We start from the raw sequence: 288,358 nt of genomic DNA on the forward strand, positions 1-288,358 counted from the left end.
CCCTTCATATCTGTAACTCAAATGAAATTTTTATCACTGTGAGTTTATGGAATGATAAGTTTATAAATTGAAAAGAGATTGTATATAATCTTCTTTATAAGAACAAAATTAATAGATAAGAACAGTTGAAAATGACAGAATCCAGGAAGAAAATAAACTTGACTAGGGATTATGTGTATGTGGGAAATATGGCTGAGACATGAATTACATGAATTACATGTTCCCTGATTGCCTATTCTTAGATTTGTAACTCCAGTAGGATAAGATCTGTATCAGGCTTCTTATAGCTTCAGTAATTAGGAGAGTGCCTTATTGTTAATCAGCATTAAGTATCTAACAATTTCACAGTCATCTCCTTGATTTCTAGAGACACAATGTAGCTCTACCACAGAATATATGGCTTTACATTTATCTGTTCAGTTTTTGTGCATCCTTACCGAATTTGGGTGTAACTCTTCAAGTCAAAAACTGTGTCTATTCATTTTTCCATATCCAAATCTAAAGCAATACCTGCTCATAAATTTTATTTAAATTAATAAATACAGATTATATGGCTGATACAGTCAGATGGTAGTCCTTCCTCAATGTGCCACGTGCATCTCTCTACAAAGCACAACAGTACTGTTGTGAAAGCATAACTGTAGCTATGCTCTTTGGCAAGGGACTTCCACTTGAACATATATGTATAAATCCACATATACAAATTTACAAATATAGATGTGTGTGTGTGTGTGTGCGCACATATGGGCATAAGTGACTAAATACACCTCTGCTATTTGTATTGAATAACACATTTATTTGACTGTATGTCTTTAAGATTCATCAGTTTGGCATATTGCATGACTATTTTCTCAAAGTATTACTCAGGCTGTAAGAGATCTGGTTAAAGAAAAAAAGCACAGGAATTCATTATTTATTCTTCCAGTGGGCCACACCCCTCCCTTTCCTGATCCTAGGAGCAACCCAATGATGTCACAGTTATTGTCTTATGTCATACTAGTTGAAACAGTGGTTACCACCACCAGGAAGAGAATTATTTTAAAGAGTCCTTTTAACTGAAATCTCCTTTGAAATAAGATGTGCTACGTGAACTCAAACTAATTAGAAAGGTGACAAGATGATGGCATTAATATCCAGTGGATATGGACTCTTTGGGCCCTATTGGCCATTTGATGGTATCCCAAAGGCAATCACAAGGTAAGAAAGATTTTCTATGTACTGTTGAAGCAAATCAGGATTGAAATTTAAAAACAACATACTTGGAGTATTTTAAAAATGTAATTATTACCCCTCTGTTTTCTGTTGCTGTGTGGATAAAATATAGAGCAATTAATATTCCTAAAACTAATAAATCTCAGCATGTGACTTTCCTATATTAAAACTCTTCCAGGGCTCCTCAGGCCTGCAGGAAATATCTAAATACCAGGTTCTCCATGATCTTGCCCCTGCTGTCTTTTCCCAACTTATGTTTCATGCCATTTCACCCAAACCTAATTCTGTCTCAAACTACATATAGTTACCTAAATGTACCATGACATTTCATGCTTTTGTGTCTTTGTATGTACTATTGCCTTTCCCTATAATATCACTAATATGCTCTCTGTTAAGCAAAAATTGTTTTTTTGTATTTTTTGTTTTTTTGTTGTTTTTTTTTTTTTGAGTCAGAGTCTCACTCTGTCTGTCACCCAGACTGGAGTGCAGTGGCGCTATCTTGGCTTACTGCAACCTCTGCCTCCTGGGTTCAAGCGATTCTCCTGCCTCAGTCTCCTGAGTAGCTGGGATTACAGGGACGTGTTACCACACCTTGCTAATTTTTGTATTGTCAAATGTCTTTCAGTTGGTGGATAAATAAAATGTGGTACATTCATACCATGGAATAGTACCTAACAATGATAATAATAATAAAAGGACTGAAAACAACATGGATTGTCTTCAAATGCATTGTGCTAAGTGAAAGAAACTAGATTCAAAAGGCAACAACACCTATGAATACATTTAGATGACATTCTGGAAAAGGCAAAATTATAGGAACAGAAAACAGATCAGTATTTACCAGAGCCTAGGGCTGTGGGGATAGGACAACTCCAAAGGAAGAAAAGGGAATTTTGGAGGATGACAGAACTGCTCTATATTTTGATTGTGCAGGTAATTCCGTGACTTATGAGTTTGTCAAAACTTACAGAACTGTAGGCCAAGAAGACTGCATTTTATTGTATATGAATTATAATGCAATGTAAATAAAGCAACATGCTGTATTTAATCTTGACAATTTTTCACTCAATATCATGTTTCTAACATTCATCCATGTCACATGTAAAGTTCTAGTTCATCAACTTTCTCTGCTGCATATTATTGTATCGAGTGAATATTTCAAATGTATTCATTCTCCTGCAGAAATATTTTGTTATTGTTTTTCCATTTTTCTTTTTCTACTAAGCTCAATACTTCTCTAATGATTTTGGAACAATTTTATGAAGTATAGAACTAAGAGTAGAACTGCTGAGATTTAGGATATGTGCCTATTCACCTTTACAAAATAATCTGACATTTTATTTTCAAGTGGTTGTCCTGGTATATACTCACACTTGAAGTGTTCACTAAATAGTTTCCAGGGCTTCACATTTTCACTGGCACCTGGTATTGTCAGGCTTATAGTTTACACCCTAATCAATATAAAATAATACATTTTTATGGTTTTAATTGGCATCTTTCCCATTACTATTGAGGTTGAGCATCGTTTCATGTTTTGTTTTTCCATATTCTTATTTCCTATTTTTTTTTTTTTTTTTGCCCGTTTCCCATTGGCTTGTTTCTCTTTTCTTTTTTACTTACAAGGGATCATAAAGGACTTTTAATATTAATCCTTTGTTAGTTTTTATGTGATGTAAACAGGTTATATAAGTTTTGACTTACTTTTTCACTTTGTGGTGTTGTGGTTGAAATTAGAAATTAATAATTTTAAAGTAGTAAATGCATTGTTTTTAGTGTTCTTATACAAAGATCAGTTGTATTAAAAATGTGTGCCTAACTGAAGGTTATAAAGATAATTTATATTTGTTTCTAAATGTTTTAAAGTTCTGTTTTTCATATTTGTTTATTCAATATAGAATTAATTTTTATATATGGCACGAGATAGGCATCCAATTTATTTTACCGATAACCAATTTTTTTACCTATAACGATTTATCGAAAATCAATTTTCCACAATGATCCAAATATTCGCCTCTGTTATATTTCAAGTTTACATACATGCATGGGTCTAGATCTCTTTTTTTGTCCCGTTAGGATTCGATTCCTCTACTGATAACATACCTTACAATTATTATTCTGTTGTGATGCATTTTGATATCCTATTGTTTACCACTTTTCAGAATTATAGTTTTATTTAGTACTGGATGTTAGATCTAACACTTTGGTCAGATTTAATTTTTGGCAACAATCCTTCATTGGTGATCTCACCTCGTTCCTATTATATACGCTATCAGGTAGCATCACTATTAATGAAGCTGTTTGCTTGTCTGTTTAAAATGCTGACAGCCAGATCTCCTCATTGTAAAGTAACATTTCTTTCCCTTTAGAATTATCAAGTAATATGTGGGGTAAAACTTTGCCTCACTTTAAATTATTTTAAAGTAAATTAATAGGGCTTATTTGAATCCATTGTTTATTGGGGCTTGCAAAATAGTAGCTATCATTATGTTTCTCCATTCCTACCAGATATTTTCTCTTAAGAAGAGGCTTTTCTTGTCAAAAGGAGGTGAATTCTAGTTTATTTCCAAAAGAATTAGATTAAATGCTTAATTCTTTCTTTTAATTACCAGTTTTCAGAGTAACGATCTGATGTAGTAGTTGCCTCCAATGCAAGTGGAGTTCTTTTTTCCCTGTTTTTCCATGTTGTTATCATTATCGATTTCATTTATTTATTTATTTAATGTGTTAAATCAATCCCAGTAATTCCATTTGATACTCAAATTGTCTCAAATTCACTAGTGTCCTTTTTACATCTTCTTATTAGTCTTTCACTATGTCCTTACTGTCAAGCATGAAATGTTCCAGGCTCATCTTGTACTTTTCCTGCCATAGACTGACAGCTTCTCTATTTCAGTCCCAGTTTCAGTTATCTAGGTGTTGCTCTGGTTTCCAGCCCTCTCTTTCTTTCTGGACTCTGGGCATTTTTTCCAGGTTATTGTTGCTGTGTTTTTTTTTTTTTTTTTCAAGCTTAGGTTTGCATTTTTTCAACACCAAATATTCATTCAGTGACAACTATGAGTTGAATACTGAAGTGAACAAAATAAATTCTCTAAGCCTAAGGAGCTAACTTATATTGCAGAAATCCTTGTTATATTACCTATGCATTTTAATGTATATTTTGGTCTTCCCATTTTAGGTATTGTGAAGGTTTTAAGTAATCTGGCCTGCTAATTACCATTAAAGGTGTCATGAATAATAATTTGTAAAGTTTTACATCAGTTTGCAGAACGAATATTTAGAAAAACAAAAAATAGGAAGCCCAATGAGGAAGGAGTTGCAGTACTCTAGGTATAAAGTGGTTAGACTATTGATAGAAGTAAGAATGAAGAAGAAAAACTGTACTACATGAATATCTTGAAGGGAGAAAAGATAGAATTTTATAACAGTTCAGTAAGAGGGCATGAAACAGATGGAGTCAAAATTAGCTTCAAATTTTCTTCCCTGGCAGAATGAAAGAATGACTATAACACCTACAGAAATAGTGTAGCTGGTGTGAATGGGTGGGAAGATAAACATATATTTTTGGGGGTATGGACTGTATTTCTATATTTAATATACCGTGCAGTGTCTTAACATGGTGATTTACATATAAAGGATAATCAATAATTGCATCAATTTACTGCATTTGAAAAAAGCAGCAGAGTAACTACCTACATGTCTCAAGGCAGTTCGGAAAACAGGACTATATGACAGTGAATAAGTGACAAGATTATAAATGAGAAGGGGTAGTGGAGGTGATTTCTTTGTATCTCTAGAGTCTGGTTTGGTGTTTGGCATCCGGCCAGCCGTCAATTCACGTTTATCAAATAAATTAACCTTAATCATTTGCATAGACATAATAGCTGAACCCATGGGAATAGATCTTAATGCAGAGAACATTCAGTTAAAAAACAACCCTTCTTTCCTATACCCAGCACTGCCAACAACTGCCTGCCTCAAAAGAGCAACTCTAAACGTAGCTAGAGTTAGGGATAATTGGTGGAGCTGAGATTTCAGGAACTGGTTTTGTTTTTTGTTTTTGGTTGGGGGAGGTGTATTCTGGATTTAAGACATCAAAGTGACAGACCTGCCACTTTCAACGCTGATATTAATTATATCCATTTTGTACTAGAGCCAGATTATTTCCACAAATTACAGCTTGTCCATGCAATCAGTGCCATCCAGGTCCCTAAATAGAAACCTCCCATTACAGGTTATTAGCCAAGGACTGGACTTCTCTACAGTATTCACTAAAAGGTTATCGGATTTCCCTCCCTCCTTTCAAGAGGACCTGACAGCCCTTTCTATTCCCATCCTCAAGGGGGCGGTGACTACGGAACCACTCCTTAACCACGGACGCTCAAATCTGCATTAGAACTTCCCTGCTCCTCTCCCCGGTGCGTCAAACTGAGGCCAGTGCCTCAGAGTGAGCCTGCGCAGACAAGCGGTGCAGAGCAAGCGCATGCGCCCTGGCTGCCCAGCAAAGGCGACTCTGGGCGGGTCTGCGCCGCTCCAGCGTTTTGGGGCCCAGGAGCTGTGGGAGGAGCTGGAGGCTTCACCCTGGTAACCACAGCGCCGCTGCTGCCCTGCCTTGCAGGCCTCAGGAATGTCATCGCCTCTGGGTGTGAGGGTACTTTGGCCACCGTCCCCGGAAATAGCTGCGCCCGCCTCTCAGATACCTCATCCTCCCCACGCCGCTGCCGCTGCCGCCATGCAAGGGGAGGACGCCAGATACCTTAAAAGGTGACGACTCCCCGAGGCTCTGCCCTAACCTCCTTGCCAGGGCCCTGCAGATGTTCTTGGGTTGGCTGTGAGATGTCACTGGGCAACGCTAGTTTAGAAAAGGGAATGGGAGGCAGGGAGAGAAGTCACTGAAAGGAAAGGGAAAAGATGCGAGGGCGGGGGGAAGCAGAGAGCCCTGGGGGTCGCGAGGTCCTCTGACCTGACTTGAAGGAGCCCTGATACCATTGAAAGATGATTTCTTCACTGCATCACCTTATTCCAGGGGGAGAGGGAGGTAGGGCGAGGTAAAGCGCATCTGTCTTTGTTTCTCCCCACCCCTCTTCCCAGACTCTCCATTTTCCCGTAATAGATAAATGCCGTGGGAGCCTGGGAATGAAGTCTGCTGCATCCGCTCTCAGGCCTCAGTTTGGGGTTCACTGCCATGGGGTTCTGATATGATGAAGGTTAAAGAAGTGGTGGCTTCTGCTTTTTGGGAGGCTGGATTGAGATGTTGATTTCCAGTCTCTTTCTGCTTTCCTCATTCATGTCATTCATTTGACTCCCATATGATACAGCATAATTTTTGCAGGACATTTCATGATTATCAAGAGATTTGTTCAGAAGCTTGATGACAATAAAATAGGTCACAATTTATTTTAAATATTTATAGTATCAATTACACACCAAAAAAATTGTAGTCTGTTGGGATCATTTGACTGCTGGCAAATACTCAGATCATTCCTGATAGGGAAAAAAAAAAAAAAAAGATACTTCTCACTGGACCAGAAGTAAGTTGTGATCCAATAGAAAAAAATTTAATTCAGTACTAATCAGTAAATACCCTGGAATAGTCACATGTATTTTTTTTTTTTTTTTTTTTGAGACGGAGTTTCGCTTTTGGGCAGTTTCCTCATCTGAAAATGGGACAAGTATTACCTTCCGAGAGTATAAAAATACTTTTTAAAAAATAAAGCATGAATGTTAGGTGGTGGTATTCTTCAAGTCGTAATACCCTTGTACTGAATATTTTTATTCTGGCTTGGTTCAGCTCTGATCATCACAGAAAAGCCTTCCAAGTTTTAGCAGATTCATAAAAGGGATTCAAACAATTGTATTAATAAATAAATCAACTGTATCGTCCTTGCAAGACAGACATGTATTGCCTGTCTTTTTCATTTTATATAAATATATCTGAAACTGGTAAATAGCCAAACTTTATCAGTAAAAAATTTTAAATGAATATACAAGCCTTCATAAGTGTTTATTTCCTCACTAAATTTTCTTTAACGTTGGTTTTTAACATAATTTGGTTAAAAATGTTGTGACAGAAGAAAATCGATTGTCTTTTAACTTTAAATTTGAAATTGTTCTGGAACAAAGAGCCATTGTTATAGCATTAGCTGATTTTCATGTAATGTATTTGTGTCAGAGGTAGTTTTTCTTTTTTTTTTTTTTCGAAAAAGAAAAAAAGAATAAGAAAAAGAATAAAGAAGAGGAAGAAAGAGGAAGAGGAAGAGGGAGAGAGAATGGAGGTATTGCTTTATTGCCCGAGCTAGAATACAGTCTAAATATGGGTATGCCTATAATTGTCCTTAATAATGGAGACATAAAAGAAAATGAGGGAAGAGAATAACAAACAAGGAGCCAACCAACATTTTGTTTAAACTTCTAAGTTGATATGATGTGGTACTGATAAGAGTGTATATTTTGTGTATTTAAAGTGGAGAGTTCTGTAAATGTTCATTATGTTTACTTGTTCCAGATCTGAGTTCAAGTCCTGGATATCGTTGTTAATTTTATGTCTCATTGATCTGTCTAATATTAATATTGACGTCTCCCACTATTATTGTGTGGGAGTCTAAGTCTCTTTATTAGTCTTGTATGTCTGGGTATTCCTGTATTGGATGCATATATATTTAGGATCTTTAGCTCTTCTTGTTGTTGCATTGATCCTTTTATCATTATATAATGTCCTTCTTTGCTTCTTTTGATCTTTGTTGCTTTAACGACTATTTTATCAGAGGCAAAAATTGTAACTTCCGCTTTTTATTTCTTTATTTTAGCTCTCCGTTTGGTTGGTAATCTTTCTCCATCCCTTGTTTTGAGTCGTTGTGTATCCTTGAATGTGAGATGGGTCTGGATGCAGCATACCGATGGGTTTTAGTTTTTTATCCAAATTGCCTGTCTGTCTTTGGATTGGAGGATTTAGCCAATTTAAATTTAGAATTAATAATGATATATGTGAGTTTAATACTGCCATTTAATATTAGCTGGCTATTTTGCCCATTCGTTGATGTAAATTCTTCATTGTATTGATGCTCTTTACTTTTTGGTATTTTTTAGAAAGGCTTATACTGTTTGTTCCTTTCTATGTGTAGTGGTTCTTTCAGAAGCTCTTGTAAAGCAGGCCTGGTGGTGATGAAATCTCTGAGTGCTTGCTTGTTCACAAAAAACTTTATTTTTCCTTCACTTATGAAGCTTAGTTTGGCTGGATGTGAAATTCTTGGTTGAAAGTTCTTTTCTTTAAGGATGTTGAATATTGGTCCCCATTCTCTTCTGGCTTGTAGGGTTTCTGCTGAGAGATCTGCTGTAAATCTAATAGACTTCCCTTTGTGGGTAACCTGACCTTTCTCTCTGGCTGCCCTTAGTATTTTCTCCTTCATTTCAACCCTGGTGAATCTGACGATTATGTGCCTTGGAGTTGCTCTTCTTGGGTAATATCTTTGTGGTGTTCTCTGTACTGTATTACCTGGAGTTGAATATTATCCTGCCTTACTAGGTTGGGAAAATTTTCCTGAATAATATCCTGAAGCGAATTTTCCAGCTTGGATTCATTCTCTTTGTCACATTCAGGTACACCTATCAAGCGTAGATTAGGTCTTTTCACATAGTCCCATATTTCTTGGAGACTTTGCTCGTTCCTTTTTATCCTTTTTTCTCTAATGTTGACTTCTTGTTTTATTTCATTGAGTTGGTCTTCGACCTTTGATATCCTTTCTTCTGCTTGATCAATTCAGCTGTTAAAACTTGTGCATACTTCACGTAGTTCTCGTATTGTGTTTTTCAGCTCCATCAGTTCACTTATTTTCCTCTCTAAATTGTGTATTCTTGTTAACATTTCGTCAAACCTTTTTTCAAAGTTCTTAGTTTCTTTGGATTGGGTTAGAACAAGTTCTTTTAATTCACAGAAGTTTCTTATCCACCTTTTGAAGCCTGCTTCAGTAATTGGAACACACTCGTTCTCCATCAAGCCTTGTTCTGTTACTGATGAGGAACTGTGATCCCCTGCTGAGGGAGAGGCATTCTGATCTTGAGTATTATCAGCCTTTTTTGGCTGTTTTCTTCCCTTCGTTGTAGATTTATCCATCTGTGGTCTTTATAATTACCGTCTTTGTAATTGGGTTTCTGAGTGGACGTCCAACTTATTGATTCTCAGCGCCAAAATCTGAGCAACCCACTGCGCCTTCTCAATCAGTGGCGTTAAGATTGATGGTGCTTTTCTGACTCTGCACCAAGAACCAACGCTCCAAGGCACCGGCAAAACCGCCTCGCCGGTCACAAGAGTCACTCTGGCAACCCGTGGAGCTCCGCCACTGGGAATCTCCTGGTGCATGAGCAACAAGAATTCATGTGAAGGTGTGGCGTCCTCTCGTTCTTTGCGCTTTCACTGGGAGCTACAATCCCGAGCTGCTAGTGATCAGCCATCTTGGATCTCTCTCCCGGTCCTCCATTTTTCTTAAGATTATTGTACCAGTATAGACACTCAGGCATACTGCGACTTATAATTCTTAACCTACTTTTAAACACATACCAGCTAGTTCCAAAAATAAAACAGAGCCAGTCAATGTAATGTTTGAAGTAAAATAAGATTAGAATCTGGAAAGGTTGAAAAGTACATTTCTCAATTTCATCTGATATTGACTATAATTAATAAAAGTTTGAATTGTCTGTTTTCAGACCAGAAATATACAGCAGATGTGTATTCATACAGGCCTGATGGAAAACATTTATGATGTCTGATAGACCCATTTTAATTATTATTTTGACCGTGATTACATACATTCTTTAACAATATTTTTACTTTTATATATTGTTTTTAACAAGACAGCAGATAGCAGTATATCTTCAGTCCCTTTCTACCCCAATAATTCCATATTTTGGTCTTACAAAAATAATTTTTTTTTGGATTCCTATGTGTTTTGGTGTTTGATTCTTACATGCCCTTCCCTTTGTCCGGAACTTGCCCTGTTCTTTGCCCAGCTAACTCCTTATCTTTCCTGTTTTGATATAAATACCACTTTTTCCAGAAAGCTTTCCTGAACTTCCCTTTCCCACTTCACAATCCAGGTCAGGTGTATTTGTTAGGTTCTCATGATAGTTAATACCTTGTTTTTTCCTTATCTTACTACTTTATATTTCCTTCTGGTTTATAAACTTCGTAAAGGTAAGGTACTATGAATCTATCTTACTTTTGGATCAAAGAGCTGCTGTTATACCATTAGCTGATTTTCATGTAATAAATTTGTGTCAGAGGTAGTCTTAAGATTATTGTACCAGTATGGACACTCAGGCGTACTCTAACTTAAAATTCTCAACCTATTGTTTACTTAAACACATACTATCTAGAGTTCCAAAAATAGTCATAGTCCAGGTCAGGTATTATATTCCCAGCACTCAGCAAGGTGCCTGAAAGATAGATTATTAAGCCAAGTCAGAATAAGACTAGAAAGAAATATGGGCCTAATCATATGAGACTTATGAGCTATAGTAAAGATTTGAGACTTAAAGTGTGTTGGAGAACTACTGAAGGATTTTAAGAGTGAACAACATTTCTTCATTCATTCAGTAGTTGGAATTCTACTGTGTAAAAGTCATTGAGCCAAGTGATAAAACCTATTTGGTAAATGAAACATAAGTATATTCCCTGCCTTCATGGCATTTACACTCTAGCAAGTAATACAGACATACTGTATTACAATACTGATATTTATTGTATTTTAAGTGCTATATGAAATAAGTATGTGGCTTTTGTGTCAAACATTTCTCCTATCGTATAATTAAGGTCCATCTGTGTTGTAGCATGTATCAGTACTTAATTCTTTCATATAGCTGCATAATACTTGCTTTGGTTTGGATATAGTTTGTTTCCACCAAAGCTCGTGTTAAAACTTGGTCCCCAGTGTGGCAGTTTTGGGGGAGCTGGAGCTTGGGAGATGTTTTAATTGTGGGGGTAGATCCCTCATGAATGGCATGGTGCTGCTCTTGACAGAGTGAGTGAATTCTTGCTCTAGTGAGACTGGGTTAGTTCTCTTGGGAATGGATTAGCTCCCTCTAGAGTTGGTAATTGTAAAGCCAGGAAGACCCTCAGTTATTCTCTCTTTTCACTTCCGTTTTGATCTTGTCCACCGTGTTATAATGTTATAATGAAGCACAGAAGCCCTCACTGGAAGCCAGGGTTCTGCCCTTGAACTTCCCAGCCTGCAGAACTGTGAGCTAAATAAACACCTTTTCCTTATAAATTACCTAGTCTCAGGTATTCTGTTATAGCAACATAAAATTGACTAATTCAGTATTCCATTATACGGATATACAAAATTTTGTTTATTGCTTATTTGCTGATGGACATTTCGGTTGTTTCTACCTGTTGGCTATTGGGAATAAAGCTGCTATAACTATTACTGTACAAGTTTTTGTATGAACACCTGCCTTTTATCTTTTGGTATATACCAAGGCCTGGAATTGCCAGACCATATGGTAATTCTGTTTAATTCAATGAGGAACTACTAAAATGTTTTCCATAGTGACTGAACCATTTTACATTCCCACCAGCAATGTAGCAGAATTCCAGCTTTTCCATATCCTTATTAACACCTCTTATTTTGTTTTACAATTATTACTATACTAGTGGGCATAAAATGGTATCTTATTTTGGTATTGATTTTCCTTTACCTAATTACTAATGACACAGAGCTTTTCATGTGCTTCTCTGCCATTTGTCTTTCTTCTTTTGGAAAAGGAGTTCTTTATAATAGAACCTTGTCAGATACATGATTTGCAGATACTCTGTACTGTTCTGTGGGTTTTCTTTGCACTTTCCTGATATGTAAAACTTTCATATGCAAACATTTTTATTTTTGGTGAAGTCTCATTTATTCTTTTGTTGCCCATGCTTTTGGCATCATTATTTAAGAAACCATTGCCAGATCCAGGGTCATAAAGATTTGTCTTATAGTTTTAGCTCTTAAATTTATGTCTTTGATCCATGTTGCATTATTGTGTGGTAAGAGTCCAACTTCATTATTTTATATGTGAGCATCTGGTTGTTGTGACATCATTTGTCAAATTGATTGTTCTTTTCCTCCATGAATGATTTGGGCATTTTTTTTTTTTTTTGAAAATCAAATGACTAAAAATGTTGGGGTTTATTCCTGCACTCTCAATTATATTTCATTGATCTATCAGTCCTTGTGCTAGTACCTCACTGTTTTGATTGCTGAAACTTTGTAGTGAGTTTTGAAATCCAGAAGTGTGAGTACTCCAACTTGTTCTTTTTCAAGATTGTTTTAGCTATTTAGGGTTCCTTGCATTTCCATTTGAATTTTGGGGTTGGCTTTTTCATTTCTGCCAAAAAAACAAACCAAAAAACCCAAAAAGAGCTGTTAGACTTTGGGAATGTAATGAATCTGTAGATCACTTTGGGGAATATTGCCATTTTAACAGTATTAAGTTCTTCAGTCCATGAACATGGGATTTCTTTTCATTTAGTTCATATTAATTTCTTTCAGCAACTTTTTGTTGTTTTCAGTATACAGTTCTTCCTTGGTTACATTTATTCCTGAGTATTTTGTTCTTTTTTATGCTATTGGAAATGAAATTTTCTGTTTTCTTTTCATGTTTTTCAATTCTAATATATAGAAAAATAATGAATTTTTAATGTGTTCTGATCTATATTCCAACTTTGCTGAATTTATTAGCTGTAACCAGTTTTTGTGCCACTTTTAGAATTTTCTATATATAATATTACATCTTTTGTAGATAGAAATAATTTTACTTCTTTCTTTTCAATCTGGATGCCTTTTTTTTCCCCCCATGCCTCGTTGCCCTGGCTAGAATTTCCAGTACTATGTTGAACAGAAGTTGGGAAAGTGCATAAACTTTCTTGTCTGGTTCCTGATCTTAGGGGGAAAGCTTTCATTCTTTCACCATTGAGTATTATATTGACTATAGATTTTTCATGTATGCCCTTTATTATGTTAAGGAACTTTTTTTTCTGTTCCTAATTTATCAAGTACTTTTATCATGAAAAGATGCTGGGTTTTGTTAGATGCTCTTTCTGTACCAATTGAGATAATTGTGTACTTTTTTTTTCTTTATTCCATTAATGTGGTATATTATGTTGAAATGCCCATGTGGCCATATTGTGTGGTCCTTTTAATATACTGCTGGATTCTCTTTGCTAGTATTTTGAGGACTTTAACATCTATATTCATAAAGGATATTCTGTAGGTTTTCCTGTAGTGTCTTTGTCTTGCTTTCTTCTCAGGGTAATGATGGCCTCATAGAATGAATTAGAAAGTGTTTCCTCTATGTTACATCTTTCGGAGGAATTTGAGTGGTATGCATGTTAATTTGTCTTTAAATGCTTGGTAGAATTCACCAATGAAGCAATCTGCCACTGGACTGTTCTTTGTTGAAAGGTTTTTGATTACAGATTCAATCACCTTACTTGTAGTTTTGTTCAGATTTTCTATGTCTTTTGAGTCAATTTCGATAATTTGTGTATTTCTAGGAATTACTCTTTTTCATGTAGGTTATCCAATTTGTTGGTGTTCATATTATCCTCTTGTAATTTTTTAATAATCAAAAGAGCAGCAGTAATGTCCCTCTTTCATTTCTGATTCTAGTAATTTGAGGCTCTTGTTTTTTTCTTAGTCTAACTAAATTTGAGGCTCTTGTTTTTTTCTTAGTCTAACTAAAAGTTTTCCAAAAATTTTTGTTGATCTTTTCATATAACTAACCTTTGGTTTCATTTTCTCTATTCTTTTTCTAGTCTCTATTTCTTATATTGCTGTTGTCTGTTATTTCCTTCTGCTAGCTTGGGATTTTGTTTGCTCTTCTTTTTCTAGCCCCTTAAGGTGTAAAAGTAAGTTATTCAAAATATTTTATTTTATTTTTTAAAGAAAAGAATATTTTATTTTGTAAAGAAATCTGGTGCTTGTGTAGAGTGTCTCGTTGTGGATCTTTGAGTTTCTTTGAAGTTCATTGAGCTTCTTGGATATGTAAGTTTGTCTTTTGTCTACTTTGGGAAGTTTTGACCATTTTTTTCCCAGCATTCTCTATGCTCCTTTCTCCCTTTCCTTTCATACTCATTATGCATATGTTGGTATACTAGATGGTGTTCCATAAGTCTCTTAGTCTCTGTTTATTTTTCTTCATTCTGTTTTCTTTCTATGCCTTGAAATGGACAGTTTCATTTGACATTATCTTCAAGTTTTCTGATTCTTTTCTCTCTCTGCTCAGATCTGCTGTTAAAAACCCTGTAGTGATTTTTTTATTTCAGTTATTGTACTTTTCAGCTCTAATATTTTTATTTGGATCCTTATAACATATTTTTAAACTATTTGTCGATTTTTTTTTTTTTTTTGCTTTTTCTTAGTTCTTTGTACTGGCTCCCTTTAGCTCTTTGAGCATATTTAAGACAGTTGATTTAAAGTCTTTGTCTGATAGGTTCAGTGTTTATGCTGTAGCATGGATAGTTTCTGTTAAAAACTTTTTTATTTTCTGAGTATGAGCCATAGTTTCTTGTTTCTTTGCACATTTCATTTTTTTTTGTTGTTGAAAACTGGGTGTTTTGAATATTAAGATGTGCAAAGAAAAAAACGAAGAGAAAAAAATACTCCTCAGTCTTTACAGGTTGACTCAGTGTTTCAGCATGCGTTCAGCACTTAGCCAAGTAACTTACAACTTCACCTTAGCCTTCACTTGTGCTTGCACAGAGCCTAAAGACCAGCCAGAGGTAAAAGTTTATGGTCCTACCAGGTTTTTTTTTTTTTCTGGATATGTATTCTGCCCTGAGCATGCGCATGGATTTCTAGATTCCTCTTTATATGCAATGGCTTTTCAAAGCGTCTGTTCCTCCAAAATGCCTGACTCCCTTGTCTTTACTCTTAGGCTTTCAGCATGTGTTTTATTTGACCCAACTATTACTATCTATCCCAGGGGCCACCACCTTATATGCTTGGCTTTCACCGGTTTCGGTGACTGCATAGCTACACTATCCTGATAAGGGTTTAAAATTAGTCAAAACAAAGGAAATCCCCTTTTGGAGCAGACCTCAAAAGTTACCCAGTCAGTTGCAAAACAATCAGACAAAATTCCTTGGGAGCGTGTCTGTCATGACTCTTCTAGACCAAGTATTAACAGTGGAAACGTGGGCTGCTATCTTTAAGACTGCCACTGTGTTTGAGAGTGGGGTGGATGTCTAGGGTGAGCGAAAAGATCATAATGATCTCCTATCCTGTTTCTGTAACCTTTCTTCTGAGTAAACATTCACTTGGTTGCTGTAAACCTTTGTCTATCTTCCAGAGTTCTGATGAGGTTGATTGTGATAGGTTTTTTTTTTTTTTTTTTTTTTTTTTTTTTTTCCCCAAGTTTTTCAGTGTTTCTGGGGAGTGCCAGCCTCTAGCAGTCCCTACTCTGCCATTTTTACTAATGTCACTTAGCCATTATCTTTTCATATGATGCTTCTGTCCTCATTCTTTCTCACCTTTCATTCTGGGACTTCAGTTACATATATTAGCCCTACTCAGTATGCATTGCTGCATTATACTTTTGCTTATATTTTAGATCTTTTTGTCTCTATGTTTTATTCTGGGTATTTTCTTCTGACTTATATTTTATACCACAAATTATCTCCTTACCTGTATCTAATCTGCTATTAAACCTATTCATTTTTAAATTTTGGTTATTGTATTTTTAACTCTAGAAATTAAAAAATAATATCTAGTTCTTTCTGAAGATTACTTAATATCAATCACAATGACTTCTTTGAGTGTCATATATAGGAATATAAATGGATAAATAATCATTTGAGGCCTAGGATGAGATTCTGTTTTTCCAGAGAAGATTATATTTTGTTTATGACAGTAAGGATTATTAAAAATTCAGAGTCACCTTTATTAGTTCTCAGAGATTCAACTACATTAAACTGGGCTTTTTAATCTTCTTAGTGACCAGTCTGCATCTGTTTCACAGTTACTCCTAGAGGTAGTCCTCCTATTTCCAGCTCAAAGCTTAGAGCTTTACCAGAGCTACGGTTGTTTAGTGCACTCTAGAATCCAATTTTTGTGTCTCTAGCCTCATGTGATTCTTAAAAGATTCTCAACCTCTCAGCCCTCTCTTTTCAGTTAGCAGATGCCTCTAGGGAAAAGTAACCTTGAATTCAAGCTTTACCTCTGTTCATTTTCTTCTTCTGGATCTTGGCACCGTAATTTTTTCTGCCTGTTTAGTTCTGTTATGGCCTCAAAGAGATACACACATATGTATTTTTTCCCTCAGCTTTTAAGATTTTCTTAGAAGGTGCATTGGTTTGAATTACCTTAATCCTCTAATTCTCCATTAACAAGTCTAATGTTAGTGAGAGAAGTATAAAACTTGTTTTGGCTTTACCACTATGAAAAGCATCAGGAATTGTAAATATTTGAGTACATATACGAGATTAAGAGATTATTCCCCTCTTAATTTTTTAAAAATATATATGACTTGAGAGCAAAAACTATGAAATTTTTGTGCAGGTTTATAAGGTATGTACACATAACACATACGACAGCTATAACATAAAGAAATGAGGGGGGTGTAGGCAATAGACCTACAGTTTGTGAAGTAGCACAGCATTAACTATTAAATACTTTGTGAAAAAAGAGGTAACTAAAGCACTGTTTTTCCTAAAGCAACCACCAAAAACAATTTTAAAATGTATAGCAAAAACGTCTACACAAAATAGAAGTAAAAAATAATAATTCACAAGGCTGTCAGGAAAATAATCAAAGTATATAGGGGCCAAACAGGAAATGAAAATGAAATGATAGATCTGAATCTAAGTATGTCAGCAATTGCATTAAATGATCCAAAACACTGCTATTCAATAGAACTTTCTTTGCTGATGGAAGTATCTTACAGCTGCATCATCAAATACATAGCTACTAGCTATATGGCTAATGAACACTTTAAACGTGGCTAGTACAGCTAAGGAATTGCATTTTTAGTTATTTTTAAAATGTAATGCATTTCAGTTTAATTTTACATAGACCCATATAGCTAGTGACTATTGTATTGGACAGTGTAGGTTTTAATGCTCCAATGGAAAGGCAGGGATTACTAATATTTCTTTTAAAAAGAAAACAGAAAAGGAAGACCCAACTATCTGTCATACCCCAAAAATATACTTTTAAATATGGACCTAATAAGTTAATTGTAAATGGATGCAATCAAACAGTAAGCATAAGAATGCTAGAATGACCATATTAATGTCAGATAAAATAGGCTTTAAGAAAAAGTATACTGTAAAAACTACAGAGGAGTATTTCATACTGATAAAATCTTCTACATCCAGACAGTTTTAAAGTCAAATTCTAACAAAACTTTCAAGAAGCAGATGCTTCCAATTATGTACAGCTCTTCCAAGAAATCTGAAAAGAAAGGATACTCCCCAACCAATTTATAGTAATATTTTAGAATAATCTTCATATGAAAGTCAGAAAAAGGACATTAGAAAGGAGAATTGCAGGCTGAATGAGCAAGAATGCAAATTTAATCCAACAGTGTTTTAAGACAGCAATATCAAGTTGTGCTTATTCCAAGAATATGAGTATGGTTTTATGTATTTAATGAATTTGATTTAGCGTATTTATGGATTAAAGAAGAAGAACAATACATGATCCTCCAAAGGATACAGAAAAACATTTGATGATATTCACTACACATTCATGATTTAAGGAAAAAACTAAAGCCAGAAATTAAACAGAATTATGACATAAACTTATTAAATGAGGAAACAAACCAGGTGTGGTGGCTCATACCTGTCATCCCAGCACTTTGGGAGGCTGAGGCTGGTGGATGTCTTGAGCCTGGGAGTTCGAGACCAGCCTGGGCAGTATGGTGAAACCCCATGTCTTTTTAATAGAGATGGGGTTTCACCATGTTGGCCAGGCTGGTCTCAAATCTTGACCTCAAATGATCCATCCACTTTGGCCTCCCAAAGTGCTGGGAGATTACAGGTGTGAGCCACTGTGCCCGGCCTATATTGGGTCATTTTCAAATAGATGCAGGAAATAGATGCATAGCAATCCTGCCAGAGAGCTTATGGAGAGTAGACTGAACACTTCCTACAGTTATAAAAAGTCCAACACTGGTATTGCTTTTCATGTTATCAGGAAGGAAGGAACTAGTTTGCCTTATGTAATTAAGGTAGTTTCTGTGATGCTACATTACATCTGTTTTTCAGCTTTTGATTCCTGTGACTTCTATAGCTTTTGTACATATATCCATTCATCTTACCTTTTCGAATCTGTACCATTTTTATAATATATGTTTATATCTCATTGCCTAATTCCTTGACTTTTGCTGGCCTGCCTGGTTTGTTTTCATTCTTTACTTGTCCTATATGTCTTACTATCACTTTAGTGGCTGACCCACCTAGACTCTATGCTTTAGTGTACTTAATTTTCTACCCTATCTCTATGCTTGACTGTTAATCATAACTCTAATATTCAGTGCAGATCCATCTCCTTTTTATAAGGAATTCTGGTGAACAGAGCAGTTAAAAATTACTTTGAAAATATGCATAATTAGTCAAAGTATTATTTCCAACTGAAAGAAAAGCTTTGAATTTCGAATTATTGGAATTAAATTCAAGGTGGTGTAATAATTTTGTTTTTTCTTATCAGGCTAAAAGACCCCACTAGTTAGCTAGCTGCCAGCTAGGACTAAGAATGAGAAATTTTGCTTGTTTCTGTTACTTAATGTCTTCCAGCACAACTAACTTTGTCACCTTCTAAAATGGCCAAGTGGCAAATAGTGATTAATTCATTATTGGTTTACTGCAATTAAGAATTCATTTTGTGACTATATGGGCTTGAGGAAAGAGTGTGTACACAACCTTTCCATAGAACCTACTATTGGCAATATAATTTGGAATATGTGACTATACAGCCTACCTAACCTGTAAATGCTTTTTTGCTATGTAATTTGGTTGTGATTCTGATTTTATTTAGGTACTAACGTACATACTTGTACATGACATATGTTGTAATACAAATAATTTCTTCCTGTCTTTTGATCCAGTTAATGGGTAAATTAGTGAGCAGGTTGATTTTTTTTTTTTTTTTTTTTTTAACAGAGACAGAGTCTCATTCTGTTGCTCAGGCTGGAGTGCATTGGCACAATCAGAGGGCTCAAGTGATCCTCCTGCCTCAGCCTGTGATTAGCTAGAAGTACAGACACCTGCCACCATGCCCAGCTAATTTTTAAATTTTTTGTGGAAACAGTCTCGCTATGTTATCTGGGCTTGTCTCAAACTTTTGACCTAAAGCATTTCTCCCACATTGGTCTCCCAAGTCACCGGGATTACAGGTGTGAGTCATCATGCCTGCCCTGACTTTTTCTTTTAGTATAGATTTCCAGGCAGCTGGCTTTGGTTTTGAATAACTGACTTTTAGTTGAGGTCTTTCTCTTGAAAGCTATCTTAACTGTTTGTTTCATTCACTTGCTTTTATGCATAATTCTTTGGTAAATATATTTTTTCCTAAGTAGAGCTATTTATAAAGATACTTTATGCATGACAAAGATATATATATATATATAGTTAGAGAAAAAGAGTTATCTCTAATCCCAGGTCAAGAGTAAATCTGATTCAAATGCACATGTTAATCCAACCCAGATGTTACGGACCTAAAAACAGATAAAACCATGGCCACTTTGAGAGTTTGAGTCTGGTTATACCTTTTCAATTTTGTATTATAGGAAAGTTAAAGGAGGGAATATCGATGTACATCCATCAGAAAAAGCACTCATTGTTCAATATGAAGTGGAAGCTACCATTCTTGGAGAAATGGGAGATCCCATGTTGGGAGAACGAAAAGAATGTCAAAAAATGTAAGTTCTTTATTTGTGCACATTTTTAAAGTAGTGAACATTATATAAACTTCATACAAATCTGATGTTATTTCGATTTGCATAGGTGATTGATTTATGGCATTCTTCCAAGCATACTTTATCTTAGTGAAGGAGAGATTATATTAAACTGTAAGTATGGAGTATATTAATCCTAGAGAATATAAGATTTTTGTAAGCTTAATAAGAACTTGTTGTAACACATATATTCTAATTTATCCCATTTAGAAAATGAATATAATAGATTATGAACTACTAACTTGTGAAATCAACCATAAAAGATGTGTTTATGTTTTTTTGTTTTTTTTTTTTTAAGTTCTGGGATACATGTGCAGAATGTGTAGGTTTGTTACTTAGGTATAAATGTGTCATGGTGGTTTGCTGTACCTATCCACCTGTCATCTAGGTTTTAAGCCCTGCATGAATTAGGCATTTGTCTTAATGCTCTCCCTCCCCTTGCCCCCTACTCCCTACAGGCCCCAGTGTGTGATGCTCCCCTCCTTATGTCCATCTGTTCTCATTCTTCACCTCCACTTATGAGTGAGAACATGTGGTGTTTGGCTTTCTGTTCCTGTGTTAGTTTGCTGAGAATGATGGCTTCCAGCTTCATCAATATCCCTGCAAAGGACATGAATTCATTCTTTTTTATGGCTGCATAGTATTCCATCATGTATATGAGCCATATTTTCTTTATCCAGTCTATCACTGATGGGTATATAGGTTGGTTCCAAGTCTTTACTATTGTGAATAGTGCTGCAGTAAACATGTGTCTTTGTAATAGAATGATTTATAATCCTTTGGGTACATACCCAGTATTGGGATTGCTGGGTCAAATGGTATTTCTATTTCTAGATCCTTGAGGAATCACCACACTGTCTTCCACAATGGTTAAACTAATTCCAATTTCTCCACCGCCTCACCAGCATCTGTTGTTTCCTGACTTTTTAATAATCACCATTCTAACTGGCATGAGATAGTATCTCATTGTGGCTTTGATTTGCATTTCTCTAATGACCAGTGATGATGAGCTTCTTTTCATGTGTTTCTTTGCCCCATAAATGTCTCCTTTTAAAAAGTGTCTGTTCATATCCTTGGCCCACTTTTTGATGGTTTTTATTTTTATTGTAAATTTGTTTGTTTCTTCTAGAATCTGGATATTAGACCTTTGTCAGATGCATAGATTGCAAAAATTTTCTCGCATTCTGTAGGTTCCCTGTTCATTCTGATGATAGTTTCTTTTCCTGTGCAGAAGCTCTTTAGTTTAATTAGATCCCTTTTGTCAACTGGGCTTTTGTTGCAATTGCTTTTGGTATTTTACTCATGAAGTCTTTGTCCATGCCTATGTCCTGAATGGTATTGCCTAGGTTTTTTTCTAGGGAGTGTATGGCTTTGAGTTTTACATTTAAGTTTTTAATCCATGTTGAGTTAATTTTTGTATAAAGTATAAGGAAGGGATCCAGTTTCTGTTTTCTACATATGGCTAGCCAGTTTTCCTAGCACCATTTATTAAATAGGGAGTCCTTTCACTATTGCTTGTTTTTGTCAGATTTGTCAAAGATCAGATGATTGTAGATGTGTGGTGTTATTTCTGAGGTCTCTGTTCTGTTGCATTGGTATGTATATCTGCCTTGATACCTGTATCATGCTGTTTTGGTTACTGTAGCCTTGTAGTATAGTTTGAAGTCAGGTAGTATGATGCCTCTAGCTTTGTTTTTTTGTGTGTGGTTTTTTGCTTAGATTGCCTTGGCTATACAGGCACTTTTTCAGTTGCATATGAAATTTAAAGTGTTTTTTCTAATTCTGCAAAGAAAGTCAATGGTAGGTTGATGGGAATAGCACTGAATCTATAAACTTTGGGCAGTATGGCCATTTTCACGATATTGCGTCTTCCTATCCATGAGCATGGAAATCTTTTTCCATTTGTTTGTGTCCTTTCTGATTTCCTTGAGCAGTGGTTTGTTCCTTTCCTTGAGCAAGGAACTCTTCAAGTTCGCCTTGAAAAGATCCTTCATGTCCCTTGTAAGTTGTATTCCTAGATATTTTATTTTCTTTGTAGCAATTGTAAATGAGAGTTCGTTCATGATTTGGCTCTCTGCTTGTCTGTTGTTGGTATATAGGAATGCTTGTGATTTTTGCACATTGATTTTGTACCCTGAGACTTTGCTGAAGTTGGTTGTCAGCTTAAGGAGTTTTTGGGCTTAGATGATGGGGTTTTCTAAATATACAATCCTGTCATCTGCAAGCAGAGACAGTTTGATTTTTTTCTCTTCCTATTTGAATATGTTTTACTTCTCTCCCTTGCCTGATTGCCTGGGCCAGAACTTCCAATACTATGTTCAATAGGAGTGATGAGAGAGAGCATCCTTGTCTTGTGTTGATTTTCAAAGGGAATTCTGTCAGTTTTTGCCCATTCAGTATGAGATTGGCTGTGGGTTTCTTAGAAATAGCTCTTACTATTTTGAGATATGGTCCATCAATACCTAGTTTATTGAGAATTTTGAATATGAAAGAATGTTGAATTTTGTTGAAGGCCTTTTCTGCATCTATAGAGATAATCATGTGGATTTTGTCATTGGTTTTGTTTATGTGTTGGATTATGTTTATTGATTTATGTTGAACCAGGCTTCCATCCCAGGAATGAAGCTGACTTGGTCTGGTGGATAAGGTTTTTGATATGCTGCTGGATTAGGCATGCCAGTATTTTATTGATGATTTTTGCATTGATGTTCATCAGGGAAATTGGCCTGAAATTTTCTTTTTTTGTTGTGTCTCTGCCAGGTTTTGGTATCAGGATGATGCTGGCCTCATAAAATGCTTTAAGGAGGAGTCCTTCTTTTTCTATTGTTTGGAATAGTTTCAGAAAGAATAGTATCAGCTCCTCTTTTTACCCCTGTTAGAATTTGGCTATTTATCTGGTCCTGGGTTTTGTTTTTTGTTGTTGGTAAGCTGGTAATTACTGCCTCAATTTCAGAACCTGTTATTGGTCGATTCAGGCATTCAGCTTCTTCCTGGTTGGTCTTGGGAGGGTGTATGTGTCCAAGAATTTATCCGTTTCTTCTATGTTTTCTAGTTTATTTGTGCAGAGGTGTTTGTAGTACTCCCTGATGGTAGTTTGTGTTTCTGTGGGATGAGTGGTGATATCTCCTTTATCATTTTTTATTGTGTCTATTTGATTCTTCTCTCTTTTCTTCTTTATTCGTCTAGCTAGCAATCTATTTTAATTTTTTCAAAAAAAAAAACAACTCCAATTCATTGATTTTTGGAAGAGTTTTTCATGTCTCTATCTGCTTCATTTCTTCTCTGATCATAGTTATTTCTTGTCTTCTGCTAGATTTTGACTGTTCGCCCTTGCTTCTCTAGTTCTTTTAATTGTGATGTTAGGGTGTTGATTTCAAATCTTTTCACCTTTTTGATGTGGGCATTTGGTGCTACAAATTTCCCTTTTAACAATTGTTTAGCTGTGTTCCAGAGATACTGGTACATTATGTCTTTGTTCTCACTGGTTGCAAAGAACTTCTTTATTTCTGCCTTAATTTTGTTGTTTACCCAGGAGACATTCAGAACCAGGTTGTTCAATTTCCATGTAGCTATGTGGTTTTGAGTGAGTTTCTAAATCCTGACTTCTAATTTGATTGCATTGTGGTCTGAGAGACTGTTTGTTATGATTTCCGTTGTTTTGCATTTGATGAGGATTGATTGTTTTACTTCCAATTATGTGATCGATTTTAGAATAAGTGCCGTGGCACTTAGAAAAATGTGTATGCTGTTGATTTGGGGTGGAGAGTTCTGTAGATGTCTATTAGGTCCACTTGATCCAGAGCTTAGTTCAAGGCCTAAATATCTTTGTTAATTTTCTGTCTCATCGATCTGTCTAATACTGACAGTGAGCGTTAAAGTCTCCCACTATTATTGTATGAGAGTCTAAGTCTCTTTGTAGGTCTCTAAGAACTTGTTTTCTGAACCTTGGTGCTCCAGTATGGGGTGCATATATATTTAGCAGAGTTAGCTCTTTTTGTTGCCTTGAACCCTTTACCATTATGTAATGCCCTTCTTTGTCTTTTTTGATCTTTGTTGGTTTAAAGTCTGTTTTATCAGAGACTAGGATTGCAACTCCTGCGCTTTTATTTTATTTTATTTTTTGCTTTCCATTTGCTTGGTAACTATTCCTCCATACCTTTATTTTGAGCCTATGTGTGTCTTTGCACGTGAGATGGGTCTCTTGAATACAGCACACAGATGGTTCTTGACTCTATCCAATTTGCCAGTCTCTGTCTTTTAATTGGGGCATTTAGCCTGTTAACATTTAAGGTTAATATCGTTATATGTGAATTTGATCCTGTCATCATGATGTTAGCTAGGTATTTTGCACATTAGTTGATGTAGTTTCTTGGTAGGGTCACTGATTTTTATATACCACTTTTTCCTTTCCATATTTAGTGCTTCCTTTAGAACCTCTTGTAAGGCAGGCCTGAGGTGACAGAATCCCTCAATATTTGCTTGTCTGGAAAGGATTTTATTTCTCCTTCACTTATGAAGCTTAGTTTGGCTGGATATGAAATTCTGGGTTGAAAATTATTTTCTTCAAGAACATTGAATTTTGACTCCCACTCTCTTGTGTCTTACAGAGTTTCTGCAGAGAGATATACTGTTTTTCTGATGGGCTTCCCTTTGTGGGTGACCTGTCCTTTCTCTCTGGCTGCCTTAACATTTTTCCTTTGTTTCAACATTGGAGAATCTGATGATTATGTGTCTTGGGGTGGATCTTCTCAAGGAATATCTTAGCGGTGGTCTCTATTTTCTGAATTTGAATGTTGGCCTGTCTCGCTAGATTGGGAATATTTTCCTAGATAGTACCTGAAGTATGTTTTCCAACTTGATTCCATTCTCCCTGTTACTTTGAGGTCCATCAGTCAATCATAGGTTTGGTCTTTTCACATAATACCATATTTCTTGGAGGCTTTGTTCATTCCTTTTCATTTCTCTTTTCTCTAATCTTGTCTTCACGCCAAATTTCAGCAAGGTGGTCTTCAATCTCTGATATCAACTTGATTGATTCGGCTGTTGATGCTTGTTTATGCTTCACGAACTTCTCATGCTATGTTTTTCAGCTTTTTCAAATCATTTATGTTCCCCTCTGCTCTGGTTATTCTAGTTAGCAGTTCCTGTAACCCCTTAACAAGGTTCTTTGCTTCCTTGTATTGAGTTAGAACATACTCCTTTAGATCAGAGGAGTTTGTTATTATCCACCTTCTGAAGCAGATGTCCCCAAACTATGGCCCGTGGGCCGCATGCGGCCCCCTGAGGCCATTTATCCGGCCCCCCGCCGCACTTCAGGAAGGGGCACCTCTTTCATTGGTGGTCAGTGAGAGGAGCACAGTATGTGGCGGCCCTCCAACGGTCTGAGGGACAGTGAACTGGCCCCCTGTGTAAAAAGTTTGGGGACATCTGTTCTGAAGCCTACTTCTGTCAGTTTGTCAATCTCATTCTCCATCCAGTTTTGTGCCCTTGCTGGAGAGGAGTTGCAATCATTAGGAGGAGAAGAGGCATTCTGGTTTTTGGAATTTTCAGTGTTTTTGCACTGGGTTTTCCTCATCTTCATGGATTTATCCTTTGATCTTTGAGGCTGATGACTATTGGATGGGGTTTTTGTAGGGGGGTGTTTTTTTGTTGATGTTGCTGTTGTTGCTCTCCTAGTTCTTCTAACAGTCAGGTCCCTCTTCTGCAAGTCTGCTGCAGAAGAGTTTGCTGGAGTTCCACTCTAGACTCTGTTCACCTGGATATTACCAGTGGAGACTGCAGAACAGCAAGGATTGCTGCCTGCTTCTTCCTCTGGAAGCTTCATTCCAGAAGGGCACTGACCTGATGCCAGCCGGAGCTCTCCTGTATGAGGTGTCCGTCAACCATTGTGGGGAGGTCTCTTCCAGTCAGGAGGCACGGGGATCATTGACCGCCTTGAGGGGGCAGTCTGTCCCTTAGCAGAGCTGGTGTGCTGTGCTGGGAGATTCGTCCTTGTCAGGATCAACTGCTCTTATCAGAGTTGGCAGACAGTAAAGATTAAGTCTGCTGAAGCTGCACCCACGGCCACCCCTTCCCCCAGGTGCTCTGTCCCAGGGAGATGAGAGTTTTATCTGTAAGCTCCTAACTGGGGCTGCTGCATTTCCTTCAGAGATGTCCTTCCCAATGAGGAGGAATCTAGAGAAGCAGTCTGGCCTCAGACACTTTGCCATACTGTGGTAAATTCCACCCAGTCCAAACCTTTCAATCTCCTTACCACTGTCGGGAAAAATGCCTACTGAAACCTCACTAATGGCAGATCCCCCACCCCACACCAAGCTCAATTGTCTCAGGTGACTCCAGACTGCTGTTCTGACAGTGAGATTTTCAAGCCAGTGGTTCATAGCTTGCTGGGCTCCATAAGAAATAATGGGACTCACTGAGTGAGACCACTTGGCTCCTTGGCTTCAGCCCCCTTTCCACGGGAGTGAACAGTGCTGTCTGCTGGGGTTCCAGGCACCACTGCGTTATGAAAAAAAAACTCTTGCAGCTAGTTTGGTGCCTACCCAAACAGCCGCCTAGTTTTGTGCTTGAAATCCAGGTTCCTGGTGGTGTAGGCTCACAAAGGATTCTCCTGATCTGTGGATTGCAAAAACTGTGGGAAAAGCATAGTACTCAGGGTGGGTAGCACAGTCCCTCACAGTTTCCCTTGGCTGGGTGAGGGAGGTCCCCCAGCTCCTTGCACTTCCTGAGTGAAGCAATACCCCACCCTGCTTCTGCCTGCTTTCCATGGGTTGCACTCGTCTAACCAGTCCCAATGAGATGAACTGGGTACCTCAGTTGGAAATGCAGAAACCACCCACCTTTTGTGTTGGTCTCCCTGGGAGCTGCAGACCAGGGCTGTTTCCTTTCTGCCATCTTGGCCCCTCCTTGTGCCTCTAGATAGCTACCTAAGTGAGTTGAAAACATGTTCACACAAAAAGCTGCACATGTATGTTTATAGCAGTTTTACTCATAATTGCCGACGATTGGAAGCAAACTAGAGGTCTTTTTAGAGTTTCTCTGTATTTACCTTTCTTTCTCTCTATGCCTTCTGATGTGTAGCTAAAACTATATAAAAATATAATAAATTTAAGAGACTTAAAAGGTAGGAACGAAAAAAAACCCAAATAAATTAAGGTAGAAATAAAATAAAGGGACAGACTATTGCTAAGATTCTTCTTTTAAGCCTTAGAAAGCACTCTAGCAAATTTAAACCGAGAAGGAATTTATTAAAAGCTTTTAAGTAACTTGTAGAACCCCCAGGAGAACCAGATTTGGGGTTGAATATATAGCTTGGAATAATAAGTCATACTCCTGGACCGATTTCAGGAGAAATCATCTACTTATGAATAGTAAGTTTACAGGGCATTGCTCTGAGAGCTCCACTCCTGCCCCTCCTTGTGCCTTCATGTCTTCCAACAAAAATTCGCCATCTTTAACGTGAAATAATTCTGCTTTCTTGTCTTTCTCTTTTTGAAAAGAACCTTGCACGGGAGCATCTCCTTGACAGTCTTTTGACCAAGTAGACGCTTCACTTTGAACCTAATTTTATGTCTTTATACCTCTTCCTGGTACCATGAATCCAAGTAACTCGGCAGTTGTTTCCAAACTCTTAATAACGGTTTCTTAATGGGTTCCCAGTGAGTCTCCTGGGCTAACTTTAAAAGGAGGGAGGGGTTGGCTTATTATTGATTTTTAATATGCTAATCTAAGCATAAAATGTATTTATTTGTTCCTCAAAATTCTTCATATAGATCTTAAAGTGGATCTCACTTTTTTTTACTTTTACTTTCTGTATAATTACCATCAGAACAACTGAATCTGAACATATCAATATTGTGTCTTGTCCCTAACTGAAAATAAGTTAGCATTTCTGGGTATGGTCAAGAAAATGATTTATTTGTGATGATATGGACACTTTATATATTTTATATCAGAAATACTGTTTTAAAACAGAATCTCTGAATATACTGTTTTGTCTAGAGAGGCAGAAAAAGATTGTATGTTCCTTTTGTTATATTGTTTGTCTAGCTCACAGAAAATCACTGCCTTGTATTTTTCTAAGCCTAATTATATCTACTAGTTTATTTTATTAAGAGTCTATGGCGAAGTTCTCTATAGTAATGTATAATCTATAAATTATTCTATAGTAGTAGTATTGAAGTTATTACTTTTATAATACCTGAGTTGAAAACTGCTATTATACCTACAGCATTCGACTTAAGAGTCTCAATGCCAACACAGATATAATTTCCCTGGCAAGGAAGGTGGTTGAAGAATGTAAACTCATTCATCCCTCAAAACTAAATGAGGTAGAACAACTATTGTACTATCTACAGAACCGCCGTGACTCATTGTCAGGAAAAGGTAAGTAATAGAATTCCTGACTTCCTAATGCAGAAAGTTGTTTGACTATAGTTTGTCAAAATGGGAAGCAGCTAATTATTTTTCATGTGTTGTGTATGTACACATATACTGAAATAAGGCATAAAAAAGTAAATGTCATACTGATTCTAGAATAACAAAAGGAGAGAATTTGGGGCAGAAAACCTATTTTCACTGCCCCAACTAGAATATTTTATAAACTTCTTTTTTATATTTGTTTACAGTTTGGATGGATTATGTGTTAAAATAGATACCTTATGCCTTAGACTATCCTAAAGGTATAACTTTCATGCATCTTTTTTTCTCTTCCTTTTTTTCTTTCTTGCAGCAGAGAAAGAGGTTTAATTTGGGGGCTACCAAACTAGGAGATGACAGAAAACCTCAGATCCATCTCACTGAGGAATTTGGGGCTAGAGTTTCTAAGGGTTTTGGATTAGGCTGAAGTACGGAGAGTGGTAATTGGTCAGAGAGGGTAAGATGAAGTAGTGGGACAAGACGATGAAGAAGCCGTATTCTCGTGCGGATTTCATTCCTCTATGAGGGTCTTCGGACTAGTTGATATCAGCTATTTCACTGACACTCAGGGTCTGAAAAACATTTTAAATGATCCTTAAGCAAAAGCTTTACGATTCTAACATCAGAGATGCTGTCTGTAGGAACAGTGGGGATGCAAATGGTTAGTATGTTTGACTGACTATATGACTCTAGCAACGAGGGAATGGGCCAAAGTGTAGCCTAATTAATGCTTAGTTATAACTATATTTCTGTCTGGAACTTGGCATAGAATTCTTATCACCCTTTGGGGACAGTTTCAGTTCCCCCTTTTCTTGTTCATCCTCAGTCCTGAGGTATGATCAGTAAAGAGGGAATCAAGGGACGACCTTTCTAGCAGCTTTCTGCTGACAAGGTATGCATATAGCAGGACCATGATTAGGATTTGAGGAATGAAACTGCTTAGCAGTGGCCTATAAATGGTTCCTGATTGCCAAGTCTAGGGTTCCAACTCTGCATGACAGACTGTCAGTGCTTGTTACTAGTCCCTGTTGTCTTTTGGGAATAGAAAGAAGAGCAAAATAACAATAATGATAATAACAAGAGTTTGTAAGGAGGACCAAAACCAGTTTCCCCTTCCCGTAGGAAGCCAGCCAAAGAGATTGTCAAGGTGGCCTGCACCTCTTGTAACCATTTAGCTTGTTTGGAAATCTTTTCTATCCACAGCAAGTGGTATTAGTTATTTCACAGATACCCCCTTGCTTTGCCAGGAGGAAATCTAATGTAATTTGATTATCAAGAACCATCTATGCCAGAGTTTAGGCCTAGCAGTTTTCTTCTTCAGTTTAGCATGTCAACATGCCATATTTTGAGGTATATTTCTGAGCCCCAACATCCCTTGTATGAAACTTTTGTCGAAGTTCCACACACAAAAAATGGAGTTGGTAGAAAAATTGAGTTAATAGCTGAGTGGCAAAGGATCCCAGTAAGCCAGTCTCCCATTCCTGAGAATAGGCCATGCCCATTAGACAGCTGTATCTCATTTCAGGAGATGTTTTGTAGACTAGCTTTCAAACAGAGGAAAAACAAATGTTGGTATTTGGGGCAATCTATAAACCAGTTTCCTTAGAGTCTGAAAGGAAGTCAGTTGATGTGTCTAAATGTTAGACTGAAAGCATCTCAGTTAAAGTGGAAATAAGCAGTAGCAATCTGACAAGTTTTTCTTGCCCGTCTTACAAGGTATGAGCTTCAGCTTGCATGGTCTTAGAAAAAGTTAATAATGATTTTACTGAATTTAAGACAGAAAAATGGAAGAAAATTTTGAAAATGTTAGTTTGAGTCTTGTAGCCAGGAAATAATTCAGGTTTAGTTCAAATTGTAGAAAACAATAAAAACTCAAAAATAATAGATGAGGCTAGAATCTAGTAACAGGTGTTCTGTAGTTTCTTTTGAAACAACATTTTTATCTCCAGTGCCCCATTTCTACGAAAGACAAATTATAGTAGGACCAATTTACTTGCAAAATAAGTTTTATATTTGGCCTGACTGCATAAAGTATGTCAAGAATAGTGATTGGCCATATAGGCTTGACTTAGCAGGAAATTTTTCTTAAGGAATCTTAATTTCGACTTTTTAAAAGCCTCCAGGGTAGCCAAACCAAGGATTTATCTATGCCTGCAGATACCTGTATGAATTGGGTGAACTTATCTCCTGTGGAGGCCCCAAAATAACTTGAGGTTTCTGGATCTCTTAAAAGTAACATTTTTTTACTTATCACAGGTGCAGAACTCTATAAAGAAACCACATAGACGAGGTAGAAGGCCAGTCTTTCCAAGGTGCTTTTATTGACTCTATAAAGTCAACATCAATTCCTCAAAGCAATCTGGTCATATCTGAAAATATGCCAATCCAATCAAAGCCTTAGTAAAGTAACCAGCATCTCCAGTTGTGTCCTGCTACAAAAGAAAGCAGATTCTGATTGAACTTATGCAAATAACTGTATTGCCATAAAAGAATACTTATGAATGGTTTCCACACTTGTGAGAACTCAGATAGAAAGGCAAATATGGCCGGGTGCGGTGGCTCAAGCCTGTAATCCCAGCACTTTGGGAGGCCGAGGCGGGCGGATCACGAGGTCGAGAGATCGAGACCGTCCTGGTCAACATGGTGAAACCCCGTCTCTACTAAAAATACAAAAAATTAACTGGACATGGTGGCGCGTGCTTGTAATCCCAGCTACTCAGGAGGCTGAGGCAGGAGAATTGCCTGAGCCCAGGAGGCGGAGGTTGCGGTGAGCCGAGATCGCGCCATTGCACTCCAGCCTGGGTAACAAGAGCGAAACTCTGTCTCAAAAAAAAAAAAAACAAAAACAAAAAAACAAAAAAAAGAAAGGCAAATTTTTCTCAGAAAGATATATTTTACTTGTCATAAGCTATAAATAGCTCAAAAGAAAAAAAATGTTTCCTTGGCTCCTCTTCAGTCAGAGTAGCAGAATTCCCAACAGAATGTTGTCTGTTAACCTTGGAATTGCCAGTCATAAACCAGGCAGTTCTTTGTCAGTCAGGTGAAAGCTGTTTAATGGGCACTGTAGAATCCTGCAGCTTCTCACACAATTTCAGAGTCAGTCCTGGGGAAAAAGGGGCTCCCGGCTCATGAGTATCTCCTCTTTGAATTTCCCAAGTAGCATGATCCTATACAAACTATCTCCATTTTATTATGGAATGCTTCTGGGCACTGCTATCCCCAGTTAGACTGTTTCTCTGACATTGCCCCAATAGCGTGGGTATTTCAGATGTCATGATCATTTTATGTCTTTCCATCACAGGGTGCTTTCAGTTAATGTCCTGTAACAAGGCAGTAAATGCCTCTTAAGTGGAAATTCTCTAGTCCAGAGTCACAGTAGTCATCAATGGGATGTGCTCGCAAGACTTCTGCCATAAGCCTCAGTAAACATTCCACAAAAGGCTATAAAGTGGAGAATTTGTTCCTACCAGCACTCTGGCTTCTAGTATATATTCAGTGTGCTTGGGGAATCTTACTGGTTCCCATTTTAGTATGTCCAGTTGATGTAGCTTGAAGGGCAGATTTGTATCCCTTCAGTTTTACAGTTTTACAGGCAGAGGAAACATCCTCTAGCTAGATACAATGTCCATTTTCATAAGACATTTAGGTAAAAGATCCACAACTACTTTACATAAAGCCTGTTTAAACATTTCAACTTTGATAATCCTACCCACCCTTACATTTTACATTCGGTCCCAAGAATTTCTCTTCACTCCCAGACCATTTTACCGTCTCTTGTGAAAAGAGGGTTGGGTTCCCAGCAGAGGGTTTAGCTGAGGGACCAAGGCTTTTTAGTCAGTCTTCGTGTTGATTAACCACCTCAACATCACCCCAGGCAATTGTTCAGATTTCTCATTTTGATCTTTGTCTTCTGATGTTTTAAAAAAATATCTCCAATTGGGGTAAATACAGAAAACTGATTTGGTACCCTTTAATGTTGGGGGAACCAGTAATTAAGACCTTTCTTTCAACCCCATCAATGTCCATTTTATTCACTGCATTTCTTAATAACTGTCTAAAGATTTTCAGTCTGCTGGGATGAGTCCCATGACTCTCCCCTTCTCTTTTTCTCTTAGTTTTACTATTAGTGTTTTCTTCATTTGTCATATTTCTTAATAACTGTTTAAAACTTCCCGTCTTCCTGGGATGAGTCCTTTGACCTTCCCCTCTACCCTTCACCATTCCCTTGTTAGCTAACCTAATTATTTTCTACTGTCATCTGTAAGACCCTTGAGGAAATGCTGACCATGACTTGGGTAATGGGCATATTCAAGGGGTGAATATCCCTGTCATAAATCCCATCCCATATGGCTTGCATATAAGCTGCTTCATCTGGGGTACTCCACCAGTTATAGGTGGAGTTGGGCAGTCCCTTTTCTCGGGGTAAAGAGACCTTACAGGGACTTTTATCCAGTTCATTAGGCTGACTCTTTTCTCACTAATAACCTCCTGTTTGTCTGGATCATGTACAACCATTTGCAATTGTTTAATAGTGAGCAGTGGGTACTGTACCAACCCAAACATGTTTCACTCTGCAGCCTTTAAAACCAGAGACAGTGCTCCCAAATTAGTTACTCTCATAATCCATTTCAGTATAGGTTCCTTAGGGAGCTGATGATACTGATCTATAAAATAAAAGGGTGGGGGATGAGGAACCTTTGATTCCTGAGTGACTGTATGGTCATCCATGGCATGGAACTGCAGCTGGGCCATGCCCAGTTACTAAAGGTAAAAGTTACAGTGAATTTGGAGGTAGATACAACTTCTGGAGAGTTGGTTCACTGGATGCATAAGGAAATGCAAACTAATATGAAAAAAGCATAATATTCAATTCCTTGGTTATTGTTATCTATAATGGCTAAAATAAAAGTAAAAGAGTGCTGAGTTGGGTCTTGAGACAGGAGAAGGCACAGATGTGGGTCTGTGTGAACTCAGGTCACTAGCCTCAAAGCTACTCACAAAAGCAGAAAATTATATAGGGCAGTATAAAATACTTCTGTGATCCGTGGTCTCCAAGAAGGTAGCCAATGTAGAAGAAAAGCAAAATGAAGTAACTATTGAAACCAAAGTATATAATGTAAAGGAATTCTTCTATTCGATAAAGCTCCCACTTGGTCACAGGTTAAGTTTTCAAGGACGTAAAACAAGATGAGAAGAACCCTCAACTAGTACGTTCTCTTTATTAAGAACACAGAAAGACAAAGAAAAGATTATTTCTAGAAGGAAAGGGAACAGTATGAATCGTCATAAACCAAAAAGTATACCAGTCAATGTTTTCTAAGACTAGTCACACACATCTTTTTCTCCTGTTAATCAAAACCTCACAGGAGACAGTGATTTCTTACCTTTTGCTCAACCGGATTCCACACAGAGAGATCTGGAACCCGACTGGTAAACAATTCTTACTACCCTGTTGCCAGCTTGTCAGGTTCCTGGATTCTCTTAACTGTGGCTTCCAAAAGAGCAGAGCTTTGATCACCCTGCTTGCTGATTACAAAAAAAAAACATTTTCTTTATTTTCATAGGTTCATAGTTGAAAGCTGCGCAGTTTGGCAGGATACAATCCAAGGGCTGCTTGAGGTAGGAGGGATCAAGTTAGCATTTCCCATATCGACCGAGACAAAATTACAGTGTACATTTAACAAAGACAAACACCAGTTACTTGGCTCAGTATCCAAGTTTTAACCTAGCAAAACAGACAGAACGGATCTTCCTTTCCACCTGTTAGGCCAACTGAGCTTCTGCTAATGTTTCCTTCTGGGTTCCCCATACAAAAACAGGACAAGATAAGAATAGACATGAGACCCCAATAAGTCAGAATTATAAAACCAGGTTTCATAACTGAAACCAAATCGTCCGGGAGTACTTCCTCCAAACATTGCTCTTTATTCTCCTTCCAACTGGGGAAATTCCCCTCCAACAGGGCCCCGTTTACAGATTAGGAAGGGTCAACAGGACCTCTGAATAGGACCTTTAAGGAGAACAGCAGATCAGGAAAAGGCAAAAGGGATGTTGATTGTGCTTGGGAATACTTAAACTAGAGAAGTCTTTCAAATTTAGAAACTGTTTCTCTATTGCAAGCAAGCTTATGTGAAGGTCGACATGCCTTGCTGGCAATGAAGGCTCCAGAGACAGCCCTGGCTTAAAGAAGCCAGACAAGCCAGCCACTTGGACTCATCTCCTGGCCTCTGAAATATCAAGGAGTCACTGAGCCACAGGCAGATGCCCATGAGGGGTATCCCATTGTGGGGTCACCACTAAATTGTAACCGTTACAGCAAGTCAATACATTAAGACACTGGGTTGCAGCAGAAAAAAAGGGGTTTAATTGTAGGAACCAAATAAGGAGATGGGAGGAAACCTCAAATCCATCTCTATTAATCCTTCTTAGGAAAATATTTTGTTTTTATTCCTCAGCGTCTCTATTGTTGCCATGCTCCTATCCTCAATTTCCTCATAAAAGAACCAACCCACTAAGATATTAGAGCTGAGAAAATGATCGCTTATATAAAATAAACTAAAAATCAAAACAAAAACATAGATATTTTAATGGAAAATTATCTCAGATTATTGAATGCTTCGTTTTGTTTTGCCATTTTATAGTATTTACTAAATGTACATATTTGTACATATGGTGCTTTTTTTTTGTTTGAAACGGGGTCTTGCTTCATTGCCCAGACTGGAGTGCAGTGGCATAATCACAGCTCACTGCAGCCTCCTGGGCTCCAGTGATCCCTCAACTTGAGCGTCCCTAGCAGCTGAGACTACAGGCATGTGCCACCACACCTGGCTAATTTTTTACACTTTTGTAGAGACTGGGGTCTCACTATGTTGCTTAGGCTAGTCTCGAACTCCTGGGCTCAAGTGATCCTCCTGACTTTGCTTCTCAAAGTGCTGCGATTGCAGGCCTGAGCCAGTGTGCCCAGCTGGTGCTCTTAAAATATATCAGTGCTCAAGTTTTGATTAGACTAAGAGGGGAAAAGAAAGAAAATTTTGTTTGGAATTTTTTCCAATTAATCAGTCTCCATCTACAGCAAATAAAATGCCTTGTACTTAATATATACTTTTATTAGTTGTGAATACTAGATACTTATATACTTCTGTGTATTTAGTGAATACTAAGTACTTAGATACTTCTAAGGTAGATGATAAATATATATTTGTTGAATGAATTAAATGGTTGTAAATTTATTTAAAAGCAAAAATAGACATTTTGAATGAACATGATTGCTTCTAATCACATAGCTGGCATTCAGTGAAGTACTATGTAGATAAGGAAAATATCAAGAAACATTTTTATTAAACAAATACGTTATGATAGAACATTCTTGTCAAGATGTCTGTAAATGATGAGAGATCACATAGTCCAATAAATTCCAAGTAGAAAAGCAAATCTGGTAGTCTTTTAATATCTGTGTCTACTTATTGTAGGTAACAGTACAGTTAAAATTGATCTTTCCTAGTGCCAAATTAATATAATTCTGAAGGCATTTATAATAAAATATATTTAAACTAGTAAAAACTCTTTCACTGAGTTTTCAGGGCAAATCAGTGGTTTTACCTTGCTCCCCAGAAATTAAAGGAATATGAAAAGATTTCATGTCATTATTTTATCCATATTTCAAGTCAATGTTTTCTCTGTCTAGATAGAGTATTATTAATAGTCAAAGACATAGGAAATGCTTTAGGAAATGTGTATTAAATATACACTTTTTTAAACTATTGGTGTTTCTTTGTTAAAACTCTTTTGATAGGCAGTATGTCAAAGCCAGAAACTTTACCTTAAAAGTGATTGAAACAAAATAATAATACTTATTTGGTTATGTGATTCATTACATTCAGTGATTTTTTTCTTTGCATAATTAAAACCACTGTCTTGGTAAATTATCTGTTTGAAGCAGAATTAAGCTGTTGAAAATATATGAGCTTATATAGAATGGGTGCTGTCCTCTGAAAATAATGACTAATTTTATCATTTATATTTATTTGCTAATTATGGAATCAAAAATGTTGATACCATTCTAACTTACTTTAATGTGCATATATTATTTAGACTTATGATCCAGATCAGTAAAGTATATTGGATAGTTTTGTGGTTTTTTTTTTTTTTTTTTTTGCTAAAAAATGAGATTATACCATTAATCAGATAATTCCATATAATGAGTGGCTCAAACTTGTGTTCAGCTATTTTGGATAACTATTTATTTGGGACTAAGTGGGGATTTAATTAACACAAGTAATAAATATTTGCCTTTCAATTTATGATCTTAATTTTCCTTGTTAAAAAAGAACCAGTTGCCAACTATTCTGTATTTTAGCTTTTAAATTTACCCATTTTTATTTCTTTCTGCTTTGTTAATTTTCATTTTAGTTTGTTTGTTACTCAAGTTATACTTTTTTCTTTGCCTTATTGATTTTCCTATTCCTACCTTAAATTTGAATTAGAAATGGAAAGAGAGGATACTTAGAACAGACTACTGTATTTTGCTTCTTGTTGGCAAGTTTGGCTGTATACCTTACCTACTCAAAAAGTTTACCAGGGAGGAAGTTGCTACCTAACATAATTTGATGATTAGTTATAGACTTTATTAATTTATACTCTCCTTGATATCCTTATTAGAGCAAGTGGATTATATATGATCGTTTTTATACATTGAGAAAAGAGTATTTCATAAACTATTTAGTTTTAATATCTCCAGTTTAGCTAGAATTAAACTCAGCTGCTGAAAATAAAAATTACCTAGAAACCTTAAAAACCTAATTTTCCTTATTAAAAAAAAATATGTTTACAGAGAAAAAAGAAAAATCAAGCAAGCCTAAAGATCCACCTCCTTTTGAAGGAATGGAGGTAAGACTGCATGCATTCTGATCTAATAGAGGACTGGATTATAAGACATTGCCTTTTTCCATCAGTAATACACATAATCACAGTAAACCCATGTGGTATTTTTAAAAAAATGATTGAATTCAGAGGTACCTGAAGAAGGTAGAAAATTATTTAATTGAAAAAGACATAAAATATTGCTTGTGCTTCTTAGACAATTTATTTTAATAAATGATGGGTAAAAATGTTTACATTCTTATTGTAATATGTTTTGAAATATATTATTTAATCTACTATAGTAGATACAAATATTTTATATTACATTTGAGATACTTTATATTGATAGACAATTTAAAAAGTTTATATACATCTGATTTTATTATGGGATTTTGTATTAGAGTCCTAGGTCTAAAAGTCTAAAATTTTCCTATCCAAAAAGGTGGCTACTGTGAGTTCTTTGGAAATTTGTGTATTATAAAGGCCAGTATATTGATCACAAAATATCATTTCTTTGACAGTGAATCTGTTGAGCATTGTTGATGAGTATTTTCTGCCTCTTCCTTTGTTTCAGATTGATGAAGTTGCCAACATTAATGATATGGATGAATATATTGAGTTACTATATGAAGATATTCCTGATAAGGTTCGGGGTTCTGCTTTGATCCTGCAGCTTGCTCGAAATCCTGATAACTTGGAAGAACTACTACTGAATGGTAATTTATAGCTATAAATATTAAAAGTAGAAAATTATTATAAAACATGTTTAATTATACTAGAGGAATAAGTTAAAAACAATATTTATACAAAACTTAAGAATGCATATATTTTCCAGCTCTTTATTTTTTTCTTACTCAGATTTCTTAATTTGAGAGCATGGTATTTATTCTCGGGAGAATTCACAAACCATTTAATTTAAACAAGGAAAATTAAGCATTAATGGTACTGTACCTTTTCTTCTACTCTGTAAAACTGTTTTATTCTTTTAATTAGGATAGAAGATCAAAGTTTAGACATTTGCCTAGATATATATATATATATATATATATATGTATATATATATATATATATATCATGTTTTATTAAATTAGAGTTCAATATTAGTTTTCTCTTAGTAGCACAGGGACAGCTATTAATCTTTGCAGTTTCACTGAGATTGAATTTCACATCAAGTGTTTGCTGTCCTTTCACTAGAAGTACTTGGTAGTAACAAAAAAAGGAGATAGAATGTTTTTAACACCCTTTTCTTAGTAACACTGTAGAATCTTGTTTTTTTGTTTTGTTTTGTTTTGTTTTGTTTTGTTTTGTTTTGTTTTGTTTTGTTTTGTTTTGAGACAGGGTTTCCCTCTCTTGCCCAGGCTGGAGTGCAGTGGTGCAATCTCAGTTCACTGTAATCTCTGCCTTCCTGGTTCATGCAAGTCTCCCGCCTCAGCCTCCTGAGTAGCTGATTTTACAGGCATGCACCACCATGCGCAGCCAAATTTTTTTCGCTTTTTTTTTTTTAATTAGAGTTGGGGTTTCACCATACTGGTCAGACTGCTCTGGAACTCCTAACCTCAGGTAATCCACCCACCTTGGCCTCCCAAAGTGCTGGGATTACAGGTGTGAGCCACTGCTCCCGGCCTGTAGAATCATTTTAAATGCGTAGCTTTCTGATTATACATTTGCCAAAAGCAAAATAGGAAAGATGTCTTTGTTATCTGGTTTGCATTACATGAGGGAGAATGCCTTTCTGGCTGTTGACAAATACATGAATAAAATAATTCAAATCAATCGTTTTGTTAATCAGTACTTTCAAGTAAGTATTTCAAATGGCTTTTCTGCTATATGCTTGCCATTCTTTTATGAAATAGATACTTCTTGAAAACTTACTGTGTGGCAGGCACCGTTCTCATATTTTCATGGAATTGTTTTAGTGTTCTCTCTCCTTCTGTTCCATTGGTTTATTTGATGATTTACATACCAATACCATACTATTGTTGTGTTATTTGGTGTTTTGACTTAACTTTAGAATATGTAGGAAAAATGTTCCAAATTGCTTTCTTTCCTCCCATAATTGGTTTTGCTGATCTTGCACATCTGTCTTATATATTTTGAGATTATTTCATCATATTCTGTGAAAAGTCATAATGGAGTTTTGATTATGATTGCATTCAATGTAGAAATTAATTTTGGGTTTTCTTTTGACCTATTGTAAACTATATTTTAGCTGTTTCTTAGTAAACTGTATACAACTCCTGTAACTATATTTTTATTGAGATGTTTCTTTATTCTGTATTAAAGGAGAAAAATGAAATAAAATCTGGCAAATAGGTCACTAAACCTAGGCCTAAATTTATGACATTATAGAACAGTTCTGTGTAAGCTAGTATTTTAAGAAATACTATTTTCTCTGTATTATAATGGTCTGATGCCTTTGAGACTTACTAGATTGAATAATGCTACACCAGATTCTTTGTTAAATAGGACTTTTTGGAGCCTTTGCATGTTAATATGCATTGCCAACCTATTTATGTGACTCCAAAATTATTTTTTTCAAAGTATATACTATTCTAGTTCTCTATATTGTGAATGTGAATAATACCATGAAATGCGATCATAGGATGATTTTTAGTTTGCTAAAAAATTTGTCACTGTGGATTCATAACTAATACAGTAATTTTTGAAAGCTCAAATGTGGAACATTTTTATTACCACAATAAATACTCATAACGCAGTCTATAAAGTACTATTGTAAATCCTGAGTACCTATTAAAAACGGTGGAATTATGATTTCTATGTTTTAACATATATTTTATTTTAATTACTTTAATAATTAGTATGCCATGTGCCAACCTGATTTGAAGCTAGTGTCATTACTTTAAGTTTTGTTTCCTCAAGATAGAATTTTAGCAGAAATGCTTATTAACCTACCTGAAAGTTAATTTTGTGAAAGTTTTTTGTTTTATTTGTGGCTATTAGCATAAATTTAGTGTGTTACTGAAAGATCATTTTTTCTGTGTACAGATTTTATTTGTTTTTTCATTTGCTTTAATGGAACGAGTGCTAGTCTACTAACCTGCTCATTTTATTCTAGACTTATTCAAGATTTTTTTGTATTATCAAATACATTAAATCAGATATTAAAAAGAAAAGTCAGTACTGCATTAGTAAGATTACAGTTCTTAATTTAAGATTGTTAAATTAAGAAACAAAACACTTTTTAATTATTTTATTGTCACCATAACATACATATTATGTCACTTTATCTAAATCATATTTTATTACTTCTGTGTTCAGTATATATTTGAAGCAGCATGTTATGTATTTTTAAGTAAAATTACATTTTAGTTTTAAAAATAGCTTTCTGTATTGGAAAGAAGCATCCTACTTTTTGCTCCAGTTCTATCTTAGCTTTGTTATTTATTAATAACTAGACATTTAAAACCAATCATCCTTTATACCAGAGCAAGGAGAATGATCGTTTCAGTACCTCTCCTTTTTCTTTAGAAACTGCCCTTGGTGCATTAGCAAGGGTCCTGAGAGAAGACTGGAAACAAAGTGTTGAGTTAGCTACGAACATAATTTACATCTTTTTTTGCTTTTCCAGGTAAGTATAAAAACTATTAACCAAAAAAACTACTGTATCTCTGTTGCTTTTTGTCTGTGTCATTGATTCAATTTGTGGATCACTCATTCTCAGTTTTTCTGTGTGTCTGCCTATGCTCTACTGCTGAATTCTTATTCCTGTTTCCTATTGCCTGTCTTGCTGTTATTCTATCTTTTATGTAGTCTGTACTCATTCATGCCTAAGTTTCCTCAGGAGCAAAATTTGGATAGTAATAGTGGCACCCTCTTTGGATAGTTTTTTGGATTAAATGAATTAAAAATGGAAATACTTAGAATAAAGCCTGATCCAGAGTAAGTGCTCAGTAAATGTTACTGTTATATATACGCATGTATGTGCACATACCTGTTATGTATTCATATTAATTATATAGCCTTAAGAAAGATGTTTATTAAGAAATTATGAAAAGTTTCTAGCCAATTCCTAGAGAATTACTGCTTCTGTTCTAAAAATATGCTAGTATTAGCAAATACATATTTATTGAATAAATAATTGGATGATTCAATTATCTAGAAAGCATGTAAAGTGTTGTTACTAGTACTAATTCTCTGATGTCAGTTTTATGCAATAAATAAAGTGTATGTCTAGTATTGTTACGTTATTAGTTTTGTTAGACAATAATCTAAAAATTTATTGTGAGTGTCTGAGTTAATATGGTGATTAATTACAAAAAAGTGTCTACTTTCTAGCTTCTTAAATATAACTTTTAGGTAAGGGTAATGTGATAAAATACATTTAAAGTAATTTTATAATCTCAAGTCTTCCTAGTTATACTGTGGATATATTCATTTATTGAAATATTTAAAATTTATTTTCTACATGATTTGTACCAGTGATCACTAAAAACAGATTTTCTGTACTCATAAAATGTATTCTTTTAAATATATATTAAAATGCCTTTTCTAAAGCTTTTCTCAGTTTCATGGACTTATTACTCACTATAAAATTGGAGCCCTGTGTATGAATATTATTGATCATGAGTTAAAAAGACACGAGCTTTGGCAAGAAGAACTTTCAAAGAAGAAGAAAGCTGATATCCTTTTACAGTGGCATTTGAACCCTCTGTTGACTTTGGTTATAAGTTTTGGATGGGTGGAATGGTTTTGTTCTTTTTAAAAAAATTGTTAATTGCATTACTTGGAAACAATGCAGTTGTGTGTTATTGAAAGTATGAAGTAGATTGAAACCATCAAAATGAATACAGTTTGACCTTCACTTTGTGTCTCTTCACAACCTTTCTTAGTTGATGAGGTAGAAGGAGCAGGTAATAGTCGTGTCAGGTAACTTAGTAGGTGAGCCTCTAAATGATTACATCATTACATAAACTAAGATCCTTTGGGTAATTGGAGTCTGGCTCATCACTGCTGCTTATGTACTTCTATGTGAGTACTAAGGTGACTTTGAGTAGAATGTGTGTAAATTTGGTGATGAACCTAGTTAAAAGCTCTATTTTTCTAGGAAAGTATAAAAATATATTTTTTAATAAATACAAATTTTAAAGGCCTCTAGAATGATAGAACCTGTGAAAGGAAATTTAGGTATCTGTTTTAATCTATCCTGCAAATATAAAAGTCTTTTTTGCAACTGGTGACAAATGGTGTCATATAGGCTATTCTTTAACAATGTCACTGCTTATTGATTTAACCCATTCTGTGGTTTAGCATTCTGTTTGTTATAATAGTCTTTTGCTTAGTGCATTGAAGTCCATTTCCCAATAACTTCTATCCATTGGTTCTAGTATTGCATACTAAAGCAATATAGAATAAAGATATTTTCTTCAACATCATAATTCTCATATTTGAAGATATTTATCATATTTTAGCCTCAACAACTTAATGCTTCTGTATCAAAGGCCCCTGGTTTATTTGTATCTGTTCAAGCATAATGTGTTTTGCAGATCAACAAGGCATGCTGATAACTTTCCTTTGAATCAAGTGTTTATTGATGTCTTTTAAAAAGTGAAAACTTTGTTTCTGTTGTACAGAATGTCATACATTTTTAACTCTCCCTTGTGCAAAAGTAGACCCTATTTTTATGTTAATTTTGGCCTCCAGAAACCCTAAGGCTTCAATTTAATCTGTGTTGTAATAGGTTAATTCAGGGTATTATCTACAGAATCTCTCAGGCTTTTATTATTGTCACTTGAAACCCCAAAATACTGTAAAATCCACACTCACACACAGGGTTTGACTTTTGTTAATTAGATTCTTTTCATGTTTATAAATTTTCTATGCATACCGTAAACTTCTGGCATCTAAATTGATACTGACTCAACTACATCAACCACCCAAGAATCCTTGAGACCTTTACATCAGTTCTGGAGTGCCAGTACTCCCAAATGCTTCAGTGGTACCCAAAATTTATTTAAAACTGGAGCAGTATGGAGGGAACAACTAGTGAAACTTGTTAGCAATCATTAATTTGCATTTTGTGATTGGTGACAAGAACTCACATCTTAGGACACATTATATTTCTATATCAGACACCATTAATTTTAAAATTCAGTATTTAACCACTAGGAGAGGAAAATAGGCTTTCCATTAAACTATGACACATAATGAATTATAAGACACATCCAGTTTTGAAGATGTTAAGATAAGAGGAAAATGTGTCTTAGACTCAATAGATTATGGTAATTGAAGGGATATAAAAATGACCTCAGAATTTTGGCCATTTCTCCTGACATGTTACTATTTTTTTAATGTCCTAAATTTCTTTTTATTTTGATACAAGTGGTATTCAACAAGGTCAGCTGCTTTGACTCATATTCTGGGGTCATATGCTTGACTCATATTCTTGGAGATACTGAAGTAACTGATTATTTTTGCAAGGTGTCCAGGGGATGATTTGGGACTAAAAGATGTGATTTTAAAAACTTGTTTACCTTTAAGTTTGGGATAGTTCTTTCTTGGCATCTCTAGTCTGAAAAGACTGCCACAAAAGCGTTAGATTTAATATACATCCTTTGAATATTCTGGGCATTTGTCTCAAGTAAAATCCAGTGTTCTTAGTAATTAAATCACTCTCTGAGGCAGTAATTTTTTTGGTTCATGGACCCACTTGATAATCTGTTGAAAGTTATAGACTTGTGCACCTGCATAAAATATTCACAGTTTCTGGGAATTCAGGTATTTGGTGAGGTTCAAACATCTATATGATGTTAGCTGTGGACTATAAAAAAAAAATATTTGTTCACTCAAGGACTCCCAGGGAATCCATGACCACATAGATAAGAAGTCCTGTTACAGCACAATTATTGTGCAGACAACATTTTAGTTAAACTTTTGGTGAGACAAAATAACTGGATAAAGTTGCATATAAAATTTAATAGTGCTGTTGTTCATAGAATTTACCAATAGATTTTTTTGCTTCAATGAGTACGGATAATCCTTAACAAGTTGTTCACTTGATGAAGACCCTGAAAACCAAACCTTGAGAAAGGATTATGAAAAAACTTTTAAAAAGTACCAGGGGCTTGTGGTAAAACAGGAACAGCTATTACGAGGTATGAATTCCTAAGCAATGAGGAAAGTAACAAAGTACTTACTCTAAATACATTTGTTTTGTTCGCTTTTTGTCATATCTATAAAGCTAATGTGAGAATAACTGAAAGTTCTATAAATGTTAATATGCTACAAGTTCTTCTGTCTTTAGCATGGATAACGCTTTAAATTTGACTCAGTATTTTTCCCCATTTAGTTCCTAAATATACTTATTATTTATAGATAATAAGTATACTTATTTATTTCCTAAGAAAGGATTTTTTAATCCAGCATGTGACCTTTTCAATGGTAAGAATCTTTGTCTCTTCAGCCCTAACCGACTTGTTTTATAAAGTGAATTATTTTGTTGCTTTCCTTGGAAATTGATATAAAAATTTCAAAATCTTTCTCTTGTTTAATAGAAAAGAATTCCTTGTCTCTAGCTTTATTAAGAGATGTAAAACCTCAATAATATGGGTTTTTGGTTACTGATGAGATGTAAAATCTCTTGCTAGTTAGTGATAATGATGTGGGGCTTTTAAGTGTGAATTTAATTCCTGATTTGTACTTGACTGTTTGGTGATTCATTTAGTTCGTTGCTGTTTGACTGACTTTGTAATGGAAATACTTGTTAATTCCTAAAATATCTTCATCCTGTGAGGATTACTAGCAATTTTAGCTATACTGAGTTTTTAAAATATCCGAAGCCAAATAATTTAGTTTAACCTGTTGGAGAAAATGTCAGATTTTCAAAAGTTAATTTTAAAATATGCTAGAAAATAATAGGTATTATCTATGTCAGCATATAATCCACAATGCATCAGCTCTCAAGAAAGCAATTGTTTTCATGTAGAAATTTTAAATAACTAATTTGACTTTTTTAACATATAAAACTTTAAGCTCTGTTTCTAACCAAATATTTTATTTATGCTAGTATTTTATGCTCTTGTAAGAGCTTTATTGAGGTAGAGTTGACAGATAATAACTGTACAATTTTAAAGTATACAATTTGATAAATTTTAACATATGTAACTACCCATGAAATTATGACCATAATCAAGATGACATATCCATCACTCCCAAAATTTCCTCATGCATCTTTATAGTCTCTCCCTTTCCTTCCTTCTCCCTTATTCCCAAGTTATCACTGACCTGCTTTCTCACTTTAGGTTAGTTTGCATTTTCTAGAGTTTTAAATAAATGAAATCATATAGTATGCATTTCTTTTTGTCTTTTTTAGTCAGCATAAAGATTCATCCATATTATTGCATTTATCAGTAGTTCATTCCTTTTTCATATTGAATAGTATTTCTTTGTGTTTACCTGTTGATGCTCATTTAGATTATTTCCAGTTTTTGGCAGTTTTGATGCTGCTGTGAACATTTGTCTGTAAGTCTTCATATGGACATACACTTTATTTTCTCTTAGTTAAATACCTAGTGATGGAATGACTGAGTCATATCATAGGTGTATGTCTAGCTATAAGAAACTGCCAAATGTTTTTCTATAGTAGTTGTTTTTATATTTTCACCATGAATGTATGTGGTTTTGATTTGAAATTTTCTAGTGACTGATTATGTTGCACATCTCTTGATGGGCTTATCTGCCATCTCTTTATGTTTATTAAAGTATGCCTTCTCTAACTTTTGCCTATTATTAAATTGGATTGTTTTATATATATTCTTTACATGTTTTGGATATGAGCATTTATCAGATATGTGATTTGCAAATATTTTTCTTCTCTTTATCTTTTTAAGTGCAGAATTTTACATTTTTATGAAGTCCAACTTAGTTATTTTTTGGATCAAGGTTTTGGTATTGTATCTAAGAAATCCTTTCCTTCAGGCATGATGGCTCGTGCATGTAATCCTCGCACTTTAAGAGGCCGAGGTGGGTGGATCACGAGGTCAGGAGATCGAGACCATTCTGGCCAACATGGTGAAACCCCATCTCTACTAAAAATACAAAATGTAGCTGCACATGTTGGCATGTGACTGTAGTCCCAGCTACTCGGGATGCTGAATTGCTTGAACCCAGGTGGCGGAGGTTGCAGTGAGCTGAGATCACGCCACTGCCAGCCTGGCGACAGAGCAAGAGAGACTACGTCTCAAAGAAAAAAAAAAAAGAAAGAAAAGAAATCCTTTCCTAACTAAAGGTTATAATTATTTTTACTTATATTTTCTTCTAGAAGTTGTATAGTCTCAGAGTCTATAGTTAAGCCTATCATACCTTTTCAGTTAATTTTTGTATGTGGGATGAGGAATGGATCAAAGTTCTTCATTTTTTTTGCACATGGATAGCTAATTATTCAAGTACTACTTTTGAAAACACCATCTTTTATCTACTGAACTGATTTATGTCTTTGTCAGAACCGTTTATTTACATGTATCATGCCTATTTTGGGGTTTCTATTTTGTTCTATCCATCACTTTTGCGTGTTCTGATGCCAGTAGCACAGTGTCTTCATTGCTGTAGCTTGTAGAAAATTTTGATATCAGGTGGTGTTAGCCCTACCAATTTTTTATTCAATTGATTTCTACTCTGATCTTTATAATTTTTTTTTCTTCAGCTTACTTTGGGTTTAATATGTTCTTTGTGTGTGTGTGTGTATGTGTGTGTGTGTGTGTGTGTGTGTGTGTGTGTGTGTGTGTTTTAAGGTGGAAGCTGGAGTCATTTATTCAAGACCTTTCTTCTTGAAGACAGATATTACTACTATAAATTTCCCATTAAGCACTTCTTCAGTGGCATCCCACAGATTTTCATATGCCCTATTTTCATTTTCCTTCAGTTTTTTTTTTTTTTCCTTTTTTTTTTTGAGACGGAGTTTAGCTCTTGTTACCCAGGCTGGAGTGCAATGGCGCAATCTTGGCTCACCTCAACCTCCGCCTCCTGGGTTCAGGCGATTCTTCTGCCTCAGCCTCCTGAGTAGCTGGGATTACAGGCACGCGCCACCATGCCCAGCTAATTTTTTGTATTTTTAGTAGAGACGGGGTTTCACCATGTTGACCAGAATAGTCTCGATCTCTCGACCTCGTGATCCACCCACCTCGGCCTCCCAAAGTGCTGGTATTACAGGCTTGAGCCACCGCGCCCGGCTCCTTCATTTTTAATACTTTGCCATTTCTCTTTTTGTTTCCTCTTTGACCCATGCATTATATAGAAGGGAGTTATTTTTTCCCCAAATAATTGGGAATTTTTCAGAGAGCTTCATATTACTGATTTTTAGTTTAATTTATGGTCATCAGATAAAATAGTTTGTAATATTTCAGTCCTTCAAAATGTATTTAGACTTGTTTCATGGTCTAGAATATGGTCTTTCTTCAAGGCTTTGTATGCACTTGAATGTGCATTCTGCTGTTTTACGTGGGGTTTGTGTCAATGTCAGTGAGGTGAAGTTGTTTCTTAGTGATGTTCAACTCTTTACATGTATTACTGCTTTTCTATACTTTTTCTGTTGTTGAGAGAGTAATATTGAAATCTCTGACAATAATTGTGGATTTATTTATTGCTCCTGCACTTCTACCAGTTTTCACTACATATATTTTGAAGCTCTATTCTTGGGGACATAAAGATATAGGATGTAGATGTGCTATTGATAAATTGTCCTTGTTATCAATATGAAGTAATCTTCATTATGTATAGTAATATCTTTTGGTCTGAAATCTACGTTTTCATATGTTAATCTACTTTTTCTTGTGACTAGTGTTAGCATGGGATATATTTGTCTATCCTTTTATTTTTAGTATATTTACATCAAGTATGTTTTTTTTATGAACAGAATTTAGACTAGCTGTGTGTGTGTGTGTGTGTGTGTGTGTGTGTGTCTTTTTCCTTCTTGTCTGGATTTCAGATTTTTTAAATTCTATTTTATTTCCATTGTTAGCTTAACTATAAGTCTTTTGTTATATTATTGATTGCTTTAAGGTTTATATTGTACCTCTCTTTTTTTTTTTTTTTTTTTGAAATAGAGTCTCACTTTGTCGTCAGGCTGGAGTGCAGTGGTGCGATCTCGGCTCACTGCAACCTCTGCCTCCTGAGTTCAAGCGATTCTCCTGCCTCAGCCTCCCAAGTAGCTGGGACTATAGGCGTGTGCGACCACACCCAGCTAATTTTTGTGTTTCTAGTAGAGACGGAGTTTCACCATGTTGGCCAAGATAGTCTCAATCTTTTGACCTCATGATCTACCCGCCTTGGCCTCCCAAAGTGCTGGGATTATAGGCGTGAGCCAACACACCTGGCCTATATTATACATCTTTAAGCATAATTGTCTAACTACAAGTGATACATCTTTAATTTATCATAGGCTAAGTCTGCTGTGAAGTATTTTGTACAGTTTCATGCTTAGCGTTAGAATCATTTCTTCTCTCTCCCACATCTAAGCTATTACTAACATTTTTTATACTTATACATATATTATAAACCCTATAATAAGGCCAGATGCAGTGGCTCATGCCTGTAATCTCACTGTAATCCCAACATTCTGTGAGGCCCAGGTGGGCAGTTCACTTGAGGTCAGGAGTTTGAGACCAGCCTGGGCAACATGGTGAAACCCTGTCTCCACCAAAAAACAAAAATCAGCTGGGGATGGTGGCGCACGCCTTTAGTCCCTAGCTACTCAGGAGGCTGAGGCAGTAAAATCACTTGAACTGGCTAGGTGGAGGTTGCAGTAAGCTGAGATTGCGCTGTTGCACTCTAGTCAGGTGACAGCGAAACTCTACCTCAAAAAAAGAAAACCCCAAAAACAAACAAACAAAAAAACCCTATATAATACATTATCATTTTATGTAATCAATTTTATTTTAAAGATATTTAAATAATATGAAAATAATATTTTATGTTTACATGTATGGTTACCATTTCTATTGATCTTATTCCTTTGTATAGATCTGTATTTCTGTCTGGTGTCATTTGTTTTTGCCTGAGCAATTTCGTTTAATTTTTCTTGTAGGACATATTTACCAGTGATTATCTTTTGTGTATCTAAAAAAGTCTTATTTTAAAAATATTTTTATTGTTTTGAAATATTATCACTGGGTTTAGAATTCTAGGTTGAAAACTTTTTTTAATGCTATAAGGATATTGCTCCACTGTTGCCTTGTTTGCATTGTTTTTGATGAGAAGTCTGCTGTCATGCTCTCTTTGCCTATTCATATTATGTCTTTCTCTGACTGCTTTTATGATTGTCTCTGCATCATTTGTTTTGAGCAATTTATTTTTGAGCAATTTATTATGACAGGCCTTGGTGCAATTTTTTTTTTTTTTATGTTTCTTGTTTTTGGAGTTTAGTGAGCTTATTGAAACTCTGGGCTTATAATTTTCACTAAATTTGGAAATGTTTCTGTTACTATTTTTTCAGGGACTACAGTTAAACATATATTAGGCCACTTGAAGTTGTTCCACAGTTCTCTGATACTCTTTATATTTTTGCCATCTTTTTCTGTGTGTTTAATTGTGGATAGTTTCTGTGATTATATCTTCAGTTTCACTAATCTTTTTTTCTCCTATCTCTAAACTACTGTTAATTTCAAGTAGTTTACAATCTCAAGCATTGTAGTTTTCAGTGATAGAAGTTTGAATATTTTTTATCTCCCATGTCTCTACTTAACTTTTAGATCTGGAATACAGTTATATGACTTAAAATATTCCTTTTTTAATAATTAAACTCTAGGTCAATTCTTGGACAGTTTCAATTGGTTGACTTTTCTCTTCCTTGTGAGTTGTGTTCCCTACTTCCTGTATGACTGATAATCTTTGATTAGAAGCAAGGCAGTGTGAGGACCAAACCCTTCTGTAAGTAGATGATTAAAAAAAAAAAAAAAAAAAAAAAAAGCAAGACAGTGAAATTTACATTGTTGTATGTGGGTTTTTTAATTCCTAAAAATGTCTTTGAGTTTTGTTTGGGGAAGTAGTTAAATTAGTTGGAAACAATTTGATCCTCTTAGATCTTACTCTTATAATTTATTAGTCTAGACAGAAGCAGCATTTAGTATAAAGCTAGTTATTTCCCACTATCGAGGCAAGACCCCTCTGAGGACTCTATCCACTAATGCATGAATTAAGAGGTTGCCAGTATGTTGGTAGAAACAGGCATTATTTTCAGCTGTGTTCTTTTACTCCTCTCATTTTGTTCTGTCCCAGCCTCACTAAATTCCAGGCTCCTATCAATACTCAACTCAATATTTGAGGGAGACCTCTGTAGAACTCCAGAGCCTCTCTCTGCTCAGCTCTTTCCTCTCCAGTACTCTTTTCTGTGAACTCCTTGGCTTCTCTGGATTTTTGGCTCCATGTCCGTAGCTCAGGGATTCTATCAGGTTCTGCCTTGATTCTCTTTCACTGTGTTGTGACATGGAAACTCTCTTAAGGCAGTATTCTAGGGTAAACATTGGACTATCCCATTTATTTCTTATCTCTCAGGGATCACTGTCCTTCATTTTATGGTGTCCACTATTGTGAAAATCTTTGTTTTGTGTATTTTAGTCTGATTTTTTGGTGGTGGTGTCAGATGAAGGTTTAAAATCCCATCCTATTAATTTCCTGGGGTGCTATAACAAATTACCATAAACTGAGTGGCTTAAAACAGCAGAAATTTATTCTGTCATAGCTCTGAGGGTTAGAAGGCCAAAGTCAAGGTGTTATCAAGGCCATGTTCTTTCTGAAGGCTCTGGGAAAGAATCTTCTCTTGTCTCTTTCTATCTTTTGGTGGGTCCCAGCAATCTATGGAGCTTCTTGGCTTTTAGCTACATCACTCCAGTCTCCTTCTTCCACCGTATGTCTCCTCCTCTTCTTAAGACACCAATCATTGGATTCATGGTCTACCCTAATACATAATTACCTCACCATAACCAGTTACATCTGCAAAGACCCTATTTCCAAATAAGGCACATCCTGAGGTTTTGGGTGAACATAAATTTTAGGATGACACTATTGAACCTGCTACGTGTATCTTGGCTGTAAAGAGAAGTCTGCTTGTTTTTTCAATGTAATTATAAAACCTTTTGACAAGGCCTTGCATAGAAAGTCAGCATAATGATATAGTATAAATATGTGAGCTTTGGATTCTGATAGGCTTGAGTTTTAATTTAGCATTACCACTTTCTACATGTATATAGGGAAAGTTATTTTATTTCTTTGAATCAGGGGTTTCCCATCTGTAAAATTTTTATACTACTTTACTCATTAAACTCATAATATAATTAAAATATCCTTTATACATCAATAGACCTGACATACAATAGGTACTTAATAAGTGAGATTTACCTTTCCAGTATTTGTTAAATAAATTTTATGTTTATCTACTTGTATATATACTGTGCATGTATTTCTTCTTTTTATAAGAGGTTAGAGGTAGTTTGCAAGAATACATGAAGTGAAATAATAAAACAATGAGGCCACAAGAGAAGAAAAAGACTATATAGACCATAAAAGCCTACATAATTGTTACAGAAGTTGAACTCTGAAGCTCCCTATCAATCATGGAAAAATGGAAAACATTATCCATTAATATCACTTTCACTGTAAAAAAAAAAACACAATAAGTTTCCTTTGAGAACCTAAGCATTTTTATTATACAAATCTAAAAGAAAGTTTACTTTAAACTAGCAAACAATGGCTTCAACTCTGTCTAGTGTAATAATTGTGTTAGTGAATTTCATAAGGTCTTTTCTTACAGTGACTAACAGAAAATTAGTTTGCATATGAAAAGTCGATTTTAGTAGGCTCAAATTTAGTTGTAGTTATACTGTATATTATGAACTTCTTATATATCTTGCACTTCTTAGCTGCAGACTTTAGTTGTTAAAGTTTTATAATGTGATCTTGTTTTCTATATGTATAAATACTATTTCTCCCTGTCTGCTTTATTTTTTTCCTGACTTATCTACCTTTAATTGCCATTTGATTTCTATTAAACTCTAAGCTCCAAGAGGGCAGGAATCATTGTTTTATTTTGGTTATTGTATTCTTCTCAGCATCATATGAATTATTTTATATATATGTTTTGTTTTAAATAACATATATATATATATGTATATATATATATATGTCATTCAGTAACAACAAATGTTTTCTAATTAACCAATTACCAGTTAAAATTTTCAGAATAATATAATACCTTTTTAGGGCTATCTCTACTGCCTTGGTGAGTAGAAATGATTTTCTAAATTGTTGAATCAGTATACTGATTCTTTAACTCTCGTATATTTTACTTTTCTAGTTGCTCTTTATTTGCTTCTGAATCTTGCTGAGGATACTCGTACTGAACTGAAAATGAGGAACAAGAACATAGTTCATATGTTGGTGAAGGCTCTTGATCGGGACAATTTTGAGCTGCTCATTCTAGTTGTGTCATTCTTGAAGAAACTCAGCATTTTCATGGAGAATAAAAATGATATGGTAACTTACAAAGCTTTTTCTTGAAATAGTTCGTGTTTGCCATTTTCAAGTTAGAATATTTTGATAAAAATTAAACACCTTATTCCCCTACTGAGATAATTCTGAATAAAGATTTTGTAACAGCAATAATTCACTGATAGGGCTTTATTAAGAAATGTATTCCATATTAGTTAATAGCTTTCTGAATAAAAATCATTTCTAATATATAGAATGAATCTTGCCATATTAAACATAATATACAGAAAGTTTGTTTAAATTTAAAATTTTTCTTCAGAGTCACCTGATCTTATTCTTTTACCCTAAGCTATTTTGCCTTCTGCATCTCTGACTTTAGATTGTAGAATTAAAATTTAGCCAGATCTCTTCATTGTTACCTACACTTCCACTTTGTTAACTATAATTTTTCTTTGTTACCTACTGTTCTACTTGGTAGCCACAACCTATTGATTCTGCTTCTTAAAAATCTCTTGAAACTATAATATTGCTTCTTTTCATTTCTAGTGCCATTGTATTAGTTCATACCCTCTTTATTCATACCTTCTTCATTTCTTGCTTGAATTTATTATGCTAGGCTCTCATTTGCCATCTTTTATTGTGTTGATACAATGATCTTTGGGAAATACAAGTTGACTATATATTATTTTCACCTGTGTAGAATATATGTAATATAGAAATACATAAACTAAAAATTCTCATCTGCTTTTTACCATGTCATTAAAAAGTCTTTGTTATGTACAATAATATATTCGATAGCTCTTATGTTAACCATACCTTGTTTTCAGATAATTGAGTTGTTTACAGTTTTATCTATTACAAGTAATACTTCACTGCACATATTTGTGCATATGTATTTCTATGTATTTCTGCTTATTTTCTTGGAGCAGGTTTCTATAAATGAAATTATTGGATCATTGACCTTAACTCCATTGAGGATAATTTTTAGAACTATGTATCATTATGTGGCTGTGTATTACTGACTAAAGTGGCTTCTTCTTTAAATAGTCTAAATGTATATTATGTCTGCCTACTTTATTTTATTTTAAAATCAAAAGAACTAGGAAGTAGCTGATACTATAGTGAATGACATAGAGAGAGCCTTTGAAAACCTGAGACTTATTTATCAGATTTAATAAGTACCTTAAATTCTAGTTATTGAATATATGAAATTTTATTTTACCCCATATATTTAGTATCTGTCATTTTCATTGTCAATATATAATTATTTATGTTCATGATGTGCCTGATATTACTTTGAGATTTAATGTTTTAATCAAACACGTTTTTTGTTTTCACTTTTATTTAAGAATAATATGATAACATGGTAGTATATAAATCCTGAATAGTTAGAGTATGGCCAAATAATTGCTTCACCTTGTTATAAGTTGAAGCATGTTCTTCCATTTATGTGATCAAATTAAGTTCACTTTTAGTAGGTTCTCAAAATTCAAATTGATTTGTATCACAATGTATCTATTACGTATGTATTAGAGCTAGATTTAACTAATACAGTTATGTGCTTATTCTATCAAAACGATCTTGACTATTACTAAAAGTTGTTTTCTGATAAGATCATAGAATTGCAATATATGATATAAATTATCTCATTAAACCTCATTTTTTATTCAGGAAAAACTTGAGGTTCAGAAATGTTTGTTATTCTTCCACGATCATGAGAAGTATTTGATTTACCCAGATTTTTACTAGTGATGATACGGATTTTATCTTTTATTGTGGAAGAAATATACTTTATTTAAGGACATCTACAGAATCAAGATTTTTACAATTTGACTGGGCCTTAAATCCAAGGCTAGATTTAGTGACTCCAGCCTCCCGATTTCACAGATGCAGTAGAGAAGGATCAGAGACATTAATTTGCTTAAGGAAACAGATCTCTAGATACTCAACTTTCTACTGTTCTTCTTTGCTTCCTGGGAAAAATATTTTAGGTCTTTCTTTTTTAAAGACATTTTTAGTAAGATTGACAATAAGCATTTTTATTTTTATTTTTATTTTTATTTTTATTTTTATTTTTATTTTTTTATTTATTTATTTATTTTGAGACGGAGTTTCACTCTTGTTACCCAGGCTAGAGTGCAATGGCGCGATCTCGGCTCATCGCAACCTCCGCCTCCTGGGTTCAGGCAATTCTCCTGCCTCAGCCTCCTGAGTAGCTGGGATTACAGGCATGTGCCACCATGCCCAGCTAATTCTTTGTATTTTAGTAGAGACTGGGTTTCACCATGTTGACCAGGATGGTCTTGATCTCTCGACCTCGTGATCCACCTGCCTCGGCCTCCCAAAGTGCTGGGATTACAGGCTTGAGCCACTGTGCCCGGCCACAATAAGAATTTTTAAATGTTAGCTTCCAGAAACTCTGAGAAAGGTACAATTAAAGACTGAAACAAACTTGCTGATAGATTGTTGGTAAACCCTCACCTAACATAGACTGTTAAAAAAATACTAATTGTAAGTTCTGTATTATGGAAATAGACTTGAGGAGGGCCAGACGTGATGACTTAGGCCTGTAATACACTTTGGCACTTTGGGAGGCCTAGGTGGGTGAATCATACGAGGTCAGGAGTTCAAGACCAGCCTGGCCAACATGGTGAAACCCCGTCTCTACTAAAAATACAAAAATTAGCTGTGTGTGGTGGTGCACGCCTGCCATCCCAGCTGTTTGGAAGGCTGAGGCAGGAGAATCACTTGAACCAGGAGGTGAAGGTTGCAGTGAACTGAGATTGTGCCACTGCACTCCAGCCTGAGCAACAGAGCAACACCCTGTCTGAAAAAAAATAAATAAATAAATAAAAGGAAAGGAAAAGAAAGAAACAGACTTGAAGGCATTGCATGTTGAGGCAATTACTAAATTTAGCTCTGAGGATTGAGTTTTTGTCAACCAAAAAGATATGATTAGAAGGCTGTGTTAAATACTGTCTAGTGTTTAAACATCCGATTGATTAATGGCACATATTTCACATTTTATTCTGTGCATTAGGAATACAGATTAATAATAGGCTAGACATGGTGGCTCACACCTGTAACCCCAGCACTTTGGGAGGCCAAGGCAGGTGGATTACTTAAAGTCAGCAGTTCAAGACCAGCCTGGCCAACATGGTGGAACCCCATCTTTACTAAAAATACAAAAAGTAGCCAGTTGTGGTGGCACAAACCTATAATCCCAGCTACTTAGGAGGCTGAGGCAGGAGAATCACTTGAACCCAGAGGTGGAGGTTGCAGTGAGCTGAGATCACACCACGGCAGTCTAGCCTAGGGAACAGAGAGAAAACCCATCTAAAAAAAAAAAAATTAGTAACAAACTCTCCAAGTTTTTTTTTTTAATTAAGTTTTGCTGTAACAAACTGTTACAACCAGCAAACTGTAACACTGTTGTAACACTTTGCTTTTACAAAGGGAAAATACTACCTGATATAATTAGTGAAAATTGACACTTGTAGCAGTTTTATTTATAAAAGGAATGAGAAGATGGCTGAGCTATTTGTGAGGTAGTTTTATTTATTTACATAAAGTTTATTTTACTCTTAATGTGAACAATACCAGCCTTACTTTTAGACAGTTTTTTAGAGGAACAACAGAGAGGATATATTTTGCCTAGGTTGCTTTATTTTCTTACTGCTAACTTTTGAGAATTCTTTCTACATTTGGAAGCAGGTTGTTTATCAGTTATATGTTTTTCATGTATTTTCACTTTTCTGTGGCTTCTTTTCATTCTCCTATGAAAAGCAGAAGTTTTTAATTTTCATGAAGTCCAGCATATAAAAAAAATTTAGTGAATTGTATTTGCATGTTATTTTTAAAAAATGTTTGTCTAATGCAAGTTCACAATGATTTCTTCCTATGTTTTCTTCAAGTTTTATAGTGGTTTTTGTCATTGCCATTTTAGTCTATCATCCATCCATTTTGAGTTAATTTTGTATATGGTGCAAGATATGGACCAAGATTTAAGGTTTTTATTATGGATGTCCAGTTGTTTTAGCACTATTTGTTGAAAAGACACCTTTATCCATTGCATTGCTTTGTACCTTATTGAAATTGCCTTTGCACATTGTTGAAAATTTGGCAATGTATGCTTGCTTCTATTTCTAGACTCTGTCTTCTGTTCCATTAATCTATGTGTCTGTGCTTTCATCGATACCTCTTTCTCTTGATTACTATAGCTTTATAGTAAGTCTTGAAAATCAGGCAGTAAGAGGATCCCAGTGTTACATTTTTTCAGAGTTATTCTGACTATTCTGTGTTTTTCCATGTATATTTTAAAATCATTGGGATTACATTGAATCTATTGGGGAGAATCAAGAGATAATATTGGATTTTCCCAGTCCATGAAAATGGTATATCTTTCTATTTATTTGGGTCTTTTTTGATGTCTTCCATCATTTATAGTTTAGCATACATATTTTGCATACATTTTGTTAGATTTATACCTAAGTATTTTACCATGTTTCCTGGTTTTGGTTGATAGTCTATAGAAATATAATCAATTTTTGCATATTGGCCTTATGTCCTGTGACTTTCTAAACTCACTTTTTAGGTGTACTGACTCACAGATTCTTGGAGATTTTCTAAGTAGACAGTTGTGTTGTCTTGAGATAAGAAGTTTTATTTCTTCCTTTCTAATCTATATGATTTTTATTTCTCTTTCTTGCCTTATTGCACTGAGTATGCCCTCTAGTCTGATGCTGAAGAGGAATTTTGTGAGTGAATGTCCCTGCCTTGTTACTGATCTTACAAAGAAAGTAATGTCTTTCACTATTAAGCATGATATTAACAGTAGGGGTTTTGTAGATATTTGCTATCAGTTTAAGAAAGTTCTATTTCTAGCTTGCCGAGACTTTTTACCATAAATCAATGTTAAATTTTGTAAAATGCCTTTCCTGTATCTGTTACTGAGGTAATCATATGGTTTTTTGTTTTTTGTTTTATTTAGACTGTTGATATAATGAGTTACATTGATTGACTTTTGAATGTTTACCAGTCTTGTATTTACGGCATAAACATTACTTAGTTATGATATATTGCTCTTTTGTATATATTGCTAGGTTTTATTAGCTTGTTATTTTTGAGAATTTTTGTGTTTATGAGGCATTATTCTATAGTTTTCTTTTCTCCTAATGTCTTGGTCTGGTGTTATTATTAGAATAACTGTGTCCTCATATAATGAGTTGGGGAAGCATCCCTTCTTTAATTTTTCTGGAAGGGTTTGTGCAGAATTGGTATTATTTCTACTTAAATGTTTAATAGAATTCACCAGTAAAAAGCCATCTAGGCCTGAGATTTTCTTTCTGTGAATTTTTAAAGATATATGTCAAACTGTTTAGGTTATTTCTTCTTGAGTGGTAGCTCTGTAGTTTGTCTTTCAAGGACTTTATTTCATTTATGTACGTGCTATCAGATGTATGGGCATAACAGTTTTGGTACTGTTTCCTTTTCATCTCTATCTGAAGGGCTAAAGTGATTTTTCTCTGTTTTATTTCTGATAATGGTCATTTTTTTTCTAGATTAGTGGTTATCAGTTGCTTTGGTATTTTCAAATAATCAGCTTTTATTTTGTGTTTGATTTTTGGAAGACTTTGGAGATAGAATTACACTCTATAATGAACAGCTCTAGGGTATGACTACATTGTGACTGGAGGACAGATAGAAGTCTGAAAGAAAAATCAGGTGTTAGTTTGTCACTTTAGCAATTTTTAAAAATTTGTGTTTATTCCTTGGTGTGGAGTGAAATGATAAAAATATATTAAGGGCTCAATTATTAATGTGACTTTTATGAGGTCAGTGAAAGATGGTAATAGATATGAAATGGGCAGTCTAAATAAATGTTTTAGATCTCCAATAAAAGAAAAAGTAGAACAAGATTAATTATAAATCCTTTGATTTAAAAAATTATAAATTTTTTAAAAATTTTCATTCTTTTTTGCCATTGCTTTTTAACTAAAAGACATGAAATTTTTTTTACAACCAAAGTTTTCTGATTGCTACTTTAAAAAATTTGAATGCAGGGCTTCTCTTATTAAATAAGTTCTGTCCCCTGTGAGTATAAAATAAGTTCTCTTAAAGCAATTTTATAATCTTCTAGAGCAGAGGTCTGCAAACTTTTTCTTCAAAGGGCCAGATAGTCAATATTATAGGTTTTGCCGGTCATATGATGTCTCTTGCAACTACTAACTCTGCTCCAGTTGTAGCGTGAAAGCAGCCATTGACATTTGGTAAACAAGTGATCGTGGCTCTGTTCCTGTAAATATATATCAAAACTGAAATTGAAATTTCATATAATTTTTGTGTGTCATGAAATATAATTCTTCATTTGATTTTCTTTTTCAACCATTTAAAACTATAAAAGCCAAAAGCCATTCTTAGCTCATAGGTTGAATGAAAACAGATAGCAGGCCAGATAGGCCCACTAACCATAGTTTACTGATCCCTGTCCTAAAGTTTCAACTATTACTTTTAGTCAAACTTCTCTCCTGAGTTTTATACAATTTTTAAATATTCACTGGATACCGCCTCAATTAAATGACAAAAATTAAAATAATTTTTTGCCTTCTCTGTCCGAAGCCTCTTTTTCCGTTTGTCAGTTAACAGAAAATAACCTTAGTGACTGTACAGAAAAGGACTCTGAGAATATGGTTTTTAAATAGGCCTTTTGCAAGTTGGTGCTTGGTTAGTGTTTAGGACTTTGGATTGTAGGAGTACTCCTAGTCTAGGAACAAATCTGATCACATCACCCCCTGGACTTAAAATCATTCAGGACACTTTACTGCCTATGTAATAATGTTAAACCTCTCAGTACAGCATTAAAAGCCTGTACGATTTGTATAGGTCTGTCTTATAGCTTTCTGCCCATCTCCAACACATACTTTATACTATGCTTATACCAAAGCACTTGTATTCGCTAACAAGCTCTTCTATTCCTAAATGCTAGTCCACTGGCTTTTTCCTCAACTTTTATTACCTTTGCCTTTCTGAACCAGAGAACAAATTCTTACTCATTTTTTTTTTTTACTTTTTTCCTAATTTGAAGTCTTTTGTTCTTCCAGATAGGTTAGTAGTTTTCTCCATGCTGTTTTCAGAGCATTTTGTTCATTCAGTTTTTATCACGTTATATTTTCATTATTCATTCTATTATTCATTCTATTTGTCTTCTCTCTCTCTCTCTCTCTCTTTTTTTAATTGAGACAGTCTTGCTCTGTCACCAGGTTGGAGTGCAGTGGCACAATCTTGACTCACTGCAACCTCTAACTCCCAGGTTCAAGTGATTCTCCTTCCTCAGCATCCCAAGTAGCTGGAACTATAGGCATGCACCACCACACCCCACTAATTTTTGTATTTTTAGTAGAGATGGGGTTTCACCAAGTTGACCAAGATGGTCTTGATCTCTTGACCTTGGGATCCCCACTTTGGCCTTCTGAAGTGCTGGGATTATTGGTGTAAGTCACTTCGCCCTGCCTACACTCTTTTTTTTACTGAGAAATCCTTGAAAGCCAAGATGAGATCTTCTTTGCATAGGACCTGGTACTTAATAGGTGGTATTCAATAATGCAAAGTGTTTTTGAGGATCAAATGTAATTTGTCTTCCAGTTGATGCAATTAAATGAGGGAAAGAGAGGATGGTGTGGCATATATATTTTCTCCTCAAAAGTTTGATTTCTGGAAAGTTTACAGATTGAAATGGAGTATAAGATTAACATATAATTATAAAATAGATATACATTAGGGTAAAAACAAAGAAAAAATAATTATATTATTTTTGTCCTATTTTGCAACAGAACATCACTGTATTTTCATTTTTATTTTACTTAGGTGGAAATGGATATTGTTGAAAAACTGGTGAAAATGATACCTTGTGAGCATGAAGATCTGCTGAATATCACCCTCCGACTTTTACTAAATCTATCCTTTGACACAGGACTGAGGAATAAGATGGTACAAGTTGGACTGCTTCCCAAGCTCACTGCACTCTTAGGTATGCTTTTTAAAAATTAATGACAGTATTGCCTGGAATTTCCAACATCACTGGAAAATTGAGCTCTGTGTTGAAAAGGCTCCTGAACAAAAAACATTTTGTCTCTATTCTTTGATTGGAACTAATAATAAAAACAAGCAGAGTAAGTGAAGAATGGTCTGTACCAGGATTTCCATGGTGCTATAGAATGAAATAAAATAGCAGCTTTTAACCGTTTGACTTCATTTATCCATACTGAGCCAAAATGAAAGTAATGATGCAAGGAAAGATAAGGAAGCAGGGAAGCAAGAAGGAAAAAAATATTTTATCTTCAGCATTTTTCTTTTAAAAAAAAAAGCAGGTATCATTTAAGTTCTTATATTCTGCCATCCTTTTAAAATATTATTTAAAAATGAGCTAATTTGTGGAAACTTGTTACTAAGTTAAAAAGGGTATTTTTTGGCCAGGCGCGGTGGCTCAAGCCTGTAATCCCAGCACTTTGGGACACCGAGGTGGGTGGATCATGAGGTCAAGAGATTGAGACCGTCCTGGTCAATATAGTGAAACCCTGTCTCTACTAAAAATACAAAAATTAGCTGGGCATGGTGGCACGTGCCAGTAATCCCAGCTACTCAGGAGGCTGAGGCAGGAGAATTGCCTGAACCCAGGAGGCGGAGGTTGCGGTGAGCTGAGATCATGCCATTGCACTCCAGCCTGGGAAATAAGAGCAAAACTCTGTCAAAAATACCCTTTTTTTTTTTTTTTTTTTTTTTTTTAAATGGAGACATAGTCTCACTATATTGCCTAGGCTGGTCTTGAATTCCTGGGCTCCAGTGATCCTCCCACCCCAGCCTCTTAAAAGGTTATTTTGTATAGCATGACATAAACTACTATCTTAGAGAATTCAGTTTACAAGTTATTTTGTTTTAGTTGCCAGCAAGATACCTGTCTGTGACAAGGATGAGTTTGAGAGTTAAAATTGTACAGTCAACATAATGCTAACCTTCTTTGTAGGGTATTAAACCCCCTTACAGTCTATTCAATATCTATCTTTTTGGGCTCCGCCAGTCCCAACATATACTTTACACTATGACAATACTGAAACCTTGGCAGTTTCCTAAATAAGCTCTTTTATGCCTAAGTAGCTGTCTACCTGTTTTACATGTTTTTTCCTCTACCTGCAGTGCCATCGCCTTTTTTACCCAGAAAGCAAATTGTCACTTAACTCTTTGTTCCTTTGTTTCACAATGGCAGTTTCATTCTTTTTACAGCTTTCTCTGTATATTCAAATACTGCACAACAATGTTATTATACTTTTTAGAAGTTACTCTATTGAGGTCCACTTTCAAAAATTGGTTTTGGAGAACCAAAGCAATGTAGAAATTTGAGGAATAAAAAAATCTTTAAAAGGAAAGTTGATTGGTCTTGAATTTAATTCATGTGACCTTTCACTTATTATAAATCTGACATAATTATGTGTCACATATTAGGTCAGCTTCTAACTGTATGAACATAAACAAATTACGGTCATTGGCCTGAAGGAATTCATAGTCTATTTGGTTTGTTCAGTTTCTAGTCTTGTGCCTTCCTGAAGTAATTGCATTGTAACATATGATAAAATGTATGATTTAAAAGATTTTTAGGAAATTACTCATGTGATACCCACTTCATTATTTGTTAACAAGTAGTAAATTGTGGGATATAAGACATATCCAATATATAAATTAATATTTTATCTCTTTTGGAGCTCAGTTTCTTGAGTCAGACTGTTTTAGTAGAATTGTCATGGCTTACGTGTAATCATGTAACCTTGGGCAAGTTATGCAAACTCTTTGTGACTCAGTTTCCTTATCTCTTAAATGAGGATAATAATTCAACTTAGAGTTTTTGAAGATCAGATGAGGAATTGCCTGCCAAGTACCTGACACATAGTATTTTCTTAGTAAACACTGGCTTTTGTTATGTTTCTTACTAACATCATCATCATTTCTTATGAAGTAGATATTCTATAAGTGTTACTGACTTATGTTATTCTGAGTACGAATACTTTTCTCATGATTGTTACATTTTTGTTGACAAACTAGGTAATTTTTTTTAAAAGTTTGCTCTGTTAAATATATAGTTCAATTTAATTCAGTAAATTGAATTAAATTTCCCCTCTACCATGGTAAAGCACAGTGCTAAGCACTATAGAGAAATGTTTTCAACCTATGATATCTGAGATTCAAAAGAGATGATATTCCCATATTGATACTTTATCATTAAGGTTTCATTTGAAGTTGATATTGAAAAATTTGTCATTTTCATGGGGTAATATTTATAAAAGAATTAAGAATTTAGACTGTAAAAAGTATTTCAGGTAAGCAATCAACATGATCTAAGGCACAGATAGAGCTAGGCCAATAGAAGGAATAATAAGTTGCCTTTCAACTTGAGCATAGAGTATGACTAAGAATAAGCAGAAGGTAACATTTAGAAAAGTGGATTTATGCTCTTAAGTGGTATTACAAAGTTTAAAGCATTGCTGAGAAGTTTATACTTACAACTGATGGTAGGAATCATTGCTGACTTTTGATCTAGGTAGGTTATTATCAAAAATATGCTCAAGGGAAATTAATCTGACATATTCTATTTGATGGACTCACATTAGAGTCTGAAGATGAGATCAGTAGGCAGTTGTAGTAGGCAAAACAAGAAGTAAAGAAAACCTCATTTAGAGAAGATGTAGTATGTCCAGTATGAGGCAAAAGGAAAGGGCAGAAGGGACATATAGCTGAAATGAATATGTTATAGTTACTGTTTGGATGTGGGTAATGATAGAAAAGTATGTCGTAAAATCTATGACTATTAGAATGTCAGTGCCAGGAACAGAAATAGAGAAGTGTGAAGCAACAGGAATATGGAGAACTGCATGCTTTTCCTAAAGGCTTCCACTTTGAAGTGACAAATTATTATTGCTTACATTCTGTTAATAAAAGCAAATCACTTGGCCATGCCTAACTTCAAGGGAGTGTACAAATGCCTGGAATGAGTAGAACTGGAACATTGGTGAGCAAGAAAATGATCCTGAAAGTTATTTTGGGGTTTTCAGGATTACCAGAATCTCTTAAATAGTACATCCTGACACATCATAACAAATCCCACAGTACGTAGTCCATCTTGCAACTGTGGTAGCCCAGAGCACATTAATTAAAGCTGCGATTGTGGAGCCAGACTATATGCCTTTGAATATTGGCTTTATCAAATACCAGTTATGTGATACTGTACAATTACCTAAACTATATATCAGTTTTCTCGTCTCCAGTATGTAGATAATAATAGCATACATTAATAGGGAAGAGTTAAATGAGATAATGTAGTATTACAAAATTATAAATATGTGAAATTATCATCAAAATAAAAATACATAGAATCCCAAAAAACTAGATATCTAGAAAGGATCTTTTTTGATAAGTTCTCCAGGCTTATATTATTAAGGGTGTTTAATCATTTCATACACAGGTATCTTAGGTAGTTCAAGTTTCTATAAGGGAATAGACTGCGTGACTTATAAACAACAAAAACGTATTTCTCACAGTTCTGGAAGCTGTAAAGTTCAAGATCAAGGTGCCAACATATTCAGGATCTGGGGAGGGCTTGCTTCCTGGTTTATAGACAGCTGTCTTCTCACCATATCCTCACATGCCAAAAGGGGAAATGGAGCTCCTTGAGGTGTCTTTTCTAAAGGCACTGATATGGTTTGGCTGTGTCCCCACCCAAATCTAACCTTAAATTGCAATAATCCCCTCATTTCAAGGGCGGGGCCAGGTGGTGATAATTGAATCATAAGGGTGTTTTTCCCATACTGTTCTCATGGTAGTGAATAAGTCTCAGCAGATCTGATGGTTTTATAAATGGGAGTTTCCCCTACACAAGCTCTTCTGTCTGCCACCATGGAAGATGTGACTTTGCTCCTCATTTGCCTTCAGTCATGATTATGAGGCCTCCCCAGCCTTTTTTTCTTTATAAATTACCCAGTCTTGAGTATGTCTTTATTAGCAGTATGCCAACAGACTATTACAGACACCAATCCCATACATGGTGGCTCTGCTTTCATGATGTAATCATCCCTCAAAGGTTCCAGCCCCGAATATTATCACACTGAAGATTATGTTTCAACATAAGAGTTTTGGGGGGACATAGACATTCAGTTTATAGGAGAAGGCCTTTTAAAAATTTGTTTTCTAAAGTATTTTCTTAAATTTACTTTAATATCTTGAACGTAATTTTAAATTTTAGTGAGCAGTGTAGTGTAGTGATTAAAAACATGGGATTTGGAGCCAGAGACCCTAGGTATAGCTATTATTGTTTCTATTATCATTTATTCAAGTTTGCGAGTCTGAAGATAATTTATGATACAGGGCCATAAATATTATTACTGTGCCCAAGGATTTCCCCTTGCTAAATGGCCTCAGAACGCCATGTATTTTTCATTTTTATATACAAGTTTTCTGTTTTTCCCCTGGCCTTGGCTGTCACTTCACATTTCTTCTGTACCAGCAGCATTTCTATAGCAGCAATTTTTCTCTTCTATAATAATCTATTTCTATTCCCTTGTGGTCTTGGAAACTGACAACTAAAGTTATTTGAATTGTATATATATTTTTAAATGAATTCCAAATGAGTTCCCCAAGGGTTCTCTTTGTCGTAATGTTCTTGAGTTTTATTGCATGGACCTTGTAACATTTCTTTTGACTCTGAAGAAACTTACTTTGCTTGATTATATCTCTCTGCTATGTTCATAGAAATTTCATTTAGTGTACAGTTGATTTTCCGATGTTACTAGAATGGTCATTTTTACATTTGTTAATGTATATGTTACATGTGTAGACAATTAAATCATTAACTCCTAACACAATAAGCTAACCTTGCCAATTGAGTAATTCAGTGATATAGTTAACGTATGTGATCTTTGGCTACTATGCTTATACAAAATATGTAGTAAGGAAGCTGTGTTATAAAGGACATGGATTTTAAAGGGACAGGAAAATTTATTTAGAACACTAACTTTCACACATTTTTTTACCTCAATCCATAATAAGATATATTTTTCCTAAGGTGAAAAAAAGTACATTTTTTAAAATATATGTTTTACAGTGCAGCCCAAACCTCACATGTGTATGTGATATGTATATGTTTGTATACACACGTGAATATACATGTATAAAAACTTACACATCACATACACATACACGTTATATATTATATTTGACATGTATTATTTTGTTTAATACATGTAATTAAAAATGTTCACAAAATAGTATTTACCTTTTCTATTTGCAACGGACACTTCGTATTTTATTGTATTTCCTTTTTATGCTAGTTATTAGTTACTCATTGATTTTAACTTCCTGGTTGATTTCATGAAAAATAATGAACTAGAGGAAGTGGTTAAACTTGTTTTCCTCAAACATTCAGAAATATCACTGTTTCTGCTGGATTTTAAAAAATTTTTAGTTTATTTTTTAATGAGTTAAATAGTAGGCAATCTAAATTATTTTAGATTAGTTTTTAGCAAATAACTGAAGTGATTATGTGGAATTAAAATTTAGGGAAATTTAACTGCAGAAACCTTTTGTAAATCAAATATTTAAAGTACTTGGGGTATGTTTTCTTTACTGTGGAGAAAAGAATATAAAAGTATGCAGTAGACATGAATGATCAGTTTGCATTTTTCTTCAGAAATAACTCAATGTTTAATATATGTTCAAGTTGACAGTAGACTGAATTTTAAAAATACCTGTTACATATATAAAAAATACTTATTTTTAAAAAGGTTAGAAGCACCTCTGTGGAGCTAATGCATATGGTAGAACTTAGCTTAGGTGATTTTTATGCTGTTTCACTAGAAATGCTATCAACTTTTAAGTAGATTTTTTAAATTATAATTTGGGGACCCCCACAATAGAAAGATCTTTTTTATATGTAATGATAGATTATTTTAACTACAGTACAATGAGTTGTGAATCTTTCAGACTCTATGCAATATGAACAGTTGTTAATCTGCCTCTCAGTTTCCTGAAACATTGAACGAGTACATTGCGACCCCTGCTGTTGTAAGATTGGTGTTAATGGCTGAATAACTACTCAAAGTTTACTTGGAGAATAAACTGAAAAAATATATATAATTAAAGTTTTGTGATATGAATAATTAAAGGCAAAGGAGAAATTGTATTATAGCTCAGCCCTTTTTCCATGTAAGGCTCTAAGGGAAACTAATTCAAATAGAATCAAAAATTATTTTAATATTGTTTTGTCACATAAAGCATTTCACTTAAGAATTCTGAATTTTGCTTTGTCTTTTAACACTAGGGGCACAAAAAGAGATTTGTAAGGAATATTATAAATAATTATTTTAAATTTTCTGCCTTCACTTATGCTGAAATTGATTTGAGTAGTTTTGATCTTTTCCTAAGAGTGGAGAAAATCTAAATTTTTAATTGGTTCCACGGGAAGCCTTATATCTGAATATTTTCTTTGTTTTCCTTCTTCTAAATATTCCAAAATTTATTCATTTATTTTTTTAATATGTTATTTTCCTGAGATTTCATAAGGATACTAAATTTATTTCTGCTTAGTTCTGTATCAGTTATAAATCATTTCAGTTATATCATTCCTGTACCTTGACAGATAGTTTCTTATGTCTGGTAAGTTAATGCTAACATCTGGGAGAGCTATCATAGCCATTGGTTTCAGCAAATTTGATTATCTGCAAATTGAATTGGACCTACAAAACTTGGCTTTACTTAACTAATTGTTAGATACAGTCTTTGGGAGATTTTTATAGTGTTAACTTTTTAAAAGTGAAGTTTTTTTTTTTTTTTTGGTTTTTTTTTTTTTTGGCTTATCCAAGAATCAGATCTTCAAAAAAACATTCCCTTGTCAAAAGTTATTAAGCCACTGACCTTGATATGTCTCAAGAGTGCTTCCTTACGTCAGACTATCCTGGGTTGGAAGATGGCAAGGAAATTCCTTGTCATAGTGTATTCTTCAGTACCCTGGAGAATGTACTGATAGTGTTTCAAAAGTAACTTGAAAAGTTAAATTTTCCTAGCTTTTTATCCGATGCATCATGCACATATTTTGTTACACCTCTCATTTGCTTTGGCTTTGAGATTTCATAAGCTGAGCCTTGTTCAGTATGCTTTCGGATGATTTGAGCACAAGAGGGAGCATAAATACCCAATTGAAATGTGTTCTTTGGAAGGGCCTTTGTTCTTGGATAAAAGTTAAACAGCACATGGTGACAGATGGCAATGTTTTACAGAGTGCATACATAATAACAATAATAAAAGTGGCATTTCACTGGTGAACTCTTTTGGACAATTTTAATTTTTGAGTTTACACTTTTTTTTTCTGTTGCGAGTGATATTATTGTATATTTTAAATTGAGTAATGTTCCAAATTTTGATGTCAGCTTTTAAAATGTTAACTAAATTTTTTTATTATTATACTTTAAGTTCTGGGATACATGTGCAGAACTTGCAGGTCTGTTACATAGGTGTACACATCCATGGTGGTTTGCTGTGCCCATCAACCTGTCCTCTACATTAGGTATTTCTTCTAATACAATCCCTCCCCTTGTCCTCTACCTTACAACAGCCCTTGGTGTGTGATATTCCCTTCCCTGTGTCCATGTGTTCTTATTGTTCAAACCCCACTTATGAGTGGGAACATGTGATATTTGGTTTTCTGTTCTTGTATTAGTTTGCTGAGAATTATGGTTTCCAGCTTCATCCACGTCCCTGCAAAGGACATGAACTCATCCTTTTTTATGGCTCCATAGTATTCCATGATGTATATGTGCCATATTTTCTTTATCCAGTCTATCATTCGTGGGCATTTGGGTTAGTTCCATGTCTTTGCTATTGTGAATAGTGCTGCAATAAACATACATGTGCATGTATCTTTATAGTAGAATGATTTATAATCTTTTGGGTATATACCCAGTAATGGGATTGCTAGGTCAAATGGTATTTCTATTTCTAGATCCTTGAGGAATCGCCACACTGTCTTCCACGATGGTTAAACTAATTTACACTCCCACCAACAGTGTAGAAGCATCCTGTTTCTCCACATCTTCTCCAGCATCTGCTGCTTCCTTACTTTTTGATGATTACCATTCTACCTGGCATCAGATGGTATCTCATTGTGGTTTTGATTTTCATTTCTCTAATGGCCAGTGATGATGAGCTTTTTTTCATGTTTGTTGGCTGCATAAATGTCTTCTTTTGAGAAGTGTCTGTTAATATTTTTCTCCCAGTTTTTGATGGTTTTTTTTTTCTTGTAAATTTGTTAAAGTTCCTTGTAGATTTTTGATATTACCCCTTTGTCAGACAGATAGATTGCAAAAATTTTCTCCCATTCTGTAGGTTGCCTGTTCACTCTGATGATAGTTTCTTTTGCTGTGCAGAAGCCCTTCAGTTTAATTAGATCCCATTTGTCAATTTTGGTTTTTGTTGCCATTAGTTTTGGTGTTTTAGTCGTGAGGTTTTTGCCCATGCCTATGTCCTGAATGGTATCGCCTAGGTTTTCTTCTAGGGTTTTTATGGTTTTAGGTCTTACATTTAAGTCTCTAATCCATCTTGAGTTAATTTTTGTATAAGGTGTAAGGAAGCGATCTAGTTTCAGCTTTCTGCATATGGCTAAGCCAGTTTTCCCAACACCGTTTATTAAATAGGGAATCCTTTTCCCATTGCTTTTTGTCAGGTTTGTCAAAGATCAGATGGTTATAGATGTGTGGCATTATTTTTGAGGCCTCTGTTCTGTTTCATTGGTCTATATATCTGTTTTGATACAAGCATCATGCTGTTTTGGTTACTGTAACCTTGTAGTATAGTTTGAAGTCAGGTAGCATGATGCCTCCTGCTGCATTCTTTTTGCTTAGAATTGTCTTAGCTATAAAGGCTCTTTTTTGGTTCTACATGAAATTTAAAGTAGTTTTTTCTAATTCTGTATAGAAAGTCAATGGTAGCTTGATGAGGATAGCACTGAATCTATAAATTACTTTGGGCAGTATGGCCATTTCCACAATATTGATTCTTCCTATTCATGAGCATGGATTGTTTTTCCATTTATTTGTGTCCTCTCTTGTTTCCTTGAGCAGTGGTTTGTAGTTCTCCTTGAAGAGGTCCTTCATATCCCTTGTCAGTTGTATTTCTACGCATTCTATTTTTTTTGTAGCAATTGTAAAAATACTATTTTTCACTCTCACTTCTTTTACCTTCTAGTTAGTTATGTTGTTTCTTTTCTTCCCATTTTAACTCTCCTCAAAAGAATCATCTTCATTCCCTGTCTTCATATGTATTAATATGCCCACTCTCCCTGTTTTCAATCTCTTTCTTTCCCTATCTGCTATCTTCATCTCTCTCTCCCTCTCTCTGCTTCCTTCTATTCACTCTCCTCTTTCTGTCCCCTCCTCTTATTGTTTTACACACTATTGAGTCTTTTCCAATGAAGCTGTCACTCCCACCCTTCACCTTCCACACAAACACTCCATCACACTACTCTGGTCAAGTTCCAGTGACCTGCACATTGCTAAAGCCAATGGTCAATTCCCAGTACTCATGTTACTCAATCTATGAGCAGTATTTGTTACAGTTCCCTCCTCCTTTAATTTTTTCCATTGGTTTTCCAGGACTCAGTACTCTTGATAACTAGGATCCTCCTAAATATCCAATCTTTCTCAGTCTCCTTTCCTGCTTCCACCTCATCTTTCCAATTTCTAAGCATTAGAATGCGTCCAGTGCTTAGCCCTTGGACTTTATCTATGCTTACTACTTTGCCGACTTCATTCTATTTAAATACTCTGCCTATACTGATGACTCCCAAATATAAATAAAATAATCCCAGCCTCCTTTCTGATTTTATTGGTCCAGATATTACTGATTGGATGCCTTATTCGCATCTAAAATTTAACAAGTTCAAAATTAAGCTCCCGATCTCTACCCTACGCTCACCTAAATTTACTATTTTCACAGTCTTTCTCATGTCAGTCAATGGTAACTTCATCTTTCTAGTTAACCAGACCAAAACTGGAGGAGTTATCCTTGACTCCCCTCTTTCACTCCTATGCTTTATCCAAACTCTCAGGAATCCAGTGAGCTGTATCTTCAAAATATAGCTGCTACCCCATAGTACTTAATCACCATTGAATATAAATTTCATATAATTATCTTGTTTATTACCTGTGTACCACCCGCCTCCCCTGTCCTCCCTCCAGGCCCCAACAACATGAGCTCTGTGACAATATGGAGCTCCATCAGTTTTGTTCACTTCTTTACTCCTAATACCTAGAACAATGCTTAGCACATTGTATGTTCTCAATAAATATTTGGTGGGTGGTTAGAGGGATGAATGGATGAAAGAAACACATGAAAAGAAGGAGTATCAAAGGAGCTGAGCTTGAGTCTTCTCTTTGCCCTTTATTACCTTAGTGACTTTAGGCAAGTCAGTTGATCTTCACTGAGACTTTTGTCTTATTTAGAAAATAAGTGGATAAAATAGGTTCTGTCTCACAGGTTTGTTCTGAGAATCAGATGAGAGAATAAGCATGTATTTAATAATTAGAAGGTTCTATACAAATGTTAGTCATGATAAGAAGGAAGAAAAGAAAGGGAAAGACTTGAGGGGACTAATAATTGCCAAATGAGAGATTAGGGACACAGAAAACAGTTTCCTTCACAGTTTTGAGTATTTCTAGGCTGGGTTATAAAGGATTTGTTTTAAACATTGAAATAGCACCTTAATTTCACTTCTATTTTATAGCTTTCTCATGTATCAGTGAATTCAGGACAGGAATCTTCTAATACAGTGATATTCAAAGTGTGGTCCGCAGACTAATGCTTGGTCTATTTGTTATTAGTTGTTACTGATCTATATTGTGTAAGTCCAGAAATTAAAAGTAAGCACTTAGAAACATATAGCAGTTTTACGGAATAAGATTTTGTCTGCTGAATGTTATAATACAAATTTGGATCTTTTATGTATCCTTTGTTTAATTTCATTTTTATTATACTTTATATATCATTATATATTTTAATATATTATACTTTATATATGTTATAATTTAATTATATATATACTTTATTATACTTTAATAAAAATGTTAGGGGAAAGAAATAAAAAACCTGTCTCACCACCACAGATAGTTTGAGAACCACTGTTCAAAGAGATGAAATGACAGTCTTAATCCTAGGTAAGTAAACTGTTCTTTAAATGTATTCAGAAGTCTGTATAATTTGAACTCAGTATCACAAAATTACCCTGGCTTGGGATACCTCCTTAGCTCATTTATAATCAGAGATGAGGATGTTTCTCATCCTTAAAAACTGAGGAATTAGTAGTGTTACCTATAGATGTTGCTGAGTTTTTCTATACTTACAGTAATTGTAATAGCTATAAATTGAGTCATAATGAATATTCATCTGATGTGTTTAACTTGTGTTAAGCATTTTCATATATAATCTATAAACTATGTGCAAATTAACTAAAAAAGTTAGCTAGCTCTGACATATTAAAGTTGTTTTTTAATCAGCAGAGCCACCTGGTCAGTAATTATATATATTATATAATACATAAACGTATGGCACTGAAAGCTACTAGTATGAAGGTTTGCACCATCATTAAAATGTTGATTCTTCTAAGTTTAAGAGTTTTAACTCTGTGCCAGTTTGTGTGGCTGGTGTGTGCAGAAACTAATGTTATTGGTTATGACAGGAAAATTGGGACTCCTAAATTCAATAGCACATCAAGCCTGTTTTACAGTTTTATGTGAATAATTTCAAAAGGTTTATATTTTTAGTCAGTAATGTTAGACCATATTGTCTTCATTGGAAGACAAATTAGAGTTTCTAAGGTGTTCCAAATTGATACAATGTTTCTCTGTTCTGTGAGTAGACCCAAAATTGGTTTTGAGAGTAAGAATGGCACCTGATTCATTTTTGTCTAGATTACATTTAGGTAATATGGGTTCAGGGCATTTTACAGGGCTGTAGAAAGATTTCATCAGCATGTAAGGAGTCAGACCAGGTCAAGAGTTAAGTGATAAATGTTTGATTTCTTCCGGTTTAGACAAGTCTGATTTCCCTTATTGTTGGAGATCACCAGAGCAGATACTGTTGAACTCTAAACTTTGATCACATAGAAATTAAGGGTTATTTCCTTTGACCATTCTGTCATATGTCTTTAAAAGAAAATTGACAAAGTTAACATCTGAACACCTTTGAAATTTTTCCACAATGTTAAATTTACTTATTCACTTTATATTAGTATGACCTAATTTTTAATTTACCAACAGCATCATGAAGAATGAAGAAATAAAACTTTATTTTGTGAATAAAGCAACATTTTGCCTTCTCTGACTTATTAAAAACTGTTTGGAAATGGTCAGAATAATGAATTCCAAGCAGGAAGTATTTTCTATTTTTTTGAAACTCAGTTGCCTTTATGATGGTTTCTTTAAGAAACTTAAAGTAGATTAAAAAAAAATAAATTGCTTCAGTTGGTTTGTTTATTACCAAACTGTTATGGAATTTCACACATCTGTTTCAGAATGCAACTCCTCATAGATTACTACACTGTTTCTCAATTTTAATAGGCCTCATTTATCCTATAAATAAACCTACATTTTCTTACCTGATCAAGTGAGCAAACAATAGGGGTCAGATGTGGCAAACAGTTTAACAGAAAGCACATGTCTCGCCGTCAGGGTGAGGTAGAGTCATATCAAGATTGCTTGAAGTTATTAATGGCAGTAAAATTTATGCTTCCTCCTGTTTTCCCAATTAAATCAAGAAGCCTTTTTTCTTAAGATTATTCTGTCACCAGCTGGTTCCAATACTGTGTGTGTGAATATTGCCTAGGGTGTCTCCATTTCTCAATGGTAAAATTTGGCCAAAGCATGTTAAGTCAATGATGTGGACATATAGGCGAGAAAGTAGTCATTGTTAAGGGCTTTATTTTGGTCCTTATCGTTTGTACCATAAGTTTGTGTATAGTTTAGGGCTTATTGCAGATAAGTTGTATTTTCTGGATGTAATAAAAATTCCAGTGAAGACAATAAAATAATTGAAGACATGTTGAAAAATGAGCTTCATGGCAAAATGTACAGTTGTACATACTAAAATAAAACAATGAAAATCCATCAAAATGTTGTATATAAGTATACTCATTGAGTGAATATCTCTAAAAATAGAGTGTTTAGCTTACTGGTAGATCTGCAATGTTAGTTTCTCATACTTTTAAAATTAAATAATTGGACATAAAAAATTACTTATTCGTGAACCCGTGTACCTCAGAAACTATTGTTGTACTTAATGTTTTTATACTAATCTTTGTAACCTATAAATTATGTTTATTTTTTCCCCTTAACTGTTGGTTAATAGCTGTTGATTTTTATCTGTTCATCTCAAATCTTGACTATAGAGAAATCTATTATAAAACAGATCATTCAGGTAGTTACAATCTTAAGCATTGGTCTGCGCAAATTCAGATTTAAAATAGACTATACTGAGTATGCCTCTACAGTATATGCTTTAATAAGCATAAAATTATATGGAAACAAGTATCAAAAATGTTCTAATATAACTTCAGTATATTTTCAGTCTATGTCAGTTTAGTCAACATGCTCAATAATTATTGCAATTATCTTTTAAGCAGTGGGTTTTGCTTGTGGCATTTTCACTGTATTAATATAACTTTAGGGGCTCTAACTCTGTAACAAATTTAAAGACACCTGCAAATTTTGAAGCATGTTGTATTCATATCAACTTTTCAGAGGTAATATATCACCTTAATGCTGTTCTATTCTAATACAGGTGTGCTTATATTCTCACTTCTCTTAACTTTTCATGGAGTCTTTGTGACATCAAAGGGAGTGTTCTACTTTGAAAGAAGACATAGAGTGTATATGGGAATGAATCTGGCTAATAATGTGGCCCGTAACTTGTATTCTCACTTTGTTTTCACAGTGTTGGGCTGGGTCTACTGCAGAAGCGGAAATTTAGCTTTGAGTTCTGGTGTTCAGAACTCATATTTCTGCTTGACTTAACTGTGAATGAAAAATCCCAAGTGTCTTACAAAATTAGTAATTGAATGGTAGTTTTACTAATCACTTCAGAGATGAAAAAACTGAAGACATTTTAAAATTCAAAACCCATCAGCATGTGTTTTGCCCTTTAACTGGCAGAAAATCGATTCTGAGAGCAGCCCAGAGAGCTGATTTTTTTCTCTCCTTTAGCTGCCCCAGCTGAACTACAGCTGTAAATTTCTTTAAAAAGAAAAAAAAGATGCAATGTTTCTTATAAACTCTTGAATGTACTTTATAAGTGCAATAATTCCCACAAAATCAGTTACTGGAGTTAATGACCAGTTTGTTAAGGCATTAACTGCCCTCAGCTGGGAATGACCAATTTGAGGGGAATGGCTGCACAAATGCTAAGATAATTCAGTAACACTTTCAAATAATGATCCAGCTAATTAACGGTGAATTCCTGTGGAAATCCTATCGAAGTACTTATGACCTCTGCATTTAATAGCCAGTGAGTTCATCATGATTCATGTTTATTACCATAAATACCAAAGGAATCATAATGACTAGGCCATTTTTTTTCCTACCCTGCCCTTATTACTTGAACAGATTTGACTAATCCACCTCCAGTCATTAAGAACCTAGTTCTCAAGATACTCAGTCTTTTCACTGCCTGTGTTCAAAATTCACAGAGCCTTTGGTGCTATGCCAGGATGCTAACTGTTGGCAGCCTGTTTTTACCTAGGATGTCATTAGGGAATAATTGATGTCTTTATATCTTAAAGGAGTGTTTTGAAATGTCTGCCATTTGTAGGATGTAGAAGAATCCTAGCTGGTTAGCTAGAGTTTATGGCTTCTAGTCATGAATTCTCATGAAAAAAATCATGCCCTCCAATCTCATTCCTTGTAGGAATTCATTTAGGGTATGTAAGATTTTTTTCTTGGTGTTTATTTCGTAAGAACGCAGATATTCTTTCAGTGAATGAAGAAGACTATTAGTTTACAATAAAGGATAAGTTCTTCATTTTACTTAGACCATTTAATCTCTCTAATAGCTGTTTATTGCTATGTGATCTGCAAATTAGCCTTTGAGCCATAATAATAAATGTTGGCTGCCAAAGAGCCTTTACTTTCTCTGCAGAGTTGTGTTTGAATAGATGAATTCAGGTTATTTCCAGACATCTTCCGTCCAGGTACTCACTTTTGTTCTAAAATGCCTTGTCTTTTTGGTTATAGGTGTTAGGTATCTGTTAGCTGCCATGAAGTTATAGGCATTTTTATTAAGCAGTTGATTATGTAATCGTTTATGATTCAGTGAGTAAGATACATATGGTGTATATATTATAGTCTTCATATATTGAAATTATTTAGAAGAGAAAGAAAATACGTGATTTGTAACTGTAGGATAGAACTAGCATCATCAAGATAACAGATGGGTAACAAGACCATTGAAAAAATATTTATGTATTTTTTTAATAAAGGCCAATTGCCAGTTTATATCTTTTTCATTCCCTAACTAAATACAAAAAAGGGGGAAATTAACTTTATAGTTATTTGTAAATCAATTGTTTGAATTCTAGGGGAAACTTCACCCAGATAAAATCCAGAAGATGCATTAGCGACTTGGTTTTAGACCCCTGAATACAATATTATAGTCCCTTAGCTCTGTTTTAACTCCCTTTTACATGCTTTCCTAAAATATATATATCTATCTATCTATCTGGTGCAGCACTAGTTGTATGTAGTCCAGTTTCTTTTTTTCAGTTGTCTTCAGCTAAAACATGAGGAAAACACCTCTGCTTATATAGATTTTATTTCTCCGGGACATGCTGTTTAAAGGTAAATGAAACAGGGTAGCTAATTGTGAGGTTTCTCTTCAGTGTCCTCAGACTTCTGTCTGTTCTTGCATCTGCTTGATAGCCCATCCCCTCCATGACTATTCCCCACTTTAGGAGTGAAAGCAAGTTCTGTTAAAAGAAGGAAACATGAAAGGAGGAGAGATTTCACAATGTGTGTGTGGAGGGGAGAATGGAGAGGGCATCATTTTCTTTAGTAAAGTTTTTTTTTTTTTTTCCATTAAGGAATTTGTAACTATGAGAGTGAGAGAATGATGATGGATTCTTATTATATATGGTTCACTGAGTAGAGCCTCAGGTGTAAGATGACTCTTCTTAGCCTAAATTTTATAAACTGCAGAGCTTTATAGGAAAATGACTAGGTAGAAAAGCAAGTGGCACAGCCACTGGCTCAGAGTATACCTCTGAACCCTGTCTAGCTCATCTCAGAAATCTCAGCTGCCTCTCCAACTTACTTTACTTCTCACTACAGTTCAAGTCTTGAGGATTTAAAAAAAAAAAAAAGCATCATATGTATTAGGAACACCTGATAATACTGTTGCATTGGTAAAACAAAAAGAATGTTACTGCCAGCATAATAATGATAATAATAAATGATAATTATTGAATTGGTTTATTGTATGTCAAACTTAGTGCTAATTGCTTTACCAGGAATCTCTTACCTAATCCTCACACAGCAGCCTTTTCAGGTAGGTACAGTTATTTACAGATTATGAAACTGAAACACAGAATTTAAATAACATTCACAAGGCTATGTAGCTAATGAGAGAAAAGCCACAGATTGAACCCAAGCAGTCTGTCTCCAGAGCCTGAGCTCTCAACCACTATGTTTGCGTATTGCTTTTATCACTCTATCCACATTTTGAGCTTCTAGTTATTCTCATAAAATCACAGATTGATAGCAGTTACTGTCTAATTTAGTGAGAGTGAGTTTCAGAACTTCGGCTGCTATAGATCTAGTCCTCAAAACTGCTTGGGGTATAATGCAGTTTGCCCCATCAAGAACTTATTTCATCCATTGGAACCTACTATATCTGGGCCCAGGTCCTCTGAGAAATATCTGATTGCATTTCTTCATTTCTTCTCCTCTCTTCACTACTGCCAATCTTCTCACTGTCTTCCCCAGAAGTCCCAGATCCAGCAGATCCTAAGAGTCCCTCTAGGTGAAATCTCCTTCCTGTACTTTGCCCTAAGGAATGATGATAATAACTTGCATTTATATGGCATGATTGATTTCAGTCTTTCTGCTGCCTCCTGGAAGACTTGGTAAAAAGTGCATGCATGAGCTTTATAGTCAGACCTAGGTTTGAATCCCTGATGCACATCTGTGTTTCCTTTTGAAAGAGTCATATCCTTAGTGAATGTCATTGCCTTATCTCTGAATCAAAGATAATACCTACCCCTTTAATTACTGTAAGGTCTAAATGTGAAAAACTATGCTGAACATGCGATAAGAACAATACCATTGTTTAACCCTTTCTCTTTAACCTCTCAAAGAATTGTGGTATAAGAAAGATTAGTTGTTCATAGCCTTATGTCCCTAGAGCTTCTCTTAACTTCAGACCTTTAGTTTTTAGCAAACTTTTGGATATGATGATCATTTTAGATGAATATTATAGGAAATGAGAAATGTATTCAGTTTTTTAAATAAGGGGATCACAGATAGAGAAGAATTAGGAAGGTGTGGGAGAACGCAAGAAGCTTTCACTTTTGGCCATAAGTGTGAAGAGAATAAGAAAATGAGAAAGTACACAAGAGCAGAACTGGCTGCAAAATGAATCATCCTACTTTTGGAAATTAGATATTAGTTTTGCTATATAAAATTCAAATAAATTGTTATATCTGATAACTGCTTCTTACCTATATTATTCATCTGCCAGTAATTTTAGGACTCTTCTTTGTACTTCTTTTCTTTCTTTCTTTTTTGAGTTGGAGTCTTGCTCTTGTCACCCAGGCTGGAGTGCAGTAGCACAATCTCTGCTCACTGCAACCTCAGCCTCACAGGTTCAAGTGATTCTCCTGCCTCAGCCTCCCAAGTAGCTGGGACTACAGGGGTGTGCCATCGTACCTAGCTAATTTTTTTATTTTTAGTAGAGACAGGGTTTCATCATGCTGGCCAGGCTGGCATTGAGCTCCTGACCCTGCGATCCATCCACCTCGGTCTCTCAAAGTGCTGAGATTACTTTCTGTTCTAACAGATAGCCTTTATCCTGAGTTGGCCTTTGGAAGCTGTGTGTGTATGTGTGTGTGTGTGTGTGTACACACACACGTATACATACATATATATAAAATTAACTAGAGAATTTCCCTTGTTATTTTATTTATTATTTATTTTTTAGCTTTTCCCGATGTTCAGTAATTTCTTGTTCTTTTAATGTAGTACTTAAGTTTTAAGAGTGAGTTCTTCCTTCCTCTCACCTTACATGAATGATGTGCCACCTTAGGACATTGCTTTTTAAAATTTTTTTCATTGATATGAACAGCAGACAGATTCTCCTAGAGCATAGGATAGCTTCCTATTTCATTCCTAGCCTCACATTGAATTTTAATGATGATTATTTACTTTGTTGTTGAAGAATCTTTTATATTATCTATTTTTCTTTGTTTCCTTTACCATTTAATAAGTTGTGTTACTTGGAATCCTACTTTCCAGTGAATCCATTAGATAGAGAAAGTATCTTCAAATATTCTGTAAAATTAAGTAGGAGTAGGATTTATCCACAGCTGAATGACAGAAAATAACTGGAATCACGGGGAAGGAGATACTTGCCTTCAGAATATGAGAGTTTGCTTTAAAAGTCTATTTGAAAAAATTTTCAAACTTCTAAATTTCTAAGGGAAAAAAAAGAATATGAACTACAGTCTGACCAAGACTAAGGAATTCCTACTTCCTTGAGGTATGAAGTTGTAATTTTTCATTCTTAACCTAATATCATGAGAATCTGTTTAAATGTACGTTTTGCTATGATAAATGTGCTTTATACTAGAATAGGTATAAATTGGTGCTTTCAACAGTATAAAAATGTGCTCTGTTAAAATCTAACATTAAAATGGATAGATCTTACATATTTAGAGTGCTCCAAACTCAAGGACAAAATTGTTGGGGTTGAGAACATTTATTTTGTCTGCACTTTTTTCCTACTTGGAGCAGTTTCACAATTTTTACATTATACTTTCCTCCAGATAAAATTCTCACCTCTAAACAAAGAGTTTAAATATTATTTTCTCCCATATTACTGTATCTTAGCTTTATTTTCGCCTTAGTCAATGGCCATTATCCTTAGAGCCTATCTCTGACTCTAATTTAGCTTCTCTCTTCTTTAAAAATTTTGTAGTAAAGCTCTTCAAACAATAGAAGAAATGTGAGTAAATGATTTGATCTGGACTCTCTATTCTGTAAATTTTCTATGAATTTCATTTTTCTTTAAATAATGCTATAGGGAAAAAATCTAAAATGGATGAAATAAATATTATTTTATATAAATAAAATGTATTTCCAGTGTATGTTGTATTCCAAGTAGTTGAATTAGTGAATTTATAGATTTTAGTTAGGGTGAAAATGCTTACTAGTATTTGTTCATCTGACAAACAAATTGTTTTTATCTTATCCCAGGAAGTTGTTCTTATTGCTGTTGTAAGCAATAGCAAATAGGCTTCAGCCAAACCATTTTGAAAGATGCAAAATCTAAAAGTTTGGATTAAAAAGCAGTATATTTTAAAAACATGTTTAATTCTCTCATATATCAGTGTTTATCAGTCTTTTATACCTGATAATATCTTACTTGGAAAACAGTTTTACCTTATGATATAAAAATGTTCAATACTGAAGGCATCAAATGAGGAAAAAAATGTTTGAGACTACTATTGTAACATAACCTGGTAAAGATTCTGGAATCAGAGAGACCGTGTTTAAATCCCCACTCAACCACTTACAAGGCTATGCAGCAAGTATTTATTTTTCTCTAAACTTTAGATTTCTTATCTGAAACATAGGGATGATAAGACCTATTTGACAGATTGAGATTCAATGCCATGTAGTTTGTTTAACATGGCTCTTGATATGTAGTAAATGTTTAATAAATGATTATTACTAGTCAATCAACAATTATTAAATACCTACTTTGTGTTAGGTACTATTCCTGCATCTGAGGATAATGCAGTGAATAAAGTCCTTGCTTTCCTGGAGCTTATATGTTAGATAAAATATATCAGATGGTAAGGAAGTTCAAAATAAATTTGGGAACTAGAGGGTCACTCTATTTTTTTGCTTACTTTTATGTGGCACATACACACCATGGAATACTATGCAGCCATAAAAAACGATGAGTTTGTGTCCTTTGTAGGAATATGGATGAATATGGAAACTACTATTCTCAGCAAACTGGCACAAGAACAGAAAATCAAACACTGCATGTTCTCACTCATAGGTGGGTGTTGAACAATAAGAACACATGGACACAGGGAGAGAAGTATCACACACTTGGGTTTGTTGGGGGCGGGGCTAGGGAAGGGACAGCAGGGGATGGGGAGTTGGGGAGGGATAACATAGGGAGAAATGCCAGATATAGGTGATATGGGGATGGAGGTAGCAAACCACCTTGCCATGTATGTACCTATGCAACAATCCTGCATGATCTGCACATGTACCCTAGAACCTAAAGTACAATAAAAAATAAATAAAAGATCTCTTGAAATTTTATAAAATGCTTCTGTCTCAAATCTTATTTGTCTGAAATTCTGAACCCCTTTTAGAACTGGTAATTTCTGTCTTTGACTAAATGAGTTTATTTCTTCAGCTTTTATTTTTAAATATTAAAACAGAATCAATCAGCAGATATTTATTGAACGACTTCCATGTTCTATGCTAGGCCTTGTGAAAATAACAGTTTAGGGCCGGGCGCAGTGGCTCATGCCTGTAATCCCAGCACTTTGGGAGGCCGAGGCGGGAGGATCATGGGGTCAGGAGTTTGAGACCAGCCTGGCCAATATAGTGAAACCCCATCTCTACTAAAAATATAAAAAATTAGCTGCCTATAATCCCAGCTACTTGGGAGCCTGAGAACCACTTGAACTCAGGAGGTGGAGTTTGCAGGGAGAGGAGATCCCACCACTGTACTCCAGTCTGGGCAACAGAGTGAGACTCCATCTCAAAAAAAAAAAAAGAAAAGAAATTATACCAATTTATTTCCGTTAAAGAATTTCTAACTACCTTGGGAATATCTTCAGGATTTCTTATATCCCAGAATTTTCAAAAAGGATGTTGTTTTTTGGATAAAATTTTTAGTTAAGCAACTTTTCTGGCTCTAGTTTTTTCACTGACTTTGAGATCATAAGTAGGTACTTAAAATATGTTCATCTGAAAGCAGGTAGGATTAAATGACGTAGTGAATTCCCATTTTGTTTTTCAAATCTATGATACCTATTCATTTTTTTTTTCAGTTTCAAAATGTGTAAAACTAGAATAATTTTACCTTAGAAATTCTGAGACATTTTTCATACTATATTTAGGTTATGTTATAACTTACAGCATTTTATAGTCTTTATTTTTGTTATAACTGCTACTTTACTTCTTTCATTATTTGGATGATATTTTCAGTTTCTGATTCATAGAAATATGCTTTTTAATTTACTATTTCTTATATATCACCACTGTAAATGAACTGTATTAATCACATATTTTGATAAAACAGTAAAGATGGGGAGGCTAATGACCCAATTTTCCTTATGTTGAACTCATGAAAATAATTAATTCTTAGGGTTAATTTTCTTTTTCAAAAATACACCTTGGAAATTAGACATTCTGTCTTGGAAATTAGTGATGTTTCACATATAACATGAATATGCATTTGCTGCAAACTTCCGATTTGAAATAGATACTCAAAATATTTTTCAGATTAAGTTTATATAAGGATTTTATTCAGTAGTTTAAGTTGGAGTACATTGATTTGAGTGTGCTATATAAAAAACATATTTATATCACCATCACCATGATGTTTTATTCCTAGGCAATGACAACTACAAACAAATAGCAATGTGTGTTCTTTACCACATAAGCATGGATGACCGCTTTAAATCAATGTTTGCATATACTGACTGTATACCACAGGTAAGTGGTTTAAGTGTTTTAAGAAAAACATTTAAGAAATATGTATATATTTACTCTTTTCTCTTGATTTGTCAAGATTTTCTCTCTTAAAAAGTTCTCTTCTTAATAATACTATAAATTTGTAATAGAAAATTGAAGAAGTACAGAACTGTATAAAAATGAAGATAACTTTCCTTTATCCCAAACTTAGAGATAACTATTTAACACTTTGGTATACTTCTCTCTACATACTTAAAAAACAATATATTGAGATTATATAGTACATATAATTTTTACATACTGCTTTATTAATAGATCATAATTATATTCTCATGTCACTGAACATTCTTCAGAAATTATTTTTAGTAGTTGTATAAATTCTATTGCATTAATGTACCATAATTTAAATATTATTAAATTGTATGTTTTTTCCAATTTATCACATTAAAATATATGTAAGCAAATGAAAATAATGTGAGATATCATATTTGTAAATGCTTCCCCACGTCTCTGAATTTTTTTTCAGTTTAAATTCCTAAAAGTGGGATAACTAAGTCAAAAGATAATGATCAAAATATCTTCTAAGAAATCATAAGTTTTTATTTCCAGCTAGCATTTAATTTTTAACAACACTGGATATTACTGTTCTTCTAAATATGTGGTGGTTCATTATTTCTTTTTATTTGCATTTCCATGAATATTGGTGAGGCTGAACATTTTTTTCTATGTTTATTAACCATATTCTGTTACAAATCATTCATGTCTCCTCCCTTCCCTCCTTCCTGCCTCTGCCTCTGCTTCTGCCTGCCTCTCTCTCTCTCTCTCTCTCTCTCTCTCTCTCTCTCTCTCTCTTCCTTTCTTCTTTTCTTTTTCTTTTTTTTAAGAGACAGGATCTTACTCTGTTGCCCAAGCTAAAATGCAGTGGTACAATTATAGCTCACTGGAGCCTTAAAATACCTGGGCTCAAGCAGTCCTCCTGCTTCAGCCTCCTGGATAGCTAGGACTGTGGGTGTACAGCACTATGAATGGTTAATTTTTACATTAAAAAAAAAATTTTATACAGACGGATTCTTACTTTGTTGCCCAGGTTAGTCTCAAACTTTTGGTTTCAAGTGATCCTCCCTACTTGTCCTCCCAAAGTTCTGGGATTGCAAGTGTGAGCTATCAAAATGGGACTTCACAGTATTTAAATTGATGCATTAATATTTTTATTATTAACAAATAAGATCAATGTATATAATAACCATTTTAATTTTGTGTTGCAAATATTGCTTAAGTTTGTCACATGTATTTTAATTTTATGTTTAATATTAATAGTTTTAATTGCTTTGCATTCTCTAATGGGAAAATATTTCATTAAAATTCTTTCACTTTTATACTACTGCTCTCAAGAAAGATTTTTTGCTAGGATTCAGTGGATAGTTATGGATCATATGTTAGGTCTATTTGTCTTGAAAGAGTTTATTGATTTTTTTTAACATGGACTGCATGTTATAAGAGTAGAGATTCTGTACATAGTATAATTTTACTCCTAGGGAATTAACATTCATAAAATCACTATTGTGTCATTAATCTTTATGAAACTACCTTCCACTGATTTGAATTATGATGATTGGAACGCTGGTTGGGTTGATTTTTAATATTACAACGTTTTTTATAAAATAGTTTTCTAAAATGGAAAAATTGTAGATTGTATGATATACAATAAAGTAGTGTACTTTTAAAAACATGTTAGAAGAATATGAACAAATCATACTTATGAAAGATCTTAAGACCTCTACTACACAATTCCTTCTTAGTCTAAAAAGAATTATTAAATGCATGTTACTTGAAAAATAATATGTAGTAAAAAAATAGACTATAATTTTTCTCTTTATTAATTCTAATTGACTATTCTTCCATTCATTCCAAATTAAATGAAACAATACCAATAGTGAATTTGCTAATCGAGAATTTTAACACTTCACCTACATATATTTAAAACATTGACAAACTCTCAAGGGTAATTTCTTAGACTTTTATATCAAGGGATAAGTAAATTATGCTTGTTTATAGGAAATAGACATCCCTGAAAGAATACACAGCATATCTTATCTAGCAAGGCACGGTGTCTTATAGAGAGAATGCATGTCAGACTGTACTCAATTCAAAATGTAATCAAACTCTTTGTCAAACAAGTTTTCAATAAAAGAGTAGCCATGTCAAAGGGAGATTACAGGTGATTTACTGCAGTCTCACTCCATATGTTCTAAAGGTTTCTGCTTTGCAGTTTCAAAGGGTGTTCCTTTTCTGATTTCATTTAGAGTCAGAGCTTCATTGACCACAGGATATGAACTGGAAAGCAGCCAAAAAAAATAATATTCTTGCTGAGATTGACTGTTTTTATCCATGTTTAGATCTTAAAGAGAATAGCATTAAATAAAAGAGAAATAAATGTAAACCAAGAAGAAATAGGAAACTTATTTATACAATTTTGAATTTGAAGTTATCCTATTCTTCTAGAATGCCTAATCTCAAATATAAAATGTAAAACTTTATTTTAAATGAAAGAATCAGAAATAAGAGTCTGTCTAGGTTACTTTTTAGATCTTATTATTGCAATTTAAAACTTTGTATAGAGAAAGTTCTCCCATATCTTTTCAGGAACAATATCCACACGTTTTCTTACCAGACAGTTTTCTAACATCAAACATGTATGCAATGAAGTTTTCAGAACATGTGTAATCTAGATTTCATGAACAACATTATCCAAATTTAGGAGGTCAAGGATTTTCGATGTTTTCTTTTTCCCATTTATTTTTCTTTTTGAAATTTCAACCCTTAAGGGAATAAGGTTATGTTACCAAATTATGTTTTAAACATCCTGAAGCTTCTATATGAGCTGGTATTTTGAGAAAAATAAATACTGTACAACATATTTGTTCCTAATGTGGCATCCAGCCTATAACTTGTACTTTACAGTGCCAAATTTTACATATTTAAGGAGAAAAGTTGACATGGTTTTATTGCCACCCAGTGCCAACTTAATTGCAAAATGAAAGAATCATGGAAAGCAAGTCAGAAATTAAATGAAATTTCCAAGTTTCCTTCAGAAGTTAAAAAGATAGTCCTTTAGAAGTATTGGCTACTCAAAGTAATGTTTATAATGCCAATAAAGCTTTAAATTCACTTATGAGTTTAATCAGCTGCTGATTAACTTACTTATTAAAGTCATAACCCAGGTTGGAATATCTTGGAGTTAATATAATATTCTGTTCTTTTTATAATTATATGTATTAATGTTTGCTTAGTAAAAAATCTTCATGTATTGCAAATAACATGACTTTGAAGGTAGGAGAGCAGTGGCCTAGTAGTAATTCATATTCATTTCAGTGATGAAAAAGAAATTAAGTATAGTCATCTTTATTACAATATTAAAGGAGCTTTATAAACTGTAAGCTATGAAAGTAAGATATTCTTAGTAAAATCTTTCTCATCATTTTGATCCATTCATAGTCCATTTTAAATATTGCCTGTCTTTTATGTGTTTTATAGGAGAAACCTGTAATTAGATTAGAATTTACTTTGATAAAATATTTAACATCCAGAGTAGGTCATTATATATACAACATGCCTCATAATCTCTCCCAATATATTGCTTTGCTTCCTTTGTACTTTATTGCCTCTAGTTATCCAATGTATTTTAACTTGCTTATCCTATTGTATCCGCTGTTACGTAAAATTTAGGGGCCAGGTCAGGTCTTTATACATGATCTTAATGGTCTCAATGGGTAGATTGTTTCAGGTAAGCATACTTGAGGATAGCCGGGAATGATTGTATTCTAATAATAGTTAAAAGTACACATTAACAGTTCGTTGTTATTTAGACCTCTGAGATGCATGTTTTGTTTAAATGGGTGCAAATGCCATCCAGATGCTTATAAAAGTATTTATTGGTAATAGAATGGCCAAAGTACATGGTTAGGTAGTGATGTCATGGTGTTATTTAATATTTTATCCTAGAACAGTGTGCAAGAATCTTCATAGTGATCCACATGTTTTCCACCACAGTTGTCCTATATGTCCCCCTTTGATCTACATGCTTCTTTTTAGCTGAATGCTGGTAAACGTCCTTTCTGACAGCCCCCTTAGCTCCTGCCTGCCATTATCTGCTGAAGTTCAGAAACCAGAGCATCACTTCAAACAGGAGAGTTAGGGAGTAGCCAGTCAGAAGAGATTCCTGAGGCATGCAAAGTTCTGGTATAATCATTCAAAGATGTTTGGGTAGGAGGCGGGGGTGGTAGAGTTGTATGTGAATACAGAGAGCTGTGGGGGTTGGCCTCTGGTCACTGGTAAATAAGTGAAGTCAGGTGCCAGAGAGTCTAGACACAGTGATTTCAGTCATGGGTCTTTGGTATCTGATACTCAATATGGGACTTGTCTGATTGAACACTATTGCCTCTTCATGGCACAGGCTGAAGCCCTTTTAGTGCTTTTCTGTTAAATTAGTGAAAGATGACAATGGACATATTTAAAACTAACAAATCTAGGTTTAATATTTTCTAGTTCTCAGCAATTACACTTACTTTTGAAGTGCCATGATAGCAATCAAATTAAAGACATACTCTTTCATTTGAAATTTGAACTATTTTTTTTTATTTGAAAGCTTTAATTAAAATTGAAGTGTTTATCTCTCTTATTATGAAAAACTAATTCTATATCATTATACATTTAATTTATATTTAGTCCTAATTTAGCTTGATTTGAGGAATGGAAGTTGAGTAAGTTTTCAAGCCATGCATTATTTTCTAAAAATCTAGTTTCTGATTATTTATTTCTAGGTAGAATTTAGTATGGAAATTACTTTTAAAATTTTTTTTTACCTTCTAAAATAATAACCTGTAGCCCTGTGTTTAAGGGTAATTTTAATACTACAAAGGTTAATTTGAAATAAATAATTTTGGTTAGCAATACATACTTTGCTTGAAACTTTGCTTCAATGTAACCAATTCTCAGTTTGAAAAAATATCTACAGTAGGTTTTTAATTACAGTTTAGAAAACATACCAGTTAATTAGAGGATTGTCACCTACATTTTTGGTAATTTTTAATTTAATGGTTATTGGCAATTTTATTTGTAATTTAATTTTAATTGGACAGATAGGTAGTGAAATCTGTTAAATATATATCCAGTAAATTAAGATTATTTTATTTTTGCCCTTGAATCTTTTTTTATTCTGTAGCTTTATTAAGTAGTAATGATTCTTACCTAGAGATTCCATCTGTAGTAATATTTGTGGTTAAAGATCTGTTCTCAGAAGGAGTACATGATACATGCCAGCCATTCACCTGCTACAGTGTTTTGTAATTTTCAGCATGCAGATCAGTGTATTTGCTTAGAAATATACCTAATAATTTGAGTGATATTATGATTTTTAATTAATTTAACCAAATTTAATTTTGGTTTTCAGCTGTTCACTACTAACACATAGAAATGTGATTTATTTTTATATGTTGACCACATATTTTTGAAATGCAGAAGTCATCTTGAACTAACAATAATCAAAACAAGATTTAACAGAATGAGGTCTAAAATATATAAATATTTATTATTCACTGTGTTGGATTCATGAAGGCATGTTGTTTTAAAAAGGTATTGCCCTGAGATAAAACATAAGAAGTTTTCATATTTTAAATTTTAGGAATAACTCCTCTTTGTTGTTAACAATTTATGTTGAGAGAAGACTCTCTTTATGTACTATACACTAAGTTAATTTGGTGATTTGACAATAATAGAAGACTAGCTTCTCCAAAACATAGCATGAAGTTTCTTTATTTGTCCTTTATTATAGCATCTATCTCTCATGATGACAGATCTGGATTACTGCTAAATGGCTTAGGTAGCCTGCCTTTTCCTTCTTACCTTTTTGTCTCTTGCTTCTCAGACCTTCCTTCCTTTTCTCTTATCACTAAAAAAGTTCTTTTCTCATTTGATACCCATGCCCAAGTGATTGGATTTAGCCTGCAGCTTCAGTTTCAACCATATATGCCAGTTCCTAAAATTATACCTCCAGTCCAGACATTTCTTCTAAACTCAGGCCTGCATTTATAACTTCCTACTGAATATCTGCATTAGACTATCACATAAGCAGCTTAAACGCAGCATATCTAAAACCAAAATTACCATCTTCCCTTTAAAGTTTTCTCCTACCCTAGTTTCTCCTTTTTGGTAGATGTTGGCATCAGCATGTATGTCATTGCTCAGTGCATAAACCTGGAAGTCATCTTTGACAACTCCTCTCCTTTAACCATAATGTCTAGTCTGTTATTAAACTCCATTTTGGTTTTCTTCTCTAAATATATGTCTAATCAATCCTTTTATCTCTACCTAGTCCAGGCAGCCATCTTCTTCCTGGGACTTTTCCTCTAGCCTCCTACATGGCTCCCCATATTTTCTTGCAAGTTTATTCTATTTTCTACACTTGCTAAATCTTTTTGAGACACACATTTTATCCTGACACTTTCCTATTTAGAAGCTTTTAGTAGCTTCCCATTATCCTTAGCGCGAAGGCCAAAATCTTTAACATGTACTTCAAGACCCTGCATGATCTGGCTTTTACCTTCTTATCTCTTAAAACTGTTGTTTCCCTTTCACCAACAGTGCTTGCTTTCTTTTAGTTCTTCATAGAGTACTGTTTTTTCCTGCATTATGACCTTTGCATAAGCTATTTTCTTTGCTTAGAATGCTCTGCTTCCAAACAATATGTTTAATTCTTTAAGGGCAGATGTTTTATCTAATATTTCTCTTATATTCTACACTGTGCTTAGAAGTTCTTATTTAATTCTGAGCATCTAAGAGTCCATTAACTGTTTATTCATCTGGTTACTTAACAGTGAATGCCTGCCAGTTTTATGAGTTTAAATGTAAATAGTTATATTATTTCCAATGTACAATCTAAGGTAACATATTATGATAAAATATTGCTTCTATGTTTGGCTTTTTGAGTTTTTTTCTTGAGTAAAATATGCACTCTTCTTCCTGCTAGTTAATGAAGATGCTATTTGAATGTTCAGATGAACGAATTGACTTGGAACTCATTTCTTTCTGCATTAATCTTGCTGCTAACAAAAGGAATGTACAGCTTATCTGTGAAGGTTAGTGCCTTTGAGTGTAGGTAACCTTTTTAGCACATGGTATTTGGCATATGATGGAAAATAGGTAATAAGAAATTAAGAATTATAGTGATTATGTAAGCCCTATTTTTAAGTAATTTCTTCATTATAACTGTAATCCTTAAAAGTCAGATCGAATATTCTTACATCATGAATGCAGACACTTAACCTTTTGGTAGCATTTTATAAATGATGGTAAGTTAGGCTTAACCAAAAACATTTTCTAGATAAAATGAAACTTTTTCTTTGCAAAGCAGTCTATTACAATATAAGGTAATAAAATACAAATATATTAGATTATTGTTTCTATAGTATCTTTGTAAGATAGCCCGTCATACATTATGATGTTTCAGAGTCTGCCCAATAGTTTTTGCCTTGTTTGAAAAGTAGTATGTGTTTGTTATAAAAAGCACAAATGAGCAAAAAGGAAAAAATTTAAATCTTTATTCCTATCATCCACAGATAATCATAGGTAAGATTTTAGTGTAATACTTCTATGTATTTTAAAATAAAAATGTGATTGTATATCATGATATATTCTTTTAAAATTAGTAATATCTTGAAATAATATTCTGTGTGATTAAATACTTTTATAAAGCACATTTGTTAATAACTGCAAAATTGACTATTAAAGAATTTTGCCATAGTTTACTTCACTATTATGGATTTAGTTTGTTGCCACGTTTTTTCTCTTACAAACAGTGCTGTAGTAATTATCCATTCTCTGGATCTTTATACATTTTCATTTTTATATTGTTTGGATAAATTCCCAGAAGTACAATTTTTCTGAGTCAAAAGTATTTATGGGCTGGGCGTCGTGGCTCACACCTGTAATCCCAGCACTTTAGGAGGCCGAGGTGGGCAGATCATGAGGTCAAGAGATTGAGACCATCCTGGCCAACATGGTGAAACCCCATCTCTACTAAAAATACAAAAATTAGCCAGGTGTGGTGGCGCACGCCTGTAGTCCCAGCTACTCGGAAGGCTGAGGCAGGAGAATTGCTTGAACCTGGGAGGTGGAGGTTGCAGTGAGCTGAGATTACGCCACTGCACTCCAGCCTGGCACCTGGCAACAGAGTGAGACTCTGTCTCAAAAAAAAAAAAAAGTATTTATGTTTTTAACATTTATAGTAGATGTTGTAGACACAAAATAACACATACTGTATGATTCTATTTATATGAAGTTCTATATCAGGAAAAACTTATTTATGCTTAAAAATGAGACAGGGAAAAGGAAAGAGGAAAAGTGCTTGTATCTGGGGAACATGATTGACTGGGAAGGGGCACAAGTGAACTTATTGGATGGAATGAAAATACTCTGTATGTTGATATGTGATACGTGTTGCATAGGTATATACCTTCATCTACATTAATCAAATTGTACCCTTAAGAGTTATGCATTTTACTAAGTTGCTGCAGCTTTTTTTGAGAACTAAACAAAAAAATATTAAACTTAAGTTAACCCTCATTTTATTGGGGGACGTTTCTGTTTCAGGAAATGGGCTGAAGATGCTCATGAAGAGGGCACTGAAATTTAAGGATCCATTGCTGATGAAAATGATAAGAAACATTTCTCAGCATGATGGACCAACTAAAAATTTGTTTATTGTAAGTATTATTTTGGCTTTCTAGTAAAATAGACTTGGAATTGAAATTGCTACATTTGGAAATACTTACTGGGATCTTGTCCAATATTAATTTATAATCCAAATTGCTCTTACATTATCAACTTCTTTGTTACTTTAGCACCTAGGCATCTCAACCTATGTTTCAATGTTGTTTTTGTTTTGTGATCCTTACCCTAATCCCTCCACCCTAGTACAGCCTTCTTGCCTTAAATCAGTTCACCATAGGCTTATTGATTTTTTTCTTTCAATGGGTTAAATTGTTAGATTACTGTGAGTTAAATATTAGATTAAATAAAAAATAATATTTTAACTTTATATTATAATTCTGTTTTATTCAGGATTATGTTGGGGACCTTGCAGCCCAGATCTCTAATGATGAAGAAGAGGAGTTTGTGATTGAATGTTTGGGAACTCTTGCAAACTTGACCATTCCAGACTTAGACTGGGAATTGGTTCTTAAAGAATATAAGTTAGTTCCATACCTCAAGGATAAACTAAAACCAGGTCTGTGCTAAGTATTTGACTTTTACATATTCACTAAGTTATTTCTTTCTGTTATGGACAAGGCTGCTAGAGCACTATTGTGTGACTATTGTATTATTATGTTAGGAAAAGCCATTTCTTCTTATAGCTCTCTTCTTCCAGCAAGGTGATCATTGGATTTCCTCTTATATGTATGTTCTCTTTCTCCTAAAAGTGTGTTTTCTTAATATTAGTTTGTTTTCTATTTTACCTTTCTTGTGTTCTTTTGGTAAATTCTGTCTTTTTAAAATTACCAAATGCCATTCCTCTACATATACATACAGACACACAAAGAAAGGTCTTTGAGGCGTTCAAATGAGTCTTATTTTCTTTGTCTATGTTGTCATTCAGTTGTACTCTCAAAAGCTCATTTCCACTCTTTGCTGCTTCCGTCCCCCCTCCCCCGCTATCGTAAACTATCATCAGCAAACATGAAAATTTGGAAAAAGGAAAAATTTATAGCATATCAGTGATTCATATGACTTGATTTAATAGCTTTTGGTATCCTTTCTGTGTATTTAAATTTTGATGCTATAAATGAATTTGGATCAGGATATTTCACCGAAAACTTTCTATGGTTTGACTTCACTAGGTGCTGCAGAAGATGACCTTGTTTTAGAAGTGGTTATAATGATTGGAACTGTATCCATGGATGACTCTTGTGCTGCATTGCTAGCCAAATCTGGGATAATCCCTGCACTCATTGAATTGCTAAATGGTAAATAACCTTAATTTATTTTTATGTTAATGTCTAAACAGCTTACTGATTTAAATATCTAAATATAAAATGCAGAGTCTACAATCTGTTTTTCTCATTACATTAATTGTTTTATAGCAACTTACATAATCAAGAAAAATGAATTAAATATAGCTAACTAGAATTGGGTAGAGTAGTATCAAAGATCTTTAGCTTTCAAAGGTAAGAATGTTGCTATAAAAAGTTCAGGACCAATTTTACAAAAGTACTCTCCTCACCAGCCTTGAACAACCAATACAGTAGTCACCACTTAATCAAGGAGAATACATTCCAAGACCCTCAGCAAATGCCTGAAACTGCAGATACTACCAAACCCTATAAATACTGTCTTTTTCTAAACATACCTAGGATAAAGTTTAATTTATAAATTAGGCACAGTGAGAGATTAACAACAATAATAATAAAAGAGAACAATTATAAGAATATGCTTAGCATCACTACTCTTATGCTTTGGAGCCACTGTTAAATGAAATAAGGGTTACTTGAACACAAGCATTGCAGTACTGCGCTAGTTGACCTGATAACCAAGATGGCTGCTAAGGGACTAATGGGTGGGTGGCATGCACATCCTGAATACACTGGACAAAGGGATGATTCATGTCCTGGATTGGACAGAGTGGAACGGTGGGAAATTACATCACACTATTCAGAATTGTGTACAATTTAAAACATATGAATTGTTTATTTCTGGAATTTTTCATTTAATATTTTTGGACCATGGTTGACTACAGGTGACTACAACCATGGAAAGAAAAAACACAGATAAGGAAGGACCACTGTGTTATATAACTTCTTTCTGTTGAGCTTTGTGTTGGTTTGAATTGGATCTCTTCTCTTGTGCAAATCTTGTTTTTTATAACTTGACTTCTAAGTAGGAAAGTTCATTTGGAAGCTAATTCTAAACATCATATTCCCTTCTAGATCCAGAGAGAATTGCCCTCTAAGTTCTCTGAACTTTCTTAGTTGATAAAAGTGTTCTATATATGTGCTGTCCAACACATGCAGCTGTAGAACACTTGAACTGTGACTCTTACAACTGATAACCTGAATTTTTGAATTAATTTAATTAGCTTCAGTAGTTTATGGCCTACAGTATTTGAGAGTGTAGGCCTAGGGTTTTCCCCTTGCATTTACATTGCTCTTAAGGGGCAGGACTCGTTCTTCTCCATATTGCATACAAAATTTATCTGAATCTTATTAGGGCCAATTCTCTAGGATCTTACACATTATAACTACCCAATAGTACAGAAGTGAAAAACGCTAATATGAGATGCCTGAAGAAGATACTCTCATCTCAGTTCATCTTGTACTAGGTATGATATATATGCATTTCGTATTTTATTAGACTTTTAGAATATATAATAGCATACATAAATTTTAAGTATAGCTCAATGTATTTTCAGTGTAAGCACACCCATGTTATTATCACTCACGTAAGAAAATAAAACATTGCCAATACCTTAGAAATGCCTCTTCTCCCTCCTCTCAGTCATCACCTCCTTCAAAGTGGTTAGTTTGGGGCCAGGCGCTGTGACTCACACCTGTAATCTCAGCGCTTTGGGAGGCTCAGGAGGGCAGATCCGAGGTCAAGAGATGAGACCATCCTGGCCAACATAGTGAAGCCCTGTGCCTACTGAAAATACAAAAATTAGCTGGGCATTGTGATGCACACCTTTAGTCCCAGCTACTTGGGAGGCTGAAGTGTTGAGAAACGCTTGAACCCAGGAGGCGGAGGTTGCAGTGAGCCAAGATCATGCCACTGTAGTCCAGCCTGGTGACAGAACGAGACTTCGCCTCAAAAAAAAGTGGTTAGTTTGAAACAAAAGACAGTTTCTTTTGTCACCACTAGATTAGTTTTGGTTGGTTTTGAACTTTATTATATAAGTGGAATCTAGTTTATTTTGTTCTTTCTTATACTTGTGACATTCATCTATGTTGTATATGAAAGTTTGTTCATTTTCATTGTTGTATGTAATATCTTACTATATAAATATACCACCATTTATCCTTTCTGCTACTGATGGATAGTAGTTAGGTTTTTGTAGGGAGGAGGAGGACTATTATAAATAATGCTTCTATGAACATTTTGAAACCTTTTATTTGGTGAACATATGTACTCATTTCTATCAGGTATACATGTAGGAGTAGAATGGCTGGGTCACAAAGTTTGTATGTGTTTAGCTTTAGTAAACTGTGCCAATCTGTAGTTGTCCCAGTTTTCATTCCTATCAGTAATGTAAGACACTTGCAGTTGTTCCACATCACCTTCAATACTGGGTATTGTCAGTCCTTTCAATTGTAGCCATCATACTGGTATGTCATTATGGTTTTAATTTGCATTTCCCTAATGACTAATGAAATTGAACACCTGTTTACATTTATTGATCATTTAGGGATACCTAATACAAAGATGTGCCTGTTTAAGCCTTTGGCACATTTTTCTGTTTTGAATTTTTTTAATTTAATTTGTAAGTTCCTTAATATGATTTATTTCAATAGGTCATCTAGAGATAATGCCCCATATTTGAAGTATTCCTTCTCCAAAATGTAGTGTATTTGTATTTACTTTGGTACACTCTTCTCACAGCCAGAAGTTTGCAGATCAGAAATAGTTAAACGAAAGACTAAGTAGTTGGGAGGTGAAAGTAAAGACACGTAGTTGACAGAGTGAGAATGAAGATTTTGTGGAGAACTGAAGAAAGTTGAAGCAAAATGACCTGCATCCTGAAATTGCTGTCCCACAGTGATTATAATCAAGAGAGCTTTATAAAGTGATCTGACACAGCTAGCTCAGAGTGTTTTACTATGTTTTGGTGTTCTCTGACATGAGATTATCACAGGCAGAGACTTTATAATACTCTTTTTAAGAAATATATGGATTTTCAAGATTGAAACCTTTGGTGTTAAGTGAGGGAATACTGTATACCAATATAGTAATTAATAGTGAGAAATTTAGCCCAATTTGTTTGAGGGAGTAGTACCTTGGCAAGTTAGTGAGGGAGGTCACTTGGGACAAATTGAACTTTAAGGGACCCACAATTTATTCTATACAACTGGTTTGATACTCTGTTGACCTAAAAATCTGTTTCTAAAATGTCATTGAACTTTTACCAAGAGTTGATAGCAAACTATACTATTAAATCTAATTTTACAACCATTACTTAAGGTTAGTTTCTATAAGAAATTATGCTTTTTCTACTACATATTAATCAGTGGACATCAGCTGCTATGTTAAGTTACTAATTGTATGGTATTAAACATTTATTAAGTGGCCTTTATTATGTAACTTTTTACTATTATAATTAATTAGATGGAAACTAAATTGCTTATTATTTCATGCCAATATGTAAAGTTTAATTTTGTGAACATTATTCAGCAAAAGGAAATACCTTTTTATAATAGTTCAGTTTCTACCTAAAGTTTAGAAGATATGATTTTTAAGAATTATTTTTCTCCTGTGAAGTCAACATTATAAAGACAAAATAGAACCAGGTTTATTTTACAAATTAGAATTGTTTAAAGAATTCTTATGTACAAACCATGTGGTAGTAACTATTACCATTTTACATTAGAAACATAGAAGTTAGTTTAATCCATTTCTGCTTACTTATCTCCTTATCACTTTTAGTTTTTCTCATTCTATATTATTCCCCTCAATGATTTTAAATTTGTTATATAAACATAGTATTCTTCATTTGAATTTTTTGTTTACTTACAGCTCAACAAGAAGATGATGAATTTGTATGTCAGATAATTTATGTCTTCTACCAAATGGTTTTCCACCAAGCCACAAGAGACGTCATAATCAAGGAAACACGTATCCTTTCAGTGTTTACAGTAGATAGCAATATTTTACATATTCAGAAAGGATGCATCTTTGGTTTTTTTTCTTGCAAATGTAGAAATAATGTAGAAAACACTAAGTTTTGAGATAAATTTAGAAGATAACCTATTTTCCATGGAACCTCTTGACCCCAAATCAGTATGTAGGTAGAATATAATGAGAACAATTTTATTAACTAGTCAGGTTATGATTCCTAAGAAACTTAACAAACATATCAGAACTTCCTTCTCTATTAACATACCTTAAATACCAGAGGTTCCTAGGACTATCCTTGGTTCTTTTCTAATCTTACCTTATTTACTCTATGTGGGAAAGCACATCTATTCCCATGAGTTTAGCTACCAACTATATGCTAAGTATTTAATCTTCATAACCCCTATCTTGAGCCCCAGGCATTTGTTACTAACTGCTACTTGGATATATTCCACCTACCTAAAGGAGCATAGCATGCTGTAGCCTGAAGAGCGTTTATAAATCAAATAGTCCTAATTTTAAATTGTCTTTTGCTACTTACTAAGCTGCAGGACCTTGGAAAAGTTACTTAACATACTTAGCATACAATCATGTACCTAAAAAATACCTGTAACATTAACATTAAAATTAAAAGACCTCCTACCTTATAGAATTGTTGTAAGTACTAATGGATTTAAATTGCCAATAGTTCCCAACACACAGAGGTATTTAGTACCTGGTAGTTTATCATTCTTGCATCCAGAGGGTACTCAATATTGGTAACATCCTTCCCTGATAAGCAAAACAGTCGTGCCTTCTGTATTCATTGTGAATAACAACTGTGTCATCCACACAGCCCCTTAAGCTGAAAGTTTTGGTATCTGCTCACTCTTTTACTATATGTAATTAAACTTTCATTTATTCACACATTTCTCAAGTTTTGACCATCTAAATAGATACTGGCTTATGTGTTAGACGTGTGAGAAAGTCCTTGACCAGCACTTGGGAAGGTTGAGGTGAGAGGATCACTTGAGCCCGGGTGTTTGAGACCAGTCTGGGCAGCATGGTGAGATCCCATCTCAAAAATTGGCTGGGCATGGTGGCATGTATTTGTGGTCCCAGCTACTCTGTGGCCTGAGGTGGGAGGATCGCTTGAGCCCTGGAAACTGAGGCTGCAGTGAGCTGTGATCCCGTCACTGTACTCCAGCCTGAGCAACAGAATGAGACCCCCTCTGTCTCTTAAAAACACCATCTCTACTAAAAATACAAAAAATTTAGCTGGGCATGGTGGTGTGTGCCTGTAATCCCAGCTACTCAGGAGGCTGAGGCAGGAGAATTGCCTGAACCCAGGAGGCGGAGGTTGCGGTGAGCCGAGATCACGCCATTGCACTCCAGCCTGGGCAACAAGAGCGAAACTCCGACTCAAAAAATAAAATAAAATAAAATAAAAAGACATGAACCGGCCGGGCGCGGTGGCTCAAGCCTGTAATCCCAGCACTTTGGGAGGCCGAGGCGGGTGGATCACGAGGTCGAGAGATCGAGACCATCCTGGTCAACATGGTGAAACCCCGTCTCTACTAAAAATACAAAAAATTAGCTGGGCATGGTGGCACGTGCCTGTAATCCCAGCTACTCAGGAGGCTGAGGCAGGAGAATTGCCCGAACCTGTGCGACCCGCAGAGACCCTTCCCGAAGTAATTGAGTTCGAGGAGTTGTTGAGCCGAGTCCAGGTTTATTGGGGTTTACGGGCAACTCGAGCGGGAGAGGGAAGAGCTGCACCAAATGGCTGAAGACATAGGTTTATATCGGGAAGGTGATGGAATTTAGGCGGAGGTGTTAGCTGCTGGTTGGTGGAAGGGAGAGCAGAGGAGGGTTTTCTGCGTGCCAGAAGGGGATTGGTCACCTCTTGGCGGGCTTAGGTTTGAATTTTATTGGCTGTCTTGTTTCTAGGCAGACTACTGCAACTGTCAAGGGGTGGGGGATGGGGGTTGGCTTTAGGTTTGGCGGGTTAAGGCTGAGCAGTGATTGGCCGCCCTGCGCTACCAGGCAGAGTGCAGGCGGACTCCAGGAAGTGAGGGACAAAATGGAGGACTGTGGGTTTTTTCTACCAAACAGAACCCAGGAGGCGGAGGTTGCGGTGAGCCAAGATCGCGCCATTGCACTCCAGCCTGGGTAACAAGAGCGAAACTCCGTCTCAAAAAAAAAAAAAAAAAAAAAGACATGAACCAAAAAAAAAAAAAAGAAAAAAGAAAGTCCTTGACTTCAAGGAGTTTATAGTTTTGTTGGAGAGATAGACAGGATTAATATACAAGAAATATAAAATTATAATCCAGTACAACTGGCCGGGCACAGTGGCTCATGCCTGTAATCCCAGCACTTTGGGAGGCCAAGGTGAGAGCATCACTTGAGCTCAAGTATTTGAGACCAGCCTGGGCAACATAGTGAGACCTCATCTCTACTAAAAATAAAAAGATAAAATATTAGCTGGGCATGGTGTTGCATGCCTCTAGTCCCAGCAACTCAGGAAACAAGCAGGAGTTATCACGTGAACCTGAGAAGTCAAGGCTGCAGTGAACTACGATTGTGCCACTGCATTCCAGCCTAGATGGCAGAGGGAGCCCCTATCTCAAAATATTAAAAATTCTGGAACCATATAAAGTTTCCAAGAGTCAAGTCTGTTAAATAACAAGTCTATTGTGAAAAATGTTAATGTTAATATGGGCTATCAAAATACAAATCCTGTTCTGCCTTGCCTTAACAGCTAACAGTAGAGAAAGTAATAAATATTTTTAATATGGTTTATAAACTGACTTTCCCAGAAAGATAAACTCCAAATACACTTTTAAACAATGTTAAAATAATTGGAATAAATTAATTTTTCCTTAGCTGTCTTCCGTGGAACATACTCCTTAACAGCTGCTTAATGAAAAAAAGGTTCTATGATAGTAAAATAAGTTTGAGAAACACTGAGTTAAAGTTAGCAAGTTTTCTTGTTACAGGGTCTTCTTGGAACTTTGAATATGTTTTTTTGGGTTGAGAGTCTCTGAAGGTATATTTTATGTGTAGAATTACTTAAAATTTACATGACCGTAGAAGCCACTACAGAAAATAGTTAAATGAAAATGTAGTTTTCGTAAGTAACTTCTTTGAAAGACAACCCTGTTTATAGGTCATCTCATAGGTTTTTTGTGAGGACTTATCTGTTGTGTTGATTTACTCTTTTGTTATCTTAATTTTTATATATCCAAAATGATTTTCACTTGTGTTTTTGGTTCTTTTCTGAATTATTTTATTTCCTTCGGTTTTCTAATCCTGATTTGTGTTGTGTATATATATACACACATATATATAATTACATATAGATAGTTATATATATAATTATTTTTTCATTCTTTTTATCTCTTTTGAATTTTTAAGTTGCAGCTTTCTTTTATGTGAAACTGTCGTATGCCTTCTCCTTTTGACCATGAATCTCTCTTGTTACTTTTATATGAAATTAGTTTTCCTGAATTTTTAGGAGAGCAGGATAGATTAAGAAGCATTTGTAGCTACACAACTATAGAAATTCCTCTTCATTTATGTTCATGATCCTCATGTATTCAGGAATAGGGTCTTGTATTTCCTGGAATTTACTGACTTTGTTTTCCATATCCATTTTTATCTAGATTTTTCTTTTTTTTATGTCCCTATTATCCCTGTTTTTTTAAACAAATGAAATATTAAGTATTTCTGATCATCTTGCATTAATTTTATTTCAAAATTTGGGTTAAATTTTTATTTAGCATTTAAATTTAGAAAAAATATGCCGGGCGCGGTGGCTCAAGCCTGTAATCCCAGCACTTTGGGAGGCCGAGGCGGGTGGATCACGAGGTCAAGAGATCGAGACTATCCTGGTCAACATGGTGAAACCCCGTCTCTACTAAAAATACAAAACATCAGCTGGGCATGGTGGCGTGTGCCTGTAATCCCAGCTACTCAGGAGGCTGAGGCAGGAGAATTGCCTGAACCCAGGAGGCGGAGGTTGCGGTGAGCCGAGATCGTGCCATTGCACTCCAGCCTGGGTAACAAGAGTGAAACTCTGTCTCAAAAAAAAAAAAAAAGAAAAAGAAAAGAAAAGAAAAAATATGAGATTTTTCTAATATTATTGATTAGCCACAATATCAAATGTAGTTTCTATCTTTAACCATTTTTATTCAGAGGCTCCGGCATATCTCATAGACCTGATGCATGATAAGAATAATGAAATTCGAAAGGTCTGTGATAATACATTAGATATTATAGCGGTAAGTAATTATTTTTTCTACACAAAATATAATTGACTTCATCTTGGGGGAAAAAAACATTGTAAACCTATTTCGAGCTATGCATTCAGTGTAAAACCAACTTTATATTTTGGTAAGATTTGGGATATACAGTGATATTAACTTTACTTTTTAAATATTAGTAACTTTTTAGCTTTCAACTTTTAAGTCATCAGCTCTTTAGAGACTTTATAGGTATTCAGAGTTCTGATCTTCATGTCATCTCAGAGTCACTTGTTTTTCAGATAAATTGTTGTATAGGAGTAGGGAGTTGGGAGACATTTTCTGTCAAAACATCATCAATTTTGTGGTTTGGCCATTAAATTTTTTTAATAAATCAAATGTTTTATCAGCTATTTTTTCAGTTAATTGATAGTTTTATTATATACATACAGTTGTCTTTAAGTTGCTTTGAAATGATGGGGAATACAAAAATATTAATATTATTCATAGTTTTTGAGGTTTTTTTTGTTGTTGTTTGTATGTTTTGTTTTGTTTTTTGAGACAGAGTCTCACCCTGTCACCCAGACTGGAGTGCAGTGGTGCAGTCTCAGCTCACTGCAACCTCTGCCCCCTGGGTTCAGGCGATTCTCCTGCCTCAGCCTCCTGAGTAGCTGGGACTACAGGTTCCTGCCACAATACTGGGCTAATATTTGTGTGTGTGTGTTTAGTAGAGATGGGGGTTTCACCATGTTAGCCAGGGTGGTCTCGATCTCCTGACCTTGTGATCCTCCTTCCTTGGCCTCCCAAATTGCTGGGATTACAGGCGTGAGCCACTGCGCCTGGCCAGTTTTGGAGGTTTTTAAAGGATATGTGACCCTAGAGATATGATTAAAGAGATGATCTAAGTGTTGGGTTAGAAACTTCTGGACCGTGCAGACTTTTCTCCAGCAATTTTGCTGCCTACCACAGTCTTATGCCTGGATTTGGGCCTTGTACTGGGGATGTGCCAGATACTCAATTATTTTAAGTAGTCGTTGATATATGGCATATACTGCTATGCACAGCCAGGTTGCTTTCTTTTTTGAACTGGATTTGGCTCACCTTTAGAAAGTTTATTGAATGTAGCCTATTTAGTAGTTTTAAAAATTTAACTTTAACTTTTTAAACAGATCAGAATAATATATGTATTTTTTTAATCAATTAACTTAGTTGGAAGTCCACTAAGTTGGATTTTCTGGTAGTGATTTAATCATGAAACTAGACAATCACCATTAGGAACTTTATTGTCACTTTCTCACATTTTATTTCAGAAATTCATCTTAATTTGATATCAACTGTTTTTTTGATTTGACTGTCTCATTACTGGTGTAGAACTAAATTGATACATTGACATTTTAGCTTTGATTTCTAAGTCATAATAGAGAAACTTTACATATTAAATCCTTGTTCAGCCAAGATATTTCACTATTAACTGATCACAGGACTTATCAATATAGAATATTTAATATGCCTAGAGAATAATTTCATGACTCATACTATTTTTCATTGTTGTATGTAAAATATTAGTATAAGAACAAGAAACTTCTTATAGTTCTATATGTGACTATCTTACTTGAAGCAATGAGGAAAGGAGAGAGTTGACAGTCTGTTATGCATTACATTTAACATACTTTTTATCTACCTTCTGTCTAGGAAAGGTAGCTAGAAGATAGTAATGTTTAGATTTACATGTTAAGTGTATGTGGTTTAGAATGTAAGATGATAGTTCCAAAAGGTCAATTCAGCATTCATCTAAAAATATTTTGTATAAAATACAAATGTATTTATTATAAAATCAAAATTTTATTTCAAATAATTTCCAAACTCTGGGCTCAAGTCTCTTATCTTAAACTGGAGTCACCCCAACCCGGTGTCTCTTTTCTCTTTTAGATACTGTCTTAGCTCTCGTTTCCAGAACCAAAGTTTCCAAACAGTTGTCTATATTTTACTTCCTTGACTTCTGCACTTTAAACCTATGAAAATTCTGGTTTCTACCTCCATTGCTGCACTGAATTGGTGCTCACTAAAAAGACCATCAAGGGAGAATGCAGAGTCTTTAGTTAGCATTAGTAATGCTAACTAAATAACAAACTTTTTAAATTATTAGAAACCTGCTTAGGAGAGGAGTGGATGATCTCTTAAAACTCTTTTTACCTCTAGATAATGATTTCCTAGTATTTTCAGCATGACTGTATTCTATAATAATAAAAAAATATATAAATAGACAGGATGGAAATATTTGTAGCTCAAAGCAATTTATCTGTAAGAAAACAAACTTGCTTGCCACTGAAGACAGTGCGGAATAACACTCAAGAAAAATTAGATGCCTCGCAAGTCTTGGGGAAATATACTTTCTGCAGTAGAACTTGTCCCCCAAATTATGCAAATATTATACTAGCGATGATATGTTTAATGTAGTTGGGCCCAAGCCCTCAACTGATGAATTGAAACAGATGTGTGGTGGTAGTACTCTGGGTACCAAGGAGGATTACATAACTTGTTTACATGATGCAGTCTCTGTGGCCTCATCAGCACATTGTCACCTGTTTGATTATGTTACTTGTAGCTTGGGAAGCAGGGAATGGTGTAGATGCAAAGAGGAGCAGGGAGGCAAGGAGAGAGAAACCTATAGCTAGTTGGTCTTCCAAGGGAATTATAAATCTGTTGACCATTGCCTTTTTCTCTTCCATGCCTTGGGAATCATGAAAGGAAGAATATTTTACCTACACCTCCAATCTAGAGAGCTTCTAAAAACTTAGTTAGATTTGTATCTTTCAGTACATCCTCAACTCTGTGTGAAGTATTTGAGAACCTCAGAAATCCTCCTCTGATATTTCTGGTTTGTCAGATATTTAATACATGTTTATTAAGCACCTATTCCTTGCCAAACACTAAGAAAGACACTGAAAATACAAAACTCAACAATATATGTTCCTTGAATATAAAAATTTACAATCTAGACTCCAGAGAACACCAAGATGCTATTCTGTAACCATGTGAACTGCCGTTCCAGAAGCAGTACTACTACATGGCCTATCACTTGATTATTTATACTAATGACACACTATTATCTACAGGGTGTTAACAGGAAAAGGGATATAACCAGGTTCTCTGGTGAAAGACTGATAACTGTCATCATTCTAGCTACTGTGTGATTTAGTAGTGACATAGGCTTGTGTCACTGAGATTTTGAATGGTACTTCTTCCTTTTTTGTTAACTCTTAATTATAATCATGGGCAGATTGTTTTTATTTTAATAATCTGGAATTAATGGCAAGCTCTAATATTCTAAACTTGGAAAAGTAGGTGCTGTCTTCATTCTAGACAGACAAAATTGTACTTAATAAGGCTGGTTTATTAAAATGAAAGAAACCAATATAGCTTTAAATGTAGCTTCTACATCACCCATTATTATGGTCTCTGCAAAGATAACCAAGGAAGCCTGTGTCAGAGAGAAAATGAGGGTTTATTACTAATCTTGCCAGTAAGGGAGAGCACTTTAAAAAGTATCTCACAACATCTTGAAAAGTTACAGAGAAGGTTTCACAGGGTTAGGGTTAGCATTAGAACTCAAGCTTTCTCAAGCATGGGTAAATGCTGGTCACTTTTAATTGGCATGCAAGTTGGATGTGGGCACAGGGTAGTGATTTTCAAGTGAATTGTTGGCAGAAATTTCTAAAATCTTCTCTTTCCAGACCAAGTAGAACTGGTTCTTGTTTGTTTTGCAGTCTTGGTAAATTTTTTTATTTCTGAGTGTAAGTTTGATTTTTATTTCTTAATCCCATAGAATCTAATTGGGTTTAATGAGATAAATTTAGTTAGCCCTTTTTTATAGTTCATTTTAATATTACATAAACCAAAAGGCAGAAATTTAGGATATTTTTCCAACTTGTTAGAATTTAAGTATATACACACATAATTTTATACGTAAATGTGTTTTTCCTACCTGTTATGCATGTGACTTTATTTTTTTTAATTGACAACAGTTGGACTTAGGCATAGTATGAAAGAAAAAAATTATGATTTCTTATATAAATTTTATGTAGTTATTTCTTTTACTTTATGGTCAAGACGAAAGGTCAACACTTGGGGCAGTCTTATTGAGAAACAGCATGTGCATAAAAATCAGCAACTATTATATATGTTAAATTATGTATATTTTATCTATATTATTGGGAGAAATATTTTCTAAGATATAAAAAGTGTCTTGTTCGCAGCTACCATCGTAACTTTAATGAGCAACTAAATTACTCCAGACTTGCTTTAATTTAGTATGAAAAATTATATTAAATAAACCATGTTACAGTCTCAATTAGGGAGCTGCCACATTAAAGGAGGAAGGAAAATCTGTTTTTCATCAGTTATGTTAGAACACAAAGCAGATCTATGTAGCTCTGTGTTATCCTATACTGTGTTAATCAGATACAAGGTGTGACGGAAGCCAGTGACAAAGAGTTTTCCTGATAGTAAACAGGCTCTGAAAATAGGCTAGTTAAGGCTTCATAATGTTTCGGTGGTTAACTAGTAAACAAAATGATGTAGGACTTCAAAAAGGATGGCACATTCCATGTAAAACCAAACCATAAGTCTTTCATGACACTTTAGAATTTATGGATACTGAGTGCTTAAAATCACAATGTCAGGAGCTGAGAAGAGAAGGAAATAAACAAAGCATGTTTTTCTTTAAATACACAACAAACTCGAATTTTAATTGGCATGCAAGTTCGATGTGGCACTCAAGTCTCAAAGCCAGGACACCAGGGTGCACTCTCTGTGAAAAAAAGTATTTCAAAAATAAAACACTATATTCCTAGAGTATTTTCACAGAGGCTTGATGGGTTTTGATGACATACCTTGGCTGTGATTCAGCTGTGACATCCCTGAATTCTCATAATTATTTTTTGGTATGGGTCACAGAGTAGTGATTTTCAACAGCCATAAGCTTAAATATTTGATTTTCAAGAAACCTTTTCAGAAACATAAAGATAAATGGTCAGCATTATATAGCAAAACAATGCTATCTCATTTAATTCTAACTAATGTTTACTACTAAAGAAAAAAGAAAAGTAAAAATATTTTAATGAATATTGTTTTCCTTATGGCATATTTTATTCTAAGATGCTTTATTTGGTAAACAGTTGAAAACCTGAGCAACATTATCACAAACTAGAGCAAACTTCTATGGCACAAGTACAATATCTTAATAATGTTTCATACCTAGCCTGTAAATTTTTTAAACATGTATTAAATATTTTCTGAAGTTATCCATTAATATTGGAGTTAAGAAAGTCATTGAAAACTGGTGGGATATAGTAGTTATTGTGGTTCTATCTTGCTAAAGTTTTTATAGGTATTTTTCCTGTAATTTTCAATTTCCAATAATGAAAGTGTTACTTTTATAATCATGAAACTCCGAATGTTATTTCAAAGTTATGTTATGACTCTTTAAGACTTTAAATGGAAAAACTTTTAGGGCTTTTTGATAAGGTTAAGCCAAGGTGGTTTTTTTTGTGTGTGTGGTTTTTTTTGCCTTTTTCTGTTTATGATGTATAACAAAGAATCATACAAACATATTTAATTTCAAGGCCACCTCTTATTAAAACTCTGCCTGCCAATGTAGTAGATTCATCATAGTACGATTCTGGAATCATTGTTGGATCTTTTGCAAGATACAATTTTCTATACCTTAAATACACAGTTGGTGTAGAATAACATTCTATGTCATATTTCCTGAGAGAAGAGCTGTTTTGCTTCTTTTTAGAGCTGAGAAAATAACCATAGTGTTTTTATGGTGATCCTGTAAACAATAATGCATGTTAATTAGTAAGTTAGTCATAGAAATTAAACCTATTAGTTCATAGTACAAAATGCTTAAAAGTTAGAATAAAATTATTTTAAGTAAGAAAATGACAGTGCAATCTGTATCATTGCTACCATACTTTTTAGGCTTATAATGTTAAGAGATGAAGTTCTATACAATAATTCAGTCAAAAACTGATAAAAGAGAGAAGGTGAAAATTTTAAAGGAATGCGTAAAGGCAGTCATTACATTTGGTGCTAAGTTCTGTGCTAACTCACTGTCTTAGAAAATCAGTTTTAACAAGAAATTATCAAAAGTTAGCCATGGATGCTTATGGATATTTTTGGGTTGTGTGTTTGGACTTTTGTCAAATAGAGTTGATAATCTCTTTTTAAACTGAGCCTTGTATGTGTAAACTTATTAATAAGAATATTGATGTGAGCGCATAGGGTGATAAGAATGCTAAAGTTAGAAGGACAATTGTTTATGAAGAAACTTCTTTGTTACATATTTTTACATTTATTAGATATATGTTTGTTATTGTTAAATTAGGATAATCTTAAAAGAGGATGTGAGATGATAACTCAGAGTAAGCAGGGTTTTGTTTGTTTTTGCAAAGCATTAATTACTAGGCTAAATACATTTTGTGGAAATGTAGTTTAAGGATTTTTTAAATTTTAAATATTACCTACCTTTGTAGCGTTTCACAGGTGTTAGTAGTAGGAGTCAAGTTTCACCCTTTGTGGAAGAGTAGACCCCATATTTTATATGCTTTGAGCACTTGACTGAATTTTAACTCGCGTTCTTACCCTAGGAATGAATATACTTGAAATTTAAATTATAAAGAAATCATCAGATTGTATGTTTGTTCTGTCTTTTTCCTTGAATGAATACTTCTTCATTCAGATAATTCAATCAGATTTAAATTTTTCTACCAAAATGAAAAATTAGGTTTATGCCTCTTCCCAAGTGAAACAAGCTACTATTCTTAAAAGAAACAATGGCATTCAAATTAGTTCTGTATTTAATGTGGACTTACTAGGATTTCTAGTATTTTATAAACCATATTCTGAGAGTTTTGGAAAACTGTAACCAACTTATTTTTTAGAAAAAATAAAAAAAGCCAATTATTATGGAGAATTTCTTGTCCACAATATCATTTTGCTTTTTATTTATGTATTAAATGTTTTACCCCAATGGATATAATAAATTTATCCTTTCTTTCTACTGTATGGTCATGTGATCACTCTTTGTAAATTATTTGGCCATTTCTAACATGACAGTATCTTTCTGCAGCTAACTTTAATTCGGCACATACACAGAACCACATATGGCAACATAAAGTGTACTCTTGCAAAGTTATATTGACTCTAAAAGAGATTCACAGTTATATTTAGTATTTAGGCTAAATTACTTTGAATCTAATCATATGCCTATATTACATAATGAGACCTCACTTGGTATTTTATTTAATTTGGAAACCCAAAGTGAATCATCAAAATCTGTAGCCAACAAAACTGCTTATAACGACATCTCTGTGGATATTATTTTTCAACTCCGTCTTTCCCCAATACCCTCCCAAGTATGGCCAGCTCAGTAAGTGCATAACTGAGAATACCATGGGATAATATACTTACCAGACCAGAAGCTACTTCTTCCCATATCACTGCTTGCTTAAAAAATCTTAGAGCAGAAAGTTGACCCTGGAGGCTATTAGTTATATTCTCATTCAATGAAGAATCCATTCTGCAGTAACCCTGACAAATGTTCATTTATCCTCTGTTTAACTGCCTCTTCCACATTGCTGCCCTGAGGTTTACAGTGCTGTAGTAGCCACAGCCAGCTGTGTACCCTGGATCAAGTTACTTCAGTGTTCTGGACCTCATTTTCTCTTTTGTAAAATGTTAATAATTATAGTACTTATTTCAGAGAGCTGTTACTTGAATTAGTTAAAGTAATTTATTTAGTGTTCTCAATGTAAGTTATCTAAATGCTTTATATGTATTATCTCATTTTGGCAGAACAATTTGTGTGTGATCAATGATTGGGTGGTTGTATAAATTACCATCACATTTAGTCATTGTGACTACATCAATAATACTAAGGAGGTATGGCATTTGGATTTATTATTTGTATCTGAATAGTCAGTTTCAAGTATAGTTTAGTAACATAGATGTAACTGGGGTAAAGGTCTCCAATTGTTTAATTATTAAAATTCTATCCATTGAATAATAAATACTATTTTTATATAATGTTTATGATAGTTCTTAATTTTATGCAACTTAATTTTAAATAATAATATGAGGGAATAGATTGACGACTAATAGAAATGTTAATAGATAACTATTAGAAAATAAGTCCTGGCCAGATGCCGTGGCTCACACCTGTAATCCCAGCATTTTGGGAGGCTGAGGCAGTTGGATTATCTGAAGTCAGGAGTTCAAGACCAGCCTGGTCAATATGCCGAAATCCCATCTCTACCAAAAATACAAAACTTAGCCAGGTGATGGTGGCATGCGCCTGTAATCCCAGCTGTTCAGGAGGCTGGGGCAGGAGGCAGAGATCTCAATGAGCTGATATTGTGCCACTGCACTCCAGCATGGGGGACAGCGAGACTCTGTGTCAAGAAAAAAACGAAAAAAAAAAGTCCCATTATTGGGTATATACCCAAAGGAATATACATTGTTCTACCAAAGAGAGACATGCACGTGCGTGTTCATTGCAGCACTGTTCACAATAAGCAAAGACATGTAATCAACCTAAATGCCCATCAGCAGGAGACTGGCTAAAGAAAATGTTGTACATATACACCATAGGCTATTATACAGCCATAAAAAAGAATAAGAGCATGTCCTTTGCAGCAACATGGATGGAGCTGGAGGCCATTATCCTAAGTAAACTAACAAAGGAACAGAAAATCAAATGCCACATCTTCTCACTTATAATTGGGTGCTAAATATTGAGGACACATGGACACAAGGGAACAACAAACATCAGGACCTATTTAAGGGTGGAAGGTGGGAGGAGAGTGAGGACTGAAAAACTATCTATTGAGTACTATGCTTATTACCTGGATAACAATCTGTATGCCAAACCCCCATGACACACAGTTTACCTGTGTAACAAACCTGCATATGTATCCTTGAACCTAAAATAAAAAAGAAAACAAAGTTCATAATTTGGTAGCAAAATTGTCAGTACCAGTACTACAGTCAAAAAATATCCTCTACCTTCTCCAACTTCAGTTGAAAGGGAGCATCTATATGTTTTTTAAATATGCAGTATAGAACACACAGTCTGACAGCTGACACTACTGGGATTTGCTGATAATGTGAAACTTAAAATTGAACAAGTTAACTTGTAACAAGAAAATTACAATAATAATGACATTTATTATAAAATTTCAGATTTCATTTTTATCTCCCAGAAATGTATTCTGTGATAGCCATTTTGATTTGAGTCTCAGCTTGAATTGAAAATTGCCCAGCATTTAACTAAAATATGTATTTAGTCTACCTCTTAATTTTTGTGTTTGCCTTAATAGTGCTATTACCCTGCATTCCTCTAACTCCTTTTTAGACAGCTGTAACCAAATGTGTTTAAAGATATGACAGAGGAAGTTAAAACCAAGAACCCTAACAATGACATAAAATATCTGAAGCCTTTTATTTTCTATCCATGCTATCATTTCTGTTATCCATTGTTAAATCAATACACTAATCAGAAATAGCTGCAGCCTATGGGACAAGTAGAAGATGGAGAAGTTCTGACTGGAAGTTACAGTAATTTGCCTATTTGTCCTTCAAAACACGAAGAACTTTCTCTCTGACAAGTGTTACAGATACACATGTCAGTGAATAACCCAGTCTTGCTCCACAGGAGTTTATGATCAAAACAAGAAACATTTAAAGAAATAATTACAACGAAGTAAGACAAGATCATTAATTTATGGTTGGAACAAAAATACAATTCTGTTATTTGTTTTCTGTAGTAAACCATTTTAGAATCTAAAGCAATACTTTAATAGTACTTCCCCCTAATGTTATCTAGACTAAAAGATATAGCAAAATATGTCATTTTATGCTAACTACCTGTTATTAGTGCCACAAATGCAGTTGACTCTTGAACAACACAGGTGTTAGGGGACCAATTCCCACACACAGTTGAAAATCCGTGTATAACTTTGCACTCCCCCAGAACCTAAACTAATAACCTACTGTTAAATGGAAGCCTTACTAATAGCATAAACAATTAACACATATTTTGTATTATATGTATTATATACTGTATTCTTACAATAAAGGTAGAAAAAGGAATATTTTTAAGAAAATCATAAGGAAAAGAAACTATATTTACTGTTCACCAAGTGGAAGTGAATCATCATAAAGATCTTCATCCTCATTGTCTTCACATTGAATAGGCTGAGAAGAAAGAAGAGGAGGGCTTGGTTTTGCTTTCTCAGAGGTGGCAGAAGTGGAACAAAAATCCGTGTATAAGTGGAACTGTGCAATTGAAATCCATTTTGTCCTAAGATCAATTTTAATTATAGTCACAAGAACTGTTTAGAAACTGAAGCCTTACTGCTTGCTTAAATTCTGGCAATATTTACGTAATATTAAATAAGAATTTATGAAATTTAAACTTTTCTAGTGTTTGCCATTGCCATTAGTGATTGGTAATCCAAACAAAGACTTCTTTATGTATGTAATTGCTTTTTGTTGGCTATTATATAAAATAATTCTGAGCAGATATTTTTAATGCTGCCCCTGGCCCAACGAAGAATCCCCCAAAATTCTCAAGAGATAAAAATATTGCTATCTGAGTGCCAAGTGAGTTAGCTTATATAATAACAGTTGGCTGTTTATTTTCAATAGGAATATGATGAAGAATGGGCTAAGAAAATTCAGAGTGAAAAGTTTCGCTGGCATAACTCTCAGTGGCTGGAGATGGTAGAGAGTCGTCAGATGGATGAGAGTGAGCAGTACTTGTATGGTGACGATCGAATTGAGCCATACATTCATGAAGGAGATATTCTTGAAAGACCTGACCTTTTCTACAACTCAGGTGATAACCAAAGTGAAAATAAACAATTTACATGCTATGAATAGAGATTTTAGTTTTCCAGCCTTGCACATTCCCAAGCTTAATAAGCACTTCTTTTAGTTTATGAATGGTCTTCTAATGATTTCAGTTGTAACATCTATATACGATAAGCAAGCCTATTAACTTACCATTATTTTTTTCCAAGTTAGTCTTTGATGTAATCTCCACAAAAGGCTGTAGGCAGAAAACTAGCTGTTCTTAGAAGTTTATTACTTGCTAGAATGTGTAACTTAAATGGACAACTTCAAGATTTCTGACTTCTGTTCAAAAATGTAATATTCATTTTTCTTATGCATTTACTAAATGCATAATTTATTGATTTATCTTTCATTTTACAAGGTATTTAATCTTAACAATTTAATTTTGCCATGGTTTTGCTTTAGTTTCAAATTACCAAACTCTACATGGTAACTTCAGGAAAGATTTAGATATTTGCTAGCAATTGTCTATTCTTTCTAAACTATGCTAATGTTTTCAAGGTAAAATTTAATGTTTACATAAATCTTACGTATATTATACGTACCTTTTTGTTGATTCTGCAATACTACCTTTTTCCAAGGATGAGTTTGACACAAAGATTGGTAAGTTTTTGCATATTCTAGCTGTTACTGTTTTGTACCATTGCCAACATTAATGTGACTTCATTGAAGTCATTTTGTTGAGGAGAGAAAGGAAAGGATTTCGATAATAATTAAGATCTGTAGCAAGTTGAAGATAAAAAGCATTAAAGTGATCATATCTGAATTAGTGACTCACCTCTTTTTCTACTACGTATTTCTACTATGTATTTAGTGTTCACAAATACGTTCTCTAAAAATTTTGTATATTGTCTTATTTTATCTGAACAATTTGTGTGTGATCAACGATTGGATGATTATGTAAATTACTGTTACATCTGATCACTGTACTCACATTAATAATGCCACTCACATTTTCATTCATGTTGTTTTCTTAATTGTGTATTGTGCAAATTTTCCATGGATATTATGTATTATTTTTGTATTTGGTATACTTAACTCATGGAAAATTTGTGCTCTACTTTGAAAATTAAATAGATTTCTTCCTAACTGAACTTTGCAGTAGTTATAAAATGCTTCTTTGTGTTTCAAACCAGATGGAATAGATCATTAATTTCAACCAAACAGAATTTCTTAGTTTGGTAATAGCAAGCAGCTGTTCCTTACATATTCAGTATTCATGAAGTAAAATGATGTAAAATATATGTGATATAAATTTTTTTGTTAATAGAAATCAGAATATTCTTGGAATCAAGTTTCTTGCTTTGAATGTTGATAGCTGCCTTTCATAATGAATCAATTAACAATTTCTAAAACCAGATAAAACTGTTAACCATCTCAGTATTCATCATTGTTGTTTTAATACAATTAAAATTTCAGAACAGATTTTTTTTTTTTTTTTTTTTTTTTTTGAGATGGAGTTTCACTCTTGTTACCCAGGCTGGAGTGCAATGGCGCCATCTCGGCTCACTGCAACCTCCGCCTCCTGGGTTCAGGCAATTCTCCTGCGTCAGCCTCCTGAGTAGCTGGGATTACAGGCACACGCCACCATGCCCAGCTAATGTTTTGTATTTTTAGTAGAGACGGGGTTTCACCACGTTGACCAGGATGGTCTTGATCTCTTGCTGTGTTTTAAAAAAAACCTTAGTATTGTCATGTGAAATACAAAACAGGCATCTCCTTTAGTTACAGTATTTTTTCCTTAGTCTAAAATTATTGTGATTGTAGTCATTAATTAATTTCCTTTGCTATCATGAAAATGAAGCTGTTTGCCTTAGTATTTTTAGTACCTTTAGTACCCATAGAGGAAATATTTTGTCATTTATAAAGCTGCATTGCTACTACATATATCTAAATGACTTTTTATTTTTTAATTGTTCTTCATTAATTGTAATGAATCTAATTCTTAGTATGTGAATATATTCCTGGAATATGAAGCTTAAAATGGTTGGTTCTATCTCAAGAATATTGTAAAAACCATAGATTTCATTTACCTATGTAGTTCCGTGATGTGTCTTATAAAGTATAGCCAAATAAATTATTAATAAGATTTATCATTTTAGTTCTTTTTCTCATTTTCTACGCTAGTGACTCTATTTTCTCCTATATAGTCAGTTTCACCTTTAGCTAGTTTACCAAAGAGCTCAACATTATATTTTAACTTAACTTAAAAAATAAAAAGAGGTCGGACATGGTGGCTCAAACCTCTAATGCCAGCACTTTGGGAGGCCAAAGCAGGGGGGTTACTTGAGACCAGGAGTTCAAGACTAGCTTGGGCAACATAGTGAGACTTACCTCTACCAAAAAAAAAAAAAAAAAGAAAAAGAAATTAGTCCCAGCTACTCAGAAGGCTGAGGTGAGGGGATCACTTGAGTCTTAAGAGCTCTGGGTTATAGTGAGCTATGCCAATCAGGTGTCCACACTAAGTTCAACATCAGTATGGTGACCTCCTGGGAGTTGGAGCCCACCAGACCTACTAAGGAGGGGTGAACTGGTCCAGATCCCAAAGTGATTAAGTCAAAGCTCCCATGCTGATCAGTAGTGAGATCATGCCTGTGAATAGCCACTGCACTCCAACCTGGGCAAATTATTAAAAGCAAGACCCTGTCTCTTTAAGAAAAAAAGTTGGCTAGGTGCAGTGGCTCATGTTTGTAATCCCAGCACTTTGGGTGGCCAAGGCAAAGAGATCACTTGAGTTCAGGAGTTCGAGACAAGCCTGGCCAACATGGTGAAACCCCATCTCTACTGAAAATACAAAAATTAGCCAGATGTGATGGCACACTCCCATAATCCCAGCTATTCAGGAGGCTGAGGCAGGAGAATCGCTAGAAGCCAGGAAGCAGTTGTTATAGTGAACTGAGATTGTACCACTGCATACCAGCCTGGGCAACAAAGCAAGAAAGACTCCATCTCAAAAAAAAAAAAAAAAAAGAAAGAAAGAAAGAAAAATAGTTTTTTGGTTTTTTTTTTTTTTTAGAAAAAAATAACAATTGTATTTCAGTAGCAATATGTGATATATAAGATAATACATAAGAAGATACGGAGTTTTTATATTATTTGCAATGTTTATAAGCCAGTTTTTTAAAATGGCTTTCAGAAATCAGAAAGTTGATAAATTACCCTTTGTTGACAACAGATTTGCTTTGGTTTCATCATTGTTTCAGTATATACTCTGTTTTGTTCATAACTGTCTTTATTATTTACTTGGGCCATCTCAGAAAGGTGTGCTTTATAACTGTGTTCTAAAAGGTTTTATATAATTGAGTAATGTAAATGTATATAATACTCTATAGCTTACAGAGTGTTCTGGTGTATATCTGTGTTTTCTGTTTGTTCTCTGGTCATTGAAATGTTACATGAAATACTTTAGTTCCTTATTAGTATCTTTGAAACAAGTTTAGAGTAGGAATATAAGATGCTCCTAGATTTATGTGGAAAATAAAGCAGAAACTATGATTCTTTTTTAGTATTTCCCTAAAAGAATTAATTTTGGATGAACAGTGTTAAGAAAAAATAGATATTTCCAAAGAAGATTAGGTGCTTGAGATGTGAGGCTTTCATGGAATTTTTATACCTCATTCTAGTAAAGAAAGATTACTCATATGTCAGTGCTGCCTAGCTTTTGTCTAGCCATAAAGGGCGCCGTAGAAGCTGCAGTTTACTGAATCAACCACAGTGATTAAAATCAATTAAAAATGAAGTTGGGGCCCGTAGCTCACAACCATTGTTCCAGCACTTTGGGAGGCTGAGGCAGGAGGATCACTTGACGCCAGAAGTTCAAGACCAACATGAGCAATACCCTGTCTCTACAACAGATTTTTAAAATTAGCCAGATGTGGTGCTACACCTGCCTCTAGTCCCAGCTACTCACGAGCATCACTATTTGAACACAGGAGTTTGAGGCTGCAGTGAGCTATGATTGTACCACTCCACTCCAGCCTGAGCAACAGAACAAGACCCTGTGTCTTAAAAAAGAAATAAAAAGAACTTCAGAAGTATAAATTTACTCTTTATTTAATTAACCTAAGAGTAGACTTACTTTATTATTAAACTAGTTGTATTCTGAGTTTATTAAGTTTCTGGCTGAATCTTTAAAGTAAAAAAGTTTTAATTTGATCTCCATTTGATGATCACCCAGTTTCTAGTGCCCTGTATTCTGTTTATTCTTTTGCTACTCATTATTCCCTTTGAAGACAATAGGCTTTCTGAATCAAAAATAAGATATTGATAATTTGGTCAGGTTTTTACTTAATTTCTTCCTAATCTGGATCACTTCATTATGACATATTTTATAAGTATAAACTTTTTTACGTAATTCAGATATATTTTCATTTGGCTTTATTTATGTCTAAAATATTTCTGAGTGTTAAATTCTTTTGTTTTACTGGCATGCTGAATATCTTTGTGTGCATTTTCCATGTGTGGCATACATTTTATTTTGGCATTTTACTTAGCTTTGTTCCTCTAATATTGGCAGATTTCTTAAACTCTGATTCTTAATTCTTTGGTTTTAATTTAACAGAGGAACTTGTTGATTTTTGTGTTCTTACCCCTGTTAGTTTTAGCCACTTTCACAAAATCCTAGCCATTTTTAAAACATTTACTATATAAATTCACAAATTTTTATATGGCTAGAATCCATATAAAATTGATTTTTTTTTAAGTTGCTTTACCGTCAATCTGTGGTGTCTTGGCATTTTCCATGATTTCTTTTTTTTTTTTTTTTTTTTTTTTTGTAACTTTTCAGTGTTTAGCTGGTCTTTTTGATTTATAGAAACTTTAACTTCTAGTGGGCATAAAAACAGGATTAAATATTACTGGCACTTTTAGTAGAAACTCAAGCAATCTATTAAGTATTTTAAAGTTAGTAAAGTAATAGGACAAATACCAAAAGTGTCTATTACCAATTCAACAATTAAAAAAATAATATGTCATTAATATGTGATGAGTAACAAATGGATATATGTATCAAATGAGTAGTATGGGAGTCTTATGGAAATACAAATTACCCCACTTAATTCTTTTGCCAACTCTATTACTTAGTTTTACCATTCATTCAATTTTTAAGACCCTTATTCCTCAAGCAGATTTCATCATTTAAACCTTACCTATCTTTCCAGAGTCAAATCTGTTACACCTCTGCCTCCTCCCCTCCCAAGTAGAATTTTCTAACCCCTCTATAGCTTTTACTGCCTCCACATTCATTTGGTACTTATATCCATTCCTTCTGTGTATCATTATAAACTACATTTTTAATTGCATCTTAAGTGTTTGTCTTATATTTCACTTAAACTAAAATTCTTAAAAACAGGGATTATGTGTTATAATTTTATATATTTCCCACAGGACCTAGCATAGTGTTATTATGCATGTGCTAAGTATAAAAGAATCATTTAGTGATTGAATAATTTGCGTATACTGTGTGCCAAATGTATAAACACTGTGGTGGGTATGACCTAGCTAACGTTTATCTGCAGGCCACTCAGCAACCCAGCAACCCAGCATACTTTTAGCGAAGGAAACTTTGAAAGGCTTCAAAGCTATCCAAATAGTTATTACAAAAGGCATGTACTAACGTATTTGTTCTATGCATTGAACAGCTCTGAAGCCATCATTTAGATCTTTTTTCCCCTCAAATTCTTTTTATTCTTAACTTATTCGTAATTCTATCAAAAATAGGTTATCTAGATTCTTAGCTTGGAACAAATGAGAAAGTAGTATAACTCTAAATCAGGAAAAACGTCATAACAAATACTTAAATTTAGGAAAACCATTTTGTAAGCAAAGAAAAATGACTCAAAAAGTATACCAGTATAGAGCTATTTAGCATAGGTAATCAAATACATCTCTAAACCCTAGGGACTGTAAATATTTAAGATTTATAATGAATATTGAATAATCAATAAATATTTAGTTTATCATTTTAAGAATATAGGTGTTGAACAATGGACACAGGGAGGGTAGCATCACACACTGGGGTCTGTTGTGGGGGGCTAGGGGAGGAACAGCGCGGGGTGGGGAGGTTGGGGAGAGATAACATGGGGAGAAATGCCAGATATAGGTGATGGGAGGATGGAGGCAGCAAACCACCTTGCCATACATGTACCTATGCAACAATCCTGCATGATCTGCACATGTACCCCAGAACCTAAAGTACAATAAATAAAATAAAGAGTATATAGGGAGTGTAAACTATATGAAGATTTCTAATGTAAGTTTGTGCGTGTGTTTTAATGTTTCGCACTTAAACTATCAAGTGTTGTTTTTTTAGAAATTCACTTATTTGAGATATCTGATTCCCTAATCATGCTACACAAATAAAGCTGTGAAATACAATAAAATATTACCTTTTACCAATACCAAGCTGTTTAATACCTCCTTGCCTTTATTTTTTCTATTTCCTTAGCCTGAACCATCCTTACTGTCTGTCCCCACCTTGCTTCCCTTATCTTTTTCCTTCTTCTCCACAAGACCATGAGCTGCTTGAAAGCAGAGACTGTCTAATTACTCTCCGAACTCGTATAGTACCAAGTATATAGTAGATGCTCAATAAATGTCCGGTTACTGTGCTGCATTATTGTGAACCAGCACTTCAGTTCATATAGTCATCTGTTCATAATCCCAGAGAGAACAACATGTCATGCTAACATTTTTCTTTCTAGACCAAATATATAGGCTATTTTCATATTTTGTTGATTGATAGACAGATTTTCTTTTTCTACACATATGTTTTACTAGTTACCATTTTCTTTCTTTATAGATGGATTAATTGCCTCTGAAGGAGCCATAAGTCCCGATTTCTTCAATGATTACCACCTTCAAAATGGAGATGTTGTTGGACAACATTCATTTCCTGGCAGGTAAACAGTTTTCCAAGAAAAATCTAATGTATGATGTCTGTTGCTTTTGAAAAGCTAAAATTCTCTTTGCTCTCCATTTGTCTTCTTTATCATTAAGAGGTGAAAAATAAAACCCTCAATCTTTTCAAGGACATGTTTGATTTTAAATTAACTTATAAAGTCACATATTCTGTATTTAAAAAATGGAGATCACAGATCTAAAAATATGCTCTTCAAGTTGGAAAATATAGATTGTTGACACAAACAATACTTTTGCCTAATTAATGAATGCAGATTGTTTCTTGAGTGTTTTTGAAAACCATTAAAATATAAAATGAGAACACAAGACATGTATTTTAACAATTCCTGAAGATACCACTGTTTTTAAAAAGTTGATGCTTTTATTAAATTGAAGACTTTTTCTCCCTAGATGGTGTTTGAGTAAAATATTTAAGAAAAAAAAAAGGCCAGTATTCTTTTGCAATTATAATAAAGTTCCCCACAGGATATATCCAGCTTTATTACATAATGATATCATAGATTTTTAAAATCTTACCAGAAAGTATAAACAGTATTTTCCTCTTCGTATCATTCCTAGAGGTGTGATATTTTAATTAAGACTGACTGTTGACATTTCACATTAAGCTAGTCCAGTGAACAGATAGTCTTATTTTCCCTTAAGCCTATTTTTTTCATTAGGTCGTTAATTTAATTTCTTCTGAAATTCTACTTTTCATTAGGATAAGCTATTTTCTATGTGTGAGGTATGTTCATGTATTTTTTAAATGAACAATACAGTTGCATCTCATATGCAATAATTCTTAATGCTCAATTGTAATGTTATTTTAATCTGATACTAATTATGACAATTTCAACCATTATCAATTATCCATTTATATAATCTGTTTTACAAATATTCATCTTACTTATTTTAACTTGCACGGCAACATTTTTAAACAAGTATTATTATATCTGTTCAACTGATGAGGAAATCACAGCTCTAAAAACTCAAGGTTAATTAACCAGTTCATACAAGTAGGATGATGGAGCAAAAATTTGAACTCAGGTATATATGTCCTCAAAGTTTATGTTCTTTCCAGTATAACATGCTGCCTCATTTGGAGGAAACAAAATATAACATAGCGATTTTTAAGTTTTGACCACAACTCACATTAAAAGAAATACCTTTCATATTTGAACTTAATGCATACATACATATTTGTTTACATACATGTATCTACCTATACACATATATGAAAATTGTTTACATATTTGTATCTACTTATATATACATGTGAAACAAAAATTTCTTAAAATGGTACTCTACCTGTAATAGGCAGTGATATTTTATTATATTCTATTTCCTACTTTAAATGCAAATTGCAGCCCACTGAGTTGATTTCACAACTTGCTGATGGTCATGACCCAAAGTTTAAAAGCATGATGGGGAATCATAGGAGTATTACATGAAATGTAGTAATAGCCTTAGATGTAGTTCAGTGTTCTATAGTATACTTTAAATAAATAATAGCCCTTTAAAAATTGTTTCATCTTTATACTAGATACTCATAGTAAGAAACTCCTTGTGCCTTAGGAAATAAAAGCTACACATGATTAAATACTAGAGAGCATATGGCTTTCGATTATTTCTGATGCTTATGGCTATATTAGCTATAATTATTTAAATAGAGGCTGTTTAATCATTATAAATACTGCACTCTATCAAGTGACAATTCACTGTACAAATGTTTTCTGAAACATAATTGGAAAAGGAGGAAGTTATTTAGGTATTTGATCTTAATATTTATATTGACGATTTTGCTTATAGCATTTATAATATTAATTATTCTGCTATTTATGGTTTACTCTTAGCCAAACATTATTTTTGTATCTACTGCCAATACAGTCAATCTAAAGACAACTTACTGCTATGAGTCATGCATTACTTACTTGAGAAAGACTTGGTTTTATTTTTATTATGTGAGTTTTAAAAAACTAAACATTTTCACTAAAATATAGAAAACAACAATTTTGCTCAATTCAGCAAAATCCCTAATTTCTGGTTTTCAAAAATTATTACTTTACACAATAATAAAAGTTTTGAGAGAGAGAAATGTATTTTACAAGTTATATGCTGGATCCAAAGATTTCTGGATTTTATTTCTCCATTCTGTTAATAAGATATTTTTTAATAACTTTGGGAAAATTCTTTTACCTTTGTATGTTTACTTTCTTTTCAAAAGTAAAAATATTTAAGTAGTTTCTTTTACTTCACAAAAGACACATCCCAGTAATGTTAATAAAACTTACTATAGACTATTTTTCAAATAAAAAGAGTCATACATTTATTATAATTATTTTCATTTGAGAATTGTTCACCTTTTAAAAAGAACTTTCCCTGAAAAAGTTAAGACTTTCATCTCTTGTCTTTTGTAATTTTTTAGGCCTTAAATCACATTTAACTACATCACATTTGTATTTTTAGAAGAAATAATTCACAATGAATTTTCTCAAATTTTGTGGCAGTTAATAGATCAAACAAAAAGGGACCCCAAACTGTATCAGTAGAGCCACAGACAGAGTACATAATATAGCCAAAGATTCATAGTTGTTCTTTTTCACACTCTGTTTTACTTACTCTGGAATCATTTGCTTTTTTGCTTTTATTCAATCATTTGTGGTTGGTTAAGATTCTTCTTTTCATAGAACTTCTAAGCTCTTTTTTAACAGTAACCATAGTTCTGTAAGTGTGGAATATTTTTCAATTCTGCAAGGATTTAAGTATTTTAAATTGTTACATAGTTACTCACATATTTCCGTATGATAATTTTACTGCATAATGTGAAACTTTAAACTATGGCTACATTTCAGCTCCTGATATCCTGTAGGTAAATTTGAATCTCATTAAACTGAATAATACTCATTCAAACTACTATATTTGAAATTTTTAATTTTAACTGATTTTAAGCAAAATCAGAATATTTTTCAAGAAATGCAAGTTAATTAAAGAGAAGTTGTTGAACTCCTTCATCTTGACTGTAAAGATGAGAATAAGGAGACTTAATGGACAACATGAAGAATTTGTGTTAACTGTGGAAGAATAATAGCTTAATTGATTGATCTTTACATGTTGAAAAAGCTGATTCTGTAATATCTTAAGAAAAGGAAATGTTATCTATTAGGAGTTGTTGAGTGTTTTTCCTTTAAATCAGGGAAGTGGTCCAGTTGATTTATAAATTCTTTCCGTGCTTCTTTGTCATATGTCTTTGAAAAATAAGCACTGTCAAGTTATCTGGAGAAAGAATAATACATGATTAACATATAAAAGGTGAACTTTTATCATTACCGTTGTTTTTAATGATTTGAGTGTAACAATATGTGGGATAAAACATCAAACAATATGACAATGCCAAGTGGCATACTCTTCAGCCAGTTCTCATGGCTTTTCAATCTCTGTTTTCTTAATATTTCACTTTGAGTGGATTCATGTAATAAATAATAAATTGCGAATTTATATGACAGGGGTTTTTTAATTGTTTAAGGAAAAATTATTTATTTCTTCCCAAAATGACAAGGTTCAGTAATAGGATGAATGTATTAAAATCTGAGAAACTAAGCCAGATTTAGAGAAGAATTTAAACAGTTCAAATTGGTATTTTTCTTAAAATCCAAGTCAGGGGGTCCTTCTTAATCTGAATACCTACATGTTTGTAATATAGCAAGGCAGTTCACTTGGAAACAGTGAAAACTGGTAAACTCATCTGTTCCATTCTATAAGAAGACTGAATGTTAGATAAAACAGATATTGGCAATTGGGACAGTGAATCCTGGGTTTTAGACATGTGTCACTATCAGTTTGAACCTCTTGGCTCCAGGATTTCCCAACAGTTAGAGCTAATGCAAAATGCATTAGGGATCTAAGGCTTTAGCTATGGAGTTGCCAATCACAGAGCGTCAAATGTAAATCTTCCCCTCCCAAAATCTGAACTGGTGTTAGAAAGTAAAGTGGAACTTGCTTTTGAAGCTAATTAAAAATAATAGGAGCAAGACTAGCTTTTTTTCCTGTTATGTGTACCATGTATCCATACCATACTTTTGGACCATTTTTTTATTATAACTTTTACTTTTCAAGACTAACAAGAACCGCATGTTAAGGGTATTTTTAAACTGCTTCCAGCTTTTACAAATCAGTTTTTGTTGCAGTAAAAATGGTCCATTTTTCTTTTATAGGAATCCAATTTTCATAAACTGGAAAAAAAAACTGCAGAGACTGCTTAGGTTTCCTTGGGGCTTTGAAAAATATTTTTCAGAGAGCCTGGAGTTCTTCTTTGTGGTTGGCACAGTGATGTCATTTACTGACCATTTCAATGGGGTCAAAGATGAACTAGATGTTTGCATTATCTGAGCCATCTGACTCCTACACTGTCATTTTCTATGTGTGTGCCATAGACTGCCTCTTTTTTTTTCTTCAAATACTTTAGTATTAACTTTAATGCATTATATGTATTATATATTACATATACATATGCCTTCTATTTTGGTCTCTCTTTTCTTTCAACTATTAAATCACAGTTGAATAGTAATTGTACTTGAAAAAAATCCTACTGAGTAGAACTAACAAAGTATTTCTTTAAAATATAAGAAATAATCTTTTACTGAAATTTTTTAATGTATGATTTTTCAATTCTAAAATTCTACATGTAAAAAAATTAGACTTGTTTGTTTAGCTGAAGGCTGCCTTAATTAAACCCAGCTATTTAGTTTACTGTTTTTTCCCATGAGAAAGCAGCCTCAAAACTACATATTTTCTATCTAAAAGGCATTGTGCAGTGTTTATAGAACTACATATTACTAGAACTATCTGAGTTTGTTTCAAAGCAGTTATTCAAAAGAAAAATTAAGTTGTCTATTTTACAATCCTTAATTTGGCGAAGCCAAAAAATTCTTTTCTATTGAGAGGAAAGTTAATATATCTGTAAAATTCCTTCTTTGATAAATCCTTTATCAATTTTTAATTAATAACCCAAACTCATTTCTTCCAATAATTTAAGTTTTAGTGATCTTCATTACTGTGGCCATAGCATGGCAGTTAATGGAAGGATCAAAAAAGTGAAAAGAACCTCTCAAAAGCATTTTCTTTGATAGACATTGACACCAACCATTTGTTCAGCATTGTAAGAACTAACCTAATTGCTAAAAACCTATAAAATCTTTTAAAAATAATCATTAACTAAAATACTGCTTTATTTAGTGTGTTATTACATTTTTACCTAAGATGATCAGTTTTTCTATTATTTATGAATTTCTTATTAATTTTTCTCAGCAGAAAACATGCTTCATGAAGCCTTTCAAAAAACTTAGAAGCAGTTTTTCTAGAATGGTGGTTACAAAATAAAGCAGACAGATAACAGTTTCACCTATCAATTGCCAAATAATTTCCAATGCTAATACCCACACATCAGAGCATAAAAGGACTCTGAAACACTTCTTATGGGAATTTAAGTTAATAAAAACCTTTATGGAAGGCATTTGGTAATAGAGACGAGAACCTTAAATTGTTTACTTCCTTTTACTATATAAATTTATCTCTAAAAATTTGTCCTTATGAAATAATCAGAGATAAAAATAAAGAATGATAAGTTGTTGTGTGTCAAAGAAAATTGATACATTGAATGTAGTAAATAAACATTTTTTACGACATTATTTTTGTGCCGTGAGATGTAGTTCCCTAATACTTGTTCTTAGCTGGATATAGGTTGGGATATTTGCAAGAGTTGCTTCTCAGTTTAAATAGAATTTTAAGTCATGATTTAAACATATTCAATAGAACCTCTTTATAGCAACAGCAAGGCTGAATAACAATACAGTGTCCTGTTTACCTTCAAAAGTTGCTCTGTTTCAGGTATGGTATATGATTTGATCTAAAAATACTCAGGTATGTGCAAATTTTTATTATAAATTGTATCCAGTTATCCAAATGACATTTTCAATATATGTAAACATCTATTTCAAGCCAAGTAATAAATGACATATGTAGGTAAAACCAATAGAAATAATTTTAAGTTCTTTCCACTTTCATCATTATTAATGAAGCAGAAGTGTACAGTAAAATTTCTTGAGTAAAACCATAAGAAATAGTATTATATAACAAGTAAAATTATTCCTAAGATAATGAAGTAGTCATTTTAAACTTGTGGGGTGGTTAAAACAGGAGAACAAAAGTGCAATAGCTGTGTTACAACATAGTTCTAATTAATGAGAAAAAGCAAATAAAAATTTTCATACAAGAGTCTTGATATTATAAAATCTTTACATGAAGTCCTTTTTTTGTTTCTGAATACTCCCGTAGCAGTTGTCCCAATTACTTTTTTGGTTAAGAAGGTGGAATGCCTTACGAGCCTTCTAAAAGATTCAAAGAATAAAATGTTTAAGCCTTTTTACTCTAAGTATATGAAGACTAATAACTTACATTTATCTTGTATTTAAATCTTCATGTATCTTATTTGATCATCAAAAAGTATGTGAGGTTATAGGGCAAAGAGTAATGTTGTCCTTATTTTCACAATGTGGAAATTAAGGCTCAGAGATTTTTAAGGAACTAGCCTAAAACCAGGTAGCTAATATTGAAGCCTTTAAGCTTGGTAAGAGCCAACACTCTTACTATTACATCATTAGTGCCTCCAGATGACAAGCAGATATATTAGTCTTATCAGTAAACTGTACTTTAGAAAGTTGAAAATAAATGTTACTAAAATTCAGAACAACATATGTAGGTTTTATTGTGCAACACGACATACTGTTTACCTAGTATGCTTTAATATATTTGACATGGTTTATTGCAAATTGGTGATTCAGATTTGCTTGGAAGTAAGCGGCTAAGGGTTTATTAACACGTTAAGTAATTAGTTCGCTACCTTTAAATTCTCTGAAGTAGTTAGTACACTAAATTCTCTACAGATTGAATCCAGTTGTATAGAAAATGGGAATGAAATAAGTGAATATTCTCAGTCTAGAAGAGTAAATGCCTCATACAAATCATTTATTCAACTAATTAACCAGTGTAAATTTTTGCATACATGATGGTATTGTTTTTAAAATGCTCATAAATGAATCCTCGTGGGCTTACTACATTTTAGTCTGATTTCTCTTTATTTGTTTAGACTTTTTATAGAGACAGCTTCATTCTAGTATTGAAAAGGCAAGGAAATTCAGTTCTACTGCTTGGTCACTAATGATTTGTATTTCCCAAGGAGAACTGAATTAGGTTTTATTAGTAAATTGGGCCTATAACCTTTAAGGACAGATTTTATTAGATTATCACACATCAGCATTAGTAAATTGTAAACCTAACTGAAATACAGACGTTTGAGCCACAAATCAAGGCTTAGAATCCTGGAAACTTGGGAAGATGTTTTATCCTAGAGAAATTATAGTCCTGACTTGAAAAAATATTTCAAGTAATTTCTTTTGAAAATTTAGAAACAAGAGAAGTTGGTGACAGAATTACCCTCTTCAAGTTAGTGTTCATTTTAATCTGCTAATCTGAGCAAAATACTGAAGGCATGTACATTAGCTGTGTAGAAAGCCCAAAGATGCTCCCAAATAAACCAAATTTATTGTCACTTTATTAGTGGTGGCAGCAGTGGCCCATCTGGAGCAGCTGCTGCAGGGACTCCAGCTGCAGCACAGGGGAGGCATATCCGATGCTGCGACCTATACAAAGCTGTCAAGCTGGGAAGAGGCAGGAGCCCCACTCCCTGCCAAGTTGGCTGGGCAGGAGCCCCGCGCTCCCGGGCGCAGCTGCAGCTACCCAGCCACAGCTCCAGACCAGGGCATCCCTGTGCTTTTGGAGGCCCAGGGAGAGCCTCCTGCCTCTGCAGGCTTGGCAGTGCCTGCTTGCACTCCCTTGCGTCTCCCTGCTGCCGGCACCTGCTCCAATTTCGGAGCAAAGTTGAAGCCAAGCCCCAGCACGGTCGTGACCTGGCTGGGTGTGCATGCACTAGGGGCAGCACTGCACGCCCCCACCTCCCCCCACCCCCCCCCCCCACACACACACTGCCTCAGCTCCCTCTGAAGCTTTGGGCACCTGCGAGCTCAGGGAGGGAGGCTAGGGGGTGCTGAGGGCTGCTCAGCATGGGCTGCCTAGGTGACATGAATGGCATGTTAATGGCAACAGGCAGGCTCCTGGGCAAAAAGGGGTGGGTCCCCAATGAAACCCCACCTTCTAGCCAGGGATGGCCTGAAGCCTGGGGACAAGGCTTCTGGTTCCAGGTGGAGTCTGCTGCCCAAAGTGAGAACTTAGGGTACTTTTTCTGGGCCTGCCCATGGCCAGCCATGGATGAATCAGCATGCACTTCTCTTCTGATCCTGTGAAAACCCCAGACTCAGCCAGCCTAGTACAGACGTGGGGATTACTTGCTTGCCGAAAGGAGCTACCCACTGCAGGTGTCCTCTTTGCTGATAGCTGAACACTCACTGGGATGCCGGTGGAAAGGAGCTACCAACTTCGGGTCTCCTGAGGGCTGTTCTGTCACTCAGTGGAGCTCCTCTTCCCCTTTGCTCACCCTCCAGTTGTCCACTTACCTTCTTCTTCCTGCATGCAGAACAAGAACTTGGGACTCGAATGGCAGGACTCAAAAGAGCTGTAACACAGAGCTGAAACACATCGCCCCCTCTTGCCACATTGCAGGCAAGGAGAAGGAGAGAAAAGCTGTGGCTCTTCCAAGAACCCAGACCTAGTTGCTCCTGAGCCAGGGCTAGGACACCCTCTGTGGGGCTCTGTGGTTCCCAGTGTCTCCAAGCCTCTGGGTGCCACCGCGTTTCCCCTTTTCCAGACGCAGATGCTCACAGCAGAAGTTGTGTGTAGTATATCTGGTCCAGCAGCAGCCTCCCATGGAGCCAGCATGTGTGCCAGTGCCTGGAGCTTCCCACCCTACCATAGCAGCTAGTCAGCCAGCATGCCTACTGGGCCGAATGGGCAGAACAAGCCCAGCAGGCGCAAACAATAGGGAGAAAGTGCCACCAGCCACAATGGTTTCTGGCTGGCGAAGCAACACCCCAAGGATCCTGTGACGTTAGAACTTCCACTTAGTATAAGAAATTTAGCATAATTGAGTCTATAAATTTAAAAAGTAACCCGAATATGACTGGAACTTTAAAAAATGTTAACGTATCAATTATGGTGTAGCTTTGTGCTAGAAAAAATGACACAGAAGCTAATGCAGTTGACTGGCAAGTTATATCATCACCATTTAAGAGTGATTATCTAGTGTTAAAGGTCATATACTTTTCACATGTATTAATTGCATTTTTGTTGGCTTTACAGATAGAAATTAGCTGTAAATTTAAATGGAAAGGAAGTAGAAAGCCTTCAAGTGAAGATGACTGCTCTTATGACATATTTGACCTAAGAAATGCTCTTATTTTAAGAAATAAAAACAAAAATGATTTTTTAAGGGAATAGAATGCAAATTACTATCATAAAGGCTTGCTCCTTCATATTATAATAAGAATAACAAAATTGTACATAATTAATAAGTATCACTACTCTCTCCAAAGAAAATAAGGGAGCAAAATAGAGCATGTCATCTTTTATTTCCTTTAAATATTAATGTAATGATAATGAGCTTACTCCTTAACTCAGGGATATTTTCTAATTTAAGGTAGATTTAATCTAGCCTGTTTGTGTCTTGATTGATGTAATTTAACTATGAACAGTTTTTAGATTTCTTATATTAGAAATATTAAACTAGATATTTTTTTCTAAGATTATTGTTTTAAGAAACAGCTAAAACCTAGGGTCTATAGGTTTTCAAATGTAATTTTAAATGTAATATTAATTCCCATATTCTCCATCTTGCCCATAGTCCTTACAGATGTGCTGTTACAAATAGCTCACTCCTCAGATATGAGCCATATGGGCTCTGTAAACTGATTTGCACTTTTTCTGAATAGGAATTGTACAGATTGTAGATGAATTATTAAGTAAATTTATATTACCAAATAAATCTAAGAATAAAATATTAAGCTGTATTAAATGAGAAAGGAATGTACAAATGACGACCTACCAGCGTTAATAACTTTAGTGATTACTTTCTTGGTTTCAACCAAAAGAAATGAGTTTTTTTTTTGTTGTTGTGTTTTGAAAAGGGGTGGGTGGCGTTTTTAAAACTGCTTACAGAAATATTTAAGACAAAAACAAGGAAATATAATGTTAGAAACTCAGCCATTCCAAACCACTTGAGCTGCTATGACAGCTCATAAAATTGAGAGTACTTTTTAACTGGGCTCTGTTTTACATTGCCAAAGTGAATTTTCCTTGCAGGAAGTAGCCAGAGGGTTTATTTAGTTTCCAGTCTATGGCTTTGATCTTTCTCTACTGTCACATCTCGGGTTACATAGCCCTTTTTCACTGCAGTAAATCTGCAACAGTTAATGAGAATAAAATTTTCTCCTTCTTACTGATCACATGCTGTTAAATGCCAAACCACAGCCAACTGCATATTTGCAGAATTTCAGCTACAATGTATGAAAACAGCACAATCAGTTTAATCTTGTTGTCTTTGCAATTCATTTTATTGGGCTTTCTTCCTTTCCAAGTGACCTACTTTATTTATCAAGTCAAGTGGTTGCAAGCCAAACTTGGAGGAAAGATTTAAAATGTGAATAAACTAAGAGGAGAAGGTGTGCATGAGGTGGGACAGGGGAGGGCAAGTGGAAGTCCGCTTGTATTACCGAAGATTCCAAGACTCAATAAGTTGAGTCTATTTTAATTCTTTTGAAAGACCAAGCCTTTTTTTCTTCTTTCTCCTCAAATAAAATAAAATGGTTTGTTATTTCTTTGGGTTTTTTGTATGTTTAGTTTCAATATAAGTTTGTACTTAATGACATTTAATGAGTTATAACATTATTTTTCAGTTTTTATTATATAGAAGACACCATTGTACTTAAGGCAATTTCAAGAATTTCAAAAATTGAAATTCCACATTATAAGAGCTACTCTTAGAGTAAAAATAACATTGTTGTTAACATACACTAAACCATTTTATCAAATGGGTCCTTATAAAGGAAATATTATGAATATGTTGAATAAATCAATGTACTTTCAAAATCACATTTAAGCAAGCTGAATTTTATACGTTAATATATGCATCCTCATAGTAAAGTACATAAAGAATCATATTTATTTTCTTTAGTTACAATGAAACCTCTCAATTGAGGCATTAATTTTCTGATTCAGTTAATACAGCTTAAATGTATTTTTTACTTAACACCTCTTATCTTTTCTACTGCCTTGTTTTTGAGGTTAGCAACTGGAAGTTAGCAACTTCATTGTCAAGAAATTCACCCTCAGGGGGCCATTTTGGGTGATAGTCATTGGTAAATATATCTTACTGTATATTTATATTGGGTTATATTTTCATATAGAAATGTGAAATTATATAAAATAAATCAAAAGAAATTAGCTCATATTTTCCCAGAAGATTGAAGTCACAGTTACTGTTACAGCCATCTGATTTCATGGAAAAAAATTATTTCCATCCTCATAAAAATCAAAATGTTGTGATAAATCAAAAATGTGTAATATTTATTGATTTAGATGACTATCATAAAAGCAATAACTGAAAGTGTATTCAGAACTCAGAAGACTGTTTCTAAGTTGGGGACAGTAAAGTCACATCTCTCGATAAAAAGGGGATCCACTTTTGGGGACGTGCCAGTTGTTATTTGCGCCAATACAAGAGGAGGGTGAGAGGAGAGGTTTGAAAAGTTTAGAGGAAAGAGAGGTGCAGCACTTACAGGACCTTTACAGAGGTATTAGGTATAATACATCTTGGAATGTTTGACTTTCAAAATTTAGCTTATACTCTTAGAATTGTTTTCAGATAGACCTGTGTCTACTTGAATTGTGATGTAATAGTTTGCATATGAAAAAAAGATGAAGGTGAAAACAGAACTTTAGACTTCATCTGAGGGCCTGTTCTAAAGTTTACTTCTTTGTTTCTTTGAAACTTTAAATCTGCCCCAAATTCTGACCTTGAAAGTCCACAGAAAATTTCTGCATGAAGTAAACATTGTTTTTGGTTTTGTTTTGTTTTGTTTTGTTTTGTTTCAGTTTTTGTTGTTCCTTAAAAGCACACACACACACACACACACAAATCTTGAACAAGTGCAACTGCTCAAAAGAATTTCTTTTGGAGACTTGAACAGTCCAGTAAAGTTTTAAATGAAACTGCTAGGAAGGAATAGAAACAATGCAGACTTCAGTGACATACACAATCTTTATTCTAATTGTATCATTTTAAATGGTATTCTCTAAATCAGGGGTCCCCAACTCTGGGGCCAGCACCTGTTCATGGCCTGTTAGGAACTAGGCTGCACAGCAGGCTGTGAGCAGCAGACAAGCAAACCTTACCACCTAAGCTCTACCTCCTGTCATAGGAGCAGCAGCATTAGATTCTCATAGGAGCACAAACCCTATTATGAAGTGTGTATGCAAGGAATCTAGGTTGTGTGCTCCTTATGAAGGATCTAATGCCTGATGATCTGAGATGGAACAGTTTCATTCCAAAACCATCCCTCCTCCCCTATCTGTGGAAAAACTGTCTTCCACACAACCAGTACCTGGTGCCAAAAAGGTTGGGGGACTGCTACTCTAAATTGTTTCAGATTTCTGTACAATATGAGATAGGTTGACCAATAATGATGATGGCAATTATTGAAATTGAAATATATTTAGTGAGTGCCAGGCAATATATGAATAGCTATTTATTACATCTCTTATCTAATTTACTCTTCACAACAGCTGAAGAAGGGAGACACTATTATTAAGAAAACTGATACGTATAGATTTAAGTAACTTGCCACTACTTAATCAATAATAAACTGTTACTACCTTTGCCTGCCTTTCTTCTGTTACAATGAACGGTGTTTTTTTTTGTTTTGTTTTGTTTTTTCAAAATCCAATCAACTTATTTTTACTCTAGACTCAATTCTTGTCTTTTCAAGGACTTCTTTTATGTTGTCACTCCTTTCCTCTCAACTGGATCATTCCTGTCAGCATATAAACATAAATCAGAATCTACAAAGTTAAAGTCTTTGACCCCACGTCATATTCCAGCTACTGCCTGTTTCTCAATTCCCTTCATCCATAACTTCTCAAAAGACTTCCATGTGCTCTTCAACTTTTCCAGTCTTGTCAAAATCACCAGTTGCCAAATTTAATGGACCATTCTCATCTTTAACTCTCAGCTGGTTTTGACACAGTTGAGCAGACCCGGCTTTTTGAAACTTTTCAGCTCTCAGGATACTCCATTTTTCTGATTTTCCTCCTAAGCCCTTTGTCATTCCTTCCCAGTGTTCTTTGCTGGCTATTCCTTCTCTTTTCCACATTTAAATGGTGGTTACTTCAGGCTCTATCCCGGCTCTCTATCCATACCCTATTTTGGGGATCTTCTTTTCCAACTGCACTCACCACACCTAGGATTACATCCAGATCCTATGGCTTTAAATACCATTTGTAAACTTATATTTTTAGCTTAGACTTGTCCTCTCAGCACCATCTTTATTCCTTATGCTATTTTATGTATCCAATTGAACATTTAATAAAATTATCAAACATAACTTTTGATTTCTCATGTATAAACAGGTTCCTCCCCTAATCTTTTCATGTCAGCAAATGTCATCACCATCCACCCAGTAGTTCAAGCTTTAAACTTTGGAGTCTTTCTTATTATCTCCCTTTTCTTCATGATTAGCCTCTCTCTCCACTGCAAACCATCTGCTTGTCCTGTTGTTTTCATTTCTAGAATAGTCTCAAATTTGGCTATTTCTTTCCATTTTCACTATTGGTACCCTATTCCATGCCATCATCATCTGCCACCTGAACCACTCAATAGTGTAATTAACTTTCCTGCTTCTACACTTCCCTTCCACTTCATTTTTTTTTTTTCACAGTAGCCATGAGGATCTTTTTCAAGTGTGTCCATATCACATCTCTCACCTGCCTTCAATGGCTTCCCATACTTCTTTAATAAAATACAAATTCCTTTCCATGTTCTATAAAGTCCTGCATTATTTGACACTTAACTAAATCGCCAGCCTCATCAAATGTTCCCATTGTAATTGCTTGTTGATTCTACCCACTCTGGATTCCCTTCTCTTCCCCAGATATTCACCAAGTTCTTTCTCACTTCATCACCTTTGTGCTTAACTTGAATAGTCTCTTGACTTTTTAAATAACTGGCTTCTTATCTTTCAAGTCTCAGTTCAAATATTACTTCTTCAGAGAGTCTTTTCCTAACAGAAGTGTCAAAGAAGCTGCTTCTCCCTCATCTAAGCTAATAATTAGTTTTTGTTCACTTGTTTATTCTCCCTCCTACCGCAAGAATAGTCTCTTGATGGGCAAGAACTTTGTCTTTTTCAAGGTTGTATCTACTGGCTTATAGCATATACTAGGTTCTCAATAGATGTTTGTTAAATAAAAGTTATAAAGGTCGGAGCCAGTGTTCAGACATAGATGGCTTACTCCATTTCCCATGCTGTTTTATTTTCAATGTGAACTTTTTTTTTTTAATAATTTCTTAATTTCAACTATGTCAGTGTCCTTTCAAATGTACAGTGCATAGCATCTATTAAATATGTAATCAAGTAGATGTTTATTATATATCCTGCTTTTAGTGTCATATGCTTTGTATTATAAAATTGTTGATGGGAGCCTATGCTATATAGGAAAATTTTTTTAACAACCTACGTAAGATAAAAACAGCCTTTAAATAACTATGTCTTACATAGAGGAAGATACTTGCCTTCATAATTAAGATCCAGTTAAAGGATTCTTAGTATAATTATATTATACTACTACAAGTCTAAGTAAATATACTGAGAAGCACCTGTCTATACTGAATATAATAAGAACAATCTTTATCATGGAAAAATTTTATTTTCAAAAGCAACTCTTATAATGTCCCAATATTACAAGTTACAAGTGTGTAAAATCGTATCTAGTCCATCTACTTTCATCTAGCCTAAAGAAACATTATAGGTTCACCCTAACAGTAGAAATAATATGATTAGTATTCAATTTCTCATTAATAATAGCAATAACCAACTGACTAGAATGGTAAAATAATTATTTTCTTGGTCTTACATTTCTCATAGGGAAAGATTAGTAGAATACATGCTTAGAAATCACATAATTTCAGTTATAGTTAATTTCATTGCTGATTTGCTGTAAATTTTTTTCAGTTTTGTTGTACCTGGAGAAATGGTTCCATGTTTAAATATCAGGGAGAATTTGTTTTAAGAATGTTTAAGGTTGTGTCTTTAGAGGATGCTGTAACTTTAGAGGATGGTTATAACTTTGGAGAATCTTAAAGTTGGTTGTATCTTTAGGGGATTTTAAAGTTGTATCTTTAGACTTGTATCTTAAAGTTGTATCTTTAGTTGGTTGTATTTTTAGCAGCTCTTTAGAGGATAATCAGAATATTTTAAAAATCTGTATTAGTTTTAAAGTCCAATAGCCTAAGTTCTGTAGCAACAAATACTCCATACTTAAAATGAATAGAGTTTCCTTGTTTGTGTTTCTTTCCAATTACCAGGTTATAACTAATGATTTGCTAGTAGTCAGTAAATCATAAGAAGAGCATACATGCTTGTGGGATTTTTTGTTGTTATTGCTGCTATTTCCAAAGATACACATAAACTTAAAGTTTCTGTGATGATACGTGAAATTAACTTTACAGAGCATAAAACGTAGAATAAAATATAGAATTGTTTAATGTTTGCTTTTAACAGTTAAAATTTCCTTTATTAATAACCTTTTTAGTTGACTAGCATTTGGGTGAGATCTAGGGATATAGAGGTCAGTAAAAAATAATCTTTCTCTTTAAGAGGCTTACATAGTTCAAGATTAAAAGTATAATTTTTTGAGATGAGTTACAGCATTCTATTTATTCTTTCAGCTTTCTTTTTTGAAAATATTTAAGGATAATAGTATTATCAGGCTTATGAAAGTAATTAATACTACATTGTCAGCATCTAGACATCAGTGGTCTTTTACCTGTTTCTGCCCACTTTTATGCTATTTCAATATCTTGAGTAATATATATATAAAATACATATTCCTCTAAAAATTAAGGAGAACTCAGATGTTTAAGATGTTTATTCTACTGTAAATAGAATAAATAATATTTCTGTATTGCAAAATATTTCCAGTTTTGTAAACATCATAAACGTTTCTGAATTCTCCTTAATTTTTAGAGGAAACCAAATTAATGATATTTATAAAAGAATGCCACATTATCTTAAGTAATACTCCCCCTCTTTATTTTTTATGAAGAGCATGCTATTTTGAGTGTATCATTCGTTAACTTACTTCTGGTACAAAAACATAGACCTTTAGTATGTTCTTACACACACACAATATCTAAAGAATGTGAATTTTCTTAAAGAAAAAGTAAATAGGTTCAGATTTTATAGCATTCTAAGCTAAGCACTACAATATTTGACAAAGAATCACATTATTTTTGAGATACAACTTTTTAAATTATATATGCTGTTTAATAAAATGTCATACTTTGATGGTCTGATAATTCACTAGTGTTTACTTCATTATAACAATAAGTGATTTGGAAGGATAAGTGGAGACAGTAACTTGTTGTGTCTTTGTATGAGAGATATTGCCTCTTCTGAAACACATCCAAGACCTAAATTATGTAATTTAAATAATTGGGAGGCTTGGGGAGAACCATTGTATCAGGGAGCTTGACATAAATGTTGATTTTCTGTGACTCCTTCTCTCATGGCGCAAGTTTTACTGAGTTAATACTGACTTTTCATTTTACATAGATAGATACTCCCAAGGGAACAAGAGATAAAACATTTTAGTCTTTGAACTTCCTTTAACACTGACATCATAGCTATTGATGAATTTTTAACACTTTTCATTGGAAGAGTTTTAAATGATAAACGATTTGTTAAAATGCATCAGGTTTTCTAGTTATTAAAAAGTGGCCATTTGAAAATGGAGTTGATGTCTGGAGTTAAAAGGATTAATTATATACTATAATCTTATAGAATTTACCTGTAGGAATTTTAGGCTAACACACAGTCCTCCAGTGTTAGCCCAGATCACTTGGTAATCTAACTGCTCAGTTCCTCCATAAATTAGATAGAACTCAGACCTGCTCTAAAGAGACAAGTGTGGGACCCTGTAATATAATTTATTTTCAAATACTACTTTGTTTTGTATTTAAACATAATTAGTAATTTTCTAATCATTCTTCTAATATTAAAGTTAATTACAAATATATGTAAAATCTGTGTGTATTTATCTTGATTCTTAAGTAAAAGCTATGTATTTCTATGGTCTCATTTTAGAATAGAGAGGCACAATTAACAAATTCTGTCTTGTGCCCTTTGAATAAGCTAAAGATTTTAAATAATTAGTCTTTTGAATACACTTAAACAGGAACATAATAATTTCCTGAATATATTCTCTTTTTATGAACATAAGTCAACATTCTATTTCAAGAAATCTCAGAATATATTTTACATATTTTAAGCCTGTTTTGTTTAACTTTAGAAGAAACCATATCTATAGTTGATATACTCCACTTTTTCAAGGTTTTCCAGCTACAAACAAAGCACCTTACTATTGGCCTGTCAGAAATTAAAAGGCAAAGTGATCTTAAAAAGGAATTCAGATTTGGTATCAAGTGGCTAATTTAGAGCCCCTCAAATGAAAGGATGGGAGGCTTCTATGAACATAGTTAGGCAAGTAAATTTTTTAAATGCAATTGTAGCTTTAAACATCTTTTCAAATTTATACAAGAAACCCTATAAAGCTATGTTTATATAGGTGCTCAGACTTCATGCTGAGATATTTTTTGGGGTGACAAATAAGAAAGAGTTCTTAAAAGTCTCAAAAAATGTTTTTAAAAAACATTATAAAAATGCATTTAAAAGTATTTTTTAAAAGCATTTTAAGATGTCTTAAAAGTATCAAAAATATTTTTTAAAAGTATTCAAATATTTTAAAAAGCATTTTTAAAAAACATTTTCAAAGCCTTCATAAATATTAGGCTATTATAATTTACCTCATTATTTTTATACACTGTGGGGAAAAAGAAACTATTACAATTTTATATGGTTGCATGTTCGTTACCTTATCCCCCCACAAAGTCTAGGGAAGGGAATACTGTTTGCTATCAGCAAGTACATACCATAGTTATTTTAAATTGAATCAATTTGCCCCTTTTCCTGCATACTTGAAATAACTAATATAGATATACCTATACGCTCATTCAGAATACTGTCTAAAACCCAGATAATCTCAAAAATGTATGGTGCATTCCATCTCCCTAAAGAATGCTCATAGTTGCCCAGCTTTGCTTGTAAGTGCCAGATTGTCAGGTTGGCACAAGCCCAAAGACAACAAACATCACAGAATGAAAATACTCCACCCTAAACGTTTTCATGACCTGTATGCACTTTTCTAAGAGAAGCCAACACTGGCAATAAGCCTGAGTATAGGAATGTACAATGCGGGAAGTGATGATTTTCATGAGATAACTAAAAACCTTACCCTTGATTTACTGCTTTCAAAATAAACTCACTGAGTGTAAAATAAGATGAAAAAGCTTGTAATGAGAAATCGTTCAGTATGTTTCATCCCTAAAGGTGTTGTTATTTTCATCAGTAATGACATAGAATCTAAAGGATTTTGATTGAATCTTATTTATACAAACAGTCCAGTCTTGCTATAGTAAAAGGAAAGTATGATTGGCCTCGCCATTGTTTTAGTGCAACAGCAATTAGTATGCCTATGTATGGGCATAAATCTCTATGAATTATATAGGAACCCTTTAAAGGCAAACAGAAAGCATGTGTAAGAAGCATACCAAGTATGGTACAGTATCCCTTAAATGTCTAGATCATTAGGCAGAAGCCAGAATTTCCTAAGCATTTCTAGGGAAGTATTCATCATTTTCATATGTGATAACAATAACACCACCAAATATTTACTATATGTGGGTACTTTTCTTGGAAATAAAATAATCTCAAGGCATAGAGATGTTAAAAGATATAGCCATTATTCTTCTTTTACAAAGAAAGAAATCATGTCAAGGTTAGTTACAGATATAGAGTGAAACAAGTTACATCAGTAGAGACATAAATTGCATTCAGATATTCTAGTTTTGAAGTAATTGTACCCTACTAACTTTAACAAAATTTAGGAGTTATCATCATGATAAGTTCTTAGTTTGTACTTAAGTTAGTTTGGCCGAATTTCATGAACTTAATTGCTGGTCTTTAAGAGGGGAAATGCTCATGTACATGAGTGACAAAGAAAAAAAAAAAGAGTGTTTCCAAATGCTGCTTTGAGAATAATTTTAATTTAAAATATGACTCTTACAAGTCAGATAAACAATTGTCGTATATTTCTACATTCCAGTCTACACTGAATTTGTTTATATCAATGCAGTGTGTGACCAAAGGGTGCTTAGCCCTATTCTTTGAAGATGATATAGAAACACCATAATTCCTCATCAGAAGACTTGTACTCTTAAAATCTATAGTCTTATACGCAAGCAGGAAATGAATTTACCTTTTTTAAAAAAGAAACCCATAATGTAACAGTTAAATATAGTCTTAAGGACCAAGAAACTTATACTGTTAGAGATTTACTTTAATATCTGTTCTTCTCATGCATTTCTGATATATTTTGCAGTATTCTGAGATCCTAAATATTCTAGAAGACACTAAATAACTGAAATATTTTTCCAACCTGTATTTATTATTGAAATTAATGAATTAGTGGCTGCCAAGCGTCAAATAATAGTGCTCAATATAAATCTTTTGCAATATTCTTATAAAGCAAGGAAATGCCTTTGTATGTGTGTTTATTTGCAATTATAAGTTTAGAATCAAATTTTTTAATTTTTCATACTTAGCTATTGAAAAAGATGTACTTTTTATGTGTTTAAATATAGTCTCTATTATCTATATTTTTGCCCTCAATTTTGGAAAAATATTAGTTTGATTTCGCTTTCCAAAAATGTCTTTATCAGCCATTGCTTGATTTTTATCATCCAAATGTAATTTGACTATTATTTTAGCCTAAAAAATATTGACATGAATTAATAAGTAGACTATAAAATAAATTGGAGATTTTATGTTAAGCATGTTACATTTGATAAAATTTTCAGGATTTTTTAAAAGACAAGTCTACCTCCTTAAATAAAGTGAAAAGTTTCAAAACTATTCCAAAATGTTCCCAAACTGAATGATTTGTTTATGGATTTTGGAGACATGAGTTTTAACAAAAAACTTAACATTAATTAAAAAAAAAAAAAAGACAGGTTTTATGTCTATAGGGTTTTTGTTCATACACGGGAGACTGGTATTATGTCCATGGGGGTAGCGTGCATGTTAGATGGCTGTATTAACTCTTTGATTTTTGTTTATATGTCAGATGTGTCTGTTTTATAAAGAAAGATGGGGATTTGATACAGCCCATTTTGTGTAGCACGTGTGATAATTTTAATTCCATTTTTTGAATTTGTTCATTTCAATAGTGCATTATCACTTTAAGATTCTGGTTGGTGCTTAAATTACAGTAACTAAAGATTATTTTTCATATTTTAACCAGTTTAGCTGAAGTTTTTAGTACTAGTATTAACTTTTGAATTATGTTTGAGGTCTTAGACTTTACAGCATGTTTAGTTTCTTTTCATTTCTTATTAGTATTTTTCAGTACTTAATAGTCTCTTGCCCCCACCTCCAACAAGAACTTTCTTCTCTGTTCAACATCAGAAACATTTTCCTTTTGGCATGTGCTTTCTAGCTCCCCAAGCAGTATAAGCAAATTGGAAAGTTCAGCTGTCATTCTTGGAAGGTTATAGATCACACTAGCAGCCTGAGTAATCCAAGAGGTTTTAAGTATCATAGCATTTAGTTTAAAGTGAAATTTGCTCTGACAGGGCTGGCAGACCAATAGGAAAAAGAAATATTTGTGCTCGGAGAAGTGCATATGTAGAGACCAAAAGTATAACTGATGGCTGGAAGTGATTTCAGTCTAAAAAAACAAATCATTAAGAGAGTGCATAGGGGTAAAATACACAGTTCATATTTTAAAGAGTCTCAAAATGAACCAGCAACTAAGGTTAGCATTACATAGTAATTAGTTGTGGTGTTCAGGCTTTAACTCACTCAGTACCAGACAGTATAGTTAAACTATCACTGAGAAAACATTGCTACTTACATGATATTCTCTAGTTTAAGCCTATAGCAGTAATTTTTGTACCTTAAAAAACCAAGGTATTATGACAGATTATATAAATGTTGAACCAGTAACAGACAAACAATTATTTAAAGGAGGTGCTAATGACTCAGTTTATTGACCTAGGGGTTATTTAAGCCACTCAGCAAGTTCCCTTAACATTTGGTGGTATGAAATGAGGCATTGCTTGATAGTATAGAACTGCCAATTTCAAGAAGTCCTTGTAGTTAATGGAAGAAATGTAAGTTAAAGATGACTGGATGGCATACCTTCATTAAAATATTGCCAGAATAAGCCTGAGACCATTATGGGTTTGAGTAAATAGTCACTTCAGCTTGATGATCATATCTGACAACTTTCATTAGGTACCTATTAGAACACTTTTTCTGTTAATAGCTATAAATAAGGAAAAATAAAACATCTTTTAATGGCTCCAGTTATTTCTTGCAAGTTGTTATTCTCTTCAAGAAAGCCTATTTTGAGCCAGAGGAATCTACAATTTATAATTTTTTTTCTTGAATGTGCAAATAAATAATAATAAAATGGGCCAGGCATGGTGGTTTATGCCAGTCATCCCAGCACTTTGGGAGGCCAAGGCAGATGAATCACCTGTGGTCTGGAGTTCAAGATCAGCCTGGCCAGCATGGCCTCTACTAAAAATACAAAAATTAGCTGGGCATGGTGGCACGCGTCTGTAATCCCAGCTACTTGGGAGGCTGAGGCAGGAGAATCACTTGAACCCAGGAGGTGGAAGTTGCAGTGAGCTGGGATTGCACCACTATACTCCAGCCTGGGCAAAAAGAGTAAAACTCCATCTCAAAAAAATATTAATAAAATGGAAAGGACTTCCAGCAAGATGGTAGACTGAGCTAACTTGGAAGGGACCAATCCTATACAGATCATATGGAAATAGTGGACAAAAATATAACAAAAACTTATATGACCAAGTTTGTAAGAAAGATAGGGGATACCCCAATGACAAAAAACACCCATAGGAATATTGAACTAGGTATGGGTTATTTGGTAAAGGAAGATGGAACTGAATTCTCTAAATAAAGCCTGGAATTTCAAAGGTCTACCATTTTCCCATTGGTTGAAAACAGGACTAAATGATGTTAATTCACCAGCCCAGAGAAGTGGCCAGAACTTGTCTGTGCCCAAAGACTCTAGGTAAGGGAAGATAGTCACCCATGTGAAAGAAGTCACAAGCCTGTTTAATACACACGAGTGGGCTCAGAATTTATACTGTACATTTAATTCAGGGAACCCCAGTCAAGTAATTACCATTCAGATTGTTTCAGGACAGTGAAACTACCAGGGCCCTGATATAAACAAATATAGAACCTCTCTACAGAAATAATTCCACAGCTCAAGACCCAACAGACGTTAAGAAAAATGAAGTTGAAAGCACAATGAAATATTACAATGTACATAAAGAAAGGAACCCGGTGCAGTGGTGCACACCTGTAGTCCTAGCTACTCTGGAGGTAGAGGTGGAGGATGACTTGAGGCCAAGAATTCAAGGCTGCAGTGCACCATAATTGTGCTTGTGAATAGCCTTAAGACTCCAGCCTGGGCAATATAATAAGACTCCATCTCAGTGAAAACAAGAACAAAAAAAAGGACCATCATAAAAGAGAACTGTCAGAATGTAATGGAAATCCCATTTTGTCAATGTTCATTATGCTGAGGAGTTTAAATTTGATAAGCCTTGTTTTAAAGCTTTGTAAAGTCATGACATTACAAGACAAGCACTCTAACAGCAAGAGTGTTAGGATGCCCAATAATTAGAGTTAGTACAAGAATCTCAATGAGACTGTATAAAATGTAATAAATAGTTTAATAAGGAATAGAAAAGTTAATGCAATGATATAGTATCAGAAAGTACCAAGTATAACATCTCCATGTTAAAATATAATCACTAAAATATTACTCTGGAGGCAGGTTAATCAACAGATTAAGATGTATAAGAAAAGTATAACTTGAATGAAATTAGAGAGTCAGTGAAGTAGAATTTCTTTACCATTTGGAATAAATCAGTGACTTTTTTTCTGAGATGGAATTTCGCTTGTTGCCCAGATTGGAGTGCAATGGAGTGATCTGTGCTCACCACGACCTCTGCCTCCTGGGTTCGAGTGATTCTCCTGCCTCAGCCTCCTGAGTAGCTAGGATTACAGGCATATGCCACCATGCCCGGCTAATTTTGTATTTTTTTTAGTAGAGATGGGGTTTCTCCATGTTGGTCAGGCTGGTCTCAAACTCCCCACCTCAGGTGATCCGCCTCCCTTAGCCTCCCAAATTGCTGGGATTACAGGTGTGAGCTACCACACCTGGCCAGTCAGTGTCTATTTTATGCATGTTCCCTTCATCATTACTACAAATTAGTTTTTATCTGAAGTATCTCAGTGTAGTAACTAAATTGAAAGGATTTTCCCCAAGGTGTTAACTCTTAGAACTGACAGATGTCCTTTAAAAAATTGTTTTTAATAAACTTCAGATGAGTATTTTAAGTACAGCCTCCCACTACTCATATAATTTGCCCTTGATTTTTGGAAAAAAAATACTACTTTGAATTCATTAATAAGATTCTTTAAGATGCTTTAGCCATTTATTTTTATTATAAGGAAAATGTATAATTATGCATATAAAAGATTAAGAATAAAACTAAATGGAAAATGACAACTAAACTCGATATATGTTGGTGAAACTCATTAGAAGACTGCGTAACCTTGCTCTTAGATTTCATTTTCTCAACAATACAAAAATTTAAGTCCAAAGGAATGAGTAATACCTTCGAGCAACTTAAAATAATATATTTATTACATGTAGATTTATAGAAACAAAATGCCATTAATATCGATTCAATGAAAAATTTTAGAAAGTGTATTATAGTAATAGTACCTTGACATGCATGCATATTACATTTTTCAGTGTCCAGAACAATTAGCATTTTATAACCTATTTTCTTAGGCACCCAACATTCACAAAACTTTTTTTTGCCTGTAACTGATAGGTATTTCTTTTTGTTTTTTGTTGTGGTTGTTGTTTTTGTTTTTAAAAATGGTGGGGAACTGATAGGTATTTCTATTTAGCTGTAAATTATTTCATAATCATAAAACTGGATATTAATTATCTGCAAAAGCAATGGACGCCACATTCTGTGGATATTAAATGTGCTGAGAAATTTAAATTTGATAATCCTTTCTTTGAAACGTTGTAAAAGTACCTGATACTCAGTAGTAAGACAAGCTCTCCATCTAGTGGTTGATCTATAAATGACAAACATTTAGATCTCAATGTAATAATACATCATTTTACTTGTGTTAGGTATTGTTTTATACTCATTATTTCATTCAGTCTGCACACTTCTTCTTCTTGTAAGAATTTCAAGGAGAAAATATTCTCTTTTTCCAGAGTAGTTTGTAGAAGATAGAGGAAAACTTCTAGAATCTGATTTCATCTATGTGGAACATCACAGCATCTCAGTGATTTGATGAAGCATATTCTAATACTAAGGGGACAAAATTTGTTCCAGTCCAATAACTATAACCTTTAAAATTTCCAGCCAGTTTTGAAATTCTTCCCCTTTAGTCTCAGTCCCCAACATGTAAATATAAGTAAAAAATAATTTTTTTTTCTTTGAGACAGGGTCTCACTCTCTCACCCAGGCTGGAGTGCAGTAGTGATTGTGGTTCACGGCAGTCTCAACCTCCTGGGCTCAAGTGATCCTCCTGCCTCAGTCCCCTAAGTAGCTGGGACCAAGGTGTGAACCACCATGCCCAGCTAATTTTCTGTATTTTTGTAGAAACGGGGTTTCACCAAGTCTTGAGCTTTTGGACTCAAGCAATCTACCTCAGCCTCCTAAAGTGCTGGGATTTTAAGCATGAGCCACTGCACCTGGACTGAAAAATAAAAATAAAAAATAAACTATTTCAAAAGAGAAAAGATAACATTGTTGTAAAATGTTGCGTATTGATCATTGTTATTTCTGCCAGTGCCCCTCTGTAGGTTCTCATTACTTCACATTTGGACAGCTGTAATAGTTTCTTCAGTGTTCATGATTTCGCCTCTCGACCCCCATTCCTACTACAATTATCTTTATAAAACATAGAATTAGGTCATTCTCTGTCTTAGGAACCATTGAAAACTCTCCAGAAATCACCAGTTCTTAGCAGCATGTATGAAAAACTTCAATATCTAGTCCTAACCTCCCTTTCTAGCCTAATCTCCTGCCACTTGCTTGTATCATAAATCTAAGACTTTAACCATGACAAACCTTTTGTTTTTCTTCAGCCACTCCTATCTGTTGCTCAATCTGCCCCATCAGGATTTCTGCCTCTCTTCACCTGTGAAATCTTACTTGTCCTTTAAGACTCATTCATTCATAAATTCATATATTTTTTGAATGACCACTCCATGTCAGATACAATACTAAATGCTAGGGATATTGCAATGGACAAGACAGTCCTTGCCCTACATGGTGTTTACATTCTAATGGGAGAGAAATACAATAACAAAATACATCAGGAAGTAACAGATGCATTAAAATCAAAGTATTTTGTATGAAGAGTATCTAACTGCAAAGATTCTTCTGTAGCAATTTGTACCTATCTTATATTAAATATTTGGCCCTCGTCTTTTCTTCCTTAACAATTTATACATATGCTAGGGTAGTGTGACATCAGGTTATTATCAGAATATTTGTTCCATGTTAGGTGCCTCCAATCCTTATAGTCAAGGACTATGTCTTATTTATTATTGCCTTCCCAGCACCTTGTTTTTTCCTTGGCTTCAATAACTATACTTACCACATTGTAGGAACTCAGTAAATGTTTATACTACTTGGATAGATAGATGGATGGGCAGGTGGTATACTAGACCTAAATTATAATAGACCTAAATTTCCCATGACAAATCATCCTTAAGCTGAAATTACCCTGATGATCACTTAACAATCTACTTAGAAACATACACATGCTGATTTTGATTCTATAATCAATATATTGGAGAAATTGACAAAAAGAATGAAGTATTCCAAAAAATTATGAAGAAATAATTTCATAGTTTTATAATGCCCTGGAAAGTTTCTTCCCATGACAGCTCATGTTAAATTTCTTAACTTGATAATTCCAAAAGAATTCCAGCCTTCAGTATTGCCTGATGGATCACAAAGACTGGGTTGTTAAGAAAAATCACTGTTACCTATTTATATATATGTAGTCATAAATGATTTTGTCTTGGGATGAATAGAATTCCTAAAGACAAACTCAGACTAAAAAGATGAAATTCAGCATGGTAGTTATAAGTAAATTTTTGAATGTGTGTGTGTGTGTGTACACACAATTATATATAAAACTTAATGTTACATATAACTGTATAATTCAATATTACTATATACAACTCAATGTTGTATATATATACACACATATATACACAGTCAATTATAAGCAGTCAATATTAGGCTACTATGTGATAATGTCTTCTTAACATTTTTGTTTAAGGTCAATACAGTTTTAGCCTACAATAGTATAAGGTCAGATATAGGATCTTATATTCTATACTGATTTCAGACCACGTCATAAGTATTATGTTAATTTTAGCTTCTTCATTTGAAGACACACACTAGAAAATGGAACTGATTTCAGAGAGCAAATGAGATGGTAAAGAAGACTTAAGACCATGTAATGGGGCTTGAGTAAACGAGGGTTGTGAAGCAGTCACATCACAGAAGAATTAGACTCTGTGTGTGGTTTCAGTGGGTAATTCTAAGACTAATTGAACTGCATTTTAGAGATGTGTCGTAAAGAACTTTCCAGCAGTTTTACATATCCATAAATGGAATGAACTGCCTTGACAAAGTAGTGAACACTTCCTTTCTGGAGGTGTTTAGACAAGAGCTGGATAGACCTTGTCGAGGATGTTGTGAATAAAAGTGTAGTCAAGATTATTTCTTAAAATGTTGCCAAGTCAAAGATTTCCATGAGCCTATGAAAAAATAATTTGGCCTGCATTTGTTCTTTTTTGTAGCCATTTACTAATAAATTCATTACTTCCTCTACGTTGATATTGCTGACTTAGGAATTTCAAAGAAGAAAAAGGCTTGTGTTGCTTTTATCTCATTTTAATAAAATAATGATACTTTTCACTTATGCAGCACTTTTCATCCAAGGATTTCAAAGTGCTTTACAAATATGCACTAATTAAGCCTCACAAACAGCCAGAGGTAGGTGATTTTCTTCTCTTTCTACAGGAATGTCAACTCTGGCACAGAAATTTAATAAGAGCCTGTGAGTGCCTGGGATTCTTTACTGGCTGCCATTCCCTTGTAATGTGCTGCATGTGAAGCATCACTTGTCATTTCCAGATTTCCTTTTTCCTGCTCTGAATCATCTCAAGTTTAGAATTATAATGATTGCTATTAAAAATGTGTTTGAAGTCCTGTAAATATTAGAGAAAAATCAGTCTTCTGCTTGCTGAATGCTATTTAGATTTCTAAATTTGCTTATTTAAAAAACACACTCTAGATGTGGTTTTCTACTTGTTGGGTTTTAAATATAATTTTTCTCTCTTAAAGAATGTGTCATTTTTCTTTCTAAGGACCCAAAAATCATTTTTCTTAGGAAATAAAATGTAATGGCATTGACTTTTTGGCCTTACTTTTCCTAGTTATCCTTTCACAATAAACAAGAACCATTTTCTTTGGGGCAGAATTATGTATTTTCAGCAAGAGACATTGTATTTTGGTAATTTAAAGGTCCAAAATATGTTTTCTGAACATTAAGGATTAAGGTGAAATGACACTAACTAATCCTGTAAAGAAAAGGTACTATAATAGTGGCATATACTAATCTAGAGGTACACACCACTTTTTATGTGGGTTAGGAGTAGTAGGAAGAAAATACGTACATACAGAGATACGCACACTACAAGATTGGATTAATTCCAATGTACTCATAAATAACCAAATATACAAACTGTTTTCTGAAGCAAAATGATCACATAAGGCAAGAGCAGATGTGGCATGTTATTATAGCTTAGTTTCCCTTGCTTCTCAGGGCCCCTAGCGAGGGCATGCAAGTTCCTGTGACACACTGCTTGAGTCAAGTCTTTCCAGATCTGGAAAGCACAATCTTTGCAGCAGCACTGCCTTTTAACATTCATAGTTTCTGTCTCCTTCAAGGACCTACATGAAGAATCTGTCTGCTACTGTTTAAAGGAAAACTCTCCAGGTTTTGAACTAAACTCAGCATTACCAAGGCTATATCCTTTTTCCAGGGAAAAAAGTAAAGTATCTATATCTACATATTCCACCAGAATATCTCCAGGTTTTAGCATCCTGGAAAGCCTAATTTCCCCCCATTGTATTAGAAAGAACCAAGTAAGAGAGATTAAAGAAACAAACTATTATGTTTCACAGTGAATTTAATTAAAAATATATTATTTCTGTAGATATAGTTGATTTTTCATAATACAGAAGGACCCAGGACCTGTGTCAAAGTACTCTCCAAACTGGTCATAATGTTTAAAAAAATTTTTTTTAAACAGCAAGTCCATCTGTGATACATGAAGAATTCTAGAAAAGATCATTTTAGAGTTTGGTTTCAAATTTTATTCCTTTTCCCCAAATGATATTTGTATATAGAAATTCAAAAAATCGAATGATGTCCTCTACACTGTAATACACACAGATGTCTTTAGGTGAACTATTGACTGTATAAATAGATCTTTACCATAGTAACCTAAAGACCTTACTGTTCAAGGCCAGAGATTTACAGGTTCAGAAATTCAGACTCATCAGTGCTCGAGGGTCAGTCTTTCACCGACTTGGGGCTGTAGATTCTTATCAACAATGTGCATGACATCTTTTAAAAAGAAAAAACAATATCCATTTGTTACTGTACAATGAAGGTTATAGCCATCAGGTGGATTAGGTAATATCTAAGTGTATTATTTACCCTGTTGGCAAATTACCTGGGAAAACAATGATCAATATTTTGCCTATTATTCATAGAAATAGAAGTGGGAGAATTTTGCAAGTTGAATGTAGAATGGCCTCAGACTCTGAGAATGTTAAATCCCCTTCCTGAATGAGAACCAACCTGCAAAAAAGGCCAGATACTCCTTATGGTGTTAGTCACCAGATCACCATGCAGTTGCTTGGATTGCTACAACCAGCATTGTAGCTGAGAGGTTCCTTGTTCTGTGCCAAGAACCGGTGAACTCCCTTCTGAGGACTGTCTTCTTTTGATAGAATCAAGTGATACTGCTAACAAGTCGTCTGTGACATACTCTGTGTTGAAGTTGCCTTTGCATGTTTCCTCACTGTCCCACATATGCCTCTTGTTTTCAAATTATTGAAAGAGATCTTGCTCTAGCCCCTAGATTGAGAAACAAGCATAAGATTAACTTGAGTTTAACCTAAGTTTACTGCTGTTTGACCTCAAAAGAGTTGCTAAAAAAAGATAAGGATTGGTTGAAGACAGTAATAAGCAGAAAGATAAAGAAGGAACAAGTTGAAATCCAAAAAATATAATCAACAGTTACATAATTGAGAGTTCTTAGATATATGATTACTTGTTAGCCTTAGTGCTTGCAGAGAAAAGTTTTCAATAACTTCTCTAATTTTAAGCTGATACTGGTGACTCTTAGTTCACTGACTCCAATAATTTCTGAAACATCTTTTAAGCTACTCTTGATTACCTTATCACAAAATTTAGTCTCTCTTCCCATGAGACCAAAGAAAAGGTGCTTATATTTTTGCCATTTCAAAATAAAATGCAGAGTTAAAAATTTCAACCAACTTTGAGAAACTATAAACAGAGTTTTGATGAAGGAGCCCAAAACAATAAATTTTGTCCAGGATCACTCAGTACAAAAGCTAACCTGAAACTTGTATTTCATAACTTCCATTTGCCTAAAGGGTAGAGTCACCAGACCAGTATGGGTTATATATACTGTGGCTCTTTTCATTTACTCTTTAGTTCCATCTTAATACACACAAGCGCGTGCACACACACATGCATATACACACATTTATTTAAAAACCTTAACGTTTTAATAGTTACTTCCAAAGTGTGTCAACTTAATCTCACTCTGAGTGTGACAGGAAGTTAGTGCCTATGTCAATATATATTTTAATCATATTCAGCTTTTGCTATTGAGAGAAAATTATTTTTCCATCTCCTTATGTAGTGCAAACTCAAATCATTTAAACATACTTTATTTTTTCAAAGTTTACATTTCTGCATTACAAATGGTTTCCTTTGATTGGAAGTCAAGCTCACTAGCATTCACTGCATGAGCTATGCATGAGCATGTTAAGGCCACCATATTCTGCCTGGCAAAATAAATATTTTGTCATTTTTCTAAGTGTTGGATAATTCTCTGACCTTTAAAAATGGCTCTGAAGAATAGATTTTCCTCTAAATAATGTATTAATAGACCAAAAAATAATCTTTTAAAAATAATAATCCTGAAGTTTAACATATTTTACAATTCTAAATGTTATCTTTTGAGTTTCTATTATTTCCACAGAATAAGTTGAACCACAGTTGTCTTGCTGTCACTCAAAAGAAATATATACTTTTAGTAATTGTTTGCATTGAGGAATCAGAGGAAGGATTTGCAGATCAAATCTGACTAATTTTCAAATTTTGTCAAATTCCTTATCTTGTTCTTTTAATCATGGGCTTATGGTATGATTTGGCCCTGCATGAGAGTTTACGGCTATTACTCAAACACGTGCTTTTACTAAAAGTGGAATTAGCCTATATCTTCATATGAAAAGACATTATAAATGGTACTTTATTACAGTTTTACCTTTATTATTCCCTAGCAATATATTACTGATCATTGCTAGCATGTAAAATCTCTTCATAGTTTTGCTTAAGAGCCATATATAAGTAATTTATTAAATAAAACTTTTCTGACTTGATTCTTCCACTCTGTTTAGAATAGTACCTACTGACAGAGGTTTCCCATACTTTTAACACAAATTATTAGAAGTACTTTATTATACACACTTTTAATGGCTCTATTAACCTTAAGAAAAAAATTCATGATATCCACATAAATCACTATCTCTGCCAGGAAGAGAATCTTGATGGTGTAAAAATCTATGCCTCTTACTTAACCTGCATTGTGGATGTGTGATGAAAAACGTAGCTTGTCATTCCTTTCTCTCTTTTTTAGCCTTGGAATGGATGGCTTCAGCCAACCAGTTGGCATTCTTGGACGCCCTGTCACAGCATATGGATTCCGCCCTGATGAACCTTACTACTATGTCTATGGATCTTGATAAAGTATCCGTTTCCATGCATAATCTCCGCTTAGAAGAAATCTGTGTGGGTTGTGTTAATTTGGGATCTTTGCCTAATAATGCATGTTGATGTTATTGTGCGTCTGTGTTTCTTTTTATTTTTATATGTCGTTAGCTGCAGATTAGCCCCAGCCCCTTCTGTCTTCTGTTAAGTACAGTTGATACACTGTTCACTCATCAAATCACATCTTGATGCTGAGTAACATTTCCCATGAGCCTGAAAACTGAATGTTGAAAAGCTACTAGACTGGAAAACAAACACTGCATTATGTACATTAAGTGACTAATTTAATTTCTATTAAAAAGCATAAAGTGAAAACAAGTGAAAGTCATGTGTTTATATTTCACACATTTCACTAGGAATTAACATGTTAATATAGGGTGCACATGAGTTTTATTGTTTTCTCATCCTTTTTTTCTGCTTGTAAACTCTTGAGTAATTCATATAATATGTGCTACCTTTAACATTTATAAAAAGAACATCACCTTCATATTCCATGCCATGTATCTGAAAGTTTCCTTCCCAAAGTTTATTAACTATATGTTTTCAATTAATAATGGAACATATGTCCCAAGTTATTTATAGTTATAGTTTCTTCAGTGGTTTGAATTCACGTCTTCCTAGTTGGAATACAGAAAACCTAGGACCACTAGTAAATACCATTTATGTTTTGAGACAAATATCCCATCCCATCCTCACTAGATGTTGACTGCAAATTCAGGTCAGATCTATTTTAATAACTAAGTTGCCGTGGCTTCAAGCCCTGATTTATAACTGGAAATTATTTTTCCAGAGTTCTTTGCTCTTTCTGAAAGTTCACTAAGGTGCTTTCTCACATAGGGCCAGGAGTAAGTTTCTCATATTCTGGTTCCTCCTCTTCCCCCAACACGGCTTTCTCTGTGTTCATCATCCTCATGAGATCACAGCTGCCCTCCACATGGGAGAACCACTGCTCCTTCCACTCAGGACCTGGGAAGAGAGCACTGCTCTAAAACTATGATTTGTCATGACTTTACAGAGATTTCAGTAATAAGAGAGATATCACACAAATAACTTGCTAATTATTACAAGAGCCAACAGTCACAAGGCTCTCACTTGGCCTGCATGGCAGAGCTAACTTGCTGTATGCCACCAGAAATACTCAAGAATCTTTAGAATTCTAAGATGAGACCAAATCGTCAGAAGGTCCCACAGAAAAGAGAGTGCTTTTTCTTCAACCCAACTGAAGACCTGCTTTCAGAATCTGTTTCTTCTTCCAAGATTAATCGTTATGAGCTACCTGGTTTTCAGGATTTTATATTTTAGGTCATAAAACGAGAGAAATAGAAACTGCCTTCCTACTTTTTCCCAAGTGGTATATGGAGGTTTCAAGACAAGCAGTGATACAAGATTAGCATTTGGCTTTTTACTTTTATTCTTCATACATTTAGTATCTAAGGTATGGCAAAGCTAATTAAAAGTCTTATTAAGGAAAACTAAGTAACAGAATATTTCACTCTCTTGGATGCTTAGTTCCGAATTATTCATTTGTTTTTATAATGTAGATTTAGATAGCAAGAAGTGGAGAGATACTATAATTCATAATGGGTTTTGAGAATAGTTCAGTGTTTTCATATTTTAAAAATTATCAATTCTACTTGAAAAAAGCAAACAAACATAAAAACTAAAGGACAAACAGGAAAGGTTGGACATAAGCAAAATTAAAAATTCTAGATATAAAATAGTTTAATAATTTCAATGGAAGAGTGAAACAGATGGGATACAGATGAAGAGGAAATAAAGCCAGATTTTTTAAAGCCAGAATGCAGCACTGAGATAATAAGAAATGAAAGGAATTAAAAGACATGGCTAGCCCGGGGATGAGGTCGCCAGCGCTGGGCTCCCTCCCCTTCGCCTTTGGGCCTCATTGGCATCGGGAGAGAAGCATGGGAGCCACGGAGGTCCGGACCAGCACAGAGGAGAAAGCTGTGAGAACAGGCGTGTGGGCGCGGCCCTTGGGTGATGCGGCGACTTGGGCCTACTTCTACATCTCAGGATTGGAAACCACACTCACATGTTCAGCTGAGAAAACATTTACTTTGTCAGGTAAAGAGGGAAAAAGAAAAAGACTAGGGTAAATCTCCCAGGTGAAAGCAAAAGAAACCAGGAGTGGAAATTCTCAGCCCAGCTGCCATGCAGAGCTCTATTACATTGCCCATTACGCCTCTGATCGCCTTCACCTGCAAGGCTTCCTCGGGCCAGACGCTCCCAAGGCACAGAAAGGGAAAAGCAAGACTTTTTCACGTCTTGTCTATTACCGAGAACAGAATTCCGGGAAGAGCAATCAGGAAAATACAGCTATTGCAAGCAAAACGGACTTTACTGAAGACAACTTGAAATGTAAGCTAAGTGTGCTTTTCTGTGGTAATTATTAATAAGGAAATGCATTTCACTTCCTCAGCTAAGTCCAGGTATGGTTAGTCACTTTGGTTTTTCGGAAATTAAAGGGGGAAAATGTCAGTAATTCCTACACAGTGTGGTAGAATTGGTAGTACTTTAAAAATGATTATAATCATAATTCTGAGTCATCATTAAACCTTGTTCTCAGAAGGCAAAAAGGGAGTAGGGGAGAGAGAAATACAGAGTTCTGGAAGAAGAAAATAGAGAGGGTGAGGCAATACTTAAAGAGAAAATAGAGAATTTACCGACTTAACAAAAGAAATATGTATCTTCCGAATGAGGAAGGAAACATTTTCAAGACAGGATACACACATACACACACTCACACACCCTGGATGCATCAGTGTGAAACTTTAGTGTATCAATCAGCAGTAAATATTCAGAGAAAAAGAATACTTACAAAGATATTATAATTAGTCTGACAACAGATCTCAGCAACTGTGTTAGCAGACAGTAGAAAACTGTTTCAGTGAACTGACAGAAAGTAACTGCCAACTTACAATTGTATACTCAGCCAAACTCATTCAAGTACAAAAGGAGATAAATGCATTCACATGAGAAATATACAAATAGTAAGGCAAGCATTATTAGAGGGCCCTATTATCTTTCCCTGTGTAATAAGCCATTCCAAAACATAGTGACTTAAAATAACAACCATTTATTTAGCTCACAATTGGGAAGGTTGGCAATTTGGCCTGGACTGAACTTGGTGGTTCCCTGGTTTCAGAGACCAGTCCCTTTGCATTAAAAATTCACTGAGGCAGCAGCCACCATCTTCCAGTAGCCAGTCTAGCAAACCTTGCAATTCGCTCAAACAACAAGGCACTTGATGAAGTGGAATAAGGGAGGGCCAGCAGGACTCCGAACCTGGCATGCTGTACCCCTGGTGTGGATTGCTGGTCCTGATGAATTCTTGTAACTTGCTTGTGCAGAGGGAGGTTGAGTGAGTGAGACCTGTGCAGTGCTCCAAATCGAACACATGTATGAAACACGCATGTATTAATTTCCTAGGGTTGCTAAGCACCTAAACTGGATGGTATAAAACATACAAGTCAGGCATGGCAATGTATCATCTCACATTTCTGGAGCCTAGAAGTCTGAAATCAAGGTATGAGCAGGGCCCTACTCCCCCTGAGACCTGTAAGGGATAGACCTTCTTTGCTTCTTCCCAGCTTCTGGTTTTTGCTGGTAGTTCCAGACCTTCCTTGTCTTATACATGCAGTGTTCCAGTACCATGGCTGTCTCTTCCCTGTGTGTCTTCACATCTTCTTCCCTTGGCATATCTGTCTTGTATCCGAATTTCCCTTTCTTATAAGGATGCAGTCGTTGGATTATGGCCTACCCTACTAGCCTCATTTTAACTTGATTACCTCTGTAAATATCCCATTTCCAAATAAAGTTACTTACTGAGATCCTGGGGTTAAGACTTCAACATATATTTTGGGGAAGGGATACAATTCAAACTGTAAATGCACATGCTGAATGTAGAAATGAGTTTACTATCACCTGAGGTCAGGAATTCGAGACCAGCCTGGCCAACATGGTGAAACCCCGTCTCTACTAAAAATAAAAAAAAATAAAAAAAAAAAAAATAGCCAGCCTTGGTGGGGAGCATCTGTAATCCCAGCTACTCTGGTGGAGGTTGCAGTGAGGTGAGATCACACCACCGCACTCCAGCCTGGGTGACAAGAGTGAAACTCCATCTCAAAAAAAATGTTTTTACACTGTGTTCTACTGTTGTCTTACAATTCCTCCTGGACCAAATACTCAGAATAAGTGATAAGAAGAAAATGTTAAAAACAACCTGAGTTTGCAATTTTAAAAAGACACATTAGATACAGAAGAAAAATGACAAGGATGATAGCAAATTTCTTATTTTGCTATCAAGAAGATAGCAAAACGATATCTTTAAAGTACTGGGAAAAAACCTGTCAATCTAAAATTCTTACCCAGTGTGATAGTTATTTAATGTCACAACGTTTTATATGGCTACAGTAAGGGATGCCCAGATAGCTGGTAAAGCATTATTTCTGGGTGTGTCTCTCAGGGTGTTTCTGGAAGAGATTAGCATTTGAATCCATAGGCTGAGTAAAGATTTGCCAGCCAGGCATGGTGGCTCCTGCCTGCACTCCCAGTGCTTTGGGAGGCTGAGGCGGGGGATCGCTTAATGCCCAGAGTTTGAGACCAGCCTGGTCAACATACCAAGACCCTGTCTCTACAAAACATAGAAAAGTTAGTTGGGCATGGCGGTGTGCACATGCAGCCCTTATCAAGCGAGGCAGGAGGATCACTTGAGCCCAGTAGCTCAGGGCTGCAATGAGCTATGATTGCACCACTGCACTCCAGCCTGTGTAACAGAGTGAGACACTGTCTAAAAAGAATTTAAAAAAAAAAAAAAAACAAACAAAAAAAACCTGCCCTTACCACAGTGGGTGGGTATTATTTAATTCATTGAGGGCTTGAATAGAGCAAAAAGGTGGAGAAAGCTTGCTTTCTGAGGTAGCGATCTTCTGCCTTCAGACAGAGCTCCTGGTTCTCAGGCCGTTGGACTGTGGTATTCACAGCAGCAGCTCCTCATACTGAGTTACACCACTGACTCCCTGGGTCCTTAGGCTTTTGGACTCAGAGTGAGTGACACCACTGGCTTTCCTGCTTCTCCAGCTTGCAGATGGCATGTTTTGGGACCTCTCAGTCTCCACAATCTTGTAAGCCAATTCCCAATAAATCTGCTTTTATCTAGCTATACCTGTCTATATAGATGGTCCCTGACTTACAATGTTTCCCTTTATGATTTTTTGACTTTGTGATGGTGGGAAAACAATATGCATTCAGGACATTCCTCATCTTATGACGAGGGCCGCCTGTATGTCCTCCCGGTTCTGTTTCTGTGGGAAACCCTAATACATCCAGGGAAAATGTCTTTCAAAAATTAAAGTGGAAAAAAGGATATTTTCAGAGATACAAAAGCAGAAAGAATTCTTCACCAGCAGACCCACACAATACAAATGTTAAAGAAAGTCTTTCAGGCAGAAAAAAAATGATGCCAGATAAACTATGAATCTACACTGAAAAATGAAGAGCATTGAAAATGGTAACTACATGGGCAAATATACCCTAGCTTCCTAGTCTCACAGCCAAAAGCTCCTACCATGAATCACGTCTTGAGGTAAAAGGGAGTAGGGAGCAGGGACAGGGGTGGAAGAGAAGAATTTCTACTTAAGTATTATCAGGACAACCATCTGTGTGGCTAATGTTAGCTCTCCCGAAGAAATTTTCATTCTCATGGAAGTTTAGCAAACATTATTTTCAGGAAAACTAATTTCTTCTCAAGAAGTACGAATAATCACATAAGACCACAGAGTTCTGTCCCAGCTCATGCTGGGGATAATTGTCTTTCTTGTGGATTAGTAGAAATAAAATGATGCTTGCTCAAACCCCATCAATTTGTTTCACCAGTTGAGCGATTCTCAAACATTACCTTATGTGAGAATCACTGGGTGGGCTTGCTGGGCCACACTTCAATGTTTGTGATTCAGCAGGTCGGAGAGGGGGATAAAAAATTTGCATTTCTAACAAGTTCCCGGGGGCTGCTGTTGGCTCTGGTCCAAGGACCACACTTTGAGAACCACTGCACTAGTTCACAGTGTGAGCCCCACTGTTTACACTAGTATGCATTTTGTGGAATCATCTGTAGAGCTTACAAAAATATATAGATCCAATTCAAAACAACTAAATTATAATCTTTGGGGATGGAACACACACATCACGTGGTTTAAAAGTTCTGCCAGGTACCCGCCAAGTGCCAGGACCAGGTCAGGCGCAGAGAACCCTTACTCCTGGGAAATGGGGTGTGGCCAGAAAGGCAGCCGCCCCCATGCCTGTTATGCAAGTCACAATCATGGGGAAACCTGGCACTAAACCAGTTGGAGATGATCTGCTTCTGGATCGGGGTTTGGGATTTTCTATGCAGCAGAGCAACTCTCTCATGGCAATCTGTTGAAAGCCCTAGACACAGATACACAAAAAATTTTTAATTATGTAAAAGAATATTCTGCCAGGTGATTTTAATGTGCAACCAGGGGTGAGAATTGCTAGATTATAGGAAATTAACTGGTAGGTATATCCTCAGTATCTGAGACCAGCAAATACACAGGAATTCCCACATGAAGCTTGTTGAATTGGCTGTGTGCTTATTTATCCACCTTAGTGATAGGTTCCTGTCCAGGTTATATGGGAGAGCAAGGATGTTGTGAGCATGAAGTTATTGTGCCAGTAGATACGTCTGTATTATTTGGTCAGCAGATGTGGCAGATGCTGATGTTGTAATGTAACTGTAATTACTGTTTGTAGTTCAGGCAGCAGGAGTTCTGCTTCCACATCACATGTATTGGTGGGCCTAAAAGCAGCTACAGCAAAAGCGACAATCCTGAGTACCTGTGAGCACAAAATATAGTACACACAAAACCAGCTGCCACAGTGGTCATCACAATCGCTATTGAGTTGCACCACTGGTCACACAACTGGTCATAAATATTGTCATCATCCCTAATACAATTAAAAGTATAGTGTAACAATGTAGCCAAAATTGTCACCAAAGGGTAAATATAACTAGACTCCATTATATCTTAGACCTTTTTTTTTTTTCCTAGCTTGCTCATCTTCACCAGATATGAGTCAACTGGTCTCTTAGTTACCTATTTCTGTTTCTGCTTTCACCACTACTTCCATTTATTTATTTTTATTTATTTATTTTTTGAGATGGAGTCTCCCTCTGTCATCCAGGCTAGAGTGCAGTCGCACAACGTTGGCTTGCTGCAACCTCCGCCTCCTGGGTTCAAGCATTTCTCCTGTCTCAGCCTCCCTGAGTAGCTGGGACTACCAGCACCACACCCAGCTATACTTCCATTAGTTTTAGGCAAGCCTCTCTCTTTGAGTAATCAGGCCTCTAGTCCTGCAAAATAAGTGTTTGACTCTAATGGAAGGTATTTACTAAAATAGCTATCCTCCCCTATTGGGCAAGCTCATTTTCTCTTTGGAAACACAACTCCTGGGAATGCTGCTGCTTTGGTTGGGGACCTATCCATTGAGTCCCGTCCGCCAGAGGAAGAAGAAAAACAATGCAATGACAGATCTCACAAGCCTTTCTGAAAAGTAATTTTCCTCTTCTGCATCTGGTTGGGTATCATTACTTGATGCAGTATGGAATTGCCTCAGATTCTCTCCAAGGGGTTGTGGTACCCTCTTTATATTCTTCATTTAGTTCCCTAATCTAGTGGACTCAGTGATAGAAATAAGCCCTAATGTCCCACTTTTCCTTTTTACAGCTTCTGGTTCAAGTTAGAGCATCTCTTTCATTATTATATTTATAAACCTCTACCTCATCAAGTTGGTATCTACATATATTAGCAGTGCTTTCTTTTCTTTTCTTTTCTTTTCTTTCTTTCTTTTTTCTTTTTTCTTTTTTTTTTTTTTTTTTTTTTTTTGAGACAGAGTTTCACTCTTGTTGCCCGAGGCTGGAGTGCAACGGCATTATCTCCGCTCACCGCAACCTCCTCCTCCCAGGTTCAAGCAATTTTCCTGCCTCAGCCTCCCAAGTAGCTGGGATTACAGGCACGTGCCACCACACCTGGCTAATTTCTTATTTTTAGTAGAGACTGGCTAATTTTGTATTTTTAGTAGAGACAGGGTTTCTCTGTGTTGGTCAGGCTGATCTCAAACTCCCGACCTCAGGTGTTCTGCCCGCCTTGGCCTCCGAAAGTGCTGAGATTATAGATGTGAGCTACCGCGTCTGGCCAGCGGTGCTTTTTATAGTTACTCTTCCACAGCTGGTTTTAGACTAATTCTGTAGTCATTTTGTTTCCATCTCCTTGACCGTACAGTCAGCCCATCAACAGCAGCCCACCAATCACCCAGCTTCTTGTACTGTCTGCACTGAAACTACCTGGAACTAAACATATTGTGCCAATTAGCTTGGTCCTTCTTCTCTGAGGGCATGTGGGATGGAAGCCAGAGCCTAACATTTAACTTTATTTCAGGTTTTGGTGGCATTCATATCTGTGACACACTAGCAGTCATTGTGTTTCCACTGTAAATCCTGCCAGGGTACTTTTCTCTTATCACAGGTTCCCCTTTGATCCCGGTTGACATGGCCATCCTTTAGAATCCTGGAGGTGCAGTGTCTGCCATGCCACCTTCTTACGAGTGTAATGTTTTGGCCCCTTTCTTAAAGTACCAATGTTATTTTAATTCACTGGAGATCTGGACCATCACTCTGGACTGTTCACAGTTTAATCTGATCCAAAATATAGTTAGAAGCTTTGTTGCTATGATGTAGGCACCAGACCCATGAGGCCTTCCAACTCAGATAGCTCCAACTAGACAGAAAGTGGTTGTTTTTCTAAGGGTATAAATTTGTTTGTATCTCCTGGAATCCCTTACATCAGAATCCCACTGGTGGCTCCTGAAGCTTTCCTGACCCCAAAGGGATCATCCACAGATCTAAGATCCAGAATCCAGTGCGTAATGCCACTGAAGAAAATTCTGAGACTAACAGGGGCACCTCTTTTTAGCTGGGCTTGTATCAGTCAGAGTTTGATCAGAAAAACAGAACCACTGTGAGTGATATAGCATATGGAATTTATTATAGGAATAGCTCTTATACAAGTATGGCACCATTGTATAATGTGAAACTATTCAAAGGAAGTGAAAATGAGCTCTAAGGAACATTCCCTGGACCTAAAGGGAGCAGACACGTGTTCCTGGCATGATTTCAGACTTGCTAAGAACCCAGGACAACTATGCATCTGTTTTTCCATGGGAGTATCCTTTGGATTATCGTGGCCATCTCATGATATGTTGGGAGAGGGTGGAGAGTCAGATGGCAGGTACCTTCTTTCAGTCCACAAGTTCTAGATCAGGAAGAGCCATAGGCCGGGCGCGGTGGCTCACGCCTGTAATCCCAGCACTTTGGGAGGCCGAGGCGGGTGGATCACGAGGTCAAGAGATCAAGACCATCCTGGTCAACAAGGTGAAACCCCGTCTCTACTAAAAATACAAAAATTAGCTGGGCATGGTGGCGCGCACCTGTAGTTCCAGCTACTCGGGAGGCTGAGGCAGGAGAATTGCTTGAACCCAAGAGACAGAGGTTGCGGTGAGCCGAGATCGCGCCATTGCACTCCAGCCTGGGTAACAAGAGCGAAACTCTGTCTCAAAAAAAAAAAAGAGCCATAGTAGAGGAGAGCCTGAAGGCCACTCGCAAAGAGCTTCATCCATGCCTGCAAGTGATTTTGATGATGAGAACTTGCACTTTAAACCAGAGCCTAACTCCGTAATGATAGGAGGTTGTTGGCAGAGGAGGTGAGCATATTTTGCAAGTGTACAGGATGTAAAAAACTGAGACAGAAGAAGATATGTAACTAAAAAAGATGGCTGTGGTATTCTACAGCTCCTCTCGTGAAAAGATGGACTATTTCCTCACTTTTTGAAATTGGGTTTTCCTTGTATCTCACTTCTACCAATAGAATGAGACAGAAACTATGAGCAAGTTCTTACAGGTTCAGCTCTCTTTACTTGTTCTCTACAATTTACTATTGCTTCAAGTCTGCTGTGTGATCAGCACTGCACTAGTAAGTGAAGCAGGACCCCTTATATTACGACTATTACAGCTTGCACCGGATGGAACGTGGAGCTGCCCACTAAGGCTTAGACTCCAGGAGGATGAGTCAAGGAAACACTACCTTTCAGTTAGCTGAACTTTCAGAGCTTCTTTATTTCCACCTCTGTGCTGAAGGAACCTCGTTGTTTTCCAGCTTTATTGAGGTATAATAGACAGATTAAAATTGTGCATATTCAAGGTGTACACCATGATGGCTTGATATATGGATACATTGTGAAATGATTATCATAGCCAGTGTGGTGGCTCACAACTGTAATCCTAGCACTTTGGGAGGCCAAGGCGGGGAGATCACTTGAGCCCAGGAGTTCGAGATCAGCCTGGACAGCATAGAGAGATCTCGTCTCTACTAAACTTCCAGAAAAAGTTAGCTGGGCATGGTGGTGCATGCCTGTAGTCCCCCCTAGTGGGGAATGGGAAGAAGGCGAGGTGTGCTGAGGTGGGAGGATTGCTTGAATCTGGGAGGCTGAGGCTGCTGTGAGCCCTGATTGTACCACTGCACTGCAGTCTGGGTGACAGAGTGAGGCCTTGTCTTTAAACAAAAAAAAAAAGATTACCGTGACCATAATTAGTTATTATTTGTGTGTATGTTGGGTGGGGAAGGGGGAGGTCACTTAAAATCCACTCTCTGCAAATGTCAAGTATACAATGCGGTATTAGTAAGTATAATCAGTGTATTGTATGTTAGATCCCCAGAACTTAGTCATCTTCAACTGAAAGTCTATACCCTTCGTCCAGCATCTCCCTGTTTCCCCCACCCACAGCTTCTGGCACCCGCTTGCTACTCTCTGTGAAGGAGTCAGTTTTAATTTGGTGATTTTGAAAAGGAGAACCACACAAGTTTGAGGGGTTCATACAAACTCCAGAAATGGAGTGAAAGGGATGCTGAGCCTGTGTTAGCCCATTCTCACACTGCTAGAAAGAACTACCTGAGATGGGGTAATTTATGAAGAAAAGAAGTTTAATTGACTCACAGTTCCACAGGCTATACAGCACACATGGCTGGGGAATCCTCAGGAAACTTAGAGGGATGGAGAAGGGCGAAGGAGAAGCAAGCACCTTCTTCACATGATGAAGCAGGAGAGAAAGAAAGCAGGGGGAGGTGCTGCACACTTTCAAACAACCAGATCTTGTGATAACTCACTCAGTATCACCAGAAGAACAAAGGAGAAATCCGCCCTCATGATCCAGTCACCTCCCACCAGGTCCCTCCCTAACATGGAGAATTAGAATTTGAGTTGAGATTTGGGTGGGGACACAGAGCCAAACCGTATCAGAGCCTATCAATCATTTCTCATTGAAGTTACCAAATCTAGCCACTTGTTTTTAGCATTCGTAATGTCTTTATGAGTATCCCCAATTTTTAGTTTTTCTCAAATCTCACTTTTAATAACACAGAATATGTTACAAGGCACCTGCTGTTAATAGAGTCCGATTTTGTTACAGCTGTTAAACAATGACTTGATGAATGTGATATTCATCTCCCTTTGTGTGAACCCGTGTACATGCTCGTACACTTGGTGATATGGTTTGGCTCTGTTTCCCCACCCAAACCTCATGTCGAAGTGTGACCCTCAGTGTTGGTGGTCAGGCCTGGTGAGGACTGGATCACGGAGGTGGTTTGTAATGGTTTGGCACCATCCCCCTAGTGCCGTCTCATATAGAGTTCTCACAGCATCTGGTTGTTTAAAAGTCTGTAGCATCTCTTTGCAAGTGATCTTCAGGTTCCCTCTAGTATGGCTCTTTTTGATATAGAACCTGTGGAATGAAAGAAGGCACCTGCCATCTCACTTTCCACCTTCACCCAACATACAACAGTGAGATGGACACAATAGCCACAAGGAATATGAACTCTTTTCCTCCTGCTCCTACCATGTAAGACATGCTTGCTTTCCCTTCGCCTTCTGCCATGACTGTAAGTTTCCTGAGGCCTCCCCAGAAGCAGAAGCCTGTAAAACCCACAGAACGATGAGCCAGTTAAACCTCTTTTGTTTATAAATGACCTATTCTCAAATATGTCTTGATAGCAGAGCAAGAATGGACTAATACACATAGCATGGTCTTTTTTAAATTTGAGAAATAATACAAATACCATAAAAGTGCCATTTTGAAATTTAAAATGTACTTTAAAACTGTAAAAATATAATTTAGTGGGTTTTAGTATATTCCCAAGGTTGTACAACCATCACCATTATCTAATTCCAGAATACTTTCATCCCTCCAAAAAGAAACCTCCTACCCATTAGCAGCCATGCCCTATTCCTCCTTACCCTCAGCCCCTAGCAACCACATATCTGCTTTCTCTCTGTGTGGATTTACCTATCCTGGACATTTCATATAAATGGACTCAAACAATGTGTGGCTTTTTGTGCCTGGATTCTTTGACTTAGCAGAATGTTTTCACAGCAACCATGTTGTCACGTGTATGAAAACTTTATCCCTTCCAATGGCCAAATAATATTCCATTGTTTGGAATACATTTTGTTCAGCCATTCATTGGTCCAGGCACTTTTTAGGTGGCAATAAAATACTCAAAATGAAGACCATAGCAAAGCTCCAAAAATGCACACATCTGTCTGGCACACAAGTGACTTCACTGTCCGTTTACTACCATGGGGAGCAGAAAGAGGACCCTGAATCGAGCTCCCCTCTGAGACCTAACCAAATGCACTCCTGGCCCAGCCTTCGTCTGGAGAGTTAATTTCACAGTACCAATTTCTGTTTTAGTTGTTCTCTCCAAAATAACTTTGTTAGTATAATTACATTTTCATGTAACTCCTGATTACCCTTCTTGGTCTGGTTTCCTATTATTAAAATACCCTGTTCAAATACTTGGTTTAGGGCTACTTTGATTTCAGCACATCACTACCAGATTTCCTTTAGCTGTTTCTTGCTTTCTTATTTCTTGCAGAAGATAAAAAAGACAAAACAGGCCCTTCCTCTTCCTCCCCACTTCTCTTATAAAAAATGGTGAGAAGATGGCAGTGGTGCTATTCCTTGTGTTTTGAGGACACAGGCATCTTTGTCACTTGGTTGTACACACTGTAGTGGCTTTTGTTGCTGATAATGTCACTGGACCAATAAATTTGTGCCTAGTGAACTCCATTTATATGCCATACAGTGAGAGGCAAAGTTAGGAAAAAGAAGTAAATGAAAGAATTCAAAAAATTGGTAAACAAAAAAAATGCTGTGAGAAAAGAGGAAAATAATTTTTAAAGAAACTAGTACCAACATTGAGGGCAAAAGTTTTCAGAGGAGATTGGGTGTTGGTTTTACTCGTTTTTAATATACTTGCTGATGATGGAACAGACATTGTACTGAATCCCTTTGTCCCACAAGCCGTAAGTTCTCTAATCTAGCTACTGCTTCCTTGATGTAGAACTTAGATGGGGGTGGGTGTTTGTTTGCAGGAAAGAGAGGAGAAACAGCGGAGATGGCAGCCCTGAGAAAGACTTGGAAGGGTACAGTGAGCAACAGGGATTTTTTTTTTTTTTTTTTTTTTTTTTTTTAAGAAAAAGGGCAAATGGTTTTTATATTGTCCCGAGCTAGCTTTTAAAGAGGGCTGAGCTAGCTTTGGAGAGGGCTGAGAATCTAGCTCACAAGTTACTGCTTCTGGGCATAAATTTGTAAAGTTAACTCAACTGCCGGCTACCCCTTATCAGGAAATGTGTCTATTCCGCGTGGCCTCCTGTTTCCTATCAATGCTTTGGAGCTACTATCACAAGACGCTCAAGGTTGTTATTATATGAGGAATTATGGGCTGTGAGCACTGTTTTATAGATGCAAACTCAAAAGCTTCCAATTTAAGTGGAGGAGGCTAGAATATGCCACCCCAAAATACTCCCCCTTGGCATAAGGATTATTTTCAGCTGAAGACAATTGAGAAGAAGCAGATATTTTTAAAAAGCTCTCTATCCTACTCCCACTTCCCTCAAAGCAAGATATAAATTGACAAAAGTATCTCTTCTCCCCTCTCCACTTGGGAAGATAAACTTTGATCACCAAAGGCAGCTGCTGTCAACACTAGAATAATCTACATTAAAAACTCCCGTTTAGTTGCTTTTCCGCAGTTTGCCATCCTTTCTTCTGTCTTGTTACTTCCGTAAGAGTTTATTCTTCTTTGTTGGAGACACTATATGCCTGAGCTCTAAGCCGCCTCTTTGAGAATTACTCATTTCTTGAGTATCTCCTATGTGTGTATGAAATACACATGAATAAACTTGTTTGTTTTTCTCTTGTCAATCTTTGTTATAGCGGTCCCAGACAATGAACTTAAGAGGGAGAAAAGGAAAGATTATTTTTCCTCCTTATAAAACTTTACGTTCAGTTCCTCATCTCTTTATTAAACTATCTTTAAAATTACAAAAATCCATGCCTGTAATCCAAGCAGTTTGGGAAGTTGAAGCAGGAGGGTTGCTTGAGGCAAGGTGTTCAAGACCAGCCTGGACAACACAACAAAACCCCACCTCTACAAAAAATAATTTTTAAAATGTATCTGGTGTGGTGGCACATGCCTGTAATCCTTGCTGCTTGAGAGGCTGGGATGAGGGTGAGGGAATGTATCCTCTTCCCGGGTCCATAAGGGGGTGTAGTTTCAAAGGCAAGAACTTCCTGGCGCCATACTCCCACCCACATCTCCATCCAGGAGCTTAAAGGTCTTTGTTTAACTTTCAGGCTTGAGGAAAGAAATCAAAGATCAATCGCTACAGCAGAAGTTTAAAGGAACTTCTTTCATAGGACAGAAAACTTGAATGGGGTGGGAATTACTCCCAGATTAAAAGTCCCCTTGCCCCACTTTGGTGCAGAGTCCATTTCTGGATCCCCTTCCACGACATCATGGGGGCTGCTCTCTAGCTCTTTCTCCTTTTTCTCTCTCTGCCTAAATAAATCCATTTCTGCAAAACTCTTTGGGGTCCGATATTTACTTATAAGCCCATTGTGCCTGTTGGGGTCCTCTTGTAATGTTGGGGTTCAGGGATTCAGGGGAGCTCTCAGTTCCCCTGAGAGGACGTTTCTCCAGGTTCTTGATCTATCACTCCTCAAGAATGGGAGAGGAGACCACAGTGTAGTGTGCAGTAAATGCCACACTCAAAAGTGTTTGTAGAAAGTGATTTATCTAGATAGCGAGAGAAAGAAACAGCTAACTCACACACTGAGAGAATCCAGACAGATGGAGTCCAGGAGAGGAAAGCAGCTTCCACACTGAGTGGAAGGGAATAGAGAGAGATGGAGTTTAGGACGGGAGGACAGGCTTCCACGAGAGAGTGTGGAAGGGGACTCCAGAGGGGAAATCCAGGAGAGAGAAAGATGGCTTCCACAAAGGGAGTGTTCTTGGAAGGGGACCCAAACATGGAGTCCAAAGGGGTGTGGAAGAAGGGGACTTTTAACCTGGGAGGAACCCCCACCTTCTTTAAGACCTCTGGCCAATGAAAGGAGTTCCTTTAAACTTCCGCTGGGTTGATTAACTCTTAGTTTCTTCCTGTGCCTGCCAAATTTAAACATAAACCATTAAATCTCCTGGATGGAGCGAGATGGGAGGGGGGCACGGCACTGGGAAGTTCTTGCCCTTAAAACTACGCCCCCCGTGGACCTGGTAAGAGAATACATTCCCTCACTCTCCCCCATTCTTGAGTAAGTGAGGGACCAAGAGTCTAGAAGAACACATCCTATCGGGGAGCTGAGCCTCCCCCGCGTCCCAGAACCTAGTCTCAAGAGGATTGCTTGAGCCCAGGAGTTCAAAGTTATATGAGCTATGATTACACCATTGTACTTCAGAGTGAGTGACAGTGCAAGGACTCTTGTCTCTTAAACAAATCAAAACAATATAGGCTCACTATAACACATAAAACAATATGCAGATATATAAAAAGCTATATAAAGAAAAAAGTAACTTCTCCCTACTTTACATGGTGAATGTTAACAAAGGTATGTTTTTCTATACTTCCATCCATTTGTTCATCAATAAATATTTATTGAGCATCTACAATGTTCCAAGCATTTTTCTAAGCTTTTATGGCACATCAATGAACAAAACAGATTTTTTTTTTCTCTTGTGAAACTTAACTTTCTAGCAAGGGAGAATAAACCATTAAAATGTAATTTTTGTAAAAAGTAGAATGAGGTTTCTCAGGCAAATATAAAATGAACACATGTCAAAGACTCTATTTAATGTTTTTATTAATGAAGGAATCAGTAAGATTTTGAAACTAGTCCAAATAGCAGCTGAGAAGACAGGTGTACAGGTAGACAATTTGATAGACATGTCAGGTGCAGGTTGCTGGGTCAATGACCTACAGGACAATACACTGTAACCATTAAGATGATTTGCTGGGCTGGACCAACTTATTTACACCTCTACTGAGTGAAAATAAAAAAGCCTCTTCCTCTAAAAAGGTAATAAAGAAGTAGTAAAATCACCTAGTCAATAGCAATTTAATCCAGAATCCAGCATAGGGAGAAACCCACAATAACCTCTTTTGCCTATTTTAAAGTCTCGGATAATTTTTTTCTCTCAAAGCCAAAAACCATAATACATAAGCAAATTGCCATATTACATCAACTGTGATGCCATCACACTTAGGGAGCATCAATATATTTGGTACCACTAAGAAAAAATTATTGACAAATTATATTATGCCATTTGTAGTAAAATGCATTCTGATTTTCACAGATGCTAAAATGTGAAAAACTATAGTTTTTACAATCTAGAAAATACAGTATATGGCTGTTTAGAAGATGGTCAGTGCTATGGAGAAAAAAAGCAACAGAAAAGAGGAAAGGAAGCCTCAGAAGTGTAGCAGGAAGAAGGGTAAAAGTCGTAGAATGAGATAGGGTGGGTTGGGATAGAATTCACTGAGGAGATGAGATGTGAACAAAAAAATGGAAAAGACTTAGTCAGGTGGCTGTCTGGGAAAGAATGACCGGCAAAAGGCAGCACTAGAGCAAAAGTCCTGAGGCAAGAGCTGGTCTGGCATGTGGACGGGACAGCAAGGAGGCCACTGAACGTGGACCAGAGTGAGTGAGCAGGAGGACAGCAGTGAGGTCAAAGGAAAGAGGCCTTAGATCATTTAGGCAGTTCTCAAACCTTCCTGCAAGGAAGGTGCCTGCCAATCACCTAGAGATCTTGTTCAAATGTAGATTCTGACTCGGACAATCTAGTGTGAGGCCTCAGCTTTTGTATTTTTAAAATGCTTCCAGAGGTTGCTCATGTTGCCTTCAAATATTAATCAACTGCCCCTACAGGACGGATCTAAGTTGGTACACATCTGTATCCCCCTCAAGGCTGAAGTATTTTAAAGAAGATGTAGACACACAATGCCCCCAATCTGTCTCCTGGGAGCATGATTCCGAGATGATTCATGTGCACTTTGAAGTTGAGAAGCAATTTTACACTTCAGAGAGTTTCAGCATCTGAAAGATTTCAATGAGAAGTCTATACTCCCACTACAAGCACTTGAGGTATCTCTAACTCAGATCAATACTAGTGGCCTTAAAGATGTTAACAGTGAATTTTCATGGTCAAATGAGTAATTTCAAGATGGACAGGATGAATAAAACTGTTGCCAGGCATCAGTCTTACATGATTGGAATGCAAGAATCTAGGAAGTCTAGTAATCTACACACTTTGGAAAGGGGCCCTAGAGTTAGGATTTCAAACCAGCCCTGTTTGAGAAGATGACAGAAAGGTTTTTGTCATCCAATTCTAATTAGAATAGTTCAATCTGCTATTAAAATCCTGTCCTATCTTCCTGCAGAGGATGAACTTTTCATGCAAGATGCTGTCCAAGCTCCTAAACAAGGAAGTGGAACCTCACTGAGTTTGTTATGAACAGCTCTAATGTCTGTCTTTAAACCTTGCTAATAAACTTGTGAATGTGTAGTAGAATTCCACCTCAGACTTACTTTCATTCTCTCTTTGTTGAGGTAGCAAGGTTATAGTGGAACTTGGAAAAGACCTACTTCTCATTAGAGAAATCTTCCAATATCTATGCAAAGTTCCTAAAAACAATGAAAGAGCAACGTGGCTTAGGTGAAGGTCAGTTTTATCCACTACCTACGGATGCTGTATGTATTTATCTGAAAGATGCTTGAAGGAGCATTTGTCCTTTAGTGCAAGTTTCCCTCTTTCACATTTCCAGATTCTGATCGCAATTAAGCAATTACACAAATTGTTGAGGTAGTACATTAAGATAGAATTCCCTTGAATAACTTTTATTGTCTTTGATTTTCAGGTAGAGCTTGTAAAAAGTTAGTTCAAATCAAGTTGGAAAAACTAATTAAGTTGGATGGCCAAGGCTTTTACGGAACCAAGAATATATCCAAGATAATTGCCTCTACTTGAGAGTCTAAGTTAGAAACATGAAAAAGATTAATTAAAAAAAATCCAAATATCTAAAAGTCAAGCTGAATATAATAAATCTGACATGTTTTGATTTGAATTAAGAAGATTGGTTGAAAGTAAAATTCAGGTTGAGCCTGAAATAGTACGACAAGAAAAAATTCTTTCTATTAAGAAAACAAACTATTTGTTTCTAACTGGCTCACCAGCCACATTCTAAGGACTGTGGATCCAGGTTGCTGGAGATCCTTTTCTTTCCTGGCCTTAGACATATTTAAAATGTGGACTGAGGAATCAGTGAGGGAATACAAGATTGCTGTGCACAAGAAAGGCAGAAGGAGCTCAGAAGGCCGCTCCAGGGCGCTCAGAACTAGAACCAGAACTATGGAGGGCTCTGTGGGGTAAGGGCTGGAAGGCAGAGAGATGAAGGGAGGGTGCCTGGAACATGCAGCATGCTCTCAATAAATTCATTTGTGTGTTTAGTATTTACTGAGGATCTAGCATGTTCTAGGCACTGTTTTGTGCTAGAAATATGGCAGGAAAGAAAAATGAAGGAAGGAAGCCCTGTTTTCAGGGAGCTGATGTTTTAGCTGTGGGACAAGATGCTGAACAAACAAATATGTGCATTGATGTTAAGGAAAATAAGGCAAAGTCAAAAGACAGGAAGAGGCAGGTAAGGTGCTGTTTTAGACAGTGTTTTCAGGGGAGCTGTCTCTGATAAATTGTGTTCGATTAAAATTTTCAAAATATAATTATAACTCATGTAAATATAAAAGCAACACATTAGTGAGGAAACTAAAAAGACATTAAGATTGGTTCAAAGTGCATTTGTATAGCTACATATTTACAAGCAATTTTATAGAGAAATATTATAGTAAGATTACTAGATTAGATTTTTAAAACAATAAACGCTCTCTAATGCAATAAGAATAAACTTTGGGGTTATGTTTTTCACTGGACAGAAAGATCTGCATCTTTGTTGGACAAAAATAGACAACTTAGCCTGTGACTTCAATGTCCCAAATCTTTTTTTTTTGAGACAGAGTTTCGCTCTTGTTACCCAGGCTGGAGTGCAATGGCGCGATCTCGGCTCACCGCAACCTCCACCTCCTGGGTTCAGGCAATTCTCCTGCCTCAGCCTCCCGAGTAGCTGGGATTACAGGCACACGCCACCATGCCCAGCTAATTTTTAGTATTTTTAGTAGAGACGGGGTTTCACCATGTTGACCAGGATGGTCTCGATCTCTTGACCTGGTGATCCACCCGCCTCTGCCTCCCAAAGTGCTGGGATTACAGGCTTGAGCCACCGTGCCCGGCCTGTCCTAAATCTTTAAGAGTCTGAACAGGTGACATTTGTTCAGAGACCTGAGTAACACCAAGAGCAAATAAGTGAGTAGATGAATAGTGAAGAGGGGAAGCACTGGGTGTCAAACTCCCTCCCATCTCTCTCCTACGCAATTCGAAGCAAAATGTTCCCTTCTCATTGATATTTGGAGGAGTGGGTTTACCTTGGGGAAATGAAAGGATGTACAGGGTCCTTCAGGCTGAGGAATGATTACAGAGAATACCCTGGAGCTCAGCACATCTAGACATAAGATCAGGGAGCAAGGAATGCGGTGGGAAGGCCAGCAAAGACTCAGAGGTGAGGACACCGGGAAGAGGGTGAGCCAGTAGGTAGCTATGTTGACTGCAGAAGATTCATGTATTGGTTGAGGGGACTCATCTCTACTCCTCCTGTAAAAGGAAGAAAAACATAGTTATCAACTCTCCAGGGATAGTGTGAAAGGCAAGAGAATCCCATTTCTTCTGTCTTTCAACTCTCTATCCTTAGCATGTTCTCCTGCTGTCTCCTGCTGCTTGAGTGACTCCTGCTGTTTCACCAACAATCATTTCCTTTATTAGGAAGGAAAAAGCTTTCCCTAATCCACTGTCTATCCTCCGCCAACCCCTCCACGACTTCTGCTGTTTCGCTGGCCAGAACTTGTGACCATCCTAGTGGCAAAGAAGGCTCAGAAACTGGTCTTTTTGATTTCTTAACTTCTTTATTGAAGGTGAACAAGGGAGAAGCGGAGAGGAGTGGAATGGATGTTGGAGCTAGTATACCTAGAGTATAGGTGTTGCATTACTTTTCTAATTTTGTCTTGAGGTCTCTCTCTGGGAGTGGTTATAAACGTTAGCTTTTCTTTGATGGGGCTTGGATATTTACAGTGTGCCTTTCATGGGATACTTCTTTATCCTGGCAGATGCCCTAATTCCTAGGTGTCTGACTCATGACCAAAGGTTCCTTTCACAGGAAGCTTGTTTATATTAGCAGGCACATTTGTGGCTCTGGTCTGCCCCATGTCTGGTTTATTCCAACCAAGACAGCCACTCTCTAGGAGAGCCCTAACCAGGAAAGAAGTCGGGTTTGGGTATATAGGACAGGTGAGACCCAGAGGAGGTGAGCAAAACTTATGAAATAACAAGCAGTTTCGTTACTTACAGGTCCATAAGAGGACAGTGTGCCTCACAGGGCCACTGGGAAGGGGGACACACACAACCGGTGGGTGGGAAACAAGACAGGGGGACTTGTGGGCCAAAACCTTTACTGTGGTCCTGGATGTTACCCAACCAGGTTCCTCTTGAAGAATTCTAATTAACTGGCTTCAAAGTTCCCTGGCCTCACACTGTGACTAACAGGTGGTCACTGAGGCATATCTGCACAGTATATGTGGGGTATAGGAGACAATGAGAGGAAACATGTAGCTTGTACCTGATGGTTTGGTAGTGCAGTGGTCACCAGAGGTGGTCATACAAGGCAGATGTCTGGAGTGACCACATAGAGGAACTGAGAGGAGTCAGGAACTGGAAACTGTCAAGGGTGACTGAGCCCTGCTTCTAGTATGAGAAAGTTAAACCTGTCTTCAGAATAAATAGAAGCCTTTGATATGTTCTTCCACCTTTTCATCAAGCATATTGACAAATCCTTCTTCATCAACTTGTCTTGCTGTAACCACCCAGTGGGTTCACCTTGCCTGCTGCCTGGATAGAGATACATTATCAAGACAGGGGAATTGCAATAGCAAAAGAATTCACAAGGAGCTGGCTGTGTGAGAGAATGGAGTTTTATTATTACTCAAATCAGTCTCCCACAGAAGTCAGAGTTTTTAAAGACAATTTGGTGGATGGGGAGGGGCACTGAGTCAGACAGTGCTGATTGGTTGGGTTGAAGATGAAATTACGGGGCAGCACCATCTTCTAGCACTGAGTTAGTTCCTGGGTAGGTGCGGGGGGGGGGGCACAAGATCAGATGGGCCAGTTTATCCATCTGGGTGGGTGCCATCTGATCCATCAAGTGCAGGGTCTGCAAAACAACTCAAGCATTGATCTTAGGAGCAATCTAGGGAGGGTAAGAATCGTGTGGCCTAGGCCGGGCACAGTGCTCATGCCTATAATCCCAGCACTTTGGGAGGCTGAGGCAGGTGGATCACGAGGTCAAGAGATTGAGACCATCCTGGTCAACATGGTGAAACCCCGTCTCTACTAAAAATACAAAAATTAGCTGGGCATGGTGGCGCACGCCTGTAGTCCCACTTACTCGGGAGGCTGAGGCAGGAGAATTGCTTGAACCCAGGAGACAAAGGTTGCGGTGAGCCGAGATCATGCCATTGCACTCCAGCCTGGGTAACAAGAGCAAAACTCCATCTCAAAAAAAAAAAAAAAAAAAAAAAAAGAATCGTATGGCCTCTAGCTACATGACTCCTAAATCATAATTTCTAATCTTGTGGCTAATGTTAGTAGTCTAGACCCCAGGCAAGAAGGAGGTTTGCTTTGGGAAAGGGCTTTTATTGTCTTTATTTTAAACTGTCAGTTATAAGCTAAGTTCCTTCCAAAGTTAGTTCAGCCTACACCCGGGAATGAACAAGGGCAGCTTGGAGGTCAGAGACAAATGGAGTTGGTTAAGTTGGATCTCTTCCACTGTCTAAGTCACAGTTTTGCAAAAGTGGTTTCATTGCTACCTGAATAACTTTTTGAACTTCTCCATCCATCTTCTGGAAGCCTTTCTCCTTCATCAATTTCTTCAGCCCTGCCAGACATGTGGCAGCTTCTTCATCAGCAGATGTGGTCTCTCCAGTTATTATTATTTTTTTTGAGATGGAGTTTCGCTCTTGTTACCCAGGCTGGAGTGCAATGGCGCGATCTCGGCTCACCGCAACCTCCGCCTCCTGGGTTCAGGCAATTATCCTGCCTCAGCCTCCTGAGTAGCTGAGATTACAGGCACGCGCCACCACGCCCAGCTAATTTTTGTATTTTTAGTAAAGACAGGGTTTCACCTTGTTGACCAGAATGGTCTCGATCTCTTGACCTCGTGATCCACCTGCCTTGGCCTCCCAAAGTGCTGGGATTACAGGCGTGAGCCACTGTGCCCAGCCTCTCCAGTTACTTTTATGGTTTTCAGTCCAAACCTATTCCTGAATCTGTGTAGCCATCCCTTACTTGCAGTAAATGGCTTGGGGTGTGCTTAATTTCAGGTGATCCCTTTCTGAAGTCTTCCTATAGGCTCAACACTTTCTGGCCAAACACTGTGGTCAGTTGGAACACGTTTTCTGTTCATGTCTCCCACCACAAATGTAATCCCTTTTCAATCTTTTAGTGTTGCACCTCAAACTACAGAAGTTACAGCCACAGTGCATGATAGGTGCTTAGTTAACTAGCACGAATCTTTCTCCTTCACAATTTCGTGGATACATAATTTGTTATCACAGATTTTGGCAACCTCAGCATATGATTATTTTTCTTTCCTTATTAAGTCCACAACTTTCACCTTATCACTTAAAAGAAGCACTTTGCGACTTCTCCGTGGCATAACCAGATTGTCAGCACCACAATTCCTGTGCTTTGCAGCCATTATTGAGTAAAATAAGGGTCACCTGAACATAAGCAGGTGTCTGTCTCATTATCCACTACAGGTGGATCTGTTAACAAGGCAGCTGCTGAGTGAGTAATGAGTGAGTAATGGGTGGATGCTGTACACTGCGGGCTACCTGGGACAAACAGATGATTCGCGCCCAGGGTGGGACAGAATGGATGGCCAGAGATTTAATCGGGCTACTTAGAACACAGGCAGTTTGAAATTTAAGAATTGTTTATTTCTGGAGTTCTCAATTTACTATTTCTGAACCAATTTTGGAAGTCCAGGTGTTTTCAATTTACTATTTCTGACCATAGGTGACTGAAGCTGCAGAAAGCATGGACGGGGGAGACTACTGCATTAAAATTACAATCTCCAAATATTAGTTTCTGCTGAATGAAGTGTGATTCAGGACCTTCCCTCTCAAGGATTAAGCGAAATCACCGGGACTTCCCAGCTTCAGTATTATCTCCGCACGACTCCGCCCCACAGCCCAGCCAATCAGAGCTGCAAGGTGAGTGACGTCACCCTCCTGAAAGCACTCGCTGATTCCGGTACTCCTTTTCTCCGCCCTTCACCTCGATTTGTTAGAAGTGACCAGCAGCCATTTTGGATTTGGGCGGAAATGAAATTAAAGTGCTGTTAAAAGCCTAAAAATTCAAGTTAAGCCAAACTTGAGCATTCGACCCAAACGTCTAGACAGGGGACATCTTCGTGGATTAACTAGACCGCTGAGGCAGTGAGTGAAACTCGGTGTCGTCACGGCGCCCACACTCAAGACGGCATCGGCCTAAGACTTCTGTGCGGCCCTCTCCCTCGGTTCGTTGGCCTCAGTGGTGGCGTCGGAGGGAGAAAGGCGGGCATTCTGTCCCGTTTCCGGACCCGTCTCTATGGTGTAGGAGAAACGCGGCCCCCAGAAGATTGTGGGTGTAGTGGCCGCAGATTTATCCGCAGGCAGGGTGGTTGGTGTCAACAGGAGGGCCAAGAGGGGACCGGAGCCAAGACCCTCGGCCTCCTCCCCCGCTGCCCTCCCGCAGGTAACAGGGAGCCCTGCACTGCGCCCCAAGTCCTTGCAGGACTGCGCCGTGGGGGAGGGGGCCGGGCGGGGAGGAGGCGGCGGGCGCGCGCCCTGCTCGCGGGTCTGCGCCCTGGGCCCCCCGCGGGAGCGAGCCCGGCGCGGCGCCGGCTGCCGGTTGAGCTGCGCTGTCGGCTTCGGAGCAACCTGTCCTTGCTGTTTGCGGGGCGCCTTGTAATCTGCACTTTGCGGGCGACCCCCGCCGGGTGAGGCGCTCGCGGCCAGAGCTCTCCGAGGCGGCCGCGGAGTCGGTCCTCGCGGGCAGGTGTGGAAGGTGAGGGGCCCGCGAAGCGAGAGCGGCGTCCCGGCCCCTCAGCGATTCCTTGGGGTCTCGGCGAGCAGGGGAGGGTGCGCGGCTGGGCGGGTCACTGTCCCGGGGCGGCCGGGAGCGAGCCCTGGGGGAACCTGGGGGCGCCCTCGGGATGGCGGCCTCATTCTTGATCCAAGACCAGTGCCCGTTTCCCCGAGGCCCAGCTGGCTCCTGTCTTGGCGTAATGGTTTCTGTTTAGAATAAAGAGGAAACATTTCTTGGAAGGGCATATTCAGGAAACCAAGTGAAATTCTCGGAGTCGGGTCTCGAATTTGGGGTGGGGGGACCACTTACTGCTCTTTTTAAGGACTCACGCCTTTAAAATGTAGTATCTCTGAGCTGAAATCATAATTATTTTGGTCCATAAGGACTTTATTATGTATTGCTCCTCAGTTAGCAATGCTGGACTGAGTTCCGCAGAGGGGATACATACCTGTAACAGACGAAAGCGAAATATCAGCCAGTACAGTGCATCCTTAGTACTCACAGTGCAAGGCATTGTCTTTGGAACTTTCAAGCTCTGGGAGCTAGGACCAAGAGAGTCTCGATTAATTGCTGGGAAAATAAAATATTTGGTAGAAACGTTTTCCTAGATCACAAGGATTTCTTAGTTGAGTGTATGAGTTGCCCTTTGACCTAGACAAGGGTTTTCTTAACCTACAAGCGGTCCAGAAACTTTATGAGCTGCCCAAGTTGGCAAAAGAGTGGAGGGAGATTATTAAAGGAAGACTATGATGAATATTCAAGTCAGAGACCGTCAATTCAGTATTTTATAATCGAGTGGAGATGCTAAGTGCCGCAGAATACCTATGCTGTGATCCTAGAATATCCTTTTCTACCTTGTGACTTTTTAGTTTCAAAGCTAATGAGCAAGATTTTTGTTTTCCCCCTCCTCAAAACACCAGGAAAGCATTTTGGAAGTCCAGGTGTTTTTCTTACGTTTCAATAAATCCATTTTAGCTGAATTACCATTTTTAAAGCACTGTTTGGCGGGCAAGATGGTGCGTGACTATTCCCAGCAACTCGGCAGGCTGAGGTCGGTGGGTAGCTTGAGCCCAGGAGTTCCAGGTTACTGTGAGGTAGGTTAGAGCCACTGCATCCCAGGCCAGCAACAACAGGAGGAAACCCTGGCCCTATTTAAAAAAAAAAAAAAAAAAAAAAAAAAAATTCACTGTTCATTTAACAGTATTTGTGCCTCTAGATATATTGGTGTGAAGAATTACTACTTCATAACATTCTCAAATTGCAATCAATAGCACAGCTTTTTAATTTTCCCCCAATAAAGTTTGCACTGGCGACATAGAATATAATCCTACTACTCTGTCAGTATTACACTGATGGTATCAGTGGACTTCTGTCAAAGTTAACATGCTTTAAGAACAAGAAAATAGCATCCTATCCAGTTCTCTCAAGAAATGGAGTCATCCCTTTTTAATTTTTAAGTGATATTTTTATAAGTCTTAGACCTAAAATACACTGCTAAGAAAAATGATCCATTTTAACTATTTCCTAATGCTTTTATAACTTTGTTAATTACTTTATAGTGGAATTCATATAAAATCTAAGGTTAATAGCTATTGCAAGGCCCAGTATTCCCACAAGGAAGTATTTTTGGTATTTCGAAATAGCTAAGTAAATGAGATGGCCGTTGCTACTGCCTGTGCTGCAACTGCCATTCATGTAACCAGAGCACTGACCCTGAATCCTGATGGCAGTCTTGTCTCCTGTGAAAACTAATATTAACACTAAATAAACAGCATGATTTTCTGCCAAGAAGATATTCATTTACATACAGTCCCTTATTGGCTGTTTTTCTCTTACTGTGTGTTGATTTTGGAAAGCTGTGTTCTGTGTTCCCTAAGAGAGGAAATGAGGTTAGACTAGCTTCAGATCCTTTGAAAGTAACACTTCCGTAACTCATTCTTCCAGTCTGACTGGCTTTTCAGGCAGGACTTGGAGACCCGTAGAGTTTTCTGCCTGTGAAATGGCAATTAGTTTCAAAGAACATAGACCCATTCAAGAGACCTGAGGGCAAGGGGGCTGGTTGTGAGGGTATCAGTGGGATGTTAGGGTATCTGGGTGGAACTGGATTTGAGGCAGGGCTTCTGGTAGCCTTGAGATGGATAAGTAGTAAGGTGCCCCTAAGTATGACTAAGCTACTGTCTTAGTGTTTGCTTTTTAAAATTTCCTAACAACTGACTTCCTTGTGCTTGACAAGTTTCTGACTTCATGTGGCTTCGGTTTGCCATAGCCCCAGCTCTACCTCATAGCATCCTTCTACCTTCAGCTATGCTGCTTTTTTTTTTTTTTTGAGATGGAGTTTCGCTCTTGTTACCCAGGCTGGAGTACAATGGCGCGATCTCGGCTCACCGCAACCTCCGCCTCCTGGGTTCAGGCAATTCTCCTGCCTCAGCCTCCTGAGTAGCCAGGATTATAGGCACACGCCACCATGCCCAGCTAATGTTTTGTATTTTTTTTAGTAGAGACAGGGTTTCACCATATTGACCAGGATGGTCTCGATCTCTCTTGACCTCGTGATCCACCCGCCTCGGCCTCCCAATGTGCTGGGATTACAGGCTTGAGCCACCGCACCCGGGCTCAGCTATGCTTCTAATAGGCAAACATTGTTCTTAGTTTAAATTCCTAGGGGACACAATGATCTGCCCAATTTATCTCTTCACTCAGGTCATGGGACTGATGGCTGATTTGTGAATTCACTGCCCTTTGGTCCAGGATAGGTACATGACAACATTAACTGTGCCCAAGAAGAGGTGGCAAGGCCGAGTGCTAAGCGTGAACCTCCCTACTCAGCAGGAGGTTGTCACAGTCTGGCCAGCACCTCATCTCCAGAATAGGGGGATTAACATAGTTGGCTTTGCCCCATGGTCCCATGTAAACTTTTTATTTGTAGTCCCAATAGAAAGGTGAATGTTACCATAGTTGCCATACTTGGCATTTTTTTTTTTTTTAGTACTGTTTTTTGCTTCTCTGTCACTTTTAAGAAAGATACATTGCTAGGTAGGTGGGAATTCAGTGAATTTGTTACAAAGCAGATTTAGTTCTTGCCCTCGGAAACATTTTTAGATGTTGAAAAGCTTCAATTTTAGGTAACTTTAGCCTTTATACATGTGTTTCTTATATAATAATGGTTGTGGATCTGTGGGCATTTCAAATTTTGTTCTAGGCATGTGTTTTGAGCTGCATTACATACTCAGTGTAGAAAGTGTTGTGTGGAACTTCACCGAAGTGGGGGAAAAATTCCAAGCAGAGGGTCAATATGTAATGATTATTGAGTTTATATTTGTCCAAAGAATACAGATTTTAAACAGATTTTTAAAGGCCCACATACAATTATTGGCTGTATTTGTAGCAATTTGCTTTCTACATTGCCAGAGTTAGTAAGAACTCTATTTTCTGATTTTTGTGTTATGGTAAAGCCACCACTGAAATCTGCCACAGATTTTTCAGACATACATTGGCCTATGTAGGCTTAAAAAACATTTGATTCAACATTGAAAAATAAGGAGATTTCCACAAAACTATTCAGGCTCTCGGTTCCTCAAGATAAATGGCATGATCTGGCAGTACTGAAACTTCAGTCCTGGTTGGAACTCTGTGATAGCACTCTCTTCAGAAAGTGAGCCTCTCACAGTAGGTCCCTGTGCCAGGCTGCCAGTACTGCTGGGGTGCTGCACGTGACCTATTGTCATCCTGTGAGTTTGTATCCCTGTTGTCAAGAAAGATATGTTCATACTGTAGATTTGGAAGGTGGAGGCAAGTGTGTGTGTATAAAATGACCTGTAATCTACCCCCACCCCAGCAAACCTCTATTAATACTTCAGCATATATATTTTCAAGTCACTGTGTGTATGTGTGCACAGTTCTTTTTAAAACAACTCTAAGGTGTAATTGATACGGAATAAACTGGAAAAAAGTATACAGTTTTATGTTTTCACATTTATAATCGCCCATTGCCATCATCATAATCAAGATAATGAATATATCCATCCTCCCAAAATCCAAAAGTCTTCTCATACATCCTTTCCTCTCTCCTGGTCCCTCTAACTGTGCCCCCTTGCTAGGCAAGCACTGAAGTATTTTGTCATAGTTTGCATTTGAAATCTGTGTCTTTGTGGGGTTTTTTTTTTGGCATTTGAGATGATTGGAGATTCAGTTTTGCAGTTTCCCCTTTTTACTTGTCGTAACTTTGAAGAGTAGTGCTATTGCACTTTTTCTGACATTGTCATTTGTGTTTCTTCAGGGAGTTGTCTGTTTTCCTTACCATTATTGTACTGGTGTTTAGTATATTACTTGGTTTGTATGAGCTCTTCATTTGTTAATATTTTTCATCATACTAACATTAAAACAATGATTTTCATCATTGTTACAAGTATTCTCCAATTTGAATTGTTTTCCTTTAAGTTATTTTAGACATACAGAAGTTTTATTGCTTTTAAATAATAAAGTTTTACAACATTTTCCTTTGGAAGCAAGGATATACGAGTGAGTTAGGAAGTGTGAATTACCTTAATCCATTTTTGATTGCCTTTCCACTCTGAAAGTTTGTATGCAGTGGAGTTTGGGGAGGCACAGTAACTACATGTGACTATTTAGTAACATACATTTTCTCTAGAGTTGTTGTTAATTAACAAGCATTGCTGGTAACTTGCTGAGCATTTACCATTTTTACTGTCAGATGTCCTAGTTATGAGGATTGCAGAAACTAGTAGTCTGGGGTGGCTATGTCTGGATATCTCTTGTTCATGTTGCAGATAGAAATTTCGTGTTTGAAATTGTTTTCTGTTTTCTTTTAGATCTGTGTGGCTTTGAGGAAGAGTGGCAGGACTGCCGCAGCACATAAGGGATGGGATCAGAGAACAGTGCTTTAAAGAGTTATACATTGAAAGAACCACCATTTACCTTACCCTCTGGACTTGCTGTTTATCCTGCTGTACTGCAAGATGGCAAATTTGCTTCAGTGTTTGTGTATAAGAGAGAAAATGAAGACAAGGTTAATAAAGCTGCCAAGGTACCATGATAGGTGACGACTTAATAGTACTTTTTACTATCTTGTTTTCTATTTAAAATATATAAAATTAAGTAAAGGTTGAAGAAGGTAAGATAACAAGGACCAGTATTTTATTATTTATGTCCTTTCAAAACATTACTCTTACTTCATGGGCCTATCTCCTACGTGCATGACACCGTCAAGCACCATACCTGTAAGCCAAAAAACATCATAAAACTCAGTATGATGGCTTTTATCATCGTAGTTTGTTTTTCTAGTGAGAAAGCTGGGGAGACATTTTTATATAGCTAATATAAGATACAAGGAGTTAATCTAGCCTAGTTAAGTGCAGTTCAGCATTGACCACATTCTGGAGGCGTCAGTTTCCTCTTTAGGGAAAAGCTCCTTGTAGTTTATGCCTTATAATCACCGCTCTGGACAGAGGGTGCCAGTGCATTAGCATGTTTTCTGACACACTCAGGAAGGAGGCCCTGGCCTCTTACGAGCAACATTGTTTTACTGTGGAATATAAATCAGTAAAGTAACCCCAAGTGTCTTTTTGAATTAGGGAAAATGAAGGTATTAGTTGATATTTCTTTGGATAGCTAGCACTTTGGAAATTTAGCCATTCAGATACATCATCTTCTAAAACGGAAAATGTAATTATATTAGTAAATTAATTCTTTGGTGTTTACTCTGGTAGGCATGCTATTTTCGGGTTGAACTTGATATCTCGAACTTGTTAGAATTATCTCTATTACCTTGAGTCCCTTTGTAATATCAACAGGTATGGAACATTGATATTTATTTCATAAGACTCTAAATTTTTTTTTTTTTGGTTTTTAAAATGATTATAAAGGATTATATTAGCAGTGGAATTTTGGTCTTCCATTGATCACAACAGTTATTTATTTAATGTTGTATTTTTGATTAAGCATGAAATTGTTACAAGATGGTTCCTAAAGAAAAAGATGTGTAACAGTTCTCTCAAGATGCATTTCCTAGTAATGCGTTGTGGTAAAAAGTATAGCTGGCCGTTTTATTGCTAGGTAATTTTTCTTTCTGGTAGAACCACATTTTTGTCTCTTTTTTACATCATCTAGGTATTGTTAAGAATTTTTTTTTTAAATGGAGTCTTGCTTTGTTGCCCAGGTTGGAATGCAGTGGTGTAATCTCAGCTCACTGCAACCTCTGCCTACTGGTTTCAAACAGTTCTCTGCCTCAGCTTCCCGAATAGCTGGGATTACAGGCACCTGCCACCACACCTGGCTAATTTTTGTATTTTTAGTACAGATGAGATTTCACCATCTTGGCCAGGCTGATCTTGAATTCCTGACCTTGTGATCCACCTGCCTCAGCCTCCTAAAGTGCAGGGATTACAGGTGTGAGCCACTGTGCCTGGCACAGTTAAGAATTTTTTTATTGTGATTTTGCAAAAGACAAAAATACTTTACTTTGCTTTCTTGTTCTTACAGTTAATGTGTAACATGCCTCCTGTTAATTTCATCTAATAAGATTGTGCATATTGTTTTTTTATAATAATTTAAAGTGACTATTATCACTGAGGTACTAGAGACTTAGTATTTTTTTCTTTGTAAGATTAAAAAAAAAATTGTATTACCCTTTATGGTGCATGTACCAAGAAAATTGAATAGCCTAGATGAAGTTTTTAAAGGAAAAAAACAAAGTCCACTCTCCATTTTTGAGGACTTCTGTGCTAAAGGAATTTCGAAGCTTGAGAGGGAAGATTTATTCCCTCTTGGTATCCATAGATATCCTTTTAAGCCATATCTGAGTCTTTGCTTATAGTTCATCTTTGTCTCTTGTTAAGCCATTCTGTGGCTTTGAAAACCTCAGATATGAATCTGGGAAATTTGAAATTACAACAAAGTGACAAGGAGTTTAGATTCTCAGAATGTTTCTCATAATCTTAAAAACTAGGTCATAGTACTTGAGAAATGTATGGCATTCAATGTGTTAGATTTTAGGAATTTGATGTCCTAGGTATGTGAAATACTAAAACAATATATTTAGCTTGCCTCCCTTTCTCTAGAGTTCAGATTGTTGGTCACACCTTTGATAGTTTTAACGATCATTTCAAGCAGATATATAGGGTTTTCTGTGGTAGATATTATTGGATAACAATATACACTTTCTCCACTGTTAGAAGCAAAAAATAACAATCCATAGTACACCAAGATGAGATGCAGGTATAAGCTCTGGCCACAAAATAATATGAGAAATACTTAGTTCTGTCTGACCATCTCATTTTATCTTGAATTCATAAGCTATAATTAATAGTGTAATTTGCTCACTGATGATGATGACTCATATATAAGCCTATAAAGAATGATGAATCCTAAGCCTGAATTTGGTTGGTGTAGTTTGCTGTAATCTAAGTGTCTAGTTAGGGTTTTGTGGTAAGCTTAAAAAAGCTTATAAAAATGATTCTTGAGTGTCTTTATGCCAGGAATCACATTGGACTCTCTCTAGGAGTGGTATATAGATGCTATGTAAGTGCTGTATTTAGTACTGTCCGAGTTCTTATGCTCTTCTCCATGATGGATTCGGGCTGTTGTGGAAAGGTTGGTCAACATATTTAAGAATGCAAGTTGTGTGGACATGGCAAGAAATGGAAGAGATAATGGCTATGCCCAGAAGAGCTTACTAGTTGGGGAAAGCTGTTCTCCTCTTCCTTATATTGACTTTTTTTTTTGAGACGGAGTCTTGCTCTGTCTCCCAGGCTGGAGTGCAGTGGGGCGATCTTGGCTCACTGCAACCTCTGCCTCCCAGGTTCAAGTGATTCTCCTGCCTCAGCACCCCAAGTATCTGGGATTACAGGTGCACACCACCACACCCCGCTAATTTTTGTAGTTTTGGTAGAGACAGGGTTTTGCCATATTGGCCAGGCTGGTCTCAAACTCTTGATCTTAGGTGATACACCTGCCATGACCTCCCAAAATGCTGGGATTATGGGCCTGAGCCACCATGCCCAGCCCTATGGTTGACTTTTTAAGCAATTATTTCTTGCCCATCATAATCAGAATGTAGTGCTCTTACGTGGCTCCTGAGCACTATCCATTCGGAAGAACTTCAGAAGTATCCCCCATGCCTCAGGTATGACGCACTCACCAGATGGAATGGCCAGCTACTTGCTCCCCACCAGTCTTTCAGACTTCACTCTCACCCTTTTTCCTTTAATGCTAATAAGCATCCAACCTGCCATTCTAAACTAATTTAGTCTGCCAAAATCTCCAGTCTGAGCTCCAGATGTACATTTTCACCTGCCTACTGAATATGTCCACCTAAAAGTTTTATCAGTACCTCAAATGCAAGGTCTACAGAATGGAAATCTTGTTTGTTTTGAGATGGAGTTTCACTCTTGTTGCCTAGGCTGGAGTGCAGTGACGCAATCTTGGCTCACTGCAGTGTCTGCCTCCTGGGTTCCATTGATTCTCCTGCCTCAGCCTCCTGAGTAGCTGGGATTACAGGCACGTGCTACCACACCTGGCTAATTTTTTGTATTTTTAGTAGAGACAGGGTTTCACCTTGTCGGCCAGGCTGGTCTCAAACACCTGACCTCAGGTGATCCTCCACCTTGGCCTCCCAAAGTGCTGGGATTACAGGCGTGAGCCACCGTGCCCGGCTACAATTCTTTATTCCTTTCCCTTTCTTCATTTTATTCTTAGTTTATGATTTAACCTTCAAATGGTGGGCATTTACCAAAAAAAAAAGGATCTGGATTTTGACTTAAGATTTATATCTTTAGAGAAGAAGGAATATTTTTCCCTGAAGGTCCTTGTTCTGTAGTTCAGGCATCTTGGTTATTTTATTATGTTTACTTAACGTATTTAACAACATGAAATTATGGCTTTGTCCCATCTATAAGCCTGCAGGTGGATTCAGGCTGTAATGCTGGTTCGGTTAACTTTGTATAGTTCTCCAAGTGAGATAGCGAGTCAGAGGCAGAACAGCAATAAAAAGTTAAGCCTCTGAGGCTTGAATGAATTAGTCATAACTGATTCCTGATAAATGGGAATCATTTATATTTGGGGTTAGAATCTCATACTTAAAATTCCTGTTTGGGTGTAGAAAAATACCAATGTTGATAAATTATATAATGCAATTAATATTTAACAATAAAGGTCCTTACTCAGAATCCTCTTTCAGAGACTATCACCTAGGACAGTGAATGGGATGTAATAGGTATTCAATAACTTTGGGGAAAGTGCTTTCAAGACACTCTCATTCAAAAATAGTCATCTTTCTCTACTATGGCAAGAGCCATTTATTTGTTCCACTGATGTTCATTGAAAAATATCCTAGTTACCTGTAGCAAGTATGTCTTGTTGCTGCTGTTCTTTAGAGCAGTAGAGGCTTGAATAAAAAAATATTCTATTTAATTCTTAATTGCTAGCCTTTCCTGTGAATCTGTATGCATAATTTATGTTTAATATTGAATGTACCAAAGGGGAGTGACAAATAAGGTTCTTGCTAAGTGCCTTGTTCAGAAACACGCAATGAGTCATTTCTTCCTCTCCTTCTTTATTAAACAAACAAGAAATCACTTTGGATCAGGAAATTTTCTAGGTGTTGCAGATTAAAACAAAAAGCAGAAGAGAACATCAAAGATTTGGGTTGAAAAAAATTTGAAATGTATTTGAAAATTACTTGAAGTGATTATTATATTGAGGGTTATCTTCCAAGTGAAATATTTCATCACTTTCCTCTCAATCTGATCGCTTTATGGGGCTTCCTCGGTGATTATATAGGCTAGAGCTTTAACATCATGAAATTTATTTTAGAAATTCATGGTTTGTAAGGAAAACCAGCATTCTAGCAGTTTCTTTTTGCTGTAAAGAAATGAAAAAATTATTCAGTGTTGAGGGAATTTTGGACTGTGGATCTTCTAAGTTACTTCTGTTAAAATTTTCAAAACACACTGCATCGGTGGGGATTGGAAAGTCAGGATCTGATAGAGCTGTTACAGGACCACCTAGAGAAGATATCCCACAGATTTAACCTCCCTTGTTCAGACACAAAATTATTTTCTACCTGTCATTTCATCTGTGTCTACTGTCTGTTAGAAAGTAGGACAAAGAAAACAGCTCAGGGAGCAGGAATATTCCTTTGTAGGGGTTTCTAAAAGTTGGGATATCCATACCCAGCGAGTTGTGATAAAAGTTTAAAAGATGTTTAAACGTTTTATTTTAATTTTATTTATTTAGACAGGGTCTTGCTCTGTTGTCCAGGCTGGAGTGCAGTGATGTGATCATGGCTTATTGCAGCCTTGACCTCCCAGGTCAAGCAATCCTCCCACTGGGACCACAGGTGGGCACCACCATGTCCAACTCATTTTTGTATTTTTTTTGTAGAGTTGGGGTTTCATCATGTTGTCCAAGCCGGTCTTGAACTCCTGGGCTCAAGTGATCCACCCTCCTCAGCTACCAGAGTGCTGGGATTACAGGCAAGAGCCATAGCGCCCAGCCTAAACATTTTAAAGGGGAGTAAATATTCAATAAGCAAAAGGTAAAATGTTAGTAAACAGGATAAATAAAATTAAAATAGTTTGTAAATGTTTTTTATATTCATTGGTGATCTATGGCAGGGGTGAGCAAACTTAACGCCCAGATGAGCTAAGAATGGTTTTTACATTTTTAAAGGGCTGCTTAAAAAAAAGAGGCCACAGATACCCTATGGCCTTTAAAGCCAAGATATTTATTATCTGGCCCTTACAGAAACTGTTTGCTAACCCCTGGTCTATGATGTGCGTGCATTAAGGTAAGTGTAAGGTACTAATCCATTCAAAATTGTTAGATGGCTCAGCACATAGTCTTATTTTTGTGACTATTTCATGTTCACTTGAATATGTGTTCTGCAGTTCAGTCTAGTGTTTTCTTAATGTTATTAGATGAAGATTGTTGACAGTCATGTTTTCTATGTTTTTCTTGTTATTTTGTGGGGAGAGTCTAGTTCTATTGAGAGAAGGGTATTTAAATCTCCCACTGTGATTGTAGAATTGTCCGTTTTTCGCTTTAATTTTGCCAATTTTGGCTTCATGTGCATTTTCAGACTCTGCTATTATACAAATATGCATAATTATATCTTCTTAATAAATTATTTTTCTTTAAGAAATAACCATTTTTATCTCTAGCGATACCCTTTGTCTTGAAGTGTGTTTTTGTCTGATAGGAATATAGCCACCCCAGCCTTCTTAATGCTTACTATTTTTGTGGTATGTCCTTCTCTATCCATTTACTTTCAGTCCATCTGTGTCTTCATTTTTAAAGTGTCTTTAAGAGACAACATGTAGATGGGTCTTGCTTCTTGAATCTACTCTTATTTGCAGTGTTTAGATTATTAACATTTAATGTAATTATTAATGTAGTTGGATTTTATTATTTATTTTCTGTTTGTCGCCTTCTGTGTTTTCTTCTTCTATTCTCCCTTCTTTCGGATTAATTGAATAGTTTTTTAGTTCATTTATTCCATTTTAATATATCGATTTTTTTGGGGGGCTCTATTTCTTTGTGTATTTTTAAATGGCTGCACTAGGGATTTTAGTATATGTTAACTAGTCTTTAATAGTCTACTTGTTTTGCAAACTATCCACCTGATAAGAGATTAATAACCAGAATATAAAAGGAGCTCAGGTTGGGTGTGGTGGCTCACACATGTAATCCCAGCACTTTGGGAGGCCAAGGTGGATGAATTATGAAGTTAGGAGTTCAAGACCAGCCTGGTCAACATGGTAAAACCCCGTCTCTACTAAAAATACACAAAATTAGCTGAGTATGGTGACGGGTACCTGTAATCCCAGCTACTCAGAAGGCTGAGGCAGGAGAATTACTTGAACCCAGGAGGCAGAGATTGCAGTGAGCCGAGATTGTGCCACTGCACTCCAGCCCGGGCGACAGTGCGAGACTGTCTCAATTAAAAAAAAAAAGCTCAAATGACTGAGTAACAACAATAAAAACCCCACAAAATAATCCAGTTTTAAAAGGGGCAAAAGATCTAAATAAACATTTCTCAAAAGGCACACAGATGGACAACAGGTATATAAAATACTCAGTAACACTAATCATTAAAGAACGGCACAACAAAACCACGATAAGATATCCTCTCATCCCAGTTAATATGGCTTCCATCAAAAGGATAGGCAGCAATGGAGGCTGGTGATGAAGTGGAGAAAGAGGAACCCTCATATACTGTTGGTGGGAATGTAAATTAGTATAGCCACTATGGAAAACTATCTGGAGTTCCTCAAAAAGCTAAAAGTAGAACTGCCCATGATTCAGCAGTTCTGCTTCTGGGTGTGTATCCAAAATAAAGTCAATGTAAAAAAGTGATATTTGCGCTTTCAAATTGTTCAAATTTGTTCAAATAATTTTCATATTATTTGTAATAGCCAAAATTTAAAATGAACTTAAGTATCCATCAGTGGATGAATGGATAAGGAAAATGTGGTGTATCCGTATGATGGAGTAGTGTTTAGACATAAAAAAGAATGAAATTGCACTATTTGCAATAACATATAGAACCTAGAGAACATTATCTTAAATTGGGGTCCTCAACCCCTAGGCTACAGACTGGTACCGATTTATGGCCTGTTGGGAACTGGGCTGCACAGCAGGAGGTGAGCAGTGGGCACTTGAGCATTACACCTGAGTTCTGTCTCCTGTCAGATCGGCAGCGGCATTAGATTCTCATAGGAGCATGAACCCTGTTGTGAACTGTATATGCAAGGGATCTAGGTTGTGCACTTTTTTTTTTTTTTTTTTTTTTTTTTTTTTTTTTTGAGACGGAGTTTCGCTCTTGTTGCCCAGGCTGGAGTGCAATGGCGCGATCTCGGCTCACCGCAACCTCCGCCTCCTGGGTTCAGGCAATTCTCCTGCCTCAGCCTCCTGAGTAGCTGGGATTACAGGCACGTGCCACCATGCCCAGCGAATTTTTTGTATTTTTAGTAGAGACGGGGTTTCACCATGTTGACCAGGATGGTCTCGATCTCTTGACCTCGTGATCCACCCGCCTCAGCCTCCCAAAGTGCTGGGATTACAGGCTTGAGCCACCGCGCCCGGCTGGTTGTGCACTTTTTATAACAGTCTAATGCCTGATGATTTGAGGTAGAACAGTCTTATCCCAAAATAATCCCCCTACCCCTGTTTCGTAAAAGAATTGTGTTCCATGAAATTGGTCCCTGGCATCAAAAAGGTTGGGGTCCACTGTGTTAAGTGGTATAAATCGGGCACAGAAAGACACATACTGCATGATCTCACTCGTGTAATCTAAAAAAGTTGATGTCATAAAGTAGAGAGTAGACTGGTGGTTACCAGAGGCCAGGAAGGGTAGGGGATTGTAGGGGGTGAAGAGAGGTTGATTAATGGGTACAAATACACACAGTTACAAGACACAAGCTAGAAGATATAAGATCTAGTGTTTGATAGGTCAGTAGGATGACTAATTTACAATAAGCGATTACATATTTTTACACAACTAGAACATAATTCTAATGTTTCTAGCGTAAAGAAAAGACAAATGTTGAAGGTGATGGATATCCCAATTATATTGATACGATCTTTACATATTTTATGAAGGTATTAAATTATCACAGGTGAACCTGTGAAAATATGTATATCTATTATCAATTTTTTTAATTCAAGAAAATTATAAATAGGACAGAAAGTAATCTACTTGTGGTTAATATTGTACCATGTCACATAAAATATAGAAACCTTGTATTATAGGTGTCTTCAGCCTCCTATCCCTGTTGTCCTTTTGTTACACACGTATTAACTATACATTCATTCACACACATTGAAAACCTCGTCAGGCAATATTGTAGTATCTGCTTTAAATAGCAGTTAAATAACGGAAGAGGTAAAAATGTGGCCTTTACCTGGGTGCAGTGGCCCATGTGTGTAATCCCAGCACTTGGGGAGGCAGAGGCAGGCAGGTGGCTTAGTTTGAGACCAGCCTGGCCAACATGGTGAAACCCTGTCTCAACTGAAAATACAAAAATTAGCTTGGCATGGTGCCGCTCACCTATAGTCCCAGCTACTTGGTAGGCTGAGGCAAGAGAATTGCTTGAACCCAGAAGGTGGAGGTTGCAGTGAGCTGAGATCATGCCACTGCACTCCAGCCTGGGCAACAGAGTGAGATCCTGTCTCAAAAAAAAATGTGGCCTTCATATTTATTTTAATATTTACCATTTCTGTTACTCTTCCTTCATTCCTGAAGATCCAAGTTTCCCTTTAGTATCATTTTTTCTTCCACTTGAAGAACTTCCATTAGCATTTTTTATAGATCAGGTGGTCTGACAAGAAATTTTCTGTTTTCTGTCACCAGAAGTGCTTTTATTTTGCTTTTGTCCCTGAAGGCTACTTTTGCTTAGACGTTGGGTCCAACCTGCAAACCCTGACCCAGCAACAGATGAACAAATGCACTCAGATACAGATATTCAGTGAAAGAGTGGGCTAGGGGTCTGGGCCGCTCACAGACACCAAGGAGGGTGCTGTAAGGAGTCAGCAGCTATGCCCCTCACAAGCTGGCAGCGCAGGCATGTATTCAGTATAGATCTAATGACAAAGGCTTTGAGTCAACACACTTATGGTTAATTAACATGGTTGCCCTCCCTGGAGAGAGCAGTCTCATAGATGATTAAATGCCAGGTTAACTTTTCTGGATTGGTTTCTTTACATCCCCTAGTTATCTAACTTAAGCTTTCAGGCACCAGATAAGAGAATCTGGCTGCCTTCAACCAAATCCTATTCTCAGGCTTTTGCAAGACCCTCTGGCCTTACAAGAAGGTTTGCATTCATTTTACAATTTTTCCCACCACCCTGACTGAACAACTATACTTAGGTACAATATTCCAAGCTGATAGTTTTTTCTTTCAGCCTTTTAAACATGTTTCATTGTTTCTAGCCCTTCATGTTTCCTGATGAGAAATCTGCAGTTCTTTAAATCATCATTCTTCACCATGTAATTTGTTCTTTAGCTGCTTCCAAGATTCTTTTTATCTTTGATATTTAGCAGTTTCACAGTAATATGGTTAAGTGTGCTTTTCTTTTAATTTATCTTGTTTTATATTCACTCACATTCTTAAATCTGTAAACTTAAGTATTTGGCCAAATTTAAGTTTTCTGCAGTTGTATTTTTTATGCCTCAACTTTTTTCTTTTCTCTTTTTTGGACTTCAGTTATGTTTATTTGACCTTTTATTATTATTACAGGTTTCTGAGGCTCTGGTCTTTTTTTTTCCTTTCTTTCTTAAGTTTTTTTTTTTTAATCTTTTTGCCTGAGATGGGGTTTCACTGTATTTCCCAGGCTGGTCTCAAACTCCTGGGCTAAAGTGATCCTCCTGCTTTGGCCTCCCAAAGTGCTGGGATTACAGGTTTGAGCCACCACTCCCGGCTCCTCTGATTATTTTTTTAAAAAATATTTTTTATTCTTCTATTTTTATTCTTCAGATTGGTTAATGTCCTCAAGTTCACTGACTTTTTATTCTATCATATTCATTCTGTTAATGAGTCTATACATTAATTTATTTCCAATCTTTAATTTTTCTTCTATAAACTTCCATATTTCTATTTAATATTTTATAACTTTTCTTTATCTCTAGGAGGGTGATTATAATAGCTGCTTTAAAATCTTTCTGGCAATTCTAATATCTGAGTCCCCTTGGGGTGGTGTTTATTGGTTGTCTTTTCCATTGAGAATGTATTACGTTTTTATGGTTCTTTGTATGTTGATAGTTTGGGGTTGTATCCTGGTCATTTTGAATATGATGCCACGTAACTCTTTACTCTGTTATAATCCTTTGGAAAATGTTGATGTTTTTTATTTAGTGGGCAGTTAATTTAGGTTCAGGCCTCATGTTTTTTAACTACTCTCCTGCTTTTTGTGAATGGTATTTGCAGTCTATGTAGTTCTTAAAACTTTGCAATGCTGGTTTGGGTCTATCCTGTGCACACTTGCTTCAGGGGGTTAGTCTGAGAATTTGTGGGTATGTGAAAAATCAGGGCGTCTTTCCAGCTTTCTTCTCTCTGGGATATCTTCCTCATACTTTCCTTCCTCAGTTATTTTCTATCATTCTTTTATCCAGAAAGATGGTTACGTTTTTATTGGATTTTTAGCAGCTTTGTTAACTGCATTGCATCTGTGGCCTGCCTCCATGCGTAGCTGTGAGAAGGTTTCCCCAAACCAGGAAACTCACCCCCATGGGTGTTGCTTCTTCAGGTTTGACTCCCTTTCATAATCTGTTTGCATTTGCTTACTTTTCAGATTTCAGTTGTTTCTGGCACTTTATTCAGTTTATAGCAGTAATTGTTGAGAGATCTGGGCTCTTATGGGGCTTACGCTACCATAATGAAACTGGAAATTTCTGTAGTCATTTAAACGTTAATAAATTGAATGATGTCAGAACAAGTCATAGTTCTTTGCCTTATGTGAAATTTAGTGGGTAGGGAGCTTGAAAGAGCCTTAACTGCAAGTATAAATTTTCTGATTTCTATCATACGTATATGAAAGTATAATCTGGTTTGGGGTCATTAATTTCATCAACTCTTCCGTTTGTATTTTTAAAGCATTTGAAGACACTTCGTCACCCTTGCTTGCTAAGATTTTTATCTTGTACTGTGGAAGCAGATGGCATTCATCTTGTCACTGAGCGAGTACAGCCCCTGGAAGTGGCTTTGGAAACATTGTCTTCTGCTGAGGTCTGTGCTGGGATCTATGACATATTACTGGCTCTTATCTTCCTTCATGACAGAGTAAGTAACCTGTATAGTCTGCTTCACAGGCTTTGATGTAGACAGGGGCAGGAGGGATGATGTGTGTGGTAATACTTATAAATTATGTTGTGTATGGAAATTGTAAGTTAGTATTATTATTAGAAAACTTCCTGAGAAAAAATAGCATGTTGGAAGGCATAAGAGGTGCTGTAGATAGGGGTTTTATTGAATGGACAACCAGTGCTGTGTCCCTGGACAGTTATTTATAGAATTTTAGTATAGTCTGCCTCTAGTTTTGGATAATTCTTTGCCTAAAAATAGCTACAGCTGGCATGAGTTATTAAAACAAAGAAAAGGTTTAATATCGGTGCTGCCGTGGACTAAAGTTCCTGTTTCTTTTCAAGAGTTGTGTCCCGTTTTAGATTTTGAAGAAAGAAATGACCACTTTTTAGGGAGAGACAGAATATATACACATCTTTTCCTTTCCTATTTGAGTAGTGGGGCCAATTGAGAGACCGCCTCTTAACACTCTGTGGTGTAATCAGGGTGCCTGGCTCTCTGGTGATGTTTGCTGTTACTATAATATGGTGGTTCCCAGGTTTACTTCTGGTCTGTTTCTTAACAGTGTTACTGAGCTACTATTTCTTAATGATACTTACATTCTGAAGCATTAAAGTCTTTGGCAGTCTGCCAAGATTAAAAATACCAGTCACAGGTTAGAAACACTTGGACTTGACTCATCTTCATGTCTGTTTTTTAATTTTTTTCTATTAGAGACAGATTCTTCAAATATCATGTTGGATTTATAGTCTCTTAAAAGTATGTTTACAAGTTCACATGATAATGAGAATTATTAATGCTTCAATGGGGAAAAATATCTTTATTGACAAAAGTGCATACACATGGTTAAAAAGTGAGTACAGTATGTGGATGCACGTAGGAACAAGTAAGTCCCTCTCCCATCCTTGAATCCAGTGCCCTAATTCCTCTCTTCAAAGGCAATGCTGGTGACTCGTGTATTATTCTAGAGGTGTTCTTTGTGCATATAAAAAAAATACCTAGTGTGTATACTTCTCTTGCATTTTTTTCTCAAATGGATATATACTATACATACTATTCTAAAGCCTCCTTTAAAAAATACGTATCTTTTGCAGTGTTCTCTATAAAAAACATGTACATATTTGATGTATTTGGTAGAATATTTAAAGTGCTCTTTTGGCCAGGCACAGTAGCTCACACCTGTAATCCCAGCACTATGGGAGACCAAGGCAGGAGGATTGCTTGAGCCCAGGAGTTCAAGACCAGCCTGGGCAACATGGCAAGACTCCATCTCTACAAAAACATTTAAAGAAATGAGCCAGGCATGGTGGCACATGCCTGTAATTCCCCTACTCAGGAGGCTGAGGTGGGAGGACTGCTTGAGTCCAGGAGGTTGAGGCTGTAGTTAGCTGTGATCACGCCACTGCACTCCAGCCTGGGCAACAGAGAACCTGTAATAAATACATACATACATACGTACATATATAACTTTAACTTAACATACTCTTTTGTCTACTGAAATGATTGTTGGTTTGGGAAAAAAAACTTAAATACCTGAATCCTATTCTTATTTTCTCCCTTCCTCTTACTTATTTGACCGTACTGTTTTTATAGTTTTAAAATTGGCTCTTTTGTGGTCTGTGGGATATTTCTGGTGGTCCTTATCATTCCATTTTCCTCTTCTTCAGGCAGAATTTTTTTAAATGCCTACTGACAAGATTACAGGTGAAGTGGATCTGGGTTCGTGATAGAATGTAGGTGAGAAAGAATCTAGAGAAGAAAATTAATAAAATAACCTATGTGAGCAAAGATATATTTTATCTTTAAAGGCATTGGAAGCAAATAATATAGGCCATGAAGACTTGTAAATTTATGTTAAAGAACATGTGTGTCTCTTGACTCTCATAGAAATGGGAGATGACTGTGTGCACTGGCTTTAATGTGTTTATTAACCTGCCACACCAGGCAGGGGGAGATAACAGAAGCCCTTTGATTCCTTTTTTCCTTTTATCTAACTTCATTCAATTTGTTGTTTCTTAAAGTCATAGTTCCATTTATTATGCCACACATGGAAAGGCTTGTCATAATCTTTTTGGTGATTAGTATTTAGTTTTGTAAAGTAAAGATTGTGGGAGATGGAGAAGAACATTTTTAAAAATAAATTCCTGTTTCAGATCTCTTTCAGTGGCACTCTTCCTTTTGTTCTTTTTTTTTTTTTTTTTTTTTTTTTTTTTTACCAGGGGCACCTGACACACAATAATGTCTGTTTATCATCTGTGTTTGTGAGTGAAGATGGGCACTGGAAGTTAGGAGGAATGGAAACTGTTTGTAAAGTTGCTCAGGCCACGCCAGAGGTAAGCCAGGGGCAGCCCCTACTCCTTACTCGGATTTTAATAGCGTCGTGGTATGTGGTTCTTGCCTAGGCACTTTCCATCAGTGTTAGCTTGGTCTTAGATTTGGAGACTTGACTTTCTTGTCAATGCCCTCGTTTATAGACTTGCAGCATTTTGTTCCTCAGAGGCAGTAGGGGCCATGTATCCTTCTCCTTATTTTATAGATGGGGAACCTGAGACTGAGAGAGGTAAAATGTTTTGTTCAGATATTTTGGTTAAATGCCACTCCTCTCTGCCCTATAGTACCCTGTACTTACTTTGATCATACCACTCGATAGTGAAATTATCTTTATGGAACTGTCTTGTATTCTAGTGGTTGGGCTTCTTAAGGGTGTGAGTCTTTTATCTTTATACCTGTACCTAGAACGGTGCCTGGCATATGCTAGGTATTTGGAAAATGTTCACTGAACAATTGTCCAAGTTGCCCAAATTCATACATGGTATCTTAGTAGCTGGGTTTAGGACCTGTGCATCTTAACTCCTGGTGGGCTGTGTTGCTGATTTGGTACTCCTTATGCTTTTCTCTGAGAGTTCTGCATGTTTCCATCCCAGGTTGATGAACCTTTCTGTTTTCTCTTTTATTCTGAACACACAAAATGGTGTGCTCTTTTCACCATTTTGTATGTTGCTGCTGTACTCACTCTTTCTTAATGAAAAAATTTTTTTAAGTTTCTATCTTAATATCCCTATGGAAATGGTGCCTCCTCACTGTTGACTTACTGGTTCAGTCTAATTTCCCCTATTCTCTTTTGTACTGCCTCCACACTTAACTTGGGCCTTGTCTAACGTGCAGCTTCATGGGTTCTTGCTCAGTTCAAATGCTGCTCTACCAAAAGATGTCTCTCTGTTTATTCTGCCCATATTGATCACTTTCTTCCCTGAATTTGCCTTATGTCTACTTTGTATAATGGCATGTAATCCTTTCTGTGCTATTTATTCCAAGTTCTTTGCCATAGCATATAAGGCCCTTCACAATCTTTCTCTAGCCTACCTCCAGCCTCCCTTCAGCCTCATTTACCATTTAGGCTTTTTGGGGGTTGGGGGAAATGGGATTTCCCTCTTTTACCCAGGCTGGAGCCCAGTGGTGTGATCTTGGCTCACTGCAACCTCTGCCTCCCAGGCTCAAGCAGTCCTCTCACCTCAGCCTCCCAAGTAGCTGGGACAGACACACACCACCACACCTGGTTAATTTTTTGTATTTTTGGTAGAGATGGGGTTTTGCCATGTGGCCCAGGCTGGTCTCAAATTCCTGACCACAAGTGATCTGCCCACTTGAGCCTCCCAAAGTGCTGGGAGTATAGATGTGAGGCACTGCTCCTGGCCTCACCCAAGAGTTCTTGAGCTACAGTCTGGCTACATCTTGTTCCACATAGCTCAGCTGTGTTCCCACATATGCCCTCTTCCTTCACACTCTTCAGGCCATTCTGTTGCTGGAATGCCTTTCTTTCCCTTGGCTTCTGGAAAATGTAAACTCATCTAAGATATGGCTTCGGTCTCCTTTCTGTGACTCCTTCCCCTAGGCACTCCCCTACCCAACAAAATTAGTCACCCCAGTGCTTCCAGGGCACTCAGCAGGTTTATTGAGATTCTTAGTTTACTTTCTAGGTTGTGAGCACCTGGTTGGGGGCAGAAACTTTATTGCATTCATCTTGTATTCTTAGTGCTCTAAATGATGTTCAGGACATGTAAGATCTTCAAAAATAATTTTTGAAACTAGCAGATTAATATGCTTATTCTGTGGATGTTGGTTTTTTTCTCAACTTTCTAATCTTGTGTGGTAGCAAGACTTAGGATTCATTTGATTTAATGAGATTAATGACAGATTTGTTCTGTGCTAGAAAAGCCTTCATATTGTTAATATCTAAACAGGAAGAGAAAAAAGTGTTCTAATTTCCATGTAAGGAAATCAGATGCACAGATGCCTCTGAACAGCAGAGCATGTCTGTCACACCAAATGAAGGGGAGAGGAAAAGGAACTATCATTTATTACTGTGCCTTGTGCTGTGCCAGGTACTGTATTTGCACTTTTAAAATTAGGAGCATTTTAAATTTGTGTATCTAATATGTGGCATTGATTTGAAAGTTTAATTGCTACTGTTTGCATTGCTCATAGCATATGTAATCTGATGTAGGAGATTAGTTCACCCAACATATGTATGAATCATTTTCTTTATTTCTCTGTCTAGTTTCTGAGGAGTATTCAATCAGTAAGAGACCCAGCATCTATCCCTCCTGAAGAGATGGTAAGATGATACACTTCACATGTAATGAAGGTGCCTTTGTGTAACTGAATATGAAAAATTTAAAAACTTTCCTCTGCTTATTCCTTCCTTTACTGAGTTATAAATGCCTCATAATTCCTCTGGCCTTAAAACCTTCTAAGATTAATCTTATCACCACAGCCAGGGAGCCAGCTTAAATTTTTTTTTGTCACATAAACACCTATGATGTTGTTTAGAGGTAGAGATATCTCAGTGTGAACAGAGTGTTATACCCATTTCATGATAAGTAGTTGTGTTAGTCTGTTTTCATGCTGCTGATAAAGACATATCCAAGACTGGGCAATTTACAAAAGAAAGAGGTTTATTGGACTTACAGTTCCATGTGGCTGGGGAGGCCTCACAATCATGGCAGAAGGTGAAAGGCACATCTCACATGGTGATAGACAAGAGAAGAGAGCTTGTGCAGAGAAACTCCCTTTTTTAAAACCATCAGATCTCGTGAGACCCATTCACTATTAGCAGAACAGAGCAGGAGAGACCAAGCTCCATAATTCAGTCACCTCCACCAGGTTCCTCTCCACAACACGTGGGAATTGTGGGAGTTACAATTCAAGATGAGAGTCACAGCCAAACCATATCATCCCCACCCCTGGCCCATCCCAAATCTTATGTACTCACATTTTGAAACCAATCATGTCTTCCCAACAGTCCCCCAAAGTTTTCACTCATTTCAACATTAACTCAAGAGTCCACAGTCCAATGTCTCTTCTGAGACAAGGCAAGTCCCTTCTACCTATGAGTTTGTAAAATAAAAAGCAAGTTAGGTACTTCCTAGATAAAATGGCGGTATAGTACAAGCATTGGGTAAATACAACCATTCCAAATGGGAGAAATTGGCCAAAAAAGAGGGCTACAGGCCCATGCAAGTCTGAAATCCAGTGGGGCAGTCAAATCTTAAAGCTCCAAAATGATCTCCTTTGACTCCATGTCTTGAATCCTGATCATGCTTATGTAAGAGGTGGGTTCCCATGGTCTTGGGCAGCCCTGCCCCTGTGGCTCTGCAGGGTACAGTCTCCCTCCTGGCTGCGTTCACAGGCTGGTGTTGAAGTGTCTGCAGCTTTTTCAGGCACATTGTGCAAGCTGTCAGTGGATCTACCATTCTGGGATCTGGACATGATGGCCCTCTTCTCACAGATCCACTAGGCAGTGCCCCAGTTGGGACTCAGTGTCAGGGCTCCAGCCTCACATTCCCTTTCACACTGCCCTAGCAGAGGCTGTCCATGGGGACACTGCCCCTGCAACAAACTTATTCCTGGGCATCCAGGCGTTTCCATGCATCTTCTGAAATTTAGGTGGAGGTTCCCAAACCCCAGTTCTTGACTTCTGTGCACTTGCAGGCTCAGTACCACATGGAAGCTGCCAAGGGTTGGGGCTTGTACCCACTGAAGCCACATCCTGAGCTCTACATTGACCCCTTTCAGCCACAGCTGGAGCAGCTGAGATGCAGGGAACCAAGTCCCTAGACTGCACACAACACAGGGACACTGGGCCTGTCCTTGGCCCATGAAATTACTTTTTCCTCCTAGGCCTCTGGGCCTGTGATGGGAGGGGCTGCCGTGAAGACCTCTGGCATGCCCTGGAGACATTTTCCCATTGTCTTGGGGATTAACATTTGGTTCCTCATTACTTATACAAACTTCTGCAGTCAGTTTGAATTTCATCTGAGATTTTCTTTTCTATTGCATTGTCAGGCTGCAAACTTTCCAAACTTTTAAGCTGTTTTCCTTTGAAAATGGAATGCTTTTAATAGCACCCAAGTCACCTCTTAAATGCTTTGCTGCTTAGAAGTTTCTTCCACCAGATACCCTAAATCATTCTCTCAAGTTCAAAGTTCCACAGTTCTCCAGGGCAGGAGTAAAATGCCACCAGTCTCTGCTAAAACTGTATAAGAAGAGTCACCTTTGCTCCACTTTACAAGTTCCTCATCTCCATCTGAGACCACCTCAGTTTGGACCTTATTGTTCATGTCACTAGCAGCATTTTTGTCAAAGCCATTCAACAAGTCTCTAGGAAGTTCCAGACTTTCCCACATTTTCCTGTCGTCTTCTGAACCCTCCAAACTGTTCCAGCCTCTGCCTTTACCCAGTTCCAAAGTTGCTTCCACATTTTCAGGTATCTTTTCAGCAATGCCCCACTCTACTGGTACCAATTTAATTGTATTAGTCTGTTTTCTTGCTGCTGATAAAGACACACCCAAGACTGGGCAATTTACAAAAGAGGTTTATTAGACTTACAGTTTCACAAGCATGGCAGAAGGCAAAAGACATTCTCACACAGCAGGAGACAGGAGAAGCGAGCTTGTGCAGGGAAACTCCCCTTTTTGAAACCATCAGATCTTGCGAGGTTCATTCACTGTCATGAGAACAGGGAAGGAAAGACCTGCCCCATAGTTCAATCACCTCCCACTGGTTCTTCCCAGGACATGTGGGAATTGTGGGAGTTACAATTCAAGATGAGACTTGGGTGGGGACATAGCCGTACCATATCAGTAGTTGTACTTTGCAGGAATCCATAATAATTGTGGAAGCAGCACCCCTTGTCCTTTCTGGTGTGCCACCCAAACCATTCATCTATCTCTGGTTGCCCATTAGTTAGGATTTCAAGATGCACAGAAGAAAGATTGTCAACATTAGAGTGCTGGCAAAGAAAGATTCAGTTTACCAATAAATTCAGAAGCAGTTGCTCCCTCTATGAATGTGTTCTTACAGCCACTATAAACATTAATCCCCAAAGACGTATTTAGTGTGCTTTACAGGAAATATGAACCCCACTATAAACTTAAGTATATTAAGACCTAAGATTTGAAATAAATCAGATATATCCAAATCAGTCTTATGTATATATACTAGTGTTTTTTAAATTGGTGATTTGTGGGTTTTAAGTCATTTTAGGGGGTCCTGACCAACATTTAAAAAAAATAGAATAAAAGAAATGTCATTGGGCATCTTAGATAGTAAGGCTAAGCATTGTCTTATGAAACTTATGTTTCCATTATGTATGCATTTACGCATGTGTGTGTTTACTGGTTCATGATCTAAGACACATTTTTTACCATGGGTTGCAGTGAAAATGCAGCGGCTTTTCAAAAGCCACTGACATGTGCCATACTCTGACCTTCCTAAAATTTTTTGCCCATTTTAATGTTTTAAAATGTTTGACAAATTCTGTTCACTCATAGTGTTAAGAATCTTTAAATTCATGTGTGGTATTCTGAAGTTAGATTTGAATATAATACAAACATGGGAGAAGGTGCTTCAGAGAAAACTAGAAATAGCTTATAAGGCAGATCCTCTAGTTTTAATCGTCTTTACTAATTTTAGTCTCCAGAATTCACAACTCTCCCAGAGTGTCATGGACATGCCCGGGATGCCTTTTCATTTGGAATATTGGTGGAAAGTTTGCTCACAATCTTAAATAAACAGGGTGAGTTGGAGTTATACTACTGCATCTATAGAATAAGTAGGAAAGTCATCCACAGCCTATTCTGGGTGGAATTCTAAGGACTACAGTCTTTGATCATAGTAAGGAATGTGTTGCTTACCAAGTAACTTTTTAGGGCAGATATTAAGAGCATTAAGGAAAGAAGCTTTGGTTTTCATTAGTTTGCATGGTGAAAAGAATTTTAAGTAGGAAGCACTTTGAACTATGGCTGTCGGTATTATGTGTGATTATCTTATTTATTGACAATAGTACTTAAACAGTCTAAATGTAGACTGTGTTCCTTACTGACCCAGCCAATAAGTACATAACTATCATTAATGATTTAAATGTAATAATCTGAATGGGGTAAAATTCAAATTTTTTTGTTAAATTGGACTTAACATTTCTTTCTATTCTTTCAAAGCTCATTTGATTTATTTCCTTATTACTGTAATTTACTCTTCACTTTTTTCTTTCACTGCCTCTTAAAGCTCAGGCTAAAGCTACTGAAGACACTGTTTTCTTCTCTCTTCTGTGTTCTCTAACTGCATGCTTGGCAGCCTGCTTCACTCTCCTGTGCCCACTTTAAGTCTTTAATTTTCCACTCATTAAGTTTGGCACATGAGGCGTGTGTCACAGTAGGCCCCTTACTGGCCTACATCTCACATGGCTCAAGCTTTGTGCCAGTTCTAATGCAGTTTGTTCTGCCAGGCTTATGCAGTCTTCTGATGTTATAAGTACCGTTCAGCTGTCAGCTCTAAATTGTCCCATCCTAAATATTTGAGAATTAAACCCTAAGGCATCCATTGTGTATAATGAACTAACTCTTCTGTGAATCTAGGATGGTAACAATTATTTACTATCCTTGGAAGAATTGTGAATTTAATCATTCATATAACTGTGTTCTGTGGATGAGAAACCCCTGTTGAAAAAGGCCCTCCAACCTACCACTGTTAACCCTTCTTCTTTGGGCCTGAGCTGGGTTAAACGGATAATCAGGAAATGAGGGTATAAAAGGGAATGGCACCTGCGGTGGGGTTTGATGTTGGTGGTACAACTTTTTACACCTGCCAAGGAGTTTGGCCTAAGGCAAGCAGGAAGCTATTTAGCAACAGCCGGGGCTTTGTTTGTTTGGGCTTTTACAGGTTGCTTTTTGCTCTCGGCAGTCTCCAGCTATAGAGGTCCTGAAAAGAGGGAGAAGGCATTGGAAACTAACTGTAGCTCTGGATTTCAGTTTCAGCGGATGTTCTCTCCAGCTTTCAACAGACCTTGCACTCAACTTTGCTGAATCCCATTCCAAAATGTCGGCCAGCGCTCTGCACTTTACTGTCCCATGACTTCTTCAGGTGAGGGCATCTGGTGTGGTGACGCTGGCTGTTTCCCACTGCTACTTGCTCTCATATCTTGGATAAGTGACAGTGAGGAGATTTTGGACCAAATGATGCAATTTCTGTTGTTAATCATTAGGAGAGATTGAATCATGTCCACTGGAGAAAATAGGGGAAGAAATTGGGTTGTCAGTTTCCTATTACAGATAGGAAGTTTTGGCAATCCATGATTGTCTTCAAGGCTTGGATGTAGAAATTGTAGTAAGATTTATTAAGGCTTCTAATAGTGAAGAAGCTGTTAGACACACTGGTTTACAGTTGTAAGTTAATTGGAAAAGTTCTTAAACTTAGCCTTTCCTTTCTGCTGCCTTTATATTATTGATATGAGTTTATTAATCATTTTTTTTCTCATGGGGATGGGAAATTCGTTCATTTTCTTTGTCTAGTAATATGTGATGGAAGAGCAAAGAAGTCAGTTTTTAGGGAAGGGCAGAATATAACTTAAAAATTGATTAGATTCAGAGATGTTTTTGAACCCCTCTTTAAGGTTAGTTTTAATTATGTGTCCTTCATTTTTTTATTTCCATGACTGCAGAACTTCTGCACAGGTTAGTTCCATATTCATGACTTTTATTAGCAAAGCCAATCTTATGTTAGTTTTAAAACTACCCTTATGTGTTTGCATTTAGAGCCTTGGAATAGCCGGACCAAAGAGAAGGCTAATATTCCCAAGTGGGGAAAATTACGTTTAGTATAGAACTAGGGGCAGGTGGGGGAAGGGTAATATTATTAAATAAGTAGCATTTGTAGTTACTGGGATTATATTGTCATTTATATTTCAAGGAAACTATTCAAAACTTGTCTTTTTTGAAGAATTTTTTAAAATTTGAGTTTTTTTTTTGAGACGGAGTTTTGCTCTTGTTGCCCAGGCTGGAGTGCAATGGTGCAATCTCGGCTCACTACAACCTCTGCTTCCCAGGTTCAAGCAATTCTCCTGCCTCAGCTTCCTGAGTAGCTGGGATTACAGGCATGTGACACCATGCCTGGCTAATTTTTTGTATTTTTAGTAGAGATGAGTTTTCTCCATGTTAGGCTGATCTTGAACTCCTGACCTCAGGTGATACACCCGCTTTGGCACAGCCTTTGGCCACCGCACCCAGCCAAAAATTTGTGTTTTTAATTGACAAGTAAAAATTTTATATATTTACTATTATGAGAGTCTTTTCAAGGTATTTCTATGCCCTTTTGGATGATTCTTAGAAATATTTTCTTTCCCTTGATGAAAGTCTCTACCAGGAACAATCCTTTATGGTAACTAGATTCTCTCATCACTATGTGTAAAATGAGTTACTGATTAAGAATTGTAATGTAAATTGAGAGGGGAGAAGAAAGCTAAAATACACACAGACCCCACCTGCCCAAATCCCACTGTTAATGTGAGGAGAAAACCCAGCAAAGAGAGAAGAGAAGAAGCCAAGATCAGCATCCATTACAGAAGCAGCTAAACCAGTTTGATTGATTAGAATTCAGTTAAGACGTCTTTGCTGCTGAACCAAAGGAAAGTGGAAGATAAGTATAAACATAAGATGTGGAGACCTAGGTGATATCTCTGCTTATTGGGCCTCTGAATAGGCTGTCCAGCTTGTATGCCGGAGCATCTGGGGTCAACAGTCTCATATACAGTAGGGTGTGAGCTGAGTAGTGCACAGCCTTTGGAATTCTCTGGCAGCCCTGTAGGAAGCCGACTGCTCCACTCACACTCATCCCTGCCTGGCTGAAAGAATGAGCAAATAACTTACAGCAGGAGAAATGAGACGATTCCTGTATGGAAATTCCACTTTCCACCACCTCTTTAATAGTTTTAATTTCATCAAAGGAGACTTGAGAGTCACTAGTATTTCATAATGGTAATATCATTTCTCCCAGGATATTTCATTTAACGATATCCTATTGCAACCAACAATTTGGAGGATTTTTTCTGACTTTCTAAACCATAAAGCATGTTAGCATGTGTGTGTTTAAGCTTGTATCCTCTTCATAGATTTCTTTGATACTAAAATACTAGATTATTCTGTAAAGGCTTGTTCCATAGTATTTGTCTCATAAGCTACTTAGTTGTAATAGAATCTTTTAAATGGCAAAGGAGAATGTTTCTTTGTTGAAAATTATATTGATGTAGTCTGTGGTTATGGCCTTAACATTTAACATGCCTTCTCTAATCTGTTCTGCTGAATTCCTTCTCTTTTTGGCATTTAGAAATGATTTTCTGGAAGTTGTGAATTTCTTGAAAAGTTTAACATTGAAGAGTGAAGAGGAAAAAACGGAATTCTTTAAGTAAGTACAGAAAGTGAAGAACTTAAATTCAATAACTTGGATTAAGTCCATGTAATCACTTTAGGTGTTCTAGAGAAGATGAGTCAGACATTTCACATTTACTGAACATTTCCTGTGTGTCAGGCTTTCTCCTAGGCCCTGCGATAGATATTTCTGGTGAAGAAAACAGGTACCCAGACTGATAATCCTTAAACAGAGGTAGGGGTACAGTAGTGGAGCTTTTGAAAGGAGTCCTGAAAACAGAGGGCAGGAGAAGGTCGTTAAAGAAAAGGTATTCTAGGCATAGGGGCAACATGAACAGATGCACAAAGAAAAGACCTAGTATGACTTGTGCAGGAACTGGCAAGAAGCTGAGTCCTGCTGGAGAATAAACTTCCAAACAAGGACAGGTAGGAGGTAGCCCTTGCATGTGGAAGTGAGGAGTGCTGACATTATTTGTAAATAGGGGACTTCAGGCATTGAAGCCATCAAAGAGGTGGAAGCCAGGCTGGGAAACAGATTAATGTCCTTTTAGGTGGATCAGTTTGTTCTCTATTGAGTGAGGAGGCTTAACTCATATAAGACTTGGATTAGTTAGTAGACTGTGGTAGTCTAAGGCAGTAGATGTGAAGCCACACATGAAGGCATTAATGGCTCCAATGAAGAAGACACTAAGATAAAGATTTAAAAGATAAAAGCTGAGAAGCCTTAGTGATTATCACCAAGTGAAATAGAGAATACTGGAAGAGAGGACCTAATGTGCAGGGAAAATTATGACTTCAGTGTTGGATGTGTTGGTTCACTGAAGAAGCAAATGTAGTCAAGGAAGGATTTTTTAAGGGTGGAAGAGACGCGAGCATATTAATAGATGAAGGCATGGGGCTAGCAGAAGAATGGAGGGAGCAGTTGAAGCTGCAGTCAAGTTTGGGGAACTGTTGGTGCAGTGATAGGGTAGGGGTAGCCTTAAGTAAGAAGAGGCCTTGGATCCTTGATAACTAGAAGGGAGGTGGGAATGAGTATCGATGTAAACCTGTTTTGCTGATAGCAGTGTAGGGGTTTGAAGGTGATAATGCATGTCACTTGTTTTCTAATAAAGTAGGGGGCAAGGATATCTGCTAAGGGTGATTGTATGATGGAGTCATATTACCATTAATACCTAGTATCTGTATTTCTTAACAAAGTGCTTTTATATAGGTTGTTTTAATTTACGAGGTTAGTGACAAAAGCCTGTATTATGTTAGTATGGAAACTCTATGTCGTTTAAATTTGAGAAAGCATCTTAAATTGTCTAGAAACCCTGTCTTATTAGGGTAAAAAGGAGGGCACTTTTGCTATTAGTAAGGGGATAATTCGTTGGAATCATTTCCTGGTGTGGATTGGAGGTGTGCTGACTATCTGGCTTTGTCTCACACTTTCTACGTTTTTTTTTTTTTTTTTTTTTGAGAGGGAATCTCACTTTGTCACCCAGGCTAGAATGCAATGGCATGATCTCAGCTCACTGCACCCTCCGCCTCCCAGGTTCAAGTGATTGAACCTCAGCCTCCCATGCCTCAGCCCCTTGAGTAGCTGGGATTACAGGTGTCTGCCACCATACCCAGCTAATTTTTGTACTTTTAGTAGAGAGAGAGTTTCACCATGTTGGTCAGGCTGGTCTCAAACTCCTGACCTTAAATGATCCACCTGCCTCAGCCACCCAGAGTGCTGGGATTATAGGCGTGAGCCACTGCACCCGGCCATGCATTTTTCTTAGGTATTTGGGGACCAATCTGTTCATCTTCCCTATCTCCATTTCAAAATCTATTACCTTAATAGAAGTGAGAGTGAGGCTGTGTGGGGGCTAAACTGTAAAAGTAAGCTGATAGTGTCATGACCAGTTTCCTGGGCTTTCATTTTTTGTCCTCAGATTTCTGCTGGACAGAGTCAGCTGCTTGTCAGAGGAATTGATAGCTTCAAGGTTGGTGCCTCTTCTGCTTAATCAGTTGGTGTTTGCAGAGCCAGTGGCTGTTAAGAGTTTTCTTCCTCATCTGCTTGGCCCCAAAAAAGGTGAATTCTTTTTCAAAGTATTATTGCTAATTAAGGAGTTTGGTGATTATTAGTCCGTATTTGAGCAGGATGAGATTACTGTGTGGTGTAGTTAATATTGGTTCTAAAAATGGAGAACAATTATTGACCCCTGATGTGATAACTGTAATTCAAACCTGGGTACCAGAGTCCACAGGCTAAATATGAAGCATCTTCCTAGAGAGTGTAGTTTACTATAGTAAGTTATTATATCTGACTAGAATCTGAAATATACGTATGAAGTTTTAAAGTAAGGCATGCATCTTGAAAGAACTTTTACATTTACCATGAATCATTTAGGCCTGTGCCCCCTAACTTACCAAAAGCAACCTATTTATTTTCTGTTTTCAGTAAAAAGCACTGAGATCATTTTAATACTTGGGGCTTCAGGTTTTTTTCTGAATGTGAAATAAGGTTATTGCTTTGGAATTTTACAATTTTATAGGACACAACAGATTAGAGAACATAGTATCAATATAACACTAGAATTTTAAGTTACATAGAATCCTGCTTTCGGAATTTCTTTTCTAAAAGGGATCTCATCCAACAAAGCATTGTTACAGTTTAGAATTTCCTTATATCTCTATTTTGATATCATTCCCTTTTGCCATGAGTTTTTCTTTATAGCTTTTTTATCCTATTTCTCAGTAGGTCTTAAACAGGGGTGTGCCTCTGAATCACCTGTGCTGCTTTTTAAAAAATTGTTTGCCTGATCCACTGGTTCTAGAATAGAGCCAGGACATAGGTATACATATTTTTTAAAAGCCTGATAACCACTACCATAAATACTGGAAAGAGGACTGTCCAGCATCAAAATCCCACTGTAGCATTTAACACCTGGATTTGCAAGTAAAACTATACAACAGTATCAATATGTCACTCGTGTATGAAAATCCTCACTGATTAAACATAAATTTATAAAAAGTTACTGACTCAGAATGCTGTTAAAATACAAGCTTTGTTGTACACTAAGTGTGATCTCTAATATTTCAAAAACTCTTCAAGATAGAGTATACTTAACATAATTAAGGCTTAAGTAATTTTGGGTCAAGAAAATAACTTTCCTTTGGTTTGGAGCATTCGAATTTAGAAGAGTACTTAGAATATGTGTAGTTTTGGGCTCAGTGTATGAATCATGCTTAATACTCTTTTCACTGAAATGAAAATTTTTTTCATCTGTAACCTTTTATTTTTTGGGTAGATCACGTGCAGGGAGAAACTCCTTGCTTGCTCTCACCAGCCCTCTTCCAGTCACGGGTGATCCCCGTGCTTCTCCAGTTGTTCGAAGTTCACGAAGAGCATGTGCGGATGGTGCTGCTGTCTCACATTGAGGCCTATGTGGAGCACTTCACTCAGGAGCAGCTGAAGAAAGTCATCTTGCCACAGGTCAGAGGCCAAGTTTGTGGTAGGGTAGACACAGAACATGAGGAAAGAGTGCTGAAAGGAAGGAGGAGGTTTGGAGGTATTCAGATAATAGCTTAGAAAGCCTTGAGGCAGCAGTTTAGTGTAAAAGCATGTGGAATACAAAGGGCTGAAATAGATTAAACCATCATATTTGGTCTTAACCTGGGAGAAACTGTAATTGTTTGCTAGTTTGAGGGGTGGGGGGAATAAATAAGAATAATGTATAGAGCACTTTGTGAGTATAAAATGTAATCCATAATTATTATAAAAAAATTAGAACAGAGAGGAACATGAGATGATTAGTATCAGTGACTTTCAGCCGGTTGTTATCAGCCACTAAGGAACCTTGTTATCATTTGCCTACCAAAGGGTTTCAAGTTTGTATTAGCTTCTTAAGTGCCATAACAAATTATCACAAACTGCATAGCCTAAAGCAATAGAAATTTATTCTCTCTTAGTTCTGGAGGCCAGAATTCTAAAACCAGGTTGTCACCAGGACCTGCTTCCTCTGAAAGCTGTAGGATATGAAAGGGACTCCTCCTTACAAGCGTGGCGTAGCTCCCAGCAGTCCTTGGTATTTCTTGGCTTGTGGCTGTATTATTCCAGTCTCTGCCTTTGTTGTCACATGGCCTTCTTAGAAAGACACCAGTCATTGAATTTATCGCCTACCTTAACCCAGTATGACCTCATCTAAAGGTCATATTCTGCATGGACATACTTTTGGAGGGATACTCTTCAACCTAGTTTGAGGTTTAAAAAAATTTGTTTTAAAAGACTCTAATTACATGGTATCTTTCAAATAATTTGTTTTCCTGTGAGATTAACATTTTTCCTGCTTTCAAGGAGCTAATAAGTGGGACATGTTTCAGTCATCTCATAAACTACCCCAAAACTTAGTGCCTTAAAACAACAATCATTAACTCTCATGATTTTTTGGATTGGCTGGACTCAGCTGGAGGTTCTGTCCCACATGTCAGCTGAGGCTTCAGTCATCTGGGGCCCGACAAGATTTGACACATCCAAAATGGCTCTTTGGTACCTTGGAAGGGGTGGCTGAGAAGCTGGGCCTTTGTCTCCATGAACTCTCAGGAGTCGTAGGGGCTTCTATCCCTCCATGTGACATTTCCACATGATTTCTCTAGCAAGGTAGGTGGACTTCTTAAATGGTTGGTCAGGGCTTTGAAAAAACGGTGGTGGGGAGGTGGGTGGGGGAAGAAGCCTTCTTAAAGTGTAGGTTGGGAACTGACAGTCATTTTTGCCTCGTTCTCTCAGAGTTGGAAAAGTCAGACCAGGTTCACTGCAGGATGGGTTTGTTTACTCAAGGGCATGGATACTGGAAGTGTGATTCACCGGGGGCTGACTTTAAGGTCACTATGTTGTACTGACTGCATCATAGCACTTCGTATTTACATCTCCAGCAGTAACTGTTACCCTGTCTATAGTTGTGTCTTGAAATTTAGAAGAGGAATGAAGCACTCTTAACTCTGAAATAGAGGTGTCATTATGGGTTCCAGAATTGATCTGAGGTCAAAGAAAGAGTAAGTGTTGAGCATGTGGAAGACAATGAAAACTCTTATTACTTAGGAAACTATTTCCCCTAAAGAAGAGGGGGCCAGTTTGTGTGTGCTGGAAAGTTCACTTTGGTAGCAGTGTGGAAGAGAGGCCACAGAAAGGGAGATAAGCTCTGAAGCTGTTAGAATAGTTTAAGATATGACAAAGGCTTGGGAAAATGTGACGGTGGTTATAGGATAGGGACACAGAAGGGGTAGTAAGTTTCTCACTAGATGGAAGAGGTGTTGAGGATGACAGATTTTTGGCTTGGGTGGATTGCTGTTTTATTATCATATTCAGTGGGTAGAACTAATATGCAAAAGAAACATGCTTTAGTTTACTTGTACAGAAAGTGCCTGATCTGTTAGCACTGGTCCTAAAAGTTATCTTTTGAGTCCTGTTTGAAACCTTTGATCTTACTATATAAATGAGGAAACTAGGCCAGAAAAATAAAAAGATCAATCGGTCGAGTCACATTGAGAATTATTAGCAGAGCTAAGACCAAAACTCAAGATTCCTGATACCTATCACACCCTGCTGCTTCCACTAGGCAGGCCAGTTACTATGGCCTTGTGTCTGGCTGGTACAGATGCTTTGAAGGTCATCTCCTTCCCTATATGCAGAGCTGTACTTGCCTGGTATCTGAATGTGACTGTCTTCCAAGGTGTTTTTGATGGCTAGTAACTGAAACTCATTTTAAAACAGCCAAAGCGAAAAAAAATTAATGAAAGAAGTTAGACTGCCTTAGATGGAAGCAAGTGCAGCTGGGGCTTACAGCCATTTTTTCATTCATTTTTTTCTCTCTGCATCTGTTTGACTTTTGACACTCTGAAGATGAGCTTTCCTTGTTTTGGTGTGCACATAGCCAAACATGGTTGTCCCATAACTTCCAAGTTTTCTGTCCTCATCAAAAAAAATTCTGTGTTGCCCAAGCTAGAGTGCAGTGGCTCTTCGTAGGCATGATCCCACTACCGATCAGCACAGGACCTTTGACCTGCTCCACTTCTGACCTGGGCTGGTTCACCCCTCTTTAGACAAGCTGGTGGTTCCCAGCTTCTGGGGTCACCATACTGATGCTGAACTTAGTGCAGACACCCAGTTGGCATAGCACACTACAGCGCATAACTCTGGGCTCAAGTGATCCACCTGCCTTCTGAGTAGGGCTACAGGCATGTGTCACTCTGCCTGGCATACTGTCCTCATTTTCAGCAAACCAACATAAACTGGAAATAAAAATTATAGTTTATATTACTGGACAAGAGATCATGGGCTCACTTTGGGGGACAGGTGTTACATACGTCATTTACAAAGAAAATTTTAAGGTCTTACCCTTAAAAAGAGCTGAAAAGAGGAGCATGGAAGGGAACATAACTGTTAGTGCCCTAGATGAGTTCTGAGTGCGCTCTGCAAAACACTACCAGTACGTGAACTGTTTATTACAGTTGTGTGATGTGAGTACAGATATGAAGACTTAATATTTAAAATCTTTTGAAGTAAGGTGACAAGAGTAAATTTATGTTTCCAACATTTGGTTTTTTAATTTTGTTTCGATTGTATTTTTAAAAAATATATTAAGTCCATGATGGATTGGGTGGGGAAGATACTGGTCTTTTACCACAGGTAGTTTGAGAGCCACTGACCTGAAAGACATATATCTAAGGTAAGGTTATGTAGTTTATCTGAATAAGCACAATCTGTTTGCAGCCCAATTGCTCATTTACAGGGGAAGAAAGAGATAGGCATTGTGGTTGTCAACTCTTTTTTTTTTTTTTTGGTTGTCAACTCTTATTACCTTATTTGCTTCTAGGTTTTGCTGGGCCTTCGTGATACTAGCGATTCCATTGTGGCAATTACTCTTCATAGCCTAGCAGTGCTGGTCTCTCTACTTGGACCAGAGGTGGTCGTGGGAGGAGAACGAACCAAGATCTTCAAACGCACTGCCCCAAGTTTTACTAAAAATATTGACCTCTCTCTAGAAGGTAAGAATTATTAAAAGGTCTAGCTTTTTGTGTATGTGTGTTCTCTGTAGATTTTTAATATTATATAACTAATGTTAGGAGGGTCATATTCAAATGATAAAAAGAAGTATAAATAAGTTCATTTCCCTTTCTAAGCTTCTAGGGGAGTATAACTGATTTTCAGTGGGAATCCTTTCATACTTTTAAGCTTGCAGAAAGACACCAATGTATGTTTATCCATGCATTGCATGTGTAGTCATGTACCACGTAAAGATGCTTTGGTCAACAAAGGACCTCGTAAATGACAGACTGTCTGTACCATGGTGGTCCCGTGACATTACAATGGAGCTGAAAAATGGCTATTGGCAGTTGATGTAGCTGTAGTGGAATGCATTAGTCATGTGTTTGTGGCGATGCTGGTGTAAAGAAACCTAGTGTGCTGCCAGTCATATAAAAGTATAGTGCATACAACTGTGTACAGTATATAATACTTGGTAATGATAAACGACTATGTAACTGGTTTATATATTTACTATACTTTTAATCATTCGTGTACTACTCCTACTTACAAAAAAAAAAAAACTTAGTGAAATAGCCCCAAGGAGGTCCTTCAGGAGGTATTCCAGAAGGCACTGTTATCAGAGGACATGACAGCTCCCTGTAGACCTTCCAGTGGAATAAGCTGTGGAGGGCAAAGACAGTGGTATTGATGATCTTGACCCTGTGTCATCCTAGGCTAATGTGTGTGATTGTGTCTAAGCTTTTACAAAAAAGTTCCAAAGTAAAAATAAGTAATTTTAAAAACCGAAAAAGCTCACAGAATAAGGATATAAAGAAAATATTTTGGTACAATTGTACAGTATGTTTTAAGCATAGTGTTATTGTAAGTCAGTTAAAAAACATTTAAAAGTTTATAAAGTAAAAAAAGTTATAGTAAACTAAGGATTAAAGAATTTTTTTTCATGAACTTAGTGTAGCCTTAGTGTTTATAAAGTGTATAGTAGAGTACAGTAATGTCGTAGGCCTTCATATTCAATCACTGGTAACTCAGAGCAACTTCTAGTCCTTTAAATGCCATTCATAGTAAATATCCTATACAGGTGTACCATGTATCATTTTTACTCTACCTTTTCTATGTTTAGATATATAAATAATTACCACTGTGTTATAATTACCTACAGTATTCAGTACAGTAACATGCTGTATCAGTTTATAGCCTAGGTGTGTAGTAGGCTATACCATCTATGATGTTTGTACAAGGACAAAATCACCTGAGATCCATTTTTCAGAACATAACCCATTGTTAAGTGATGCATGACAGTGTAGGATTTTTGTTTAAATGGTAAGAAAATACCACGCACAAATCTATAATTTGTTTTCCTTCAATAGCATATCAGGGACCTGTCTCTAGGTTAATACATAGAAGTCTTACTCTTTTTCATTGACTAAAATTCATTCAGTGATTTATTTATGGATACTGCATCTATTTCTGGATTTTTAATCACTACAAACAGTGCTGCAATAAATATCTTTATACATGTATCTTTCCAGTTGGTCCTCCATATTTGCAGGTTCTGCATCTGCAGATTCAACCAACTGTGGATCAAAAATACTCAGAAAAGAAACACAAACTAAAGGTATTATAAGCAGAAATGATTTAAAGTATTATGGGATGATATATATAGTTTATATTTAACTACTACTTTATTTTAAGAGACTTGAGCATCTGGAGACACTGTCAGAAGTAAACTTGCTGGGCCAAAGGATGTATTTTAAATTTAGGAGATACTGTCAGCTTACAAAAAGGTTGCATCCATTCTTATTAACACTAGATTAAGTTTAAGTTCTTATGACTTTTGTTGGCCTAGGGGGTAAAAAGCTGTTGACTTAGATACTTCAGGAAATCCTTATTTCTGGTATGTTCCCAGTGGATGTTACCTGGGAGGTAGCAGTTTAGAAGAATTTTGTATCAACAATGTTATTACTTCTTTGTATAGCCTTCAATAACACAATGACCTTGTTATGTAATTCTGGATCTCTAACTCAGTTCTCATTGGTAGTTGATAACATGGAGACACTTAGTAGAAGAGTTATCAGATATGCTTTTCTCTAATTTTGATAAAAGAATTTTTAAAGCAACACTGGCTTCCTGAAGTTTTGAAGAGAGTTTATCTCTTCCTTGGTGCTAATGAAACTAGTGTTGTGGCTGCAAAGAGCTTGAAAAAGGTGTAGAGGCTGTGGTCTCATTTTCAGCTATGAAAGGGAAATAGGAAGTAAGTCTGCCTGAAAGAGGTGGAAAACATGGTTCAGAGAAGAGGACATCGGATAAGACATCGGGTGGGACTTCAGGGAAGTTAGTGGCACAAAGAAGAGAGTGGAGGGCTTGTAGAGGCCAGGCGTTAAAAGGCTGGGGTGAGGAGGGGAGATGTGGTGCTGGAGACCTAATTGTAAGAGTTTACCCCAAGCCATTCCCTACATCCTCACCTTTTTTTTTTTGGCCAAAGTTTTATTAGAATCTTTTTGACCAATGGCCAATTTTTGAGTATAAACTTTCTGGTAAACTGTTAAAAGATATTTCTTGAAACTCTTTTGTTTCCCCAGTCGAGGGTAAAATGTCCATAGCATAAATGTATTATTTTAAATACTTTTAAGTGTATAATTTTGTGGTATTAAGTACATTTATATTCTTGTCCTCATCCTCTTCAACATTTATTCTTTAAAGAAAAGTAGAATCAGTTGGTTTTAAATCACTACCAACATGTTTTGAAGAGCTGTAACTTTTTAACTAGGTACCCCAAAGGTTGTATCTATATAATGCTTGGATCCTTTCTAGCCATCACCACGAAATGGAGTGGACACAGCCTGTTGTTAAACACCTCTAGGACAGGCAGTCTATTCCATAATGGGTGTATGTCTTCAAATGTTTGAAGATGTTCTCTCCTGCCTTTTATCCTTTATCTGTGAAAATATACCCATTTCACTTAATTATGCTCACCAACCATGTGATAGATCAAGAAGCTATTTACTGTCCCTTTGATGTTTTGGAGTTTTTATTTACCTTTAGATTCTCCTGTGCGTGTCGTCTGCAGCCAGCGCAGTCAGATCTCGCCAATCTTGGAGAACCCCTTCTCTAGCATATTCCCTAAATGTTTCTTTTCTGGCAACATGCCCATCAACAAGAAGCACATACAGCAAGATTACTACAATACTCTTTTACAGACAGGTAGAAATGTTAAATTTATATAGCTTTTCCGTTGCTTGGATGAATGTTTTCCTGAGACTAATAAGCTTAAATTCTGAGAATTAAGAGCATTTGGGGAGTTTTGAGACTGATTTATTTGTAATTATGTAGTCAGCTTTGGTCTCATCTTGTTTCTCCAGACTACTGTATATATACCTACCTCTTAAGTGGTGAGAAGAGCAGGTTACTTGAATTCTTTTCTGCATTGACACTTTGAGACTTTTGATGCCTTAGTGCAGCATCTTCCAAATTGTACCAAGAATGATAGTTTTGAAAGATGTTAATGGGCATATGGTTTAAAAAAAAAGTTCTGTGGCTAAAAAGTTTGGGGACATGAGAGCAAAGTCATTAACACATTGCACAGAGTTTCTCAGTGCCTTAACTACTACACTAAGGGAAATCTGCTTAAAGTGAGGATAAGTTGGGTTAGGCAAACTTACTTGAGCATAGAACACTTTTTCAGGCATATGTAATTAACATCCTAAGTATAACATTGCCTGGCATAGAGCATTTCTTTATGTATAGATAATTATGCTAACATATTATATGTGTGGATATTTAATAAGGACTAGATGCTCTAATTATTACTTATATGCTTCCATGAAGCTAATAAGTATTATATAATAGGTATTTGGATAACATGTGACATCACTGATGTTGAGTAATATTCTGCTGGGATCTCTTTTGTTAGTTTAGCGTGCATGAATATTTCGTAGTAATTAGATCTATACTAATACACTTCCTTAATGCTATCCTTCCCCTAAATGTAGTTCTTGCCCTTAACCAGTATTTTATGAGAATAAATCTTATCCCCACAGGTGATCCATTTTCTCAGCCTATTAAATTTCCCATAAATGGACTCTCAGATATAAAAAATTCTTCAGAGGACAGTGAAAACTTCCCATCAAGTTCTAAAAAGTCTGAGGAGTGGCCTGACTGGAGTGAGCCTGAGGAGCCTGAAAATCAAACTGTCAACATACAGATTTGGCCTAGAGAACCATGTGATGCTGTCAAGTCCCAGTGCACTACCTTGGATGTGGAGGAGTCATCTTGGGATGACTGTGAGCCTGGCAGCTTAAATACTAAAGTAAACCCAGGAGGTGGAATCACTGCTACAAAACCTGTTACCTCAGGGGAGCAGAAGCTCATTCCTGCTTTGCTTCCATTCACTGAAGAGTCTACGACTTGGAAATCAAGCCTACCCCAAAAGACTAGTCTTGTACAAAGCAGGGATGACCCAGACCATATCAAGCCACCAAAAGTGTCATCACAAGAAAGGCCCCTTAAAGTTCCATCAGAACTTGGTTTAGGAGAGGAATTTACCATTCAAGTAAGAAAGAAGCCAGTAAAAGATCCTGAGATGGATTGGTTTGCTGATATGATCCCCGAAATTAAGCCTTCTGCTGCTTTTCTTATATTACCTGAATTGAGGACAGAAATGGTCCCTAACAAGGATGATGTCTCCCCAGTGATGCAGTTTTCCTCAAAATTTGCAGCAGCAGCAATTACTGAGGTGAGTACTTTTTCTGAAGTAAACGGTGCTGCTAGTGTTAGGATTTCCCTCGTAGGTCCTAGTTGCAGTATCCCATTTATAACAAGCAACATGCTGTTTTCGCAATCAAGTCAAGCACAAAATCAGTTTCTCTCATTGGTATCTTTCCTTCCCCAAAATAATGTGGCAGTGCTTAGGCTGTTTAATGATCTATTATAACCTTTTTATTGGGGAAAAAGATTAAAACAAGGATATGGTGCCATCCACACTTTTTACTGGATTTTATGGTTTTTAAGAAGCTATTTTCCAATGCTATGATTTTGTGATCCTACTTTTCAACTTTCTGTTAGAGCTCATTAGCACGAGGCAATGTTTCTGGCACCAAACGATACCTTTTAAATTCCTGCTTTTTCAAATTTGCATATGATGTGTTTCAGTGGGTTCTTGGTGTGCTTTATTTTGTTGCAGGGAGAGGCTGAAGGCTGGGAAGAAGGAGAGCTGAACTGGGAAGACAGTAACTGGTGACAATGGATGTGAGTTAAACTTTAGGAAAAGGGATTCCCTTAAAAAAAAAAATACCTCAAAAGCAGGCTTTGGGGACAAGAAAATCCCAAAGTGGCCTGCTTTTCCCATCCCAGGAGCTCTTTATCCAGTCTGTGCCAATTGAGAATGACTGAGTGCTGGCTAAAAGCCCTGGGTGGTGAGGCTGACTGTACTGGTTGGTTTCCAGGAGGGAAGAGCCTTTGTGCATTTGACTGAGGCCAGTTTCTAGGAAGAGCAAGTAGCTGAGCAGAGGTTGAATTTACTGCTTTTTCCAGGACAATTCTGGAAGTAAAGAAAATAGAAGAATTCAAGCTGATTAGCTTAATTTTGTGATACTTCTTTTAACATAAGAGTAAGCTCTATTATGAAATTCAACTTAAAATTTAGCTATAAATTATATAAATGATTTTAAATGCTGAGGTTTCCTTAGGCAGCTTATTTATTTGTTTACAGTTATACTATCTGAGTGAATGGTCCTTTGTGGATCTGGGCAGTTCTTGACAGTTCCACATGTATTACATTGTACCAAAGTTCTTAATGAGAATATCCCCCACAATCCTGTTCTCTAAATGTCAAATAAAGATTATTTTCACTAGATTGAACTTTACAAAAATTTGTTTTATATCTGTTAGAAAATGTACAGACATAAGTATTTTCAGTTGACAAAGTATCAAACCCAGTTCTGCCTAGTGATATGGTCTAGTCCATTCAGGTTTCACCCTGCAGTATATAACGTTTTAGCTTATCCATCCTTTCTTGTAGCACCTCCATTTCCATTAAAAGCCAGGCTGGAGCAGGACCCTTTTGGAGTAATGACTCAGTTACTTCCAAGGCCCCTGCTATTGTGTGTAGCGCTGACCTGTACTCTTCTTCCCAGGGGAACTCGTGACGAGCTTTTTTTGCATAAGGCTGGAAAGTAAGTAAAACATAAGTAATATCGTAATAGCCATTCTATAAAGAACCTTCCTTTTGGACTAAAGCTTATGTGCAAATTTTATTCTACTTATTGGCTCACAAAGGCAGGAGAGTGTAACCCGAAATCCCTACACAGTCCTCTAGAAAAATATGTAGAGGCATTTTGGTTTATCATAGCAATTCAGAGTACTACTACCAGTGTATTAGTTTGTATATGGTGCACAGCAATGAGTAACCTGTCCCAAAGGGGTCCCACTGAGAAATGCTGCGTAGCCAAGGTTTTCAAACTTGTGGTGGTTAGGCAAGACATCTTTTACCATTATAGTTTTCCTAAGGAAGGTAACAAATTCATGATTTGTTAACTTACACGTCTCAAAAACAAGTTAATAAACGTATTTTCTTTTTGACTAAAACTTACCAGAACGTTGTTCTTCATGAATTACTATTCAAAATATCAATAATGCTGCTCAAAATATTAAAGGATATTTTGCATATCCTTATTAGTGTCAAATTTCTGCCTTTTAATAGGTAGATGAGATTTTTAGATGCTGCCAAAAATTCTTAGGAGGCTGATCTGATTCATGAGGCAAGGGTCAAACTAAACATTTAGGAAGGTAAGTTTCTTTCATTTTCTTCAGTGGTTCAGTAACAACTGCATTTATAGCACCATTGGTACAATATTTAACTTCCCTTAAAGTTACTACCAATAATTGAAACATTGAAAGAATATATTTGGTATTTCCTTTTTTTTTTTGTAGTATCACTTCTATGTGTTGATAACCTTTCAGGAAGAAGAAATGTGATTTTTAAAAGCAGCTACCAGAAAACAGAATTTTACATGTCTAGATCTGTTTGATTTGAAATTCAACAAGAGGCTGGAAACCAAACTGGTTTGTTTCATCAGTAAGTAGTAAGGGCAGAATTTGCCTTGTTAAAGTTTGACCCATATTGAAATCATCTCCTACCTGTAAAGATGACCTCTTTGCTTCTTCTACAGTCACATTAGCAAAGGGTTCCCAGAAAGTCTCTTTTTCCCGTTTCACACGTTCCACTTTGGCAGATTCAGTTTCATCTACAAACCCAGTCTGTCAGAGACCATGAAAAACCAAGCAAATACCAACATGTTAGCACTCTACTAGATGTCAAATGGCGTTAATGTTTAGAAAATGAAACGCCCAAGTAATCTGTGTAACTCCTGAGTGTTCAACCATTCTAGGCAAATTCTATAAGGCACATGGACTAATCTATAATCTAGATTAAATTACTCTACTATGTGCTTCCCTACAGAAAAGTTATCGAGTCATCTTTGCAGGAAAAAAACGACAGTCGGCTAACCTTTACTATATAAGCTAAGAAACTGGCAACAAGAGTGTACACACACATACTTAAAATACAGCTTAGATGTGATACAAGTAGGCCAAGTGTAGTGGCTCACGCCTATAATCCCAGGACTTTGGTGGGAAGAATGCTTGAGCCCGGGAGTTTGAAGCTATAGTGAGCTATGATCACACTACCATACTCCAGCCTGGGCAACAGAGCAAGACTCTGTCTAAAAAATAAGTGAGCACTTTGGGAGGCCGAGGCGGGTGGATCACCAGGTCGAGAGATCGAGACCATCCTGGTCAACATGGTGAAACCCCGTCTCTACTAAAAATACAAAAAATTAGCTGGGCATGGTGGCACGTGCCTGTAATCCCAGCTACTCAGGAGGCTGAGGCAGGAGAATTGCCTGAACCCAGGAGGCGGAGGTTGCAGTGAGCCGAGATCGCGCCATTGCACTCCAGCCTGGGTAACAAGAGCGGAACTCCGTCTCAAAAAAAAAAAAAAAATGAGACCATCGGACCTTTAAAAAAAATGTAAAATATATCATGTGTATATTTGTGTATGTCATTACATGTAATATATAAAATTTACTTTCTCCTGGTATTCTAAATTTGTGGTTTAACAGTTCCATTAGTATTTCAATTAACTATTATTTCCTCATACTATTACTATATAAGTTTCAAAGTATGCATAGACATAGGAACCCTGTGATTCAGAATTTTGTTTCTAATTGGAAAAATAGCTCTTGGCTGCAACCAGAATAAAAAAGCCATGCCTAAAAAAAAAAAAAGCCATGCCTGAGATATAACCAAAATATGGTAGTAAACATCCTCTCAGGCCTAACTAATTAGGTAATCAAGTATATTTAATTATGATTAGTGGTAGCTTGGGATCCTCATTATTCATTTCACTGCCTGGATGATCAGTGCCACTGTACCCCAAACTACAGGTAGAGTAACTCTAAGTGTGTTTTTTGTTTGTGACAGAGACTTGCTTGTTGCCCAGGCAGTGGTGTGATCTTGGTTCACTACAGCCTCTGCCTCCTGGATTCAAGTGATTCTCCTGGCAGCCTCCCAAGTAGCTGAGACTGCAGGCTCGTGCTCTGCCATGCCCAGCTAATTTTTGTATTTACAGTAGAGATGGGGTTTCACCATGTTGGCCAGGCTGGTCTTGAACTCCAGACCTTGTAATCTACCTGCCATGGTCTCCCCAAAGTGCTGGGATTAACAGACGTGAGCCACCGTGCCTGGCCCCAAGTTTTTTTTACTTCTAGGGCCTCAGTGCTTTATAAAAAATATGTCAGCAATCTGCTGAGCACTGAAAAGTTTAAGAAGATACTCAGGTTGGTTACAGTTACATAATTAAAAAAAAAAAAAAGATAATAGGACAAAGAATAAAACATGAACCATGTAAACAAAATACCTTCTCCAGAAAGGATACAACTTTGTTCTTGGTTTCTTCAGAACTGAGACATTGTGGAACTATCTCTTCATGATTTGTTCCCTATTAAAAAATTGATGAACAAGACCAATTTTAACATATTTCAACAACTTATAAAGACAAATAGATGAGTTTTATGAGCTACCTTAACCAAAAATTCATTTTAAAACGAGTTCCAGAGGATCCTCAAAGGTGTTAAACTCATGATTCCTTCAGGGTACAATATAAAATTAACTTCTGTACAAGTGTTGTAAGCTTTAATCACTTTTGCTGAGTCATCCTAATGCTTCTGGACTCCCTCGTGATCCTAGGCATGACTACACAGCAAATGCAACTCATCTTACAAGTTTAGGTTCATCAGCATAAACCTCTTGACTGATAGTACAAAATGAAATGTATTGTCAGTAGACACTGTCTGGAAGACTGTGTCTGTGTCAGTAGACCTGCTGTGTATGCCTGTCTGCTGCTTGCTTATTCAGAGGACCTAGGAAATTCACTTCATTTCTCTAAGCCTCATTTTAAGAATGAGAAGCAGTTCAATAAATGTTTTGGGATTATTCTGGAATATTTAAAAAACTAAAATGGTTTGAAAGTCATTGTGATAAATCAGTTTTTTAATTACCTCAGCAAACTGAGTAAATGCCTCCAAGGTATGTTGTTCTAGCAGCCAACTCCTGTCAGCCAGCAGTAAGGCAAAAATACAGGACAGGTTGGGCAGAATTCTGTCCTAAAAGAACGAAGCCTTATTATAACAGAGAAAACACACAATAGATAATCATAAAATAGCCATACATTCAGTAAGCCTGGTGCTATCAAGTTTCCATAATCCTGTCCCAGGGGACACATATTAAAACATGTTAGGTGATGTCACTCTTACTCAAATCCTTCCAGTAGCTTCCCTTTTCCTCAGAGTGAAAGCCAAAGTCCTTCAATGGTCTGCAAAGTCCTGCCACTTGTGTTAGCTATACTTGCTTCCCTGAATATAAGAGGCATGCTCCCATCTCCAAGGCTTTGCACTTCAGGTTTCTACTTGCATGTCACCTTGGTAAGGACTTAACAGACCATACCCCATTTCAAATTGGACCCCCACTTTCATATTCCCTATCTTCCTTCCCTGCTTAATTTTTCTCCATAGCACTCACCACCATTTAATATACTATACATATCACCATGCTGTTATTGTCTATTGCCTCTAAACAGGCTAACAGTGGGGACTTTTTGGTTGGTTCATTACTGAATAGCCAGTGATTAAAACAGCACCAGATACAGCAAAACCTCAATTATCTTTCCCGAATGGATAAATCAATCAATCCCATCTCATAGCTTTAAATGTCACCTATGTTCTGATGAATTTCAGGTTCTGACCCTCACTCCTGGGAATATAGAAGGCATTGCAATTTCTGCTTATAAAACATCTGTTTCATTATTTCTAGGCCTGTCCATAGTCCATAGTGGTACGCAAATATAGCAGCATTTTAGAATACATTTCATGGTAAAAAGACAGCTCAGATGCAGGTGTCTCTGGGTATTTTTGTTAGGAGTTGAAAAGAAGCTGTCAACATTCTATGCTTACTTCATGAATATAACCTTAACATGATGGAGACAGATGGGATACTGTTGTTAACTTGTGAACAAATAAAAGAGCCCGTTAGAAATTGGTTAAGTTTTTGGTTACAAAACATTTAATCAGCATGTTCTGAGATAACTGTCTATCATGTGTTTGCTTTGATTACGTAAGAAAATTCTCATTACTGAACTTTTTTTTTTTTTGAGGCGGAGTTTCGCTCTTGTTACCCAGGCTGGAGTGCAATGGCGCGATCTTGGCTCACCGCAACCTCCGCCTCCTGGGTTCAGGCAATTCTCCTGCCTCAGCCTCCTGAGTAGCTGGGATTACAGGCATGTGCCACCATGCTCAGCTCATTTTTTGGATTTTTAGTAGAAACAGGGTTTCACCATGTTGACCAGGATGGTCTTGATCTCTCGACCTCGTGATCCACCCGCCTCGGCCTCCCAAAGTGCTGGGATTACAGGCTTGAGTCACCGCACCCGGCCTACTGAACTCTTTATAGTCTGTCCCTTGGAGGTTAAAGTGTCAATTATCTAGAATTATTAAATTTTGACTATAGTAATAGCGAACACGTAACTCTCCATTTATGAAGCTCTCTTTGCTGTAAGTTCTTTAAAATTACTGTAATGGCCTGGTAATATACATTTACTGAGGTTTTAAAATTCAGTCAATGTGTATTGCCAGGCCAATGCAGTACAATTTTATAAATACTCCATTTGTCAGCTATATATACTTTGCAACGTTTTCAAAAATACTGTCTTTAAAAACAGGTTCTTTCATAGATTAAAAAATAGAGAGAATAACTTGAATAAGTTACCAGATTTCCTAAGTACGTGTTGTTCCCTATAAGACAAATATGTTTTCTACCCTCAGGAACTGTGTATTATTAGAACCCAAATGGAATGAGAATTTAAAATGGTAGACTACAGCCAACTAATAAATTACCTGTTTATCAACATATATTTTTCTAAAGGAAAATTTAAAATGAGTTCTGTTATATTTTATAATCTGTCTCAAAAATAGTTTTTTCCACCTTTCATTGTAATTGCAAAATTTCAGAAATTAAAAACCTAAAAATCCCTTAATCACTAATTCTCATAGAGATTTTAATAGAAAAACAGAGTTAAGAAATATTACCTGGATAGCCTCAGGTATAAAAAGTTTTCCTAGTGAAGATACAAAATCCAACATTGCCAAACGAACATAGTCAGGAGGCTCTAATTTAAGTAGTGAGGTCTGCAAAGTTACCACCTACAGAGGTGACCAAAGAACAGTTATAAATATTATCAGTATTTTGTGTAGACACAATAATTGCCTAGATTTGGATGGAAATGTGGCAAGGGAAAACAAAACTAAACCCAGAAAAAAACACACCACAACACCTGAGCTTCACTGGTAGAATTTAAATAAGACAGTCATATGAACAAGTTAATTATTATAGCATTATTCTTACCATACTCTCCTGCCTCCAACCACTGTAAAAAATAAAAGTATACATGTTCCTGAAAAACTTTAAGCAATGTTTTGTACAGACATACTTTATCTTACCGTGCTTTGATTTACTGCACCTTGAAGATACTGCATTCTTTTTTACAAATACAAGGTGTGTAACAACTCCACACTGAACAAGTCTACCTGTACTGTTTTTGCAACAGCATGTGCTCACTTCATGTCTCTGTCACACATTGGTAATTCTTGCAATATTTCGACTTACTAGGATTTTTATTATGGTGATATGTGATCTTTGCTGTTATTGTAATTGTTTTGGGGCACCATAAACTGTGCCCATATAAGATGGCAAATACAATAAATTGTGTATTCTTACTGTTCTATCAACAGGTAGGTCGCCAGTCTCTCCCCATCTCCTTGGGCCTCCCTATCCCCTGAGACCCAATATTAAAATTAACCCTAAAATGGCCTGTAAATGTTCAAGTGAAAAGAATAATCTCATCTCTTATTTCAAATCGAAAGCTAAAGATAATTCAGCTTAGTGAGGAAGGCTGTCAAAAGTCAAGAGAGGTGAAAAGCTAGGCTGCTTTTACAAGTTAGCCTAAAGTCATGAATGCCAAATAAAAGTTAAGGAAATGAAAAATGCTATTCCAATGAACACAAAGTCTTATTGTTAACATGGAAAGTTTTAGTGGTCTGGATAGATCAAACCAGCCACAATATTCCCTTAAGCCAAATCCAAAGCCAGACCCTAACTCTCCAATTCTGTGAAAGCAGAGAGGTAAGAAAGCTGCAGAAGAAATGTTTGAAGCTACCAAAGGTTGACTTGTGACATTTAAGTGACGAAGCAATCTCCATAACATAAAAGTGCAAGGTGAAGCAGCAAGTGCTGAAGCTACAGTAAGTTATCCAGAAAACCTGGCTAAGATCACTGATGAAAGTGAATTAAACCATATATTTTCAATGTAGAGGGAACACCTTTCTATTGGAAGAAGATGCCACCTAGGACTTTCATAGCTAGAGAGGTGAAGTCAATGCCTGGCTTCAAGGGACAGGCAGATTCTCTTCTTGGAGGGTAATGCAGCTGGTGAAGTTGAAGCCAATGTTTTCTTACCATTCCAAAAATCCTAAGGCCCTTAAGAATCATGCTAACTCTATTCTGCCTGTACCTTATCAATGGAATAACAAAGCCAGGATGACAGCATACCTGTTTATGTCACTATTTACTGAATATTTTTGGCCCACTATTGAGAGGCCTACTGCTCAGAAAAAAAAATTCTTGCAAAATATTCCAGCTCACTGACAATGCACATGCTCACCTAGGAACTTTGAAGGAGATGTATATTGTTTTCAGTTATGTTAATAAAACATTCATTCTGCAGCTCATGAATCAAGTAGTAATTGTGACTTTCAATTCTTATTAAGAAATACATTTTATAAGGCTCTAGCTGCCATAGATAGTGATTTCTCTGATGGACCTGGACAAAGTGAATTGAAAACCTTCTGGGAAGGAGTCATCATTCCAGATACCATGAAGAAAATGCATGATTCATGTGGAGGTCAAAATATCAATATTAACAGGAGTTAGAAGTTGATTCCAACCCTCATTGATGAGTAAGGGGTTTAAGCCTACGGTAGAGGCAGTTAACTGCAGATGTGGTAAAAATAGCAAACTAGAAGTAGATCCTGAAGATGTGACTGAATTGCTGCAATCTCATGATCAAACTTGAACAGATGAGGAGCTGCTTCTCATGAATGAACAAAGAAAGTGGTTTCTTGACACAAAACTACTCTTGGTATAGAAGATGCTGTGAACATTGTTGAAATGAAAACAAAGGATTTAGAGTATTACATAAACTGAGCTCATAAGGCAGTAGCAGGATTTGAGAAGACTGACTCTCTAATTTTGAAAGAAGTTTTACTGTGGGTAAAATACTATCAAATAGCATCATATGCTACAGAGTTATGTGATGAGAAGAGTCAACTGATGTGGCAGACTTCATTGTCTTATTTTTTTTTTATTTTTATTTTTTTTTTTGAGACGGAGTTTCGCTCTTGTTACCCAGGCTGGAGTGCAATGGCGCGATCTCGGCTCACCGCAACCTCCGCCTCCTGGGCTCAGGCAATTCTCCTGCCTCAGCCTCCTGAGTAGCTGAGATTACAGGCACGTGCCACCATGCCCAGCTAATTTTTTGTATTTTTAGTAGAGACGGGGTTTCACCATGTTGACCAGGATGGTCTCGATCTCTCGACCTCGTGATCCACCCGCCTCGGCCTCCCAAAGTGCTGGGATTACAGGCTTGAGCCACCGCGCCCGGCCTTCATTGTCTTAAGAAATTGCCACAGCCCCCTCAGCCTTCACCAACCACCATCCTAATGGGTTAGCAGCCATCAACACTGAATCAAGATCCTTCATCAGCAAAAAGATAAGGCTCATATGATCATTAGCATTTTTAGCAAAGTGTTTAATTATGTACATTTTAAAATACATAATGCTGTTGTACACTAATAACCTATAGTGTAAACATAACTTCTGTATGCACTGGGAAGACAAAAAATCCATGTGACTCACTTTATTGTGGTGGTCTGGAACAGAACCTGTCATCTCTCTATGGTATGCCTATATTTTAAATTCTATTAAGAGAAGTTCACTATTTATGGCAAGGACTAGCAAACCTTTTCTCTAATGGGCCAAATAGTAAATATTTTAGGCTTTGCAGGCAACACGTTCTCTGTTACATATTGTTTTTTATTTGGCACACCTTTAAGAATGCAAAAATCATGCCTAGCTCCTCAGCTGAAAACAGAAGGCCAAAATTTAGACAGGGATAATTTGCAAACCCCCAATTTAAAGAAATCTTGAAGTGAAATCTTTTATAAAGAAAGCAATACCTTTTGGATAATCTATTTATTTAGAAATTTTAGAACTTTATTTATTTGGGTTTTTTTTAAAGGTAGACACATTGTATCAAAATTATTGTATTTTTTCCTAAAAGAATTAGAACTTTCCCAATCAGATTCAAATTGTTGCATTCAATGAGTTAATTATTGACTGTATTCTCATTTCTTTATAACTCAGTAAAATCCATGTTACACATATGGTATAGTACATAATTTTTATTGCTAACTTGTTCATATACACACCATTAAAAACAGCTACTAAAAGCAAAGCTGTTACTAGTTTCATTACGTTCTGTTCTACCACATACTGTGACAAGAATCATCTCTTCCACCATCTTCATAAATAAGAAGGGTAGTTTCTCCTAACAGTTGTTCTCTTTCTACCTGACCCTGAGCTTAATCTAACTCTTGATTTGGGGGATCAGTTCTGTCCAGTGTGGACTCATTCCAAAGCCTCTAAATCACTTCAGTTTAGCTGAAGGGCTTTCCCATTTTCTCTGTCATCTTAGAACCTCTAAAAGAAAGGCACAGCTGAGGCACCACCACAAGGATTCCCTAGACAGTGACCCAGGCTCTGCCTGTCCTAGCCATGTAAGCTGGAGGCCAAAGAGGCAATTCAGTAATGCTCTTCTTTCAAAATAATTTTATTTCTTCAAAGAAACAATGAGTGCTATCTTTTAATCCATACTGGTTAGATTCCATGTTCCCATAACTCCTAAAATGCCTTTGAACCTGCTAGGAATGCAGGGCTCAACACATGAACCTATGCTTCCTAACCTCAGGGGTTTTGGGGGAGGGGTAGTTTACAGTAGTAACAGAAAGTATTGACTGCACAGATAAAGGCTGAATTAACAGCCCCATATACTAACAATACTGGAAGGAAGGAAGGAAGAGAAATGAGGTATCCTTGATGAAGACAAGTCAATATATGACACAATAGGAGGGAGGGTTTAAAAGAACTATTTCTAGAAAGTTATTTTATGTGATACCAGTTTAACAACCTCCTTAGCAAACAAAGTATCAACTTGGTCATTATTCTTACCTGAATTATCAGTTTAGGATCTAGAGTTTGAATGAAAAATCCCAACAGTGGAAGTAAAAGACTGAATGTCTGTTGAACATAAGGTTGCTCTGCTACCTAAGAAACACAAAATAGTTTTGATGAAAAAATTTTAATCACATGAGAATTACTAAAATAATAGCAACCTTTTATTGAGCACTTATTATATATCAGGTAATATGTTCAGTGTTTTGTGTTTTTTACCTCATTCATGCCTTACAACAGCTCTCTGAGGTACATATTATTACCTTCACTTTACTGATAAGAAAACAGGGTCAAATAGGTTAAACAGTTTGTTCACTAGGATAAAAGCAGAGCTGTGACTGAAATCCAAATTTAAGAGTAAAGGGGATCTAATTACTTGTCTGTCGCTGAAAGGCTTGTTATGTTCGTTAGTCATCTTAAAATTCCATTTCTTCATAATGTTGGTTTGCATCATTATATTGTAAGCTATATACCCAGCACGGATACCCTGAATGAATACTGAATGATTTGTAAAAATCAGGGAAAGTACTTGTTGATGTCAAAACACTGCAGTAGAGCAATCTAACCATAAATAAAAAATAGTAAAACATTATCTGTAAAATCACTTTTATGATTTCCCAAAAGTATGGCTGTTTCCTTTAGCTTGCACCAACTGCCAGAGATCAACGTTTATTTCTACTTAGTTAAATACAACAAACAGCCTATTTATATTTTTAAACTAAGAAATAAGTTTAAAACCACATGTGGGATGCGTATCATTCTAGATTTAGATTGTCACTTGGCTTCTTGGCTTTGTTGGGAAAACGAAATACAAATCAGCCACATCCATTCACTACCCCTTTCCAACTTTAAGTCAGCTCACTCTCCATTGCCCAAAAGATTTTATTAAAGACCCTAGAATCACAGAAATAGAATACATTAACCCAAAACAGAACAGAAACAATAGGGGAAGAGATTAAAAAAAAAAGGGTAAAACCAGTTAGGAAAGTAAGTAGATAGACTCGTGTCATATTACTATATTCTAATTTTACTTATGCTGTCACACTCTGAAAAAGAAAAATGCCTGAGCATACAGATATTTTAATTTCTAATGAAGTTCTGCCAAGCACCCAAAATAATTAAATACATTTTACTCTACACTGGAAAATTTCAAGTACCATCCTTTTTTTGATATTTTCTATTTTTTTTTAAATAGGAAAAGGATCAGTTGCTTTCCTTACCTGTTTAATGTTTAAAAAAGACCAAAGCTGACTCACAACTTCCATGATTGCAGCTTGTTTTTCTCTATCCAGAGCTTCACCAGCAGAATTACATATTGCAAGCAAAGCAGACAATACTATGTTCTAAAGGGCAGAAACAGGAAAGGACTCGAGTTTAAACACCAGTCTAAAGCACCAGGAGCCCACATCTATAGGTTCTAAGACTTTTAACTCTTCATAAAAGTTCACGTAGAATACTATTTCTAAAAGCCAAAGCCATTTTTTGAGCTATTTACTTAAGAATATATTATTAAAAATAATTTTCCTTGTGCACAGAAACAATTTGCTTTATTTTTACCATATAAAGTTCCTTTTAGGGTGAAATTTTGGTAACCCTAAGTTACCAAATGGAAGCAGAAATGTACTTTAATAAATAGCTTTGATACAAGTGGTCAATATAATCAAGGTAATTTATGATAGACATCAACAAAAAGTTTTATTTCTTCACGTTACGCACCCAGCAATATTTATAGGTTACTACATTTTTTTTTTCCTGTTCTAAAAGTTTAAATGCCCAGCAACACTGCATTTAATAAGCAAAGATAGTACTTAAAAAGTACTAGAATTTGAAACTAACGACAATCTTTTCTGGATTAAGTCCTACCTATGTGCAAAAATACTCAAATCTTTCTCAGATTGGCTGAGAATGAGGTTGTCTGAGGTGTGGTGGGGGTACAGGGAAGGTCTTATGAGAATGTAATAATAATAATGAATGCCTTTAATCTATTATACTTTACAACTTCTTAAGATTTACCTACTTCCTTTTACAAATAAACATGTTGTACATGCAAAAATCCTCAAAAAAATACTACCAAACCAAATTCAACAACATCAAAAAATTAATTCACCATGATCAAGTAGGCTCCATTCCTGGGATGCAAGGTTGGTTGAACATATGCAAATCATTAAGAGTGATTTACCACATAAACACAATTAAAGACAAAAACCATATTGATCATCTCAATAGATATGGAAAAAGCTTTTGATACAATCCAACATCCTTTATTATAATAAAGGCCCTAAAGACACTGGGCATGAAAAGAACATAAAATAACGAGAGCCAACTATGACAAACACAGCCAACATCATATTGAACAGGCAAAAACTGGAAGCATTTCTCTTCAGAAATGGAACAAGAGAAGGATGCCCACTCTCACCACTCCTATTCAACACAGTATTGGAAGTTCAAGCCAAAGTAATAAGGCAAGAGAAAAAAATTAAAAGCTGCATCCGTATAGGAAAAGAAGTAGTCAAACCAGCCAAGATTTCAGGATATAAAATCAATGTGCAAAAGTCAGTAGCATATCTATACACCAACACCGTTCAAGCTGAGAGGCAAATCAAGAACACAATCCTGTTTACAATAGACACATGCACACACATAGGAATACATCTAACCAAGGAGCTGAAAAATCTCTGTAAGAACTACAAAACATTGCTAAATCGTAGATGATACAAACAAATGGAAAAACATTCCATGCTCATAGATTGGAAGAATGGCCATACTGCCCAAAGCAATCTACAGATTCAGTGCTTTTCCTACCAAACTAGTGATACTATTTTTCACAGAATTAGAACTATTCTAAAAGTCATATGGAATCAAAAAAGAGCCTAAATAGCCAAAGTAATCCCAAGCAAAATGAAGGCCAGAGGCTTCACATTACTTGACTTGAAACTATAAAGCTATGGTAACCAAAACAGCATGATAGTGGTACAAAAACCGACATAGATCAATGAAACAATGACAGGGAACCTACAAATAAAGCCACATACCTACAGCCATGTGAGCACTGGAAAAGTCAACAAAAAGCAATGAGGAAAGGACTCCTATTCAATAAAGGGTCCTGGGATAGCTAGCTAGCCATATGCAGAAGAACGAAACTGAATAGCTGCCTTTCAACAAACACAAAAGTTAACATGCACTAAAGATTTAAATGTTAAGACCTCAAACTTGTAAGAATCCTAGAAAAACACTAGGAAACAACATTCTAGACATCAGCCTTGAAAAAGACACCAAAAGAAATAGCAACAAAAACAAAAATTGACAAGTGGGACCTAATTAAAGAGCTTCAGTGCAGCAAAAGAAACTATCAACAAAGTAAACAAACACCCCATAAAATGGGAGAAAATATTCAAACTATGCATCTGACAAAGGTCTAGTATTCAGAACCTATAGGGAACTTAACTGAATGAGTAAAAAACGATCCCATTAGAAAATGGGCAAAAGACATTTCTCAAAAGAAGACACACAAGGGGCCAACCAACATATGAAAAAACTATCAGAAAAATGCATATCTAAAGTACAATGAGATACGATCTCACAACAGTAAGAATGACTTGAAAAGTCAAAAAAAAAAAAAAAAACAGATGCTGGTGAGGCTGCAGAGAAAAGTAAATGGTTATATACTGTTGGTAGGAATGTGTATTATTTCAGCCACTGTGGAAAACAGTTTGGAGATTTCTCAAAGAACTCAGAACTACCATTCTACCCAGCAGTCTCATTACTGGGTACATACTCAAAAGAAGACAAATCGTTCTACCAAAAAGACACATGTATTCACATGTTTGCTTGCTGCAGCACTACTCACAATAGCAAAGACATGGAATCAACTTAGATGTCCATCAATAGTAGGTTAAAGAAAATGTGGTACATACCTACCATGGAATAATATACCGTCATAAAAAAGAATGAAATCATGTCCTTTGCAGTAACATAGAGCAGCTAGACACCATTATCCTAAGCAAATTCACACAAGAACATAAAATCGATAGCTGAGGAAGATGGCCAAGTATGAATAGCTCTGGAGTGCAGTTACCAGAGAGAGCAACGCAGAGGGTAAGCGATCACCGCATTTCCAAATGAGTTTCTAATGTCCACAGACCAGGAGATTCCCGGGCCGAAAAGCACCAGCAGTTTCCAGCACGACTGTTTCAGCCAGTGCCGCAGGTCTCCACACAAAAATTCACACAAATTTGGGCAGCCGTTTCAACTCGTGCCTGGAATGCCTGGGAAACAGAGCCGGCCATTCAACTGAAAAAGAGGGGGCTAAAAGCAGGTAACCAGGTGATCTGAGTTGGTGGGTCCCACCCACACAAAGACCAGCAATCTGAAACTGTCCAGAGTTTCGCAGCAAGCGAAGCTGAACCCAGGACAGTCCAGCTTGGTGGGGGGAAGGGTGTCTGTCCGCCACTACCGAGGCAGTCCACCATTACTGAGGCAGACCGCCATTATCGAGGCAGTTCTAACTGCACCTCTGTAAACAAAACCACAAGGAAGTTTACACAGCAGCTAGGTGGAGCCCGTGGCAGCTCAGCAATTCCTCTGCTGGCAGACTATGACTAGACTACCTGCTTGTTGGGCAGGACACCTCTGAAAAAAGGCAGCAGCACATCAGGAATTTACAAATAAAGCCCCACCTTCCAAGGACAGAGAACCTGGGAAAAGAGGTGGTTATAAGTTCTGCTGCAGCAAACTTAAATGTACCTGCCCAGCAGCTCTGAACAGAACAGAGCTCCCACCACAGCACCTGAGCTCTTACAAGGGACAGACTTTCTCCTCGAGCAGCTCCCCGAACTAAGACACCTCATAAAGGAGAGATCAGACTGACATCTGGTGAGTACCCTTCTGGGATGAGGATAATAGAAGGAACTGGCAGCAACCCTTACTGTTCTGTAGCCCCTGCCGGTGATCCCCAGGCAAGCAGGGTGTGGAGATGACTTCCAGCAGTCCTGCAGCAGAGGGACTTGACTGTTAGAAGGAAAATTAAAAAACAGAAAGAAAAAGCTTCAACATCAACAAAAAGAACATCCACTCAGAGACCCCATCCAATAGCCACCAACTACAAAGACCACAGGTAGATAAATCCATGAAGAAGGGAAGAAATCAGCTCAGAAAGGATGAAAACACCAAAAACTAGAATGCCTCTCTTCCTCCAAGGGATCACAACTCCTCACCAGCAAGGGAACAAAGCTAGATGGAGAATGAATCTGATGAATTGACAGAAACAAGCTTCAGAAGGTGGGTAGTAACAAACTTCTCTGAGCTAAAAGAACATGTTCTAACCCAATGCAAAGAAACTAAGAACCTTGGAAAAAAAGTCAGACAAAATGCTAACTAGAATAAACAGCTTAGAGAAGAATATAAATGACTTGATGGAGCTGAAAAACACAGCACGAGAACTTCAGGAAGCATAAACAAGTTTCTATAGCCAAATGAATCAAGCAGAAGAAAGGATATCAGAGATTGAAGATCAACTCAATGAAATAAAATGAGAAGGCAAGATTAGAGAAAAAAGAGTGAAAAGAAACGAACAAAGCCTCCAAGAAATATGGGATTATGTGAAAACACCTAACCTACGTTTGATAGGTGTACCTGAATGTAAAGGAGAGAATGAATCCAAGCTGGAAAACACACTTCAGGATATTATCCAGGAGAACTTCCCCAACCTAGCAAGGCAGGCCACCATTCAAGTCCAGGAAATACAGAGAACACCAAAAACACCTCTTCTTCTGAGGCAGCGGCGCAGAGAGCGGAGCTGCGGGGTCGCGGTGGCTGTTTTATCCACCTACTAGCAGATGCCCGGCTGCAGGAGGAGCAGGCCACATGCCCCAATTGTCCTTCTAAGATCAGACTTTCCCAGTGTTTGGGACTTTCCCAGTGTTTGGCTTCGTCTGTTCCCCTCCTGTGCTAAAATGATCAGATAGTCATGTGAAGCAGCTGCCAGCCAGGTGGACAGGACAGCAGTGCTGGCATGCTGCCCGTGGGCTCCTCGGGATCAGGAGGCCCCGCCCTACTTCTGTATCTGGAACAGGAATATCTCCGCCACCTCGGCTGCCCGCAGCCGCTTCTTGGGCGGCGCTCGGGGTCGCCGGCCGCCTCCTGCAGCTGGAGCTGCCAGGCTCCCGCCAAGGCCGCCTCGTCTGGGAGCCCAGGCTCTGCCGCCTCTCCCAGTGCCTCCACCGCCCCCAACGCCGCCGCCGCCGCCTGCCCGGCGGCCGCCCCGGCCAGGCTCCGACCCCGACCCTGGCCAGCACGGCGCTCGCGGGCATCGTGGCCAGGCTGCCCCCGCCAGCCTCCTCGGTCCCGGACATAGCAGCTGGCGGCCCGGCAGGCAGATGCCGGCGCGCTCCCGCAGCTAGAAGTTAGGGGCGCCGAGCGCTCCCGCTGCTCTCCCGCGACGCCTCAAGAACAACCCCAAGGCACATAATCATCATATTCACCAGGGTTGCAATGAAGGAAAAATACTAAAGGTAGCTAGACAGAAAGGTCAGGTTACCCACAAAGGGAAGCCCATCAGACTCACAGTGGATCTCTTGGCAGAAAACGTACAAGCCAGAAGAGAGTGGGTACCAATATTCAATATGCTTAAAGAAAAGAACTTTCAATATCCAGCCAAACTAAGCTTCATAAGCAAAGGAGAAATAAAGTCCTTTAAAGATACGCAATGGCTGAGAGATTTCGTCACCACCAGGCCTGCCTTACAAGAGCTCCTGAAAGAAGCACTAAACATGGAAAGGAACAACCAGTACCAGCCACTCCAAAAACATACTAAATGATAAAGACAATCGAAACCATGAGGAAACTGCATCAACAACGGGCAAAACAACCAGCTAGCATCAAAATGGCAGGATCATATTCAAACATAACACTATTAACCTTTAATGTAAATGGGCTAAATACCTCAATCAAAAGACACAGACTGGAAAACTGGATAAAAAGTCAAAACCCATCAGTGTGCTGTATTCAAAAGACCCATCTAACGTGCAAGGACACACATAGGCTCAAAGGAAAGGGATGGAGGAAGATTTACCAAGCAAATGGAGAGCAAAAAAAAAAAAAAAAAAAAAAAATCCTAGTCTCTGATAAAATGGACTTTAAACCAACAAAGACCAAAAAGAGACTAAGAAGGGCATTACATAATGGTAAAAGGATCAATGCAACAAGAAGAGCTAACTATCCTAAATATATATACCGCCAATACAGGAACACCCAGATACATAAAGCCAAGCTCTTAACGACCTACAAAGAGGCTTAGACTCCCATACAATAACAGTGGGAGACTTTTAACACTCCACTGTCAATATTAGACACATCAATGAGACACAAAATTAACAAGGGTATCTAGGACTTGAACTCAGGTCTGGACCAAGCGGACCTAATAGACATCTACATAACTCTCCACCCCAAATCCGCAGAATATACATTCTTCTCAGCATCACATCACACCTACTCTAAAATTGACCACATAATTGGAAGTAAATCACTCCTCAGCAAATGCAAAAGAAGATAACAAACGGCATCTCAGACAGCAGTGCAATCAAATTAGAACTCAGGATTAAGAAACTAAATCAGAACCGCACAACTTAATGGAAACTAAACAACTGGCTCCTGAATGTTGACTGGATAAACAATGAAATGAAGGCAGAAATAAAGATGTTCTTCAAATCCAATGAGAATGAAGACATAACACACCAGAATCTATGGGACATATTTAAAGCCATGTCTATATGGAAATTTATAGCAATAAATACCCACCAGAGAAGAAAGATCTAAAATCGACACCCTATCATCACAATTCAAAGAGCTAGAGGAGCAAGATCAAAAAAACTCAAAAGCTAGCAGAAGACAAGAAATAATTAAGATCAGAGCAGAACTGAAGGAGAGAGACACAAAAAACCCTTCAAAAAAAAAAAAAAAAATCAAGAAATCCAGGAGCTGGTTTTTTTAAAAGACAAAATAGGCTGCTAGCCAGATTCATAAAAAAGACAAGAGAGAACAATCAAACAGATGCAATAAAAAAACGATAAAGGGGGTATCACCACAGATTCCATAGAAATACAAACTACCATCAGAGATTACAACAAATAACTCTATGCACATAATCTAGTAAAACTGGAAAAATGGATAAATTCCTGGACGCCTACACCCTCCCAAGCCTAAACCAGGAAGAAGTTAAAACCTTGAACAGACCAATAACAAGGGCAGAAGCTGAGGCAGCAATTAATAGCCTACCAACCAAAAAAGCCCAGGTCCAGATGGGTTCACAACCAAATTCTACCAGACGTACAAAGAGGAGCTGGTATCACTCCTTCTGAAACTATTCCAAATAAAACAAAAAGAGGGAATCCTTCCTAAATCATTTTATGAGACCAACATCATCCTGATACCAAAACCCAGCAGAGACTCAACAAAAAAAGAAAACTTCAGGCCAATAACCATGATGAACATAGATGCAAAAATCTTCAATAAAATACTGGCAAACCAATTGCAACACCATATCAAAAAATGTATCCATCACGATCAAGTAGGCTTCATCCCAGGGATGCAAGGCTGGTTCAACAGACACAAGTCTATAAACATAATCCGCAACATAAATGTTGGTACACATTAAATGCAAAACTTGGACCAATTTAACCCATTCCTAACTAGGTCTGTAATAGTTTTTTCTAAAATAAAGTCACATAAAAACATTCCCTTTGGAAAAGGCTGAGTGCAGTGGCTCATGCTTGTAATCTCAGCACTTTGGGAGGCCAAGGCAGGTGGATCACCTGAGGTCAGGAGTTTGAGACCAGCCTGGCCAATATGGTGAAATTCCGTCTCTACTAAAAATACAAAAAATTAGCTGGGCATGGTAGTGGGCACTTGTAATCCCAGCTACTCAGAAGGCTGAGGCAGGAGAATCACTTGAATCCAGGGGGCGGAGGTTGCAGTTCGCCGAGATCATGCCATTGCACTCTAAGCTGGGCAATGAGAACAAAACTTTGTCTCAAAAAAAAAAATAATAATAATTATGATCAAGTCCCATTACATATAACAGTATCAGAACATTTGTATTCAGTTTGGAAACATATGCCCTCAAAAAACCTGACTTCCTAATTTAGAATTGCAAATAGACCTCTGATCCTTTGAAGACCCTATCTTTATCCTTGCTTTTCTCTACTTAACATAAATTGGCATTTATTTTACTGTCCACTGCTAAGCTTGAATGGGAGTTGATGACAGCATAAATATTTGGTTCCTGATGTATCCCCAATGCCTAGACCAAAGTAGCACATAAAAGTACTCCAAATATATTTGTTGAATAAATGAGCAAATGAACACTAAACAGGAAAATTCAACTACATGTACTATATCCGGTCAATTTTTTAAAAGCTCCCATTTCCTACTTCTTGTAGTTGATGAGTCTCTTTTTATTATTTCATTATTTTATGAGGGAATATTCTATGTAAAAGGTACATAAAGGTTCAGAGTAGGTTCGCATAAAATGGGGGTGTATTTTGTCAAATGGAAGAATTACATCTACCTAATCCAGAGATACATCAGCAAAAATACACAAGTGTTCCATAGTATGTTTGATCATGTTGTCTCAACATGTCTTAAGCAACATAGGAAACGACCCCCCAATACATCAATTAAGATAACAGTAAGTTTCTCACAGATTCTTTTACAATGTAGAAATCTGAAAATCTTACCAGGTTCTAACAGAAAATCTTACTAGGTTTAACAGAGAATGTGTGCATCTTATTAACAACCTATCCCCAGTACCTAAACAATGCTCAATAAACAGCTGCTGAATGACTAAAATCAATCAAAATTACGACTTTACCAGAGATTCTAGTTCTCCCAAAGTCCGATTACTGCTCAGCCATTTCCTGCATTCTGCAGTGCCTACTGTGGTGACCTCATGGACGGTTTGTTTCCTAAGTTCAGCAGGTAATGCCTGGAAGGAAATATGCTGCCACACAGGCAGATTTTCTGCTTCTTCTGGGGAAAATTTCTGGATGAACTCCAGCTGAAATAAATTGTTAAAGAAAGAGGAGTAACATGAGACAGTTAGATGAGTGGATACACAAAAGCTAAGTGCTAGTTTCCACATTTAATATTTCAAGAAAGCTTTTTAATGGTATGGTAATATCTAGGTTCCAGGCCAAGGTAACATAAATGAACATGCATTATTGTTATTGTTGTTGATGCTGCACTGGTTTCCAAACCAAAAACAGTTTAAGTGGAACACAATATAAATGCACTAACACATATTAAATAATGTATTTTATTATTAGTTATGTCAGATATCTTGTCATGCTCCTACTTACCAATAAGTCTTATTTTCCTATATACTCATCATGTGCAGTTAAGTCAAAAGTAGTATTCCAAATATACAAACTGGATTGATTTAGTCAACCTTCATAGCTTACTATTATCTCACTAGATTATAGTAGAGAATTTACAGAACCAAAGATTCAGCTTTCAAATGAGTTAGCCGGTTCTGCCCTACTTGAGACAACATACTAAATCAGGTTCACAAAGGTAAGCCACAAATCAACGAGTGTGGTTGGCAAAGCCATTCTACCACTGAAATAACAATTCAAAGTGCTTACTAGGTTAACAGAAAAGTACTGTTTTGTTAGAATGCGGATGTTACCGACTAGATAAAAATGGAACGCAAAAGTTCTAAGAAACAGTTTAAATGTTGAATCAGTTTTTGGTGGAAAAATGGTAAAACCAATGGTGTATTTAATGATTAAAATAGGTATAATCCAACTAGGAAGTACATTTATGTATTTTCTAAGAAGTGGAATAATTCAATTTAAATATTCAAAATCTACTTGAATGAAAACTTTTCCTACACCAAAAACTAAAAACCCACCAAAAAAATATTAAAACTGACAGAGAAACTTTTCTGTCATATACTATATCTGTATTTCAATTTCGTCTCTGTTGTGAAAAATTTACCTGTCAATGCAAGCAAGAAATCATGTGGCTATCTGCTACGAGAGAGAGAGAATACAGCCAGAAAAACAGACCCCTTGATGAGCTGAGTGTCTATTATAAAAAGCAGCTTTATTCATAAAACCAAACTACATCAGGAGAGCCAAGAGAACTGTGCTGACTAGTAAACATCAGTTCAAATGTCACCTTTCTTTACAATAAAGTCCACTGAGTGAGTGACTACTTCCCTTTCCAAAACAGAAACTAAAAAAAACAATGTCCTGGACAACATAAAAGGGTAGGTATTGCCAAAATTTGTTACAGAAAGAGTTCAGGATTGTATTCTGAAGTTGAAAACCCTGATTTCAACACAATTCTAAAGACTTCAAACTGCTATGACAAAATAGTTCATATAAAATATAAGGGAATAATACACAAAGAATTACGACTTCCTTTCTTAAAACTGGAGAGAAAAAATATACTTGTGGGCTTAAAATGCAAATGTAGTAATTTTTACTTTACATTAAAAAGATAGTACAAGTTGGGCGTTGTGGCTCATGCCTTTAATCCCAGCACTTTGGGAGGCTGAGGCGGGTCCAGCCTCACCAACATGGAGAAACCCCATCTCTACTAAAAATACAGAATTAGCCGGGCATGGTGGCGCATGCATATAATCCCAGTTACTCACTGAGGCAGGAGAATCACTTGAACTCAGGAGGCGGAGGTTGCAGTGAGCCGAGATTGTGCCATTGCACTCCAGCCTAAGCAACAAGAGCAAAACTCTGTCTAAAAAAAAAAAGGAGGGCCGGGCACGGTGGCTCATGCCTGTAATCCCAGCACTTTGGGAGGCCGAGGCGGGTGGATCACAAGGTCAAGAGATCAAGACCATCCTGGTCAACATGGTGAAACCCTGTCTCCACTAAAAATACAAAAAATTAGCTGGGCATGGTGGCGTGTGCCTGTAGTCCCAGCTACTCAGGAGGCTGAGGCAGGAGAATTGCCTGAACCCAGGAGGCGGAGGCTACGGTGAGCTGAGATTGCGCCACTGCACTCCAGCCTGGATAACGAGCGAAACTCTGCCTAAAAAAAAAAAAAAAAAAAAAGAGTAGGACAACTGTCAGTGTGCTTAGATAAGGCATATTACTTTTCCCTCAAGTAGATAACCTCCTTGTATTTTTGCCTTTGTTTATAAAATGGAATACTATTAATAGTTACATACTAAAAGAAATAATGTGATAGTCAAAAATTACTCTTCGTATTAAGACAGTAAATGCATTCTAACATCTATTTCTACTAGCGTTTTCTTCCAAATTAGCATCATAGACACCTTTGTTTTTTAAAGTAAATTATCACCACACTGGGATTAACTATTTTCATTTATGTTAAGGCTACATCACTGGTAAAAAAAAAAAAAATTGGGGTTATTTTTACTGTTTAAAAAGACACCATCTTGCATGCAAATAGCTGAATAATTATTTCGTTTCATTGCTCACTTCTCCTTTTTTCCCTAACATGCTTTCTTGCCTTTGCTTCTCTAGTCCCACCATGCATTCATCCTATAACATGTACCTCAAATGCCATCAACTCCAACAGCCTCTCCTATTCCTACCTGTTCCCACACTGCACCTCTTCAGAAATAATTGTCTCAGCTATGAACACCCAACAATATTGGATCTGTGCCTCATTTTTGGCATCCATCACCTACAACTCATATTTAAGAGTACCTTTATAAATGTATAATTTCTACTAGATTTTATGTTCCTTGAGATATGAGATACTGCAGTGGTTTCCAAACTGTTTTTTAAAAATAAGACAGTCTTATTATATTGTCCAAGCTGGACTTGAACTTTAGGCTAAATAAAATGATCCTCCGATTCTCCTGCCTCAGAATGCCAGATCAGCTGTTACGTGTGAATTTGAGAAAGTTCTTTAATTTCCTTGAGCTACTGTTTCTTTACCTGTCAAACGGACACTATATTATCTATCCCACAAGGCTGCTGTAAGGACTAAATGAATTACAGTGTCTGGCCCATATTACAGTCTCAAAAATATTTCCCTTCTTCCTTCCTTTAAGAGAAAGAATAATAACTTAGGGGGAAAAAAAGAGCCAAGCAGGAGAAGAGAACTAACATTTGTTAAATGGTCATTTCATGCCATCTGTATATATCTTATCAAGTTTAACTGCCATATGAGTAGTAGTATCTATCTAAACTTTATAATTAACTCTCCCAAGGACTGTCAGAATAGGTATTCAAATTCAGGTTTGTTTCTCAAATTTTATCATAGTAATTTGTTCATAAAGAAAATCTGTATTTTATAACTGAACATACAAATTAAAAATAACCCCTCATTTACCTATAATTTATGTATCTGATACCCTGAATTATTTGGAAAAATTTAGAAAACTGAAGAGTAAGAGATCTTTAGGCATACACTATAATTTATCTAATTTGGAACACTGCTTCTAAACCTCAGAGCTAATTCATTCCGAGTTATATTATTTTAAAAGTTAAAATTTCACAACCACCTTGGGAAAATAATTTTATTCCCATTGTATAAATAAGAAAACTGAGGTTAAAAGGAAAGTGACGGCTGAGCTCAATGGCTCATACTTCTAATTCCAGCACTTTGGGAGACTGAGGTAAGAGGATCGTTTGAGCTCAAGTTTGAGACCAGCCTGGGCAACGCAATGAGACCTTGTCTCTATTTAAAAGGAAAAAAAAAGTGACTTTCTTAAAGTCTCATGACATATAACTCTTTCCCTCCCAGTCCCACTTCTTCTAAGAGATCTGGGGTAGACAATTATTTTGGAAGAAAGCAAGCTTCCCATGCTCTTAGAGGGCTAATAGGTGAGGATACCTTTAAGAAAAAGAAGGCTCTGAGGTAGGTGTAGTTCCTCTGGTTCCTGGCCAACCACTCTAGGGTAGGAAAAGACTTGGACTTGGGGTAAAAACCCTAGTCAGAAATAACTCCTAGCATTTATTGAGCACCCTCTTAAAGCTAGTACTATGCTGTTTTGCATGTATCATTTCCAAGTCTTTACACACTTTTCCAAAATATCCGTATCTTCTACTTTGCAGACAAGAAAGCTGAAGTTCAGAAAGGATGACATGCCCAAGGTCACAGTACACCAGGATTCAAACCAAGGACCAGAGGACCTTAAAGTCTCATTCTCTTCACTAACCTAATGGTTCCTAAGCTTAGATCCAGGTCTAACTCATGTAGGAACTTAATGACAGTACCAACAAAAACAAATTATTGAGCCTTACTTCATACCCATGCCTCCAAACCCACCCATCCGCAGATTAGAAATCAGGAACCTGTATTTTTAAAAGAGCTCCTACAAGAGTTTCGATATGACCAGTCTGAGGGACTGCACTAGGCCATACAGGTTTATGTAAGTAGAGAACCTCTTCTATCATGGCAAAACTTGTTTCCCTCACAAAAGCAAAAAACTAAGGCCTTAGTCACAAATCATGCTTGCAATTTTCCCCTGTAAGTTCAATTTACTCACTTTGAAAATATGAGACATCATTAAGAGCAAAAATAACATTCTAGCTCTTCAAAATAGAAGGAGTAGGGGATATAGAACCATTTAATTTCATGTATCTCAAATATATATGAAAAACAAGGGGAAAGATCTATTTCAGGAAGATGGAATTAGAATAACTATCTATAGTTGAAGATATGATGTCCTTGAAGAAAGGACATCAAAATCTGTACCTGGCTGAAAACAATAAGCAATTACCATGTCAAAAATGTATGCTTAGATCACGCTACATAAAATAAATGTAAGTGAGGTCAGGCACAGGGGTTCACGCCTGCAACCTCAGCACTTTGGAAGGCAGAGGTAGGAGGACCACTTGAGCCCAGGAGTTTGAGACTAGCCTAGGAAACAGAGTGAGACCCAGTCTCTACAAAATTTTTTTTTTTAATTAGGTAGGAGTAGTGGTGTGTGCCTGTAGTCCCAGCTATTCAGGAGGCTGAGACGGGAGGATTGCTTGAGCCCGGGAAGTTGAGGCTGCTGTGAGCTATGATTGAGCCACTGCACTCCAGCCTGGGTGACAAAGTGAGACTGTCTCAAAAAAATAAAATAAATTTTTTAAAATGGAAAAGGCCATCAAAGGAGTCTGAATCCAACTCTGAGCAGCTTCATAGACAGTGACAAAGATGATATCCTTCCTTGCCTGATGGAGTGGGGCCATGAAGAAAAAGAGACGCTTCAACAGTATTGATAGGTTGATGAGTTGATAACATTCTCCAGGGCATGATTTTATCTGGAAAAAAACATGAGAGATAGAGGAGATATTGACTAATTTAGAATCAGAATTTTTACAAAAAGAGAATATGCCAACATATTAATAGCAGCTCTTTCTAGGGGAGAAGAGTATAGGTAATACTGACTTTTAATTTGGGACTTTCATTTAATTTTTATCTTCAATGAATCTAAATTACTTTTAGAATGAGATTGAAATTTTGACATATTTAAAAATAACACTGTAATTTCAATTTCTAATTATCATTTTGATAACTTGGTATGTCAGTCCTCCTCCTCAAAGACAATTCATGGAACTTTTTAAGATCTAACTATAATAATAGAGAGGTAAATAAAACTCTACAAGACTGAAGGTTCATTAAAAGACTTTATAGGTGCTGGGTGTTGTGGTTCACAGCTGTAATCCCAGCAATATGGGGGACCAAGGTGGGAGGACTACTTAAGCCCAGGAGTTTGAGACTAGCCTGGGCAACACAGCAAGAACCCCATATCAACAAAAACGTTTTAAAAATTAGCTGGGCATAGTGGTGCATGCCTGTAGTCCCAGATACTCTGGAGGCTGAGGCAGGATGACCGTTTGCACCCAGAAGTTTGAGGCTGTGAACTACGATCGCATGCTATTGAATTCCAGCCTAGGTGACCGAAGGAGACCCTGTCTCTAAGAAAAAAACCACCACCAACAAAAAGACTTTATAAACTCAATTGTATCAATTCCTTTCATAATGTACTATCACTTCATCCTGAAATCAATTTCTATCATAATGAACTAGAAGAAATCCATTTCTACACCATACTGCACTAAGAAGGCTTTCATTTAAAGGAAACCCGAGACGTAAAACATGTAACATAAACATCATGCTTTATCTGCTTTCTGAAAGATATATTAAGGATTTAGTAAAGTGGGTAAGTGATAATCCAGACCATTAGCCATGGAGACACAGATGTCAGCTGTTCAGGTTATTACACACCTCACTGGATTTGATCAACAAAATCCTTAAAAGGTAAACCAAGAAATATACAATACAATAAGACATTAGAAAACAAAAGATGTATGGCCCATATAAGATCTTAAAGGCCAGAAACAAAAATATGTAACAAACAGGTCATAATCATTTTATATGGAACACATCAAACATCTCAGAATTTAAAAGCAAAAAATGTTAATGTTAAAAAGATGAAATCATTAAGCCATTTTCTCTCTTGCACCCATTCATAAAACATGACTTCTTTTGCCAAAAACATCTATCACTCTGTCAAACTCAGTTCCTCTCAAATCATCCTGACTTAAAAAAATACAACAAAATCAAGAGTCAACTTGTTTAAGTCATATTAGAGAGACAGAGAAAGAGAGAGACCTCTTGGCCATCAATTATAAGTCACTCTTATTTTCTACTTTGCATTCAATTTTAAATGTATTCTCAACCCAATCTTTCTTTCCCAGTATAACTATTGAAACTATATAAAATTCTGAGAATATGAGGAGACATCCTCAGTTTCACAATAACAGTTTTTTAGTACATGCTTCTTAAAAATATTAGCATTAATACAGGACAAAGAGTGTCAAAACGATTTTGTTACTGTGTTACCTCCCATTGATATTCACATTCTTAGATTATCATATCCCCAAAGGAAATTCATAGAAAGTGGGTATTTTAGGCCTTGTAATTCTACGCACCAGTTGAGCCACTAAGGTGACATGGTGTGTACAAAGTTCAGCAGTCCCGTATCTGCAACATAAAGAGAAGGCAATTGGGTTTATATAGTTACTCAGAAACACAAGGAGACAAACTTGCATAAAGCACTAAATATTCTGATGGGGACATTAAAAACTGCCGCTGCTGGTTGCAGTGGCTCACATCTGTAATCCCAGCCCTTTGGGAGGCCGAGGCAAGTGGATCACCTAAAGTCAGGAGTTCGAGACCAGCCTGACCAACATGGTGAAACCCCATCTCTAATAAAAATACAAAAATTAGCTGGACATGGTGCCGGGCACCTGTAATCCAAGCTTCTCAGGAGGCTGAGGCAGAAGAATTGCTAGAACCTCGGAGGCAGAGGTTGCAGTGAGCTGAGATTGTGCCATTGTACTCCAGACAGAGCGAGACTCTGTCTCAGAAAACAAACAAACAAAAAAACCTGCCATTATTTCCATGACCAAATACTATTACAATATACAAAACTCTCTAAACAGTACTCATCTATTGGCTTGAAACAAAGAAAGGAGAGAACTTATTTCCTAATTTAATGCTATTATATGAAATAAAAGTGTTTTGAGAATTATTAAAGGATTATTGAAACATAGTTTTTCTATAAACTTAATGATTCTAAAATTATTTACTGTCAGTCTCTACTAATAACCAATCCAAAGAACAAAAAAGCAAACATGTTGTACCGAGCGAGGAAGCACCATGCATCCATAGCTAACAAAGAGGTGATCATATTAGCACTAAGTACAGCATCCAGCAGAGCAGCATCCTAATCAAAAACAGAAAATTTAAATTATTTAAATACTAAAGGTCAAAATAAGTAACAATATTATATTTCTCAAAATAAAACAAGAAAGCACTATCAGAATCCAAATAACAGATCCTCAGTGGGAAAGTTCTTCTTTCTAGTATCTGAAAGGACACTGCTATTCCCTCAATATTTATTGAGCACCTACTATACATTAAGCACGGTGCTGTGCTATGGAGAGTTCTACATGGTTTTTAATGTGGTAACTCAATCACTAGGATCCATAAAGATTCTCTAAGTAGGCTGAAATATTTAAAATAACATTAATACATATATGCTTATACTCCTCTGCCTTTAACTATTCACATACAATATTTAATATGTACTAGATATCTGAAATGCTACTGATCCTGAAATTTCAGATATTACAAGTATCAAATTTCTTAACCTCTTTTTGAATCGAATTCCATTCTTTTAAAAATCTACATTACGTCTGAGATCTATAGGAGACCTGGTACTACAAGCTATTTACTTTCTTTTGAAACTTACTTAAGTACTATATATTTTTCCTCCTCTCACATTGTCTTTGCATACCTCCCACCAAAATGCTTTCTTAAATATTTTAGCCAACTATTACATCTAAATGATATAGGAATCCAGGATTATCATTTTCTAGGACACAACTAAGTTTCATTCAAAAGGAATATACATTAAGTATTTTCACACTTTCTTCTGTATACGAATCATAATTTCAATGAAGAGAAAGCAAAAGTGTAACCTTAGCTTAGCACAGTAAGTAATATGCTTACCAGTTCAGCAAACAGTGAGGGATGAAAGGAAGTAATAAATGTACACAGATGAACACAAACATGCTGATACAAGGTAACAGCCACCTCAGCTTGCCCCTTACTCTTTACTCCCCGTAAATGAACAGGTAGAGAGAGTTCACCAGAACACTGCTCAAAACTGTAGAAAATGGCTTTGAGTAGAGATATCCTGCAGAAAAATTGAGAACATTGAATCCAACATTAACAACATTTACTAATTAGCAAGTATAATAATAACATGTCACATGGAAGATTAAGAAAATGTTTCAAGAGGTATAATCAGCAACAGTTTCCAAAATGTGTGAATATGTACACATAAAAGGAAAATATATTCATTGTCAAAGGAATTCCTTAAAGAAGAATTTTCCTGGACATTTTTTGCAGCATTTACCAACTGTTTATCTTAGTATTGAGTTACACAAAGTAAAAGTTCCTCAAGGAACTTGAAACTTAAATAGCTACATTAGATACTATATAGAAAACAGAAAATAAGTAGTAGACAAGGAGGAGTCATTTTAAGATTAAAATGGTTGAAGAAACTTAGAGGATTTAAACAAATTAAAACTGGTCAAGTTATGGGCTGGATGCAGTGGCTCACACCTGTATTCCCAGCATTTTAGGAGGCCAAGGTGGGAAGATTACTTGAGCCCAGGAGTTGAAGGATCAACTTGAGCAACACGGTGAGACCTCATCTTTAGAAAAAATTTAAAAATTAACCAGGACAACTGGCACACACCAGCAGTCCCAGTTACTTAGGAGGCTGAGGTAGGAGAATCACTTGAGCCCAGGAAGCTGAGGTTGCAGTGAGCCATGGTCATGTCAATGCACTCCAGCCTGGGAGACAGATCAAGACCCTGCTCCAAACAAAACAATAAAACAAAACTGTCAAATTATAAGTATGTAAAGAAGACAAAAGCACGAGTAAAAGGCAGACATAAATAAGGAGTATGACGGAAGCAAGGAATATATGCTGAAAACGAATACAAGAATGAGGAGCAAAAGTAGAAGATGGCAACAGTATGGGACAGGCTTTAAATGCAAACCTGAGAAGTTTTAACATTGTGCTTCAGTTTTTGAGCAGAATAGGAAGCTCAGAGACAGGTTTAGGGAGACTAATCTCATCGTGGTACACAGAATGGGATAGAGGAAGAGGTGAAAAATTAGAGCACAGGAGTTATCCAAGAAGACACTAGAGCCTGAACTATGGTGCTGGCAAGGAAGATGATAACAAGTACAATTCCTCAGGATATACCTTACAGCGTCTAGTATTCTATTTATCAGAGCTCATTTTTAAATGTTTCTACTTACACCTACTCTATTACAATCAATGTTTATAATACTGACCATTAAGCAATTCTGTACAAAATTAAAATATTAAAATACTTTTAGCTTCTAATACAGGCTTATCTATTTTATATTTACTACTTTTATAAAATAGCAATATATGTGTGTGTGTGTATATACACACATATGAGGTCTACATAACAATTATTAACATAAATATCTGATAAAAAATAAAAACAACTAAATTTCAAGGCCATTCTAAACAACAGAGCATTCTCAACCATTGGTAATATGACTGGATAAAAACATGTTTGCTACCTGGTTGTAGTTTCTGAGACCTGGCTTTCTGTGCACCATAGGGTTTGCACTTCCTCAGGCTGAGATGGCAGCTTATCCATGACAACAACCAGGAGAAGACATTGTGGAAACTGTAGTTCACATGGCAGGTCTTACATGTAATAAAAACACATTACTTCAGCAGAAATCTGATTGTAATATGTAAAGGAATATTTTTTTTTTTTTTTTGAGACAGAGTCTCACTCTGTCACCCAGGCTAGAGTGCAGTGGTGCAATCTGGGCTCACTGCAACCTCCACTTCCCAGATACAAGCGATTCTCCTGCCTCAGCCTCCCAAGAAGCTGGGACTACAGGTACAGGCCACCACACCCAGCTAATTTTTGTACTTTTAGTAGAGATGGGGTTTCACCATATTGGTCAGGCTGGTCTTGAACTCCTGACCTCAGATGATCTGCCCACCTCAGCTCCCAAAGTGCTGGGATTACAGACATGATCCACTGTGCCAACCAGGAATAATTTTTAAATAAGACATACGTTTCAAGAAAAGAAAGTGAAAGAAACTGAATAATTTTTAAATTGTAAAAAAGAACAGCTAGGGGAAATCACTGGCCATGTCTCTAACATGTCATAATAGGAGATAATTTACCATTAAATCTGTTTTGAAGCTTACCTAATTTACTGTCCAAAACCACCTGCATGAAAGGCTGAAATGTGAGTAGCTGACTGATAAGTGGATCCAGTATCACTAGGAAAGCACCTGCTATTTCCTCTTGGTGTGCTTTGGGAATCTTGGTAGCGTAAAGGCTTGGAGGAAACTTGCTGGAAAAGGAGAGAAAAAAAATTCATTCATTAATAGCTATCTACTAATTTTAGGTAGAGTAAGTACTATAAACTGATGCTCTAATAGCAAAAATATATTAAAAATACGTTTTTAAAAATAAACGTGCATTTTGTAAAACAAAATTCAAAGTACTAAACTGATACCGGAATTGGATAAAGACCTCTAAACTAAACATAGTTATAATTCTGAAAATGAGAAGCTGATAATCTTAGAGAAATCTTTAGTGTCACTTTGAGGCATTCATATCATTTTGACAATATCTTTCTGAATCTTAAATCAAAAGTAAAAATATATGTTAAAAAGATTATTTCCGATAAATTCTGGCCGGGCGCGGTGGTTCAAGCCTGTAATCCCAGCACTTTGGGAGGCCGAGGTGGGTGGATCACGAGGTCAAGAGATGGGAGACCATCCTGGTCAACATGGTGAAACCCTGTCTCTACTAAAAATACAAAAAATTAGCTGGGCATAGTGGCACGTGCCTGTAATCCCAGCTACTCAGGAGGCTGAGGCAGGAGAATTGCCTGAACCCAGGAGGCGGAGGCTGCGGTGAGCCGAGATCGCGCCACTGCACTCTAGCCTGGGTAACAAGAGCGAAACTGCATCTCAAAACAAAACAAAACAAAAGAAAACAAAAAACTGGATGTGGTGGCTCATGCCTGTAATCTCAGCACTTTGGGAAGCCAAGGCAGGTGGATCACCTGAGGTCAGGAGTTCCAAGACCAACTTGGAACTGGCCAACATGGTGAAACCCCATCTCTACTAAAAATACAAAAATTATCTGGATATGGTGATGCACGCCTGTAATTCCAGCTACTCGGGAGGCTGAGGCAGGAGTATCACTCGAAACTGGAAGGCAGAGGTTGCAGTGAGCCAAGACTGCACCATTGCACTGGGCGGCAGAGTGAAACTCTGTCACCAAAAAAAAAAAAAAAAAAAAAAAAAAATTGTTTTAAAATAGGTACAATGCTGAATTTACCATGAGTTAATACTTAGTTTCTCAGAAGCAAGACAAAAAAATAAACCATATACTGACACTGAAGGGGAATGGAGACACTTTTTCATAAAAATGTCTCAGTAACAGGCTTTTAAACTAAACTTCAATCAAAACCTATATGAACTAAGATATGTACTCTATATTTTCTGCCACATTAATTGTAAACTTGACAATACATGAGAAAACTCTGTCTAGCAGAGGATAACAGCATCTTAAAGTATGCACTTAAGATAAACAGTTGATGTTTTTGTAGTGTGATGGAAAAAGCATCAATCTGTCCATTAGTTACATGACTTTGGTTCATTCATTTGACTTCCCTGAGACTCAGTTTCATCTGTGACATTCATTCTGAGTTACTGTGAGGATTAAATTATAAGTAAATAAAAGACATATACAAATAAAACATAGTAATGAAATTCCACAGACCTGAATTACAACTGAGCACCATTGCAAGAATTTATTTTTTTAATCAAATGATACATTTTTAATTTGACAAATGTTTACAAGTGCCTATGTATACATGCCATGCACTGTTCCACAAAAGTGGGTGATACAGTAATAAAGAGAATATACAAAGTCACTGTCCTTATAGAGTTTACAATTCTAATGAAAGAGGACAGTTAACAGACAAGTGTACAAGTAAATACATAATACAGCAGAGATTAACTCAGTGCTACAGAGGAAAAAAATAAAACAAGGAAAGACAAGAAGTTCTACTGATGCAAGTCATTGAGGGGTTGAGCAGAAGTCACATGATCTGATTTATGCTTTTTGCCATTTACTTTGACTACTGTGTGGAGAACGAACTAGAGCGAGGCAAGGGTAGATAGTCTTTTTGCAAAATCCAGGCAAGAAAATAATATGGGTTAGATCAGATGGTAGCAGTTCAGGTGATGAGAAGTGTGTGTATGTGTGTGTGTGTACACTAAAGGTAATACTGACAGAATATGCTAAAGAGGTAAGGTTTTTTAGCCTGATCAATTTGAAGAATAAAGTTGTCACTTAAACTGAAATAAAGTTACAAAAGGAGCAGATTTTTTTTTCTTTTTATTGCATTTTAGGTTTTGGGGTACATGTGATGAACATGCAAGATTGTTGCATAGGTACACACATAGCAGTGTGGTTTGCTGCCTTCTGTCCCCTCACCTGTATCTGTCATTTCTCCCCATGCTATCTCTTCCCACCTCCCCGCCCCCCCAACCCTCCCCCATTTCCCCCCAACGGACCCCAGTGTGTAGTGCTCCCCTCCCTGTGTCCATGTGTTCTCATTGTTCAACACCCGCCTATGAGCGAGAATATACGGTGTTTGATTTTCTGCTCTTGTGTCAGTTTGCTGAGAATGATGGTTTCCAGGTTCATCCATGTCCCTATAAAGGACGTGAACTCATCGTTTTTGATGGCTGCGTAATATTCTATGGTGTATATGTACCACATTTTCCCTATCCAGTCTATCATCGTTGGGCATTTGGGTTGGTTCCAGGTCTTTGCTATTGTAAACAGTGCTGCAATGAACATTCGTGTGCATGTGTCCTTGTAGTAGAATGATTTATAATCCTTTGGATATATACCCAGTAATGGGATTGCTGGGTCAAATGGGATTTCTATTTTTAGGTCCTTGAGGAATCGCCACACTGTCTTCCACAATGGTTGAATTAATTTACATTCCCACCAACAGTGTAAAAGTGTTCCTATTTCTCCACATCCTCTCCAGCATCTGTTGTTTCCCGATTTTTTAATGATCGCCATTCTAACTGGTGTGAGATGGTATCTCAATGTGGTTTTGATTTGCATTTCTCTGATGACCAGTGATGATGAGCATTTTTTCATATGTTTGTTGGCCTCCTGTATGTCTTCTTTTGTAAAGTATCTGTTCATATCCTTCGCCCATTTTTGAATGGGCTTGTTTGTTTTTTTCTTGTAGATCTGCTTTAGTTCTTTGTAAATTCTGGATATCAGCCCCTTGTCAGATGGGTAGGCTGCAAAAATTTTTTCCCATTCTGTTGGTTGCCGATTCACTCTACTGACTGTTTCTTTTGCCGTGCAGAAGCTGTGGAGTTTGATTAGGTCCCATTTGTCTATTTTGGCTTTTGTTGCCATTGCTTTTGGCATTTTGGTCATGAAGTCCTTGCCTACACCTATGTCCTGAATGGTTTTGCCTAGATTTTCTTCTAAGGTTTTTATGGTATTAGGTCTGATGTTTAAGTCTTTAATCCATCTGGAGTTAATTTTGGTGTAAGGTGTCAGGAAGGGGTCCTGTTTCTGCTTTCTGCACATGGCTAGCCAGTTTTCCCAACACCATTTATTAAACAGGGAGTCCTTTCCCCATTGCTTGTTTTTGTCAGGTTTGTCGAAGATCAGATGGTTGTAGGTATGTTGTATTTCCTCTGAGGCCTCTGTTCTGTTCCATTGGTCTATATCTCTGTTTTGGTACCAGTACCATGCTGTTTTGATTACTGTAGCCTTGTAGTATAGTTTGAAGTCCCGTAGTGTGATGCCTCAAAAGGAGCAGATTTTGTTGGGTATAAGGATGATATAGTTGGAAATCAAGACTTCAGTTTGGGACAATTTAGTACAGAGGTCCTGACTGGTAGACATTAAAAGAGAGAGATATAAATTTAAAGTCTTGAGACTAAATGATAACAGATGGATAACAGGCTTGAGGAATAAGTGCTGGGGGACACACAACTTAGAAGAGAAACCTGCTAAGGAGGCTGAGAAAGAAAACTAGAAGAGAACCAAGAGGGAGACATGTCCTAGAAACCAAAAAAAACAAAGCATTCAAAAGAGAGGATCAAGTACTGACAGGTTACAGAAGGATTACAACTGACTACTGGATACAGCAATGTGGTGGTCACCAATGACCTTAACAAGAACTATTTTGATGAAGTGATGATACAGAAAGCCTGACTGGACTAGATTAAAGAAAAAGTTGAGACAGGGGCATAGCCAAATCTTTTTAGAAATTTTGCTGTAAAGAAAGGCAGAGAAATGAGAGAGTATTTGTAGGATCATGCAGTGTCAAGAGATTTTGTTTTGTATTGTTAAGATGGAAAAAATAACAGCATATTTGTACACTCATGAGAGTGACCCAGTATGGAAGAAAAACTGATGATGCAAGAGGGAAAGGAAATAATTCCTGGAGCAAGGTCACTGAGCCTGTGAGAGAGGCTGAACTCCAATGTGCAAATGGAGAGGCTAGCCTTAGGTGCACAGTTCACTCCTGGGAGAGAGGGAATGAACATGTGGATCTAGATATACAGACTAGATATGTTAGAGGAAATACACAGCAGCTCTTTTACTTGCTTCCATTTTTCCTCAGTGACACAGGAAGTGAGGTCATTGACAATGAGGAATTGGGAACAAGAAGTTTGAGGAGGAAAAGGTGTGGAAAAGTTGTCTAGGCCACTAAACGAATTAGGGAGCAGCAACAGGACTGCCGGATAAATGAATTCAACTTTGTGTCAAATTTAGGGCTCTTTGGAGGTAACCACCAATTTCAGAAGTCACTTAGTCCCCATCTAAATAGATACTTTTCTGTAATTCACTTTTTCTTCTGTGATGGTTTCAGAAAAAAGACCATCCTGTAAAATGAATTATAGTAAAGTATTAAAATTTAAATTTAAATGGGGGCTAAGTGACTTAAACTTCAGAGAAACAAAACAGATTAAAAACTGCCAATATAAAATATAAACGTAAAAGGTGTGTGTGTGTGTGTGTGTGTGTATATATATATATTTGTGTATATATATGTATATATTTATATTTACCATTGATTTTTATCACCCTATTATTTATCACTACTAAGGTACTAGTAAAATACAAATATAACCATAATTCATGTGGAATATATCCTTCAAAAGCATCTATTTCCAATTATTTCAAGCTAGCAGATAAAAATGTACTAAAACATGAGGAAAAATCAATGTTTATTGTAAAGTTGTAGGTACTTAAACACTGCATGGTATAGACGGCATTGTTAAATCTCAATAGTCATATGGCATTCTTCTTACCTGTGTATCTGAAGATAAAGCTGGTGCAAAGTACAGCAAGAATCAGAGAGGAAAGGAAGAAATTCCTAAAATAAAACAAATCTATTCACTCTTTGCATACAATGTGTCTTTTTAGTACATATAATCTCACAGAGGCATGCAAAATAAAATCAAATCCTGAATGTGCCCCATTTAAGAAAACTTCTTAACATGAGAATGAAAGGAGGATGAGTCTAAAAGACTCATTGTTCTATGTAACCACAATGTACAAACTTTAAAAACTGTCATAATTTTAGAGACCTGCATATTTGGTAGTCATCAGAAGTGAGAACTGTAAAATAGAAAAGTAGTTGGCCGGTAGCGGTGGCTCACACTTGTAACACCAGAACTTTGGGAGGCCAAGGTGGGCAGATCACCTGAGGTCAGGAGTTTGAGACCAGCCTGACCAACTGAAACCCCATCTCTACTAAAAATACAAAAATTAGCCGGGTGTGGTTGTGGGCACCTGTAATCCCAGCTACTCTGCCAGCTGAGGCAGGAGAATCCTTGAACCCAGGAGGTGGAGACTGCAGTGAGCCAAGATTGGGCCATTGCACTCCAGCCTGGGCAACAGAGCAAGACTCTGTCTCAGAAAAAGAAAAAAAAAATTGTTGTCAAGCCAGATTATTTGCAAAGATGAGCAGAGAAGACTTACAGCAGCCAGTAAACAAAACATTATTAGTAAAAGATGTTAGTGGTTTTTAGAAAACTATTGTCCATGTTGAATTTGTTTTTGACTTGTCTTCTTCTGTTTTTGAAGAAAGATGAGGGTTTCGAGTAATGAGTTTATTATAGTCAGAATTCCATAGCTGGTACCCTGGCTACTGATACACTGCCATCCAAATTAGTCTTTCTGGGCAGCTGCCACTTAAGAGTAGTTGGCTGCTTCTCACACGGTTCCCTGCAGCTTGCAGGGTTTGTATTCCAGTGGCAAAGACACATTGTGGGAAATGTACCAATGGCACTTGACGGGTAGTTACCCATCTGATATTTGCTTGGTGTGGGTAGGGAGGCAAAATTTTCCCTATCCGCTGATTGTCTTTTTTTTTTTTTTTTTTTAAATCAATTCTATCAAGGGAATTTAAAAATTTTTTCAATTGACCATCAGCTTTTTCCTCTATCTTATAATACAATGAAAACTATTTATTTTTCTTTCTAGGACATAGTCCAACCATATATAATGGAGAAATCACACCTGTACTTAAATCCCAGCCTTACTAGTTTCTAAATATGTGATTTGCTCAAGTTATATGCTATCTGAGCTTGAGCTTTCTATTCTGTGGAATGGGGATAATAATTTGTTTTTCGAGAGGACTACAATTAAATAAAGTAACATATAATAAAGCCTTACCTTAGTGTAGTGCAAAAGGGAGTTGGCAAAAAAACGACACAATTTCAGTGTTTTCTGAAATAATCTGTAGTCAGCATTATCCTGATCCAAAAAAGGGAAATAAGAAAGCACAAGAAAAGAATTAGCTAAGATTACAAATGAGACAATATTTTCTAAAAAAAAAAAAAGAGGAAAAAAAAGACCTCAAACACAGAGAGTATAAATATAACTCTTCTTTGAATTATTAGGTGTGATGCAAATAACAAATGGTAACACAGGTATTAAATTAAATTTTACATTACTGAAAAGAAATCTTAACCTATGAAAGCTAAAGAGGTGATCCTTCTTGGTTGGTCTGAAAGTGAAAAAAATTTAAATACCTTATTGTTCTTTGTTACATGGGGATCAATTTAAGAGATGGTCCAAAGAAAAAGGTCTTACAAATCAAAGAATGATATATAAAAGAAAACAGGCAAAGACATAAAAACACATGCACAAAAAAGACAAACTGCAAATAAACTAATATTGAAAAATATCCAAATTACAACCCAATTACATATATTTGGGGAAGGGGGAGGTTTGAGGGTTATTTGATTAGCAAAGATTAAAAAGACTGATAGTATCCCTGCACTGGTGAGGAAGTAAGGCAACAAGCACTTTCTTTTACCATTGGTAGGAGCATAAAGTAATACATTATTAATAAAAGCTGAAGTGTTAAAACACCTTAATTGAGTAGCAACTCAATTTCTGGAAATATATTGTATAAAAATACTAGTATAGGTATGCAATACATTTTTGACTGCTCTGCCTATGGAGTAGCCATTCTTTATTTCTTTACTTCCTTCAGAAACCTGTTTTCATTTTACTCTATAGATTCACTTTGAATTCTTTCTTGCACAAGATCCAAGAACCCTGTTTTGGGGTCTGGTTCAGGACCCCTTTCCAGTAACAGCTTCTTGACAAACCCTGAAGTGAGAATACTGAGGAGACCTCCGGCCCCCCATAAATAAGACTACAGCACCAGTTGGGCAACTTTTGGTAAGTGGTGGGGAACCCAGGTGAAGAAGAGGATTGGGGTAGAGGCCTAACTAAAGGGGGTTAGAGTCTCTCCTAAAACAGAGTGGCTTTAAAGGTCCCTCTTAATAAAAGGAAAGGATGCTTCACTGAACTTGGGTTTGAGGCCCAACTTAGGAAAATCAGAGTCCTTCCTAAGACTTAGGGGGTTAGAGGTCTCCTTAGTAAAGTCTCTCTTGACTAAGAATGGGTTTGGCACTACAGGATGTCACCTGCTATTCTCTTTGGATTACTAGGCCTTGCGCTCTTGCTGATGGCTGTGAGTGACAGGATTAGACATGTGCAGAATTGTGGGACATGAGGAGCTTTTTTCCTCCCCAAAAGGGAAAACTTGAGCTGATGGCACTGCTGAAAAGGTCCCTTCACCACAGACAAGTGCTGCCTGAACTTCTGAATCAGTGTCGCTGCAATGGATGGGTCTATCTCAGGTCTACTGGAGCGCCTCACCTTCCCCACCTTGCTGCAGGCAATGCTTTTCTCCCTTTCGCTCCTATGCTTTTCTTATCTTTTCTGTTACTCAGGACAACTGTGTACTCTTTCATCTTGCCCAGAGACCACATGTTGAAAAATATCCTTAGGAGCTTGACCTTGTAACCACAAGGCAGTACTTCCTCTTTGTCTCTACCATCCAGAGAACAGGAATTTGGGGTTTCCTGTTTATAATTAGCTCTAAAAATTATCTTGAGCCTTTGCAAGCTCAAAGTTGGCTGCTCCAGGCTCCTTCTGGAAAGAGCAATGGAAACTGCCTAGTGCTGGAGAGAAGCAGCTAAGGCTTTGCCGTTTTACAATGGCAGCCTGGGTTCAATTCTGGCGAAGGGAATGAGTACTTTCTGGTTGTTATCTGTGTGACCGTTACCATTTGTTGATTCTCTTCTCCATGAACTGTCTAGATTTTTTCTTTCTCTGAGCACCTGGAAGGCTACCTTTGGTAAAGTTCAAAAGCCAGAAAATTGGTGCTTTGGCATGGCTAAAGTCAAGTAATAGGAGATTTAAAAGGACTTTTAAAAAAGTGCTGTGGTTAAAGTTGGCTTAATTTAAAGCAGATATTCAATCTCTAATAGCCTGGGACTCCATCAGAAAACAGAGGGGGCACCACAGATCCGTTCTTGGTGAAAACGTCTGTTTTCCTCATGGAACCCCAAGAATTAAAAGTGGATAGATCCCTCTCAAAATCTAAGGCTCTGTTCTGTTTTGCGTTGCATTATCTGATGTTTTTTATTTTGAGGGTTATGAGAAATTACTTCACAGAATTTTGGTGTTTAATAACTAGGTAGGAAATATACTTTTGCAGATAATAGCATGGGAGGGATACTTGGATCTTGGCACATTTGGATCAGAAGCACGCTTTTGGCCACCTGGAAGGTATGGGGATATCCCCACCCTTCCCCCAGCCCCCATTAACAGGTAAGACTCTCATGAGTGACAGGTTGGTCACAGAATGGGCTGATTGGCTTTGGGTTGCTTTGCACTGAAATGCGTGGTAAAATCATGGCACTGCCTTGTTCCACAGTGTTTTCTCTTTTAGGAACCCAGGATCCAGTATACAAACAGGACACTTTATTTTTGGGGATTATTTTGACTTCCAGCTGTGCCTGCTTATTGGGCTGTAGAAACTGCATACTTTCCTGGCCCTGTTCCTCCAAGGGCTCTACCCTAAAGCCAGTATAGAAACTGGCAAATGAGCCAGGCACAGTGACTCATGTCTGTAATCCCGGTACATTGGGAGGCTGAGGCAGGCAGATCACTTGAGGTCAGGAGTTCAAGACCAGGCTGGCCAACATGGCGAAATCCTATCTCTACTAAAAATACAAAAATTAGCCAGGCGTGGTGGCTCATGCCTGTAATCCCAGCTACTTGGAAGGCTGAGGCAGGAGAATCACTTGAACCCAGGAAGTGCAGAGTGCAGTGAGCTAAGATCATGCCATTGCACTCCAGTATGAGCAACAGTACAAGACTCTATCATATAAAAAAAAAAAAAAAAAAAAAAAAAAACTGGCAAATGAAAAATTTTACAACTACTGGATCTCTTCTTCTGTGTATTTATACGTGTTGTGTAATATAAAAGAGCTTTGATAGCTAGCTTAAAAATAATGAACACTTAAATATTTTGTCAGAAAAGTAAAAAGTGGAATGCCTTTTAGTTCACATGACTTAAGTCAATGCTGGGAAATACAGTTTTAAAGACTACTAGTAAAATTAAAATATCTTCAAAATATTTGCTAAATGCTTTAAGGTCAGAAACTGCTTCTCTGACTTTTAAAAACTGTTTAACTTACTTTGGAGCAGATTCTAGGTAAGGCCTGGGGACAAGTGGTGTTAGCCATACCCCCTAGCTATGCGAAAAAAAGTCAGACCTGTCTGCACTTCTGTTTGGTGTCCTAGGCTCCACATCTAGGATATAATTAAATTTCCTTACTTAGGAAAGTTTTCAACCCAAAAGTAAAAGTTGTTAAGAGTTAATATTGTACCAGGTAATTGAAGACTACTGAAGAAACAATTTTACATCAAAAGTGTATAAGGAAAGTGAAATGTGTTTCTGGTAAAAAAAATTGTAAGAAAGCATGAGTATATGGATTTTCAACCTAAATTAAAAGGTTAATGGATTAAGTTAAATAGGATAATGCATTTGAGCAAGTTGTACAATAACTGTGGAAAATTAATCTTGTAAAAAAAAAAGTGTGCGTGAACATACTGGCTAAAGTTAAAGGGTATTATTCAGTTTTTCCATAAATTGAACACTAGAAAAAATTCACAACAGGGTTTCCTGAGAGCAATAATCTATGCTTTCACAAAAATTATAATGAGTTGTAAATGGTTTATGAGAATCTTACCTTATAGTTATGCTGATTAAGATTGGACAGATTTGTCTATACAGTTTGATTAAGCATTGGGGTTAACATTAATAGGACACTAGTGCAATGGTGAAACTTGGGTTTTTCGATATAAAAATCATACAGGAAGCACTGTCAAATATAAAATGATGTTTGGCTTTCTCTGGGCTATATTTATATAAATATGTTATTGGTATGTGTTCCAAAATTATGGGAAACAACTATAATTCTGATATGACTTAGAGTACATTATGATTGTTATATAAAATTGTTATATGCCACAAAAGTAACCCAATTCCCAGTCAGTTATGGCTTTATCACAGGCTACCCTAAGGCATTTTGTCATCCTCAGGCAAATATAGTCGTTTTAATCCTCTTTAAAAGGTGATTTTTGATCAGCTATAAGACTTTGACAGGTGCTTTTGACTGCAGGTTTCTGAAACTTTGGCTATTGTGACATTAAAATAGAGGAAAGAAATTTTCAGGGCTCTCATGAAGAGCTGGAATGTTAGTGGATATCAAATAGGATAGGCATTAACTACATGGACTGAACTAATAGAAGACTGAAGTAATCTTCTTGACTTTTTGCTTAAAATGTTGCTGATCCTTTGTTTTACTTCTCAGAGACAAGAAAACTTCTTTTGAGCTGTTTACAGTTTTTTTTTTTGTTGTTGTTGTTGTTGTTTTTTTTTGAGACGGAGTTTCGCTCCTTACCCAGGCTGGAGTGCAATGGCGCGATCTCAGCTCACCGCAACCTCAGCCTCCTGGGTTCAGGCAATTCTCCTGCCTCAGCCTCCTGAGTAGCTGGAATTACAGGCACGTGCCACCATGCCCAGCTAATTTTTAGTATTTTTAGTAGAGACGGGGTTTCACCATGTTGACCAGGATGGTCTCGATCTCTTGACCTTGTGATCCACCCGCCTCGGCCTCCCAAAGTGCTGGGATTACAGGCTTGAGCCACCGCGCCCGGCCCTACAGCTTTTAACAATTGTGTAAAGTATATCCCTGTGAATAAAATTTGAATTATTATTTCTGATTTCTCCAGAATTTGGAGGCTGCTTGTGAATATTCTTAACTTATGGAAATATAGTTATTTGAGTAAGTGCAAATGGACACAACTGGAGAAACTGGTTATTTTACGAAGGCTTTTTTTCCTTTAAGGAATCAAACTTGACTTATAAAGCCAATAAAAGCCCCTTGGGAAAATTTGCCTCATACCTTGTTTATGCAGGCCCTGTACAGGGTTCCTGACCTGTGGTTAAGTAAAGAATGTCACTTTCTGACAGGCCCAGAAGTTCCAAGTTATCTTGTGACCTCAAGAGGAGAGTAATGTATCCAACTCATATTTTTAAGTCTTTTAACAGTTTCCTTATGAAACAGAGTTCCATCAAAGCCAATTTTAAAAATCCCAAGTGGAAAATAATTATTCTTGCTGCACTTTATACAGACAATCATGCCAAAAATAAAAAAGCAAATCAGTCTTACCATGATTTATCTTCAGTAAAAATCAGAGACTGGAGAGAAATAAAATATGTTTCAGAAACTATGGTACACCTATTATTAGGTGTTTCTGAGTGTTTTTCTCATCAGTTGTTTTTGAGTTTTTTTCTGCAATTTAGACTAACCCTGCTTGTTCCTGTCAACCAACCAGCGATCTCTGGCTGCTGCTCAGAACAAACAAGAGGGATGGGTAATGTGAAAATCTGGAACAGTATTCTAATTCTGGGCCCATATTGGAATCAGCTTGGTTTCCAGCAGTTGCCCAGTTCATGGAAAGCCTTCTTATTTAGTCTACTTGGGATAATTTTACTTATTTTGCTTTACTGTTATGGAATATACTGTTGTACTCTCTGCAGGAATACAAGATAAGCTTACTGAATGTATTAAACTGACCTTATTCATCTTCCAGATATCATCTTTTTTTAGAACTGAGAGTTATGAATGGCCCTCATCATACTGATGCTTTCTTACTGATCTCCTCTCTACCCCAAATATAAAAGATCCTAATAGGCGGGAATATCATCACCGCTATCCAGCCTGAAAAAGTAACAGAAGATGTCTCTTTGTCCCTCTACAACCCTTAGGATTAAGGATTCCCTTATAAAAAGGAGAGGGAAAATATGTCACAGGTGTTTTAACCAGAAGACTCCATCTTGAAAAGGGGCTGGGTAAAATGAGGCCTAGACCTACTGGGCTGCATTCCCAGGAGTTTAGGCATTCTAAGTCACAGGATTAGATGGGAGGTCAGCACAAGACACAGGTTACAAAGACCTTGCTGATAAAACAGCATGCAGTACAGAAGTTGGCTAAAACGCACCAAAACCAAGATGGTGGCAAAAGTGACTTCTGGTTGTCCTTACTGCTCATTATACACACTAATTATAATTCATTAGCATGATAAAAGACACTCCCACCAGCTCCGTGACAGTTTACAAATACCATGGCAACATCAGGAAGTTATCCTATATGGTCTACAAAGGGAAGAACCCTTAGTTCTGGGAATTGCCGACCCCTTTCCCAGAAAGGAAATAATCTACCCCTTGTTTAGCACATAATCAAGAAATGGACAAAAAAGTGGCCAATAGGAGCCTTTGGGGTTGCTTGGCCTATGGAGTAGCCATTCTTTATTCCTCTACTTTCTTAATAAACTTGCTTTCACTTTACAAAAAGAAAACAAAAAATAAAAAACTTTTATATAGCAAAAACTGAAATGAACAAAGTATGCATCATATGGCAAGCAGCAAAATACAGTTGACCTCTGAATAACATGGGGGCTGGGGTGCCAACCCCCATGTGGTCTAAAATCCAAATATAACATTTGAATTTCCAAAAACTTAACTAATAGTCTACTGCTGACCGAAGCCTTACCAATAAAAACAGCTGATTAATATATTTTGTATGTTATATGTATTAACACTATCTATTTACAAGATGAATCAACTGTCTGAAATGACAGGTAATTGCAGTTGCAGATCTCAATTTACAATATATAACAAGGAATTCTTGGAAGCACTTCCAGCATCACTAGTGGCACTTTTTATGGGTTTACTGTATTGCCTTAAAGATGATGAAAAAATATGGAGTTACCTCAAGAGATCACCTTTTACTGAGAATTACAATTTACTTACTGGAGAGAGAAATTGCTCATGAAGGGATGGTTAGTATCACAAAGCCTTGCAACACCTGAGTTCACAGTAACAGCAACAGGAAATGGCTATGAGATTATTGTATTACACTATATATTTTGAAAATAATGCAAAAACTGTAATTACTTTTGCACCAAACTAATAATACTACAACATGTACCATACTTAATTTTATACAGTTATGATTTAACACTGCATCTTTACATTTGCTTACATTTCTCTCAACTGCATGGTACCATGTATGGTCTCTGTGCACTAAGTTTTGATAAATTTTAACTTTTGATAATAGATTTGTGTTATTTTATGGTAGTAAATGATAAATGAAAAAAAAATCTGCGTAAGTTGACCTGTGTAGTTTAGACCTGTACTGTTCATGGGTCAACTATAAATTTATAATATAATAATAAACTGTAATACCATATAGCTATTAAAAAGAATCAGGCACACATAACTTCATGGACACAGAAAGCCCTAAGAATAAACTGTTAAGTAAAAAAATCAAGTTGTAAACAATTTGTAAAATGTAAAAATTAATAACACAAATTGGGTCATTCTTGTCATACTCAACTAAAACTGAGTCAACATCCCTGGGGGAAAAGCACTCAGGGTACAAAACATTTCTCCCAAGATATAATTCTCTGTAAGTCTGGCTGCTGAAACACCAAAGTGCTGAGATTACAGGTACATTCTTTCTTTAATAAAACAATTAAAATACTGATAAAATTTAAACCTAGCAGGCAACAAAATCTAAGTGTAGGCAACAGACATAATAGTATATGTTTATTTTCTGAATAATACAAATTTCTAAAAGCATTATATAAATGTAAGTAGTAATTACAGTGGAAATTAAATTATTTCCAAGGGCCATGCAAATAAATTTCCCTATGTGTACAGAAAACTAAATAATTGTGGGCAAAAGAACTATATGTTAATATACATTAAAAACTCTAATAGAATATTCTCTTCCTGAAACCAATTTCAAGACTTAATTGAGAATAAGTAATTTTAGGAGCTGATATGGGTTGAATTGTGTCCCTCCCAGAAAGCTTTAAGTTCTATTATGGGTTGAATTGTGTCCCTCCCAGAAAGCTTTAAGTTCTATCTCCCAATACTTCAGAATGTGGCCTTATTTGGAAATAAGGTTACTGAAGACATAATTAATTAAGATGAAGTCATACTAGAGAGTCAGGTATGCCCTTAATCACTATCACTGGTGTTCTTACAAAAAGATAATGTGGCCGGGCACGGTGGCTCAAGCCTGTAATCCCAGCACTTTGGGAGGCCGAGGCGGGTGGATCACGAGGTCAAGAGATCGAGACCATCATGGTCAACATGGTGAAACCCCGTCTCTACTAAAAATACAAAAAATTAGCTGGGCATGGTGGCGCGTGCCTATAATCCCAGCTACTCAGGAGGCTGAGGCAGGAGAATTGCCTGAACCCAGGAGGCGGAGGTTGCGGTGAGCCGAGATCGCGCCATTGCACTCCAGCCTGGGTAACAAGAGCGAAACTCCGTCTCAAAAAAAAAAAAAAAAAAAAAAAAAAAAGGATAATGTGAAGACACAGAAGGAGAACCGCATGTGGAGTGATGCACCTACAAGCCAAAGTACGCTAAGGATTGCCAGTGACACCCAGAAGCTAAGAGAAACGTATGAAATATATTCTCCCCTAAAGCCTTCCAGACAACATGCCCGATTGACGACACACTGTAAACTTTTGCCTCTAGAAATGTGAGAATAAAATTCTATTGTTTTAAGCCACCCAGTTTGTGGTAACTTGTTATGACAACCCCAGGAAACTAATACAAGGAATGATGTATCACATGCTTGTGTAAATAGTATAATATTAATTAAATCTACAAGGAATGATGTATCACATGCTTGTGTAAATAGTATAATATTAATTAAATCTACTGGTTTTGAGATGAACAAACATAACATCTAAGTGAGATGTTATGGCTTGAATACTGGTGTCCCCTACAATTCATATGCTGAAACTTAATACCCAATGTGATGCTATTAAGAGGTGGGGCCTTCTGGGAAGTGATTAAGTCATGAAGGCTCTGCCCTCATGAAAGAGGTAACTGCTCTTATAAAAGAGGTTGAAGGGAACTGTCTTGCCCCTTCCGCTAAGTGAGGATGCAGCAGCAAAGGGCTATCTTTGAAGCAGAGAACACACCCTCACCAGACACCATATCTGCTGGTGCCTTCATCTTGGGCTTCCCAGCTTCCAGAACTGTGAGAAATAAATTTCTAATATTTATAATCCCTAACTCAGTTTAAGGGATTTTGTTATAGCAGCCTAAACGGACTAAGCTACAAGGTGAAAACTGCTTGAAAAACTTCAATGCTTTGATTAGAAAACAACTATTAATAGTGAACAGCAGAGGGCATTACTGATCAGAATTTAGAGTTAAGACTGGAGAACTTACACAGTCCACCTCAAAGCTCCATTTCAGGCAATGGACAGTAAGCAGAACTGGTCACATTTTTCAGTCCCAAATTTGAACAAATGAGCAAAAATATGAGAATTTTCTTGGACAGTTAAAAGAATGTAAATTTTCTGATTTCCATCTATAAACAGTTTATATAAACTGAACTTACATACTTTATGTACAGCCAGCCAGCCACCCTGGCTAGGCGGTCCCCATACTCTCCCTTGCCACTATAAGACTATACTGTTGCTTAGGCTTTCCTCATCTTATTCCTGTCCAAGTGTCTCTGTTTAATTTTCCTCTCCAAGTACTAGCTAGAAAGTCTGTTGTGTTGAGAAGCAAGAAGCCAACTGAAAATGGAGGAAATAAGAGAAAAAGGGAGGAGGTTGGGGTTGAGAATATCAATCTACAGGATAAAGGTGAAGAAGGGAACGACCTTCCTGCCATTGACATAGGATATACAACTAAACTCCTCCTTCTAGCAAGGTGAGAGGAATCAGAAATGATGAGTGAATGAAGTGAGGAGAAGGAAGGGAAAAAGGAAGAAGGGATGTAAGGGGAGGATAGGTGAGATAAAGAAGAGAAGCAAGAAGAAAAAAGCCCCTTCCTAAAGCTACTGCTCACTTCCTTCTTACTACCTTCAGAACTTCTTTTTAAAGTTCTACCCTCCCCTAGGGTCTGTCCTTTCAGATCATCCCTGCTCTAGGAGTTGCTACCAGTTTTAGGAATTGTATGAACCCCTACACTTTCACCCCCATAGCTGATTAGCAGGAAAGAGTACAGGTACAAAGGAATTCCCTGTATCAGCTTGCAGATTTACAACAGGAGGGGCTATGTCATTATATTTAAAGAATAAATATTGACTTCAAGGTCCCATTAAAATTATTACATATAGGCTGGGCACAGTGGCTCACACCTGTAATCCCAGCACTTCAGGAGGCCAAGGTGGGTAGATCACCTGAGGTCAGGAATTCAAGACCAGCCTGGCCAACATGGCAAAACCACATCTCTACTAAAAATACAAAAATCACCCAGGTGTGGTGACAGGGCGCCTGTAATCCCAGCTACTCAGGAGGCTGAGGCAGGAGAATCCCTTGAACCCAGGAGGCAGAGGTTGCAGCGAACTGAGATTGTGCCACTGCACTCCAGCCTGGGTGACAGAAAGAGACTCCATCTAAAAAAAAAAAAAAAAAAAAAAAAATTACATATAACTGATATTACTGTTAGGTCCTGAGTACCATTATTCTTATAATTTAGGGCTATTATAGTTAAATAAAATTAGTGGGCTAGTCTAAAAGCAAAAGGTACTATGTATAACAGTGTTACAGGAAAATGAGTTGTAATTCCCAATAACCTAAATTTTTAGAATGTAATCTGTTTCATAAATGGGATACCAATTCAACACTATAAATTTTCAAAGTAAAAGCAAACATAAGAATATATCAAATTTAAAAGACTGAAACATATACATACATGCACAAACATACTTGTATTCCTAGAGGCTGCAATGCATTGGTGAAGAAAAAAAAAATGAAAGACTGATTGCAGCTATATCAGATCTTATATAAATATGGGCAAAAGAATTTTTGTTCTCATGAAGAAAAGAATGAAAGGATTCTGAGGAGAATGCTGTGACCAACCAGTTACAACGTAAAGAGGAGGGCCAGGTAGACTCTAGAGGCAATGAGAGCAGTTAGGAATCTAATGCAGTGCTCTGGGTGAAAAGTAATTATGAGCTGTAAATAATCCCACAGATCAAAAAAACACCCAAATTAAATAAATTAAAATCCTCTTAACTAGACTGACCTAGACATTCAAATGAGATTTACTAACTGCTAAAGAAAGTAACAGTTGCTGTTTAAAGTGCTGTTAGCCCAAATTTTACCTGTGCATCTGACTGTGACATCTGCTCAGCTAACTGTAAACAAGAATGGAAGGAGAAAAGAATGTCTTCACACAAGCTAGTAATTATATCTTTGTGTTTCAACTGGCTCTTTATAATGGACTGGTGCTTAAGACTCTGCCTAAATGAGTAAAAAGAAAAGAATATAATCACCACAAGTAACACATCAAGTAACTTAGGACCATTAACAATATCTACCTTATAGAACATGCTTTTAAAAATCACAAAGCATCATATATGACATAATATAACTAAGATGTGTCTAGTTTACCTCTGAAGCAGTTATGTTTGTTTAAGTAAGTTACTAATTTTTTTCTTTGTGTTACACATTAATTGAATTTTTACTACGTACCAGGCACTCTACCAGACCCTGGGGATAGAGGGGTCAAACAAATAGATACAATCTCTGACTTACCTGCATGAAATTTGTGGTCTAGCCTAAGAGAGATTATTAAATAATTATAAGAATAATTAATTAGGGCTATGATAAATGCTCAAATGACAAAGTCTAAAGTGCTACAATAGAGAGATCTAACCTAACTTATTCTCAGGGTAAGGATATCAAAGAAATGTTATCATGAAGATATAGGAGAGAGAAGCATCCTAGGCAGATGGAAAAACTGTGAGAAGGCTCTGGGACAGGAAAGTTTGGTATGTTTAAGGAACGAACAGCAGGTAGAAAGCAGCATGAGACAGGTTGGTGAAGTAGGCAGCATCCACAGAGGATTCGGTTGCTTTACTTAGTAAAATGGGATAGACTTTATGCAATAGAGTGACATGGTCTTATTTACTTTTTAAAAGATTATTCTGCTGGGTAGAAAATGAATTGGAAGCGGGTAAGAGTGGAAGATATTCAGTGATGGTGACAGTGACGTGGCTAATTCCTTGAGCATTAACTATGTGTCATGTACAGTTCTAAGCATTTCACAGTGATGAACTCAATTCTCACTATAATCTTGCCAAGAAGGTGCTATTATTTCCATTTTCAGATGAGCAAACTAACGTTCAGAGAAATTAACCAAATAGCCCAAGAGCTTGGAACAAGTAAGAGATTTCAGAATGGATTAAGCACATGTGACATGGCTTCCAGGCAACACTCTTTACCACTGAACTATTACTTTTTTGGTAACTTAATGTCTTGGTAGTACTACAAAAGCACCCAAGACCTGAAAATACACTGACCTTAAATGTTTTACGTATGTGTATCAAGTAGATATTCTTAACTATTTTTACATCTCAACTGCATCTCCTCTCACCCCTAAGAATCTGATAAATGATATCATTATGGGCACTCTCCCTGGTGACCCTTTATAATGCTTCAGTTTCAGAAAGTTAAAATTATTATATAAATGGAATTAGCAAGAACAACTTAAAAGTACTTAATGAAAAGATTATATTTAGTTCTAATTACAGTTACCAATTTATCTAATCCTAGAAATAGGCTACTTGACACCTGGTTAAACAACAGAAGCAGCAAGAAAGTGGTTAAGTTCTAATCTGTCCCATGGTCCATTATTTCTGAAGTACTAGCTAACTAGGAAGAACAACTTTTTATAATTTTAGAGACCACAGGCTAAAGAAGTCCAATTTGGCTTGAGAGCTGCATGTCGAGTATCTAGATTATCAGACAGCAGTGTCAGTGAACATTAAATTCACACAAAATGTTAAAATGCAATCTAAAGAATCATGAATAATTAAGATTAGGAAATATGAAAAACATTTTTTAAAAAGTAAAAAATGGCAAACTTACTTAATTATAAACTTCCAAGTATTGGCATGAAATGCATGGTCCATACTGGAAATAACAGAGCAGATATCCAATAATGAATGAATAACTGCAAAGAAAGATAATAGAACTTTTAAGATATCCAAATGTCATGGGGTGAGTTTCTCCAATAATTAAAAGCATCTAATGAACAATTTCAACATTTTATTGAATTAAAATAGATAATATCGTTTGAAAATAGTTGTGTCAAAAGAATTAAACTATTTAAGTGTCACATTTGGAAGGTTTTTATAAATTTTGAAGTTTATACCTACCTGATGACCTAAATAAAACTACAAATGTTCAGAGGAATAAAAGTTGTATCCTATTATCACTGAAATATTCTATAGATATAATTCTAATCCAAAATAATAAAACAATTGCTATGGAAAGAAAACCTAAAAAGGAAGAATTCAGATTAATTTACATGGTATTCATGCAAGGCTTTTACTAAGCCTGTGGTGGATTACTTACAAAAATGGCAACAATAACTGCCCTTTGTGAATCCACACTTTTCCACAATGACTCTGGGCTAAACCCTATGACGTGCTTTGGCCCAGGGTATACAATCATAAAATTAAGGCAGGCAGAAACTTGAAAAGTGCTAGCATACAAGGACCTGCTCACTCTTGCTGCTCTCAGAAACCCTGAAGCCACTGGCATCAGGTATCTGAGCTGGGTGAGCCTACTGGATAATGCATATGGCTTTCTCAAGTACTACTGCCTCTGCCAACAGTCATAAGTGAATGAAGTCACTGAAGTCACATGAGTGAGTTAGTGCCCCAAGTGGATCAGAGAAAGTTGTCTCAGGGGATCCCATCCTGAACTGCACACTCACAGAAACATGAATAAATGGAATAATAAAGATTCTGAGGTGGTGTGTTTGCAGGGCAATAAGTACTCGATACATTGCACAAAACCCGATACATTGCACAAAACCAACTTACTCTCTTTATACCAAAGTGTTGAATGCAAACTTTGCCCTTACACATTATTGTTTTTCAAACTCTCAGTCATAATCCATTAATGACTGATGAAATCAATGAACTGTGTTACAATCAGCAATTCTTTATACTAGTATAGAGTGCATCACAGGTAAAATGAGTATATTTTATTATAATAAATATGTCTATGAGAATAGACATATTTACATACACATAAGAACATATTTATATGTATTCTGCGAAAAAATAAAAACTGCATCTCAATATGGGTTATGGTTAAGAAATATGAAAGTTATTGTCTCAGAATATGGACAGCCTCAGATTATAGAGTTACATAAGTTAATCATTGTGAAGAAATGACAGTAACTGAATATGCAAATCTAGGTTAAGGTACCTAAAATAAATTTTACAAATTCCAAATTTAAAGATTAAAAATTTGGTAAGATTTAAATCATTTAATGCATGATTAGTAGGAAAATAACATGAATCGTTAGAGACAATTTTAATTGATACATGATTTATAGTGACCATATACTAAGCAGAAAGTTTTCTTCACTCACCTACTACCATATTCAAAATATCATCACTCTCATCTACTAAAGGGTTCATGCAAACCATGTCCAGCAATTCCATTAGCTGCTTTTGAAGAGAATAGGCCTCCTTGAAAAGAGCCTGGAGGTGGTCTGAAACTAGGTGTAAACGCCCAGAATATACAGATTCACTATTCTGATTACAGATATATAAAAATGAAAGAAAAAACAAATCATAAAAAGTTCAAGAGCCAGATTTACTTTCACACTATTAGAGATCACAAATTTACCAAATCACATATTCATTCATTAAATAAATATTTAGTGAACATCCATTAAATATAGTGTGCTTCAAGAGATGCAAGCATGTATAAAATATGATTTCTCACTTTCATGATCTTGCAAATATAGAACTAAAAGAAAGGTAACATTAGGCCAGGTGTATGACATTTTTAGCATCTTATCAACAAAGAAAGGTATTAATTAACTAGTGATTTTCATTCACCCAACAAATAGCAGTATTCAAACTGTCTGTGCCCCATAAAGTCTAGGCAAGCTTTTGTGTCTCAAGGATACCTTTGGCATGTAGAGATGGGCTAAATAAGGATTAACTTCCCTTTATAAAAGGAAGTTCAGACATCTAATCATAACGGTAATTGAATACTGATCAATGAACATGGCAGAACTATTTCAGGATCCCTGTATCTCAACACAAATTCTTAAAACTTCTTTCTTTATAGAGGGGAAATAAGATAAAATTAAAAACCCTCAAAAATCCACTTCTAATGACTTCCTTATAACCACCTTTTTTGAAACAATTATTTACTTAAATGTTCTTTACTCTATGGAAAGTTTATTTCAATAATATAGACTAAAATGTAAAATCTTAGACAAACATTGTTACTCAGCTCCTATGCATGTCAATCACAGACCATTCAAAGTATAATTAGACCTTTACTCACCTTACAATGTACAAATGTGCTTTTAATTATATGAAGGACTGAGGAGGGGAGACTCTGAATATTTTCCAAAACAACGGATTCCTGTGTGGCACAGACATGCTGAACACATCCTGTAAGAGCTCCTAAGAGCTGCACCATCGTCTGGGAATAAAGAAGGAAATTTCATTTAGAACATATTTTTTGTGCGTTGAAAAGGTATCAGTCAGTATGCTGGGTGCTAGGATACAGCAGTGAACAAAACACATCTGTTCCTCTTTTCACAGAACTTTAGTCTATCAGAACTACAAATACTGGAACAACTGTCTAGCCATTTAGAATCCTAACCCAAACTTCAAATGCATGGCATGTATTCTACACAAATCCCTTGGAAATGCAGATAGTTGGTAAGCTGGCTTGATGACTTGTCTTCTTCTAAGAGTTTATTATTCAGAATTCATATTTCTATATTCACATCTTTAATTCTATAAATTTAATTCCAACACTAGGCCATTATATAACAATACATGGCTAATCAGTATCAGTATAAAAATTTTGACATTGTTTTTTTTTTTGAGATGGAGTTTTGCTCTTGTTACCCAGGCTGGAGTGCAATGGTGTGATCTCGGCTCACCACAACCTTCGCCTCCTGGGTTAAGGCAATTCTCCTGCCTCAGCCTCCTGAGTAGCTGGGATTACAGGCACGCACCACTATGCCCAGCTAATTTTTTGTATTTTTAGTAGAGACGGGGTTTCACCATGTTGACCAAGATGGTCTCGATCTCTTGACCTTGTGATCCACCCGCCTCGGCCTCCCAAAGTGCTGGGATTACAGGTGTGAGCCACCGTGCCTGGCCCCAAAATTTTGACATTCTTTAAGCTCCCTCTCTCTCCAGCTTTCTAATACATTTGACTTACTTGTAAAATATTCTTTAGAGTGGTCTGGATTTCCAAATTTTGGCTTGACAGTCCTCTGGCTTGACTGGTTAATTCATACATCATGTCATCAAATAACTTCACAGTCTGTAAAAACAAATCAAGTAATAAACAGAAATAAGAGAAATCACTAGAAAAGACAAAACTTTAAAGAGAAAACACAACACAATGATTTGACTGTGCATTAGTAATATCCATGGACTATCATGTGCTTAACAATTGTACCTAAGTACAAAATTTAGAGAAAAAGTATTTTTATAATACACTCCCCCCAAAAGCCTCAAACAGAAATTTATTTTTCATTTCTGTGGTTTGAATATATTTAACAGCATCAAATTTTTAAAAAATCACTCAAAGTTCCTATTTTAGAGATGCAAAAAAATAAAAGTATCACTTTTGCACAATAAATTTTTCTTGAAGAATCCACATTCATACGGTCATATACAAGAGTATTTTCTGGAAGTAAGGAATTTGCACTGAATCCCCTATTCACTACTCACTTATTTTCTAACCAGTTTCCTTTTTTGACCCAATTCAAGATAACCTTCCTGAATTAAGGGTATAGTATATGACCTTACAACCAAGCTTTTTGTCTGTGAAAAGTTAGCCACCCTATAATGTTAATACTTGGATCTTTCTAACAATTTAAATGACCTAAATATTTAAAAAATAGCAACACAGTCAACAATACAATGTAGTTAAAGAAGATATTGTTTCCCATAGGCTTGTTAACACTCAACATCCATTTTCATCTATATAACAGTTGGATCTTTTTCTAGTGGTCAAGAACAAATTCTAAGAAATATTTCAGATAAAGAATCATCAAGTGACTATGAGTACAATAAATCTGAAAGATTATGTTTAAAAGCTAAAGTTAGAAACCCATTCCAATAACAGATTATTAAAAATAATGTTTCATTTTGGCACCAAATTATCTTTAGTTCCCTCTATTTAAAACAAAAAAGTATGATTGTGCTTTTTAGAGAACACGTCTATCATACATATTTAAAAAGTAATAAGTAGTCTGGGAATTTAATATTTTATCTTTGTTACTTGATTTTGCCAATATTCTAGGTTTTTTTAAAATTGAGAGTTCCATCATTCTGTCACCCAAACTGGAGTAGAGTGTTTTTAAAATACAAGAGCACTTAAAATTGACTACAAATAATTTAAATTCAATTAATAAAATACCCATAAAATCTGAAAATATAAGTTTTTAATTGCCTAATGATCACACTAACACCATTATAGTCTCACATGACGTCTATTTACTGTTTATTTTTATTTCGAATACATTTGATATATTAGAAAAAGAGCCATAATTAATAATAAATTATCTAAGACTGAGGCTAGATTCCTCATATCATGTATTTTCAGGTAATAGTATTGTACCTTTGGTAACACTTGTGAAAAGAAAGTCTGTTCCAATGTCAGGTGGTTCATATGAGGTAAAAACATTTCTACAATAATTTTCAAAATTTCTGTAAAGCAAATAACATATTTTATGAAAATACTGTCATGTCAGTCAACAAAGGCCACTGCCCTTTATTTAATGCAAGAATACTACCAATCTAAAGTTTGTTACACTTTCTAAATACCATATTCTATGTAGAGAAACTATTATCTAATAGCCCCCCTCAAAAAAAAGGGAAACAACCTACATATTTAACAACTGTGGGCCAGTTAAATAGCTGTGTATACATCTACTGACTAGGATCTGCCATCATTAAAATGACATTTTAAAACATGAAAAATGTTCAAAATATGGTTAAACAAAAAGTTTCCAAAATATAACACCAATATAGGTAAACATGTACAAACTGATGGATAAGCTGGCAGGAATATATGGAATGAGACTGTTGTCCTCAAAATCGTAAACCATTTCAGATCAGCAGATGTTTTGTTATCTTTTCTGTTTTTCTACATTTCATATTTTTCTGTTTCATCTTTCTCTACATGTTTCATATTCATGTCCACAATGAACATGAATAACTTTTATACTCATGATAAAAAGAAATTTACTTTAAAAAAATTATGCCACACATGGTGGCTCACTCCTGTAATCCCAATACCTGGGGTGCCGAGGCAGGAGGACTGCTTGAGCCCATGAGTTAAAGACCAACCTAGGAAACATGGCAAGACCTCATGTCTACCAAAAAATATATAAAGAGAAAATTAGCCAGGCATAGTGGCAAGTGCCTGCTGTCTCAGCTACTTGAAAGGCTGAGGTGAGAGGATTGCTTGAGCCTGAGAGATGGAGGCTGCAATGAGCTGTGTTCACACTACAACACTCTAGCTTTGGCAACAAAGCAAGACCCTGTCCCTCCAAACAAACCAATCAAAAATTAGGCTGAGCATGATGGCTGAGACTTGTTATCCCAGCACTTTAAAAGATGGAGGCAGGAAGGCCGGGCGCGGTGGCTCACGCCTGTAATCCCAGCACTTTGGGAGGCCGAGGTGGGTGGATCACGAGGTCAAGAGATCGAGACCATCCTGGTCAACATGGTGAAACCCCGTCTCTACTAAAAATACAAAAATTAGCTGGGCATGGTGGCGCACGCCTGTAGTCCCAGCTACTAGGGAGGCTGAGGCAGGAGAATTGCTTGAACCCAGGAGGCGGAGGTTGCAGTGAGCCGAGATCGCGCCATTGCACTCCAGCCTGGGTAACAAGAGTGAAACTCCGTCTCAAAAAAAAAAAAAAAAAAATGGAGGCAGGAGAATAGCTTGAACCGAGGAGTTCAGCTGCCTGAGCTATGATTACACCATTGCTCTCCAGCCTGCACAACAGAGCGAGAACTTGTCTCAAAAGCAAACTTTGGGGCCAAGTGCAGTGGCTCACACCTGTAATCCCAGCAATCAGGAAGGCTGAGGCGGGAGGATCACTTGAGCTCAGGAGTTTGAGAATAGCCTGGCCAACATGGTAAAACTCCCATCTCTACTAAAAATACAAAAATTAGCCAGGTGTGGTGAAGCATGCCTGTAATCCCAGCTACTCGGGAGACTGAGGCAGGACAATCACCCAGCCTGGAAGGTGGAGGTTACAGTGAACCAAGATCACACTGATGCACTCCAACCTGGGTAACAGAATGAGACTCCATTAAAAGAAAAACATGTACCCCAAAAGCTAAAATGCAATTAAAAAAAAAACAAAAATTAGGCCCCATTACATAGCGTAGATTCAAATTATAAATGAATATTCCACAACCAAGTGAAATATAAATAGAAAAATCTAATGCAAAATATGAATACACTGAGCAGTCCAGTCTTAACTCTCTTCCCACTAAAAGAATAAACCTCGTCAAGTAAGACTAATGAAGACATGAAAATGAGAAAGTCAACTTCCTCCAAATAAATTTGTTATCACCTAGATAAACAGCTTTTGGCAACGTAGAAAGTATTTTCAAAATGATACTAAACACATTAGAGACTGACGGTTTTTCAGCAGACTGCAAATCATGTTTTCTATAGGTCTAAACATAACATGCAACATTTAATATTTACAATGTGTTTATACATACATTATCAATAAACCATTTTTGGTATTTATCCAAAATGTAATTTAAAATTTTTAAGTGCTGAAATTCAAAGGAATTGGTTCATTTCAAGTAACCGTAGGTTTAAAGGCCGTAACACATAAAACAGTTAAATTTCAAGGGAATACAAAACTGTTCCATTGAGGTACGTGCGGACTCAGACCTTAATATCAAAGTAAATCATACAGTGAAAACAATTTTACTTACGAATATGCTCAATCCAACTGTCAGAATGTTGAGACAAAGAGTAAGATAATTAAGGAAGATCCACTATCATAGTAATAGGATATTCATTATTCAGAATAAACTTAAAAAAAAAAAAAAAAAACCCTTCTGAAGTTTAAGCAATGACCTGTAAGAGACTGGAACTGGACTCAAGTTACTGGCTTAATTTTGCTTTTAAAAACTTAAGATTTATTAGGTAAACAGTACTGTGGAAATATATTAACTATTTTGAAAACTGCCCAGGGACAAACTTGTCTTTTCAAACTATGCAGTCATGAAATATTTTTGACAGATGAGAAACAGTGCTACAATAATCCACAGGCTAATGATTTATTTATTTTAGAGAGGGCCTCACTCTGCCACCGACGCAGTGGCATGATCATACCTCACTGCAGTGTCAAGCTCCTGGGCTAAAGTGATTGTCCCATCTCAGCCTCTCAAAGAGCTGGATTACAGGCGCATACCACTATGCCCAGTTTGGACTCCTGATTTCTAGTACAAGAAAGAAATTTCTCTTTCCTCAACAGTCCTATAGTACTTAATTTATACCTGTCTTAAGTCACTCATCACCTTCCATCTTATTTTCCTATTACTTGCATACCTATCTTACTAACCTTAACAGACTGAAATTCTTCTGCACATAGCAGATTACAAATACATGACAATATTCTCCATATACACTATCAAGAATAACTGTTAGAAATGTTTTACTGTAAAAACACTAAGAATCATCAAAGAATGTCAGTAAGAAAAATTAATAACCTGGCTGGGTGCGGTGGCTCACACCTGTAGTCCCAGTACTTTGCAAGGCTGAAGTGGGTGGATTACAAGGTCAGGAGTTCGAGACCAGCCTGGCCAACATGGTGAAACCCCATCTCTTTTGTATCTCTGTAAAGATACAAAAAATTAGCTAGGCATGGTGGCAAGCACCTGTAATCCCAGCTACTAGGGAGGCTGAGGCAGGAGAATCCCTTGAACCTAGGAAGCAGAGGTTGCAGTGAGCCAAGATCAGGCCATTGCACTCAAGCCTAAGCAATAGGGCAAGATTCCATCTCAAAAAAAAAAAAAAAAAGAAAGAAAAAAGAAAAAAGAAAGGTAAAAATGAATAACCCATAATCTTACCACACTAATACAAGAATTCATTCCTCTTCTGAAATCTTATTTTTTAATAGCAGCAATCAAAATGAGGTCATTAACTCAAACTTGAGTTCAGTAGGGTAGAATTGGCCTCATGAAAAAATTTCAGTAAAGCTCAAAAAATTGCTAGCTGTTCCAAAATTAGTCAGTTATAATTATGCAGACATGCAGATAAGGCCTGGAAAATAATATGTAAAATGCAAAACATGAAAATGATTTTTTGGGCAATGGAATTGTAGATATGTTGCAAATTTTTCATTTGTTGAAATAGTGAAGCTAAAATACTACAAGCTGAAAAAAAAAGTATTGTCTAATTAGACTCCCAGGTATTTTTAAAACATAAAATATTTTTAGCCCTTTAATGCTATGTGTCAGGCACTATTCTAGGTCGTGGAGATAACGCTGTGAAGAATATCAACTTCCTGCCTTGATGAATTTTGCAACATAATGTGGAAAATATAAAAGCAAACAAGGGCATTTCTTTCAACGATAATGCACTTTTTAGGAAACTGAACAGGTCAATGTGATACAAGTTTAAGACTGGGTTTGAGTGAACCACCTAAGATTGAAGGCTCTGAAAAAGTCCCTATAAGGAGGTGACATTTGGGCCAAGACATAAATATAAACAATGAGATATACAAAAGGCTCGGAGAACAAACCAGGCTAAGCACAAAGACCCTGTGGTAGGTGAGCCTAATGTATTCATGAATAGAGTGTAGTTAACTAGGTATGAGAGAAGAGCAAGGCATAGATCACCTGGAGCCTTGAAGGTAAAGTGGTTTTAACAGGGAAATTACATGATCTACACTTTTCCCTCTGAACTTTTTTGGAATAATGAATTATGAGTGGAAACAAGGAAACTCTTAATACTCCCAAGTGAGAGGTGATAGGAATTTGGTTTCAGAGTGGTAGCAATGAGGATGAAGATAAGTGGATTGATTCAAGACATAGTTTGGTGGCTGGCTGCTGTGGCTCACACCTGTAATCCCAGCACACACTTTGGGAGGCCAAGACAGGCAGACTACGGAGTCAAGAGATCGAGACCAGCCTGACCAACATGGTGAAACCCCCATCTCTACTAAAAATACAAAAATTAGTTGAGTATGGTGGTTTGCACCCATAGTCCCAGCTACTTGGGAGGCTGAGGCAGGAGAATCCCTTGAACCTGGAAGGCAGAGGTTGCAGTGAGCCGACATGGTGCCACTGCACTCCAGGCTGGCGACAGAGCGAGGCGCCATCTCCAAAAAAATTTTTGAAAAGACGACTGAGAAGCATCCCAGCAACCCGACCAAGGCCGGTCTTCCCTGAACACCATGAACCACACTGTCCAAACCTTCTTCACTCCCGCCAACACCGACTGTCCCCGAACTATGAGATGCTGAAGGAGGAGCATGAGGTGGATGTGCTGGGGGCGCCCCACAACCCTGTGCTCCCAACATCCACCATGATCCACATCCGAAGCGAGACCTCTGTGCCCGACCATGTCGTCTGGTTCCTGTTCAACACCCTCTTCATGAACTCCTGCTGCCTGGGCTTCATAGCGTTTGCCTACTCCGTGAAGTCTAGGGACAGGAAGATGGTTGGTGACCTGCCCAGGGCCCAGGCCTACGCCTCCACCGCCAAGTGCCTGAATATCTGGGCCCTGATTTTGGGTATCATCATGACCATTCTGCTGATCATCATCCCAATACTGATTCTGCAAGCCTATCAGTAGATCCAGAGGAATTATCCCGGCTAGGGGCTCTGCCCATGACCTGTCTCCCACATACTCCAGCTTCCCTTCCTAGCCCTGCCCCCAGCCGAGTCCCGTATCAGCCCTTTACCCTCACACACTTTTCTACAGTCGCACTCAATAAAGTACACGTGTTCCTGGAAAAAAAAAAAATTTTTTTTTTTTTTTGAAAAAGACATAGCTTGGAATCAGAAACAATAGAACTGATTGGGTGTATGTGTATGAGACACAGAGGATCCAGGGTTTTAGTTTGTGAAACCATTTACTCCGATGGGGAAAACAAGAGGAAGAACAAGTTTGGGCTATTTTGAGTATGACGTTTGAAGTGCAAAGCTAGGTGGGAATGTTGACTTTCAACTTAATGAAGTCTCTCTAAAAAATATGAGGAAAAGAGAGGAATCATGTTCTGTGTCTCTGTTCTCCCAGAGCCTGACACCATAACTCACGCACATTACATATGCAGTTTGTTTTTTAATGTTTTGAGCATAGCTATTTGTTTTCAAGTTAAAACTCCTTGAAGAGGACAATTGTCTCTATACAAAAACTAAAATGACATATGTAAATTATAGGCTTTAGCTGCACATAATTAGTGCAGTGTTGAGACGCTCTCAAGCGAAGGTTACTTTTTTCTTTTGAGTTTAATTGTATAAAGGTGGACTCAAAAGTTGTGGAAAAAATACACATACATATGGTTTACCATGAAAGGCTAGGATTCCAGGCACATTTACAACCACAAAGGCATGATGAGACCAATCCAGAACGAGCAGCACCTGGACGTCGAAGGCACTCAGCGCTTCACATCCAACAGCTGAAAGCCGACAAGTGGCACCAACTCTTTCAGAAAAAGACTTCCACCTGGGCGAGAGGAGCGAGACCTCGTCTCAAAACAAACGAAGTAAAGAAAGAAAAAAGAAGGAAAAAAAGAGGTCTGAGAGAGGAGGGAGGAAAATCATTTTGATTTACTGAACTTCTTTTAAAGATTTCACACCATAGAACTATGTCCTTTGATTCTCTAATTCTTAGAAAGACATTATTCATGTTCACCACCCTTTTTAACGGGAGACAAAAGCTCAGACTATCTCGCTTTAGCTCAACCTTTTAAGAGCCAGAGCTATCCTCTTTCCCCAGGTCTTAGTCCTTGCCTCCCCCATCACCCGCTAGCAAAAGTGTTTACACTTAACTGCAAGCAGCGAGTACAGAAAAACTCAAAGAAGGAATCGAAGAAAACGCCACATTCGTTGAAAAGCCTTAGGTCAGAACACGTCCGCCCGCGAGCCTTTACCATGGTCATCGCTTCCCTTCCAGCCCCTCGCTCTTCATCCCACTCACCGACAAAGAAAAGAGAAGGTTCAGGCAGCAGTTACATAACCCAGCCTGGCGGCGGGTCTGAGGGAACAGAAGAGAGGTTCGCGACCCGCTCACAGCCCCCTCTAGGTGGGACAGACAACCAAGGAAGGATATGAGGAGTCGAGGCAGGACGGACGGCAGTTCCCGGCGGCATAGTTCCTCTGACCAGCTACTTAATTCTTCCAGGGGAAGGGCGCGTTCCTGAGACATACCTTCGCCAAACTGCACAGCTTCAAACCAGTCCCGCCACAGCCCAGACCGGAAACCCACAGTCCCGCCAGCCCTTGCGCGCTCTCCGCCGGCCCCCGGAACCATAGAGTGGAGGCCGGCTGGTTTCTTCGTTAACCTGGGTCCCTCAAAGCCGGAAAGAAAGTCGGGCCTCTCTAGCCTTTGGAGGACTTGACTCACTGGTGCGTGATTTCAGTTCGAAGGAGGTGTCTTGAGGCGAGGTGTTTCAGCCGGGCGATCCCAGGACCCGCTGGGAAGCTAGCATCTCCAGGTCTGGATCACTGTAAACGTTACATTCAGATGGGGAGGTGAAGGCCAGAAGTCCTCAGATTTGCTACCCATTGGCTTTTGAGATAGCACTTCTGGGGTCGGATTTGTTCTGGGACCTGCAGCCGGAAGTGACTCCAAGCCTTGCAGCGTGATGGGAGGAAAAACGGCGCGTTCCTAGCCGCCGGACTGGGTGACTCGCCTCTCCCTCCATTTGTAAATCTTGTGAAAAGGGATTAAAGATCCCACCTGCCACAGCTGTGAAAATTGAAGCAGACGGTATAGTGTCTATCGCAGTAGATGGAACATTCTCGATAAAGTTGCTAACACCAAATTAGTCTTCACTGATTATTTCCAAGTTACCCCCACTTCCATACACGCGGGGCTGCTGTTCTCGACTAAATGTTTGGAGTGAAGTCTTTGATGAATTTACATACACCAAACCATACCTATGCACGTTTTTAAAGGGATGCTCACTTACCAAAATAAAATACTGCACGTTTTTTATAAAAAAAACAAAAAACAAAAAACAACGAAGTTAAGATATTTTGGAAGCTTAGTGGGTGAATATGTTTGAGCACAGGCAAGACAGCTGAAAAACGGCAAGTAGCTAGACTGTCCTATCTTGGACTTTGTTTGTCCGGGTGGTGGTGGCTGCTGCTGCTGTTACTCTTCTGTTTGTTTTTATAGCTGATTTTTTTCTTCCACTCATACACCCTTAAGGTGTGTATGAGTGTCCAAATCTCCTATCTCTGTATCTCCCCAAAAGTTTTTTAGAAAGGGCAGCTGTATGGTGGGACGGGGAGGGGGCGGGGTGGCTGTTTAATATTACTAGTGAAATGTGACATTTTGCTTTAATCATTATTTTCTTTCTTTTTTCTTTCTTTCCAGAGCTGCATGGAAAGAGGACCAAAGACCTCTAAAAAGCCATTTGGAAATATCTCTAAATATTTGTTACCATATATAAGCTGCTAAAGAGAAATTGGACCCAACAAAACTAATTGAATAATTGAGGCAGGTTTGTGTGTGTCATCAACAACAAATTCTATCCAGAACGTGAAGAATCTAAATTTAATGATTGTGTGCATTTAATAAGAGGATGACCTTTCAGTTTAATTTCACTATAGAAGACCATCTGGAAAATGAATTAACACCCCTTGGAGATGGAGCTTTGACCCTGGATTCCTCAAAAGAGCTGTCAGTCTCAGAAAGTCAAAAAGGAGAAGAGAGGGACAGAAAGTGTTCTGCAGAACAGTTTGGCCTGCCTCAGGATCACTTGTGGGAACGTAAGTCAATGGAAAATGCAGCTCCCTCTCAAGACACAGACAGTCCACTCAGTGCAGCCAACAGTTCAAGTAACTTGGAGCCACATGAAAAACAGCCCTGCTTCAGAGCTGCCAAAGAGCATGCTATACCTAAAGATTTAAAGAAGGTGTTAGAAAATAAAGTCATAGAAACATTACCAGGTCTCCAGCATGCTAACTTAGCAGTAGTGAAAACCATCTTGTTGAAAGAGAACTTCCCTGGAGAAAACATAGTTTCAGAAAGCTTTTCTTCCCACTCTGATCTGATTACAGGTGTTTATGAAGGAGGTTTAAAAATCTGGGAGTGTACCTTTGACCTCCTGGCTTATTTCACAAAGGCCAAAGTGAAATTTGCTGGGAAAAAAGTCTTGGATCTTGGTTGTGGATCAGGCTTACTGGGTATGACTGCATTCAAGGGAGGGGCCAAAGAAGTTCACTTTCAAGATTATAACAGTCTGGTGATTGATGAAGTAACCTTACCTAATGTAGTAGCTAACTCCACTTTGGAAGATGAAGAAAATGATGTAAATGAACCAGATGTGAAAAGATTCAGGAAATCAAAAGTAACACAAAAACTATATCAATGCCGGTTTTTTTCTGGTGAGTGGTCTGAGTTTTGTAAGCTTGTACTAAGCAGTGAAAAACTTTTTGTAAAATATGATCTCATTCTCACCTCAGAAACCATATACAACCCAGATTATTATAGTAATTTGCACCAGACTTTCCTTGGACTGTTAAGTAAAAATGGACGGGTACTTTTGGCCAGCAAAGCACATTATTTTGGTGTAGGTGGAGGTGTTCATCTGTTTCAAAAGTTTGTAGAAGAAAGAGATGTTTTTGAGACTAGAACACTCAAAATAATTGATGAAGGATTGAAGAGGTTCATAATTGAAATGACTTTTAAGTCCCCCAGTTAACTTCACTGAGTATCCAGAATGAAATAAACAGAAGGACCAAAACTTTTTTGGTGTGTTTGATTTCTGTTTTGCTATTTTTTTTTCTGAAATATTGATGTTTATTTCAAATCATAAGCGAACTATGTTAGCAATCTTGTACTTACTAGTTGAAACTGAGAAAGTATCCTTGTGCATTTGATGAGATCTGGGAATCATTTTGTAGGAAAATTCAGTATTCTCCATCTTCATTCTGTTTGACTTTTTTACCACCTTCGACATTACATGAAATTGTTCCCAGGAAATCCTGCTATTTCTTATCTCAAGTTCGTGAATTTCTTCCCAATATTCATTAGTTCCTTGTTTACATGAAATGTCTGGTCAGATCCCTGTGCTGTTAATACATATCACTAAATATTAGGCTGAAGGCCTTAGGTAAATAGGAAGTAGTTTTTGTTTCATTTTGTTTTTATGTTTACTTACGTTGTATAGTAAGGACCAGAATGGTGAGAATTTAACTAAATTCACATGGAGATGAGGAAACAAAGGGAATCTGTGATAAAGTATAAAACCGACACAGAGAACTTCTATTACTTGAGGTTTACCCCTTATAACAAAGTAAGGGGCCTTATGGTCTTGGTGGGAGGAAAAAGAATAAGAAAAGAGAATTCCAGATTTGGGGGAGTATAGTCTTCTCACCAGTTGTTAAATAATAGGAAAGAAAGGAGAAAGTGTTTTATTGATGCAAATGCAAAACTTTTCACATTTTATCACATTAGGAATTGGGGTCTGCCTTGCTCTCTATAACAACAGTATAATTGATAGCATTTTTTTTCTCTCTTGGAAGTAGCTAAAATAATTGAACATCATGTATTCAATTAAATGTGACATTTACTGGACATCTGCAGTTAACTAGGCACTTCGTATAGCATCTTGCATAATATAACCTTATGAGGTGTACGTCTCCCCCATTTTAGTAGCAATCATAATAGCTAACAGCATTTAGTATTTACTATATACAGGGCAGAAGAGCTTTACACATGTTAACATTAAATATTCATAACTACCCTATACAATTCCAAAAAGTTGATTGATTGATTTGCTCCCAACCACATTTCTAACCTTGAACTAAAATCTGAAGACTTAAAAAGCTTTACACTCTTTCATCACCCAGTGGTCTCAACTCTATCAATGCCCATTTTCATCACAAATATTTCTTAGCACCCTCTAATTATGGTAGAATGAATGTCATAAAGAAACATTTATATACAATATTAAAAGGTATATCCCTAGTTTATATGTAATTAAATATGTGACATTCACAACAAGATGAAGAAAGTCATTTATAATCAAACAACATATCTCATCAGATACATGCACAGGTGTAGCTACACAGAGGACATGCAGTAGCCAGATGTTTGTAACTAGAACAGGGGTCCCTGAAGCCTGGGCTGTGGACCAGTACCAGTCTGTGGCCTGTTAGAAACTGGGCTGCACAGCAGGAGGTGAGTGGCAGACAAGTGAGTTTTACTGCCTGAGCTTTGTCTCCTGTCAGATCAGCATTGGCATTAGATTCTCACAGGAGTACAAACCCTATTGTGAACTGCACATGTGAGGGATCTAGGTTGCACACTCCTTGTGAGAATCTAATGCCTGATGATCTAAGGTGGAATGGTTTCAACCTGAAACCAACCCCCTGCCCAGCCCTTCATGAAAAAATTATCTTCCACGAAACTGGTCCCTGGTGCCAAAAAGGTTGGGGACCACTAACCTAGAGTATCATTACTGAAAATGCTCCACAGCCACAATTCCGGACCTACATACTAGGTAAGGTAGAACAAATTGGCCTTGACAGCTGGATTGGGGAATTGAGGTACAAAGCATTGGATAGAGGCTCATCACACAATAATCAGTTTTCAATGATTTTGAGACAAATAGGTATATCTCAATTCTCCGAGAGGAATTAGACTTTTAATGAGGTGTCATGCAGCAGGCCCATTAAGGAGCAGCACAGACACAGCCTCCGACCAGGAGCTCAGGACACAATTTTGGTTCCTAGGGAGAGGGTCCAACAAGTGCAGAAAGGATCAAAACAGAAGCCCAGTCATGGGAGCTAGATAATTTGGGGCACTAACGATAAATTTGGAGTTATCAAACAGCCCAAAGGAAACACACCTATCCAAGTCAGCCGGTAGCAAAAGGGACCTGAGACACAAATTATGGCTATAAATCCAGAAAAGGATACATAGCTTTCCCATGTAACAGTGTAATTTAATCACGTAAGGGGTATGATACCTTGGGTTAAAATTCAATTTCTCTATCTGTAAAACAAAGTTTATAATACTATGTCCCTACCAGAGTTCTTTGAAGATTAAGAGTTAAGCATTGGCCGGGCACGGTGGCTCAAGCTTGTAATCTCAGCACTTTGGGAGGCCGAGGCGGGTGGATCACGAGGTCGAGAGATCTAGACCATCCTGGTCAACATGGGGAAACCCCGTCTCTACTAAAAATACAAAAAATTAGCTGGGCATGGTGGTGCGTGCCTGTAATCCCAGCTACTCAGCAGGCTGAGGCAGGAGAATTGCCTGAACCCAGGAGGCGGAGGTTGCGGTGAGCCGAGATCGCGCCATTGCACTCCAGCCTGGGTAACAAGAGCAAAACTCCGTCTCAAAAAAAAAAAAAAAAAAAAAAAAAAAAAAAAAAAAAAAAAGAGTTAAGCATTTATCAAGGTTCCTATCATGGTTCCTATGTATAAGCGGAAATTGTTATTTTTAATAGTTCTTATTATGTAGTCACCCTGTTTTTTGAATCAGAGAGGAAGTCCTGCTTACTTTTGTTAAAAATGGTGTTTGTGTTGTGCTCACTTCAGCAGCACATCCACTAAAAATGGCGTTTGTGCTTTTACAGTATGCAAATCTCAGTTCAGAACTTGAAGAAACCACTAAGTTCTAAACCAGGCGTCCCCAAACTTTTTAAACAGGGGGCCGGTTCACTGTCCCTCAGACCGCTGGAGGGCCGCCACGTACTGTGCTCCTCTCACTGACCACCAATGAAAGAGGTACCCCTTCCTGAAGTGCAGCGGGGGGCTGGATAAATGGCCTCAGAGGGCCGCGTGTGGCCCGTGGGGCCTGTAGTTTGGGGATGCCTGTTCTAAACTTTGCTCTGCCCACCGTTAATCTCCACTCCCTCCCATTCCATTCACTTCTCCACTCCCCACCTCCACATTCCTAAGTTGTCTCTTTTGGAAGCTTTGGTTGCAGATTATTTAGGATGAAGAAGAGTGAATCTTGTAAATTTGCTTCTACAACCCAGTCACATATGTACTGTGTTCTGCCTTTAAACTGCCCATTTCTCAGATGTGCCTGTACTCTAAGTTCCAGTTTTTATGTCCCACAGATGACATTCTGTCCATGGTTCAGAAACTCATAGAAATGTCTCAGTGCTGACAAAGAGTTGTGACTTCTCCGTGTCCAATGCAATGGCCAGTGACACATCTGCTGTAGGGTCTGTGGGGTAGGTAAGTGTCAGTGTGTCATCTAGAGAATGAGCTTTTTGAGAAGAGCAAACCTATCTTCACTTTTCAATCCCCTCCATCATGTTTCCTTTGGGTACTTACCAAATGGTAATTTGAGAAAGTGTAATAGCAAGGAAACCCTGATTTCATGAACTTGATTCTTTGCCTCCTCTTCAGCCAGAATATTTTAAAAACTTTTCACACCATGTTTATGATGGCATTGTGATTGCTGATAATAAGGCTTTTCTTTGGGTAAAAGTACACATTTAAAATTGTTATCATAGCTAGTGCAGCCCAGCAAAGAAGTTGCTCTGTACTTTGTAAGAATCCTTTATTGCAGTCCAGGGATGCAGCTTCTATCAGCTAGGATGGTTGGGGGAAACCATAGCACATTTATGACCACTAGATATCCAATTTCTGCCTTTTCAAGGAATTAAAATTCAGATCGCCCTTTAAAGGAGTTTCATCATCTACCTGAGAGATTATCTAACAAAAATGCTTTTCTGTTTGAAAGAAACTGTGTAAAAATTACAATTACAAAGAACAACTTTATAACTTAAATTTTACCTAACTTAGATATCACTAAATAAAGTGGGTCGTTTTACCCCTCACAGAGCAAAGTTGAGTAGCCAATTTGTGATCTGCAATGTGTAGATAAACTATGTAACACACATATAGTATGTCACATGTATGTATACATGTAACATATATGGATACATATAGTATGTTACATGTGTGTATACATGTAACATATATGTATACATATATGTAACACACATCACATATACAAAGGGGGCTATAAGATATGGGTTTCTCTTCTCACAATAGATTTCATGCTCACAACAGCTATTCCACTGAGGACATCCAGCATGGCAAAATGGAATACGGTTTTAGTAATCTCATTGGGCAGCAGATTGTTAAATAAAAAATGGTTCAATATTACTTGTTAAAGCATGGTAAGGCAGGCTTTATTCAGTGCCATTGAGAGATAAGGGACCATGGCAATGGGATTTTGCAGTAGGGGGAGAAATTGGGGTTAACTACAGAGTATGGACAAGTGGGAATTTATAGCCAAGGAGCAAGGTGGGGATCAGTGGATAAAAAAGTAGTATCAGGAAACATCAAGGGTAAGGAGGATTCTAACCTAACAGAACCTAACAGAATTCTCGCTGAAGACAAGCCAGACATTCCCAGGGAGGGAGATAATGACCTTTGAGGTAGGGATTCTTGCTAAACGGACTTAGCAGAGTTCTTTACTAAAACTGGATTTTATGAGAAAGTCCACAGATGGGAGCCTAACTAAATTTCACCAAGGAAAGAATCTGTCAAGGTGAATGCAGAGTTTGAACTGGAGATTAGGGCTAAAGAAGCAAGGATTCCTGTGTGAGCCTCCCACCACTGCACACTGCACCCTGCGGTGAAAGCATCCAAATGAGCACTGAAGTCAGATGGCTGCTGAAATCTGTCCCTATCGCCTCATTCAAGAGTCTTGGAGGTTCTCTGCCTGTCTTGGCTACATTGCAGCAGTGGCAGCATAATTCTGAAATCCTCCAAACATAATCCAGTTAGCCACACAGTATCCGTGTAGCTCTAGTAATTTTCGAAGCCTCCTCTCAAACCTCCAGCAGGTCCCCACCAGTAAAGTTCTACTCCTGGTGTCAGTAGAGTGGTCATGGATCATTCAGCCTGCTTAGTCACCTCTCAGATATTTGTAAGGCTACAGTGGAGAAATCAATATGCTTTACAATGTGCATACAATGAATTTGTCCACTGTGAGATCCTGAAAATTTTGTTCGAACAGATAAATAGGAAAAAAAAAAATTATTTCTATTCTGTCATGTCTGGTCAAGACTTGTCCAGATTCTTTGTGTGTGTCTAAAATGTTCTAGAGCTCAAAATTCTTCTAAATATCTGCTATTTTAGGATAAATAACTTCTAGTGAATTTCTTTAAATTAGATGCTGCACGTATTTTAAAGTGCAAGAAAAAAGTATTCAGGGTGTGGGCATTGTTTTTTTTTTTTTTTTTTTAAGAGAGAATTTGTGCGGAAAGGTAGACTATTACCTAGAAATTCAGAACACATCCAGTCAGCTCAGTGGCACAGCATATTCTCGTTAACCAATCTCTCTGCCAGCTTTTTTTATTATCATTGCTATTCTACCCTCTTTGTGTTTTAAAAGTCTTCAGAGAGAGACATATTTTTAATGATTTTCTTTTCTTTCCTAAGCTTTCCACAGATTAAACTCTGCATCCTGTTTGCTTTGCTATGTTCAAACTTCTCAAGGATTTTTACAATGAGAATCAAAAAGATTCTTGCTTCATGGAAAATACCTGAGAGATGCATTTTCTAGGAAGGGTGGTGCAGACATTTTTAATATTCTGTATTTTAGTTCCTTTAACAGGAAATGCATTCAAGCCTGTATTTTAAATATTAAAATAACCACTCATTTAACTTTGTGACTAGCTTTCATTTTCCCAAAGTGGGAAAAAATATTATTTATATAACCTCCCTCAAAATACTTCAGAACCTCTTGTGTCTTATGTCCTAACATAGTTTAACATAAACAGAAATAGCCTTAGAGTTGAAATCATTAGAGATTCTTAAGCTTCTGGTAATTTTAATTAGTTTGCTATTATATATTACTGTCATATAGATATTTTATTCAATTGCTTATAAAGGAATGGCAAAACGAAATATAAAAACCAGAATTTAAATTATTTTGCCTATAATTGATCTAAAGAAACATGATGGATCAGCCCAGTGTTTGATTACATTGATATGGACAGGAGATGGAAATACAGGTTCCCTGGCAAAGGCCCCACCCTGAAACCTGGAAACCCAAGGCCCTAAGTGAGAAGAGGCATTCCTGTTTTTTGCACCCAAAAAGTTCCCTTCTGGCCTGCCATACCCCTTATTATACACCATATAAATCCCAAACCCCAGGCTCTGAGGGAGACAGGCAGACAAACAGCAGAATGGCATGGCAGAGAAGGAGAGAAGAGGAGCATCTGAATGTCGAGGGGAGTTCAGCTGGGGACGATTGGAGAGGAGATTGGCTACTGGACAGCCAAACTCAGGGGAATATCATCTTTCCATGCCACCCCCCTTTCAGCTCCCCATCCATCCCACTGAGACCCACCTCCACCACTCAATAAAACTTCCACATTGATCCTTCAAGTCCATGTGTGACCTTATTCTTCCTGGATGCCAGACAAGGACCTGGGTACCAAGAGGAAAGTGAACTGGTTAACACTTAAGCTGTCTGCAGACAGCAAAGCTGAAAAAGGAGCACACTGTAACACATGCCTACTTGGTTTCCAGGTTCCAGACACCCACCCCTAGCCAGTACCATGGGGTCAGAGCCCAAAGTGCTCAGCCAGCTCCTGCACCTTCCCACCTGTGTGCTCCCCTTCCTTTAAGAGGTTTGAGCTCATCGTGGCACAGCAGAGAGCCATACCTTTGTTGCACATCCTGCAAGGGGGACCAGGGAACTCTCCCATCTCAATATGTACACAAAGTTTTTATTTCTCTGGGGCATTTTAGTAAGAGGAAGAATTGAAGCACTCCCAGGTGCCACTTTATATAAGTCGGTCCCTTTGTGTTTATTTTTCTCCAATACTGACAGATTAAACAGAATTATGCCTTACACTAAAACTCAAACACATTCTCATCCCATCAAAAATGCACTGAGGACTTACTATAAGTAGTCAAGGTAATTTCCATTTTCAATTATTCCTGTAAAAAAAATTACCACTTATAAGAAAGTTTATTCCTGTGTTGTATAGTAACTCAACTCACTTCCATTTCCAATTCATTTCTCCTGGATCTCCTATAAAAAGCAGTGTGACGAACAGAAGAGCCCCTGGGTATATTTGTGTTTTGTGTGACCC

The 288,358-nt window shown here is 36.7% G+C and overlaps 4 protein-coding genes across 17 annotated transcripts; 3 read left to right on the forward strand and 1 right to left on the reverse strand.

Moving 5' to 3' along the window:
- Window positions 1-724: 724 nt before the first annotated feature.
- KIFAP3 (kinesin associated protein 3) lies at window positions 725-150,684 on the forward strand. The gene is made up of 20 exons (XM_074389807.1): window positions 725-1,197; window positions 19,972-20,103; window positions 28,370-28,524; window positions 37,388-37,443; window positions 37,991-38,132; window positions 40,906-41,005; window positions 41,932-42,056; window positions 44,430-44,528; window positions 52,718-52,896; window positions 60,715-60,877; window positions 82,786-82,886; window positions 89,890-89,998; window positions 91,512-91,624; window positions 91,983-92,148; window positions 92,759-92,884; window positions 96,642-96,740; window positions 100,917-101,002; window positions 111,677-111,866; window positions 118,683-118,782; window positions 150,236-150,684. The coding sequence occupies exons 1-20, from the start codon at window positions 1,118-1,120 to the stop codon at window positions 150,339-150,341; spliced, it is 2,427 nt and encodes an 808-aa protein (XP_074245908.1). The 5' UTR covers window positions 725-1,117; the 3' UTR covers window positions 150,342-150,684.
- A 23,575-nt stretch (window positions 150,685-174,259) lies between these two features.
- Window positions 174,260-229,774, forward strand: SCYL3 (SCY1 like pseudokinase 3). 7 transcript variants are annotated; one of them, XM_074389598.1, is made up of 16 exons: window positions 174,533-174,740; window positions 179,903-180,117; window positions 191,681-191,866; window positions 194,107-194,220; window positions 196,446-196,502; window positions 199,862-199,964; window positions 201,196-201,307; window positions 203,546-203,623; window positions 205,506-205,645; window positions 206,865-207,049; window positions 210,426-210,597; window positions 213,641-213,799; window positions 214,636-215,330; window positions 215,778-215,842; window positions 216,730-216,768; window positions 217,296-229,774. In XM_074389598.1, the coding sequence occupies exons 2-14, from the start codon at window positions 179,953-179,955 to the stop codon at window positions 215,832-215,834; spliced, it is 2,223 nt and encodes a 740-aa protein (XP_074245699.1). In that variant the 5' UTR covers window positions 174,533-174,740; window positions 179,903-179,952; the 3' UTR covers window positions 215,835-215,842; window positions 216,730-216,768; window positions 217,296-229,774. The 7 variants fall into 7 exon arrangements, with proteins under 7 accessions (XP_074245697.1, XP_074245699.1, XP_074245700.1 ...); XM_074389599.1 differs by having other exon boundaries at window positions 217,556-229,774; XM_074389597.1 differs by having other exon boundaries at window positions 216,730-229,774.
- On the reverse strand, window positions 216,561-278,692 carry FIRRM (FIGNL1 interacting regulator of recombination and mitosis). 8 transcript variants are annotated; one of them, XM_003925387.4, is made up of 24 exons: window positions 278,377-278,692; window positions 274,029-274,068; window positions 271,681-271,769; window positions 270,271-270,375; window positions 269,377-269,517; window positions 268,445-268,610; window positions 266,926-267,010; window positions 265,158-265,296; window positions 253,810-253,890; window positions 252,441-252,505; window positions 247,266-247,414; window positions 246,617-246,746; window positions 244,997-245,183; window positions 244,126-244,208; window positions 243,412-243,463; window positions 241,648-241,737; window positions 236,358-236,543; window positions 227,713-227,835; window positions 226,490-226,585; window positions 222,235-222,348; window positions 220,153-220,257; window positions 219,513-219,593; window positions 217,733-217,852; window positions 216,561-216,761 (listed from the first exon to the last, which is right to left on the reverse strand). In XM_003925387.4, exons 1-24 carry the CDS (start codon window positions 278,575-278,577, stop codon window positions 216,561-216,563), a joined length of 2,829 nt encoding a protein of 942 aa, XP_003925436.4. In that variant the 5' UTR covers window positions 278,578-278,692. The 8 variants fall into 8 exon arrangements, 7 of the variants coding, with proteins under 7 accessions (XP_003925436.4, XP_074245691.1, XP_074245692.1 ...); XM_074389590.1 differs by lacking the exon at window positions 274,029-274,068 and adding an exon at window positions 277,613-277,770 and having other exon boundaries at window positions 278,475-278,521; XM_074389591.1 differs by lacking the exon at window positions 271,681-271,769 and having other exon boundaries at window positions 278,377-278,535.
- Window positions 278,641-282,375, forward strand: METTL18 (methyltransferase 18, RPL3 N3(tau)-histidine). The gene is made up of 2 exons (XM_003925390.3): window positions 278,641-278,761; window positions 279,649-282,375. The coding sequence occupies exon 2, from the start codon at window positions 279,857-279,859 to the stop codon at window positions 280,976-280,978; it is 1,122 nt and encodes a 373-aa protein (XP_003925439.1). The 5' UTR covers window positions 278,641-278,761; window positions 279,649-279,856; the 3' UTR covers window positions 280,979-282,375.
- Window positions 282,376-288,358: the final 5,983 nt, after the last annotated feature.

This window comes from Saimiri boliviensis, chromosome 19, assembly GCF_048565385.1.
Source record: "Saimiri boliviensis isolate mSaiBol1 chromosome 19, mSaiBol1.pri, whole genome shotgun sequence".
In the NCBI taxonomy this organism is placed as follows: domain Eukaryota; kingdom Metazoa; phylum Chordata; class Mammalia; order Primates; family Cebidae; genus Saimiri; species Saimiri boliviensis.

Excerpts from the sequence above, each read along its gene's own strand:
- SCYL3 (XM_074389596.1), top strand. The coding sequence starts at position 179,953 with ATGGGATCAGAGAACAGTGCTTTAAAGAGTTATACATTGAAAGAACCA. Across the intron at positions 180,118-191,680 it reads AGGTTAATAAAGCTGCCAAG|CATTTGAAGACACTTCGTCA; the intron begins GTACCATGATAG and ends GTATTTTTAAAG. Across the intron at positions 203,624-205,505 it reads GAAAAAACGGAATTCTTTAA|ATTTCTGCTGGACAGAGTCA; the intron begins GTAAGTACAGAA and ends TTTTGTCCTCAG.
- FIRRM (XM_003925387.4), bottom strand. The coding sequence starts at position 278,577 with ATGGTTCCGGGGGCCGGCGGAGAGCGCGCAAGGGCTGGCGGGACTGTG. Across the intron at positions 222,349-226,489 it reads ATCCTAAACTGATAATTCAG|GTGGTAACTTTGCAGACCTC; the intron begins GTAAGAATAATG and ends TCACCTCTGTAG. Across the intron at positions 219,594-220,152 it reads CATTTACTCAGTTTGCTGAG|GGAACAAATCATGAAGAGAT; the intron begins GTAATTAAAAAA and ends ATTTTTTAATAG.
- KIFAP3 (XM_074389807.1), top strand. The coding sequence starts at position 1,118 with ATGATGGCATTAATATCCAGTGGATATGGACTCTTTGGGCCCTATTGG. Across the intron at positions 42,057-44,429 it reads TTCAAAGAAGAAGAAAGCTG|TTGATGAAGACCCTGAAAAC; the intron begins ATATCCTTTTAC and ends CAAGTTGTTCAC. Across the intron at positions 44,529-52,717 it reads ACAGGAACAGCTATTACGAG|TTGCTCTTTATTTGCTTCTG; the intron begins GTATGAATTCCT and ends TTACTTTTCTAG.
- METTL18 (XM_003925390.3), top strand. The coding sequence starts at position 279,857 with ATGACCTTTCAGTTTAATTTCACTATAGAAGACCATCTGGAAAATGAA.